We start from the raw sequence: 281714 nt of genomic DNA on the forward strand, positions 1-281714 counted from the left end.
AGCAGAGCTCACAGGCTGGGTCCTGCAGATCACCACCCCTCAAAATCTCTAAGGAGAGAAAGCCTTGGTTAGCATTGCTGGGGCCCCCTAAAGCTATGCCTCCCTCCGTGACCGAGCCAGTAGGTCTCCTAGGGTCCCTGGTTCCCGCTGGCTGCCCTCCCTTCCCCCTCACCATCCACCCGCGGGGGCAGTTCCCTCTCTGAAGCCTGATCTCTGTGAGTGCTGAGTTGCAGAGCAGCTCGCTCTCCATGTGACTTCAGTTTCCGTCAGTTCCTTCCGCAAGTGCTAAAATAATCTGATGTTCCAGTGAGAGGAGGCAGCCCAGCCCCGCATTGGGCTGCTCTCCTAGGAGGTCGGAGCCCCGGGAGAGGATGCGCCCGGAGGAGCCGCCAGGGCCTGCCGGAGCCGTGAGTATTTCCTGCGAGGTGGCCAGCTGCCATCCTTCTCCAGGTGGACGAGCTCGGGCCAGGTTGGGTGACAGGTCAACGTCCCTGGTCCTCAGCTTTGGACTGTTGGGGAGGTTGTGGCTTGCTGCATCCAAGCTCCACTGCTTTTGTAACCAGTGTAGGGGCTACACAGCTCCGGATAGGTGGAAATGCATCCCGCCAGCAGAACTCAAAGTTGAACAAGGTAGTGTGGTTTAGTGGAAACTAGGGATTCAGATTCCTAGTTTGAGGGTTTGATTTCTGGCTCTGTGGGGAGAACTTCTGAGCCTCAATCTCTTCATCTGCAAAATGGGAACAATAATGCTTTCTCCTGCGTTGGGTGAATGGATGCAATAAGACTACTGGGTGAACACTGGCATATTGAGTGCTTGGATCTTCTTTCCTGCCCCATAAGTGGATTGAGAATCACCATGTCACAGGTGAAGACACTGATACTCATTGATAGCAAAGCATACTTATGGATGTCTTCCATTTGCAGGCCTGTTCCAGGTTCTGGGGACAGGGCTGTGAAGGAGACAGGCAAAGCCCCTTTCCCACATAGTGTTCTTTGGAAATTCACTGGGGTTGTGTTACTTGGACCCTCAGCAAGTAAGTGCCAGAGGAGACTAGATCCCAGGCCTTCCTGATCCCTCTCCATGTGGGATGCACGCAGGAGCTAACATAAGCAAGGAGCCACTAACCTGCTCCGGACTGCCTTCAGAAAGGGTTGCCAGTTCACTTGGCTGCTGAGAGAGGGTGACCACGTGCCCAACAGCGGCTGGCACTCAAGCAGGCTGAGGCAAATTCCTAAGGATGGAGCTCCTAGATAGGGCGGATCTCGGGTGAACTTCCAGAAGGGAAGGAATCCCACTTGATATTTCTTCTGTGGTGGATACAGCCATTTAGAAAGTTAGATGGTAGAAATATTTTGAGTTTATAGAGCTGGTCTCCTGAGATGATCTATACTTCCTTCACCCACTGTCTGTGCTGCACAGACTCTTTCTGTGGATGTTGATGGTTTGCTGGGTTTTATAGCCCTGAGACTTATATATTTGCCTCATAGGTTTTTACATGTATGTCTGAGAGTTCCTCGAGGGAATTATAGAACCATAGGCTCAGAAAAGGAAGAAAAAAAAAAGCTCAATTCCTGCCTTGAGGTTTAAAAAGCAAAGCAACAAAACCTGGTTCACAGAGAGTGTGCTTTCATCTCATGGGTGTCTTCATGGGAACTTCATGGAAACCCATATAAACCTGACCCCACATAGTATTTCAACCCATCACCCAAGAGCAGGAGCCTCCCAAACAGATAGCAGGCTCCTGGTGGCTTTGTCCTGGGGCTGTGTTAGGAATGCATTGACCTGTCTGTCTCTGGTCTTTCTTTGTCACGGAAGAGCGACAGCAGTACTGATTATAACCTGAGCTCTGGCTGCAGTGTGTATCCACACCACAAGATGTAAACTAGACTCTTGGACGGACAACTAGATGTTCCTCACACCGTGTTCAGATCCATGTTATAACTATATAAGTTAGGAGAGAGGAGGCTTTCAATCCTGACTGAAAAACATTGTCTTTCTCAGGACATGCTGTTGTGTGCTCACTGATCCTCACTTGTGTATCCTTGTTAGTGACACATATTTTTGCTTTTAGTAAAATTTCTTTATTATACACATTCTTCCCCTCTCCAAATTATTTTTTTAAACTTCATCATTGAACAAATTGTTATGGCCCAACGTGTGCAAGGCTCTGGACTATGTTAAGTGATGATCTCTGAAAGCTCAGAGGGTGAAGGAAAGGGAAGAAAAGGACATTGATACTTATATCTTATCAAGCCTTGCAAGTAACTGTAAATCTGAGTTTAGGGGTCTTTTAGTTGTAAATGATAAAAACCCAATTAGCTCAACCTCAGGAAAAATAAAAGCAAATTGATTGTTTCAAATAACCAAAATGCCTATGAAAAATAGCTTCAGGCATGGCTGAATCCAGGTGCTATAGCGTTGCTAGGAATCCATCTATCTCCATTCCTCAGCATTGCTTTCCTCTGTGTAGTCTTCATCATCAGGCAGGTCCTAAAGTTGGTGGCAAAGATGGGTGCCTGCAACTCCAAGCGTAATTGCTACCAATTTGGCATGTGAGGCAGGGAGAAAAAGCTTCTTTCCCAATAATTTTAGCAATAATCTTTGGATTGATTCTCATGGGCTTGGCTTCTGTGAACCCATTGTAAACCAATCACTTTGGTTAGAGAAATAGGAGGCTCTGATGGGCCCAGCCTCATTCATAACCTCTCTGTGGAGCCAGGAGTTAAGGTCAAACTCAACCAAACATAAACTCATTCAGAAAGTAAGGGTTGCCTGGCAATGTAAATGTACTTAACACTCCTGCATTTTACATTTAAAATGGTTAAAATGGTAAATTTCATGTTCTGTCTGTTTTACTACAATTAACAATGAAAATAATCAAGAAAGAAAAGAAATGAAGGGGTGGTTTCCTCAAAGGGGAATTAAGGAATTGTTACCAGAAGGAGAAATGAATGTGGGTAAGCAAAACCTACCGATTTCTAGAGCAAATGAAGTCAGGTGCTGAGACCAAAACTGTGTGTGTCTTCTCACTTTAATGCTGGAGTGGTTTCAGATTGACAGAGGGAATAAAGGAGGAAATAGAACCCTGTCATGGTTCTGTTCTCACCAGCAAGGTGGGCAAGAAGAGTAGGGCTGGTACCAAAGTGGGCTAAAGCCTGAAGGACACCGGACTCCCCACCTCCCCACACAACCCAGAAGTCTGCCTTGGTCAGGTGCTGAGTCATGTGCCCCAAGCAACTTTCTGCCACCAAGAAAGAAGGGAAAGAATGGGGCGGTGCCTGAACTGGGGTGGCGCAGTGCAATGCTGAGGTCGCTGGTTCAAGACCCTGGGCTTGCCTGGTCAAGGCACATATGGGAGTTGATACTTCCTACTCCTCTGCCCTTCTTTAAAAATAAAGAATTTAAAAAATGATTGGGGAGGGGACTTCTCTTCAGGAGACAGCACTTGGAACACTCTGTCTTTCCACCCTGGCTCTAACCAAGCAGGACCTACGGACTGAGGCCGCCCAGCAACCACAGTGCCCAGCAGGGCTCATCCTGGAGTTCCCCAGTAACCTCCTGTCACTCCATTCTATTTTACTTTATTTTTACATTACAATACTTACTTTATTTTTTTATTTCTTAAATTTTATTTAAAAAACATTAACTTTAACACGGTGACATTGACCAATAAGAACACATAAATTTCAGGTAAATATTTCTATAGCATTTGAACCGTTGATTATGTTGTACACTCATCATCCAAAGTCAAATAATCTTCTGTCACCTATATTTGTCCCTAATTACATCCTTCCCGCCACCCCCTCCCCAACCCCCTCTTCCATGTCCTCTCTTCCCTGGTAACCACTTCACTTTTATCTATGTCCATAAGTCTCAGTTTTATATCCCACTTATGTGTAAAATCATACAATTCGGCTTTTTCTGATTTACTTATTTCACTCAGTATAAAGTTCTCAAGGTCCATCCATGCTGTCATAAATGTTACTATGTCATTATTTCCTATGGCTGACTAGTACTCCATTGTATATATGTGTACCACATCTTCTTTTTCCAATCCTCTATTGAGGGGCACTTTGGTTGTTTCCATGTCTTGGCCACTGTGAACAATGCTGCGATGAACATAGGGGCATGTCACTCCATTTTAAATGTCAGACTGGACTCTGGATCCTCCTCATCCTTCTTACTGTGACTCCTCTCCTGGTCCAGCCATGATCCCACAGGTCTCTCCTGCCTTTCCAGTGTCGCCTCTCAGTAGTTCCACCAGACACCCAGGCTGAGCTCTCTCCCTCAGCCAGCGGGCTCAGTGGCAAGTGGGTCTTTCTCTGCCTGGCCCTCGGCCACCTCCTTCAGCCTCAGACATGTTAGCGGTCTCACTGTCCCGATTGGTACCCTGAGACCTCCTCATGGGACTTTCCCAATGGCCCTTCTCTTGTTCTAGGTTCTTGCACCCTTTCTCTGGTCCCTAAACTGAAGCTTACATGTTAGCTATCTGGCTTCGTATTTCCTTCTAAATCCTCAGTTTTTCTAGGCTTTCTAGCTTCTCTTGCAGAACCTCATCTTTATCATAGGTACACTCCAAGGTTGCCTCATCCCCACAGAAGACCATGACCCCATGGAACACTCAGGGGTGCTATTCAGAATATCAAATACCACATAGTACAGGCACTGACCAATCAAAATGGACACTGTCGTTAGAAGCAGGGTCCTGGGGGCCCTGTTGAGTCAGGTGTTGCCTCCTTGGTTGCTGGATCATGGTAGGGGCCTTGGGAGTTCTGAGAGAGTGGCCAGGCATCTGGGATAGGGTACCTATTTACCAATAAACACATACCTATACAACCCAGCTGAACATTCATTCAATGTACATTCCTCTCAGACAGGTGCACATTGAGCTCTCCCTACCTGGGCCAGAACTCAGATTTGGTGTTGGCTTCACTGTCTACAAACTATGTGACTTGAGCAATTCACTTTGACTTTTTCTAGTCTTGGGTTTCTTATCTATAAAATGGAGATAATAAGTAGGGATTATAACATAGTTATCTATACACTGGTGTTCATAGCAACATTACTTACCATGGCCAAAAGGTGGAAACAAACCAATTGTCCACTGATGGATGAATAGGTTTTAAAAATGTGGTATATAAATACAATGGAATATTATTCAGCCATAAAAAGAAATGAAATTCTGATACATGCTATAACATGGAGTGGCCTTGAAAACATTATGCTAATTTAAATAAACCAGACACAAAAGATCAGATGTTACATGATTCCACTTATATGGTTCTACTTACATGAGGTACCTAAGACAGGCAAATGTTAGCAAAGAAAGAAGAGTGGTTACCAGGGGCTGAGGGGAGGTAAGAGTGAGGAGTTATGTTTAATGGGTACAGAGTTTCTGTTTGGGATGATGAGAAAGGACTGGAGATGGATAATGGTGAGGTCGCACAACAATGGAATGTACTTAATGCTCCTAGAAAAAGGTTAAAATTGTAAATTATATGTATATTTTACCACAGTAAAATATGGAACCCTGGCAAGTAGCTTCACTGGTTAGAGTGTCATCTCGATACACCAAGATTGCAGATTCAATCCCCAGTCAAAGATCATACAAGATTCAACCAATGAATGCATAAATAAGTGGAACAACAAATTATTGTTTCTCTTTCTCTTTCTCTCTCCCTCTTCCTCTGTCTTTTGAAAAAACAATTTTAAGAATGGTTGTCTATATTATTTTTAAAAATGGAGATAATGGCCCTGGCCAGTTGGCTCAGTGGTAGAGCGTCGGCCTGGCGTGAAGGAGTCCCAGGTTCCATTCCTGGTCAGGGCACACAGGAGAAGTGCCCATCTGCTTCTCCACCCCTCCCCCCCTCCTTCCTCTCTGTCTCTCTCTTCCCCTCCCGCAGCCAAGGCTCCATTGGAGCAAAGTTGGCCCCGGGTGCTGAGGATGGCTCTATGGCCTCTGCCTCAGGCGCTAGAATGGCTCTGGTTGCAACAGAGCAACGCCCCAGATGGGCAGAGCATCACCCCCTGGTGGGCATGCTGGGTGGATCCCGATTGGGCGCAGGTGGGAGTCTGTCTGACTGCCTCCCCGTTTCCAACTTCAGAAAAATACAAAAAAAAAAAAATGGAGATAATGCCTACTATGTAGAACTGTCATGAGTATAAAGTGAGATCAAATGTTTGTAAGAAACCTTTGCAACCTCAAGTGTTATTAACCAACAACATTAAGTCACAATTCCATTCTCTTGTATTCATTCAAGAATGTCCTAAAAGCCATTATTTTTGGGTGGGAGGAGATATTCCTCTGTGAATTCAAATAAGTTTTAGAGAAAAAATCAGCCTTAGAATAGCCACCATACTAGCACAATTTGGGGGATTTTGAAAGGGCAAAATTATCCCTCTACCATCCTAAAACTACACCACTAAACTTTACTATTCCTTCATTATTATTTATTTATTTCATCATTATCTATATAAATATCCATTATAGTGCATGAGAGCCCTGATGGGCAGCTCAGTTGGTTAGAGCATCATCCTGATACACTAAGGTTACAGGTTCAATCCCTGGTCAGGGCACATACAAGAATCAACCAATGAATGTATAAATAAGTGGAACAATGAAGCATAGTGCATGAAAGAACATATCAGACATTTACACTTTAGTGTTAACTGCTTTCCACCTAATTCTGGCTGAGAATAGTAAGATAAAGATTATCAATTCTTTTTATTTATTTATTTTTTACAAGACAGAAGTATTTTCCACAAATAATATACCTGACTTTTGCCATCTCTATTAAATTAAGATTAAATTAATTAAATTGACCCAGAAGATTGAAATGTAGGAACTTTTTATTATTGATTTGAGAGAAAGAAAGAGAGAGAGAGACAGGAACAGCACACTGTTCCTGTATGTGCTGGTTAGATCCTGACTAGGGATCGAACCAGCAACCTCTGTGCTTCAGGACAATGCTCTAACCAACTGAGCTATCTGGCCAGGGCAAAGAACTCTTTTTTTTTTTTTTTTTTTTTTTTAGTTAAATCAGTTGGTATGCATTCTTAAGTGTTTAGGGGGAAGTGTACTGATGACTGCAACCTATTTTGAAATACATAAAAAATAAGATGGATTGAAGGATTCATAAAAGGATAGATGGATAGATATGTGATTAAACTAGTAAAAAGTTAATATTAGAATCTAGGTGATGAATATATGAGTGATCACTCTCAAATCCTTTCACCTTTGCCTGACTGTGGATAGAGCATTGACCTGGGTCACAGAGGACCCAGGTTTAAAACCCTGAGGTTGCTGCTTGAGCGCAGGGCTGCCGGCTTGAGGTGTGGGATCATCGATATGATCCCATGGTCGCTGCCTTGAGGCCAAAGGTTGCTAACATGAAGCCCAAGGTCGTGGGCTTGAGCAAGGGGTCACTGACTCAGCTTGAGCACCCTCCCCCATCCTGTCAAGGCATGTATGAAAAGCAATCAATGAATAACTAAAAAAAGTGATGCAACTATGAGTTGATGCTTCTCATCTCTCTTCCTTCCTGTCCCTCTCTTTCTCTCATTAAAAGAAATTTATTTTTATAATAAAAAGGAAGAAAGTTAAATTACTGACAGTAGCTGCTCATATTTATTTTCACAAACATAAAAATCAAATAATAAATGAATCTTCCATAAGAACTATAACAATCTATAATGTACTAGCATACTATATGCACTATTGAGCTGTTAGGATGTGATAAAGGGGTGACACATGCACTGGGCCTTGAAGGATGAATAGGAGTCAGACAGTTGGAGAAGACTGGGAAAGGGCCTTTCCCACAGAGGAAATAGGGTGTGAAAATGCATAATTTAGTCAAGGATAGCCAGCATTCCAGGGTGTCTGGGGCCTGTGGTATTGAGGTTGAACTTTGCTGGACTCAACCACAGACTAAGTTTGAATTGCTGCTCTGACATGCTCTAGCTCTATGGCCTAAACTTTTGTGAGCCTCAATTTACCACATGTAAAATAAGAATGATAATATATATTTACCTGCTAGGGTTTTGTGAGGACCCTATTACATGTAAAGCATCTGGCATAGCACTCATCCCAAGGTGAGCATTCAGTCCACAAACATTACCTATTATAATTAGGAGCCTGGAAAGCAATCTGGAGCTTGACTACTATTTCATTGAGCTGGTCAGTAATCAGGAATCCATACCATTTCATTTCTCATTTGTGCTCTTTCTCAAGAGAACCAAGGTTGAGGGGGTGGGGGTGATATATTTCCACTCCCGGCAATAAGCCTTGGTCATCACCTGTAACCCCTTTCTTGCCCATGGTCTCCCACAGGCTCTGGGTGTCTCACCTTCTTTGAACACCTAAGGCCCACGCCCTGCAGCTCACATGGACGGAAGAAGGTACTGCACCTTTTGTTTTACTCATTTTAACACCAGCTCCCTGTTTGCACAGAGGAACTCTGCCTTTCCTTCAATTCTGGCACCACCCATCTTACTAGCGAAGTCGACAACATTTCCTTATATTGACAAAGCTTTCTCACACATATCTCGCATTCAGTCTCAACACATCCTGTGAGGTTGTCAAGGTGGGTATTATTTGTCACAATGACCACCACTGGAGTGGAGTGACCAAAGAGAACAAACCCATGACACTGAAAGGAAATGACAGGTTTAAAGCTAATACATTGTTAGTTGGGTGCCTATCCACAGGTATCATGTGGGTCTCACATACAAAGGTGACAGCACGAAACTACCACCAGCCATGTTAGAGCAAGGCATTATCGCTTAGTGGAGCGGATTTGCACTTTTTAAGACCTGTGGCCAGATGCAGCCTGTGGCCACAGAACAGAACGAATGAAATGACCTCTCTTGGTTCTAAGGGCTGACCCTGACCACAGAGGGAAACCAGATGACTCATATGTGGCCCTGAGGAGACAAAGCTGAGCAGGATAATGCTCTAAACAGCATTCCACACACTGGCTACCCAGAGTCATATTGAGGAGAGTCCAAGGGAACAAGAGCTGCTGTGGCCTTCAACCTCCATCCAGGAGGAGGCAAAGCCTCTGCCATTCCCAGACAAGATTCTTCTCACAAGCCTGGGTGGAGCCCAGGCTGACCATGCATGCTAGGCTTGGGGTGGGAACAATACTTGGAAACCATTACTCTGCGTTTCTTGTGGCACCTTGTTCAAATCATTTCATCTCTCTGACCTCAGTATTCTTACCTCCAAAATAGTGGTGGGTAGTCCCTATGGAAATGCTACAGTTCTTCTCAAAAGATGGTCAGTTAAAGATGATAGTGCATTTGCCAGAAAAGGCATGTGCAACAGAACTGTTCTTTCTCACACAAATTCCCAGGACCATACCTTTAAGGAGCATTCCAATAAATTTGAAAGGCTACGCCTCTTCACTTAGTTGTCCAAACTTAGAAGAGGATCCAACTCCTAGAGGCAAATACTAAGGGACCCCAATAGTACAACCAGCCACTTACAAAGCAGTGAGCTCCCATGCTGGGGACGAGGATGCTGTAATGATGACACTACTCTTTTAGTGTCCTTTTAAAACGTGTCTTAATACAGTAGCAACCTTGCAACACAAGCATTATGATTCCCATTTTACTGGAGAGGAAATTGAGGCCAGGAAGTTGAGTGATGTACCCAAGGTCAGAGCCAGGCTTTGAATCTGTTCCATCTGTCCTTAACCTGGGCTCTTTCTTCATGTTTTCCTGCCACCTTCCCAGGGGCTGGCTAAAAATATGCAACCCCAAAATCTAAATCTGGACACTGAGAACAGAAGGTAATGCTTGCCCTGTGGTGGTGCGGTGGATAGAGCATTCACCTGGAATGCTGAGGTTGCCGGTTCGAAACTCTGGGCTTGCCTGGTCAAAGCCCATGCTATAAGCAAGCTATGAAAAACTAAAGTGAAGCAACTAAAGTGAAGAGTTTCTTGCTCTCCTTCCTCTCTTGCCTCTCTCTGTAAAGTCAATTATAAAATCTTTAAAAAGAAAGAAAATAGACAGTGATATCTATAATAAAACTTATTTTAGACATTAGTCAATGATAATTTTTTCTCCCATTAACTCCAAACATGATCGTTTTAAGAACACTCACAATAATTTCCATCTAATTACCTATAAAAAATTCTTTATTACAGTAATATTTATTAGGCACTGATATGGCATGTATTTTAATTTTTAAGTAATGATATGTTGGTTCTATTATTTTAAAACTGTCTTAATACAGTAATTGAAGTGGATTGTTGGAAAATTAGAAACAACAAAATACCAAAAATACAGATATGGGAAAAGTAAGTATCAGGTACATTTCTCTCCATTGTTGAGATTCTGTTTATTTTATTTTATTTTATTTTTATTTTATTACAGAGACAGAGAGAGTCAGAGTGAGGGAGAGACAGGGACAGACAGACAGGAACGGAGAGATGAGAAGCATCAATCATTAGTTTTTCGTTGCGCGTTGCGACTCCTTACTTGTTCATTGATTGTTTTCTCATATGTGCCTTGACCATGGGCCTTCAGCAGACCGAGTAACCCCTTGCTTGAGCCAGTGACCTTGGGTCCAAGCTGGTGAATTTTTGCTCAAACCAGATGAGCCCATGCTCAAGCTGGCGACCTCAGGGTCTCGAACCTGGGTCTTCCGCATCCCAGTCCAACGCTCTATCCACTACGCCACCGCCTGGTCAGGCCATTGTTGAGATTCTTATGTGGATCCTTTCCAATATTTTCTATGCACATGCAGATATGTGCATATTCTTTTAATAAACTTGGGTTATACTATAACCATAGCACAATGATCAAAATCCAGAAATTTAATGTTGAAGTAATATTATTACTTCATCCATTATCTCTTTCATATTTTACCAAGTACTCCAGTAAGGCCCCTTTAGTAATTTGATCATTTGTTTAAAGAGGTATCTGCAGGTTTTTCCACTATTAAGCTATTTTGGATGTGTAAAATGAACAAATAACTTGTATTAATAAGATACTTCAAGGCTATATTAGAATCTTGTTTCCCAACAAATTTTCACTTTTTAGTCTTATTCCTTGATGAATGATTCTTGCTTATAATTAAAGTGCATTTTGAAAAATATATTCCTCAATTCAGATTTCATCCACTTTCTCTAATTTTCAGGTAGCATCACAACGCTTGCATGCACATATAAAAATTATGTTCAACTTTGTCCTTTGTGTTTAAGTTTATTAAAAAGTATAATTCCTGTTTTCTTTAGGTTCTTTTTGTTGGCAACACCTGGGCCAGCTACTGGGTGCGGTGATGGTAGTGAGGTGCTATCATGAGAAAACATGGAGCTTAGAAACAGACCTGGCCCTGTAAAGAGCCACCAGGAACAATGAGAGGCAGCTTTGGAACCTGTTCTTACCACCCTCTCTCCAGCTGCATGGTCCACCCTCTTGTCATTCTTTCTCTTCCATCTTCTCTGATCTCTGTCTTCTGTTGACCATTTAATTATTTGCTATCCATATGCCTTGTTATCTACTTCAAAGCTTCTATTCCTCAAGGCAAAATTCCTCAAAAATTCAACTCCACTTTTTTTTCTCTGTGCCTCTTAGCTTCAATTTCCACTGCTTTTTTTTTTTTTTTTTTCCTTTTTCTGAAGTTGGAAAAAGGGAGGCAGTCAGACTCCTGCATGCGCCCGACCAGGCTCCACCCAGCACGCCCACCAGGGGGTGATACTCTGCCCACCTGGGGCGTCGCTCCGCTGCAACTAGAGCCATCCTAGTGCCTGAGGCAGAGGCCACAGAGCCATCCTCAGCACCGGGGCAAACTGCTCCAATGGAGCCTTGGCTGCAGGAAGGGAAGAGAGAGACAGAGAGGAAGGAAAGGGGGAGGGGTGGAGAAGCAGATGAGCGCTTCTCCTGTGTGCCCTGGCCAGGAATCGAACCCGGGACTCCTGCACACCAGGCCGACACTCTACCACTGAGCCAACCGGCCAGGGCTCAATTTCCGCTGCTAATCACCTAATCCTCTCCCCTGTCTCTGTGCACTGGGATCATTCATAGGGTGCCGGCTGCAAGGAAGAATGGACCTTCCCTGTCAGGTGCTTCCCGGACAGGCAGCTAGGTGGAGTGGTGGTGGAGGTGGTGGTGAGGTCACGTGCTTCTCCTGAGGGCTACCCCTCCAGGGGGACTGTGGGTGTTGTGGACAGAGCAGTTGACCTGGACAGTGGAAGTTACATTAGTACCTCGACCATATTTCTTGAACCATAATCAGGACACATGATTTAACACTTCTGTGCTCTTTCCAGCTGCCTGGAAGCTCTAGTTTCAATGTCAAAATGTTTAAATTTCCCAAATATTTTAAAGGTTTATGCATATATGCATTTTTAATTTAAAGTTTACTGAAAACCTTTCTGAAAAGAAATTTTAAAAATGTAAATTCCTGGAAATTTGGGGGGAAAGGGTTACTATAATTTCCTCTCTCCTTTAAAGAACCTCAACAGTTTTTTCATTTTCCTCATTTTTTTAGTTTTGAAAAGTTTCAAATTTAGAGAAAAGTTAAAAGGAAGTATAATGCTAAATTTGTCAGTTGGTAATAGTTTGCTTTGATTTCTTTTTCTCTCTTTCTCTATTTGAAAGTAGGTTGCATAAACTGTAGAAATTATGAGATTTCACCTCTAAATACTCAGCATACATTTTCTAAGACTAAGGGCACTTTCCTACCTAACCAAAACATCATTATCATGCCTAAGAAAATTAGTTATATCCTGATAATATTGTCTGTACATAACACCACCTGAAAACAGGTATTTAATACACATGTAAATTTTCCTAATTGTCTCAAATTCTTCTTTCGGAGAGTTTAAAAAACCCAAAATCTACTCAAGATACAAGTATTGGACTTGGTTATTATGCTTCTCAGTCACCTGTAATCAGACATTCGCCCCCATCCATTTCGGTTTTCTCTGTTTTTTTTAGGCTTCAGGGCAAACACTTTTGGCTAAGGTACTTACTACCAAGATGGAGCTCTGTGTTACCTGGAGGCTCAGGGTGCAGGTGGTCTAATCATGACACTGTTTGAACATCTTAGTGAAGGTTAAGATAGCTCTAAGTTTTTTGCTAAGAATCAGAGAGACCAAGCTGTTTGCCTGAGGCTTTCAAATACCTCTTGGTCGTAGGAATTGTTTGAAGTGGTCACGGACTGAGGTTTCTGTTCTTTGTTATCTGTTCTCTGTGGTCTGTGACCAGCTGCCCTTTCCTTTCTCCCATATCCCAGGTAGGGTTTTCTCTTTTGTTTTTAAAACAAAGACAGACGTGGAGCCCTCTTAACACCTGTGTCACCAGCACACAGTTACATCCTGGAGAGTTTCTTCCCTAGACCAGTTTATAAATATTTGTTTCTAATACCAAACACCACTGAGAGTTGCCCACTTTCTGCAAAGACCCCTTTCTTTAAAGCTTTATCAGCTTTCTTTGAGGAGAAATTTCTCAATTACATGCTAATATATGTATAACACTCTTAACAGGTGCTAATAGAGCCTTTAGCAGAAAGGTGGCAGTCTGGGCTCTGGTAGCAGCTGCTGTAGTAGCCATGGGAAGGTGGGAGGGGAGAGAGTAGGGGAGGGGAGAGGTGATCATAAGGATGTCCCTGAATATTAGAAACCTAGCCTCTGTTTCTGAAAATGAATCCAAAACCCTAACAAAACAAAATCAAAACTCAAATCAGAATTACTTCTTAGTATTCCAAAAATTTGAGTATGAGGAGACCATTTTATGGACAAAAATATCTGATATTGGCCCCTGTCTGATGGCTGTTTTACTATCCGCTGATTAAGACATTATAGCACAACAGAAAGCGACTTGAAATTAATAATCTCTTTATTAAAAATTAATTTATTTATTTTTTGGCCCTGACCTGTTGGCTCAGTGGTAGAGCGTCGGCCCAGAATGTGGATGTCCTGGTTTGATTCCTGGTCAGGGCACACAGGAGAAGTGCCCATCTGCTTCTCCACCCCTCCTCCTTCGTCTCTCTATCTCTCTCTCTTCCCCTCCTGTAGCCATGGCTCATTTGGTTTCAGCACATAGGCCCCAGGTGCTGAGGATGGCTCTGTGGAGCCTTCAGCTCAGGTGCTAAAAATAGCTCAGTTGCAAGCATGGCCCCAGACAGGGGTTGCAGGGTGGCTCCTAGTTGAGGTACATGCAGGAGTCTCTGTCTCTCTATTTCCCCTCCTCTCACTTGGAAAAAAAAATTAATTAAAAATATTTTATTTTTAAAAAAATTTTATTGATTGATTTTAAATATTAAAATCAAGTAATTGATTTCAATCAGGAGGAGGTTAGTGAGAAGCATCAGCTCATAGTTGTTTCACTCTAGTTGTTCCTTGCTTGCTTGTATATGTGCCTTGACCGGGCAAGCCCAGGGTTTTGAATCGGCAACTTCAGCGTTCCAGGTCAATACTCCATCCACTGCACCACCACAGGCCAGGTGAAATTAATAATCTTTTAAAAAAGAAGTTATTGTTGTTAGTACAAGAAAATCTACATGCATTTGAAAAATAAAGTAGTTTATACATGTGTTTAAGTGTCAGAGGGCTTGATGAAAAAGGAATGCTTCTGCACTCCTGGACTATTTTGATGGAAATTTCAAGACTTCAATAAGCAGAGACCATGCCCTGGCCTGGCAGCTCAGTTGGTTAGAGTGTAGTGTCCATATGAGAAGGTTGCAGATTTTATCCACTGTCAGGGCACATACAAAAATCAACCAATGAATGCATAAATAAGTGAAACAACAAATGAATATTTCTCTCTCTTCCTCTCTCTCTCTCTCCCTCTTCTCTCTCTCTAAAAGGAAAAAAGAAAGAAGCAGAGACCAGTCAAAAGACTTCACTCACCTTTTCTTCCCTGTTTATTGCAAAAGCAAGTCCCACATGTCCCCTGGACTGCAGCCACACTCCCTGGCCTGCATGTGGCAATCTTCTCCTACCCAAGCATCCTGAGCCCAGAACTGATGTGGTCGTGGGATGGGTATGGAAGCACTGCCCCAGGTTACAACCAAGCTGTCACCAGCAAGATCAGCAAGACCTTTCCAAAGGAAGTCAATATTCGCATCCCTTTCATTGTATCACACAGCCCAGGGTCCTCAGTCAGTCTTTCTGTACCTTACTTGGGTCAATGAAGCAGTAATTTCTCCCCATTATTTTTTGAAAACAGAAAAAGCAAACAAGTATAACTTTTTAAAACAGAGGAATTTTTGCAGCCAGCATACATTCTTCTTCCTCACATTAGTGTTTTCTTGTTTCGGAATACAGTCTTGATTCACGTTCTTTTTATGAAATGAATCTGTTTTGCCCACTTATTTATTATGAACAGGTCTGAGAGAGAAAAACCATCTTGCCTTTCTGCCTAAAGAAGGAATACTCTTTATAGATAAGGGATGGAGGGGTTGAATCTCAGGTTTCCATGATAACCAATTAGAATGCATAGTGTCAAGATTAAGAGAAGGCATCGAGCATTTGTGACCCTAATGTTTCAATAACTAATTAGAAAAGAACTAGCTGACCTGTGGTGGTGCAGTGGATAAAGCGTCAACCTGGAAACGCTGAGGTTGCCGGTTCAAAACCCTGGGCTTGTCTGGTCAAGGCACATATAGGGGTTGATGCTTCCTGCTCCTCCCCCCCTCCCCTCTCTATAATGAATAAATAAAATCTTAAAAAAGAAAAGAAAAGAACTAACAAGGACATTTGTGATGACTGGACACAAACAGATTAGAAGATAAAGGAAAAATATAAATGAAACACTAAGAAGACTTCACTTTGACATGACGTAGGATTTATAATCTTAATATCTCCAAGTCAAATGTGTTACTGACACAGTACAGAATCTTGTTTCCTGTCAGCACCTGGGTCAATGGTGTCTTATCCTTCAAAGCTTTTCACTAATTAGAAGCTCATAGTCTTTGGTGTTAGTCATAATCATAATAACCATGGCTGGATAAAAGATATAGAGAGGCTTTCTAGAAACCATTAACTGAGTAAAAGAATATAAGATTTATAGAGTGTATATCAAAGAGAATGGAAATTACCATTTTCTGCCTCCACACTTGGAAAGAACTCTTCAACTTCATTATCTGGTTTAAAAAGAACAGGTACAAGCAGAGTCTGTTAATGCTATCTACTTCTCATGTCAGGATCTTTGGTCTATATAGAGTATTTTCCTAATGGTCACTCAGACCAAAAGCAGACATAGTTCTTATTCAGCCCCTAGTTGGAACATGGGTCAATTTGTGTTTCCTTTGTATTAACTCTATGGCTTCTCCATTGTTCACAGCCCACGAGATAAGAATCACTGATCCAGGCCCCTTTAATTAGAATGAGGGGAAGTTCCAGTTTCCCTCATTAAAGTTTTTAATGTCAAACTGTCTTGTGTGCCCTTCATCACAACTGTTTTCTTTTTCTCTACCAGAAATGTATCTAAGATGAGCAACCTTTGGCTTTAAAAATGGATGTATTTTTCAGATGTCAGAGAGATAGGAATAAAGTAGATCAGTTACTTCTTTGCACACTCAAGTTTAGATACTCTCATACGGCTAGAAATACTGTTGAGTGGTGCTCACCCAACTGAGGTTGAGTGCGGGTGGAAGGAAGCGGTCCTGAGCACAGCCAAGAGAGACCATGAAATTCCCCAGGAGAGTTGGCATCCAAACTGTTTATCTGCTACTCCTTGCAGTGGTGTGACCCTGAAGAAGCTTTCTACAGCTACACACTCCAGGAGGTGTTTCTCAACCTAAATGGTTATTATTTTAAGTCTTTTATTTCTTCTCGGGGGTCATTACACATCTTTTTTGTTTAGTACTATTTCAAGCCCATTCTCATTTATATCACTGTATCAGTCAGAGTCTAACCAGAAACAGAAACACATAGATTATTCAAAACAGAGGAAATTAATGCAGGAAATTGGCAACACATGACGGAAGAGGCTGAGATGCCAACCGGAGAATAGAACTGTTATCCCAAAGAATAGTAACTTGAAGCTGTGACCTCCCCGAAGTAGGATGATGATAATGGAAGGGAGGTGTTACCAGAGTTTAGGAATAACAGGAAGAAGCCCAAGGCAGAGAGAAGGAGAAATACCCTGGATTCTCTCCATGCAGCTGCCTTCTAACCTCCAAGTAGTGCCCCCTGTTGACCAAACCAGCTGGAGTCCAACCGACACCTAGAGCTTGGAAACAGAGCCTTCAGGAGTTAGTCACGTGCAAACCAGAGTGGGTTAGGGGAAGGGTGAACCATGGATCTGAGGACAAACAGCTCTCAACCACCACAGTCTCTGTTCCTGGGCTTTGCCTTGTTCTGGAATTTATTAACATAGAATTTTTAATCCAAACTTTCTGTGTGTTGTTTACATGTTTAGTTGATATAATGATATATTTGTTCTTCCAGACAAATCATTCATTATTTTATTTTCTTTGTGTAGCTGCTGAATTACATTGGAGATTATGCATAGGAATTACAATCATATAATCCGTTCATTGGTGTTTTGAACTAATAAATAATAATTATGTTATTAACTACCTTCACAGTTAATGAAGCACTTTCACATATACTATTTGATTCTTGTTAAAAGTCTGAAAAGTTATTTTTATTCTCATTTTATAGAAAGATTAACTGAGTCTCAGAGACTTTATGTGAATTGTTCAAGGACAAATAACAAATACTGAAGGCAGAATTCAAATCCTGGTCCGTCTACTTCAAAATTCCTTAATCTTCCCACGTTATCTCATGACAGAAGTAGTTGCCCAGAGGATGTAGCAAGAGTTTTTCCATGCTGTTTGGGTTTAGGAGGAAGGAGAAAATATGTTTTAAATTTATGAAAATTGTCTTGTTGACCCCAAAATGAAAATTATACTCTGGGCATAAGTGACATCAGGACTATGTAGCATTCCAGTCTAAGAGTTACATTCTCCCTGAAGCAATTGCCCTTTCTCCCTGAACACATCTGGATCCAGTATTTCAATAGATGGGGCTGGCTGTTCTAAAGGGCCAGTGTCACAAGTACCATCTAGATCTAGCAGAGATGGTGAAGGAGGAGAGGAGGGAGCAGGTTCACGGTTCCCATCGCCCTGTCTCTCCTCAATAAAATACAGGATACCCACTGAAGTTTGAATGTCAGATAAACAATGAATTTATTTTTAGGATTAAGTATGTTCCATGCAGTATTTGGGATACACTTACCCTAAAAAGTTATTTATTGTTTATCTGACATTCAGATGGCATCTTGGAATTTGCTATGTCTAGCTACTTTATCTCAAGGTGGGCAGGGATCCAAGTTTTCAGGTGTGTGTGTGTGTGTGGGGGGTGGTAAGGATATGAGGCCAGGAGCCCATATGGCTCTGTATTTGCCATCTGTGCCCTGCACATGCCGTGAGGTGATAATTCCTCTGCACAGGGGAAGAAGCAGAAGGAGGGTCGAGGAGGAGGATTTCCAGTGTTGGGAAAGTACTTATAAATTCTGAATCAAAGGCTCCCTCTGTGGTAAGGAGAGCTGACCTGACCGGAAGTAAAGATTGAAGTTAATTTACCTGGTTTCACTTAGCTTTTCTGTTTTCACTGAAAACAGTGTTTTCACTGGGTGAGTATTCAAATTTGACCAGGAAGTTAAAGTGAGCCTTATTGAGTAAACTTATTCAAAGAAAGGGAAAGAAGAAGAGGACCTATAGAGCTGAGATGTGTCAGGTGGAAGGGTCCGTGGAATAAGTGAGAAGTTCACATCAGCGCTGGTGCTGCTGGCTCCAGAGAAGACTGCCAGCAGACCCTGCGTAATGTCAGGTCAACGTCAGGAGAGGATGGGACAGTCGGAATGCTGGGGTCAGGCACCTGCCTCAGATTCTGAGGAATGTCAGGCTGGGAGGGGATTCCACTGGCTATAAACCTTCCCAACAGGAGGGAAGTCAATTCAATAGGACCTGCAAGCAGAGAAATTAGTCTGGTTTCTCATCCTGGAGCTCAGGGAGGGGGAGTTTGCTTGCTGTTCTCAGCCCTGCCACTAAATTGATCTTGATCTTTAAGGCCCTGGCCAATTGGCTCAGTGGCAGAGTGTCAGCTCAGCGTGTGGAAGTCCCATGTCTGATTCCCGGTCACAACACACAGGAGAAACAACAATCTGTTTCTCCACCCCTTCCTCTCTCTCTCTCTCTCTCTTCTCCTCCCACAGCCATGGCTTGTTTGAAGCAAGTTGGCCCTGGGCACTGTGTTGGCTCCATGGCCTTGCTTCTGTGCTAACATGGCTTGGTTGCTGAGCAATGGAACAAAGGGCCCAGATGGACACAGCATTGCCCATAGGGGGCTTGCCGCGTGGATCCTGGTCAGGGTGCATATAGGTGTCTGTCTCTCTGCCTCCCCGCCTCTCACTTAATAAAATAAATAAATAAATAAATAAAGAACGTTGAATAAGCATTATTATCTCTTCATGTACTCACCTGTAAAAATGTGATGGTGGAGGATATATTACATTTCTATTGTGGCTCCTCTTAGTTCTAAAATTCTGTTGATATGTGTATAATTTTAAGCCTTCTCATGACTTCTGTTCTGTGCTCACTGGCCAGGTAACAGGGCTGGTAATCATACTTCATCAATAATCCTTATTATACTGAAGATTACTTTTACATTTTCCCCCTATCTAGGTTTTCCCTTATCCAGGTAAAATATCAAAATCTATTTTCAAAAGGTTTTAATAATCAAATGAATTAACCAATGAGATCTACTCTTTTGTAAAGGCCTCATGTCAGCAAAAACAATTATTAACTCTATGCAACAAGAGGCAACAATTAATAATACTTCAATCCCAGTTCACCGTTCACTCATTAAAAACATATTTTTGTGTTCAGGTGATACATCAGATAGATTTGAGCTTTGGGAGGAAAACATTAACAGAACTGAAAAACACAACAAACTCTAAGCAACCTGAGACTCGGTTTCTTAATTCCCTTTTTTTTTTTTTTTTTTTTTGAGGGAAGTAGGGAGGGAGAGAGGCAGGAATTGAGCTGCTCCTGTATGTGCTCTGACCAGGGAATTGAACCAGCAACCTCTGCGCTCTGCGACGACGCTCCAATCAATGGAGCTATTCGGCCAGGGCTTAATTTTTATTGATTTTCAGAGAGACAGAGAGAGGAAGGAAGAGAGAGGAGAAGTGGCAGGAAAACATTCATTTGCTGTTCTACTCAGTCGTGGATTCTTTGGTTGCTTCCCATGTGTGCCCTGACCAGGTTCCAAACGCACAACCTTGTTGTTTCGGGACGATGCTCTTAACCGACTGAGCTAACCCACCAGGACCTTCCTCAGACCTTTTGTTTCTCACTTCTATTGCTGGACTAGGGAGTTTCAGTGTTCAGCCACCTGTCCATCAGATGGTAGAGGCAAAATGAAAATGAGTCCTTATTGACAGTTGCAGTGAAAGGTTAAAAGTATTGGCTAGTTTAAGGTATGTAAATAGTTTGTGGGTTTCCACCTGCCGGTAGCTGTGGCCTTCCAAGACCAGACAGAACTGGGAACTGGCTCCTGCTGAGAGTGAAAAGCAGCCCTCTGCTTTTTAGAGAAAAGTAAGAGGCGTCCTTGTCTTACTCGCTTCTCCCTTCCCCTCTGTCCACAGTGCTGCACTTGAGATGGAGTTACTGCCCCTCTGGCTCTGCCTTGGTTTTCACTTCTTAACAGTGGAATGGAGAAACCGAAGTGGAATGGCCACAGCTGCTTCCCGACGTGGCTGTGAGTTGGTGAGTTTCCCCAGGAGCCCCGAGTTGTCTGTTGTTCCTGTTCTGACAAGGTTGGTTCATTCAGAAAGCTGATAGGATGAATGAATCTGAATCACTTTGTACCTGCCTGGCATGATGCCGTGTGCAACCTGCTATTTAACCAAAGGTTAATACGATGCCTAGGCAGTCTCTGCCCCACCTTTTTCATACCCACTGAAGACAGGAGGCCTCAGGGATAGGCCTAGGTGAGTCATCTACAGCAACAGCACCTTGTTAAGAATCTGGATGCTTGAACTCCACTAATGTGGCCGGAACTTCATAATGGTAAGGCATATTAAAGTTGGAGAAGCCCAGCTTCAGAGTTTGTGTTTGAGTCGATAGCAAATACTTGCAGAGCTGTACTGAAGAGCATGCTGCCCACGCGCACTGCACAGCAGCGTTCTTGACCCTGGGAGGTTTCAGACAATCCAGGAAGTAGATGCCTGAACTTCTGTGGTCTACCCTCTCCGGGGCTTTCAGCTACATGTGGGAAAAGACTTGGCTCGTAACTGAGCACATTTCTAAAACATTTCTCCTTTGCTTATAACTCAGTGATATATAAAAAATCTGCCTTTGAAATACACATTTAATAAACATTTCTTGAGTCCCAGGCACTGGGAAGACAAAGTGGATGTTAGGATTAATACTTATATTCAAAACTGTGTTCTTAAGGCTGATGATTCTTAAAAACCCAGCTGGTCATAGTTCTTAACCACTTTTAGCAACCTCTAACCATTACACTGTAGAATACTCCAGCATGTGGTAGAGGTTATGAGGCAGACCAAGTTTAAATCCCAGTACCAATACTGACTAGCTAGTGACACTGGGCCACTCTGCCTCAGTTTCCTCATCTGCAAACTATACAAATAATAATAGTACTGACCAATAATACTGTAACACTGTATTGTTATGATGATTAAATGAGTTAATGTACTTAAAGTATTCAGAATAGTACCCTGAATGTAGTAAGTGCTATGTTTTATTCATTATTGTGGTTGCTAGTCTCTGCTTCACAGACTTCCATTATTTCTTGACAGAGACAATAAAAGGTTAACTTTGCAGCTACTTCAGGAGTTACCAGGCATAGGAAGAGGAGGGAGGAAAGCATGAGTTCTTTAACAGTTTTCCTGCCTGACCCTGAGTTGGGATTCAGCTGCCAGTGAGCTCAAAGAGTGGATTTCCGGTGACTTTTCTGAGTTGAGAGCAGAGATTTGAGAGTCCAGATGCCCTTAATTGCCTCTCCTTGCATTAGCCATGTTACGTTATCATAAAATGGATGTGATGAGGTTTTCTTGGGCTCTGACAGGCCGGTGGTCCTTTCGCAGCACTACAGCTGGACCACAGAGCATTGCAGGGGTACGACCCCCACAACTGCAGCAGCTGTGGTGAAGCAGGGTCTCACACCATTTGGAAAGTCCCTAACCACAACATTCTCCGGAGTCCCTGTGGGGGAGACCAGCACTTGCTCAAATAAAGAAATACACCTTGCTTCTGCATGGGGAGATTTAGTTTGTAAAAACGTCAGTTCTTCCCCCAGTTACTCTATGGTTGTAATGCCACCCCAATCAAAATTCCAAAGACTTTTGGCGGAGAGGAGAGGTGTGGAAGGAACTTGATAAATTCATTTGGAAATGAGAAACTACTCAAATACTCAATAGTAGGAAATTGATTACATAGTACTTATTATTATAGTTAACATTTATTAAGCATTTATGTGCCAAGTTCTGTGTTTAATGTTTTATATAAATAATCACACTGAATCCTCATTAAGAAAAAAAACCCTGTGAGAAAATTAAAAATATAATTTTCATCTCACAGGTGGAGTAATGAAGGTCCCGACTGGTTAAGTAACCAGACCAAGGCCACCTATTTGTTAAAAAGCAGAACCAAGATGAACTGACCTAGAACTCTTGCTCTTAATCACTATAATAATCATGCAATGAACTAATAGCTGCTAAACAGAATGTGATCAAATTTATTATTGCCAAGGCAGTATGTCAATTACATATTATTGAGGGAGGAATAGATAACTGAACAGTTTGTAGAGTGTAGTCTCATTAAAAAATTTTTTTAGCCTGAACCGTGATGGCACAATAGATAGAGCGTCAACCTAAGACACTGGGGTCCCAGGTTCCAATCTCCAGGGTCGCTGGCTTGAGCAAGGGGTCACTGGCTCAGCTGGAGCCCCCCGGTCAAGGCACATATGAGAAAGCAATCAATGAACAACTAAAAGTGACAGAACTAGGAGTTGATGCTTCTCATCTCTCTCCCTTCCTGACTCTCTCTCTCTCCCTTCCTCCTTCTCTCTCTTTCTCTTTCGCTAATGATAATAATTTTTTAAAGAAAAGGTAGATAATATCTTTAGGAAAAAGTCCAGAAGGAAATGTAACCAAAAAGTTAGTGATGTTTCTTTGAGGGAGAGGCTGAGGTTACTGAAGAGTTTAAGTTTCTGTATTTCTACATTGTATCAATTTTTAATTATTAGAAGGTTTCATTTTAATAATTAGATAAAGAAGTTGAGGCTGTGAGAGGTTAACTCCTGTCCAGCATCTAAAGCTAATACAAGGCAGAGCCAAGATTTAGACTCCTCTGTCATCTCTCCAAACCTGTGCTTTTTTCCTGTCTCTCGGGACTGTTTTCTCCTTTTCCATTACTTCACTTGCCCCTGGGCTTGATACCCACAATTTTAGGCAATCACAGGCCTTGTCCTACTGGCTAATCTGTGCAAAGGAAGGCCATTGTTCTTCTCTTGTCACTTAAAACTTTTTTCCTGGACACTTAATTGACATCCTGTGGCTGGTGTTTCTGCCAATCTTGTAAAACGTTAGGTTGAGTTTATCCTGAAGCTTGAGTGACTTCTGCAATGAGACCAAGGTCGTCCCATCCCTCCTGCCTCTTTATGCAGCACAGTCGTGGTAGAAGGGCATCCAGGAAAAGCACTGAATCGGGCATTAAGAGCTCTGGGCTCTGGTTCCAACTGTGACTTCTCTCCAGACCCTACTCTAATTCTCGGTACAATTCAGGGTGATGATGAGCTCCCTGAAGTCCTTCAAAGTAGAAATATGGCCCTGGCCAGTTAGCTCAGTGGCAGAGCGTCGGCCTGGCATGCAGGAGTCCCGGGTTCGATTCCCGGCCAGGGCACACAGGAGAGGCGCCCATCTGCTTCTCCACCCCTCCCCCTCTCCTTCCTCTCTGTCTCTCTCTTCCCCTCCCGCAACCAAGGCTCCATTGGAACAAAGTTGGCCCAGGCGCAGAGCGTTGCCTCTGGTGGGCATGCCGGGTGGATCCTGGTCGGGCGCATGCGGGAGTCTGTCTGACTGCCTCCCTGTTTCCAACTTCAGAAAAATGCAAAAAAACCCACACACACAAAGTTGAAATATTTACCAATTCAGAATGTAGAGGAGTATCCCCGACAAAAATTCTGGGGGCGAAATGAAGATGCCGCTGCACCTTGGGCTGTTAGGCGGCGTCCCTCCTCGACACACAGGTGTTACGATAATAGTGATTACAATGCAATAGTGACTGACTGCATTAATAGTGTCCACTGTGTCACTCGTCTAATTTCACTGCAATCCTCTGAAGGAGGTACTATCTTTATCTACACTTTTCAGAGGAAATCTTAAACTTAAGCTAAATTATTTTGCCCAAGGTCACATGTTAATAAATGACAGAGGAGTGATTCAAACGCAATAGAGACCTGTCCTCAATCCCTCTCATAGCTAAACCCAAACTACAAATACGATTGTTACCACTCAGCACCTAATAGGTGCTTAGAGCTTCTGTAACATGCCCGTGTTTCAATGAGGACTAAACTCAGCTCCCAGATGACTATTTCAGTGTGAAGGTAAAGAACAAGGAAACGTTCCCTTTTTCCAACAGTTTCTGGTCCTTTGGAAAAAAAATAAAAATAAATCTCTAAAGCCATTCTCAAAAGTTGTGGAGAGATTCTGAACTACTTTAGCACAGAACTAAGTTTCTGCACTTAGGCCTCTGCCTCAGAAGGCTCCTCCCTGCTGACCAGTGTGTGTTTTTGGACATAGGTTGGTGGAGTCACTGACTGTCGAGGGCAGAACCTGGCTTCAGTGCCCAGTGATCTCCCAACGCACTCGCAGACGCTCATCCTGGATGCCAACCCTCTGAGGACCCTGTGGAATCACTCCCTCCAGCTGTACCCTCTCCTGGAGAGCCTCAGTCTGCACAGCTGCCGCCTGCAGCTCATTGGCCGCGACGCCTTCCTGGAGCAGGTGCGCCTGCGCAGCCTGGCGCTGCCCGACAACTCCCTGGCGGAGAGCTACAGGGAGACGGCGGCCGCCTTCCGCAGCCTGCGGGCCTTGCAGAGGCTGGACTTGTCGGGGAACTCCCTGACGGAGGACATGGCGGCCCTCATGCTCCAGAACCTCTCCTCACTGGAGTCTGTGTTCCTGGCGAGGAACACCATCATGAGGCTCGACGACTCCGTCTTCGAGGGCCTGCGGCACCTCAAGGAGCTGGATTTGAGGAGGAACTACATCTTTGAGATTGAGGGCGGAGCCTTCGGAGGCTTGGCGGAGCTGAGACACCTCGACCTGGCCTACAACAACCTGCCGTGCATTGTGGACTTCAGCCTCACGCAGCTCCGGTCCCTCAATGTCAGCTACAATGCCCTGGAATGGTTCCTGGCATCAGCGGAAGAGGCTGCTTTTGAGCTGGAGGTGCTGGACCTCTCTCACAACCAGCTGCTGTTTTTCCCACTCCTGCCGCAGTCCAGCAAGCTGCACACCCTCCTGCTGCGGGACAACAGCATGGGCTTCTACAGGGACCTGTACAACACCTCCTCGCCAAAGGAGATGGTGGCCCAGTTCCTCCTCGTGGATGGCAACACGACCAACATCACCACGGTCAACCTTTGGGAAGAGTTCGCTTCCAGCGACCTTGCAGGTCTGCGCTTCCTGGATATGAGCCAGAACCAGTTCCAATATTTGCCTAATGGCTTCCTAAGGAAAATGCCTTCCCTCTCCCACCTGAACCTCAACCAGAATTGCCTGATGACGCTCCACATCCAGGAGCACGAGCCGCCAGGAACGCTCCTGGAGCTGGACCTGAGCCAGAACCAGCTGTCCGAGCTGCGCTTGGCTCCGGGGCCCCCTGGCTGCTTGAGGAGCCTCCGGGCGTTCAACCTGAGCTCCAACCAGCTGCTGGGCGTCCCGACTGGCCTTTTTGCTGAAGCCAGTAACATCACTACAGTTGACATGAGCCACAACCAGATCTCACTTTGTCCCCAGCCAGCTGGCTTAGACCACGTGGACCCCCCCAGCTGCGTGGATTTCAGGAACGTGGCGTCTTTGAGGAGCCTCTCTCTCGAGGGCTGTGGGCTGGGAGCACTACAGGACCGCTCGTTCCAGGGGACTGCCCTCACCCACTTAGACCTGTCTGGAAATTGGGGGGTTCTGAACGGGAGCATCACCCCTCTTCAGAATATTGCCCCCACGTTACAGGTTCTGTCTCTCAGGAACGTGGGCCTCCGTTCCGGCGTCATGGAGCTGGACTTCTCTGGGTTTAGGAATCTGAGGGGCTTGGATCTGTCGGGAAACTCCTTGACCAGCTTCCCCAGGTTCAGGGGCACCCTGGCCCTGCAGACCTTGGATCTTCGCAGGAACGCGCTCACAGCCCTTCCCCAGAGGGCTGTGTCTGTGCAGCTCCTGACAAGTCTGCAGACCATCTACCTCAGTCAGAATCCGTATGACTGCTGTAGGGTGGAGGGCTGGGGGACCCTACAGCATCTGCACACCATTGCCGACTTGGCCCTGATCAGTTGCAACCTCTCCTCCAGGATCATTCGCCTGATGGACCTGCCCAGAGCCACGCCTCAGGACTGTAAGTGGGAAAGGGTGGACATGGGCCTGCTCTACCTTGTGCTCATTCTCCCCACCTGCCTCACCCTGCTGGTGGCCTGCACTGTCATCTTCCTCACATTCAAGAAACCTTTGCTTCAGGTAATCAAGAGCCGCTGCCACTGGTCCTCCATATACTGACCTGGCTGTGAGTCAAGGTTAGACATCTGGTCTGGGCACGGAAAGACACTAACTCGGCTAGATTTCAAGATCTGATGCAGAGGACAAGTCTGATGAATTGAGCTTTAAACTAAAGTATAAAATGCTTCTGATTCTTAGTCACTCCAAGTTCTTCCTCCATCATTATGATTCATCCTTACCATCCTGATAAAATATTTATTAATTGACATTCTACAGAAAAAAAAACATGTTTCATAAATATTTTTTGAATCAAACAGAGCTTGTGTTTTTTCTTTCTTTAATGTCTTTTGGTAGTTTCACTTGGGTTATTTTTCAGTGTCCTTTCCTTGGCGATGTCTATGGAGCTGGTGGGGAAGGGTGGCAGATTTAGTGCTACCCTGTAGCAAAAGTGACTTCAAGAGCATGGCTTGCCTGACCAGGCAGTGGCGCAATGGATAGAGCGTTGGACTGGGCTACAGAGGACCCAAGTTCGAAACCCCAAGGTCGCCAGCTTGAGCGTGGGCTCATCTGATGTGAGCAAGGCTCACCAGCTTGAGCCCAAGGTTGCTGGCTTGAGCAAGGGGTCACTTATTCTGCTGTAGCCCCCCCGTCAAGGCACATATGAAAAAGTAATCAATGAACAACTAAGGTGCTGCAACAAAGGATTGATGCTTCTCATCTCTCTCCCTTCCTGTCTGTCTGTCCCTAACTGGCCCTCTCTCTGACTCTGTCTCTGACACACACACACACACACACACACACACACACACACACACACACAGAGATGGTGAGAATCAGTGCCCTGGCGGTTCACCAAGGACCAGAATTTCAGAGTAATCTGGGCCCTGTGTTTATTCGTGCAGTAAACTGGACACCAGGCACAGTCCTTGTTTTCAGAGAAAGTAAAGAGGAACACAGAAAGGAGTGAATTCTGTTTATTTGAGGATTACCCCTACTCATCACAAAAAATCACAAACAACTTCTCAGCAGTTCCATCTCTGCACTCACTACATTCCTTGTTTCCTGTCTCCTTCCTTCCTTCAGTGAATAGTGAACCATTTCTGTGCTCCTCTGGCGGGAGGGGGCATACAGACACAGCCCTTGCCTTTTGGTAGTTTAGATTTACACTGCTCTTGCACTTTTTATCTTTGCTTATTAAATCGTAAAGGGACTAGTTGCACTGGTGGTGGTGGTGGGAGGGAGAGGATAGAAATCCCACAAACTGATTACTATTACCATGAATACTAAAGTCAGCAGAAATGTTTAGGCAAATCAGAGAGATAAAAACAGTTGTCTGACTTTGAAAAGCCCAAGTTTCCCCTGGATGCTCTACAGCAGTGGTCCCCAACCCCCAGGCTGCGGACCGGTACCGGTCCGTGGGCCATTTGGTACCGGTCTGCAGAGAAAGAATAAATAATTTATATTATTTCCATTTTACTTATATTTAAGTCTGAAAGATGTTTTATTTTTAAAAAATGACCAGATTCCCTCTGTTACATCTGTCTAAGACTCACTCTTGACGCTTGTTTCGGTCACGTGACACATTTATCCGTCCCACCCTAAAGGCTGGTCCGTGAAAATATTTTCTGACATTAAACCGGTCCGTGGCCCAAAAAAGGTTGGGGACCACTGCTCTACAGGGTATAAACGAGGCCGAGTCAGCAAGGCTCCTCCTCAGCAGCACCGAGTCTGCTCTGCCCCTATTGTAGCCCCATCTTTCCTGTCAGTGTGTCTGTCTCCCCCCTGCATTGCCCGGCCTAGTGCCTTTGATGTCCCTCGGGCTGCTTTGAAGCCAGGTCCAATGTCCTGCTAGGAAAACCCCATCAGCCAATATCCATATGACTAGATTCTCCTGATTTTGTACCCAATCAACAACCTGGGGTCCTGTTGTTTCTCAAGATGACAACTAACTAATTCGACAAATGAGTCTCTCTGGGGCTGGTACATTTATAGCTTCTCTTGAGTTAGTGTTATCCTCCCATCGGTTTTCTTAGCTTCTTGCACCTGAGGATGACTCTGTCTGATTTAAGCGTCGTGGGGATTTAGTAAAAGGATGTTGGGTTCTCTGGGGAAGCTGAGAAACAGACTTGGGAAATGGTCAGGAACGGATGATGCTCCCCAGCAGCTAGGACCACAGCCCAGATCACACCATACACAGTAACAGTGAGAACGTGACTGCAGATCCCCCTCATTACTGGATGCCAGCTTGCAGTGCTGCCGCTGACAGCTCTGGACAGGGCCACTGCCACAGGGTCACTGCTACTCTGTCAAAACAAACACTTTCCCAAATTCTGCTGTGTCACCAGCTTCCGATGTGCAGTCTGGAGCATGTGGACCTGGCTGGTCAACCCTTAGGTCACCTGCCCCTGCCCTGAGAGGGGCTGGGACAGCAAATGCTATACTTTCTGGTGTGGCTTCTATAATAGTAAATGGGCTCTACTTCCTAGAAATACTCATATGGGGTGGAGTTCTCAAAACAGGAAGGGAAGGTGGGTGTTGAGAAGACAGAAGACAAATACGCACCACACCCTTGGCATAAAGAAGTAACTCGAACAGGCAGACTCTCAGGCCAACAAGGGAGATGGTTAGGGTCAGGCAGGACTTTTGAAGCCTTTACGTAGCTCACCACCCCCCCCCCCCTCTACCTGTTCTTAGGGTCCACCTGGCAGAATGGCATACTGTAGCAGTGACTTCAGAAGCCTGTGGGATTTCCTTGGTTGGTTAGTCCATCGCTAGGGTCCAAAGGCTGTTTCCTAAGCTTCTTTTAGTGTGGTGAGAAGGATGGAAGGAGCAGTAGATTTTGGTTTCCAGTCTTGAACTGTGGTTTATCCCACAAATTCTATAGCTTTGTCCTGCTTTGATCAACCCCTACCTCCACCTGCAGAAGAGAACATTCTAATGTCCACTCTGAGAGTGCTAGAGCAGAGAAGACCCACAGAGCCTATTCCCAGAATTCCCTGGTGGACAAAAATGGTGTCTGCCTACAGGCTTCCTGTACAGCCAAACTGAACACCAAGCAGTTTGTCCTTAGAGGGTGGGAAGTAGGGGCCACCCCCAGTTGCCACATACCAGAATAACCTGACAGGAAAATATTCAAACATAAATAATGTCAGAGATTGGACTGTTAACATGAATAATGATAATTCAGATTTTGAAACTTTAGTCATAAAACAAAAGCTTAAAGTTTTTCTAATGGTGCATAGTTATTAGGGAGTCAACTGATTTTTTTAAGAACCCCAGTTGCAAGAAATTGGATAAACTATCATCCTTGGTTCATATCACTAGTCCTCTTTGGTAACCATTACCCATGCATGGCCCACTTTCATGTACTTACGCCAGATATCTTCCATTTGCCCCTCTAACTCCACTCCTCACCCGCCTCTGTCCTGCCCCAGCAGGCTGATCTCAGTGGGCTCCCCTGCCCTCTGGCATCAGCTGTAGTATTTGCCTAAGGACTCTTGGCAAATAGGAGAAGGAAAGTGAGATCAGGGTATTTATTCTTCTAACTCCTCTGTATGGATATATCTCAAACTGGCTATACGTTCAAGAAAGATCATAGTCCTCTCAAGGTGGCCCTTTCTACATAGAACACCTGTGCCTTGGAGTTCTAGGAGCCACTCACTCCACAGGTCCCTTCCCTTTGGGCTTGAGGACACTTAACAGCTCCATCATTACCAGCCCTGTATAAATTGCATTATCCCTTGTGATACACCTTTCCCTGCCTCCCAGTTTGTAAACAGTCTTTTTATAAATCCTCCCCAGTTTTCCTTATTCAAATGGTGTTCGCACCTTCACCCATCTGGTTCCTGCTGAGACCCATGCTGGTGGAAGTTATTTATTAGTAATACTGATCCAGAAAAATCCAGATACTGTATCAGGGAGTCACAGGAGTATCAATACAGCCAGAGGTTTAAAAGTAAATCCCCTGGAGATGACTGTCCCTCTGATTCCTTATTGTTGAACCTGAAGAAGAAGCTGGATATAAATCGCCGCATGTCATCGTATATATTACAAATATATTCAGATGTAACTCAGATTGGAGAAGGAGAAGTTTCCAACCATAAAAATCTTCTTCAGAAGAGTGTTGTGATGGAATCAAGCCAAAGGAAACAGACAATGGGGCTAGGTAAAAAAGGTGATATAATGAAAAGAAAATGAAAAATACTCTTCACTAACCAGTTGTCTTCTATTCCATCCTCATCAAGAATTACCATGCATATGACCTGGCAATCCCACTTTTGAGTATTTATCAGAGAAATAAGAAACACTAATTCAAAAATATATATACTTTCCTGGCCAGTGGCTCAGTGGATAGAGCGTTGGCCCTGCATATGGACGTCCTGGATTAAATTCCTGGTCAGGGCACACAGGAGAAGTGACCATCTGCTTCTCCCTGCCTTTCTCTCCCCCATCTCCTTCTCTTCTCCTCCCACAGCCAGTGCTCAATTGATTCGAGCGTGGCCCCAGTTGCTGAGGATAGCTCCACTACAGCACATCAGCCTCAGGCACTAAAAATAGCTCAGTACTTGAGCATTGGCCCCAAATGGGGTTGCCTGGTGGATTCCAGTCAGGTGGGAGTCTGCCTCACTGTTCTCCCTGTGTGTGTGTGTGTGTGTGTGTATGTGTGTGTGCCTTTAATTTTATTGCAGCATTATTTACAATAGCCAAGATATGGAAGTAACCTAGGTGTCCATTGATTGATGATTGGGTAAAGGGAATGTGGTATATTTACAATGGAATATTACTCAGTCATAAAAAAGAATTAAATCTTGCCACTTGTTACAACATAGATAGACCTAGAGAGTATTATGCTAAATGAGATGTCAGGGAGGGCCCTGGCTGGTTGGCTCAGCAGTAAAGCATCAGCCCAGTGTTTGGAAGTCTCGTGTTTGATCCCTGGTTAGGGCACACAGGAGAAATGAAATGTCTCTCTCTTCTCCCCACAGTCATGGCTTGAATGGTTTGAGCAAGTTGGCCCCAGGCACTGAGGATGGCTCCATGGCCTCACCTCAGGTGCTAAAATAGCTCGGCTGCTGAGCATTGGAACAATGCTCCAGATGAGCCGAGCATACCCTGGTAGGGGTCTTGCTGGGTGGATCCTGGTCAGAGCACATGTAGGAGACTGTCTCTCTGCTTCCCCATTTCTCACTTAATAAAAAAAAAAAAGAAAGAAAGAAAGAAATATCAGAGAGAGAAAGATTTGTTTTTTATTATTTCATATATAAGTGAAACCACTTTGGGTTTTTTTTATTCCACATATAAGTGGATTCAAAAAACAAAATAAATGAACAAACAAAACAAAACAAACTCATAGATACAAAGAACAAACTGATGGTTGCCAGATAGAAGGGGTTGGGGAATGTATTTAAAAAATGAAAGGAGCCTGACCAGGTGGTGGCGCAGTGGATGGAGCATCGAACTGGGATGCGGAAGACCCAGATTCGAGACCCTGAGGTCACCAGTTTGAGCCCAGCTCATCTGGTTTGAGCAAAAGCTCACCAGCTTGAGCCCAAGGTCGCTGGCTCGAGCAATGGGTTACTCGGTCTCCTGAAGGCCCGCGGTCAAAGCACATATGAGAAAGCAATCATTGAACAACTAAGGTGCCACAACGAAAAACTGATGATTGATGCTTCTCATCTCTCTGCGTTTCTGTCTGTCCCTATCTATCCCTCTCTCTGTCTCTAAATAAATAAATAAAATCTTTAAAAAAAATGAAAGGATTAAGAAAAACAAACTGCCAGTTATAAAATTAGTCATAGCATAAAGAATATAGTCAATATTGTAATAACTATGTATGGCATCAAATGGGAATTAGACTCACACTGTGGTGATCACTTTGTAAGGCACATAAATGTCTAATTACTGTCTAATACATCTGAAGTGAATATAATATTTTATGTCATCTGTAATTTAAAATTCTTTAATTAAAAAAACTACTAAGGCCTGACCTGTGGTGGTGCAATGGGTAAAACATCAACCTGAAATGCTGAGGTTGCTGGTTCAAAACCCCAGGCTTGCCTGGTCAAGGCACATATGGGAGTTGATGCTTTCTGTCTCCTCTCTCTAAAATGAATAAATAAAAAACAAACAAACAAACTACTTAGCACTTATTTGTGCTAAGTGTTTTACACAGAAAATTTCACTTAGTTCTGGACAATCCCTAGGCCGACAGCCACTCATATTTGCTCTAGGTTGTACAGAACCGTGGTAAAGCTGTTAGCATCAAGCTGAAGAGGAGAAAGGCAGCTGTAGCAATTTGATCATCTTTATCACATCTATCAAACTATCAGCCTATAGATAGCTAGTGGTTGCTGAATAGCACATATTCTGATTAAGAGGCAAACATGGAGAAGTTCATATGGGGCAAAGGTGAGGAAGGCCAGAGTACAGCTGGCCCTCGAATAATGTCTTTTTGCTAGAACATTGATGAGGTACCATAGAAACTGAATTCTTGTCTATATCAATTAGCCTGTGGTAAATGGTTTTGTTATACATTATTTTTCCATAATGTCAATAACCTATTGATGACATTAAGTGAAGATTTACTGTAGTTGAGTGTCACCCATCTTTCTGTGGCCATTCTGAAGGTAGCAGCAGGGTTTGGTGATAGCTTGGAGGTAATTTATAACAGAAAAATCTTGCTCAATTCCTTCCTCCATCAGTCAAGCTGCATCTTCCTGCTCAAAATTCATTCAAAAGGGCCCTGGCCAGAGGCTCAGTGGATAGAGTGTCCACTGGCATATGGACATCCTGGCTTCGATTCCCAGTCAGGGCACACAGGAGAAGCGACAATCTGCTTGTCTCCACTCTCCCTTTTCTCTCTCTTCCCCTCCCACAGCTAAGGCTCCATTGAAGCAAAGATGGCCAGGGCGCTGGGGATGGCTCCTTGGCCTCTACCCCAGGCGCTAGAGTGGCTCTGGTCACGGCAGAGTGACGCCCCGGAGGGGCAGAGCATCGCCCCCTGGTGGGCAGAGCGTCACCCCTGGTGGGCGTGCCGGGTGGATCCCGGTCAGGCACATGCGGGAGTCTGTCTGACTGTCTCTCCCCGTTTCCAGCTTCAGACAAAATAAATAAATAAATAATAAAATAAAATTAAAAAGTTAAAAAAGAAATGATGACATCGGATCATTTACAACAAAATGGTTGGATCCTTTTTTTTTTTTTACAAGGACAGAGAGAGAGTCAGAGAGAGGGATAGATAGGGTCAGACAGACAGGAACGGAGAGATATGAGAAGCATCAATCATCAGTTTTTCGTTGCGACACCTTAGTTGTTCATTGATTGCTTTCTCATATGTGCCTTGACCATGGGGCTACAGCAGACCGAGTAACCCCTTGCTTGAGCCAGCGACCTTTGGGTCCAAGCTGGTGAGCTTTTTGCTCAAGCCAGATGAGCCCGCACTCAAGCTGGCGACCTCAGGGTCTCGAACCTGGGTCCTCTGCATCCCAGTCCGATGCTCTATCCACTGCACCACCGCCTGGTCAGGCCAAAATGGTTGGATCTTGATAACATTAAATGGAGTGAAATAACTAAATCAGAAAAACCTAAGAACTGCATGATTCCATACACAGGTGGGACATAAAAACAAAACTAACAGACATGGACAAGAGTGTGGTGGTTAGGGGAGGGGGAGGGAGAGGAGAAGGGGGAGGGGAAGGGACAATCTGACTTTGGGTGATGGGTATGCAACATAATTGAATGACAAGATAACCTGGATATGTTTTCCTTAAATATATGTACCCTGATTTATTGATGTCACCCCATTAAAATTAATAATAATAAAAAAAAAAGAATTGTTTGTGTCTTTCACTCAGACCCTTGACCCGGCTTTTATTTTAATTGTTCCATCTTCATGCCAGTGCAATGACTGCCCTCAGATGCTTTTTGGCTGTTCTTAGTCCCTAGTCATTCGTTGGGCATTCAGTCTTGTACTTTGGCTACTCCCAGATCGTTTTTTATTTTTTAAGATTTTACTTATTGATTTTAGAGGCGGGGGGAGTGAGATCATAATTGCTTCATTTTAGTGGTTCACTGATTGCTTCCCATATGTGCCTTGACTGGGCAAGCACAGGGTTTTGAACTGGTGACCTCAGTGTTCCAGGTTGACACTCTATCCAGTGCACCACCACAGGTCAGCACCTCCATATCTTTTAATATGAAAAAGTTGGAAGGCCCTGGTTGGTTGGCGCAGTGGTGGAGTGTCGGCCTGGCGTGTGGAAGTCCCAGATTCGATTCCCAGCCAGGACACACAGGAGAAGCAACCGTCTGCTTCTCCACCCTTCCCCCTCTTCTTTCTCTCTATCTCTCTCTTCCCCTCCTGCAGTCAAGGCTCCATTGGAACAAAGTTGGCCCGGGCACTGAGGATGGCTCCATGGCCTCCACCTCAGGAGCTAGAATGGCTCTGGCCGCAACAGAGCAATGCCCCAGATGAGCAGAGCATCACCACCTAGTGGGCATACCGGGTGGATCCCAGTCAGGTGCATGTGGGAGTTTGTCTGACTGCCTCCCTGCTTCTCACTTCAGAAAAATACAAAAAGAAATTGGAAAACTGAATTCAAAACTTCTGTTATATTTAAAACCCTTATCCCTGGACACATTGAGTTTGTAACCAATCATCCCTCTTTTTACTCATTCAAGGGTGTTTAGCTTATAAAGGGCAATTTAACACAGTTTTCCATCTAAGAATATGCTTAGCCATACTAATACCAACTGAGTCTGTGTCACAGTGATTAACCCTTAGTAACTTTAGACAACAGTATCTCACATAACGCTGAGACCAAGAGAATATTCTTGCAGAATCTTGAAATCTTAAGAGAGGTGGAATTAACAGATCGCAATCTGAAAACAGTCTTTCTGCTCGAAGCTCCAAAGCACATTATCTAAGAAGAGGGCATGGGGAAGGACGTGGCCAAACAAATTTTAATGAGATAAAATTATCTGGAACACTGGAGAGGCCTGAATTGTGCAACTCCAAAGGGGCCTCCGTGGCTCTAAGGGGGAAGTGGGCCAGCATGTGGCGGGAAGAGAGAGTGAGGAGGGAGGTCATGCTTTCTGGAGGGTGGGTGTGTTTCTTTTCCGGCTACTGTTATCGATGTGGTGAGCACATCCCTTCCGCTGAATGCCCTGGAGAGGAAACCCAGAGCTTCCTGTTGTCTTACCAATGCTGCAAAATGCAAGTTAGAAATATGAAAGAAAAAGGGGAAAAGGGGGAAAAGAGTGCAGACCATCTGGCTGGGTCCGTGATGCCGGCCTCCAGAACAAAATCCAGCTTACTTTTTCCTGGCGATATAGAAGAAAGGCACATCCCAGATGTCACTGGTTCTCAAATCCATCCAGATCCAGAAAATAATCTCTCTATATAAAAAGGGCACTTATTTGCCTGACCAATGTCAACCTGTGATGCTGATGTCCCAGGTTTGAAACCCCGAGGTCACCTGCATGAGTGAGGGTGACCTTGAGAGCTTGAGCACAGGATCACTGGCTTGAGTGTGGAATCATCGACATCATCCCAAGGTCATTTTCTTCTTCTTTTTTTTATCTTTTTGCAAGAGAGAGAGAAAGAGAGAAAAAGAGAGAGACAGACAGACAGAGACAGACATACAGGAAGGGAGAGAGATGAGAAGCATTAACTCATAGTTGTGGCACTTTAGTTGTTCATTGATTGCTTTCTCATACGTGCTTTGACGGGGGGCTCCAGCAGAGCAAGTGACCCCTTGCTCAAGCCAGCGACCATGGGGTCAAATGAGCAATTTTGAGGTACAAGCTGCGACCTTTTGGCTCAAGCCAGCAACTATGAGGTCATGCCTCTGATCCCAGGCTCAAGCTGGTGACCCCGTGCTTAAGCTGGTGAGCCTATGCTCACACCAGCGACCTCGGGGTTTCAAACCTGGGTCCTCAGCATCCGAGGCCGATGTGCTATCCATTGCGCCACCGCCTGGTCAATGTCCAAGGTCATTGTCTTGAACCCAAAGGTTGCTGGCTTGAAGCCGAAGGTCAATGACTTGAGCAAGGAGTCACTGGCTCTTCTTGAGCACCCTGGTCAAGGCACATATGAGAAGCAATCAAGGAACAACTAAAGTGAAGCAACTACAAGTTGATACTTCTTATCTCTCTCCTCACTCTCTGTCCCTTCCTCTCATTACCTCTCAAATCAGTTTATAAAAGTAGAAAGGACATTTTTGAGAAATAGCAGAATAGACAATGAAGTAGAAGATCTTGAAAGTAAGAACAGGAAAATATGTATTGGGACATACTGCAAAAGAAATACACATATCCTCTGCTTAGTGCCCTTAATACCCTTCTGTTTGTGAGGTACTACCCTAAAGTTCTGCAGTGTTGGAAAAGAATTGTTTTAATGTCAGATTTTATTTTATTTCGCTGCTATGAGCATCTTAGCTATCTGTGAGATACTTCATGAGATGAAGCTGAGATAGCATCCGTGTCCCCAGGGTTAGGTACACAATGTGGCGCCAACAGGTTACCATATATTTATACATTTATAACATCATCATCAATATAAATACTTTTATTTATTTATTTATATCACTATATAACATATCACTTAGCAAAATAGCCTATCCTTGTCTTGCTTTTTGATAACCAACATTTTTCTTCTAAGTTTTAAAAAACCAGTTTATTCCAAATAAAATTTGGGCCATGTACCTTCCCCAGGCCCTCCTCTTAGTGGGGGTTTTGTTTTTTTTTTGAGCTCTGTGGAAAAGATCTTTTTTTTTTATGACAGAGACAGAGAGAGGGGCATATAAGGACAGATAGGGACAGACAGACAGGAAGGGAGAGAGATGAGAAGCATCAGTTCTTTGTGCGGCACCTTAGTTGTTCATTGATTGCTTTCTCATATGTGCCCCAACTGAGGGGCCACAGCAGACTGAGTGACCCCTTGCTCAAACCAGCAACCTTGGCTCAAGCTGGTGAGCCTTACTCAAACCAGTTGAGCTCGTGCTCAAGCTGGCGACCTCGGGGTTTTGAACCTGGGCCCTCCGCATCCCAGTCCGACACTCTATCCACTGCACCACCGCCTGGTCAGGCGAAAAGACTTTTTATCTTGCAATCTGCTAATGTCACCTCTCCTAAGATTTTGAGATTCTACAAAAACGTCTCTTAAAATTTTCAAGCAGCCTGACCAGGTGGTGGCGCAGTGGATAGAGCGTCGGACTGGGATGCGGAAGGACCCAAGTTCGAGACCCCAAGGTCGCCAGCTTGAGCGCGGGCTCATCTGGCTTGAGCAAAGAGCTCACCAGCTTGGACCCAAGGTCGCTGGCTCCAACAGGGGGTTACTCGGTCTGCTGAAGGCCCACGGTCAAGGCACATGTGAGAAAGCAATCAATGAACAACTAAGAAGTTGCAATGCGCAACGAGAAACTGATAATTGATGCTTCTCAACTCTCTCCGTTCCTGTCTGTCTGTCCCTGTCTATCTCTGCCTCTGTAAAAAAAAAAAAAAAAAAGTTACTGCTTCAAGACAACCAATAAAATTAAAAAAAAAAAAAATTTTCAAGCAAACTTTTTTGAACTAGATTTCTTTACCAATATTATCTTCTTCTGTTGCCTGTGTTTCACATGGTAGAACATCCTTCCTCCAAAAGAGAGATAACAACAAAAATTCCACTTTGATCATAACAATCCATTAGAAGAGGAATGCCCTCTGATTTTTTTAACTTTTCCAAAATGTTATGCTTTCCCCTTGAAATACAAGTAAGTTTTGCACACCCAACTCCCTTTCCTGCAGTTTTCCTCACAGGCAAATAATGACTGCCTGACAGGAGACAAAAGCAAACAGGCACAAACATCTTAACCAAAAGCATTTCCTCAGGTTCTTTTGATCTATCCAGCTTTGTTTCTAAACATAATGTTTTCCTACTTCACTCTTCTTTATTAGAAGTTCCAATAATATTTGAGTATCTTCTGGGTTGATTTTTATAAACGACTGTCAAAGAATCTGCAATACATATCATATTATATTACACATGTGTCACATAACAACCTGAAGTGCAGAAGATGCTCCACTCTGTCAGCTGGCTCTTCCTGGGAGGGGAGCAATTGAATATGCTAACGGTCCTTTTCACTGTTGAAAAAAAAACTGTCCTTAATTGCAAAAATGGCCACAATTTTACTAAGTATTAATCAGAAAAAATACAGTGTAAGTATTCATTAAGAAAGGACAGACTGGCCCTGGCTCAGTTGGATGGAACATCTTCCTGATACGCCAAGGTTGCGGGTTCGTTCTCCAGCCAGGCTACATACAAGAATCAACCAGTGAATGCATTGTTGGGGGAAGCAGCAGGTGGATGTCTCTCTCTCCCTATCTCACTCCTCTTGCTCTCTCATTAAAATGAATGAATTAAAAAAAATTTTTTTAAAGGAAGACTGTATAAATTAAACCTGGAGACTGAAAACTTAAATGATCATGATCACATAATAGTAAAAAGAGACTTAACTATTATGTGAATTGGATGGAAACGAAAGTACAATGCAGCAGCTCTGGCTAGTTGGCTCAGTGGTAGATCATTGGCCTGGCGTGTAAAGTCCCAGGTTCAATTCCTGGCCAGGGCACACAGGAGAAGTGACTATCTGCTCTCCACTCTTCCCCCTCTCCTCTTTGTCTCTCTTCCCCTCCCACAGCTAAGGCTCCACTGGAGCAAAGTTGGCCCGGGCGCTGAGGACAGCTCCATGGCCTCTGCTTCAAGTGCTAGAATGGCTTCCACTGCAACGAAGCAATGCCCCAGATGGGCAGAGCATTGCCCCCAGGTGGGCATGCTGCGTGGATCCCTGTCGGGTGCATGCAGAAGTCTGTCTCTGACTCCCCGCTTCTAACTTCAGAAAAATACCAAGAAAACCCCACAATGCAGCATGTGAAGCATGACAAATTGTTGAGCAAAATCAATTCATTTACTAGATCCAGAGAATGGATCTGTTTAATGGCTTTTCAGAAACTAATTGCCCAAATAAGACAAAAAGACATAGTCCTTTACCTAAGTTATGATTTCACATAAACTTTAATGCCATCTGGATATGTGTGTGAGGATAGATGAATGAAGAAATTAGACATAAAATTTAAAATGTGTCCAAAAATGGAAAAAGAGTGAGAAATCACCATTTTGTAAATATTAAAGGAATAGAAGCTTAGTAGAACAGGAGAAATTTAAAATATACAGAAGTATGGCCTGACTGTTGGTTGTGCAGTGGATAGGACATTGACCTGGAATGCTGAGGTTCTAGGTTGGCAGATTGAGAATAAGCTCATCTGGCTTGAGTGCAGAATCTCCGGTTTGAGCATAGGATCATCGACATGATACCATGGTCACTGGCTTGAGCCTAAGGTTGCTGGTTTGAGCAAGGGGCCACAGGCTCAGCTGGAGCCCTCTGGTCAAGGTACGTATGAGAAGCAATCAATGAACAACTAAAGTGACGCAACTATGAGTTGATGCTTCTCATCTCTCTCCCTTCCTGTGTGTGTCTCTCTCTCTCAAAAAAAAAAAAAAAAAAAAAAGGGGGCCCTGGCTGGTTGGCTCAGTGGTAGAGCATTGGCCTGGCATGCAGGAGTCCCGGGTTCAATTCCCGGCCAGGGCACACAGGAGAAGCGCCCATCTGCTTCTCCACCCCTTCCCCTCTCCTTCCTCTCTGTCTCTCTCTTCCCCTCCCACAGCCAAGGCTCCATTGGAGCAAAGTTGGCCCAGGTGCTGAGGATGGCTCCATGGCCTCTGCCTCAGGCACTAGAATGGCTCTGGTTGCAACAGAGTGATGTCCCAGATGGGCAGAGCATCGCCCCCTGGTGGACGTGCCGGATGGATCCTGGTCAGGAGCATGTGGGAGTCTGTCTGACTGCCTCCCCGTTTCCAACTTTGGAAAAATACAAAAGAAAGAAAGAAAGAAAGAAAGAAAGAAAGAAAGAAAGAAAGAAAGAAAGAAAGAAAGAAAGAAAGAAAGAAAGAAAGAAAGAAAGAAAGAAAGAAAGAAAGAAAGAAAGAAAGAAAGAAAGAAAGAAAGAAAGAAAGAAAGAAAGAAAGAAAGAAAGAAAGAAAGAAAGAAAGAAAGAAAGAAAGAAAGAAAGAAAATATACAGTGTTTTTTAAAAATAGATATTATCTATAGGACAAATTAATTACAGAAAAAAATAAGATTAGCTTGACTAGGCGATGGCACAGTAGATAGAGCATCAACCTTAAACACTGAGGACTCAGGGTTGAAACTCTGAGGTCACCAGCTTGAGTGCGGTTCATCAGGCTTGAGCGTGGACTCACCAGCTTGAGCATGGGGTCACAGGCTTGAGTTTGGTATCATAGACATGACCCTATGGTACCTGTCTTGAGCACAAAGGTCACACTGGCTTGAAGCCCAAAGTTGCTGGCTTGAGTAGGGGGTCACTGGCTCGACTGGAGCCCCCCAGTCAAGGCACAAAGGAGAAAGTAATCAATAAACAACTAAAGTGCTGCAACGATGAGTTGATGCTTCTCATTTCTCTCCCCTCCTGTCTGTCCCTCTCTTTCTCCTTCACTAAAAAAATAAAGAAAAAGTAAAATTAAAAGGGGAAGAAAGTAAAATATTTGAATTTGTAAAGACAGTTACATTTCAAAATGAAAGAACCATTTGCCCGAAGAATGTGTTCACAAACAAAAAAATGATATTTATAAACCCTGAAATACAATGCTGTATATGAAAGTACAGTTTTTTAAAAATGTACTTTATTTTCCTTTAGCTGCTGGTCCTTTTCAAGATGAGATGGGGTTCCTGAAACTATTCGGCTTCTTGGGGGCTTCAGGTCTCCACTTCCTACTCCCTCTCCCCTCAGGATGCAGAACAGCTTTGTTTGTATTTTTTAAGTTTATTCAGACCAGTGGTGAAATCTTTTAACAATTGGATTTATTTTTGCTTTTTGATAGCTATTAACTTGAGTACTCTCCTCTTCTTGGCATTTAAGGTCTTATAAATAGGTACAATGCTTCTCAGGTTTCGAAGGAAGAATGTTGCTGCCACTTCTTTAATTCAGAAGCTCTGCCTCAGGTAGCAGGCATTGGGTCATCACTGGATTTATCATCTTTTCCTCTTTATTTATTCAATATTGTTTCTCCCCAGTTTCCACCCACTTGGTGCCTCCCCTCCTTTTATATTTTAGGTGCTCTCCTTGAATGCATTTTAGTTAGTTCATGACCAAATTTTACTTCTTTTGAGGAACTAACTTTTCTAACATTGATCTCTTTGTCCCTTTATAAATGTATGTCTCTGGACCCTTGCAAAATGTTGGAACTTGATGTTTATTTTTGTATTTTGTTTTTCTATAACGACTTAACTATTTAGAAAACAGTATTCCTGTTGCATGGTAACCAAGATGGTGACTGCCGTGGCTTGTTTTACAAGAGTTAACCAGTGCCTGAACTTTCACGTCTATGAAGTTTGTTCATTTTTAGAGCACAACTGAAGTTTGAACAGCTAGCCAACACTACCAGATTCTCACATTACTAGCTTTCAATATTAAATTTTAGCTCCTGCTTAATTTCTGATATTAGGTGACAGTGCTCATCACATCATACTCTTTGTGATGATTATCACCTCTTTGGGGGCTTGTATCAAATAAGAGATGGTTGCTGGTTAAATAGTCCTGCTTCTTTGAGTCTTCAATGATTAGAAATTTCTATCTTCGCCTGACCAGGTGGTGGCGCAGTGGATAGAGCATCAGACTGGGATGCAGAGGACCCAGGTTCAAGACCCCGAGGTCACCAGCTTGAGTGCGGGCTCATCTGCTTAAGCAAAAAGTTCACCAGCTTGGACTCAAGGTCGCTGGCTCGAGCAAGGGGTTACTCATTCTACTGAAGGCCCACGGTCAAGGCACATATGAGAAAGCAATCAATGAACAACTAAGGTGTTGCAACGAAAAACTGATGATTGATGCTTCTCATCTCTCTCTGTTCCTGTCTGTCTGTCCCCATCTATCCCTCTCTCTCTGACTCTCTCTCTGTCCCTGAAGGAAAAAAAAAAATTTCTATCTTTCACGGGACATATTCTTCCCAATTCCAAGTTGCTCTTTCCTACATGTACAACTTTAAAAACAAACAAAACAAAAAAACAACCATTGGCCCTGGCTAGCTGGCTCAGTGGATAGAGCATTGGCCTGGTGTGTGGATGACCAGAGTTCGATCTCCAGTTAGGGCACATATGAGAAATGGCCATCTGCTTCTCTTACCCTCCCTCTCCCCCTTCTCTCTGTCTTCCCCTCTCACAGCCAGTGTCTCCATTGGCCCGAGCATTGGCATCAGGTGCTGAGGATAGGTCAGTTGATTCAAGCATCAGCCCCAGACAAGGGTTGCCAGGTGGATCCTGGTCAGGGTGCATGTGGGAGTCTGTCTCTCTATCTCCCCTCCTCTCACTTAAAACAAACAAACAAAAAGCCCAGCCATTGAATAAAGTTTTCTACTGTCCCTGACCTTTGATAGGTGGGAAGGAAGGACAGTTTTAGGTATGGCTGTCAAATCTACCCTGAGGTTACTCAAGGTAGAGGATCAGCCCTAGAGTAACAGAAAGAGCGTTAGACTGGGAGTGGTAGCTGAGGTCGTATTCCTCACTTGGCTTCTAACTCGACATGTGCCCTCATACCAGACAGTTCCCTTCCACAGCTACAAAATGAGGAGATTAAACTGGATAATTTCTTCAGCACCTTGCAAATCTCACATCCCATGATTTGAAGGAGATTTCCGTTCAGCTATCTGTGTGCAGTAGGCAAATGTTGTAAATATTTATAAATAAGATTTAATCAAAAATTAACACAAGAAGAGGAGTGCTCTCCCCCACAGGAGCAGACCCACACCTTTCTTCCTCTGCACAGTCATGTGTCTCTTAAACGCTAAGGGTCCCCATGAGGCTTGCAACCAGGGGAGCAATGGGGAGCGCACAGGCTAACCCCCTAGTCCTGTCTCCAAGGCCCTCTTTCCTCTGACTTTCCAGGGACCCAAAGCCAGCCTCTCCCCTGTTGCTTCTTTCATCCTGAGCCCTTCCTCGTTTCACTGTCCCCAGCTTTAAGAAACGTACTATTAAAATATAATAATAATAGTAATAATAATACATAAATAAAAGTAGGAAGAGTGGGAGGTCAGCTTGGTCAAGAAATGGATTGCCTGACCTGTGGAGGCGCAGTAGATAAAGCATCAACCTGGAAGGCTGAGGTTGCAGGTTCAAAACCCTGGGCTTGCCTGGTCAAGGCACATACAAGAAGCAATTACAAATTGATGCTTCCCGTTCCTCTCCTTCCTCCCTTGCCTTTCTCTCTCTCTCTCTCTAAAAAGATGAATAAATAAAATCTTTAAAAGAAAATAAGAAAAGAAATGGAGTGACATGGAGATGCCTGGTTTGCCCAGAGATGATGGTGAAGCCTTACCTTCTGTTGCCCTTTTTTATCTGATTGTGTAAAACTTTGAACTTCCAGATTTCTGAGAACACTTATATCAACTTTTCTGTTTGTTGGCTGTGAGGGTTTTAGTAAATTCATACCCATTCTTGGCCCTGTAACCTTCTGAGGTGGTATGTCTCAGCTCTACCCTTTCTGTCAGCGTCCCAAGATCCACCTAAGGGATACTGACCAGGAACCTCCTTATTGATTTCCCAAAAGTGGGCTGGAATTCCCCTCTGCCACAAACCAACTGACAGCAACTGAGGACGATGGCGCAAGAGGAAAGTTAGAAGTTACCAAGCATGACGGGGGGGGGGGGGGGTGCTCTGCTGGAGAACTGCCCACGGGTTTCTTGGTATCAGTCAACAGGAGTTTAAAAAACAACAGCTTCATCACCACACCCCCACATCCTCAAATTAACGTCCCAATCAGGGAATTACAGCTCAACGTCTTCTCTATGATAAAATATTTTAGGTTTAATTTTTAAAATATTCATTCAGGCCCTGCAGGTAAGTCAGTTGATTAGAGCATCATTTCAATACGCTAAAGTTGCAGGTTTGATCCCTGGTCAGGGCACATACAGAAGCAACCAATGAATGCACAACTAAGTGGAACAACAAATCGATGTCTCTCTCTCTCTCTCTCCCCCTCTCCCTTCCTCTCTCTTTTTCTCTCTCAAATCAATAAATTATAAAAATTTTAAAAAAAAGAATATTCATTCATTTGGTTGGGGCTTATTTCAAGTCCAAATGCACAGATATGTCTTACTGATTATTCCAGGCCCTTCAGTGCCTACTGCGGGAATGGCCACAGATCAATAAGACAATCATTCACTCAAAAAATATTCATGTATGTATGTATGTATGTATGTATTTTAGCAAGAGAGAGGAATACACAGGCAGGAAGGGAGAGGGATGAGAAGCAACACTTCTTCATTGCAGGACATTAGTTGTTCATTGATTGCTTTCTCATATGTACCTTGACTGGGGGTGGGGGGCTGAAGCCAAGCCAGTGACCCCTTGCTCAAGCCAGAGACCTTGGGTTTCAAGCCAATGACTTTTGGACTCAAGCCAGTGACCATGGGGTCATATCTATAAACCCACACTCAAGCCAGTGCCCCCGCACTCAAGCTGGCGAGCCCATGCTCAAGCTGGATGAGCCTGTGCTCAAGCCAGCGAACTCAGAGTTTCAAATCTGGGTACTCCGTGTCCTAGGCTGATACTTTATTTACTGTGCCGTTGCCTGGTCAGGCTCAACAAATATTTATTGAATCCTGCTATGTACAAGATATATTTAGCTTTGGGGATACATGCAGAGCTATATTTCTTCTTATAGATGATTACTTATAAATTACTTTTCTTCACTTCTATCACCCAGTCCCTCCTCAGTATCCTTGAGAGCTGAGTGCAGAACTACTCTGGTTAGCACAGGGTTGTTAATTTTGATATATTTGGGTTGTTACAGAAAGGGTGGCTCATGTGTATTATAAGCTCTTTTCTGTGTCTTCAGTTTTTAATTTAATATGCTCCCAAGAGAAGAATCAGTTTCTGTTCCTGTGTCAACCATGCATTTGACAGAAATCTGCACAATGGCTCCTTTTCTTGGTTACAAAGCTGGTGACACAGAGCATCAATCCATCACAGATCCAGTCACCCAAAAGACATGTTAGTCTTGGCTCTGAGCCTCAGAATCTCAAAAACACTCGAAAACAAGTTGAGTAATAATTGGCTTGAGTCCTGGTGCCAGTCAACTTCCTGTTTACTTTTATATCTATTCTATTTTTTTTGTTATTTCTGAATTTTCTTTTCATATACATTCTTTACACTTCCCTGCTTTGCTCTATATCCACCCATATTGATATAAAATAAATGACTAAATAAATAAATAGATGGGAAAGAAAAGACAAATATTTCTTACAGAAAAATTCCAAATAAGGCATGTAGATTCTCTCCACTCTAGGAGGTGAAACTTAGTCTCCTCTTATACCCCTTGCTTTCTGAGTGTGGGCTGGACTTACTAGCCTGCTTCCAAAGAATAGAGTGTGGAGAGAGAAAAACAGGAACTTTATAGAGGAGAGGACTGGCAGATAGTACGTTAACCAAGTGATCAATTTTAACGTCACCAGGGGGTGGATATTATATACCCAGACATGATGTGATGAGATGGGCATATCACATTTCCAAAACCCCATAACCCAGTCTAATCATTAGAAAAACAGAAGACAAACCCAACTTGTGGGACATTCTACAAATATCTGATGATACTTCTCAAAACTGGCAGGAAAAACAAGGAAAGACTAATAACTAAACACAATGTAGTATCCTGTGTTGGATCCTGGAACAGATAGTCATTCATGAAAAGAATGATAAAATTGAGTAAAGTCTGTCTGACCAGGCAGTGGCGCAGTAGATAGAGCGTTGGACTGGGATGTGGAGGACCCAGGTTCGAGACCCCGAGGTTGCCAGCTTGAGTGAGGGCTCATCTGGTTTGAACAAGGTTCACCAACTTGGACCCAAGGTCGCTGGCTCAAGCAAGGGGTTACTCGGTCTGCTGAAGGCCGGCGGTCAAGGCACATATGAGAAAGCAATCAATGAACAACTAAGGTGTCGCAACGAAAAACTGATGATTGATGCTTCTCATTTCTCTCCATTCCTGTCTTTCTATCCCTATCTATCCCTCTCTGTCTCTTTAAAAAAAAAATGTAAAAAAAAAAAAAAAAAAAAAAAGAAATTGAGTAAAGTCTGGCGTTTAGTTAATAGTAATGTAGCAATGTTGGTTTCTTAATTTTCACAAATTATTAGGGGAGACAAATGGGTAAGAGGGGTATGAGAACTTTCTGTATTGTGTTTGCAACTTTTCTCTGAAACAAAAATTATTCTAAAATAAAAAGTTTATTCAAAAACTTTCTAGCATGATTGGTCAAGAAGAAAAAAAAACATAAATTATCAATATAAGGAATGAAAACGGCCTGACCTGTGGTGGTACAGTGGATAAAGTGTCAACCTGGAATGCTGAGGTCACCAGTTTGAAACCCTGTAGTGCCTAGTCAAGGTACTTATGGGAGTGGATGCTTCCTGCTCCTCCCCACCTTCTCTCTCTCCCCTGCCAAAAATGAATAAATAAAATTTTTTAAAAATTAAAACAGAAATTAACAATATAAAGAATGAAACACAAGAATATTTCTTTAACTCTTACAACATTAAAAAGATAATAAGAGCCCTGACCAGTTAGCTCAGTTGGTTAACAGTGTTGTCCCAATAGAAAGACTGAGGGTTTGACCCCCAGTCAGGGCACACACATAAAGCAACCAATGAATGCACAACTGAGTGGAACAACAAATTAATACTTCCTTTTCCTCTCCCCTTTCTCTCCCTTCCTCTTTCTGTCTTTCTGAAACATAAAAAGAAATTAAGCCCTGGCCAGATAGCTTGCTGAGTTGGAGCATTGTCCCAGAGCATTCGATTTCCTGGTCAGGGCACACACAGGAGCAGTTTGATATTCCTGTTTCTCTCTCTCCCTGCCTCTCTCTCTCTCTAAAAAAGAAGAAGAAGGAGGAGGAGGAGGAAGAGGAGAATGAGGAGGAGGAGGAAGAGGAGGAGGAGGAAGAGGAGGAAGAGGAGGAGGAGGAGGAGGAAGAAGAGGAGGAGGAAGAGGAGGAGGAGGAGGAAGAAGAGGAGGAGGAGGAGGAGGAGGAGGAGGAGGAGGAGGAGGAGAAGAAGAAGAAGAAGAAGAAGAAGAAGAAGAAGAAGAAGAAGAAGAAGAAGAAGAAGAAGAAGAAGGAGAAGAAGAAGAAGAAGAAAAGTAAGAAGAACAAGAAGAAGGAGGAGGAGGAGGAGCAGGAGAAAATACAATGATATATAACTATCTGGCAATAGATTTAATAACTTAGATGAAATGGGCAATTATAGGCAAGTCAATACAACTGATACAATAAGAAAGAAAGAAAGAAATCTGAAGTTCAATAAATTGAATTTGTAATTAAAATCTTTCCACAAAGAAAACTCATGTCTGGATGGGTTCACTAGTGAGTTACTCAAAATTTTTAGGAAGAAACCTTATCAATATTGTTCAAATACTTTCAAAGAAGAGTGGAAAGGGAATATTTTCCAACTTGTTCTATAATGCTATGATAATCTTGATATCAAAACCTGACAAAGAAAATAACAAAAAAGAAAATTATTAGACAATATATTTTTATGAATCTAAATATAACTATCTTAACCAAAATATTAGCAAATCAAATCCAGCAATACACAAAAAATATATATCAAGTCTTGATCAGCAATGCCAGGTTTATTTCTATAATGCAAGATTAGTATAATGTTTAAAAATCAATCAATGTAATTTTTTTTTTTTGCAAGAGAGAGAGAGATAGAGGGAGACAGGGATAGACAGGAAAGAAGAGAGATGAGAAGCATCAATTTATAGTTGCGGCTCCTTAGTTATTCATTGATTGCTTTCTCATATACGTTTGACCGGGGGGCTCCAGCTGAGCCAATGACCCCTTGCTCAAGCCAGCAACCATAGGTTCATGTCTATGAACCCACATTCAAGCTGGTGACCTTGGGGTTTTGAACCTGAATCTTCAGCATCCCAGACCAGCGCTCTAACTACTGTGCCATCACCTTGTCAGGCAATGTAAATTTTATGCTAACAAACTAAAGAAAATAACCATGCAATATACAAAAAAGCATTTGACAGAACTCAATACCTGTTAATGATAAAAAACACTCATCAAACCAATAATTGAGAGAAATTCTTTTAATCTAATAAATGGTATGCATCTATATAAAGCCTATAGGTATCATCACACTTAATGCTTAAATATTAAACACATTTCCCCAACATTAAAAACACAACTAATTGGTGGTGTTGTCAACATTATTTTTTGCTGTTACACTAGAGGTTCTAGCAATAACTATAAAGTAAAAGAGAAAGGGCATAAAAATTGGAAATAAATCAATAAACCTGCCATTATTCACAGATGACATGATGGTATACATAGAAAATCTGAAAGAATCTGCAAACAAACTATTAGAACTCATAAGTGAATAAAGTAAGGTTACTAGGTAGAAAATCAGTAAACAAAAACCACTGTGGCCTTGCCTGTGGTGGTGCAGTGGATGGAGTATGGACCTGGAATGCTGAGGTCACCAGTTCAAAACCCTGGGCTTGCCCAGTCAAGGCACATACAACAAGCAACAAGCAAGCAGTGAATAATTAAAGTGAAGCAACTATGAGCTGATACTTCTCATTCCTTCCCCTGTTTCTCTCTCTTCTCTCTGTAAAATTAATAAATAAAATCTTAAAAAAACAAAAAACTGGCCCTGACCGCTTGGCTAAGGGGTAGAGCATTGGCCCGGCATGTGGATGTCCTGGGTTCAATTCCTTCCCAGTCAGGGCACACAGAAGCACCCATCTGCTTCTCCCTCCCTTCTTCCCCTCTTCTTTCTCTCTCTTTTTCTCTTTTACTTCCTTCACCTCTCCCACAACCATGGCTTGATTGGCTCAAGCGAGTTGGCCTTGGGCACTGAGGATGGCTCCATGGCCTCAGGCACTAAAAGCAGCTCAGTTGCGAGCAACGGAGCAATACCCCAGATGGGCAGAACATCGTCCCATAGGGGGCTTGGTGGGTAGATCCAGTCAGGGCGCATTTGGGAGTATGTCTCTCTGCCTCCCCTGCTCTCACTTAATTTAAAAAAAAAAGAAACCCAAACCAGTTGTGTTTCTATATGCTTCTATAATCAGTAGAATATAAAAATCTTAAAAATAATTTGGCCCTGTGAGCATGGCCCGAGTGGGCAGAGCATCAGCCCCAGACGGGACTTGCTAGGTGGATCCCAGTTGGGGCACAAGTGAGAGTCTGACTCTCTATCTTCCCTTCTCTCACTTGCTGACACAATGGATAGAGCATCAACCTACGATGCTGAAGTCCCAGGTTCAAAACCCTGAGGTCACACTCAAGCTAGTGACCTCAGGGTTTTGAACCTGGGAATTCAGCATCGTAGGTTGAGTACAGGCTCACCAGTTTGAATATGGGGTTGATGGCTTGAGCAGGGATCATCTACATGATCCCATCGTCGCTGTCTTGAGATCAAAGGTCTCTGGCTTGAAGCCCAAGGTCACTGGCTTGAGCAAAAGGTCACTGCCTCAGCTGCAGCCCACTGGTCAAGGCATGTATAAGAAAGCAATCAATGAACAGCTAAAAGTGCCACAACTATGAGTTGATTTTTGTCTCTCTCCCTTCCTGTCTGTCTGTCTCTCTTATGTGTGAAAATAATAATAATAATAATAATAACTTATAACATAAAAATACTAACTATCTAAGAATAGATATAATGAAGGATTTACAAGAGTCCTACACCAAAATTACAAAATATTTCTAAGAGAAATCAAAGAAAACACATAAATGGAGAAATATATGATGGTCATGGAATGGAAGAATTAGTATTGCTAAGATGCCAACTCTCACCACACAGATCTATACATTCAATACAATCCCACTCAAAATCCCAGAAATATTTTTTGTAAAAATATATGGGAAGATTCTAAAATTTACATGGAAATGCAAAAGACCTAGAAGAGTCAAGAGATATTCAAGAAGCTTCAACTGATCAAGACAGAATTGTATGGTGGTAAAGATAAACAAATACAACCACAGAAGAGACTAGAGGTCAGGAAATCTCAACATATACATAGTCTGAAATCACCCCTGAAATTCAATGGGGAAAGGGTTGTCTAATAAACTAATAGTACTAGACTAACTGATATTCTTACAGAGAAAAAAAAAAAGAACAGAATATTGATCTCTTATCTCCCACGATATACAACATGTTATTTAAAATGGATCATAGCCCTAGTCAGATAGCTCAGTCGGTTAGAGCATCATTTCACAGTGCAGATGTTGTTGGTTCAATCCCTGCTCTGGTCAAGGCACATATAGGAACAAACTGATATTCTTCTCTCTCTCTAAAAATTAATAAATAAAAATGAAAAATAACAAAATAAAATGGATCATAGACTTGAAATTTAAAACTAAAACAATAAAATTTCTATAAGAAAATAAGAGCATATCATCAAGACTTTGGGGTAGCCAAAGATTTTAGGCAGGACACACAAGTCAGTACACAAAAGAAAAAAGAACTGATGCTTTAGATTGATTAAACTTAAGATTGTTTGTCAAAGACAATATTAAGAAAGTGAAATTAAGCCTTCTAATGAGAGAACATTTTTACAATATGGATAGCCCACAAATAACTCATTATTAGAATATATAAAGAACTTCTACAAATTAATAAGAAAAAGATAACCTAATTTTTTAAATGGGCAAGGCATAAAGAAAATGTCATAAAAAAGGATATCCAAATGGACAAATAAGCCCATAAAAAAGATGCTCAAACAGCCCTGGCCAGTTGGCTCAGTGGTAGAAAATTGGCCTAGCATGTGGATGTCCTGGGTTCAATTTCTGGTCAGGGAACATAGGAGAAGTAACCATCTCCTGTGCGGGACTTTTTCCACCCCTCCTCCTTTCTTTCTCTTTCTCTCTATTCTCCTCCCGCAGCCATGGCTCAACTGATTCCACCGAGTTTGCCCTAGGGCTGAGGGTGGCTCAGTGGCCTCTGCCAAAGGTGTTAAAAATAACTCAGTTGCTGAGCAATGGAGCAACATCCCCCAGATGGGCAAAGCATTGCCCCATAAGGGGCTTGCCGGGTGGATCCCCGTCAGGGCACATGTGGAAGTCTGTCTCTCTGCCTACCTGGCTCTCATTTAATAACAATAATTTTTAAAAGATGCTCAAATAAGGAAAATGCAAGTAAATCCACAATAATTTATAATACCTATTCACTACAATGGCTCACATTTAAAAGACTGATGATACCAACTGCTGATGAGTATATAAACAGTTATATATGAAACAATGGAATTCTATCTATTGTCGGTAGCTATGTAAATTTATAAAACTTTGGGAAATAGTAGGCTAGTATGTGCTAAAGTTAATTGCATGCCTATCCTACAACCCAGCAATTACATTCCAAGAAAAGTGGGTCCATCAAAAGACATCTGCAAAAACCACTTCTAGCAATTTTCTTCTTAATAGCCAAACACTGGAAACACCCTAAAAGTACATCCACAAAGGTGTAGACAACCAATTTGTGGTATATTCACATAGCAGAATACCACACAGCAGCATAAAAGAGTGAAATACTGTTACATGCCACAGTGGATTAATCTCACTGCCCTGCCTGACCAGGCGGTGGCACAGTGGATAGAGCGTCGGACTGGGATCCTGAGGACCCAGGTTTGAGACCCCGAGGTCGCCAGCTTGAGCGCGGGCTCATCTGGTTCGAGCAAAAGCTCACCAGCTTGGACCCAAGGTCGCTGGCTCAAGCAAGGGTTACTCGGTCTGCTGAAGGCCCGTGGTCAAGGCACATATGAGAAATCAATCAATGAACAACTGAGGTGTCACAATGCGCAACGAAAAACTAATGATTGATGCTTCTCATCTCTCCGTTCCTGTCTGTCTGTCCCTGTTTATCCCTCACTCTGACTCTCTCTCTGTCTCTGTAAATAAATAAATAAATAAATAATCTCACTGCCCTAAATTAAGCAAAGAAACCAAATTCCCAAGAGTACATACTGTTTTATTCAATATGTTTAAAGAAAGATGGAAACAATTTATGGTGGTAGAAGTCAGAGTAGTTGTAACCTTTGGAGGATTGGGTATTGACAAGGAAGGGAGACTGGTATAAGGGAGACTTCTAGGGTGCTGGAGATGTGCTACACTTCCGTCCTGAGTCCTGGTGGTATTACATAGGTGTGTATATATGTATTCACTGAACTGCACATTTTAAATTGATGCATTTTGCTACACTTCGATAAAATTAGAAGAACTATGAAACAACAACAGTAGCCAATTTAGACAATAGCAATGTGGACAAGAGATGATGAAAGTAGCGAATCTGTACATGGATTTGGTGTGGCTGAGTGTGGTCATTTCTGAGTTGACTCTTCAGGACTTAGAATCAGCAGACATCTCCTCAGAAAGGACGTGTAAACATAGCTACCCCATAATAACTAAATACATTTCTTTTCTTTTCAATTAACTCTTGTATTTAAAGGGAGACTGTTGCTTTAAACATTTGATACAAATGTTTTCTCAAAAAGCAAATTACCATAGTGTTCAATCTAGTTTAGGAAAACTTGCCAAAGGGCTTATTAATTACCTAACACACATGTACTTCCAGAAAGACTGGGGAAGAAAAGGAGCTGTGGGAAACAGGGCTCTGAGTAACAGAAAGATGTTTCCTCCAGCCAGTAAAGATGCAGGTGACCAGTCCACCTCTATCCTCCTGGAAGAAGGAAAGAGATGCAGATATGATTTCTGCAGGGATATTTCCCAAAACAGAGTGTAAACAAAATATTGTGAACTAAACATAATTGGGCTGTTTGTAGTTGTTAGGGTCTGTTTGGTAGATAATAGATGGGTCAATGGTAGGGATGCTCTTCAATATTCCCAGAGAATTCACACATCTTGAGACATTGCTAACTTCATGGACACATTTCTTTCTTTTCTTTTTTAAGTGAGAGGAGGGGAGATAGAGAGACAGACTCCTGCGTGTGCCCCAGCTGGGATCCACCCAGCAACCCTGTCTGGAGCCAATGCTTGAGTACCTGGTTATTTTTAGTGCCTGAGGCTGACACACTGGGATGGGACAAACTGAGCTTTGCTCAGTGCCCGGAGCCATGATCGAACCAATTCAGCCACTGGCTGTGGGAGAAGAAGAGGGAGAGGAGGGGGAGAGAAGCAAATGGTTGCTTCTACTGTGTGCCCTGACTGGGACGTCCATACACCAGGCTGATGCTCTATCCACTGAGTCACCAGCCAGGGCCCAGTGAAACATTTTAACATTCATTATGCTGGTTAACAAAGCCACTAGTATGAACTGAATGCAAAAATATCAAAAGCATTTGGTGATAGGCTTTGTTCGCCACCCATAGAGTGTGCATTCCTGCTTAAGACATCTAGCCATCCCTAGCTTGTGGGTCAAATCCAATTCACATACACATTTATATCACTGTGATTCTGCTGCAAACATTTATTTATTTATTTTGACAGAGACAGAAAGAGAGTCAGAGAGAGGGACAGATAGGGACAGACAGACAGGAAGGGAGAGAGATGAGACGCATCAATTCTTTGCTGCGGCATCTTAGTTGTTCATTGATTGCTTTCTCATATGTGCCTTGATGGGGAGGGGGGTGCTACAGCAGAGCAAGTGACTCCTTGCTCAAGCCAGTGACCTTGGGCTCAAGACAGCGACCATGGGATCATATTGATGATACCACACTCAAGCCAGCGACCCCACACTCAAGCTGGTGAGCCGGTGCTCAACCTGGATGAGCCCGCACTCAAGCTGATGACCTCGAGGCCTCGAACCTGGGTCCTCTGTATCCCAGTCCAATGCTCTATCCACTGCGCCACTGGCTGGTCAGGCTCTGCTTCAGTCTTTAAAATAAATTCTAGACAACAGAACAGAAGCTATTGCAGAAATAATTAGTAACTGAGGGACATAAAAGTCAAGGGTAGTAGAAGGGAACAGGCTCTGTTTTTGACATTGGGCACAGGGATGAAAGAATTATGAATGACAAAAATTAGGAATAAGTAAAAGAAAATAGGAAAAAAGGAAGCCATTACATTGTTTAAAGTTTTCTAATTTATTGCCTTTAATAAAATGATGTTATTAGTAATGGGGGGAAAGTAGAAATCATAGGTACAAACTCAGGTGAGTTCTAAAAAAGCCTATCAGCCCTGGCCAGATAGCTCAGTTGGTTAGAGCATCATTCCAATATGGAAAGGTTGTGGGGTTCAATTCCCTGCCAGGGCACATACAGAAACAGATTGTTTCTCTTTCACTCTCTCTCTCTCCCTCTCTCTCTCTCTCTCTCTCTCTCTCTCCCCCCCTTCCCTTCTCACTAATATCAATCAATAAACAATTAAAAAAAAAGAGTCTGCCAGATGGATTACCAAAACGGGTGTTTCAATTCTACTTCTGCCACTCACATGATTCTAAGCAGCCTATTACTTACTTCACTCTGCCTTAGTTTCTTAGTCTGCATAATAGGAACAGTAAATGCCCTCTGAAGAAATTCTCCCAAAGGAAACCCAAAGCCAGCAGGTTCTGACATTGGCATACTGCTGCCCCCTGATGGCAATTTTTAGAATTATGCAGCCGTGATAAAAGCAAAAATAAAATGGGGAAACAAATAAAAATCATGAGATTAATGCACACTAGCTTTTAAATTTTTTTAAATTTATTAATTTTAGAGAGAGGAAGGGGGAGAGAGAGAGAGAGAAAAACATTGATTTGTTGTCTGACTAGGTGGTGGCGCAGTGGATAGAACACCGGACTGGGATGCGGAAGACTCAGATTCGAGACACCAAGGTCGCCAGCTTGAGCGCAGGCTCATCTGGTTTGAGCAAGGTTCACCAGCTTGAGCCCAAGGTCGCTGGCTTGAGCAAGGGGTTACTTGGTCTGCTGTAACTGTCCCCCACCTCAAGGCACATATGAGAAAACAATCAATGAACAACTAAGGTGCCACAAGGAAGAATTGATGATTCTCATCTCTCTCCCTTCCTGTCAGTCTGTCCCTATCTGTCCCTCAGTCTGACTGTTTGTCACACACACACACACACACACACACACACACACACACACACACAAAACAACAAACCACAAAACATTGATTTGTTTCTGTATGTGCCCTGACCGGGGATCAAACCAGCAACCTTTGCATACAGGGACAACACTTGAACTGACCGAGCTATCCAGCTAGAGCCTCAAACTAGCTCTTTAAATGCTACTATTCTTGCCTCCTTAGTGCTTTTTCCCTCCCACTTATATCATCAGTCCAAACACACTGAAGGAAATTTCCAGAGTCATCCAGTTACCCCAGAGGAATTGCAGTATATTTGTTCTCATTTGTATTTTTCCTTCTCCAGATCATATAGATTGGTGGAACATATCCATGTCTGTGTGTTATTAGCAAGACACCTTTTTTGGAGATGTGACACAAAGTCAAACAAAGCTGTAGGAAAAATATAAAATCCAGGTGGAGGCACCAGCAGAGAGAATATGAAAGGAATTTAAGACTGAATGAAGCAGTAACTAGATTGACTGGATCTAATTAAAGAGTGAAGCAATTGAGTTATGGAACTTCACCTATTCTAATTAGGTTGATAAAGCAGAAAGAAGTTCAAAGACTTAGTAGGGCTTTTGGTTGCACTAAAGGGAAGAGTCATGTATTTCCCTACTTGTCATGACTGTAAATGTGAGTTTGGAGTTGGAGTGGGAGAGGGAAGCAGAGAGAGAAAGGAGTAGGAGGAAGATTCTAGAAGTGGGGCAGGGTGGGAGCACAGTACTGGCATTAGACTCCAAATCAACTCTTTCCCTGCTCGTTGGCTGACTTGCTGGGCCTTTTCCCCAAACTGGGACCTCGGCGTTGTTTCCTCTTGGTTGACCAGGGCTCCTGCTCTGTCATCAGCCCTGGACGTCCCTCAGTGGGTCTTGGCCAGGGCCCCATCACCATCCTTAACATTCGAGCATCTGCTTCACTTTCTTCCACTGGTGCCGACTCAGACCTAGCCCTGGGAAAGGTACGGTGGCTGAGGGATCTGATTTAAGGGTCCTGGAAGGAGAACTAAGAATTTGGGGTTCCAGCTCCGACTTAGTAATTACCGCCCTACAATCTGCTGGAGCCTTGGTTTCCTTATTTGCGAAATGGGTATATCTATCTTCTCAAAATCAAAGGAAGGATCAAATGTGTAAAATACACAGGAAAGGGCTTTTAAAGGTGCGGCTTGAATCACCACACAGCAGTGTCATTAACAGGCAGTGCAGTACGTGATAACTGGCCGCCTCCAGACTTCCCCATGTGAACTCCATGGGCTCTCGGGCTCTCTCCTTCCTGCCTGTCTTTTCCCTTCCCATATCACAACTTGCTGTTTGTACATAATTGCTATTTACCCCTTAGTAGTATTAAATCAGAGAGATGACTGCATACTAGACCTTATCTCTATTTCCATGGTAAAATGATTTAGGCCTTGTTCAAAAAATACTAAACCAGCAGTTTGGGGTAGGAGAGAGAAGCAAGGCTTTGCTTGTACTCTGAAACAACTCTTTTCATGCCTGAATCACCTCATCTGAGCTGGAATTTAGAGTGAGTCTTTGGATCGGTATTTTCAAGAGATAGCTTTAGAGAGTTGAATTCCTTTTTTTCCTCTGTAGAGTTATTTTTTATAATTTAGAAATTAAATTTAATGTGGTGGCATTGATCAATAAGAATACATAAGCTTCAAGTAAATATCTCTACAGCGTTTGAACCGTTGACTGCATTGTATGTCCATCTCTGTATAGTTTCTTTTTTAATTGAGACAATATTACATTTACATTTACAGTTAATCAACATAGTCAACTGAGAGACATAATACATAACAGTGAGGGGGTTTTGTGCACAAATTCTGGAGCCAGATGACCTTGGTTCAAATCCTAGCTCTTCCATTTTGTTACCTGTGTGTCCTCTATGCCTCAGTTTCCTTAGCTATAAAATGCAGGAAATTAATACTTACCTCCATACATTTGTTTTGGGAATATTAAATAGGTTAATAGGTTTGAAATACTTATAAAGGTGTCTGACAGTTAGTAAGGACTAGCTAGAATTTATTATAATTACATGTAAAAACTTAAAAGCATTCAGAAAAAAAATTTTTTTTTAAGAAAAAGTAAAAAGCCCTGAACGAATAGCTCGGTTGGTTAGAGCATTGCCCTAATATGTCAAGGTTGCAGGTTTGATCCTGGGTCAGGTCACATAGAGGAACAGATTGATGTTTCTATCTCTTGCTCTCTCTCTAAAATCAATCAATCAGTCAATCAATCAATAAAATAAAAAAAATTGAAATTCCCACTTAAACTCCTTCTCTCTCACTTTCACCTCATTCCCTTCTCCACAGGCAAATTATTTTGTGATCATCTTTCAAAAATTTTTACTATCTTCTTTAAGTCATTGATTTTAATATACTTACTAATTGGCAACTTGTTTTTCTCATTTAACCATGTACCCAGGAGTTATTTCCAGGTGACTATCTCTTTTCTCCTATGGGAGTCGCAATATACCAGAGCATGAACACTCCCCAATTCTTTATTATTATTTTTTTTTGTGACAGAGACAGAGAGAGTTAGTCAGAGAGAGGGACAGATAAGGACAGGCAGACAGGAAGGGAGAGAGATGAGAAACATCAATTCTTTGTTGCAGCTCCTTAGTTGTTCATTGATTGCTTTCTCATACGTGCCTTGACCAGGGGGCTACAGCAGAGTGAGTGACCCCTTGCTCAAGCCAGTGACCTTGGGTTCAAGCTGGTGAGCCTTGCTCAAACCCAATGAGCCCGCGCTCAAGCTAGCAACCTTGGGGGTTTTTGTTTGTTTGTTTGTTTTGTTTTTTTCATTTTTCCAAAGCTGGAAACGGGAGTCAGACAGACTCCCGCATGCGCCCGACCGGGATCCACCCAGCCTGCCCACCAGGGGGCGATGTTCTGCCCCTCTGGGGCGTCGCTCTGTTGCATCCAGAGCCTGAGGCAGAGGCCACAGAGCCATCCCCAGCGCCCGGGCCATCTTTGCTCCAATGGAGCCTCGGCTGCGGGAGGGGAAGAGAGAGACAGAGAGGAAGGAGAGGGGGAGAAGCAGATGGGCACTTCTGTGTGCCCTGGCCGGGAATTGAATCCGGGACTCCTGCACGCCAGGCCGACACTCTACCGCTGAGCCAACCAGCCAGGGCAACCTTGGGGTTTTGAACCCAGTCTGATGCTCTATCCACTGTGCCACCACCTTGTCAGGCCCCAATAATTCTTTTAACGAATGTCTTATTGATAGATATGTAGACCGAAACAGGAGTTCTTGGAAAAGTAACCTCACAAGGTAATCTGATCATAAATTCTTTTTTTTTTTAATTTATTAATTTTTAGAAAGAGAAGAGAGAGTCGGGGGCAGGGGAGAAGCGGGAAGCATCAACTCATAGTAGTTGCTTCCCGTATGTGCCTTGACCAGGCAAGCCCAGGGACTTGATCTGAGGATCTCAGCATTCCAGGTCAACGCTTTATCCACTGCGCCACCACAGGTCAAGCCTGATCATAAATTCTTACCTGGACAGGTCATGGTGGGTGGTCACACCCCAGGCATATAACTTCCTTAGTAAAATTCTACCTCTGTCTTACGCAAGCCCTGTCCATTGTTTTCGTGCACACACCTTTGAAATAAGCTGTAACCACCCTTAAGAAAGCAGATAAGTCTTGCTAACTATCCTGCAATCCAATCCCCACCTTGCTTTCTCCCATCTCCATGTCATTTTCCTTAATTTCAAATGCACAAAATAAGCTGCAAAACTGTTTTTCTCCGGAACATTTAGGTCTTGCTCCAGTTATAAGTTCTCAGTTTGGCTCAAATAAACTCAAAAATTATCTACAAGCTTGGATGTTTCTTACATGAACAGATATTTGGGTTGTTTCCAATTTTCCAATATTGTGTTTATTTTTTTTAATTTATTTTAGTTTTTTTGCTGTTGTGTTCACTTTTTACACATTTATTTCAGTTTGTAATTCAAAACCGTCAGGCTAAAGCCTAGCAGAGCTTCCTTATTTCACCAACATCACTCATTTCCTATTGAGCAAAGCTTCTTCTTCAGGTCAGCTCTTGCCACACCCTGCAGGGGTGGAGGCTTTTCCACAGAAAGAAGAAGTGGAATTATCTACCCTGGGCCTTCAGGAAGGGAGGCCCACGCAGCCTGGCCCACACAGCACTGCTGCCCCTGGGCTCTGGAGCCACTGAATCACCTGATATGACACAATCAGCACCAGTTTGCCTCTAGTGCGGTTGATCGCACTTAGTCAGTTATAACAGCTCTGACACCAAGGGAGGCTTTCCCTTGCATACTTCACCGCCTCTGTGAAGAGATGTGAGCTCCAGGGCGGGTCTGTGTCCTCAGGTCATTCCAAAATATGCTCCTGTTTTCAGGGCTCACTGGCAATATGGTTCCCTTTCAGAAGTGCTCTTTCCTCTCCCTTCTAAGTAGACAAATCTCCCGTTGAGGATGAACTCAAATCAGTCTGCCTCCCTTTTTTTTTTGAAGTTTTCCCAATTGCTCCAGCCAATACTAATGAGGGTGAACTGCTCCACACAGTCTAGCGGCCACAGAACCAGGGGTTGTGGGAAGTTTTAAACGGAAGGCCACAGTGTACCTGAATCCCACAGAAATCATGCCTTTGGAAGAAGAGTGGCCCCAAAGCAGAGAGACATTATGGAATATTCTCAGGTAATATGAACAAAAAGGAATTATAGCTTAAAAAAGGAATGTCCAACAACAAAAAAGAAGGAAAATGAGACTCTAGCCTAGTGTTTCTCAAAGTACAGCTTGGGGTATTTGTTAGAAAGCTCTAGAAGTGGCCTGACCTGTGGTGGTGCAGTGGATAAAGCATCGACCTGGAAATGCTGAGGTCGCCGGTTCAAAACCCTGGGCTTGCCTGGTCAAGGCACATATGGGAGTTGATGCTTCCAGCTCCTCTCCCTTCTCTCTTTCTGTCTCTCTCTCCTCTCTCTCCCTCTCTGTCTCTCCTCTCTAAAAATGAATAAATAAATAAAAATTAAAAAAAAGAAAGCTCTAGAAGTGACTGAACTCAAAGAAAGCTAAGAGTCCGGTGTCACCACATGACTTGGTGAGGTTATCATCTCCAATGGTTTTAAATATTTGATTTTAGCAGCAGAGCCCTTAAGTATCTCAAGTGGGACAAGAAAACTTAAAAATGTAAGAATTGAACTCCTGTGGTTAAATTAGGGGTCCAGTTTCCTCTTAGCCTCCTTCCTTTCTATACTCTGGAAAAATTGCCGTCCCCCACCCCCACCCCCCTGACTCCTTGGAATGCCCCTCCACAGAAAGCGGTTTGAGAAACACTGATCTGATTAACTTCCTATCCGGTGCCTTGCTAGACTGCTTTCTGGAACTGCCAGATCTCTACTTCACAAAGTCATCCTTCCTATCGCTGAAAGCTTTGATTCTCAGAAAGTTCTTTCTTTTATTGAGGTCCGAGCTCTCCCTAAAGTTCCAACCACTGTGGCTAGTTTTTCTCTCTAAAAAAAATACTGCTTCACCTGACCTGAGGTGGTGCAGTGGATAAAGCATCGACCTGGAAATGCTGAGGTCGCCGGTTCAAAACCCTGGGCTTGCCTGGTCAAGGCACATAGGGGAGTTGATGCTTTCAGCTCCTCCCCACCTTCTCTCTCTGTCTCTCTCTCCTCTCTCTCTCCCTTTCTGTCTCTCTCTCTCCCTTTCTCTCTCCTCTCTAAAATAAATAAATAACAGTTTTTAAAAAATTAAAAAAAAATACTGCTTCATTCTTCTACATGACAAGTCTTTAAATAAATATTTGTTAAGAGCAATCTTCTCTTTTCCAGGCAAAAACCTCATCATGTCTTCCAATAGATTTTCAGGTGGCATGGTCACTTTCTGAAGGACATACTCCAGTTCGTCCACATCCCTTTAAAAATGAGGCTCCTGAGAGATCATGGCTCCAGACACGATCTAGCCAGGGCAGCGTACATTAAAACTCAATTAGTGCTGCGCAGAATTACATTAGACTCCTTGGCAGCCACTTTACAGTCTGTTCATAGTGAATCCGCTGTCCATTAAACCTCTCTGTTCCATATTAACTGCTATAAAGTGAGTTCTTTCCCATCCTGTGCTCTTGCAGTTGACATTTCTTAATGTAAGAGCTGGACTTTATTTTTATCTTCATAATATTTCATCCTGTTGGTTTTAGCCCACTCAAAAGATTATAAATTGTCCAACCACTATGCTGTACACCTGAAATTAACACAAAATATTGAATGTAAACTATAATTGAAAAATAAAATTTAAAATATATTTTAAAGTCTTCATTCAGTTCTTCAATGAAATATAACTTCCCAGCCTTTGTTGCCTTGAATTTGAGTATTACTTCTGTTATCTGGAAGACCAATAACATATATCTGGAGCTTAGGAGAGAGGTAGAGGCAAAAGACATTTTTAAATTCATTTTAGAGAGGAGAGGGATGGGGAGAGAGAAGGTGGGGGAGAGAGAGGAGCAGGAAGCATCAACTCCCATATGTGCTTTGATCAAGCAAGCCCAGGGTTCCAAACCGGCAGTGACTTCAGCATTCCAGGTCGACACTTTATCCACTGTGCCAACACAGGGCAGTCCAAGAGATTTTTTATTTTTAATTTGCATTTACAGAATACTTACCCCTTGTCAGACACTATGCAATGAATGTACGATCTTATTTAATCTTTACACTGGCCTAGCTGTGAACATCTCATTCTACAGATGAGGAAACTGAGGGGAAAGGATGAAGTTGAGGGTACCCTATTCCCTGATGGATGCTTCTCAGCCATCAGTCTCAGTAACAACGGAGCGTACAGATGCTCCTGAGCACACAAGCCGTGTGAGCTCCACCTCATGGTCCTGAAGGAAGATTTGGGCTCAGCTGTGGCTGAAAGGCTTGGACCAAACGGGAGGGAGAACAGAACAACTAACTCCTGGTTCCTTCTCCTTAGGATGATATCTCACCAGCCTTTTGACGAAAATGAAGTCCAGCATAGGAATGAGGAAAAATTGAAAACAGCTAGAAAAAAAATGAAGTTTTGTATTACAAGAATGAAGCTTATTGCCTGGCTGCTGGTGGCACAATGGATAGAGCTTTGACCTGGGACACTAAGGTCCAGGTTCAAAACCCCAAAGTTGCCAGTTTGAGCGTGGGCTCACTAGCTTGAGCACAGGGTTGCTGGCTTGAAACTCAAGGTCGCTGGCTTGAGCAAGGGGTCACTGGCTTGGCTTGAACCCCCTGGTCAAGACATGTATGAGAAGCAATCAATGAACAACTAAAGTGATACAACTATGAGTTGACTGTCTGTCTGTCTCCTAAAAAAAATAGAAAGAATGAGGCGTATTGGGCCTATAATGCTATAAAGTGTGACTTGGTCATACAGATGTTTTAGTTACATGATGTTGGAATTTGCACTTATGGCTTTATCGGGCTAATAGAATGTTATTTCTTGTATTTCTTTTTAGATTCTACAGGAGAGAATGATGATTAAGGATTTATCCCATATCACCCCTACAAACATTTATCTGTACAGCAAGTATGATCATATGATATTTTTCTTATCTCATTTCTCTTCACTGAAGTATAAGCTCCATGAAAATGGGGTCCTGTCTTGTTCTCCACTGTATATCCAGATTAGTGCTTGGCACATATTAAGTACTTAAAATGAATAAATCTACCATATTTCCCCATGTATAAGACACACCTTTTTCAAAAACTTTGGGGTCTAAAAACTGGGTGCATCTTATACAATGGTTTTAGAATTGTGGCATTTCAAATGCCATAGATGGAACTGAGGACGAGGCAATATATGAAGACAGTGATTCGTCATCAGACACAGATGAGGACAAGCTAACGGATGGGAATTTTGACAGTGATGAGGAGTTGTATGAATTTTATGATGAATAAAACTTGAGTTCAATAATTTTATGTAATACTTTTTTTTTTTCAAATTTTAGGCCCCAAAATTAAGGTGTGTTTTATACATGGGAGAGTCTTATACATGGGGAAATATGGTAAGTATGACACAGAAGACCTAGCATTTAAAAACAATGTAAAGGCTGCCCTGGCCAGATAGCTTGGTTGGTGGGAGCGACGTCCCGAAGGGCAGAGATTATCATTCAGTCCCCGGTCAGGGCACACACAGGAGCAGCTCGATGTTCCTGTCTCTCTCTCTCTCTCCCTGCCTCTCTCAAAAACAAACAACAACAAACAATGGAAGGCTGAGCCAGGGTTACCCCAGCACTCACCTGGATGTGGATGCTGGGCATATTGTTTAAATTTTAATATAGTATTACTAACATCCTTTTGCTGCTGAGACAGATCTACATTTTGATAAATTATTACAACAAATACTGCCCTCTGATGGTAGTTTTTTTTTGTTTTTTTTTTTTAATTGTAGCAGCAATAGTTGTACAGCCTAGTCCCTTAAGATAAAACTATGGTTGCAGGTAATGGAGTCACCTGGGAAGGACTTTAAGATTCACAGTGCACATGCATCTGCATATTCAAGACAATTCTCCTGGCTACTACCCTGGTCCAGACTTTTCCAACCAGTTTGCTGCCCCTGGCTCTCTTATTCTGGAGCCCCAGTGGTTAACGTGGCAGTGTCAGGGTACACCGTCCCCACCTTCCCAAAGGTTTATCAGAAGATATGACACAGTTTGGGCCAGCTGTGACCCATAGAGGGGGTGACCCCTCATATGGCAATTGTCCTTTATTTGTCTAACTTCTCAACTTGGCCTCTTTCTCTTTTGGCTCAAGCTTTCTGCTGTCTCTGGCTTCCTGTGCCCAGCTCCTCTCATAGGTGAAAATGTCAAAAATTTTAAATATGTCAGCCCATTATATCAAAAGCATGCCCTCAAGACTACTAAAATGATATTAATCCTTTTATCATATGGGTTCTCAGGTATCACAGTATACTTTTCAAAATTTTAAAAACCTAAACATTGGCCCTCGCCCATTGGCTCAGTGGTAGACAATCAGCCCGGCGTTTGGAAGTCCCGGGTGCAATTCCCAGCCAGAGCACACAGGAGAAGCACCCATCTGCTTCTCCACCCTTCCCCCTCTCCTTTCTCTCTCTCTTTCTCTCTTCCCCTCCTGTAGCCAAGTCTCCATCAGAGCAAAGTTGGCCAGAGGGCCAACTTTGGCTCCATGGCCTCCACTTCAGGTGATAGAATGGCTCTGGTTACAACGGGGCAACAATCCAGATGGGCAGAGCATCGCCCACTAGTGGGCATACCGGGTGGATCCTGGTAGGGTGCATGTGGGAGTCTGTCTCTCTGCCTCCCCACTTCTCACTTCAGAAAAATAAATAAATAAATAAATAAATAAAAACACCAAAATAAATAAATAAATAAATAAATAAATAAATAAATAAATAAATAAATAAAATAAGAAACCTAAACCTTGCCTGTTTAGGTGGCGCAGTGGATGAAGCATCAACCTAGAACGCTGAGGTCACTGGTTTGAAACCCTGGGCTTGCCTGGTCAAGGCACATATGGGAGTTGATGCTTCCTGCTCCTCCTTCACTTCTCTTTCTCTCTCTTTCTCTTGCCTCAGTAAAATAAATAAATAAAATTTTAAAAAGAAAGAATGAAATTTTACCATTTGAAAAAAACACACAAAATAACCTAAATCTTATGCCAATGTAAAATGAGTACATGTCTAAGACTTCCTGACTTATTGATGAAAGGACCAATGAGATGATGACAGTTGTCCAAAAATACTTTGAAGAACTGAATATTTATAGGTTTTCACAAAAGAATGTTAGATTAAGATTGCTAGATTAGGGGAAAAAAGATTGCTAGTTAGATACAAAAGTGCTTAATGTCTTACGGGAAAATAAACCTATGGTTATCTTCTCTATGGACAAAAATTTTCAAGTAAATATATAACTAACTACACAGTATCTGGGCTCTGATCAAATAGTAGAAGTCAAACACAAATACATTGTCCTAGAAAATAAAATAATCCTTGGGAAAATTTATTTTTTTTAATGTTTATTTTATTAATTTTAGAGAGAGAGGAAGGGAGAGAGTGAGAGAGGAACATCAATCTGTTCCTGTATGTGCCTGACTGGGGATCGAACCAGCAATCTCTAAGCTTCGGAATGATGCTCTAACCCAGGGGTAGTCAACCTTTGTATACCTACCGCCCACTTTTGTTTCTCTACTAGTAGTAAAATTTTCTAACTGCCCACCGGTTCCACAGTAATGGTGATTTATAAAGTAGGGAAGTAACTTTACTTTATAAAGTGTATAAAGCAGGGTTACAGCAAGTTAAAGCATATAATAATAATTACTTACCAAGTACTTTATATCGGATTTTTGCTAAGTTTGGCAGAATAAATCTCTATAAAACAACTTACTATAGGCCTGACCTGTGGTGGTGCAGTGGATAAAGTGTTGGCCTGGAAATGCTGAGGTCGCCGGTTCAAAACCCTGGGCTTGCCTGGTTAAGGCACATATGGGAGTTGATGCTTCCAGCTCCTCCCCACTTCTCTCTCTCTGTCTCTTCTCTCTCTGTCTCTCCCTCTTCTCTGTAAGATGAATAAATAAATAAATAATAATAAAAAAAAAAACTTACTATAGTTAAATCTACTTTTTATTTATACTTTGGTTGCTCCGCTACCGCCCACCATGAAAGCTGGAACGCCCACTAGTGGGTGGTAGGGACCAGGTTGACTACCACTTAACCAATCAAGCTATCTGGCCAGGGCTTCCTTGGGAAAAATTTAAAACAACGCTGCATTACAATGTTAAAAGAACGTGTGGCCCTGATCTTTTGCCTTATTTGTAAATTTTGGATAATTTTTCTTAATACAAGTTAATATATAGATTATATATTTTTATATAAATTAATATATTTTTATATAAAGTTTATGTATATATATCCTGTTAGTCTTTTACCTGTTTTGGAGTGTTTAGTACTTCTCAAATAGCTAACAGTGGATATGAGAGAGCGAAACCGAACCACCACCTGTCAGGCTCTCCTTTGTACTTTGTATCTCTCTTTCTAAATATTTATTAATTCTAATATTAACTCCCTTCCTGTACATTTTCTTCTTCAAATTATTGATGCAATTGCCCAAAACCATAGTAAGCATTTTATACCTACCCAATGACTTTAGGATTGCCCTGGCCAGGTAGCTCAGTTGGTTAGAGCATTGTCCCCATACACCAAGACTATGGGCAATACAAGAGTCAACTGATGAATGCAAAAATAAACGAAACAATAAATTAATGGTTTTTTTCTCTCTTCTTCCTCTCTCTAAAAAACCAATAAATGGATTTTAAAAAATTCTTTTAATGACTTTAGGATCTGGCTGATTTTCTTTTCCCCTTTGCCCCTCCTCAGTGTTCCTAGGATCTTTCAATATCTGAGCTCTTGCTCCTCCAAACTCCTTGATCTCAAGATTTCATAACATTTTTAATTTTATGAACTTCCCTCTCTATCAGTTTCGGTCTGGAAAACTCAGATGCTGGATGACATCACTACCAGGACTTGCTACACTGCTGAGATCTCTTAACTCAGCATTTCCCTTCTCTGACCCCAATGCTCTCATTGCTTTCTGTCAAGCTCACTGTTCACAACTTGCCAGACTCTTCTGGTTCCACCTGTTCTAGTGCTTTTCATTGCTCAGCCCTTCCCATTTGACTCAGCTTCCTCTTGGCTCCACAGGGCTCTATCCAGCCTTAGATCCCAAGGTCCACTGCTTTGTGCTGCCCTTGCCAGTTGCCTGGCCTTCCTCAAACCCTTATGCTTTGTTCTGTCCATGGTATCAAGCTCTTCTCAGATGACTCAGCATATCCTTGAAATACAGACGGGTCATATTAGGTCCAGCAATGGAAGAGGCTTGCTCCTTTATTAACAGTTAGGAGATTATTTATTTATTTATGGTTGCACAAACAGAAAAACATCAATTTAAATTGGCTTTAAAATGGAGAAATTTGTTATTTCATATAATAAACTTTTAAAAGGGAAGGCAGGCTCCAAGTACAGCATGCCAGGGCTCTGGCTTATTACTTCCCTGTTTCTCTCTCTCTCTTTTTTTTTTTTTTTGTATTTTTCTGAAGCTGGAAATGGGGAGAGACAGTCAGACAGACTCCCACATGCGCCAGACCAGGATCCACCCGGCACGCCCACCAGGGGCGAGCTCTGCCCACCAGGGGACAATACTCTGCCCCTCCGGGGGGTCGCTCTGCCACGACCAGAGCCACTCTAGCGCCTGGGGCAGAGGCCAAGGAGCCATCCCCAGCGCCCAGGCCATCTTCGCTCCAATGGAGCCTTGGCTGCGGGAGGGGAAGAGACAGAGAGGAAGGAGGGGGTGGGGGTGGAGAAGCAAATGGGCGCTTCTCCTATGTGCCCTGGCCGGGAATTGAACCCGGGTCCCCAGCACGCCAGGCTGACGCTCTACCGCTGAGCCAACTGGCCAGGGCCTTCCCTGTTTCTCTTTGTTCTGCCCTCATTAATGATTAGCACATCTTCAGGCGGCCACAAAATGACTGCAGTATTTTCAGGTGTCACATTCAGATACAACCATGTCAGGAGAAATAGAAGAGACTTGTCTCCAACAAATAGAAAACACCTTTGCCCTGGCCGGTGGTAGAGCGTCGGCCTAGCGTGCGGAGGACCCGGGTTCGATTCCCGGCCAGGGCACACAGGAGAAGCGCCCATTTGCTTCTCCACCCCTCCGCCGCGCCTTCCTCTCTGTCTCTCTCTTCCCCTCCCGCAGCCAAGGCTCCATTGGAGCAAAGATGGCCCGGGCGCTGGGGATGGCTCTGTGGCCTCTGCCCCAGGCGCTAGAGTGGCTCTGGTAGCAACATGGCGACGCCCAGGATGGGCAGAGCATCGCCCCTGGTGGGTGTGCCGGGTGGATCCCGGTCGGGCGCATGCAGGAGTCTGTCTGACTGTCTCTCCCTGTTTCCAGCTTCAGAAAAATGCAAAAAGAAAAAAAAAAAAAAGAAAACACCTTTTTCACAAGTCCTTGTAGATCCCCCTTCACCTCTCATCAGCTAGAACTAGGTGACATGCACATCTCTAAACCAATCATAGATAATGTAATGGGATCACTGGGGTTTATTGATGTTTTCTGGACCAAATCACCTATCAGGATTTGTCTCTGGATCTGAGACGTATGTGGGAGGGGTTATACCCAAACAAACAATATTGGGCAGGAAATAAAGAAGGGAAAAAGGATTTTGGTTAGGTAATCAACAGTATCTGCTATAGTGTGATATGAACCAGGGAGAGAAGGACCTTCCAGCCATAAAAGCTAACATTTTTGAGCTTGAAGTTTGATTGTTAATTCAGCCATTAACATTCCTGTAAATTTGACCATGGGAAGTTCTTTCATTAATTTGTTTTTAGGAAAGTGAAGGTAAGGATTAGGAAAATCTTTTTTAGTTTGTAACTAACTCCTAGAGTGTAGATTTTCATTTGATCCCCTACAGTCTAACTATGTTGAATTCATCCAATGTCACGGTTCCAGCTGAAAGAGGTCCTTCTGCTGGCCTCTCATTTTCATCCTGACTCCTCACTCTCTCTACCGTAGCTTTTCCTCAGTCGCACTATAATCAGATGGTACCATCTGGTTCATTAAAGAGAAGATCGGAATCATAAACCTAGACATGCCCCTGATATGACTAGTCTATGTCAATCTTCTCTCTGGTTTTCCCCTCTTCTTTAAATTTATCCTTTTCAAGACATCCTAGGGAGATTCCACAGAGTAAATACTTGAAAAGTGTTTCTTGAAGGAATGCATTTTTTTCACCCCTTCAACCTTTTTAGAGTTTCCATCTCTATATGGGTTCAAAGAGGTTTCTTGTTCATTTTTAGAATAAATGATCTCTAAATATTGATTCTATTCTTTGTTTCCTATTTTAACAGCTTTTTTCTTTCTTTCTCTCCCTCCCTCCCTTTCTTTTCTTTTTCTTTCTCTTTCTTTCTTTCTTTCTTTCTTTCTTTCTTTCTTTCTTTCTTTCTTTCTTTCTTCCTTTCTCTCTCTCTCTCTCTCTCTCTCTTTCTTTCTTTCTTTCATTTTTAAGTGAGAGGAGAAGTGATAGTGAGACAGACTCCCGCATGCACCCAACCAGGATTCACTCAGCAACCCCTATCTTGGGTGAGTGCTTGAATGAATCCAGATATTTTTAATGCCTGAGGCTGACACTCAGACCAAACTAGCCATCCTCAGGAACTGGGGCTGATGCTAAAACCAATGGAGCCACTGGCTGCAAGAGAGGAAGAGAAAGAAGAAAAGGAGGAGAGGAAGGGGAAGAGAAGCAGATGGCTGTTTCTCCTGTGTGCCCTAACTAGGAATTAAACTCAGGACATCCATATGCCGGCTGAAGCTCTATCCACTGAGCAGGCCGGCCAGGGCCACAGCTTTATTAACGTATAACTTATATACTTCAATATATATCCCATAAAATTCAACTATTTTTTTTTAGTATATGTACTACCAAAGTGAGCACTAAACTTCACCTGCGTTTAAGTGCACAAATCAGTGATTCTTTTGTGAATTTACAGAATTTTGCAAACATCACAATCCAGTTTCAGAGTGTTTTCATCATCTGCAAAATATCTCTCATGTCTATTCGCAGTCAGTTTTCACTCCTTAATTCCAGCCCTAGGTTTGGCTATTTCATATAAATGAATCATATTATTATGTATGTAGGTTTTTGTATCTGGCTTTTCATTTAGCATAATGTTTTATTGATAAATAATATTCTATTGTATAAATGTTACTCATTTTGTTTCTCACCAATTGATGGCTATTTACAGTGTTTCCATTTTTAGGCTATTATGAACATTCAAATGTGAGTCTTTGAGTGGACATGTTTTCAGTTCTCTTATGTAGATTCCTAGAGGTGGAATTGCTAGGCAGTATAGAAAAATTATGTGTAACTTTTAAAGCATATGCCAGACTTTTCCAAAGTGGCTGTACCAGTTTACATTCTTACCAACAATATATGAGGGTTCTAACTTCTCCCATATCTTCTTTGGCAAAATGTCTATGCAATTATTTTGCTCATTTTACTTTATTTTTCAAAAAGTAACAGAAAGTTTATTTAGACTGTCACAGAGGTAAAAGAAATGAGCTTTAGGAAACAAGTTACAGGAGCAAAAAAAGAGCTTAGGATGAAAGAGAGAAAGTGCCTGGGGGGAAGGGAAAGGGGAGGGGAGAAGGGAAAGGTGAGAACCTGCTTTCAGGAGGGTGAGCGCCTCTTTTGCTCATTTTAAATTGGGTTCTTTTTCTTCTTATTATTGATATGTAAGAGTTCTTTATATATGCTGGATACAAGTCCTTTTTCAGATATATGATCTGCAGATATTTTCTATCAGTCTGGATTGTCTTATTATGTTGTCAGTGTTGTCTTGGAAATACAAAATCTTTTAAATTTTAATGAGGTCCAACATACTAGTTTTTCTTTTTTACAGATCATGTTTTGTTTTTTTTTAATGTTCTCTTTTGCCTTTTTTTTTTGGTCTTTATTTTTTTCTATTTTTTTAATCTTTTATTTTTATTGAATCCAGAGAGAGGAAAGGGGGTAAGGGGGAGACAGAAGCATCATTCTGTTTCTGTATGTGCCCCGGCCAAGGACAGAACCAGCCACCTCTGCATTGCAGGACAATGCTCCAGCCAAGTGAGCCATCCAGCCAGGGCCAGATCATGGTTTTGATGTCACTCCTGAGACTTCTTTGCCTAACCCAAGTGTTATGGGTTGAATCTTTATGTACTTGCAAAATTCATATGTTGAAACCTTATCCCTCAACATGATATTGGTGAGGTCTTCAGCAGGCAATTAGGATCAGATGAAGTAATTAAAGTGCAGTTCTCATGTATGGGATTAATGGCCCTTAAAGGTCTCAAGAGCTGGCTTGCTCTGTTCTGCTCTCTACCATGTGAGGATACTACGAGAAGTTGATAGTCTGCAACCTGGAAGAGGGTTCGCACCAGAAAATGACCACACTGGCACCCTGATCTTGAACTTCTAACCTCCAGAATTGTGAGAAATAAATTTCTGTTGTTTGTAAGCCACCAGTTTATGGTATTTTGTTGTAGCAGTCTGAGTAAGATGCCAAAGTCATAAAAATTTTCTCCTTTATTATCTTCTAAAAGTTGTATAGTTTTAGCATTTTCACTTAGGTCCATGATACTCTGTTTCCTTTATATTATTTATTTATTTATAATTTTTTCCCAGTTCTATTGAGGTATAATTGACAAAAATTATATATATTTAAGGTGTACAACATTTTTGATATACACAGTGAAATGATCAATCAAGCTTATTAACATATCCATCATCTCAAATAAACATGATTTTTGTTTTCTTTTTAAATTTCTTTTTATTTATTGATTTTAGAGAGAGGGGAAAAGAGAGAGAAAAACATCAACTTGTTATTTATTTATGTATTTATTTTGACAGAGACAGAGTCAGAGAGAGGATGAGAAGCATCAACTCTTCGTTGCATCTCCCTAGTTCATTGCTTTCTCACATGTGCCTTGACCTGGGGGATACAGCAGAGTGAGGAGCCCCTTGCCCAAGCGAGCAATCTTGGGCTCAAGCCAGAGACTTTGGGCTTCAAGCCAGCAACCTTTGGGCTCAAGCCAGCGACCATGGGGTCATGTCTATGATCCCACGCTCAAGCCAGTGACCCCACACTCAAGCTGGTGAGCCAGTGCTCAAGCCGGATGAGTCTGTGCTCAAGCCAATGACCTTGGGGTTTCAAACCTGGGTCTTCTGTGTCCCAGTCAATGCTCTATCCACTGCGCCACTGCCTGTTCAGGCTCAACTTGTTATTTTATTTATTCATGAATTCATTGGCTGATTCTTGTATAAGCCCTTACTGAGGATTGAATCCGTGACATGGTATAGGGGAGGATGCTCTAATCAACTGAGCAAACTGGCTAGATTTCTATTTCTTTTTTTAATATCCTGCAATTTCTATCCTAATTGCTCCCTTCAAGCTTCACTCTTGAATATTAAGAGAGACCTAGCTGCCAAATTTAATGACCTTTTCTCAATTTTCTCCACTACTATTGTCAAAATATTAGATAGGTAATTAAATAATTACAAAGAACCTGACAAGTAAAATAATCACAAAAACACAAGGGAGACAGGTCCAGTGAACCTCTCAGGACATATTTAAGGTAATCACTCACAGTACCTTGCAATGAGGATGCTGGATACATACTTGCTTAATTGGTAAATAGAAAAGACACTTTTGGTCAATTCTTGGGCTGACCCAGGGATTCCTATACAATCTTTGGTTAGGAGTACAGTACACTAAGAGGTACAAACTGAATTCCAGTTCCACACTCACATGTGAACAAACCTACACCCCTCCATGAACCAGAGTTTCTTAGGAATCTAATGGACTCAGGATAACCTATGGCCAAACTGAACTTTCAGGGCAGCACTTGAAGGACTGAGCTTCACAGGATAAGTAAACACGCATCTCTAGAACTAGACAAGACCAGATCTGCTCTAAAGGGTGGGTGAGTGGTATGGGAGTGGGAGGGTTAGGTTTATCTCACAATTAGATGCGATAAAATTTGACTAGATACAGAATTAGGTGAAGACTGGATAGCTCTGTTGGTTAGAGCATAGGCCCAAAGCACAGACATTACTGGTTCAATCCCCAGTCAGGGTACATACAGGAACAGATTGATGTTCCTGCCTCTCTCTCCCTCTCTTCCTTCCTCTCTGGCTAAAATCAATAAATAAAAATGAAAAAGAAAAAAGAGGCCCTGGCCGGTTGGCTCAGCGGTAGAGTGTCGGCCTAGCGTGCGGAGGACCCGGGTTCGATTCCCGGCCAGGGCACACAGGAGAAGTGCCTATTTGCTTCTCCACCCCTCTGCTGCGCTTTCCTCTCTGTCTCTCTCTTCCCCTCCCGCAGCCAAGGCTCCATTGGAGCAAAGATGGCTCAGGCGCTGGGGATGGCTCTGTGGCCTCTGCCTCAGGCGCTAGAGTGGCTCTGGTCGCAACATGGCGACGCCCAGGATGGGCAGAGCATCGCCCCCTGGTGGGCAGAGCTTCACCCCTGGTGGGCGTGCCGGGTGGATCCCGGTTGGGCGCATGTGGGAGTCTGTCTGACTGTCTCTCCCTGTTTCCAGCTTCAGAAAAATGAAAAAAAAAAAAAAGAAAGGAAAAAGAAAAGAGAAATACAAAGTGATATCCAAGTGTTGCCTTACGTATATTCACAGGTAGCAGAGAATGAAGCTGATGAGAAAGACAAGGTCAGAGGAAGAGAATAACTGATGAAGCTAGGTCACAAGAGAAGATGGAATCCAGAGTACTCTAGGAAAGGAAATTTCTATGCAGAGTGAGAACTGAGAGGTGAGGGGAGAATTTCCTCATATCACATTTACACTTTGATATTTGTCTATATTTTAAAAATAATGAATATTGAACATGCATTAATTTTATAATGGAAAACAATTTTAAAGAACTCTACAGAAGAATTACCTTTGGACAGGATCCTTGGAGGAAAAAGCCCATAACTGCTCAGCTCACATGAACTCCCCTTTTGCTCTCACTATATGTAGTCAGTACCTATATCTTATATATGCTGGTTCTGTTGCTTTTGCTAAACTATGTTAACTTCTCAAAAGCAAAAGTTAGGGCATATTTTGTATCTTTCCATAGCTTCAATTTAGTGAACACATGAGATGTGCTCAATAAAATCAAGAAAACATGGATTAGGTAAGGTAGCTCAGTTGGTTAGAACGTCATTCTGATATGCCAAGGTTGTCAGTTCCTGCATCAGGGCACATACAAGAATCAACCAATGAATACATAAATAAGTGGAACAACAAATCGATCTCTCTCTCTTCCTCCCCCTCTCTCTCTAAAATCAATAAACAAAAATTTAAAAAGGATCACTCCTTTGGCTGGAGCATCATTCCATATGTAAAAGTTGCTGGTTCGGTCCCCAGTCATATAGAAATTGTTGGGCAGATAAGATATATTATGCTCACTTTGTTAAAGATGGCACTGCCCACGTGGATGGCTGTCACCTAAGTTATAATATTAATGCCCTTCTTGCTTGGGAAGGAGTGTGGTTGTGCTAATGTGTGTTGGGGGAGGGCTTTTGCGCCAAAAGGTTTTAAAAGGTGGAGCTAGGAGGCCATTTTGGGGAAAGTGACCACATTCTTGTAGAGAGGAAGAGCCCGTGGTGGCAGGGCAGGGAAGTCACGTGGAGAGGCAGCCAAAATGGTGGGATGGGAGGAGAAGCCAGTTCGTGGAGGAGAAGAAGATGGGGAGCAGAGGTGAGTAAGACCGGTGAGGTGGATGCCTTTGATTCTAAGCTTGGATGAGTCAGTAGCTTTGTGAGCGCTAAATGAGTGGGTTTTAGAGCCCAGTGTGTGTATTTTCTAGCCTACTGGGTACGAGCTAAAATAAAGGAAAATGGATCACCAGTTTTTGGCTCAATTATTTCTCTATGACAGTGGTTCTCAAAGTGTGTGCCAGGGCACACTGGTGCACCCTAGATGATTTCCAGGTGCGTCCTATGGTATTTCAGAGAAATATGTACCTGTTGGGGACCAAAAAACCAACAGAGTTTTTGGAGTTTAGATTTTTGGGGGACAGAGGTGTGGAGAATTGGCTGTAAGCTGACAGTCTGCCCAACACCCTACCTCACTTGCCTGATTAGGTTACAAAAGGCTGTTAAGCTGTGGTGCTGGATTGTTTACACTACCCCCCATGTTTCCCGGAAAGACTAGAGGCAAGTTTCTTTTCCATCCTTTGTTTGGTGTAAAGTTAAGATGATACGTATGGTGGGGGTTTTGGATTGATGATTAAACATAAGGAATTGTCTCTTGAAGCCTTTCAGATTTCTATAAGAGAAGAATATGTGGCAATATCTAAAAAAGCTTTGAACATTTTACTACAATTTTCAACATCCTATTTATGTGAATTAGTATTTTCTACCCTCAACACAATTAAGAGTAAAAAGAGAGGAATTCTTCAATGTATTGACGAGAAAAGGAGAGTTTGCCTTTTAAATATATGCCCAAACATTGAAGAAATCGGTAGGACACATCAGGCTCATGTTTTTCATAAACACAAGAATGAAAAAACTTAACACATTTGCGCTGGGACCCTCCAAATTTACTAAATCTTACTAAGAATGTATCTATATATATAAAAAGATAACTTTTTTGTTGTTTTTTAATTTTTTAACCCCCCTTTTTTATGAATTCTAAAAAGTATAACAAAAAATGTAACATAAAATGTCTTTTAATGTCAGAATAAATTTAATTTTGTTGTATTTATTTCATTTAATTATCATGAAAGCACGCTTGAACTTATATTTTTTCTTTAATATTTGACTTAATTATTATAACATATTTCTCAGAAATTTGTATATAGTACACCTACAATTATTTGTAGGATTTTAAATGTGCTCCGACTTCACAAAGTTTGAGAACCACTGCTCTATGATCTGTCCGAATCAAACCTGAACCTGCGTTGGCCAGGTGGCTTTGATGGTAGCCATGAATACTGGCTCTACAGAAATATATCGATGTTTTTGTCTCTCACTGTCTACCTTTCTCTCTGAAATCAATAAATTAAAAAAGAAAGAAAGGGAGGAAGGAGTGAAGTTAGGAAGGAAGTTAGGAAGGAAGGAAGGAAGGAAGGAAGGAAGGAAGGAAGGAAGGAAGGAAGGAAGGAAGGAAGGAAGGAAGGAAGGAAGGAAGGAAGGAAGAGGGAAGGAAGAAGGAAGGAAAGGAAACATGGATTGGACACTCTTGTGAGCACCCCTACACCTTCTTCTTCCCCTTCTTCTCTCCCACCTGCCTACATTCCCTAAACTCTAAAAGATCCCACAAGATTTGCAACCAGGGGAGCAATGGACAGTGGTGGCTCATCCTGGGCTAACTTTCTGAACCTGTCTCCAAGGCCCCCTCTTCTCTGACTTCTCAGCGAACCAAAACAGCTCTGCCAGGCTCTGTCCTGTTGCTTCTGTGCTTTTTTCCTTTTTTCAATTGATTTTAGAGAGGCAGGGAGAGAGAAACATTAATTTGTTTTCCACTTATCTCTGCATTCATTGGCTGATTCCTGTACGTGCCCTGACTGGGACTGAACCTGCAACCTTGGTGCATCGAACTATCAACTGAGCTACTTGGTCAGTGACTGTGGCTTCTATGGTAAGCCCTTCCTTGTTTCACTATCCCCTGTAGTACTCCAGCCTGCTGGGAACTCAGTGTCACATGGAAAAAGCCTACTCAAGACACAAACTGATGTCAAGAGGAAGAGGGGGAGGCTTGCCAAGGGAGGCAAAGAAGACCTCCTGTGTTTCTTTTTCCCTCAGCTTTTATTGATCAGAAGGAGACCAGAGGTAACAGGCTTACAAGGCAGGGAGATCAGGTGATAAGGGGAAAAGAATGATTAATGTCAGTTTTGCTGACATGGAGAAAGGGCTAATTTGGTCAGTACATTCTTTTTCTTTTGCTAATTAACAAGCACATAGGGAGGGGCAATCTAGAACCTCTAGAGTCGGCTAATTTTCTAAACTCTGTTTACATGCATTCCTTTGTGTCAGCACAAAGGTCACTCACTCACACAGCTTCTTAGTGTTTCCATCCAAAAGACATTCACTCAGGGCTTTTTAAAAAAATTAATTTTAATGGGGTGACATTGATAAATCAGGGTACATATGTTCAGAGAAAACATCTCTAGGTTATTTTGACATTTGATTATGCTGCATTCACATCACCCAAAATCCAATTGTCTTCTGTCACCTTCTAACTGGTTTTCTTTGTGCCCCTCCTCTCCCCCACTCAGGGCTTTTAACTAAAGTTCCCTAACCCAAGTCATAGGGTTCAAGGTTAGATGGGTGATTCCCTACAATCCCCAACATTAATAATAGTATTCACAAACAAGCATGGACTGGGAAGTGTGTTGCAGATTACATTAATGTAATTAAAAGATAACTATTTTCATATATACTTAGTATGTGATTAAGAATGCATTTCAAATTGATGGGGGAAAAGATAGGTAATCCAATATACATTGGCGTTGAATGTGCATCTGAAAAAATATAAAGTTGGAATCACATCTCACATCTTATACCAAAAGAAATTGCTGCACAGAAAAAATCATGGGGGCTCCTGGCCAGGTAGTCCAGTTGGTTGGAGCATAGTCCCAACACGCCAAGGTTGTGGGTTTGAACCTAGTCAGGACACATACAGGAATCAACCAATGAATGCATAATAAGTGGAACAACAAATTGATGCTTCTCTTTCTCTCCCCCCTCCCTTTCTCTCTAATATCAATAAATAAATTTTTTAAAAGTCAAGGGATAGGCCCTGGCCGGTTGGCTCAGTGGTAGAGCGTCGGCCTGGCATGCAGAAGTCCCGGGTTCGATTCCCGGCCAGGGCACACAGGAGAAGCACCCATTTGCTTCTCCACCCCTCCCCCTCTCCTTCCTCTCTGTCTCTCTCTTCCCCTCCAGCAGCCGAGGCTCCATTGGAGCAAAGATGACCCGGGCGCTGGGGATGGCTCCATGGCCTCTGCCCCAGGCGCTAGAGTGGCTCTGGTCGCAGCAGAGCAACGCCCCGGAGGGGCAGAGCGTCGCCCCCTGGTGGGCGTGCTGGGTGGATCCCGGTCGGGTGCATGCGGGAGTCTGACTGTCTCTCCTCGTTTCCAGCTTCAGAAAAATACAAAAAAAAAAAAAAAAGTCAAAGGATAAAAAGATCTTGGAGTGAGGAATATTTCTTTATATATGACACAAAATGTAGACGCATAGGGAAAAATAATGATCAATTTGACTTGAAAAATATCTGCCTGGAAAAAATATGAACAAAGTCTAAAAACAAAGAACTCTCCTGACCTGTGGTGGCACAGTGGATCAAACGTCAACCTGGAACGCTGAGGTCACCGGTTCAAAACCCTGGGCTTGCCTGGTCAAGGCACATATGAGAGTTGATGCTTCCTGCTCTTCCCCACCTCCTCTCTCTATATACTATACGTCTCTCTCTTCTCTAAAGTGAATAAATAAATAAACAAAGAATAAGGTAGAAATATCTGCAACTCAAATCATAGACCAAGGATTATTTTCCTTAATAAAGAACTTTTTACAAATTAGTAAGAAAAAGACCAGAACAGTAACCTAAAAGAAAAATGAGCAAAGGACACAATAATTATTTCATTAAAAGTAGCTTATAGCCTGACCTGTGGTGGCGCAGTGGATAAAGCGTCGACCTGGAAATGCTGAGGTCGCCGGTTCGAAACCCTGGGCTTGCCTGGTCAAGGCACATATGGGAGTTGATGCTTCTAGCTCCTCTCCTCTCTCTGTCTCTCTCTCTCTCCCTCTCTCTCTCCTCCCTAAAATGAATAAATAAAATTAAAAAAGTAGCTTATACTCGATCTCACTCATAATAAAAGAAATGCAAATTAAAACTATGAGATACTATTTTTAAGTTATAAAATTGGCACAGATCAACAAGTTGATGACATTCTATCAATGAGCATGTGGGAAAAATAGGTACTCTCATGTATTGCTGATGGTTTAAATTGGTACAATCTTTTTTTTTTTTTAATTGGTACAATCTTTATGGTAAGCAGTATACATTGGAAAAATACACTCCAACCTCATCTCTTACCATTTTTCTTGCTCCATCTGTATGAGCCACATTAGCCTCTTTGCTGTACCTCAGATATGCCAAGCACACTCCAGCCCTGGGACCCATTCACTCACCTTTCTCCACTATCCCTGAAATACATATCAATTCTTCCCTACTTTCTTCAGGTCTTTGCTCAAATGTTGCCTCTACAGTGAGGCCTTCTCTGATCACCTATCAAAACCAGTGCCTCCTGCACTGGCAACTGCCCTAGGTGCTCAGTTGGTTAGAGTGTTGTCCTGAAAAACCAAGGCTGCAGGTTCCATCCCTAGTCAGGGCACATATAAGAATCAACCAATGAATGTAATAAATAATTGGAACAACAAATTAACCTATCTTTCTCTCTCTAAAACAGAAAAATAGTAGTTTTAAAATTTTAAATTAAAAAAATAAAAACCAGTGGCTCCTATCCTTTATCATTCTTTTTATCACGTTTTTAATTCTGAGCACTTATTATATGACATTACTGTATGTATCATATTTATTGTCTTTCCTCTCCAACTAGACTATAAACCTTGTAAAGCAAGAACTTTGTTGTATATACTGCCGCATCCCCGGACTCTAGAATATACAATAGTACATGCTCAGCATGTAGTAGGTACTCATTAAGTAATAATAATGAATGAATGAAAATTTATTGGAGGAAAATTAAGCAATATCTATTAAAATTTAGAATGCACATATCCATCAATTCCCTTCTATGTACTATTTATAGTTTTTGTCTCTATGTGCAAAATAGAGACCTGTGCAAGGTTATTTACTGTGGAATTGTTTCTTTATTTTTTATTTTTTGTATTTTTCTGAAGTTGGAAACGGGAAAGCAGTCAGACAGACTCCCGCATGCGCCCGACCGGGATCCACCCGGCATGCCCACCAGGGGGCGAAGCTCTGCCCATTTGGGGCATTGCTCTGTTGCGACCAGAGCCATTCTAGCGCCTGAGCCATCCTCAGCGCCTGGGCCAACTTTGCTTCAATGGAGCCTCGGCTGCGGGAAGGGAAGAGAGAGACAGAGAGGAAGGAGAGGGGGAGGGGTGGAGAAGCAGATGGGCGCCTCTCCTGTGTGCCCTGGCCGGGAATTGAACCCGGGACTCCCGCACGCCAGGCCGACGCTCTACAACTGAGCCAACTGGCCAGGGCGAATTGTTTCTAATAGTGAAAGGGGAAACAACTTAAGGTCAACTTTTAAAATACACCAGCTACATCTATATAATAGAATACTATGTAAATCTGAAAGATTCTCCAATTCTGAAGATTCTTTTGCTACTGTTGGCAATATACATGAGTCATGACCATCTTAAGTCCCTGGTGATGTCATCATAAGAATTATCCCGGCCCTGGCCGGTTGGCTCAGCGGTAGAGCGTCGGCCTAGCGTGCGGAGGACCCGGGTTCGATTCCCGGCCAGGGCACAAAGGAGAAGCGCCCATTTGCTTCTCCACCCCTCCGCCACGCTTTCCTCTCTGTCTCTCTCTTCCCCTCCCGCAGCCAAGGCTCCATTGGAGCAAAGATGGCCCGGGCGCTGGGGATGGCTCTGTGGCCTCTGCCCCAGGCGCTAGAGTGGCTCTGGTCGCAACATGGCGACGTCCAGGATGGGCAGAGCATCGCCCCCTGGTGGGCAGAGCGTCGCCCCATGGTGGGCGTGCCGGGTGGATCCCGGTCGGGGGCATGCGGGAGTCTGTCTGACTGTCTCTCCCTGTTTCCAGCTTCAGAAAAAAAAAAAAAAAAAAAAAAAAAAAGAATTATCCCTTTAATGGGGCTTTTGATGGTAAAGAGAGGAGAAATGAACAGGTAGAAAGAATGAATAAAGTTTTATTCAGTGACTATCAATTTCCTTGCAGAAAACACAGGATTTTTACCAATTAAATAACAATATAAAGGTCAATACAAATATGACCCAACATGTACGTTTAGTGTTCTTTCCAGATTTTTCTAGAACGAATCCACATTCTCTTTGTAAACATTACATTTCTGCTAGTCCAATACATTTTTGCTTTTGGTATCAGGACTCATCAGCTGACTCTGTGTCCCAGCCACAGGACTGCAGTTGCTCATCCTGTGGGAACTCAACTTCAATATCATAAACAAAACCTGGATCATCCTTCTTCTTATTATTCTTCTCAAAAAGTTCATCCATGATGCTTTTCCTTTTAGCAAGTTCTTTGTCATCTAGTTTGTTCAGATCTTCCTCAGGATCGATGCTTTTCCTTTTATCAAGTTCCTTGTCATCTAGTTTGTTCAGGTCTTCTTCCTCAGGATCGATGCTTTTCCTTTTATCAAGTTTGTTCAGGTCTTCTTCCTTAGGATCGATGCTTTTCCTTTTATCAAGTTCCTTGTCATCTAGTTTGTTCAGGTCTTCCTCAGGATCGATGCTTTTCCTTTTATCAAGTTCCTTGTCATCTAGTTTGTTCAGGTCTTCCTCAGGATCAATGGTTGTTTCCAGTCGAATCTGTTCCATTGTTTCTGCCAAACTCTGCCCCAACAAGTAACCTCGTAAAAAACTGAATAACTTCTCTAGCTGTCTCAGGGACACTTGTTCCAGGTAACTCTTGTGCCGTGGATTATTCTTTAACTGTTCAGCAGCTTTGTTGCAATCTAAGAGGGAAGAAACGCAACTATATACCACACAGAACTTATACACCACAAACCCTTGGTGCACCACAAACTACTGACAGCATTACCTCCCATTACAGTCAAGTAGCTAAGTGGCTTTTCTGGAACAAATTATTCTGCAGCGCTATCCTTTATATTGAGCTTTGAGTCTGGTAGAGGAAGGAAGGATGTATTTTTTATTTTCTTAAAATCACTTTGAGGGCCTGACCTGTGGTGGCGCAGTGGGTAAACTGTCAACCTGGAATGCTGAGGTCACCGGTTTGAAACCCCGGGCTTGCCTGGTCAAGGCACATATGGGAGTTGATGCTTTCTGCTCCTCCCCCCTTCTCTCTCCTTCACTCTCTCTTTCTGTTCCCTCTCTCTAAAATGAATAAATAAAATCTAAAAAAAATCACTTTGAGGAGATGTTACACTTTCCACTGAAGAAAATGTCTGAGAAGAAAACGTATTACAGCTTTAGATATTAGTACTGGTACTAAGAAAATTTTAAGACTACAAATAAAAAACACATTTGGAGGAAGAGAACGGAATTAATGTTATTGAATAATGTTATTTCATTTAGCCCACATTGCAATCCTGAAAGGGTGGGGATTATCAATTTCCTTTTAGATTAGAAAAATGAAGCTCACTGAGAGTAAGCAATTTAACCAGGGCCATACAGCTACCCCGATGGAGATATGATCTGAACCCACGTCTGTTTAACCCTGAACGCCATGTCACACCATTACATAAGGCTCAAATTGTTTCAGTTAAGTGATTTTAAACAGGAGGCGAGATAAAACATGAGGTACCTGAAAATTTTGAAAAGTTTCGGACAGGCATGATGCGCTGACGAATTTTCTCCTTAGTTTCATTCTCATAGATTAAGATAATAGCTGGAGGCTGAAACCTAATTCCACATTTCTTGGCAGTGCACATCGTTCTCACATATACTTCAGCGTAAATCAGAGGAAATCTGATGAAAATGTGTTAGTCACATAATGACTTCCTGCAAAAGAGGAAAAAAATAAGTGCTGGATAAATCACATTCCTCCCTCCCCCTCCCCCCCCCCCCATCAGATCTGGCTCTAGTCCAGATCTAGGTCAGTTCTAGAGATGCATGCTCAGCCTGTCAGTCTCAATTATTTCGAGAGTGGTCCTGAAACTTCAGTTTGGCCCTGGGTTACCCTTAGTCTGTTGGATACCTGATTCATTGAGGGGTGTAGGTATGTTCATGCATGAGCCTGGAAATGCAGTTTGGTTTGGATCTCTTAATGTACTATTGTCTTTTTTTTTTTTAATTTAGAAAATTAAATTTAATGGGGTGACATTGATCAATAAGAGTATAGGTTTCAGGTAAACATCTCCACAGCATTTAAACTGTTGATTGTGTGGTGTACCCCATCACCCAAAGTCAAATTACTCTGTCACTGTATACTTGTCCCTCTTTACTCCCCTTCTCCTAACCCCATAGCCTTGTACTGTATGTAACCACTTCACTTTACCTATGTGCATGAGTCTGTTTTATATCCTACCTATGTATGAAATTATATAGTTCTTAGCAGTATTTTTTTTTTTTTTCTGAAGCTGGAAACGGGGAGAGACAGTCAGACAGACTCCCACATGCGCCCAACCGAGATTCACCCGGCACGCCCACCAGGGGCGACGCTCTGCCTCGACCAGAGCCACTCTAGCGCCTGGGGCAGAGGCCAAGGAGCCATCCCCAGCGCCCGGGCCATCTTTGCTCCAATGGAGCCTTGGCTGCGGGAGGGGAAGAGAGAGACAGAGGAAGGAGGGGGGGGTGGAGAAGCAAATGGGCGCTTCTCCTATGTGCCCTGGCCGGGAATCAAACCCGGGTCCCCCGCATGCCAGGCCGACGCTCTACCGTTGAGCCAACTGGCCAGGGCCTTAGCAGTATTCTTGACCAAAGATTATATATGAACCCATGAGTCAGCCCCCAAATGGACTTACAGGATCTTTTTTATTTACCAATTAAACAAGTGTGCACAAGCACCCTCCATGTCAAGGAACTAAGGATTTTTTAACCTTAAACATTATGTCTTTTTTTTTAACATGAAATTTATTTTAATTTATTGTGTTTACATAGATTCTAGTGTCACCCCAAATACATCCTCCCCTCCCCCGTGTTCCCCAGTACATCCCCGTCCCCTTCCCCTTAACCTCCTTCCCCCTCCCTTCTAGGATTTGCTTTTGTGCTCTCATTCCACCCTATCACCCTATCATCCCCTTTCCCTCTGTCCACTTTCCTTCTGGATCCTTTGATCCCGTCTCTGCCTCTATTCTGCTCCTCAGTTCATATTGTTCATCGGATTCCTCAAATGAGTGAGGTCATAAAAATAAAAAAAAGTGAGGTCATATGTTTTTCTTTCTCTGCCTGGCTTATTTCACCAGCAATTATTCTGTGTTGTTTTGTTGATGAGCACCACTCTGACTGGTGTGAGGTGGTATCTCATTGTGGTTTTAATTTGCATTTCTCTAATAATTAGTGAGGTTGAGCATTTTTTCATATGCCTATTGGCCATCTGTGTGTCCTCTTTGGAGAAGTGTCTATTCGTTTCTTTTACCCAATTTTGGATTGGATTGTTTATCTTCCTGGTGTTGAGTTTTACAAGTTCTTTATAAATTTTGGTTAACCACTTATCAGACGTATTGTGGAATATGTTCTCCCATTGTGTGGTTTGCCTCTTTATTTTGTTCATATTGTCTTTAGCTGAGCAAAAGCTTTTAAATTTGATATAGTCCCATTTGTTTATCCTGTCCTTTATTTCCCTTGCCCATGGAGATAAATTAACAAATATATTGCTGCAAGTGATGTCGGAGAGCTTATTGCCTGTTTCCCTCTAGGATGCTTATAGTTTCACAACTTACATTTAAGTCGTTTATCCATTTTGAGTTTATTTTTGTGAATGGTGTAAGTTGGTGGTCTAGTTTTATCTTTTTGCAGGTAGCTGTCCAATTTTCCCAACACCAATTGTTAGACTGTCTTTACTCCATTGTATGCTATTACCACCCTTGTCAAATATCAATTGTTCATAAAGGTGTGCATTTATTTCTGGGTTCTCTGTTCTGTTCCATTGATCTATATGCCTGTTCTAATGCCAGTATCAAGCTGTTTTGAATACAATGGCTTTGTTGGTTCCATATGAATTTTTGGAATATTTTTTCTATATCTTTGAAGTATGTCATTGATATTTTAATAGGAATTGCATTGAATTTATAAATTGCTTTGGGTAATACGGACATTCTAATAATGTTTATTATTTCTAACTGTGAACACGGTATATGCTTCCCCTTGTTTATATTTTCTTTGATTTATTTTATCAGTGTTTTATAATTTTCCGAGTACAAGTCTTTAACCTTCTTGGTTAAATTTATTCCTAGGTACTTTATTTTTTTTGTTGCAATAGTGGAGGAGATTGTTTTCTTAATATCTCTTTCAGACATATCACTGTTGATGTATAAAAATGCCTCTGATTTCTGAGTATTAATTTTATATCCTGCCACCTTGCTGAATTCATTTATCAGGTCCAGTAGTTTTTTGACTGTGACTTTAGGGTTTTCTATGTACAGTATCATATCATCAGCAAATAATGATAGTTTCACTTCTTCTTTTCCAGTTTGGATGCCTTTAATTCTTCTTCTTGTCTGATTGATGTGGCTAGGACTTCTAGAACTATGTTGAATAAGAGTGGTGAAAGGGGGCACCCCTGCCTTGTTCCTGATCTTAAGGGGATTGCTTTTAACTTTTTCCCATTGTTCTGTGTGTGGCTTGCAGGCTTGTTCCAGTTGTGGTCTCCTTACCTAGTAGAGCAGCTTTGAAGTCTTGATTTATTTGTTTTCTTTTCAGTTTAGGTATCTCAGTGCTGTGCTTGTTTACTGATCTCAGCAGGGGGCTTATTTGAAACTGTATCCAGGAGCCTGACCTGTGGTGGCGCAGTGGATAAAGCATCGACCTGGAAATGCTGAGGTCGCCGGTTCGAAACCCTGGGCTTGCCTGGTCAAGGCACATATGGGAGTTGATGCTTCCAGCTCCTCCCCCTTTCTCTCTCTCCCTCTCTCTCTCCTCTCTAAAAATTAATAAATAAAATTAAAAAAAAAAAGAAACTGTATCCAGGAATGCCATGGGTGTAACCTCTGACAATCTGAAGGCAAGTTCTGCCAGCCGCTTTTCCAGGCGGGATGCTTTCTCAGCTTCAGTAGGGGGAGGTGTATATCAGATCCCCCTGAAGACCTGAGTTACTGCCCCTCTACCCCACTTCTGCTTTGCTGTGTCTTTCGCACTGATTGGAGCTGGAAAGCTTTCTGGAGGTGGGTCACCCAGAACCACTTTAGGCTTCTATTGTATGGAGGGATCAAGTCCTCCCCCAGCTATGGCCACCTCCGCACCGGATGAGACAGCTTCTCAGGTTATCCCAGGCATTCCTCTGCCCGTCACAGTCTGTCTCGCACTCCCCTCTTTCCTTCTGGAAGACAAACCAGTCCTCTCAGCCCTCCTCGCCCTCCGGGCCTCAGGCAAGTGGCTGTGAGCAATATTTTGTGCTCCGTCCCTTTAAGGCACCCCTGCCGTTTCCCACTCACAGAACTTGGCTCTTCTCCCCTCTCAATGCTTTCCATCTGTCTCCTCCAGGCCCTGGATTTCTAGGCTGGGTCTCCGGTTCTGAGACTGCGGGCCCCCATCTCTCAAAGTCTCTCTCCTTATAATGAGAGCCCTTCTGGGCTCTAGGGCCTCAGCCTCCCCTCACTCCGGGAAGCAGGGGAGCCCCCACCATGCCCCCGCACTCCCTACCAGGCTTGGTGTGGCTTCTTCTTTGCTCCTTGGTTATTGTTTGTTTGTTTGTTTTTGTATTTTTCTGAAGTTGGAAACGGGGAGGCAGTCTGACAGACTCCCGCATGAGCCCAACCGGAATCCACCCAGCATGCCCACCAGGGGGCGATGCTCTGCCCATCTGGGGCGTTGCTCTGTTGCAACCAGGGCCATTCTAGCACCTGAGGCAGAGGCCATGGAGCCATCCTCAGCGCAAAGTGCCCAGGCCAACTTTTGCTCCAATGGTGCCTTGGCTGCGGGAGGGGAAGAGAGAAATAGAGAGGAAGGAGAGGGGGAGGGGTGGAGAAGCAGATAGGCACTTCTCCTGTGTGCCCTGGCCGGGAATCGAACCCGGGATTCCTGCATGCCAGGCCGACGCTATACCACTGAGCCAACCAGCCAGGGCCTTTTTTTAAAAAACATTTATTTATTTATTTTTAAGACTTTATTTATTCTTTTTTTTTTTTAGAGAGGGGAGAGAGAGAGAGAGATAGAGAGAGGAGAGGAGCAGGAAGCATCAACTCCCATATGTGCCTTGACCAGGTAAGCCCAGGGCTTCGAACCAGCGACCTCAGTGTTCCAGGTCGACGCTTTATCCACCATAGGTCAGGCAGTTGCTCCTTGTTTTTTGAGACCTGTTCTTTTAGTCCAAAGTTGGCTTTTCATGCTGATTATTCCTAAATTAATTTGCAATCCAGTTTGGTGGTGTGAGCTGGGAGTCTGTGCGTCTGCCTACACCGCTGCCATCTTCTCTCTCCTCTGAAATCATTTCATTTTAAGGACTCAATCATTAAGGTAAGAATTGCTGAACTAAGCACAGGGTCATTTTGTTATGGTCTTCATTTTATCATTATTAAACTTTAATCTCCTAACATAATCCAATGCATTATACAAGTGCTCAATCAAAGAAATTAGGTTGTTCTCCAGAATTGGCTCTCCTAAAGGTAGAAACCCCCAACCCTATCTTTTTGTATTTTCTGTGCTTAAACATTACATCTTGAGAAGTTCACTAGACCAGATATTTCCCTTGTATTTTCCCATATTGCTCATTGAGTTTGTTTTTTTTACAGAGACAGAGAGAGTCAGAGAAAGGGATAGATAGGGCCAGAAAGACAGGAACAGAGAGAGATGAGAAGCATCGATCATTAGTTTTTCGTTGCCCATTGCAACATCTTAGTTGTTCATTGATTGCTTTCTCATATGTCCCTTGACTGTGGGTCTACAGCAGACCGAGTAACCCCTTGCTCGAGCCAGCGACCTTGGGTCCAAGCTGGTGAGCTTTTGCTCAAACCAGATGAGCCTGTGCTCAAGCTGGCTACCTCGGGATGTCAAACCTGGGTCCTCCGCATCTCAATCCGACACTCTATCCACTGCGCCACCGCCCGGTCAGGTGCTCATTGAGTTTTTATAATTACTTGTTTAATCATTTATCTTCCCTTCTATTCTATATGCTCCATGAGAACAGGGAGCATATTCACTGTTTATCACAATATCCTAGCACAATACCTGAAATGTGGTAGGCATTCTGTACATACTTATTTAATTCAATGTATTAAAATAAGATAGCTCCTGTACATCCTGTAAGTCTTTACAGTCTGACAAAAAAAGCATTGTCAGGGACACTGGAAGGTAGGCTTCCCCCTTGCTCCTCTAAGGGAGGGTTCAGTCTCTTCCAGCCCTGCTCCAGCCACCTACGACCTAACCTTGCCCAGAAAGCTGGGGTTTGCCACTGAAGGCTGAAGGTGCCCAGGGCCATCGGCCCCATCTATGACACTGTGGACGAGCCTAGGGTTTTTCTTCCAAGAAGCAGGTAAACTGATCTCATTTGCACAAGGGCCACTTAACTATGTTTGGCCTGAAGAGTCAGGTTTTTTATTCTTCCCTCAAAGATCTCTGGTGTGGGTGTTGATAGTCCTATTTTCTGCTGCTTTGCTTAATATATAGTGTTTCCTTTATCCCTCCTACCTCAATGTCCCACTCATTTTTCAGGCTGGGACCTACTCCTAATTTAGAGCTCTCTTTCCCCCTTTTGCCAACTTGTATTATGAATCTACCTTTGCCACCCAGCTTAGTGTGTCCCAAGGTTCTCCTTACCAGGCCACAGTTGCAGAGCTCCAGGGAAAAGCAACCTGGTCTCAACTCTCCAGGCAGAGGAGAACAGAAGCTCCATATCCACGCATGCTGCAAATGGCTTTTCCAGTCTACCTAAATCATTACCAGCTAGAAGCAGCGGTCATTGGGACTTGGACATGAGCTGCAAAATATAGAATGGTGACAACAATTCCAGTGCCATGCGGACTTTTCCTGTGTGGACTTTTCCTGGACTCCTGCTCCCTGTGACAGCTCCTAACAGACTGAACTGTGATTGGGTTGCATTTTTCAGGGATTTGGCATGGTGATGGGGCCAATTTGGACTTGGTGAACAGGTTAAGGACACTACTCTTTTATGGATTCTTGCTGCATTGGCCAAGAGTTTGCTTAAAGGCTTTTAATCACTGTAAAAAAAAATATAGAAGACTGGATAAAGAAGATGGGGCACATATACACCATGGTATACTATTCAGCTAGAAGAAACGATGACATCGGATCACTTACAGCAGAATGGTGGAACCTTGATAACATTATGTGGAGTGAAATAAGCGAATCAGAAAAAAACAAGAACTGCAGGAGTCCATACATTGGTGCATTGGTGGGACATAAAAGCGAGACTAAGAGACATGGACAGGAGTGTGGTGGTTACGGGGGGTGGGGAGAGGGAAGGGGGGAGAGGGGGATGGGGAGGGGGAGGGGTACAAAGAAAACTGGATGGAGGGTGACGGAGGGCGATCTCTCTTTGGGTGATGAGTATGCAACAGAACTAAATGACACGATGACCTGGAAATGTTTTCTTTGAATATATGTATCCTGATTTATTGATGTCACCCCATTAAAATAAAAATTTATTTATAAAAAAAAAAGCAGACTCAATTCAGAACCAGCTTATACATATACAAGGCAATAAAGTTTACATGACTTTTAGTTCAACTTATTTGTTTCATTATATATTTTTTTTCAGTTACGAGAAATACAGCTATATTGTAGGTTAATACTCTTTTACTTATTTATTTACTTTTGCAAAAGAGAGAGAGGGAGAGGGAAAGAGAGAGAGAGGAACAGACATGGATAGACAGGCAGGAAGGGAAAGAGATGGGAAGCATCAACTCATGGTTGTAGAACCTTAATTTGTTCATTGATTGTATTCTCATGTGTCTAATGGGAGGGGGGCTCCAGTCAAGCCAGTGACCCCTTGCTCAAGCCAGCAACCTTTGGGCTCAAGCCAGGACCTTGGGGTCATGTCTGTAATTCTACACTCAAGCCAGAGACTCCATGCTCAAGCTGGTGAGCCTGTGCTCAAGACGGATGACCCCGTGCTCAAGCTGATGACCTTGGGGTTTCAAAACTGGGTCCTCATCATCCCAGGCCAATGCCACTGCCTCGTCAGGCTGTAGGTTAATACTTTCTAATCTCTCTTCCCTCCTCTGCCCCCAGTATCAAAGTATACTTACAGGAACTGCTTTACAAGTGATTATATTATTCCCAGGAAAATTTGCAAATATCAAGGAACCTAAAAGTAAAGCAGCATAGGGTAATGATATCTTCATAAACTCAATTCCATCAATGAATCACTATAGAAACATAGTTATTTAATATATGTTCACTGTAGAAAACTGAAGGTGAAGGTGGGACAGGAGAAGGAGGAAAGATATATAAAATAATCACCCTTGATTTCTTCCAGTCTTTTTTGTAGGCATACCATTTTATTTTTTAAACTATATTATGTTTTTTATATTCTACACCTATTTTCTTCCTTTTAAGTTAACAACCTATGTGATTTGGTCATTAAATGTTGTACTAAAATGTGAAATTTTATATGACTGCCAAATGTTTGTCCTATGGATGTACCAAAATTTCTATTAATGCCTTATTGTTGGATATAAGAATTTTTACTTTCAGAAAAATGATACTATATAAAGAACTGCTTTTTCAAATTTCTGTGCTCTGTCCCTGATCTAATGCAATAATCCCACCCCAACCCCTCCTCCTCCATTTTTTAAAATTAATTAATTTATTTTTAACAAATGTTAATCTCATCCTGGCTGGATAGCTCAGTTGGTTAGAGCATCATCCCAAACCACAGAGGTTGCTGGTTCAATCCCCAATCAGGGCACATACATCTCTCTTCCTCTATTGCTGAAATCAATAAATTAAAAAACAAAAGAAAAAAAAAACAAACTAATCCCAGTTCACCTTACTGAAATTTGGTGTATTAGTAAACTTTGTAGGATAGCCTACTGAGCAGAATGTAATTCCTCACACTGAAGCAAATGTCTGTACTCATGAAGGATGTATGCAATTGATATTCAGTAATGTAATTTTTTACATTTTTATTTTTAAAATTTTATTTTATTTTTACTATAGTTATGTTTGTGTTCTGTTTAAAATGGAAAATAATTCTAAAAAAATTATAATAAATACTGTCCCCTGCCATTCTTCTCTCTACACAGGCAACCAGTTGCAATTCTTTAAAGTGTTTCTTCTTCCAAAATTTATCTCCATGGTTTTTCTTTCTTGTTTTTTGTTTGTTTGTTTGTTTGTTTTCTTACAGAGACAGAGAGAGAGTCAGAGAGAGGGATAGACAGGGACAGACAGACAGGAATGGAGAGATGAGAAGCATCAATCATTAGTTTTTCATTGCGCATTGCGACACCTTAGTTGTTCATTGACTGCTTTCTCATATGTACCTTGACCGGGGATCTTCAGCAGACCGAGTAACCCCTTGCTCTAGCCAGAGACCTTGGGTCCAAGCTGGTGAGCCTTGCTCAAACCAGATGAGCCTGCGCTTAAGCCGGCGACCTTGGGGTCTCGAACCTGGGTCCTTGGCATCCCAGTCCAATGCTCTATCCACTGCGCCACCACCTGGTCAGTTTCCATGGTTCTTAATAGCATTCTTATACTGCTATTTTCAGGTTTGCAATCTTCTGACATCTTTCCTTTTTGAGACATTTGTCCTACAGTTTCTGTTCTGCTTCAATCAGCAATGGATACTCTCTCTGCCTACTTACAGATTGAAGATTCAATTCAATTCATGAAGAGAGAAGGACTCATTTACCCAACTTTTCTTCCTAGACATTAATACTTTCCCCCCAGGGATCAGTGACTGTCATAATTTTGCCAAGCATCCCCCACAGCACCCAAAAGGGTACAGATACTGCGACCAGGTAACTATCTTCTCCCTACTCAGGTCCCCACTAGCGGAAGACCGACTTTTTTTACCTTTAGATAAGAACAGAAGGTGCATCTTCTCCTGCAGGCCATCTAGTATCTAAAACCTCCGTGAGAGGGTTGTTTCTATCCAACTGCAGTGCACAGAGAAGCACCTGATTCGACTTTGGGGCGGGGAGGAGCCTGGCGCTGCAGGAAGAGGGGACAGCTACAGTTCCGCAGACGTGACTGTGGGGCGAACTCCCCCGCAGGACCGAATCCACAAATACCTGGAAGGGAAGATGGAGACCGCCAGCTGGACGAGTCAGCTCTTAAGTCCGTATGCCGAGACGAAGGTCGAGATGAAGGACCACGGAGTAGTCGCTACAGAAACAACCCAGTGCACTCACGGCGCACGCGCCTCTCCTCGCCCCGCCCACGAACAGAACAGCAAGGGGCGGGGCAGCGAGGGAGCGAACCAAGAGCCTGGACGGCTCCCCCGCCCCCGGACCCCGGAACTTTCGAGGGGCTGCGGCTAATGGTTGCGAACGACAGGACCCGAGGCATGCGCAATGCGCACCCCGAGGCTTCGGTCCCAGTCACTAACTCCGTGGGAGCGCGCTGTAGGAGCGGCGTGAAGCGTCCGCGGGCTCCTCTGTCGGCATTTCATCCAGGCGCGCTCTTCTCCGGCGTCCTGGCTGCCCCGGCCGTGGTCGCGGTCGTCCGAGTGGTGGCCTGGCTGCTCCTCTGGAAGGCGGCTGGGCTCACCTGCACGTCCGCCGCGGGTAAAGGGAGGGGCGTGGCTGCGAGGGTGGGGGCGGGATTCCGAGGGCCGAGGGCCGAGGGGCTGGGCGGCAGCTCGGACTCCCGGGTCCTCTCTATTCACTGTTGACAAAGGTACTTCTTTGAGCCCTGGAGCGCCGCCCTACAACTGTAGGGTGAACTGGCGGAGGTAAAAACGAAGGCCTGTGCCTCTCCTCTCAGAGTTGGGCTTTGTTGTTCCGAGGCACAACTGGCCAGACTATTACTCAAATACTGTGAAAGATGTACATCCGGGAGGCGTCTTGGGATGCATGAAGCTTCTAACCACCAAGGCGCCGGCAGGGCCTCGTTGCCCTGGGAGACTCCCAATCCAGAATAGACTGTGGGCGTGGGAAGAAGAGAAAGATTAGTTTTGTATTACTAACACTTTTGATGATAGACTGGATTGGGCTGGTTGGGGTTCTTCATGACTCCTGTCTAGGCAAGCGAGGTGTTTCTTTGGGCCCCAGTCCTTGGGCTGAGCTAAAAACACGACCCTAACCCTTGTGGAACTTTTAGTGTGTTGATGATGGTGATGCGGGGGACGGATTCTTGCAGTGGTAATTAGATAAAGCGATAATGTTTGACAGGGAAAGGAAAGTCAGGACAAACCACGTGAAGTTACTCCATCTGGAAAATGAGGATATTAATCTAGTATCTATCGATCAATGCAGTCCTGCTTTTGTGTGTTTTCATATTAGGTTTCCAAATTTATATGATGAAAAGATTACGAGGCCAAAATATTTTTATTTTTATTTATTAATTTTGTATTTTTCTTAGGCGAGAAGCGGGGAGAGAGAGAGACTCCTGCATGCAACCCACTGGGATCCACTCGGCAAGCCCACTAGGGGGGATGTGCTGCGGGTATGGGGCATGGCTCTGTTTCAACCTAAGCCATTTTAGCGCCTGAGACGAGGCCATGGTGCCATCCTCAGCGCCCGGGCCAACTTGCTCCAGTGGAGCAGGAGAGGAAGAAAGAGATAGAAAGAGAGAAGGGAGAGATTGGAGAAGCAGGTGGTGGCTTCTCCTTTGTGCCCTGACCGGAATCTAACTGGACTTCCATATGCTGGGCGAATGCTCTACCACTGAGCCAAGTGGCCAGGGCCAAAAGATTTTTAAACAACTGGACTTTGTGATTTCTAAAGACTCTTTCTGCATTGTCATTTTATTATTAAGAAGGGGTCAACCACAATAACCAAATAAAGGAATAATACTTAAGAGAAAAAAATAGAAGATGAATTCAGATGCAACATACTCGTTTTGAAAATGGTACTTTTGCTTTAAAAATCATAAATTGTCTAATATTTGCTATACTGTTTGTAAATTAACGTTTTCACCATCCCAAGATGAATGTGATTTACTACTCTCTAGTGTATATCCTAATAAAATTTAAAGCTATTAATCTGACTTTTTTTTTTTTTTAGTTTTTTTAAAGATTTTGTTTATTCATTTTAGAAAAGGGGGGTCAGGAAACAGCAACTCCCATATGTGCCTTGACTGGGCAAGCCCAGGGTTTCAAACCGGCGACTTTGGCATTCCAGGTCGACGTTTTATCCACTGCGCTACCACAGGTCAGGCTAATCTGATCTTTTAAAAACTAATTTATTGATTGATTTTAGAGAGATAGGGAGAGAGAAACATTGATTTGTTGCCCCACTTATGCACTCTTTGGTTGATTCTTTTTTCTTTTCTTTTTTAATTTAGAGAGACAGAGAGAGGAAGGGAGAGAGAGAGAAAACCACTCACTTGTTCCACTTAGTTGTGCATTCATTGGTTGCTTCCCCTGTGTGTGTGTGGGGGGGGGAGGGGTTGTTGTTGAACTGAAACTTTTAGGAGGACACTTTAACCAACTGAGCTATCCGGCCAGAGCTGACCTTTTTATTTCTAATTTAATATACTGGTATTTTAAAACTCTTACTCTTGCCTGACCTGTGGTGGCGCAGTGGATAAAGCGTCGACCTGGAAATGCTGAGGTCGCCTGTTCGAAACCCTGGGCTTGCCCTGGTCAAGGCACATATGGGAGTTGATGCTTCCAGCTCCTCCCCCCTTCTCTCTCTGTCTCTCTCTCCTCTCTCTCCCTCTCTCTCCTCTCTAAAAATGAATTAAAAAAAAAAACTCTTACTCTTCACTCTACACCCATTAAAATTAAACATGATGAAGAAACATCTGGATTTGTACAAGAAATAACCTAAGTTATTTGTTTGGGAAAAGATTATATATGCTTTTCCCAAACAGCTTTCTTTAAGTAGCTAGGAGAGTGAAAATATCTGAGACTTTAAGAGTCGAGCAACTGCGCTAGCCAGTAGCTCAGTTGGTGATCATCGTCCAGATATGCCAAGGTTGTGGGTTCAGTCCTCAGTCAGGGCACATTCAAGAATCAACCAAGTAAGTGGAACAACAAATCAATGTTTCCTTCTCTCTTCCTGCCCCCTTCCCCTTCTTCTCTATAAAATCAATTAAAAAAAAAAGTCAAGGCCCTGGCTGGGTAACTCAGTTGGTTAGAGCTCAGTTGGATATGCCAAGGTTGTTGGTTCGATTCCCTCTAAGGCAGAGGTTCTCAACCTGTGGGTCGCGACCTCGGCGGGGGTCGAACAACCAAAACACAGGGGTCGCCTAAAGCCATCGGAAAATGCATATTTATTATACAATACATGAATCAGCCAATTAGATGGCATGAATAAGTGGAACAAGAAGTTGATATTTTGCTTTCTCTCTTTTTCTCTCTCCCTTCTCTCTCTCTCTTAAAAATCAGTAAATTAAAAAAAAAAGTTCAGGCAAATCTTGCTTCTAATCAGTAACTTATTTGTAAGACCCAGAGCCAGTTAGTAACTGTTTACAAGTCAGTTTCTTCCTTTGTACAAAATGGCAGTAATTTTGCCTGCCTGTTTTGCTAGGTTGTGAACGTTAAAACTAATGTGAAACCCCCATGTAGAGGATCTATCCTATAGATATCAGTTAATAAATGATATTTTTCCATACCTTTTCCCTTCCTTTGTATATTTAAAATGTTTTCATCTCTATGTCATTTTTTAAAAATACATCTTTTCAGGACTATAGCTAATAGACCTAGCAACATAGAATACAATAAGGTTTTCTGTGTGTTTGCTTTAATGTTCTTCCTACACTGCCAGCTTTTGAAAATCGAGTAAAATTGTATAGTGAAGTGATCTGATCATTAGTAATCAAATTTTTAATTTTATGATGCTGCCATTAAGTAATAGTTTTAGTGTCCAAATTCTGTATGGAGTCTATATAGTGAGATTTCTGGTTATTTATAAAGGAACTCTTTGAAAAGATTTCACTTTTTTAAAATTTTTTGTGACAGAGACAGAGAGAGGGACAGACAGACAGGAAGGGAGAGATGAGAAGCATCAATTCTTCGTTGTAGCACCTTAATTGTTCATTGATTGCTTCCTCATATGTGCCTTGACGGGGGGGGGGGGGGGGGGCTACAACAGACCAAGTGACCCCTTGCTCGAGCCAGTGACCTTGCTCAAACCAGATGAGCCCGCGCTTAAGCCGGCGACCTTGGGGTTTCGAACCTGGGTCCTCTGCATCCCAGTCCAATGCTCTATCCACTGCGCCACCGCCTGGTCAGGCTGTTTTGTTTTTTAAACTCTCCCAACATCTCCAGTAGGCATAATGTACTGTCTTAGAATACAAAAATTTCCAATATGTATCTGATACACAGTTTCAGAGAGCTGGGATTCAAACTGAGATTTTCTGGTTATTTTTTAGCCATTCTGTTCTTTTTGATGTCCTGGGGTCACTTGAATGAAGTAATATTAATAACAAATACTTACAATAGCACTGTGTAGTAGGACCTGTTATAAATACTTTGACATATATTAAGTTCTTTTGATAGCTAGCAGAGCAATAAACTATCTTGACCAAAGTCACACAGCTATTAAGTGACAGACTTGTTTCTGATAAGCTCTAATTCCAAAGTCAGTGTTCTTAACTCCCATGCGATACTAGATTTATATTTACCTCAACTTGCTTAAGTTTTAAAAGTTTTTGTTTTACTTTTTTTTTTGACAGAGAGAGGGAGGGACAGATAGGGACAGACAGACAGGAAGGGAGAGAGATGAGAAGTATCAATTCATCGTAGCAGCTCTTTAGTTGTTCAGTGATTGCTTTCTCATATGTACCTTGATGGGGGAGGTGGAGCTACAGCAGAGCAAGTGACTCCCTGTTTAAGCTAGCGACTTCATGCTCAAGCCAGTGACCTTGGGCTCAAGCCAGAGAACTTGGGCTTCAAGTCTGCGACCTTTGGGCTCAAGCTAGTGAGCCCACGCTCAAGCCAGCGACTTCAGGGTTTCAAACCTGGGTCCTCCGCATCCAAGTCCAACACTCCATCCACTGCTCCACCACCTGGTCAGGCTTGTTTTACTTTTAAGTTGGTTAGATTTTCCAGGTAAGTAAAGCTTATTAAAACAATGATTTTCCTAATTACTTAACTATTCCTTCACTGAGTGCTTGTTTTATTTTTTAAAAATCTTTTGGTTTTTATAGACATAAACGCCACTTGTCCTGAAATTATTTTGTGGCAAGAAGTTTTGAAAGATGGTTTCCATAGGTAAGTTGCCTGTTGATTTCTACTTGTATCACATTACTGTTTTATATAATTTAGGGCAAAAAATCAATAGTTGAAAATGGATAAATGGAAAAAAAATCACTTGCTTTCTTCCAGTTAGATGTGACAGATTTTTTTCTATATAGCTAGCCAGTTGTTTCAATACCATTTTTTGAAAAGATTATTCTTTCCCCATCAAATTATATTGGCACCTTTATTGAAAATATGTGTATGTATATTTTTGGACTGTATCCCTTTTCATTGATCTTTGTCTTTGTTTTGTTTGTTTATTTTTCTTTTTATAAGTTTATTAAAGCTGAGGACAGTGAAACAAGGACAGGTCTAGAATAGAAGAAGCAACAGGAGAGCCCGGATGAGGCAGCTTTGGCCACTGGGAAGTCAGAGAAAAAGTGGCCTTGGAGACAAGTTCAAGGAATTAGCCCAGAACATGCTGCCGCTGCCCTCTGCTCCCCTGGTTGCAAGTCTCCTGAGACCCTTACAGTTTAGGAGATACACACCTGTGGGGCTAGAAAAAGGGAAGGGAGAAGGGAAAGGCACGGGCTTGCTCTGGGAAGGGAGAGCACCTGTCTGTTTTCACCTTTTTCACCAGTTTTTCACTTTTCAGCAATTTCAACCTTTTCCACCTCTTGTCACACATAAACTAATTGCTAAAATTTTGTGGCATGCCAAAAAATATTTTTTGCTGATCTGACAAAAAAAATAGGTATAATTTTGATTCATTCACACTGGACAGCTATTGTGTTAACTGTTGTCATTTTTATATTTGACAATCTAAGGGAAAAGAGGTCAGTGCCCCTGACTAAATAGTTAAGTATTACATGTTTAAAAATTCTGCAACACACACACAAAAAAAATTCTGCAGAATATCGGTTTACCTCTTGTGGAATGCCAGTTGAAAATGACTGCACTGATATAATCCTATGGCTTCTGACATGAATTTGTGAAAGATCTAATGGTTGGTTCAGACATGATATAAATATTTCATTTGACTTTATAATCGTTTATAATCTTTGAAATACAGTGTTTCTACTAATTTGAATGTAATGTTATGCTATCTCATAACAATTGAAGAGATTTACTGTAAACATATTTGTCTTACAGAGATCTTTTAATAAAAGTGAAATTAGGAGAAAGCATTGAAGAATTACAGACCTGCCGACTCTTAATTAAACAGTACATCCCGACAGGACTTTTTGTGGATCCATATGAGTTGGCTTCATTGCGAGAGAAAAACATAACAGAGGTACAACTATTAGAGGATTTTGTTTTGAGAGGGAGAAATTTTTTAGGGATGCTATTTCTTGGATTAAGGCAAAATACTGTGCAAGAAAACATTGTAGTATTTTTTATTCATTTTGTAAAAGTATATAAAGTAACATTTTTAGATAGTATAGGAGTCTTCTTTAACAAGTGGGTAATACTTGTCATACTTGTCAGTAGTAAGCCAATTAAACTGAGCTAGTTAAATGCTTTTTGGCAGGATGATTCCTAGTGTAGTGACTATGAAAATTATATGTGTTTAACAATTAATAAATACTGCTTCAACAGTAACTTTGTTAAATTAGAGAGGCATACTTCAACATCTGTATAATTTAAGTATGGGAGGAAAGGAAATTAGTATTGGATCTCTATATGCCAGATGTCTTCCTTTTTTATTTTTAAGGAAGTAAGGTAAGATTAAGCATTAAAGAAAGATTATGCTCTACACATTTTACATAGATTAATCTTTATAACAACCCTGTAAAGTAGTATTTCCATTTTATAGATAAGAATACTAAAGCACAAAGAGGCCAGGCTTATCCAGGACTATAGAGGTAAATGAAAGAAGAGCCAAGAAATGAATCCAGGGTTATCTAATTGCAAAGTTGTTGCGCTTTCTGGAAATGAATCTTACTCCTTAGTTAAGTGTTTCCCTAACTTTAGTAAGAATCACCTAGGGGTAGTTTTTCTGCAGTTATATTGTCTCCCTGGAAAATCTTAACTCAGCAGGTCTAGATTGGACCTCAAATTTTTTTTTTTTTTTTTTTTGTATTTTTCTGAAGCCAGAAACGGGGAGAGACAGTCAGACAGACTCCCGCATGCGCCCGACCGCGATCCACCCAGCACGCCCAGCAGGGGCGATGCTCTGCCCACCAGGGGGCGATGCTCTGCCCCTCCGGGGCGTCGCTCTGCCGCGACCAGAGCCACTCTAGCGCCTGGGGCAGAGGCCAAGGAGCCATCCCCAGTGCCCAGGCCATCTTTGCTCCAATGGAGCCTCGCTGCGGGAGGGGAAGAGAGAGACAGCGAGAAAGGAGAGGGGGAGGGGTGGAGAAGCAGATGGGCGCCTCTCCTATGTGCCCTGGCCGGGAATCGAACCCAGGACTTCTGCACGCCAGGCCGACGCTCTACCACTGAGCCAACCGGCCAGGGCTGAACCTCAAAATCTTTTAAAGACTCACAGGTGGTGGCGCAGTGGATAAAGCGTCGACCTGGAAATGCTGAGGTCGTTGGGTCGAAACCCTGGGCTTGCCTGGTCAAGGCACATATGGGAGTTGATGCTTCCAGCTCCTTCCCCCTTCTCTCTCTCTGTCTCTCTCTCTCCTCTCTAAAAATGAATAAATAAAAATTTTAAAAATAGTTAAAAAAAAAAAAAGAAATGTTGGGGCCCTGGCCAGTAGGCTCAATGGTAGAGCGTTGGCCCAGCATGTGGATGTCCCATGTTCAGTTCCTGGCCAGGGTGCACAGAAGTGACCATCTGCTTCTCCACCCCTCCCCCTCCCTTTCCTCTCTCTTTCTCTCTCTTCCTCTCTCGCAACCATGGCTTGAGTAGTTCAACAAGTTGAACTGGTGCTGAGATGGCTGAGATGGTGCTGAGATGGCTCTGTAAAACCTCCATGTCAGGCACCAAAAAATAGCTTGGTTTTCCAGCATTGGCCCCAGATGGGGGTTGCTGGGTGGATCTAGTCAGGGCACATGCAGGAGTCTATCTCTCCTCCTCTCACCTAAAAAAAAAGAAAAGAAAGAAATTTTGGGAAACACTGTCTTAATTCATAAAAATATAATCTATATGTGAACTTAAATAAACAAAACAGATACACTTGGGAGTCATTCCTGATGGCAATTTATGTCTAATTGCCAATTCTTCACCCATTTTATTTATTTAAATTTCTTTTTGAATAGGTAGTTATATTCTTATGGTTCAAAATTTAGGAGGTATAAAAATATAAGCTTCTACCTCTCTTAATCCCCAGTCACCAATTTTTTCCTGTGCTCTGTTTTTTGTGTATATATGCAGTTTTTTTTGGGGGGGGGTTGGTATTTTTCTGAAATTGGAAACAGGGAGACAGTCAGACAGACACCTGCATGCGCCCGACCGGGATCCACCCGGCATGCCCACCAGGGGGCGATGCTCTTCCTATCTGGGGTGTCGCTCTGTTGCAACCAGAGCCATTCTAGCGCCTGAGGCAGAGGCCATAGAGCCATCCTCAGCACCCTGGCCAGCTTTGCTCCAATGGAGCCTTGGCTGCGGGAGGGGAAGAGAGAGACAGAGAGGAAGGAAAGGGGGAGGGGTGGAGAAGCAGGTGGGCACTTCTCCTGTGTGCCCTGGCCGGGAATCGAACCCAGGACTCCTGCACGCCAGGCCAACACTCTACCACTGAGCCAACCGTCAGGGCCTGTGTACATATGTAGTTTTAATACACATATTCACATATATGGCAATTTAGATACATATACCTATGTGGAAAGACCTCATTGCTTTTTTCCTCATCTTTCTTTTCTTCACTGAGTCATGAATTCTTAAAGAGGTTTTTGAAATTTCAAATAATGGTGTTAAATGTAAATGCTGTTTTGGCATATAGTGACACGTGTTGGAATCATATTTAAATCTACTAAATAAAATTGTTTACCACATTTTAAGAAAATGGAATTTTTTACATTGAAGTAACCAGAAAAAGGTCATTCACACACCTTTGGTTAGGATGAGATTGGAGTATATGTAGTTGACTTTTATTTTTTTTAATTAAGTGAGAGGTGGAGAGGCAGAGACAGACTCTCACATGTGCCTGGATGGGGATCCACCTGGCAAGCCTACTAGAGGGCGATGCTCTGTCCATCTGCGGCTTCTGCTTTGTTGCTCAGCAACTGAGCTATTTTAGCACCTGAAGTGAGGCCATGGAGCCATCCTCAGCACCCAGGGCCAACTTGCTCAAGAAGCCATGGCTGCAGGAAGGGAACAGAGAAAGAGAGAGAGAGAGAGAGAGAGAAAGGGGAGGGGTGGAGAAGCAGATGGTCACTTCTCCTGTGTGCCCTGATCAGGAATCGAACCCAGGACTTCCACACACCTGGCCAATGCTCTAACATTGAGCCAAATGGCTAGGGCAACAACTTTTTTTTATTTTTTAAAGGAAAGGGTTTTTTTTGGTTTTGTTTTTTTTTGTTTGTTTTTTTTTACAGAGACAGAGAGAGAGAGTCAGAGAGAGGGATAGACAGGGACAGACAGACAGGAATAGAGAGATGAGAAGCATCAATCATTAGTTTTTCGTTGCGCGTTGCAACACCTTAGTTGTTCATTGATTGCTTTCTTTTTTTTTTTTTTTTTTTTTTTTTACAGAGACAGAGAGAGAGTCAGAGAGAGGGCTAGATAGGGACAGATAGGAATGGAGAGAGATGAGAAGCATCAATCATTAGTTTTTCATTGTGACACCTTAGTTGTTCATTGATTGCTTTCTCATATGTGCCTTGACCGTGGGCCTTCAGCAGACCGAGTAACCCCTTGCTCGAGCCAGCAACCTTGGGCTCAAGCTGGTGAGCTTTTGCTCAAACCAGATGAGCCCACGCTCAAGCTGGCAACCTCGGGGTCTTGAACCTGGGTCTTCCGCATCCCAGTCCAACGCTCTATCCACTGCGCCACCGCCTGATCAGGCATGGTTTTGTTTTTTTAATGGTTTTATTTATTGATGTTTTTAGAAAGAGGACACAGAGAGAAAAGGAAGAGGGCAGGAACAGGAAGCATCAACTCATAGTAGCTGCTTCTTATATGTGCCTTGACCAGGCTAGCCCAGGGCTTTGAACTGACGACGTCAGCATTCCAGGTTGATGCTTTATTCACTGCGCCACCACAGGTCAGGCTATGTAGGTTGACCCACTCCAAGAAAATGGAGTGGGTAAAGGGTACCACTATAGATTGACAAATTTCTCTTTTTTTTTATTTTTATTTTTTGCTTCCTAATCTTTTAATCCCAAATTATAAGCCTTTTAAATTAATTTCCTCTTTATTTTAGAAAATTTTAGAAAAATAAATCTTATTGTGACATAGATCATTGAAAGCCGATATCTTGATCTATTAGATCCTATTTCCTGCTGCCTCACTGAGTTGAGACTGGGACCCAATTCTTTGTGTAGAGAAACTTTGTCATGAGAAGTGGTATTATATAATTAATTTAACGGAAAGGAAGGGAATTTATATGTGGGGAATGATTGATGTTTATATCTTTAGTTCGAGATATTTTTAAATTTTTCTTTTTCTTTTAGATTTTATTCATTTTTAGAAAGGAGAGAGAGAGAAATAGAGATAGTGGGAGGGGGGAGAGAGAAGGGGGGAGGAGCAGGAAGCATCAACTCTCATATGTGCCTTGACCAGGCAAGCCCAGGGTTTTGAACTGGCGACGTCAGCATTCCAGGTTGATGCATTCTCTACTGTGCCACCACAGGTCAGGACTGAGATTTAAAACAATTTTTTTTAATTTTTTGGTTTGAGAGAGAGATTGATTTGTTGTTCCACTTGTTTATACATTTATTAGTTGTTTCTTGTATGTACCCTGACCAGGGATCCAATCTGCAACTTTGGCATAAAAGGGATGACACTAACCAAATGAGCTCCCTGGCCAGGGCCTAGTTTGAGATCTTCTCTCTGTTCTATAATATAAAATTTATGGCTGCAGCAAACTGAACAATGGGTCTAAGTCAAATGGGTGATATGGCAACAAAATGTTTTATAAAGAACTTGTGATGGTGTGTGAGCAACTTTATTTCTTTTTTAGGTAGTTTCATTAGATACATTTAATCAAACTCTCTCACATTCTTTGAAAACTGCATTATATTAGATTGAAATGTATGAAATTGCTGTTTTATAGGTCAAAATAGAAATGTCATATCTTTGAAATCATAAGTTTTATTCAATCAAAATATGTAGAATTAGAATTTCTATTAGAGCCAACTTGGAGAACAGGAACCAGATATATATTCTCTCACTTGAAATCAACATCCAAGAATGAACATCTCAGTGTCAGAAAAGTATTATATATTTCATATTTATAGTTTTGCATTTTTAGATTTATGCATAAGTTGTTCAAAGGCACAATTACTATGTTTTAATTGTTTTTTTAATTGATTTTTTAGAGACAGGACGGGAGAGAGAGAGAGGGAGGAGAGAGAAAGAGAAACATCAACCCGTAGTTGCCTCATTTTAGTTGTTCATTGATTGCTTCTCGTAGATGTCTTGATAGGGGGAGGGGGCCTCAAGCTGATCCAGTGACCCCTTGCTCAAGCCAGCCACCTTAGGATCATGTCAATGATCCCACACTCAAGCCAGTGACCTCAGCATTCTGGGTCAACACCCTGTCCATTGTGCCACCTTCCATTAGACTGGCGATTTTTTTTTTAGAGCTCCAGTTAATGAGAGAAAGATCTTGGAAGTGTTATTATTATAGCACTTTCATAAATTACTTAATTTATTTAACTTTGCTATGGTCAATTTGTGGCACATGTAGTAGAGTCTTGTTATGAGAAGGTATCAGTCCATATCTGTTAATCAGTGCATGTGCTTTAGGATAACTTTTTGAAGCATAATTTCAGTTTCTTGAAACATGCTATTGCTGTTTTATCTGTAGTGAAAATGAGATGTATTATGACTCCTGCAGATCACCATGTAAGTCACTGTACTTTTGTAGATTGCATTGATGGTTTTGGCACATGTTTGGGAGATTTTCCCGCATCCAGTGATTGTCCAGATCAGTTTTGATTGTCAGGCTATAATCTCCAAAAAAATTTTTTTGTTGTTTTAAATATAGCATGATATCCATACCTCTACTGTCTGAATTTTTGATCCTCTGTTAGTTGGTCTACCAACCTGTACACTTTCTTTTTCCCTATTGTGACGAATTTTCAAAGAAACTCATAACTGAAACGCCTAAGTCAGCTTCAAGATCTCAAATTGTTGTCTGTGGATCAACGTCTGTTAGTTCTTAATTGATCTTGATTTAAAATGTATTTGAGCCTGACCAGTGGTGGATAGAGCATTGACCAGGTTCCAAACCTGAGGTCTGCCAGCTTGAGTGCAGGCTCACCAGTTTGAGCGTGGGATAATCAACATGATCCTGTGGTTACTGGCTTGAGCCCAAGGTTGCTGGCTTGAAGCCCAAGGACACTGGCTTGAGCAAGGGGTCACTTGCTTGGCTAGAGCCCCCAGGTCAAGGCACGTATGAGAAGCAATCAATTAACAACTAAAGCACCACAACTATGAACTGAAGCTTCTCATCTCTCTCCCTTCCTGTCTTTGTCTCTGTCTCTCTCTGTCTCTCGCTGAAAAAAAAAAAAGAATTTGGGTCTCTGCTGAAGTTCACTAAAAAAATTATCCTTGTGCTTGCTTCATCAGCACATATGCAAAAATGAGAATGATACAGTCAAGGATAGCATGGCCCCAGTGCAAGGATAAAATGCAAATTTGTGAAGCATTCCATAGTTTTATTTTTATTTTTTATTTAAAAAATTTTTTTTAAGATTTTATTTATTGAGTTTACAGAGAGAGGAGAGTGAGGGAGGGGAAACAAGAAGTATCAACTCATAGTTGCTTTACTTTAGTTCAGCGGTTCTCAACCTGTGGGTCGTGATCCCGGCGGGGTTTTGAACCGGGGACCTCAGCATTGCAGGTCGACGCTTTATCCACCATGCCACCACAGGTCAGGCTCCTCTCACTAAATTTAAAAAAAAAAAAAAAGAATGTATCTATAGCGGCCCTGGCCAGTGGCTCAGTGAACATAGCATCAGCCCCAGGTATGGATGTCCTGGGTTCAATTCCCAGTTAGGGCACACAGGAGAAGCATCCATCTGCTACTCCCCCCCTTCCCTCTCTTCTTTCTCTCCCTCTTCCCCTCCTGCAGCCAGTGATTTGCATCACCCTGGGAGCTGAGGATAGCTTGGTTGGAGTGCATCAGACTCGAGTACTAGGCATCAGCCCCAGATAGAGTTGCTGGGTGGATCTCAGTTGCTGGGTGGATCTCAGTTGGGGTGCATGTGTGAGTCTGCCTTACTATCTCCCCTCCTCTCACTTAAAAAAAAAAGAATATATTTATAGTTAGATAACTAGATGTCACATTGAAATAAGGCTGCTAAAAAGCTAATGCAATTTTTTGCTAAAGAAGGTGATTTTGCTACGATAGTTCCTGAGTATTTCCAAAGGCAACTAATACAGTTAATGATTTGGAAACCGTGTTATGAGAAACAGAGAGAACTATGAATATTTCTTTGGGAAGGAGAAAACATAGTGGAGTCAGCATGATTGAGAATGACCTTTGATGTTTGAGGACTCAGTGAAATAAGGAACAAATTTATCACAGATATTGGAAGAAAGAACAATTGGTGAATGTTTTAAACTAGAGCATCAAGGTTCTTATCATAGAAAAGGAGTAACCTTTTAACAGTAGATAAAATGAAATGATTGTTATTGAAATTAATCCAACAGTGGCTGGGTACTTGAAAACTATCTTCGTCGGGGTGGTGGTTTAATTTGATTACCTATGAGTTTTCTTATGACTCATAAGATTATATAATTCCTTGACCTTTGTCAACAACATGTGTAAAAATATAGCACTTGGTGTCGTCAAATAGAATTAGGATTCTTGCTGTGATGGGAAGAAATTAGTGCTGGTTTATTTCTCTGAGGTATGTCAGGGCTTTGCATAGATAGAGTGTAGTTCTGTGTGTGAATACATCCATATACAAACACACACAGATACTATGTATATATTGGCTGTTTAAGTGTATATGTATGCTTTTCATATAACAATATGTATACATATATGGATACATATGTAATAAATATCCATGTGCATATTATAATTTAGTACTAATTTCTCTGACAGGTACATTTTTACTTTGGGTGTAGAATACTTATTTTTAAATGGTTTTACTATAATATTTTTTAAGGAATCATTTACCACTTTTTCCATTACTTTCTTATACCCAGTAGAGAAGGAGTGCTGACCTTTGTTTTGACTTCCTGACTGCAGTGCTCTATCTCACGACCATATTACTTCTCTGAAGAACAGGGAATTACCAGAGTGATACCGATCCAGAATAATACCCATCATTTTAACCCATTACTGGGTTAGCTGTTTTTTGTCATAGTTTTTATATTTATTGAACAATGCTACATTGATTCACACAATTTCTCTTTTCTTGGTACCTATTTTATCACCTAAACAAAGGTTGATAAGGAAATTACACAGAAATAATTTTTATTATAAGAAAATTTCACACCTCAGTATAATTTCCTCAGTTTACTTTTATTAGACAAACTTATTAAACACAGGTCACATCTTGTGTTTTCTTAAAATTGAGGATAGAGGGGAATAGAAATTGTTCCTAAGCGGGGTGAATTTGACATTTCATCTGTATAGCAGTCTTCTGGTTTATTTTTGTTTTTTAAATCTTTATTCATTTGTTTTCTTTTTGACAGGCAGTGATGATTTCAGAAAATTTTAATATAGAAGCTCCCAACTATCTGTCCAAGGAGTCTGAAGTTCTCGTTTATGCCAGACAAGATTCACAGTGCATTAATTGTTTCCAAGCTTTTTTGCCTGTGCACTATCGCTATCATCGGCCACATAGTAAAGATGGAGAAACCTTTGTCGTGGTCAATAACCCTGACATATTAATGTATTGTGACCAAGGTGAGGGTTGCATGTCTTTTCTGAGGGTTGAAAATAAAAATAAAGGTATGGTGGCAAGTCTGAAATCAAGAGATAATAAAGGCATGTTTCTTTTTATTTATTTTTTAACTTTTTGATTGTAAAATAAAGCATAGATATAGAAAAACTGTATAGATATATATATAGTTTAGTGAATTATTATAAGATATATATATCCTTGTAACTATCATCCAGGTCAAGAAATAGAACTTTGCCAGTCACCCTAGCAGCAGCTCCATATATTCTGTCGCAATCATTGCTTCTTCCTTTCTTCCAAGACTAAACCCACTATCCTGATAGTTAATCACTTCCTTATGTTTATACAGTTATCACCTAGGGGGCATTCTTAGACACTATAGCTTAGTCTTGCCCATTTAAAAATTTCCTCAGAGGTGGGGTTTTGGTGATAGTACTTAGGCTGTTCATCTTTCTCTTTACTTCCTGGAAATTGGCAGCTAGCTCCAGAGGTGTGATCAGATTCCAGTTTGCTTTTTTTGGCAAGACCATAGGTAGTACTGTGCTCTTTTATGAGTAGAAGCTCAGCCATTAATCCTCATTGCCCCTTTGCTGCTTTCTATTCATGCTGATATTACAGGATTTGTAGCTTTTGGTGTTTTGTTTCCACTTGCATGTATTTGGTGTTTGGGGGCGTACTTTATCATCTAGTTTTGCTATAAATGTAACCAGTAAGTTTTTGGTTTTGTGTGTAATCTGTTTTTGTGTGTGGATTTGAATAAATTAAAAACACTATGTTTTCACCATTTTCAGTTTTCCTAGAATCAGTAGTTTTCTTTAATTTTAGAAACCTCTTTCAGATTTTGGTTCTTTGGGTCTCCAAATTTGAGCTGATGAGAATGTTTGCAGGTCCTGGAGGTTGGCTCAATGGATTGAGTGTCAGCCCGCCATGCGGACATCCTGGGATCAATCCCATCAGGGCACACATGAGAAGCGATCATCTACTTCTCTCCCCCTCACTCTCCCTCTTCACTTTCTCTTCCCCTCTCGCAGCCAGTGTCTCAATTGGTCTAAGTGTTGGTCTCAGGCACTGAGGATAGCTCGGTTGATTCAAGCATTGGCCCCAGACAAGGGTTGCTGGGTAGATCCCTGTTGGGGCGCATGTGAGAATCTATCTATCTCCTCTTCTCTCACTTAAAAAAAATGTATGCAAAAGTCAGTATCACTAAAGACAGGCAGATAGGAAGTTTTTAATTTATATGTTTGTTGCCGTTATGTATTTCATTATGAAAAAATAAAAAAGTGTTCTACTATGTTAGCTTTGTCTATCTAACCTAGTTTTCTGTTTCTATTAATGGTACCTATGACTTATTCTAAAAAAAGTTTGAAAAAGTGTCCCCGCCTTAGAAAGCATCTGGGGTTCTGGTATTATTTGTTACTTTGGTGTGAGTCGTCTTTATATGGGTGTGTTTACTCTTGGAATTTTTTGAGCTGTATACTCAGTATCTGTCACTATTCTAAATGTATGATATACTTCAAAAAAAGTTTAAATTAGAAATTTTATTTGGGCCCACCCAGGAAGACCAAAAAAAAAAAAAAAAATATATATATATATATATATATATATATGGCCCTTAGTATAACAGGATTTATTAAGAAGTCATGCACATTTTTTGTAATTTTATAATTTCTTAGGCATTCACTTAGAACAGGCTGTTAGAATAAAACAGCATGTGATAGATGGATCCAAATCATGTACATTGTATATTAAAATGTTTGAAACTCATATCGCAACATGACAGGTTAGGCTTGCCTGCAATCCAGATACAGGTTCTCTGATATGATCTTCTACTCCTTTTTCTCAGAGTTTCCAATTTTAAAATGCTGGGCTCAGTCAAAAGTGGCAGCTCCTTGTGCTTTGAAGAATGAGGATATTTGCCAATGGAACAATATCAAATATAAATCAGTAAGTTAGTATTTTATGTTTTTAAATCATGCTGCTTCATTTAAAATTCTTTTTATGTTTCTGCTACATTTAAGGGATTAGAATTTTATATTCTACCATAGAAAGCTGGGGGTTTATTGTTTGTTTTTAATGTTATTTCTTTGCTACTGATTGCAACTGTGGTTATATAGAGTCATAGACTCATTTAATTTGGGGGGGGGGGGGCTGGCAATTTAGTCTTAGTCCCATGCCTCATTGGTTTATAGTTTAAGTACAAGCTGATAGACTTTTTATTTGTTTTGGGGTTTTTTTGTATTTTTCTGAAGTTGGTTAACAGGGAGGCAGTCAGACATACTCCTACATGCACCCGACCCGGCATGCCCACCAGGGGGCGATGCTCTGCCCATCTGCCACTCTAGCGCCTTAGGCAGAGGCCACAGAGCCATCCTCAGCACCCGGGCCAACTTTGCTCCAGTGAAGCCTTGGCTGCATGAGAGGAAGAGAGAGACAGAGAGGAAGGAGAGGGGGAAAGGTGGAGAAGCAGATGGGTGCTTCTCCTGTGTGCCCTAGCTGGGAATTGAACCCGGGACTCCTGCACGCCAGGCCGACGCTCTACCACTGAGCCAACCGGCCAGGGCTGATAGGCTTTTTAAAGGTGTGGAAAGAAAAACAGTGGTATGCCATCTGCTTAAAACTTCATTTTACTTAGAACTTTTTATTAACATTTGAACAACAAAATAAATTAGTTAACTTCATTGTATTATACAAAACAAATGACAAAAGGAAAATAAAACTCAAAGTAGTATCATTTCAACTGTGTTAGTTTTTAGACAGTTGTATTGCTATTATATATCTATATCTAGGCTGTTTCAGGCCATTATTATAGTTTTGACCTCTCAACTTGTTTTTAGTTATTAAGTTAGGTAAGTATTAATACTTCATTAACAACTGATTTTGTCTAAGAAGTCTACAGTTTTCTTCTAATCTTCTTTAGATTAGAAGAATAGTCTATCTACTTCTTTCCTCTCTTTTGAGTGGTTAAGTCTTTTTACACTTCCAGCCTCTCTCCTCTTCCTGGAGGCTGAGAAGAAAGTTGCAACTCTCTTATCATATAGTTGGCTTCATTGGCAACCAGCCCTCCTCCTTAAATGCTTTCCAAAAATTACTTAATCAGCATAACAAAAGACACTATGCTTATTTTTAATGCTTAAGAAATTCCAACAGTTTGGGGAGCTTTGAGCCAGAAAGGGGAATGAAAACCAAATTATGTATTTCTTATTGTGTAAATCAGTGTCACACATATGTTACCTGAATTTTTTTCAAACTCTAAAGTACATCTGGAGAATTGCATTTAATTTTCTTATGTGAACGAAGAGTATGATTAATGTTTGTTTATAATTTATTGATTTTAAAAATTGGTAGTGTGTATTGCTATAAAATAAGTAATTATCCTATTAAAATAATTTGAATTCAGTTCTCTTTAAGAGCATGTAACTTGAAATAACAGATGAAAATAAGCAGTTTTATTTTTTTTTCTTTACTTTGTCTTACAGTTCTTGTTTATATAAACCAGAAAATAAGTTACCATTACTAAGGTGCTGATGTATATACCAAGGCTTGTTAGTGTAAGATGCCATTTTTTTGAAAGGTAATTTTCAGGTAGCACTTTGTTATAGATTATGTGTTGGTAACATAATATTTTTTGTATGTGAAATTATAATCCAGGTATTTATAAAATGAAGCCAAAATAAAAACATTCCTAAATTACCTAATTTTAATGCTTTTAAAAACCTCTTTTTTAATTTATTTTTTACAGAGACAGTGAGTCAGAGAGAGGGATAGACAGGGACAGACAGACAGGAACGGAGAGAGATGAGAAGCATCAATCATTAGTTTTTCATTGCGCGTTGCAACACCTTAGTTGTTCATTGATTGCTTTCTCATACGTGCCTTGACCGCGGGCCTTCAGCAGACTGAGTAGCTCCTTGCTGGAGCCAGCAACCTTGTGTTCAAGCTGGTGAGCTTTTCCTCAAACCAGATGAGCCTGCGCTCAAGCTGGCGACCTCGGGGTCTCGAACCTGGGTCCTCTGCATCCCAGTCCGACGCTCTATCCACTGCGCCACCGCCTGGTCAGGCTAAAAACCTCTTTTTAAACCATAAAATATCTACAATTTTCTAATTGAACCCTTTATCTTTAAAACCAAATAGAAAATAGAAACTAAGTTGATCATAGGAGTACTTTTGCATTGTTAGTCATTGTCACAACTAATTTGATGTTTAACAGTAAAGGATACATTTATTTGTGTAATTTGTGAACAACAGACTTAAAAATTTTTTAGATTGATATTAGAAAGTGGTAGGTGAGGGGAGAGAGAGAGAGAGAAAAATACTGCTTTTTTTTAGGTGAGAGGAGGGGAGATAGACAAATTCCCACATGTACCCTAACCGGGACCCAACCAGCAACCCCCATCTGGGACTGATGCTCGAATCAACTGAATCAACGGAGCCATCCTCAGCACCCAGCCTGGGGCTGTTGCTTGAACGAATTAAGCCACTGACTGTGAGAGAGGAAGAAAGAAAGAAGGGGGAGAGGGAAAGGAAGAGAAGCAGATGATGGCTTCTCACATGTGCCCTGACTGGGACTCGAACCCAGGACGTCTGCATTTTGGGCCAATGCGCTATCCACTGAGCATACTTGCCAGGTCTGAGAAATATCAATTTTTGTTGTTCCATTTATTTATGTATTCATTGCTTGATTCTCGTATGAACCCTGACTGGTGATCAAACCTGCAACATTACAGTATCAGGAAAATGCTCTAACCAACGGAGCTACCTGGTCAGGGCCAACAATAAACTTTATATATATATTTTTTTATACTTTGTTTATTCATTTTTTAAAAGGAGAGAGAGAGAGAGAGAGAGATATGTTAGGGAGGAGTAGGAAGCATCTACTCCCATATGTGCCTTGACCAAGCAAGCCCAGAGTTTTGAACCAGTGACCTCAGTTCCAGGTTGACGCTTTATCCACTGCACTACCACAGATCAGGTGACAACAAACTTTAAAAAGCTATTTAGGGGCCCTGGCCGGTTGGCTCTGTGGTAGAACATCGACCTGGCGTGTGGAAGTCCCAAGTTAGATTCCCAGCCAGGGTACACAGGAGAAGTGCCTATTTGCTTCTCCACCCTTCTTCCCTCTCCTTTCTCTCTGTCTCTCTCTTCCTCTCACGCAGCCAAGGCTTCATTGGAGCAAAGTTGGCCCGGGCACTGAGGATGGCTCCATGGCCTCTGCCTCAGGTGCTAGAATGACTTCGGCTGCAATGGAGCAATGCCCCAGATGGGCAGAGCATCGCCCCCTAGTGGGCTTGCTGGGTGGATCCTGGTCGGGCACATGCAGGAGTCTGTCTGCCTCCCCCCACTTCTCACTTCAGAAAAATACAAATAAATAAATAAATAAATAAATAAATAAATAAATAAAGCTATTTAGGGAGAAAAACAGCAAAACAGGAATGAATGGGTTCTTTAGTTTTTTTTTTTTGTTTTTTTTTTTGTTTTTTTTTTTTTCATTTTTCTGAAGCTGGAAACAGGGAGAGATAGTCAGACAGACTCCCGCATGCGCCCGACCGGGATCCACCCGGCACGCCCACCAGGGGCGATGCTCTGCCCACCAGGGGGCGGTGCTCTGCCCATCCTGGGCGTCGCCATGTTGCGACCAGAGCCACTCTAGCGCCTGAGGCAGAGGCCACAGAGCCATCCCCAGCGCCCGGGCCATCTTTGCTCCAATGGAGCCTTGGCAGCGGGAGGGGAAGAGAGAGACAGAGAGGAAAGCGCGGCGGAGGGGTGGAGAAGCAAATGGGCGCTTCTCCTGTGTGCCCTGGGGGTTCTTTAGTTTTATTGTTGTTTTAGTATTTTTCCTTAAGGGCTTCAGCTTAGACTCCTGTATTCTAATATGAGATATAGTAAGAGGAAGTAAAGATATACACTGATTACCGAGGTGACATTGAGATATAGCTTGCAGTTTTTCAGAAGAATATATTCAAACTCAAGCCCTGGCTAGGTAGCTCAGATGGTTAAAACATTGTCACCATATGCCAAGGTTGTGGGTTTGATCCCCTGTCAGGGTACATACAAGAATCAACCAGTGAATGAATAAATAAGTGAAACAATAAATTGATGTTTGTCTTTCTCTCCCCCTTTTCCTGTCTCTCTCTCAAATCAATCAATCAATAAAAAATTTTAAATACATCTATATGTCAGAACTGAGGAGAATTTAAGAATTATTGTGGGAATTGAGTCTGATTTATCGCATTAAATGAATTGTTCAATTCACAAAAATCCTTCAAACAATAATGTTACATGTAACATTGGCTGAAAGATACTTTAAAAAAATTAAAAATAAAGAAATAGTAGTCTCACTTAGAACATGCATTTACTATATCTGTAACTTCTCTATCCATCTCTCCCCATAGGTATATAAGAATGTGACTCTACAGGTTCCAGTGGGACTGACTATACATACCTCTTTAGTATGTTCTGTAACTCTGCTTATTACCATGCTGTGTTCTACTTTGATCCTTGTGGCAATTTTCAAATATGGCCGTTTCCCCCTATAAGTTTTATGCAATTAAGTGCTTTCCATAAACCTAAATAAGACCTAGTTGTTTGTAACTAGAAGTGTTTTTCTAGAATTGTCATTACTTTTGTCTTTTTTCTTCATTTTTGGCTTAAGTTATGTTTACTAGAGGAAATTTTGAATCATTATCAACTAATTCCAAAATTTAGTCTTTTGTTGTGTAGACCTTTGACAGTCTTCAATCATCTACTGCCAATAGAGGAAACTTAATTGTTATATTACTATTTATTTTTTGAGAAGTGACTTTATCTTCATTTGGATTACAAAAATGAGCACTTTATATATTATAGTCAAATTATTCTCATTTTGTGAATAGAAACATTTCAATTTAAGCTAAAATTGAGAAAATCATTATAAATAATAAAATAATTTAGATGAATGAGTTTATTTAAATGTTAATTTTATGAGAATATTGAAATCATTTAGAGTTTCAAATAAAATCAAAGTAGATCAGCTAAGAAAACATTAATATGAAGATTGATTATTTTTAAAACATTTTTATTCTCTTTTTATATTTTATGATGCTCTTTTGTTTTTCTTTTTTTTTTTGTTTTGTTTTGTTTGTATTTTTCTGAAGTTGGAAACGGGGAGGCAGTCAGACCGACTCCTGCATGCGCCCGACCAGGATCCACCTGGCATGCCCACCAGGGGGCGATGCTCTGCCCATCTGGGGTGTTGCTCTGTTGCAACCAGAGCCATTCTAGCACCTGAGGCAGAGGCCACAGAGCCATCCTCAGCGCCCGGGCCAACTTTGCTCCAATGGAGCCTTGGCTGCGGGAGGGGAAGAGAGAGACAGAGAGGAAGGAGAGGGGGAAAGGTGGAGAAGCAGATGGGCGCTTCTCCTGTGTGCCCTGGCCGGGAATCAAACCCGGGACTCCTGCACGCCAGGCTGATGCTCTACCACTGAGCCAACCGGCCAGGGCTTGATGCTTTTGAATGTATGATTATCAAAAGATTTGATGAAACTAAGTGCTAAGATTTAGTTCTGGTTTAGTACTGAATTTGTCAGGGGACAGTTCAGAAAGAGTATATTTTATTAAGTTGTACATTTACAAAAATCTTTTTTTGTATTTTCAGGTGATTTTTTAAAAACAAAAGGTTTTGATTTAGAATCACAGTCCTGTATTAATAAACGCAACTAAGCTAGAAAGTTTGAAATAATACAGACTATTGTTATGTACAGAAAGTTTGTAAATATATTGTAGTCTCAACATTCTGTACATAGTTGTGTTACATTTCTACTTTTTTTTTTTTTTTCCTGAAGCTGGAAACAGGGAGAGACAGTCAGACAGACTCCCTCATGCGCCCAACCGGGATCCACCCGGCACGCCCACCAGGGGTGACGCTCTGCCCACCAGGGGACGATGCTCTGCCCCTCCGGGGCGTTGCTTTGCCGCGACCAGAGCCACTCTAGCGCCTGGGGCAAAGGCCAAGGAGCCATCCCCAGAGGAAGGAGGGGGGGTGGAGAAGCAAATGGGCGCTTCTCCTATGTGCCCTGGCCGGGAATTGAACCCAGGTCCCCCGCACGCCAGGCCGACGCTCTACTGCTGAGCCAACCGGCCAGGGCCACATTTCTACATTTTTAATACTAACATCAGCTTCTGCATTAAGTTTAATTGTGACAAATTTGTGCTGTTCTTAGTATATGCAAGACACTTAATTTTACTGTTTTATTCTTGTCCATAAAAAAAAGTGCAGTATGGAGATGCATACAGTCTTTGCTCTTAGGTTTATAAACTGTTTTTAAAAGTTCATCCAAAAAAAAAAAAAAAAAAAAACAAAACAAAACAAAAAAAAGGCCCTGGCCGGTTGGCTCAGCGGTAGAGCGTCGGCCTGGTGTGCGGGGGACCCGGGTTCGATTCCCGGCCAGGGCACATAGGGGAAGCGCCCATTTGCTTCTCCACCCCCACCCCCTCCTTCCTCTCTGTCTCTCTCTTCCCCTCCCGCAGCCAAGGCTCCATTGGAGCAAAGATGGCCCGGGCGCTGGGGATGGCTCCTTGGCCTCTGCCCCAGGCGCTAGAGTGGCTCTGGTCGCGACAGAGCGACGCCCCGGAGGGGCAGAGCATCGCCCCCTGGTGGGCAGAGCGTAGCCCCTGGTGGGCGTGCCGGGTGGATCCCGGTCGGGCGCATGCGGGAGTCTGTCTGACTGTCTCTCCCCATTTCCAGCTTCAGAAAAAAAAAATAAATAAATAAAAAAAAATAAAAAAAATTAAAAAAAAAAAAAAAAAAAAAAGTTCATCCTTTTAGGATTTGGCATGGTGTTGGGGCCAACTTGGACTTGGTGAACATGTTAAGGACACTACTCTTTTATGGATTCTTGCTGTATTGGCCAAGAGTTTGCTTAAAGGCTTTAATCACTGTAAAAAAAAAAAATAGAAGACTGGATAAAGAAGATGTGGCACATATACACCATGGTATACTATTCAGCCATAAGAAATGATGACATTGGATCACTTACAACAAAATGGTGGGATCTTGATAACATTATACGGAGTGAAATAAGTAAATCAGAAAAAATCAAGAACTGCAGGATTCCCTACATTGGTGGAACATAAAAACGAGACTAAGAGACATGGACAAGAGTGTGGTGGTTACCGGGAGGGGGGGGGGGGAGGGAAGGAGGGAGAGGGGGAGGAAGAAGGGGAGGGGTACAAAGAAAACTAGGCAGAAGGTGACGGGGGACAATCTGACTTTGGGTGATGGGTATGCAACATAATTGAATGACAAGATAACCTGGACATGTTTTCTTTGAAAATATATACCCTGATTTATTGATGTCACCCTATTAAAATTAATAAAAATTTATTTATAAAAAAAAAAAGTTCATCCTTTTACCAATGTGGTAGAGTATGTAATTGGTAAATCATAAATCCTATGGTGAATAATGGTGTGATTTAAATCTTTCAGCATGTTATATTTTCTTTGAGACATTAATTTAGTAATTTTATATGGGGGAAAATAAAAGTTTTTAATTTTATTTAACTGGAATCTCTGTCCTGTTGTACTTAAACACTATGTACCATATCTGTATTAAAAATAACATTGTTGATTTTTTAAAAAGTCTTGATTGCCCTGGCTGAATAGCTCAGTTGATTAGTGCATCATCCAGAAGCGCAGAGGTTGCCAGTTCAATCCCCGGTCAAGGCACATACACGGGCAAATTGATTTTCCTGACTTTCTCTTTCTCTCTCAAATCAATAAAATGAACATTTAAAAAAAAAAAAAGAAGTCTTTTTTTTGTGTGTGTATTTTTCTGAAGCTAGAAACCGGGAGACACAGTTAGACTCCCACATGTGCCCGACCAGGATTCACCTGGCACGCCCACCAGGGGGCGACACTCTACCCACCAGGGGGCGATGCTCTGCCCCTCCGGGCGTCGCTCTGCTGAGACCAGAGCCACTCTAGCGCCTGGGGCAGAGGCCAAGGAGCCATCCCCAGCGCCCGGGCCATCTTTGCTCCAATGGAGCCTCGGCTGCGGGAGGGGAAGAGAGAGACAGAGAGGAAGGAGAGGGGGAGGGGTGGAGAAGCAGATGGGCGCTTCTCCTGTGTGCCCTGGCCAGGAATCGAACTCGGGATTTCTACACGCCAGGCCGACGCTCTACCACTGAGCCATCCGGCCAGGCCAAAAAAAGAAGTCTTGATTTATTGTTTTTCCTGGGGAAAATAGATAATAAAGTAAGTGTCATAAGCTAATTAAAAAATTAAAGGGCAAGTATGCTCTTCTATTCAGGGCAAGCATGTTCCAAAACAAGCTGATGAACCAAGGTATTTTGCATTTAAATAGAGTAAAGGGATGTGATATACATTTTCCTTTTTTTTTTTACAGAGAGAGAGAGAGAGAGGATAGACAGGGACAGACAGACAGGAACGGAGAGAGATGAGAAGCATCAATCATCAGGTTTTCGTTGTGGTACTTTAGTTGTTCATTGATTGCTTTCTCATATGTGCCTTGACCGCGGGCCTTCAGCAGACCGAGTAACCCCTTGCTCAAGCCAGTGACCTTGGGTCCAAGCTGGTGAGCTTTGCTCAAACCAGATGAGCCTGCGCTCAAGCTGGCGACCTCGGGGTCTCGAACCTGGGTCCTCTGCATCCCAGCCCGATACTCTATCCACTGCGCCACTGCCTGGTCAGGCTGATATACATTTTTATATGCTATAACTGCTTAATTTCCTAAAACATTCTGGTGTTTTTATGGGAATACATCTTTTATAATTTTATATATATGACTTGACTAGGGATAACATTTCTTTTTGAAAATGTGTTTGAGAACTTAAATATTGAAAAAGGCAACCCAATGCCATAAAGCAGAAAATTTTTGACCCAGTCTAGTTTTATTAGTTTTCTTATAATAAAGAATTTCTTGTGTTACAAACATTTCTTTCACAATGGAATTAACATAGAGGCATTGAAATAGATTTTGTGTCAGTTAAGATTCAGTAACAACAGATGTTTTAGAATATGGTTAGAGAGGTATGGTTAACATGGTACTGTTAATCTCTTAAGTGTGTGTGTATGTCTATTTTCTTTTGCATGTCAGAGCCAAGTGTCATCAGGAAACACATTTTCAAGGTAATATTCGAGACTGTGGCTTGTTACATGTTTTAGTCATTCACTCATTTATACAGGTATTCAGAAGTATAAAAATGTGAATATGGGCCCTCGCCGGTTATCTCAGTTTGTTAAGAGCATTGTCCAGAAACAACAGGTTGCAGGAAACAACAGGTTGCAGGTTCGATCCAGTTAGGGTACACGGGAAGCAACCAGGGAATGCACGACTAAGTGGAACAACAAATGCTTCTCTTCCCCCACCCCCTCTCTCCTATCCTCTCTTCTGTCTTTCTAAAAATCAATAAAAGTTGAGCCCTGGCTGGGTAACTTGGTTGGTTGGAGCGTCATCCCAGAGCATGAAGATGCTGGTTTCATTCCCCGGCACATACAGGAGCAGCTCGATGATGTTCCTCTTTCTCTCTCTCTGCCTCTCTCAAAAAAATAAAATAAAATAAAATGTGAGTGTGAGTGAAGAATACTTTGAATAGATCATTCATGCCTAGTAATTGGTTGCAGATGACATCACTTTTTAAAAATATATTAATTTTTCTATTTCTTTAAAAAAATTTTAATTTATTGATTTTATAAAGAGAGGAAGGGAGAGAGAGAAACATCAATTTGTTCCACTTATTTATGCATTCATTGGTTGATTCTTGTATGTGTCCTGAACTGGGGTGGAACCTGTAACCTTTGTGTATCAGGATGATGCTGTAACCAACTGAGTTACCTCCAGCCAAGCCATGATGTCATTTTTTAAAAATATTGTATTTATTGATTTTATAGAGAGGAGAGAGAGGGAGAGAGAAAGGGAGGGAGGATGAGTGGGAAGCATCAACTCGTAGTAGTTGCTTCTCGTATGTGCACTGATCAAGTAAGCCTGGGTTTCAATCCAGCGACCTCAACATTCCAGGTCAAAGCTGTATCCATTGTGCCACCACAGGTCAGGCATGATATCACTTTTGATATAACAAAACATATCTGTCTTTGAACTCTATATTATCTTCTTTGGGTATTTTAAAACTGAATAAGTACTTTAGTTTTTAAAAATCAGTTTTGTAATCCTGTATATGGTCTTTTTGTTTTAAGGCCAAGAAAATGGGCACTCTTCTCGTTTTTTGTGAGTTTTTTGAGAGAGAGAGAGAGAGGGAGGGAGGGAGAGGGAGAGGGAGAGGGAGAGGGAGAGGGAGAGGGAGGGAGAGGGAGAGGGAGGGAGTGGGAGGGAGAGGGAGAGGGAGAGGGAGGGAGTGGGAGGGAGAGAGAGAAGCACCAACTTGTTCCCCTTAATTGTGCCATTGATTGCTTCTCATATGTGCCTTCACTGGGACTTCAGCCATTGCCCTTAGATCGAGGGCCAAGCCCTGACCCGGGCTTGAACCAGCACCTTTGGGATCAAGCCTGTGACTGTGGGATTGAGCAGGCAACCCTGGGATTGCGCTGGCGACCTCAGGCTCCAACCAGTGACCTTAGCGCTGAGGGACAGAGCTCTATTCATTGCATTGGCCAGGACTCTTGGTTATTGTGTTCCGGTATTTCTTTCACTTTTATGGTTTATTTTTCCTAAAGTATTGTGTTATGTTCTTTTGGGTGAAAATAACATGAGACAGGATACCTCAACCAAAAGTTAGGGGGGATAGAGATATTGTGTGTGTGTGTGTGTGTGTGTGTGTGTGTGTGTGTGTGTGTGTGTGTGTGAGCCACTCTACCAGGAACTTAGATATTTTAACTGTTTCTCATGGAAGATGGTACTTATATGTTTGGGAACTGGAAAGCTCTATTACAGCTCTAATTATTTCAGAATATAATGAGTTTAAGGATTATTCTAGTCAGATACTCATTTCAAGCTATTCATCTATATATGTGTTTTGATCATTTTCAATGATATGATATGGAGATAGAGAAATAAAGAGTGAGGTGACTGACACTTATCTGTATTATTCCCCAAACTCACAAAATATGCTATTGGCAGGTTATAGAATGTAGGAAGGTTTGGTAGGCTGGAAGACAATGAAATAGTATGGACTAAGTATGCTGTTCAGCATTGTCCTAATCAGTGATAGGATGGTAGGTTTAGCTATCTACCTGACTTTTTGCATCTCAGACCTTACTCCTGGAATCAGTTTCCTCCTGAGGAGTTCCTTTAATAAGTGACTGTTTTGGGTAACATATCTGTTTTTATTTGATGATATCTTTATTTTATTTTCACTCATGACTGATGATTTAGCTGAGTGTACATTTCTCTATTTGGTTATTTTTTCTTGGTACTTTGAAAATATTTTTTCATTGCCTGACTGGTGGTGGTGCCGTGGATAGAGTGCCTGCCTAGGATGCTGAGGTCCCAGGTTTGAAACCCCGAGGTCGCCAGCTTGAGCAAAGGGTCACTGGCTTAAGCAAGGGGGTCACTTGCCCCCCACCCCACCCCATCATGGCATGTATGAAAAGCAATCAATGAACAACTAAAGTGAAGCAACTACGAGTTGATGTTTCTAATCTCTCTCCTCCCATTCTCCCTCTCCACTTCTGGTCTTGGTCTTTCAAAAATAATACTCCCTTTTCTTTCTGGTTGCTTTACCTTTGGTACATGTTTGAAATGACTTTTTTTACTTATCCTGGTTGTATTCATTTTGCTCTCTGAATCTGAAGGTTCTTGTTTTTAGTAAATTCTAGAAGATCCTTAACTATTATCATATATTGCCTTTTTTGTTTTCTTCTTTCTCTCTCCTGGAGTTTTTATTAGGCTCATGCAAATAAAATCTATACCTGTGTCACTTCATCTTTTTTTATATTTCTTTTTTCTTTAGGCTACTCTCAGTAATTTCCATACACACACACACACACACACACACACAGATTTTATTTATTTATTTTAGGGAGAGAGAGAGAGAAAGAAGAGGGAGAAGGGGAAAAACAGGAAGAATCAACTTTCATAGTAGTTGCTTCCTATGTGTGCCTTGACTGGGAAACCCCAGGGTTTTGAACCGTCGACCTCAGCATTCCAGGTCTATGCTTTATCCACTGTGCGACCCAGGCCAGACCTGTGGTTATGAATTCTAAAGGGAAGCTTTTATCCCTTCCTTACCCAATGTCTACTTGTATACCTGGGCTGGTAAAAGGATTTTTTTCCCAGTCTGTTTTTGGAGGGAGTAGCTCTTTGAGTTTCTTAGCCTTATTCAGGATTACAGTCCTAACTCCTTGTACGGGCCAATGGCCTTGTCTTTGGTCTTCTCTCTCCTTTGTAGCCAGTAGGACCATAGGGATTTCTGAGATAAGTAGATTCCCTGTCTACACCACCATGGCTTTACCACACTGCTTACTATTCTGGTTTCTTGCTTCCTCTTTGGGTTGAATGTAGTGTTTAGAAGACTATCAGAGGTATCTTTTTTCTTGAAAGGTGAGTTATGCCTTTGAAAGGATGTTCTAGTTTATCCAACATTTCTCTGTGTTTAATAATGGGCTTGTTTTTAAGGTTTTCTAATAGTGTGCTCTATTGCTTTTTTATTCCTTTCTCTTGTACTGTCCACATCAATTGAGTTTTTGCTCTATATTATAGATAGCATAATCTGGCTATCTTTCTCTATTTCCACTGCTCTCTACCTTGTAGCAGTTCATTTTTCTTCTATTGCATCTCTGTACTCCATTCTCTACATAGCAATCTAGTGATCTCAGAGTGTAATCAAATAACATCAAATCCTTGCTTAAATTTAATAGCTTCTTGGAATAAAGTCCAAACTCCTTACTACGGCATTCAAGATCCTTCCTGACCTAAATCTTGTTTATTCTAGTGTTTTCATATTACACTACCCTTCTTGCCCTAAGTTTCAACTAGACAGGCCTTCTTAACTGAACTTAGCAAGCCTTTTCCTTTCTCCTTCTGCTTGGAATGCTTTTTTCTGGGTGCTTCTCATGTCTCTCTTTCTGTTCTTAGTTTAAATGTCACCTCCTTAAAGATGCCTTCTCTGGTCAAGCTTTCCAAAGTAATCTCCCCAGTTTTTCCTCATGTCCACGTATCACTATTTTAATTACCATGTGTTCATATATGTAAGTTTTACAAAAGCAAAGTGACTCCTGATTACCTTTATATCCCTAATGCCTTAATACTCTCTGGTACATATTAGACACTCAAATATTTGTAGCATTAGTAAATACATTGATAACTCCTCCGAGGATAAAACATGGAGGCCTTAATTTACAAGGAGGTAGGAGTTAATTTAGCAACAAACTATAGTAGAGTCTGTAGGCAAAAAGCAAAATGGATAATGAATGAATTCCCAGAAACAAATGTCCTGGAGCAGGTTCATGTGATAGCTGTCATCTGTCAGCATCTTTGGTTGCCACGGAACTGACTGGAGAACATGTTAATTAAACGAAGGTCTGGCTGTCTCAATAGAAAGCATCCCCACCCCACTCCCACTCCCACCCCAAAAAAGAGAAGCTGTACATATCCCCAACTACAACTCCCAGGAGCCCCCACGGGAACCCGCCCACTGGGAGGCGGTGCCCGTCTCCGCCCCAAGAAGTTCCAGGCTTTGGGCCGGGACCCGCCCCGGGACCCGCCCCTCCGCACTCCCCGCCGTCGCCCTCCCCCAGAGTTGTGGCCACGCGCAGCGGCGGCGGTTGTTCCGCTTCCCCTCCAGCCCGGGCCGTCGCCATTGCCGAAGTCTCCCTGCCCTCCCCTTCTGGCGTCCGTGGGGCTCCGCTGCCGCTCGGCCTAGCGACAGCAGCGGCTGCGATACCGCGGCTCCTCTTCCCGTCCCGCTGCCCCTTCCGTGTCCTCCCCGCCCCGCGCCGCACGCCTGCCCGGGGCGGCTCCGCGGCCCGCCGGCAGCTCGGACGGAGGCGCCTCGCTGGGCGGGGACCTTTCCACGCCAGGGGTAAGTGTGCAGACAGGCCGGGACGCGGGGCTGTCGCTCCAATTCCTCCTTTCTCCGCGGCCTGCCGGGCGCTGGCGGCCCGGGGCCGCGGCCACCTGCGTGCCTGGGGCGGTGGCTCATTGTCTGCTCCCTGGGGCTGTTTTCTCGCTTGAGCCCGAAGTGGGAAGCTGGCTGGGCCGGTGAGGTCCGACTCTTCCTGGACCCAGCCCTACCCTGCCCTGTGTCGCGCCGCGGGCTCTGCCCTCTCCCGTCTCCTTTCCCTCGCGTTTCTGCCTCGTCCTTTTCTCCGTTTACTTAGTGTTCCACCGGACGTCTCGGGATTTATTCTTGAGTTATTCCCGTCTTACTGAGTCCCAGCCCTTCACAGCTACCCCTCTGTTCATCCCTGTTTTATTGCTCAGGCATATTGTCTTGAGACCTTTTCCTCTTTCTAAAATAAAATCTAATCTTTTCCATACTTAGCATTCGTAAAAACATCATTTTCCGAGGGTTTGAGGGCCTCCACTTAAAGAACAGGACTTTCGGATCTTCTTGTGATTTTTGTTTGATCTTCAGCCAAGAGGTGAATATTTGCTTCTTTAGGTAATTTAGGTGAAGATTGGATTTTAACCATGTTTGGCTTTCTTTATAAAACAGCACACACACAGGCACACACGCACCCTCAGTTCCCACAAATTCCTCGGTGGACTTTAAAGATAAAGTTCATCCAAGAACTTTAGTATGAAAGGTAATTGCCATTGTCAGTTGCTGTGGGGTTGTACTCTTTCTTATATTTTAATTTTAATGGGATTCTGGTGTGAGCGTGATTTGTTTCCTCCATAAATAATGCATAGTTATTTCAGTTCTACTTTACAAGTGATCTATAGTTTTCTTTTTAAACTGTAAAAAGACAATTAAAATGGTTAGGCCTAAAATTAGACTACGACGAGCTGTGTTTTGGATCAAGGTTGTGCACGTCACGTTTTTTCCCCTGCTCTGTTCGACTCTTCCGCTCTTCTAAGTGGGCAGGATATCGAATTGTACAAGAATTTGCTCTGGTTTTTGTTTTTTTCTGTGTGTGTGTAGGGTTATCTAAAAAAATAGTATTAAATGAAGTTAGGTTGGTATGAAGGCAGTGAATAGTAATTTTTAAAGCAGGTTAGAACTTGTCAACTTTGCCAGATGCTCTGTGGCATTTGTATAACACACTCATACTGACTTTTGTATATTTTATATACATATATATGAAAAAGAAATGAAAAACTTTGTTCATATTCTCTTATGTAGGGTATTGATTTTAAGGCATTTCTTTCATCCTTAGGTTGGCTTGTAAATCTGATTTACAAAAAAACACTGATTTACACTGAAAAGTGAACCTGAAAATGCTTTTAACCTGTAAGATATTTTAAACCCACTTTTGGGTTTTGGTGAAAGACAACCTAAATTCAGTGAGTTTTGTGTTTTCACTAAATAGTTCATTGTTAGTTATGACCTAGTACTGAGCTTCAATAGTGTCATCATTTGGTAGTGTCAGTTGTCCTCAACTTAATGGGAGATCTTGTTGGCCTAAGGGGTTAAGGTATAGAATGTTGAAGTGTAAAACAGCCTGTGATATCAGCTTCTCTCCTTCTTTCTGTAAGCAGATACTTTTACTAAGGAAGAGCTCCTAGGTATTCCACTTCCCTTAGGGCCATGATTCTTGGTTTACCAATTATTCAAAGAAAGAGTTATTCTTCTGGACTTCTTGACATTTAATACCAAATTCATAAGGTTACAGTAAGTTTGTAGTTGGAGTATATCTACTAAACAAATGAATAGTGGTCCCTATGTTTCTCTGATGTTTGCGATAGGCCAGTTTCCAAATAGACTTGGTAACAGTGGTGTATATTTCTTTTTCAATTATACTTTTTAAAAGAGAAAACTTAGAACTAATTCAGGTAGCTAAGGATAAACTTTCAATTATATTTTTTAAAAAAGAGAGCACTTGTTCAAATTGCTAAGGATAAATTAAGTAGGTACTGTTAAATCCTTCTTATGTTTAATCTGTTAATATTTATTATTCCAGCGGTTTTTGACTGGTGAATTTTTAAAACATGCAGTACCTGACTCAGGAGCACTGACCTCTTTTCTTTTATTTTTATTTTTATTTTATTTTATTTATTCATTTTTAGAGAGGAGAGAGAGACAGAGAGAGAGAAGGGGGGAGGAGCTGGAAGCATCAACTCCCATATGTGCCTTGACCAGGCAAGCCCAGAGTTTCGAACCGGTGACCTCAGCATTTCCAGGTTGACGCTTTATCCACTGCGCCACCACAGGTCAGGCCTGACCTCTTTTCTGTTAGACTGTCAAGTAAAGAAATGCCAACAGCCAACACAATAGCTGTCCAGTGGGAATGAATCATTACCTATTTTTTTCAGATCGGCAAAAATATATTTTTTGGTTTGCTGTAAAATTTTACTAATTACTTTATACGTGTCATGTGATGAAAAGGGTTGAAAATGGCTAGATCATTCTGATCAAGTATAACGTTTCTTTTGGCTTTCGAAATTTTATACTTTTGTGGTTCTTTTTTTTTTTTAATTATTTATTTATTTATTTATTACAGAGTCAGAGGGTGAGTCAGAGAGAGGGATAGACAGGGACAGACAGACAGGAACGGAGAGAGGTGAGAAGCATCAATCATTAGTTTTTCATTGCGCGTTGCAACACCTTAGTTGTTCATTGATTGCTTCATATGTGCCTTGACCGCGGGCCTTCAGCAGATGGAGTAAACCCTTGCTGGAGCCAGCGACCTTGGGTTCAAGCTGGTGGGCTTTTCTTCAAACCTGATGAGCCCGCACTCAAGCTGGCGACCTCGAGGTCGCGAACCCGGGTCCTCTGCTTCCCAGTCTGACGTTCTATCCACTGCGCTACTGCCTGGTCAGGCCGACATTTTATACTTTTGATGGAAAGTGGAAACTGGGCCTGTTTAAGCCTTCAGGGTTCTGATCAATTTGTTTTCAAAACCCTACTGCCAATTAGTTAGAGGGCTAACTAATTTCAGATTAATAAGAGGGAAGGTGTTAGGTAGGCTACTGACACATCTGACACATTTTAAATCTGAGTTCCAGTTTGTATCCTTGTACCTTAGTAGAAGCACAAAGAAGAAAAAAATAGCTCCTATTACCTTGAATAAACACTGATTGTTTTCTTCTGTGATCAGAATTGAGTTTCACTACTTATTCATTTCAGGAACACTAACCTGTTTAAAATTAGTCAATCTAAACACTCATGCAGGATTTGAGTTCTAGCTTATTATCTCTGAGGTACATTATTAGTCCTCTCTTATTCCATGTATCCCAGGTGGTTAGGAGCTGTGAATCCTGGCCAAGATAGGCATTCTTTTCAAGATCTGATTTTTTAGTCTGTAAAATGGTAATAATAATAACAATAGAATACAAATTTGTAGGGCTGTTGAGAGCAATGAGATAACGTGCTTACCTCAAGTACTTAGCAAATGCATTGCTAAGTGCTTAATAAACAGTTAATATTCCATTCTAAAGTAGGTTTTACATTTAATTGCTTGTACAGCAAATGATCTGCTTCCAAACTTATATTTAAGACTGCTTTCTAAAAGAGGTTGGAATCTCAGGACCAAGTTTCTGAGACCATACTATTAAATTAAAAATTATTTTTCAGGGAAAACAATTACTTTCACTACTGAAGTAAGATACAGGGCTTTCACTACTGAAGTAAAATACAGGGTTTTTTTGTTTTGTTTTTTAATTTATTTATTTTAGAGAGGAGAGAGAGAGAAGGGGGAAGGATCAGGAAGCATCAACTCTCATATGTGCCTTGACCAGGCAAGCCCAGGGTTTCGAACTGGCAACCTTAGTGTTGTAGGTTGATGCTTTATCCACTGCGCCACCACAGGTCAGGCTTTTTTTTTTTTTTTTTAAATAATACAGGCTTCTCAGATTTAAAAAATATGCGTATTTCTCATAGGAAATTTGGAAAGTAGTGAGAATTATTAAGGAACAAGATAAAAATCACTTTATTCTCAGCCCTCAAGGATAACGATCGTAACAGACTAGTTTTTTTTCCCTTATTTTATAAATTAAATTCCAAAAGGAGAACATGCTTATTATAAAAGGTTCAAGCAAGTCAATTAGAGTAAAAAATGAAGATTAGTCTTTCCTCACTCTAGTCCCATTCCTTAGAGGCACCCACTATTAATAATATTGTTTTATTTATACAGTTAGAAATAAGTACTATGTGTAGTTTTTACCTTAATCTTTTGAGATAAAAAATTATTATATATTCTTTTCCATGTCAATACAAATAGTTGTAGCTCATCTTTCAACAGTTATGAGGTATTTGTTTTGTTATATAGTTGTAACTTTAATTACTCATGGTCATTTATGTTAGTTTCAATTTTGAGCAACTTAAACTGAAGCCTTAATGAACTCCTTATATCTTTGTGTACGTGCATATGTATGCAAGTTTTTCCATAAAAACAATTATTAAATGTACATCTCAAGTTTCAGTAGATGCCAAGTTGCCTTCCTGAAAGACCAAACTAGTCTATACTTTATACTTTCTTATTGAATTGTAGACACTCTTTATACATAATAGATATTAATCCTTTACCTTCTGTTTAAGATCTTCCTCTTTTCACCTTTATCAAAAAAAATTTCTATATTGTCTTGTACCATTTGTTTCTTTTCTTTTTTTTTAGCAAGAAGGAGACAGGAAAGGAAGAGAGAAGAGAAGCATCAACTCATAATTGTGGCACTTTAGTTGTTCATTGATTTCTTTCGCATATGTGCCTTGGTGGGGAGGGGGCTCCAGCTGAGCCAGTGACCCCTTGCTCCAGCCAGCATCGCAGGGTTTCAAACCCGGTTCCTTAGCATCCCAGATCAATGCTTTATCCACTCTGCCACCACCAGTCAGGTTGTCTTACATTCTTAATAATTGTTGTATTTTAATCTTAATCCTTCTGGACTTTTTTTGTTAGTTGTGAGAGCAAGTTAAGAGTTTTCAAAGTATAAAATAGTTTGGCTACTGAAATAAAATACAGGTATAAACATGTTTTTAGGAGTTTAAGGTTGATGTGAAAATTAGTTGCATTATAGGGATTCCAAAAGTAACGTTGTAATGGTTTTATTGTAAGCATTACACCTGAAAAGGAAAAACATTCCTCTTTTTGACAATCTCTTGTTACCTACTTCATTGATCCTTGTCCTTCAAATCTCAGCCTTTGAAGGAAAGACTTCTTTCTAAAAGAGGTTGGAATCTCAGGACCAAGTTTCTGAGACCATACTTCTTTTGGAAGTCTTTCCTGACCTCCACTATGATTTACATATTCTTACTGTTCTTATATAATTTTCTTAACACATTAACCTATAACCTTTATTTGCAATATGCTGAAAACATGAGTTACTCATCTGGAAATGAGTTATTTCTCAATTTTTGCCAACTGAGGTAAGACAGAGGTGCAAGAAGAACTCTAGTGTTGGTTAAAAGTAATTTACATATATGTGTATGTATACAGGGCACTTTTTTTTTTTCTTTTTGAGTGAGAGACAGACAGGAAGGGAGAGAGATGAGAAGCACCAGTTCTTCGTTCTAGTACCTTAGTTGTTCATTGATTGCTTCCTCATACGTGCCTTGACCTGGGGGGGGGGGGCTCCAGCAGAGCAAGTGACCCCTTGCTCAAACCAGCAACCATGGACTCAAGCCAGCAACTGTGAGGTTTTATCTATGATCCCACGCTCAAGCTGAATGAGCGCTGTCAAGCCGGTGACCTAGGGGTTTTGAACCTGAGTCCTCAGCATCCCAGGCTGATGCTCCATCCACTGCACCACCGCCTGGTTAGACTATACAGGGTACTTTTAATCTGCATTCATGTCTTCCTGATCAAGCTATTACATTGGTAATATCTTTTCGTGTAAATTTTTAATAGCTTTTGTAAAGATAGAAGGTTTTATTTTGCATTTATTTCATAAGAGCAAGGTGTATTGTTAAGATGTAATATTCACTTTTAAAATTAATTTCTATTTAATTTTTTAAATTACTGATTTTAGAGAGAGAAGGGGGGAGCTAGAGAGAGAGAGAAACATCAATTTGTTTTTCCATTCATTCATGCATTCACTGGTTGACTCTTGTATGTGTCCTGACCAAGGTTTGAACCCACAGCCTTGATTGTTGTGGTTCAGTTGGTTGTGCTCCAACCAGCAGAACTACCTGGTCAGGGCCTATTCCTTTTAATTTTGAGATTTAGTCATTTATAGGCTTGTGAATGAAGCAAAATTGTTATATAACAGACACTTGCTCAACAAGAAATGAGGTAAAGCATTTACACAATTTTAGGTGCTCTAGAGAGCAAATTATTAATAAGTTACATTGGCAGATACAATAGTAGAAATATAGCTAGATGTTTTATAAAGTATCTGTTGTAAATTTTTCCTAAAATTTTTCTGCCTTGCTGATTAAATAGAGAATAAAGTTTTTTAAATAGTCATGTTATTACCTATGGATAACTACTGTTGATATTTTTTTGGTATGTTATCTGCTAATAGTTTTTCTTTTTTATGTATATGTGTATACATAGTTTAATTTTATAAAATTGGAGTCATATTCTGTATAATTTACAGTCTTGCATTTTTTACATGACGTTACATCTTGAAAGTTTTCATTTGTTCTCCTTGAGTTCTTTTTTAAAATGATTAAATTCTTTTTTATTTAATGTTTACTGTATTGATTTGAGAGAGAAAGAGAAAGAGAGAGGAAGGGAGAGAGGGAGAGAGAGACAGGAACATTGATCTACTCCTGTATGTATCCTGACTAGGGATTGAGTTGGCAACATCTGTGCTTTGGGACAATGTTCTAATCAACTGAGCTATCTAGCCAGGGAAAATTTATTTATTTTAATTTATTAACTTCAGAGGGAGGGGAAAGGAGAGAGAGAGACAGGAACATCTATCTGTTTTTGTATATGCTCTGACTGGGGATCAAACCAGCAACCTCTGAGCATTGGGTGGACATTCTAACTGATCTATCTGGCCAGGGTAAAAATTATTAATATTATTATTATTAGAGGCTTATGGAGTTTATAACATAGAAGACATTAAAAAAGCAAATTCACTGTGATTAAAGCAAAGGCAGAAGAGAATAAACTAATGTGCATGGGTTGAGAGTGAAGAGGTGTAAGAGAAAGTTTCCTGAGAAAGTGGTATTTAGACCAATACTTAGAGTTGTTGTTTTTTTTTAGTATATGTGCTGCCGAAGCGAGCACATTACTTAGAGTTTTAAAGGTGGAGATGGTGGCCTGATCAGGCGGTGGCGCAGTGGATAGAGCGTCGGACTGGGATGCAGAGGACCCAGGTTCGAGACCCCGAGGTTGCCAGCTTGAGCATGGGCTTATCTGGTTTGAGCAAAAGCCCACCAGCTTGGACCCAAGGTCGCTGGCTCCAGCAAGGGGTTACTCGGTCTGCTGAAGGCCCACGGTCAAGGCACATATGAGAAAGCAATCAATGAACAACTAAGGTGTTGCAACGCGCAGTGAAAAACTAATGATTGTTGCTTCTCATCTCTCTCCGTTCATCTCTGTCTGTCCGTCTATCCCTCTCTCTGACTCACTCTCTGTCTCTGTGAAAAAAAAAAGGTGGAGATGGTGGACAGAAAGAGTGACCCACTCAATCCCTGTTTCCCAGGAAAACTCTCAGTCCCAGACAAATGGAATCATTGGTCATCGAACAGAAAACCCTTCTAGGAAGATCCTGTGTGAAGACCTGAGATAGCTATTTACAGAAAATAAAAGAATGGATAGGCACTAGCCAGTTGGCTCAGTGGTAGAGCATCAGTCTGGCGTGTGGATGTCCTGGGTTCGATTCCCAGTTAGGGTACACAGGGTACACAGAAGTGCCCATCTGCTTCTCCCCATTTTGCTTCTCTCTCTCTCTCTCTCCCCCACTCCTGCAGCCACAACTCGATTAGAGCCAGTTGGCTCCAGGTGCTGAGGATGGCTCCATGGACTCTGCTTCAGGCACTAAGAAGAGCTGGGTTGCTAAGCAGTGGAGCAACGCCCCAGATGGGCAGAGCATCACTCCCTGCTGGGCTTGCCAGCTGGATCCTGGCCGGGGTGCATGTGGGAGTCTGACTCTGCCTCCCCTCCTCACTGAATAAAAATAAATAAACAAACAAAGAATGGATAAAAGTTAAAGCCTGTAGAGCAGGAGTAGTGAACCTTTTTATACCTACTTCCCACTTTTGTATCTCTGTCAGTAGTAGAATTTTCTAACCGCCCACCAGTTCCACAGTAATGGTGATTTATAAAGTAGGGAAGTACCTTTACTTTATAAAATGTATAAAGCAGAGTTACAGCAAGTTAAAGCATATAATAATAATTACTTACCAAGTACTTTATGTTGGATTTTCACTAAGTTTGGCAGAATAAATCTTTATAAAACAACTTACTATAGTTAAATCTATCTTTTTATTTATACTTTGGTTGCTTTGCTACCGCCCACCATGAAAGCTGGAACGCCCACTAGTGGGCGGTAGGGACCAGGTTGACTACCACTGCTGTAGAGGGAAAGACTATGAAGAGATGTGTCTGAAAAGTTAGGGGCCTGGTCATGAGAATACTTTATCTTGGCTTTATTTTAAGAGCTGAAGTGATAAAGTTTATGTGTTTTAAGGTTGCTCCTTGCAGTGGGAAGAGTAGACTGGGAGGCACTAAATGGATTTGGGGAAAGTAAATAAGAATAAGACATAAGCTGGTGACTTAAAAGTTTTGAGGAAGCAGTTTTGGGAAGCATGGATAGTTTTGGAAATTGGGTATTATGATAAGGGTGAGAAAGAAACAAATGATTTTTTTTTTTTTTGAAAGACAGGAAGAGAGAGATGAGAAGCATCAAGTTAAGGCTGCGGTGCCTAGTTGCTCATTGATTGCCTTCTCATATGTCCCTTGACCGGGGGCTCCAGCTGAGCCAGGGACCCCTTGCTTAGGCCAGTGACCATGGGGTCATGTCCATGATCCCATACCCTGCTGGTGAGCCCACACTTAAGCCACCAACCTAGGGGTTTCCCTGGGGCTGATGCTCAAATCAACTGAGCCACTGGCTATGAGAGGGGAAGAGAGAGAGAAGGGAGAGAGGGAGGGGAAGAGAAGCAGATGCTCACTTCTCATACGTGCCCTGACAAGGAATTGAACCTGGGATGTCTGCATGCTGGTCAGTGCTCTATCCACTGAGCCAGCCAGCCAGGTCCTGCGTCAGGCTCGCTGTGTCTGTACCTGCTCCACCATGGTTTCTTTCTTTTCTTTAAATTAAAAAAAATGAGATTTAATTCATACTGTATATAAAATTTACCTTTAAAAGATTTTTAAGTGTTTTTAAAATCCTATTTATGAGATTATGCAGCCATCAGCACTGTTTAATTCCAGAATATTTGCATTACCCCAAAGCTAAGTCTTGTGCCCAATACCAGTCACTCATTTGGCCCCAAACTGTGCCTCCTCGCCCCATTTTCTGTCTCTATATTTGATTCTGGACAAGAAGTGAATTCTATAAGTGGATTTATATAATATGTGGTCTTTTGTGACTGTTTTTGTTTTTCACTTAGCACAGTATTTCCAAGGTTCCATCCATATTTTAGTATGTATGAATACTTCATTCCTTTTTATGGTTAAATAATAGTCTTTTTTTTTTTTTTTCCCCCCTAAGTGAGAGGAGGGGAGATAGAGAGACAGACTCCCACATGCTCCTGGACCAGGATCCAGTCAGCAATTCCTGTCTGGGGCTGGTGCTCTGCCTATCTGGGCCACACTCCCAAATAAGCTATTTTTAGCACCTGAGGTAGAGGCTTCACAGAACCATCCCTAGAGCCTGGGGCCAGTGTGCTCGAAACAATCCAGCCATGGCTGTGGGAGGAGAAGAGAGAGAAAGAAGGAGGAGGGTTGGAGAACCAGATGATCACTTCTGTATGCCCTGTGTCCTGGTCAGGAACTGAACCTGGGACATCCACATGCGGAGCCAACACTCTACCACTGAGCCAACTGGCCGGTCTCTCAAATAATATTCTGTTGTGTGAATATACCACATTTTATTTGTCCATTCATTGGCTGATGGAAATTTAGGTTCCTTGCTTTCTTTTTTTTTTCCCTTCCCTTCTCCCTTCCCTTCCCTTCCTTTCTCTCTCTCTCTCTCTCTCTCTCTCTCTCTCTTTCCCTCCCTTCCTTCCTTCCTTCCTTCCTTCCTTCCTTCCTTCCTTCCTTCCTTCCTTCCTTCCTTCCTTCCTTCCTTCCCTTTTTTAGAATTTTTTTATATTTCTTTGAGCCAAATTGATGATGTATGCTAGGGAGCAAGATCTCAAATGCTCCCTTTCATTTGTTTGTTTGTTAAGAATAGTGCTTCTGTGAACATTTGTGTATAGGTTTCTGTGTGTACTTCTTTCATTTCTTTTGGGTATATGCATAGGAGTGGAGTTGCTGAGTCATATAACCCTTAAAAGGTTTTTAAGGAGGCTCAAAAACCTTTTAAAAGGTTTTGAGAAGGAGCTGAGAGTTCCAAAGCTACGTACCCTTTTGCAAACCCACCAACAGTGTGTGAGAATTCTGATTTCTCCATGTCCTTGCTAAACTTATTTTAGTACTGTCTTTAGATTATAGTCATCCTAGTGGGTATGAAGTAGTATAGCATTGTGGTTTTAATTTACGTTTCCATGATTGATAATCCTATTGAATTTCTTTTCATGTGCTTATTGGCTGTTTGTGTATTTTTGGAGAAATGTAATATCTAGCTCCTTTAGGAAAGTTCACTATGTTAAGAATGGAGTGCTTTAAATCTTTAAATCACTGCCTCTCAGAAACTGTCTGTAATGAACTAATAACATTTGTAAAATGCCATAAAATAGAAATGAAAGAAAAAACAGACATACAAAATAACAAGCCCCATTTGTTGTTAGAGTCAACAGCAAATTATCCTGTCAGATTGCTCTAAGAGTTTCTAAATGCTTTATCTCAATTTTTGTATTTCATTGAGTACAGGTAATAAGTAGTTCACATACCACACTTTCAGGGGTTCTGCTTTATATTATGTAAAGGTGTTTGAAAAATAATGCAACTCTTGCCATGTTTGAACTCAGCTTGATGCTTGTATTTTCTGCACTTCCAGGTATGGCTCCCAGTTCTAATTTGCTATGAGTTAATTCCACAGAGAGCTGGTTTTGAGGCTTGATGAAAACAAGTACTACTTGATGTGGATCTTACACAAGCTAGTTATATTTTATTGGGAAAGCTGGAGGCAGTACTGTTTGACCAGAAGCTAACAACACAAATTGGATTTGGGGCCAATGAGGGTAGCTTCTGAACCTCTCCCCGTTTTCCTCATAGGAGATAAGCTGAGTATTGATGATATTGTGCTGCTAGAAGGGGACTTTCTGCTAGGTTTTTTAGAAGCAGAGTAGAGACTTACCATAAAGTCTCTTACACTTTCAACCATGTCACTCCAACATAATTATTTTATTTGTTTGGAAATAAATTTCATCCTTGTTCTGAGCATAATGTCTTACCTCGTTTATATTTGGGCAAAAATAAGCATCGTTCGTGTTCAGCCCCAGTATGACCCTGTAGCCTTGAACAGCCTGTGAGCATGAGCAATTCGTTATCTCTTGTCTTACAAGGTCTTTTATAAGCTCTCTAGGTCTAAGCTGCTGGCTGATCCTCCGGACACAGAACTGCACTTATTTTTTTTTTTAAGATTTTATTTATTGATTTTACAGAAAGAGGATAAGGGGTGGGGAATGAGAAGTATCAACTCATAGTTGCTTCACTTTAGTTCATTACTGGCTTGTTGTATGTGCCTTGACCAGCCAAGCCCAGGGCTTTGAACCTGCCACCTCAGCATTCCGGGTCAATGCTTAATCCACTGCGCCACCATAGACCAGGTGAGAAATGCATTCTTATGCTATCCTAATTATTTATGCTTTTTGTGGTGAAAATTCTGAAATAAAGTGGGTTATTAGAAAATGTGTTACTTGTTTATAGTGGCTTTAAATTAATGAAGGTATATAGAATATGAATCATTTGGTGTGTGTGTTTAAACATTTGTTGGTGGCTCTCTGTTAACATCATTATGTCGGTGTCAGGTACAGAGAAGTATGAAAAGTATTTCTTCCAGCCAGGAGTTTATAATCTTGTAGAAAGAGAAGTCAAGTTAGAACCCACTGATTGAAGTTAAGGAAATATGTGTCATATTAATTAATGGAAGGGACTGTATCACTCTGGGTCCAATCAGGAAAGAAACCACACAGTGATTTGAACATGGAAAGAATTAATGACTCTAATAGGAAAATGGAATAATGAGGAATTAGCTAGTAAGAAGTAAATAGCACTCTCTGAAACATAGGAACAGCAGAAATAGAGCCGCTCTATACCCAGGGCTGAGATAGAGCACACAGGGAAGAGCCATCCTTCTTCTGAGCTGAGATCTGGAACTTGTTGGAGAGAGCATGGTTTATAGATCATTAAATGGTAGATGGGTCATTGTAATACTATGTTGGCAGACCCGTTCAGGATATCTGTCCTCTAGGGTACCAGGGAAAGCTGTTTACAAAGCGGTACTACAAAACGTCCCGTGAAAAGAGTAGGAGGAAGCCCGTGTCTGCTGAGCACCTTGCCATGTATTATAGAAGCTTTGTGCTGGGGTGCTGGGGTGCTGGGAGGCAGACATACTAGAACCAGGAAGCAGTACTTCTCCAGTGTCTCTCCTGCGCCCTCTGCTGATAAAGTTGAACATCATGCTAGCTGGCAAAAGATCCATTCTCAGAGGAGGCTGAAAGGATGAATTTGGAATTAAGAGACACTAAATCAATGGGAATGGTATTAGTGATATCTGAAAGAGCTCTTGTAAGATGAGTAGGTTTCTTTCTTTCTTTTAGATTTCATTTATTGATTTTAGAGAGGGGTCGTGGGGAGGAGTGGGAAGCATCAACTTGTAGTAGCTACTTCTCGTTTGTGCCTTGACCGGGCAAGCCTGGGGTTTTGAACTGGTGATCTCAGGATTTCAGGTTGACACTCTGTCCACTGTCCCACCACAGGTCAGGTGAGTGAGTTTCTTTTTAATTGAAGATGACAGTCGCTTTTTCTCCTTACAAAAACAGTACTTGTTCATTTTATCAAAATTAGAATATAAATATTTTTTTTATATTGTTTACATTCTAGAAACAAGGGAAAAGCACTCAGCTTTATTTTACCTATAAAGAGACCCAGTGTTAATCACTTGATAAAATAGTGCTAGGTAGTGGATATAGTAAGGAGAAAAAGCTTTTTATGATGGTGCTTGCTGCTGCTTTTTTATCTTTGTTTACAGAGGGGGAAATGGCTTTGAGATATAATAATGCTAAATAATATAAACTAGCATTTTGAGGAACTTTCTTTTTAAGATTTTATTTATTCATTTTAGAGAGGAAAGAGAGAGAGAGAAGGGGGAGGAGCGAGAAGCAACAGCTCCCATATGTGCCCTGACTAGGCAAGCCCAGGGTTTCAAACCGGTGACCTCAGGGTTCCAGGCCAATGTTTTATCCACTGCGCCACCACAGGACCCTTTTGGGGGACTTTCTATTGTTGGTGTTTATATGAAATTTATTTACATAATTTTGAAAACGTTTGTCAAATAGATAACACTAGACATCGTTTGGAAAGGGTTTTTTGTTGTAATCACACCGATGGAGTGTTATATCTTAGGAGTCCCTCATGCTTTTCTCTCCTTTGCTCAAAGGTTTTCCTGTGACTGCTTCCTCTTAGGAACAGTTCTAGCAGATTTCATCTGGGGAAATAATAAATTGCAAGCTGAATCTTCCCTTGTTGAGGTGTAGGGACTAATCATCCCCAGGTGTCAGAGACTACAGGATTTTTATGAAAGTGAAAGCCTTGATCTCCTTATGAAAGAGAAAGACAGTTGCTCTGTTCTTTGGAGGTTACACTTTAAAAATTCTATAGTAATTCTAGAGGATTAAAACAAAATTCTTCAGTGCTAGCCTACTACTGGGTTCATATACCATATTTCCCTATGTATGAGGCGCACCTTTTCCCCCCAAAATTTGGGGTCTAAAAACTGGGTGTGTCTTATACAGTGGTTGTAGATTTTTTACTTGCATTTCCCGCTTTTTCGGGCTTGTTTTTGCCTTTGTTGAAGACAGTGATTTGTCATCAGACACAGATGAGGACAAGCTAATGGATGGGAGTTTTGACAGTGATGAGTTGTATGAATTTTATGATGAATAGAACTTGAGTTCAATAACTTTATGTAATACATTTTGTCCCCAAAATTCTGGCCCCAAAATTAAGGTGCATCTTATACATGGGGAAATACGGTAAATAGAATATAACATTAGGCTCCTTTTCAGAGAACTATCCTTTTGCTACTCACTTCAGACTAGCACCTATTGAATTGTCAGTCTTGTAACCAAGTTGATACAGAAATCAATTGTTTGAGCTCCTGTTTTTGACTAATTTGAGGGGAAAAACCAAACTTCAGTATTAAGTTTAGTTTTTTAATCTTTCAGTGGCAATCTTTGATTTAGGAATAAGCACTATCTGACTGTTTGATAATTGTGTAGAAAGGTTTAGAACAGTGCTGTCCAGTATGTGGCCACTAAGTCCTTATTATATAACTGGCATGACACACAAACTGAATTTTATTTTTGTTTCATTTTAATTAATTTAAATTTAAGTAGCCGTGTGAGGCTAGCATGGCAACCCATATTGTATAACACAGTTTATGGAAGGGTATGTTCGTAAACAACACTAAAGAAATAATTTAGCCCTGGCCGGTTGGCTCAGCGGTAGAGCGTCGGCCTAGCGTGCGGAGGACCCGGGTTCGATTCCCGGCCAGGGCACATAGGAGAAGCGCCCATTTGCTTCTCCACCCCTCCGCCGCACCTTCCTCTCTGTCTCTCTCTTCCCCTCCCGCAGCCAAGGCTCCATTGGAGCAAAGATGGCCCGGGCGCTGGGGATGGCTCCTTGGCCTCTGCCCCAGGCGCTAGAGTGGCTCTGGTCGCAACATGGCGACGCCCAGGATGGGCAGAGCATCGCCCCCTGGTGGGCAGAGCGTCGCCCCATGGTGGGCGTGCCGGGTGGATCCCGGTCGGGCGCATGCGGGAGTCTGTCTGACTGTCTCTCCCTGTTTCCAGCTTCAGAAAAATGGAAGGAAAAAAAAAAAAAAAAGAAATAATTTAAAGATAATGTTAAGAACAAATTCTCATTGTGTTGGCCTGTCTGCATGATAGCACTCTATTTTCCCCAAATATCTTAATTTGATACTGGGTGTTGTTTCTTGTGTGTGTTTTTTTCCACACCACTGATGTAATTACAAAAATTTGAGAAAGATCTGTGTCTTATAAGTTAACTTTTTTAATTTAAGAATATGTTTCTTAAAGCTAGGGACAGTGAAACAAGGAAGAGCTTAGGACCCTGATGAGGAACCTTTTTCTAAAAACTACCCACTTTTGCAGTGCTGGTCAACCTGGTCCCTCCCGCCCACTAGTGGACTGTCCAGTTTTCATGGTGGGCCAATCGAAGCGCCGTTTGGTTGCTCTGCTACTGCCCACCATGAAAGCTGGAATGCCCACTAGTGGGCGGGAGGGACCAGGTTGACCAGCACTGCAAAAGTGGGCAGTTTTTATAAAAAGGTTCCTCATCAGGGGCCTAGGATAAAAGAAGCAGCAGGAGAGAGCCTAGGTGGGGCTAGGCTCTGGCTCTGGCTCACTGGGAAGTCAGAAACGGGGGTCTTGGAGACTGGCTCAGGGGGCTAGCCTGTGACAAGCTGCCGCTGCCTATTGCTCCCCTGGTTGCAAGTCTCATGGGGACCCTTAGAGTTGAGGAGGTGCACGCCTGAGAGGGAAAGGTTTGGGCATGTTCCTGGGAGGGAGAGCGCCTTAAATTATCTTTTTTTTTTTAATTTTTTAAGTTATCTTTTAAAAATGATATTCCCCATTGATGTCTGTTTTTATAATTTTATTTACATTCCTAGTCTTAGTTCATTTTACTAAGCATTTGTTGAGCCTATGTGTGTGCCAAGTTCTGTACTGTGTGCTGGAAGTTCAAAGATTGATGAAGTATAATTGCTGTTATTAGCAGTTTAATCTAGTTGGGATTAAGAGAGAGGGTGGTAAGGGTAAAGGAAAACTGATGTTCACTTTTTTAAAAAAAACCACTCTGAAATTTTATACTGTTTAGGAATGTTGTTTTTAAAAACTTTTCTCACTTTTATTTTTCTCTTATGTTGATTTTAGAGAGGGGGAGACAGTGAGAAAGGCGGGGAGGGGAAGCATGGGAAGCATCAACTTGTAGTTGCTTCTTGTATGTGCCTTGACCGGGCAAGCCTGGGGTTTCGAACCAGTGACCTCAACATTCCAGGTCAAAGCTTTATCCATTGTGCCACCACAGGTCAGGCTCGCTCCTTCCTCCCTCCCTCCCTCCCTCCCTCCCTCCCTCCCTCCATTTCTTTTTCTTTCTCTTTGCTGGAGAGAGAGAGGGACAGACAGACACAGACAGGAAGGGAGAGAGATAAGCATCGGCTCATAGTTGCAGCACTTTAGTTGTTCATTGATTGCTTTCTCATATGTGCCTTGACTGGGGGGCTCCAGTTTAGCCAGTAACCCCTTGCTTAAGCCAGTGACCATGGGGTCATGTCTATGTTCCCACACTCAAGCCAGTGATCATGCACTCAAGCTGGTGAGCCTGTGCTCAAGCTGGCGACCTTGGGGTTTCACACCTGGGTCCTCAGCATCCCAGGCCAATGCTCTATCCTCTGTGCCACTGCCTGGTCAGGCTTTTCTCACTTTTAAAAAAGAATAACATTTTTCTTAAAGTGTGTAGAGGTGGTGTTTTGTTTTGTTTTGTTTGCTTTTTTTTAATTTTGGCCTGTTTCTGCCTGATTATTTTATTTCATACCCTCCCATAAGTGGAATGCAGCCTCTGAATTCTTCCCATTACAGCATGCAGGAGGATGTGGCAGCCAGCTACTACTCTGCGTCATTCAGAATAGTTCTGTGGCCCTGACCGGTTGGCTCAGCGGTAGAGCGTCGGCCTGGCGTGCGGGGGACCCGCATTCGATTCCCGGCCAGGGCACATAGGAGAAGCGCCCATTTGCTTCTCCACCTCCCCTCCCCTCCTTCCTCTCTGTCTCTCTCTTCCCCTCCCGCAGCCGGGGCTCCATTGGAGCAAAGATGGCCCGGGCGCTGGGGATGGCTCCTTGGCCTCTGCCCCAGGTGCTAGAGTGGCTCTGGTGGCGGCAGAGCATTGCCCCCTGGTGGGCAGAGCTTTGCCCCTGGTGGGCGTGCCGAGTGGATCCCAGTCGGGCGCATGCGGGAGTCTGTCTGACTGTCTCTCCCTGTTTCCAGCTTCAGAAAAATACAAAAATAAATAAATAAATAAAACTCCTCAGAATAGTTCTGTGAAGTAAAGCTTTGCTTGCTGTTTGTGACCTATAGATAGTACCTGGACAATATACTTCCCCCACATTTTGTCCATGGAAACTGTGCTTTATGTCATTTATCAAGTCACAGCCATGCTGTTTCACGAATCATCTTGAAGTGGAAGAAGTGATTTCTGACTCCTCAGTACTCATGCACTCATTCAACAGATATTTTCTGATTGCCTCCCAGGTGCTTGTTGAACTATGAGGGGAAGTGAGGCATGCCACCTGTGGACTGAACAGTCAAGAGCCACATGCTCCCTCATTCTCTTTTATTTTGGTAGTGACTTATTAAGGTAGTGGAACTTTAGATGGCATCGGCCCAGATCCCCCTAAATCTCCTTAAGGATAAGAGCTAACTTCCTCAAGCTTAAGTGTCCACTTCAAATAAAATCCTCTGTTTTGTTAAACCATTGAGGTTTGTGGATGTGTTTGTTACCAAAGCATAGCCTAGCCCTGCTGAATGTGGGGTGGTTTTCAGTCATTTGCTATGACAAGTGCTACTCTATGACTTTTTTTTTAAGCAAGAGAGACAGAGACAGACAGACAAACAGAAAGAGATGAGAAGCATCAATTTGTAGTTGCGTCACTTTAGTTGTTAATTGATTGCTTCTTATATGTGCCTTGACCAAGAAGGGAGCTCCAGCCAAGCCAGTGACCCCTTGCTTAAGCAGTGACTTTTGGGCTCCAGCCTGTGACCATGGAGTCATTTCTATGATCTCACACTCAAGCTAGCTGACAACCTCGGAGTTTTGAGCCTGGGTCCTCAGCGTCCCAGGCCAACACTGTATCCACTGCGCCACTGCCTGGTCAGGCTGGTCAGCTTTCTTAATTTTTTTTTTTTAAAGATTTTTTTTATCCATATTTATTGAGAGAGAGAGAGAGAGAGAGAGAGAGAGAGGAAAGAGAACAGGGGGAGGAGCAGGAAGCATCAACTCCCATATGTGCCTTGACCGGGCAAGCCCAGGGTTTTGAACCGGCAACCTCAGCATTCCAGGTCGACGCTTTGTCCACTGCGCCACCACAGGTCAGGCAGCTTTCTTAATTTTTGCCGGTAAAGAAAGTGTAAATGGTATCTGTTAATAGCCTTAATTTACATATTATGAGATTGGGCATGTTCTTCTGTATTTATTCACTGTTAGTAATCTACAAAATCAATGTGTCATTTTTTTTCCATTATTGAGTTATTTGTCTTTTACATATTCATAGGAATTCTTTATATATTCTTGATACAGTTTTGTCGGTTACCTTTTGTTGCAGATATCTCCTGATTTGTGGCTTGTCTTATTCTGTGGTGTAAGATGTAGTCACATTTCCTTTGGAGTGCTGTCATAAAGATATTCTCCTATGTAAAGATATTGTTTTATATAATCTTCTAAAAGTTAGAATTTTGCCTTTCACATTAAATCTTTAATTCATCTGAAATTTTTTGGTATATTGTAAAGTAAGGATCTTTCTCACCTGGATTCATGTGTCTTTACAGTATTTGGAAGTATTTCCTAGGGAGCAGGAGTGTGAGAAAAGGGGAGAAGAATGAGTGGTAACCAATATGGAAGTGGAACTGCTCGCTCAGTCCCATTGTAGTGTTCCCCAGGGAGTTACAGAAAGTCAGTCACAGGATCATGCAACACAGGATGAGGAAGAGGATCTATCTGCTGAGATGGGATCTATGTGTTCACATTACCGTTGTCAGAGTTAACTCCCCTGTACTAATAGGTTGCCTGTGTTGGTGCCACAGTGTCCCACAGCAGTGTACAACTCAAGCATGAAGTGAGGTGTTGTCATGTTGTGTCTGCATTTAAAAGTTGGCCACACCAATGTAGAGCTGGTTGTTGGAGTAGCGGTGTGAACAAGAGACAAGTGAAGCTAACAGGATCAGAAAAGATCCATACTGGTGTGGTATATGGCACAGGATCCATCTTTTTTGTGTGTGTTTATTTATTTATTTATTTATTTATTTATTTATTTATTTATTCCTTTTAGGGGGGGAGAGAGAGAGAAGTAGAGAGAGAGAGAAGGCGGAGGAGCAGGAAGCATCAACTCCCATATGTGCCTTGACCAGGCAAGCCAGGGTTTTGAACCTGCAACCTCAGTGTTTCCAGGTTGACGCTTTATCCACTGCGCCACCACAGGTCAGGCAGGATCCAATTTTTTAAGTAAAAATTTTCACGTTAGGGTGAGTCTCTTCACATTATTCTTCAGGATTGTGTTTGCTATTCCTAGGCCTTTGCTCATTATATAATTTTAGAATCAGCTGTTAAAATTTTTCATAAAACACTTCTGGGATTTTATTAGGATTACATTGAATCTACAGATCAGTTTGAAGAAATTCAGCATTTGTGCAATTCATGAACACTAGTATCTCCATTTATTTAGAACTTCTTAATGTCCGTCTTTCAATACATTTTTTTTCATTTATAATGGTTCTAGGTCCATGGATCTCAAACTCTTCCAAAGTGTCTTGTGGTGCCCCTTTGAGTGTAGAGGCACCACAGGATATTTTAAAATTTAGAGGGAAACAGTATGGACGTCTATTTGACACGGTGTGGACTTCTTGCTCTGAGAAGTTCAGTGATACATTTGATAATATTTGTCATTATGAAATAGTTGGCTGAGATTAAAAATATGAAGATCAATGTGGAACAGAAAGTAAGATTAGGCACATCTGGGGTTTCAGAGGGTATGCTGTATCTTTGTACTGTTAGGAATATACGTTATTATAAAATATCACAAGTCAAGTGAGTATTTCCCATTTATAAGTGGGAAACTTATAACTTTTCTTAATAAAGAAGAGTTATTTTTTTTTCAATTTATGTATATATTTTTTTGTTTTGTTTTGTTTGTATTTTTTTGGTATTTTTCCAAAGTTAGAAATGGGGAGGCAGTCAGACTCCTGCATGCGCCCTACCTGGATCCACCGGGCATGCCCACCAGGGGGCGATGCTCCGTTGCCACGGGAGCCATTCTAGCACCTGAGGCAAAGGCCATGGAGCCATCCTCAGTACCCGGGCCAACTTTGCTCCAATGGAGCCTTGACTGCGGGAGGGGAAGAGAGAGAAAGAGAGAAAGAAGAGGGGGAAGCATGGAGAAGCAGATTGGCACTTCTCCTGTGTGCCCTGGCCGCGAATCAAACCCAGGATTTCCACACGCAGGGATGACGCTCTACTGCTGAGTCAACGGGCTAGGGCTGCCCTGTTGTTTTTAAGTGAGAGGAGGGGAGATAGACTCCCATATGCACCCCTACCGAGATCCACCCAGCAACCCCAGTCTAACGCTGATGCTCGAATCAACAGAGCTATTCTTCATGCCTGAGGCTGGCATGTTCAGACCCACTGAGCTAGTCTCTTCTCAGTGCCCAGTGCCAATGCTCGAACCAGTTGAGCCATTGGCTATATTAGGGGAAGAGAGAGTAAAGGGGGAGAAAGAAGGGGAGAGAAGCAGATGGTTTCTTCTTTTGTGTGCCCAGACAGGGAATTGAACCCAGGACATCTATATGCTAGGCCAACACTATCCACTGAGCCAACTGGCCAGGGCCTGTATTGCTTTTTATAATAGGTACTAAGTTGTTATGATATGATTGAATACTAATGAAGTTGTTTGGGCCTAGCTACTAAATAAGTGAAACTGTAAAGAATTTCTGTTGGGCCTGACCAGGCGGTGGCGCAGTGGATAGAGCGTCGGACTGGGATGAGGAAGGACCCAGGTTCAAGACCCCAAGGTCACCAGCTTGAACACGGGCTCATCTGGTTTGAGCAAAAGCTCACCAGCTTGGACCCAAGGTTGCTGGCTTAAGCAAGGGGTTACTCAGTCTGCTGAAGGCCCGCGGTCAAGGCACATATGGGAAAGCAATCAATGAACAACTAAGGTGTCGCAATGGGCAATGAAAAACTAATGATTGATGCTTCTCATCTCTCCGTTCCTGTCTGTCTGTCCTTGTCTATCCCTCTCTCTGACTCTCTCTCTGTAAAAAAAAAAAAAAAAAAAAAAGGAATTTCTGTTGGCCTGCAGCACTGTGAAATATATAATTACTGAGGATAAGGGAAGTAAGTTTGGGACCTTCTGTCCTAGGAATATCATTTTTTATGATATTATAAATGGTATTTCTCCCCCATTTTATTTTCTATTTAGAATACAAAAATACAGTTGAATTTTGTTTGTTCTTTATTCTGCAAATATGCTAAATTTATATTTATCCTAATATCATAGTTTTATTTGTAGTTTTTCATTTTATTAAATTTATTGGGGCAACACTGGTTAACAAACTTATACAGGTTTCAGATGCAGAATTGCACAACACATCTTCTGTACGCTATACTGTATGTTCACGCTCCCAAGTCAAGTCTCTTCCATTACCATCTATCCCCCCATACCCTCTTCCACCTCCCTTGTTTGCATTTTGTAAGCAATTTTATCATTTGTAATTAATGACCCTTGTTTCTTTTAGTATAGCAAAACAGTGGAGAAAAAACCATGGTAATAAATTGAGGTAAACATTTTTTCAAGCACCTTTCACATCCCGTAGTCTCCCATCTTCCTCACTGAGAATAGTAATTCAGGTATACCATTTTATATGTGGTTGAATCAAGGGCCTGAAGAGGAGTACTTTGGCTTTCAGTGTACAACTTGATTAATAGTAATAGTTTACTTGCCTAAACTGGCTAACATTTTTTAATTTATTTACAAAACACACTTTGAGTTTATATAATGTATATAAATACTTTGCTAGGTACTGTTTGAGACTAAAAAGATTTTAAAAAGTGAGTACTTTCTCATGAAGAGTAGAGTTTAGTAGAGGAAATAATGATATATCTTAAATAATAAGAGGCACAGCATGATCTGGTTCATGAGTATTTGCTAAATGTGTAATACATAGAATAATGTATCAAGTTCCCATTGTAGATGTTGTAATCTCTAAAGATATAAGAACAGAAGAAAATGTGAATATTTGACCACTGCAAATTTATATGTAATACTGGTCAGTGTTTTGGTCTTTAATGCTGAAACTAAATACAAGTGGTTCCTTGAGATATGAACAGACCAACATGTGAACTTTTAAAGATACAAGCTATGACTCGGTCCGTATTTTTGTTCGAGATCCAAGTGAGATTCCAAGATACAAGTCGTGATTCAGGAAGCTGCCGCTAGTTGGCGCGTTGGTGCACAGGTCCTGTATTGGCAGTTTGATATACAAGTTGACTGACTTACGAGCTCGATTACAGAACGAATTAAATTCATATCTCAAGGTACCACTGTAAGGTTCATGCATTGTCTGCAAGTGAAAAAATACAAAGATTTTTAATGGGTCGTGGGTTGTTGGATTAGGTCTCTATGATATTTTATTTCTCACAAGCAGTCTATTCTACTTTTGCTGATGATTTAATGTAATTTTCTTTATTTTTATTATTATTTATTTTTCTTCATTTCCAAGTGAGAGGAGGAGAGATAGACAGACTCCTGCATGTGCCCTGACTGGGATCTACTCAGCAACCCCCATCTGGGGCTGATGCTCTGCCCATCTGGGGCCTTACTCGCAGCAGAGCCATTTGTAGCAGCTGGGGCAGAGGCTCCATGAGCCATCCTTAGTGCCTGGCGCCAATACGCTTGAACAAATGGAGCCATGGCTGCATGAAGGGGGAAGAGAGAGAGAGAGAGAGAGGGCATATAATTTTTAAAGTTTCAAAATGAAATATAGAAAGCAAGAAATATACAGAGAAGTCTAACTTTTACCTCAGATACCTCCAATTTGTTCCCTTATTTCCCTAAAGTAACCATTTAAAAAGTTATTGTTTATCTTTCCATTAAAAAAGGTGTGTGTATTGATATATTTCCCTCCCTTAGGTAAATGGTAGCATACTATACATACATTTCCCCCATAATACTTTTGTGTCTGATGCACCATAGTTAATTCAACCAGTTCCCTATTTATGGCCATTCAAAGTACTTCCAGTCTTTTGCCGTTTCAAATAGTGCTATAGTAACAGTTTAGTGTGTATGTGTATTTGTATTTTTGCCAGTGTGTCTTTAGGATAGATTACTAGAAATGGGATATCTGGATTTGTGCTCTTGAACACTGTGTTATATTGCTTTCTTATGAAATAAAAACCATAGATTATTTAACCTGTCCTCTTTTCTGGGGAAAAATCAATATAATGCCCTAAATCAACTCCATAAATCAATTTCCAAGGGCAAAATTAATATAATGGAAAATATAAGCAAAAAAGAGAACTATAATAAATTATGTATTTCTATTTGTAAATTACAAACTACTGTAAAGTCAGTATGAAGTGATCATAGGCTTGGCCACAGTGAAGTCTCATTCAAGAATACTACCATTGATGACTCAACCAGCATGAGCATGCTGCTTTTGATGATATATTCCAGGGGTTGGGAATGTATGGCTTGTGAGCCAGATGTGGCTCTTTTGATGGCTGCATCTGGCTCGCAGACAAATCTTTAATAAAAAAAAATAACGTTAAAAATATAAAACATTCTCATGTATTACAGTCCATTCATTTTCTACCGCTCATGATCATGGTTGCGGGTGACTGGAGCCAATCACAGCTGTCCTCCGAGACAACACCAAATTTTTATTGGATAATGCTTAACGTACACGGGTTGTTGTGAGATCAGGAAGTAAACTTCCCTCCTTTTAATCAAGTAGTCAGCTAGCTAATTGCAGAAACCCTTTTGATGAAGAAGATGGCTAAAAGAAAAAAAGATGAGGAGTATCGTACTTTTCAGCAGGAATGGACAGAGGAATCCGCCTTTGTGGAGAGAGCAGGTTCTGCAGTGTGTCTAATATGCAATGATAAAATTGCATCAACAAAACGGTCAAATATAAAGCGGCACTTTGACACACACCATACCACATTCGCATCGAAATATCCAGCGGGGGACAGCAGGAAGAAAGCATGTCAAGAGCTACTGTGCACAGTGCAAGCTAGTCAGCAGCAACTCTGTGTTTGGATCCAACAAGGTGACTGGAATTCGGCTAGCTTTGCTGGTGCTTTAGCAATTGTGAGAAACAGAAAGTCATTCACAGATGGGGAGTATGCCAAAACATTCATGCTTGATGTTGCCAATGAACTTTTTGACGACTTTTCGGATAAAGACAAGATAATCAAACGAATAAAAGACATGCCTCTGTCGACAAGAACTGTTCACAATCGTACCATCATGATGGCAAATCAAATTGAGGCAACACAAGTGAAGGACATAAATGCAGCACCATTCTTTTCTCTCGTTTTGGATGGGTCAACAGACATAAGCCGTTTATCCCAGTTCAGTGTGATTGCAAGGTATGCTGTCGGTGACACACTACTTGAGGAAAGTCTTGCTGTTTTGCCTATGAAAGAGACAACAAGAGGGGAGGATTTATTCAAGTCTTTTGCTGAGTTAGCTAAATAAAAAAATCTACCAATGGATAAACTTATTTCAGAGCACAATTAGTGCTCAGTGCATGGTGGGGAGAAACAGAGGACTCGTAGAGCTTCTTCGTGAACATGCAAAGAGACCCATCCTAAGTTTTCACTGCATCCTACATCAGGAGGCGCTTTGTGCTCAGATGTGTGGCGAGCAACTTCGTGAGGTGAAGTTGCTGGTCATTCGGGTGGTCAACTTTATTGTTGCCCAAGCTTTAAATGATCGCCAGTTTAAAACACTGTTGGATGAAGTTGGGAATAATTATCCTGGTCTGCTTCTGCATAGCAATGTGCGTTGGTTGTCAAGAGGGAAGGTGCTCGGCCATTTCACCGTTTCACGGCTTGTCTGAGTGAAATCCGGACTTTTCCTTTTTTTTTTTTAAATTTTTTTTTTTACAGAGACAGTCAGAGGATTAGATAGGACAGACAGACAGGAACGGAGATAGATGAGAAGCATCAATCATTAGTTTTTCGTTGTGACACCTTAGTTGTTCATTGATTGCTTTCTTGTATGTGCCTTGACTGTGGGGCTACAGCAGACCAAGTAACCCCTTGCTTGAGCCAGCGACCTTGGGTCCAAGCTGGTGAGCTTTGCTCAAACCAGATGAGCCCGCGCTCAAGCTGGCGACCTTGGGGTCTCGAACCTGGGTCCTTCCTCATCCCAGTCCGATGCTCTATCCACTGCGCCACCACCTTGTGAGGCCGGACTTTTCTTGAAATGAAAAATGTTGAACATCCTGAGTTAGCTAACACTGAGTGGCTCCTGAAGTTCTACTATCTCGTGAACATGACTGAACATCTGAACCAGCTTAATGTGAAAATGCAAGGCGTTGGAAATACAATCTTATCCCTTCAACAAGCAGTGTTTGCATTTGAAAACAAGCTGAAACTCTTCATTGCCGACATTGAAACAGGTCGTTTACTACACTTTGAAAAACTGGGAGAGTTTATAGATGTATGCACAGCAAGTGACCCTGCTCAACATCTTGATCTCCAGCAGCTAGCAGGTTTCACATCTAATCTCCTCAGTCATTCAAAGCACGCTTTGGAGAATTTTGTGAGCGCACTTGTCTTTTTAAGTTCATCAGCCATCCATACGAGTGTGCAATGGACAGCACCAACCTGAGTTAAATCCCCGGTGTCTCCGTCAGAGATTTTGAGCTACAAGCTGCTGACCTGAAGGCCTCAGACATGTGGGTGAATAAGTTCAAGTCACTGAATGAAGATTTGGAAAGACTTGCATGACAGCAAGCAGAGTTGGCAAGCAAACACAAGTGGGGAGAAATGAAAAAACTTCAACCCGCGGAGCAGCTGATTGTCAAAACTTGGAATGCGCTTCCCTTCACATACCACACATTGCTGCATGTGAGTATTGCTGTACTGACAATGTTTGGCTCTATGTATGCATGTGAGCAGTCTTTCTCACATCTAAAGAATGTTAAGACCAACCTACGATTACGTTTAACGGATGGAAGTCTCAACACCTGCATGAAGCTTAACCTCACCACATAACAACCAGACTACAAAGCCATCAGCAAAACCATGTAGCACCAGAAGTCGCATTAATGATAAGAAGTTCTTTATTCATCATTGGTTAGCAACAGCATAACAACGTTATTAAAAAGAATTCAGAGCCCTGGCCGGTTGGCTCAGTGATAGAGCGTCGGCCTGGTGTGCGGGAGTCCTGGGTTCGATTCCCAGCCAGGGCACACAGGAGAGGCGCCCATCTGCTTCTCCACCCCTCCCCCTCTCCTTCTTCTCTGTCTCTCTCTTCCCCTCCCACAGCCAAGGCTCCATTGGAGCACAGTTGGCCCAGGCGCTGAGGATGGCTCTGTGGCCTCTGCCTCAGGCGCTAGAATGGCTCTGATTGCGGCGGAGCGACGCCCCGGATGGGCAGAGCATCGCCCCCTGGTGGGCATACCTGATAGATCCCAGTCAGGCGCATGTGGGAGTCTGTCTGACTGCCTCCCCGTTTCCAAGTTAAGAAAAATACAAAAAAATAATAATAATAATTCAGAGACTTACTGTACTTTAAAAGTGTTGGTCTTACATAAAATACACACATTTACTTGTATTTAGTGTTAAACATATTGTATGGCTCTCACGGAATTACATTTAAAAATATGTAGCGTTCATGGCTCTCTCAGCCAAAAAGGTTCCCGACCCCTGATAAATTCAAAATGGTGAATAAGTTTCTTGGTAACACTAAGCAAAACAAAGCACTAGTTCGTCTTTGTTATATAATGCTTGCATACCTGGAAAACTTAGTGTGTAAAAAAGATATTTTATAAATACCAGTATCATCCCTTTTGGTTATTTGTTTTTTGGGGGTTTTTTTAGACAGAGACAGAGAGAAGGGCAGACAGGGGCAGACGGACGGGAAGGGAAAAAGACGAGAAGCATCAATTCATCATTGTGGCACTTTCATTATTCATTGATTGCTTTCTCATATATGCCTAGATGGGGGTTGGGGAGGTCCTCCAGCAGAGCAAGTGACCCCTTGCTCAAGCCAGCGACCTTGGGCTCAAGCCAGCAATCATGGGATTATGTCTATGATCCCACACTCAAGCTCGGTGAGCCCACTGGGCTCAAGCTGGCAACCTCAAGGTTTCGAACCTGGGTCCTCCGCATCCCGGTCCAGTGCTCTATCCACTGCGCCACCACCTGCTTTATTTGTTTCTTGTTTAATTTTGCTAGAAAAATTTACTAGTTTTGTCTAAGACCCAACTTCTGGCCTTATTGATCTCTATTGTATAAGAGTCTTCTGTCCAGCAACTTCTGCTTTTATCTTAATTTGTTTTCTTCCTTTCTGTGGGTTTATTTTGCTGTTTTCCTTTTGCTTCTTAGGTTAGATATTTAACTCATTAATTTTGTTTTTTTAAAGTAAAATTTTAGAATTATAAATGTCCTTGAGAGGTTTAGTCATACCCTGCAAGTTTTGTGTGGTAAAATATACATAACATTAAATTTACCATTTTAACCATTTTTAGGTGCACAATTCATTGGCATTAAGTACATTCACATTGTGGAGCAACTGTTACCACTATTCATTTCCAAATTTTTTTTGTTGTCCCTAACAGAAACTCTGTACCTATTAAACATTAAAAAATTTTTTTGAAAAACTCCTATTTCACCCCCACTCCCAGGCCATGATGACTTCTATCCTACTTTCTGTGTCTATGAATTTTACCACTTTAGATACTTCATATAAGTGAAATTGTGTAGTATTTGTCTTTTTGTATCTGGCTTATTTTACTTAATGTTTTCAGAGTTCATCCTTGTGAGAGCACCTCTCAAATTCGATTACTTTTTAAAGCTGAGTATACTGTACAATATGTATATATCACATTTTACTTATTCAGTCCTGCAAGTTTTGATGTATAGTTTTTCATTCTCTTCAGTTCTATGTGTTTTCTAATTTCTATGATGTTAACCATAAGTTTTTTAGAGGTCTTTTAATGTTTCCAAACTTGGGGAGTTTTCCCCTTGTTATCTTTTCATTACTGATTTTCCAACATAATTATCTTGGTTAAGAATATAGAATGATTCCAATCTTTCAAAAAAATTTTTTTTGCGTTTTTTTTGTTTGTTTGTTTGTTTTTGGGTGAGAGAAGGGGAGATAGTGAGGTAGATTTCTGTATGCGCCCTGATTGAGATCCACCCGGCAACCCCATCTGGGGCCAATGCTTGAGTACCAAGCTTTTTTTTTTTTCATTTTTCTGAAGCTGGAAACAGGGAGAGACAGTCAGACAGACTCCCACATGCACCCGACCGGGATCCACCCGGCACGCCCACCAGGGGTGATGCTCTGCGCATCCTGGGCGTCGCCATGTTGCGACCAGAGCCACTCTAGCGCCTGAGGCAGAGGCCACAGAGCCATCCCCAGCGCCCGGGCCATCTTTGCTCCAATGGAGCCTTGGCTGCGGGAGGGGAAGAGAGAGACAGAGAGGAAAGTGCAGCGGAGGGGTGGAGAAGCAAATGGGCGCTTCTCCTGTGTGCCCTGGCCGGGAGTCGAACCCGGGTCCTCCGCACGCTAGGCCGACGCTCCCAAGCTATTTTTAGTGCCTGACACAGATGCTCTAGGATGGAGGCCATGCTCAGCGCCCAAGGCCACGCTTGAACTAATTGAGCCACTGGCTGTGGGAGAGGAAGAAAAGAAGGAGAATAAGGAGTGGGGGATAAGCAGATGGTCACTTCTCCTGTGTACCCTGACTGGGAATCGAACCCAGGATGTCCATACACTATGCCAATGCTCTATAGCCACTGAGACACTGGCCAGGGCCTTGGCTTGGTTTTGAAAGATAGTTTTGTTGAATCTGCAATTTATGTTGGCAGCTTTCCCCTTTCAGTACACTGAGAATATTCACGTCTTCTTGCTTTCATTGATGGTGTGAAGAAGTAAGCTGAAGAGCATTTGAAATCTTGTTCCTTGGTATATGTCTTCAATTTGGCTCAAATAAATGTAAAAATTTCAAAAACAAAAACAAGAAAAGAAGAAGAAAGCTGAAAATCCAGCTGCCACTTCTGTGAAGTTTATCCTTGTTTTCTCCTTTGGCTGATTTTAAGAACTCTTTGATGTTCTTAATTTCATTTTGATGTGCATAGATTACTCATCCTGTTTTTTATTCATTAGGTTTCTTCAACTTATAAATTTGTCTTTTGTCAGTTCTAGAAAATTTTCAGCTATTAATTTATCTGTTGAACCATTCCCTCATTCGTTCTGTTATCTCCTTCTGGAACTCCCGAATACTCATCTTCTCTTTCATGTTTTCTACCTGCTCGTCTCTGTCCTGCATTCTAGTTACTTTCTTCAGATACATCTCCCACTTCACTAATTCTTCTGCTGGGTCTCTGCTTTTTATTTTAGATGTTGGGTTTTAATTTTCATGTATTTTTTTCTTACTGAAAGATCTGTATTGTTTTTCATATGTGCTTTTTTTCCTGCCTTTTCCCCTGAGCTTCTTCGATATACTCTGTATCAGGTCATTGTATATCTAGTTCATCTAGTTTCCATGATGGTGCTTTGTTTTCTAAATTTTCACAGCCTGATCTGTGATGGCGCAGTGGATAAAGTGTCAACCTAGAGCGCTGAGGTTGCAGGTTTGAAACCCTGGGCTTGCCTGGTCAAGGCACATACAGGAAGCAACTACTATAAGTTAATGCTTCCTGCTTCTCCCCCCTCCCCTCCAAAAATCAATAAATAAAAAATTAAAAATTTTTTTTACTATGAGGTTTTCCTTTCCTTAGAATTTTATCTTTGGTTATTATTTGAGGCCCATTTTCTCCCAAGGAGGCTTTAAATTTATATTTGATTCTGCCATTCACCAGTTTATGCCACCATATTCAATTAAACCTATTTGGGACATTTTGGGACCTCAGAGATGTAATGAATTCAGATCATAAATGTGCATTTTGTTACAGTTTCTCTGAGATTATTTTTCCCTCTCTCATTATCACTGAGCTTAAAATACTTAAGGTTTTCTTGTTCCCTTCTGCCCAGAGGGACTTATTCCATATTAACTGTTATATAGATTATAGCCTTTTAGGTCCTAGCCTTATGTAGGAGGGATTCCCATTAGATTTTTCAATTTAGGCAGGCTGGGTTGAGTTTTCACCTGCCACCTGTGAGACCCATCAAACTGTAAGTTTATAGTCTACAGAGCTTAGTCAAAAATTTCTAAAGAATAGGTGAACTAATAAATTGTTTACTCTCTTGTTCCTGGTTTCATTTTGCTTTGTGGCATACTGTGAAAACATTTTTTATTTTTTAAGCGAGAGAGACAGAGAGGGTCAAAGAGAGGGACAGATAAGGACAGACAGGCAAGAAGGAGGAGAAATGAGAAGTATCAGTTCTTCATTTCAGCACCTTAGTTCATTGATTGCTTTCTCCTATGTGCCTTGACTGGGGGGGGCTACAGCAGAGCAAGTGACCCCTTGCTCAAGCCAGTGACCGTGCGCTTAAGTTGGCGACCTTGGGGTTTCGAACTTGGGTCCTCTGTGTCCCAGGCCAACGCGCTCTCTCTCTACATGCCACCACCTGCTCAGGCAACATTTTCATCTTAAGTTGCTTATCCATGCATTTTAAAAATCCGTGTATTTTTAAAGATTTGATGTTATCTAGTCTTTTATTTGAGTGTGAATGAATCAGTTTCTTTTTTTCTTTATTCTTAAAAAAAAATTTTTTTTTTTAATTTTTTTTTTTACAGAGACAGAATGAGAGTCAGAGAGTGAGATAGATAGGGACAGACAGACAGGAACGGAGAAGATGCGATGCATCAATCATCAGTTCTTCGTTGCGACACCTTAGTTGTTCATTGATCACTTTCTTGTGTGTGGCTTAACCATAGGCCTTCAGCAGACCAAGTAACCCCTTGTTCGAGCCAGTGACCTTGCTCACACCAGATGAGCCCACACTCAAGTTGGCGACCTCGGGGTCTTGAACCTGGGTCCTCTGCAGCCCAGTCCAACGCTCTATCCACTGCACCACCACCTGGTCAGGCTTAAAATTTTTTTATTGATTGTAGAGAGAGGGAGAAACATTGATTTATTGTTCCACTTATTTATGCATTCATTGGTTAATTTTATGTTAAGATTTTATTTACTGATTTTATGGGGGTTAGGGACGAGAAGTTTGAACTCATAGTTGCTTTGCTTTAGTTGTTTATTGATTGCTTGTGTGTCTGCCTTGACCACACAAGCCCAAGGTTTTGAACCTAAACCTCAGTATTCCAGGTAAACTCTCTATGTACTGTGTCACCACAGGCCTGGCCCATTAGTTGATTCTTGTATATGTCCTGACTGAGAATGGAACCCGCAGGCTTGTCATTTCAGGATGATGCTCTAACCAACTGAGCACCGACCAGAGCTATTGTTTATTGTTTACCAGTACCCCAGTCATGTTTTCTACATCTCTTTACCACTTTTCCTTTTTCCTTTCTCCTTTCTGGCGTTGCTGCTAATAGGCCTGATGTTGTGGGCATGCCACCCAATAGAAATACTCCTTTTGTTCTAATTTATGAACTTTCCATTCACAGAATGTATTGTTTACTTTAGGTAATTTAAGATATTTTTATTGATGCTTTTGCTCTCAGAAGCATATGAAGCTTTTTTTTTTTTTTTTTTTTTTGGATAAAAGGCCAGTGAGTGGTGTTGGGGCTCTTGGACTTTGTTGTTAGATGTCTTATCAATTAGTGTTGCTTTATTACATTCCTATGGTATTGAAAATTAAGATCCATTCATTTATGTAAAATGTAAGTAAAAAATATGAAACAGAAGTGTGCTTTTAAATCATGTTTTACAGTAGTACATGATTTGTTCTTGGAGTAGCATAGTTGATCCAAGTAGATTAGAATACATTTAGTAATTTCTACTAGTTGGACTGACTGGTTCCAGACACGGCTCCTTTTTGCATTCTTTTGTATATTTAGCTTCCCCTGGTCTCCTTCAGTAGACAGTTGAGGAATTGTTTGTTTTTGAGTCGCGTCACAGTTAAACAATGGGCCTATTAGAAGAGTACAGTGTGTTTGGGGCATGTTTTTTGTTTCTCCTACTTGTTTTTCACTGAAGAATAGAAAAAAGTAGAAAGTGTTTAAACAAGAGAGGAACTACTTACCATTTGCTCTTTTTTATAGAGCATTTTTGAGTAATGATGGAACAAAATATAGGTAAATCAGTATTTTATCATGAATTGTTTTTACTGTCTTTATTGTTTCTGGCTCAGTGTAATATGTAGAGATCCATATCCCATTCTCATGTAGCACTTTTTAAGCAGTTGACACTGTCAGTAGAAGCAATACACAAATACACTGCTTTATGGAAAAGGATTGAAGACTAAGGCCATGAAGTGGTGGTTAGGGGAAAAGTATAAATCTTTCCAAAGATATTTTTGTTAATATAGAATAGTTGATATTTTGTCTTAGTGAAATGCTCTTTGACGAGAGAACTAATAAATTCAGGAAGAATAATATTTCATCTGGGCACAGAGCATGTACCTACCATAAATAAGTAAAGATTATTGTCTATTACAGCAAGGATATACTGTATGTTAAATATTATAGGAGATACTAAAATGCTATAGCAGTAGTGGCAGTAAGTTATAATTTATGATACATAGTTATAATTTATTGCCAAAGAATGGTCCAGTATATTAACATAATTAAGAGAAAAGCATGTGATTAAGAGTTGCTAGGAACTTGAATTTTGGTTTTAGTTTTGTTAATAATTAGGTTTGTGTGACTTTAGGCAAATCACCTAGTTTTTGATAAGTTTCTATACATATAAAATAAGGAAGATGAACCAGATAAATTCTAATTCTTTACAACTTTTTAATACTCTGAATTTATTTTTCTTTTTAACTTGTATTCAGGGGATGTGATGGATCATTTTAAGAAGGTATAGATAGATAGGAATGGCCTTGCATAGGAAATAACTTTTACTGAGCATTGAAAGATTGGGTTGGATAAATAAAAGGATGAAATAAGACTGAAAATGGAAAATTTATTCACAAAGATGATTTAGGCCAGGAAAGTCTTGAGTATATTTGGGAAAATGAAGGGTAGGACTGATGTGCGTTTAAATGAGATCAGATTGATTCAGTAGTAAATGGCCCTAAATGCCAGAGTTTATTCCTCAGCCTGTTGGTAGCTATGCATTTAACCAATTCTGACTTCTTTTTCTAAACAAAACCAATGTATAGAAACTCTTTAGGAATCCAGTTAGAGCTTCTTCTAACCTCTTCCTTTGGACAGCAGGGGAAGACAGAGACTAGTTAGAGCAGGGGTCGGGAACCTATGGCTTGCGAGCCAGATGTGGCTCTTTTGATGGCTGCATCTGGCTCGCAGACAAATCTTTAATAAAAAATAATAATAACGTTAAAAATATAAAACATTCTCATGTATTACAATCCATTCATTTCCTTCCGCTCATGTTCATGGTTGCAGGTGACTGGAGCCAATCACAGCTGTCCTCCGGGACAACACCAGATTTTTATTGGATAATGCATAACGTACACGGGTCGTTGTATAGCTCTCACAGAATTACATTAAAAATATTTGGCATTTATGGCTCTCTCAGACAAAAAGTTTCCCGACTCCTGAGTTAGAGAAACCTTGAGATGAAGTGATAAAGTCCTTAGCTAAGCTGGTGGCAGAGTAGTCATCAGTGGTATATCAAGGATGATGCTTGCACTGTGATTTAATCACATATAAGGCATATTACTTAGAATTATTGCTATCATAGTTGTCATCTTGAATAATCATGTTTAATATTAAATTTGGGTTTTGTTTCAGTATGTGTTGCTTGCAGGGTATGTTAATTGGAATTTCCTTGAGACATAACTAACTCAATTTTATTTTATTACTATTTTTTTAAGTGTGTGTGGGGGGGAGAGACTCCACATGCACCAGGACTGGGATCCACCCAGCAATCTCTATCTAGGGCAGATGCTCAAATCATCTGAGCTATCTTCAGCGCACAGGGGCCAGCACTTGAAACATTTGAGCTCCTGAAAGAGAAGGGAGAGAGGGAGGGGAAGAGAAGCAGGTGGTCACTTCTCATGTGTGCCCTAACTGGGGATCAAACCCAGGACATCTGTATGCTGGTCTGATGCTCTATCCACTGAGCCTGCTGGCCAGGGCCATTAACTCAATTTTATAATGTACAATCACCAAGAAGAAAGTTCTGAAGAAGACAAACAGCATATTAGCTCCTCTTTGGTTCTATTGGACTGAATTTCTGTGGAAAATAAAGAGTTGCTGTGTAGTATATTAAAATAGAGCAGTAAACAAAACTTTTTTTTTTTTTTGGATAACCAAAGTATATAAGGAAAAGCTATGTTTTAAAAGTTGCCATTTGCCTGACCTGTGGTGAAGCAGTGGATAAAGCGTTGACCTGGAACACTGAGGTCGCCGGTTCGAAACCCTGGGCTTGCCTGGTCAAGGCACATATGGGAGTTGATACTTCCTGCTCCTCCTCCTTCTCTCTCTTGCTCTCTCTCCTCTCTGAAAAATTAATAAAGTCCTTTAAAAAAAGTTATATTTCATCTTTGAAAAAAAAAAAAGTAAAAAATAAATAAATAAATAAAAGTTGCCATTTAATGTCATTTGCCAATTTAGTGGTGTTTTTCATTTAAATAGCAACTCACCTCTCTAGTTAACCCACAGCATACCATGATTTTTGCTATGAAAAACTATAGTAAATGCTGTTGCACATGTATAGATTTTTATCCATGTTAAAGTTTTTTTTTTTAAATTGAGAGTAGGGGAGATAGACTCCTGCCTGTGCCTGGACTAGGATCCATCTGGCAACCCCTGTCTGGGGCTGATGCTCTGCCCATCTGGGGCTACTGGCAATTGAGCTATTTTTAGTGCCTGAGGCAGGAGCTTCAGGGAGCCTTCCTCAGTGTCTGCCCTGGGCCTATGTATTCAAATCAATAGAGCCATGGCTGCAGAAGGGGAAGAGAGGAGAGGTGGGGATAGAGGGGAAAAAGCAGATGGTCACCTTTCCTGTGTGCCCTGACAGGAACCAAACCTCAGACTTTCACATTCTGTGTTGGCGCTCTACCACTGAGCCAACTGGCCAGGGCCATAGGTTCTTACTACTAATAATAATCATGAGAGTAGAAACAACAACATTCAGTCTTTATTTTATGCGGTAAATATTAATTCCTTTTAAAATTTGAGATACAGTTTTATATAGCTGAAATTTACCATTTTAAAGTATACAATTCAGTGAGTGGTTTTAATATCTTCACAAGGTTGTGCAACCATTACCAATGTCTAATTCCAGAACATTTTTCTTCCCCCAAAAGAAACCCTGCAGCCATTAGCAATCACTTCCCATTTTCCTCACCGCCTAGCAATCACCAGTCTACTTTCTCTCTCTCTATGGATTTACTTGGTTTGGATACTTCATGTCAATGGAATCATAGAATATGTGGTTCTTTATATGTCTGGCTTTTTTCACCTATGTTTTTAAGAATCATGCTGCAGCATGTATCAGCACTCTGTTCCTTTTTATGGCTGAATAATATCACATCATATGGATATACCATGCTTTGTCTATCTGTTCACCTATTGATAGATATTTTGGTTGTTTCTTTCTTTTTGCTGTTAAGAGTAATGCTGCTATGAACATTGGTGTACAAGTTTTTGTGTGGACATGTTTATCATTCTTTTAGGTGTGTATTGGGAGTAGAATTGCTAGGTTTTATAGTAAGTAATGAAAGGCAGAAACTGTGGAAGCCAAACTGAAAACAGGAGGTTAGTGTGTGTTCCAAAAGGAAAGTTTATTTTAAAAGTGCTTGGGTGTAAGCGGGCTTAGACCAGCAAAAGGGTGTCAGCCGAGGATATCAGCCGAATAGCTGTGGAAGGGAACAGGTAGGTATAGGGGTTGCTGCAGGCACTTGGACATGCTTTGATCAGCGTTGGGTGCCTTGCTGCTTCCAGACTGTCTCCTTTTCTCAACCCTCAGGCCCCTCATGATGGCCTTATCTCAAGGATATTTTTCAGAACCTTGGGGGGGGGATATTGTTGGGTGAGAGAAATGTTTATAGAAGTTGCTTTAGTGGGAGTTGGGTGAAGAAAATTTGAGTTTTAAAGAAGCCAGTTTAACCCTAACAAGTAACTTATATTTAACTTTTTGTGGAATGTGTTAATTCTTTTTTGAATAGACTTTATTTTGGAATAGTTTTAGATTTACAGAGAAACTGCAAAGATAATAGATTTCCTGTGTAGCCATTACCCATCTTTCCCTAACGTTAATATTACGTAAACCATAAAATGTGTGTTGCCTGACCAGGTGGTGGTGCAGTGGATAGAGCGTCGTACTGGGATGCGGAGGACCCAGGTCCAAGGCCCCGAGGTCGCAGGCTTGAGTGCAGGGTCTCTGGCTTGAGTGTGGGATCATAGACGTGACTCCATGGCCCTGGCTGGATCCTAAAGGTCACTGGCTTGAAGCCCAAGGTTGCTGGCTTGAGCAAGGGGCTCTGCTGTAGCCCCCCCCCCCCATCCCATCAAGGTACATATGAGAACACAATCAATGAACAACTAAGGAAGGAGATGCAATGAAGAATTGATGCTTCTCATCTCTCTCTCTTCCTGTCTGTCCCTATCTGTCCCTCTCTCTGATTTTCTCTCTGTCTCTCAAAAAAAAAACCCCTAAAACATAAAATGTGTGTCAAAACAAAGAAGTCAACATTGATCCTTTCCTATTAACTAAATTCTAGATTTTATTTAATTCAACCAGTATTCCCACTAATGTGTTTTATCTGTTCCAGGGTGCCACTTTGTCATGTCTCCTCAGATACCTCTACTCTGTGCCAGTTTCTGTCTTTGTTTTTCATGTTCTTGACAGTTTTGAGGAAACTGGTCAGGAATTTTGTAGACTGTCCCTTGGTTTGGGTTTGTCTGATGTTTTTCCCATTATTAGATTGGGTTACAGGTTTGGGGAAGACTACCAAAGAGGTGAAGTTGCTTCTCATCACATTAGATGGGGGTGGGGGTGATAACATGATTTATCATTGGTAATGTTAACCTTGATCACTTGGCTACTGCCTTCGTGACGAAAAAAGGATTTCTGTGGAAAGTAACCTCACAGGGTTATCTGATCATAAATTCCTAACTGGGCAGGTCATGGTGGGTAGTCATACCCCAGGCATATAACTTGTTAGCAAAAGGTTTATCTTTGCCTTAAGTAAGCCCTGTTTTATTGTTTCTCTGTATCTAGGTTCACACACTTTCGGAAATAAACTGTAGCTACTGCCTAGAGCAGGGGTCCCCAAACTACTGCCCGGCCCGCGGGCTGCATGCGGCCCCCTGAGGCCATTTATCCGGCCCCGCCGCACGCACTTCCGGAAGGGGCACCTCTTACATTGGTGGTCAGTGAGAGGAGCATAGTTCCCATTGAAATACTGGTCAGTTTGTAGATTTAAATTTACTTGTTATTTATTTTAAATATTGTATTCCGTTTTGTTTTTTTACTTTTAAATAAGATATGTGCAGTGTGCATAGGGATTTGTCATAGTTTGTTTTTATAGTCCGGCTCTCCAACGGTCTGAGGGACAGTGAACTGGCTCCCTATGTAAAAAGTTTGGGGACCCCTGGCCTAGAGAGTACTTAATTTTAGCTGTCCTGTAATCCCATTCACAGATTGCTTCCTCCCACCTTTATGTATTGTATTTCCCCATGTATAAGACGTACATTTTTCCGAAAAATTTGGGGTCTAAAAACTGGGTGCGTCTTATACAGGGGTTGTGGCATTTCAAATGCCATAGATGGAACCGAGGATGAGGCAATATATATGAAGACAGTGAGTGATCCATCATCAGACACAGATGAGGACAAGCTAATGGATGGGAGTTTTGACAGTGATGAGGAGTTGTATGAATTTTATGATGAATAAAACTTGAGTTCAATAATTTTATGTAATACTTTTTTTTTCCCCTTCAAATTTCGGGCCCTAAAATTAAGGAGCGTTTTATACACAGGGAACTATGGTAATCTTTGTTTCCTCCTGAATCTCACATGCATAAAAGAGATTGTTGTTATCTGCAGCATTTATCTCAGTCTGTTGAGATCTTGCTTCCAGGTGTCTTTTTGGCTTAAATAAATTTTATAAACATTCTCTACAGGTTTGGACATTTCTTACGTAGACACAATGTTTGTCAGATTTTTCCACTGCGAAGTTATTTTTCCCTTTCCATATTCTTTGGGAATGAGTCACCAAGTCCAGCTTACACTCAAATGTGAAGGAAGGTTAAGTTTTAACTAACTCCTAAGGAGGGGTGTATCTACATTCACTGCTCACAGAATTTAGGGGATGTTTCAAAATGAAAATGAAGCTATAAAATATCCCCTATTTTTTGTGAGCAGTGTATATTACTTGAAATTCTTTCGTAAAGAAGATTTGTCCCTCACCCCTTTATTTTTTTTATTTTTTTATTTTTTTGTATGTTTCTGAAGCTAGAAACGGGGAGAGACAGTCAGACAGACTCCCACATGCGCCCGACCGGGATCCACCTGGCACGCCCACCAGGGGGCGATGCTCTGCCCCTCCAGGGCGTCGCTCTGTTGCGACCAGAGCCATTCTAGCGCCTGGGGCAGAGGCCAAGGAGCCATCCCCAGCGCCCGGGCCATCTTTGCTCCAATGGAGCCTTAGCTGCGGGAGGGGAAGAGAGAGACAGAGAGGAAGGAGAGGGAGAGGGAGAGGGGTGGAGAAGCAGATGGGCGCCTCTCCTGTGTGCCCTGGCCGGGAATCGAACCCGGGACTTCTGCACGCCAGGCCGACGCTCTACCACTGAGCCAACCGGCCAGGGCCCCTCACCCCTTTATTTATTCATTTATTTGTATCAATATGAACTATATTTATTTTGTACTTTGGCTTACAGTCTAACATTGCTTTGTTAATTTTGTTGCTCAAATCACTCCAGCATTGGCTTTTTGGAACTCTTTCCTGTGTCCTTTGACACACCCTTATCCTTTTTAAGTACTTCCTTGTAAGGTGCTCTAGAGCCAGCAATTTTCTACCAGTGTGCTTCAAACATTTTTATTATTATTTTTATTTATTTTTGTAAGAGCTTATTTGAACCACAATGCAGACATATATCCCTGGGAGCAAGATCTCAAATGCTGTCTGTGGGTCAAATAAGTTTGCAAATATGATGTATATGTTTGCTTGCTTACAGTTTGCATTGGGTGTGGGGGACAGGCTGTAAGCAGGCAGGGTCCTTAGAGCCTAAGGCAGTGATGGGCAATCTTTTGAGCTTGGTGTGTCAAAATTCACCAAAAAACCGAGCATAACTCGGGTGGTGTGTCACTTCGAGAAAAAAACCATAATTTCGCGATATTTATAGTTTAAATAACAAAAATGTATAATTGTAACATATAACTATATTTAATAAACCAAAAACTAATTATTTAACTTACCTGCTTAGTGACTTCTTTGTTCATCTATCAGTCGGTTTCTTTTGTTGGTCTTGGTATTATTTAACTTGTGTGGGGTGCCAAGAACTAAGATAAGTGAGGGGGAGGGGAAATTCTTTTATTTTATTTTATTTTTTTAATTTTTATATATTCATTTTAGAGAGGAGAGAGAGAGGGAGAGACAGAGGGGAGGAGCTGGAAGCATCATCTCCCATATGTGCCTTGACCAGGCAAGCCCAGGGTTTCGAACCGGCGACCTCAGCATTTCCAGGTCGATGCTTTATCCACTGCGCCACCACAGATCAGGCATGGGGGGGAATTCTTTAACCTGCCTATTAGTGACTTTTTTGTTGCTGAATTTCATTGGCTAAATCTTCAATTGAAGGTTGGTATTTTGTATACTTCAAGCCCAAGCAAGCGCTACTAACTTCATCTGTCAGTCTGTTTCTTTTGTTGATTTTGATATTATTTAACGCTGAGTATAAGGTCTCACAAAAGTATGTAGAGGGAAAAATTGTGAGTAAAGCCATTGCTATATTTTTCGGGTGCTAAAAGTGTCTGGTAATCAGTTCCAGGCACTCCAAATTTCCTGTTCGTTGTGGCACTCCTCTTGATTCTCCAAGCGGCACCTTTCCAGAGTCTCAAGCTTTGACCTCAAGTCAACAAACACCTGAGCCCAGACGCTGTCTTGAAATTCTGCAAGTTGCATCTTATGTAAATTAAGATGGCTGCCGCTATTTCTAATGCCAGGAAACGGCACCCATAGCACAGACCCTCTCGCCTCTCCCAGCCTCCCTCTCACTTATCTCAGTAATGATGGTCAATTAGAAGTCCATGACACCCCAGAACAGCAGACTGGATGATGGTTGCCTTGGTTATGTGGTTGCTGGTAATGGCGATCACAGGGCCCCCAGAGATGCGTCCCCTGCGGCATTCTGCTGCTCCCTGCTCCGCCGGCCGGAAGTGAGGTCAAAGATCCCCTAACGGCCTAACTGGAAGTCCCAGAACTAGACACTCTGTGCCGGAATTCTGTTGTTTTGGCCTACAGGCCTCGGCACAGAGTGTCTACACTACAGCAAATGTTTTACCCTTGGCTACTGCACCTGGCCGTTCAGGAGCCGAGGATAAAACGTCCTTCTCGGCATGCGGCCCCATACTTCTCTGGTATGTGGCCACGTGTCATCAAAAATGGCTACGTGTGTCAGTGCTGACATGTGTGTCATGGGTTCGCCATCACGGGCCTAAGGCTTAGTTTTAAGACTAAGTCTTTCCCACCCTTTTAATACTAAGATCTTCTCAACGCTAAGCTTTTCCCCACACCCTTGACCAGTGTAGTCAACCTGGTCCCTACCACCCACTAGTGGGCATTCCAGCTTTCATTGCAGGTGGTAGCAGAGCAACCAAAGTATAAATAAAAAGGTAGATTTAACTATAGTAAGTTGTTTTATAAAGATTTATTCTGCCAAACAGCGCAAATCCGACATAAAGTACTTGGTAAGTAATTATTATTATATGCTTTAACTTGCTGTAACTCTGCTTTATAAATATTATAAAGTTACTTTTCTACTTTATAAATCACCATTACTGTGGAACCGGTGGGTGGTTAGAAAATTTTACTACTAACAGAGATACAAAAGTGGGTGGTAGGTATAAAAGGTTGACTACCCCTGCCCTTGACTGTTGCATGATAGAGGGTGGTGCACTCTTATGAGGAATCCCATTTATGCCTCAGATAGGTGGCTTTGTATCAGAGACTTCCTTATTTGTATACTAGCATAAAGGCTTTAATTTCTACACTACAGTGTGTCCGTAAAGTCATGGTGCACTTTTGACCTGTCACAGGAAAGCAACAAAAGACGATAGAAATGTGAAATCTGCACCAAATAAAAGGAAAACTCTCCCAGTTTCATACCTATTCAGCGCAGTTCGATGTGGGCTCACGCACAGATTTTTTAGGGCTCCTTAGGTAGCTATCCCATATAGACTCTACAGACTCGTCACTGACTGATGGCCTACCAGAATGCGGTTTCTCTACCAAACTACCGGTTTCCTTCAACTGCTTATCTCACCGAGTAAGGTTATTCCTATGTGGTGGTGCTTCGTTATAAACGCGCCAATATTCACATTGCACTTTGGTCATGGATTCGAATTTAGCGAGCCACAGAACACACTGAACTTGCCTCTGTACCGACCACATCTCGACTGGCATGGCTGTGGGCTGCTCCGCTGTATACATGGTGTTACATCATCTGCGCATGTGCACATGCTGCCACATCATCCTTCAGAAACTGGGAGAGTTTTCCTTTTATTTGGTGCAGATTTCTCATTTCTATCGTCTTTTGTTGCTTTCCTGTGACAGGTCAAAAGTGTACCATGACTTTATGGACACACTGTATAAAATAAGGAAGACCAGGGGTGCCCGCCCCCTCCTTCCCTCCCTCCTTTTTTCCCTCCTCCCCTCTCTCCCTCCCCTCAAATTAGCATTGCAGAGGAGAGGCAGCTAAGATGGCAGAGGGGTGAAGGAGAAGCCAGTTTGTGCAGAGAGAAGGAGATGGGGAACAGATGTGAATAAGGCTGGTGGGGCCTTTGATTCTAGGAATACTCAGATGAGTCAGTGGCTTTGGGAGCCCTGAATGGTAAGGAAAGTGTTTTCCCACTGTGTGTATTTTTTTGCCCAGGAGGTGCAAGCTAGGATTAAAGGTAATGGCCCACTAGTTCTTGACTTCGTTGTTTCATTACCATCTGTCTGAATCAAACCTGAACCTGCGTTGGCCAGGCGGCTGTGATGGTGGCCATGACTACTGGCTTTACACTGTCTTGCAAGAATGTTTAAAATAGGCAGTACGTGACTATTTAGTCGGAGCACTGACCTCTTTTCCTTAGATTGTCAAATAAAAAGACAACAACAGTCAACACAACAATAGCTGTCCAGTATGAATGAATCAAAATTATACTTATTTTTATTTTGTCAGATTCGCAAAAAAATTTTTTTTTTGGTGTACCACAGAATTTTAGTAATTAATTTATGTGTGCCATGAGATGAAAAGGTTGAAAATAGCTGCTCTAAGCTCATCTTTCATTTTTCCTGTTCTAGGCCCAGAACCATCTAGTTCTACAAGGAGCCCTGAGGCACTGTTCAGTAAATTGTCCAAGGTCACACAGTCAAGTAAATGGTAGAACTAGGCTTCCAAACAAAACAATCTGATTTCATGAACTCATGCTCTTAACCTCAATATTAGACAACATGCAGCTGAAGGTGCATTGGCAGTTTCTAGTCATGTTCTATCTGTTAGCCAGCCTTAAGGACAGAATTTTGTAGTCAGTCTACACCAGAGGTCCCCAAACTTTTTTTTTTTTTTGTATTTTTCTGAAGCTGGAAACGGGGAGAGATAGTCAGACAGACTCCCGCATGCGCCCGACCGGGATCCACCCGGCACGCCCACCAGGGGCAACGCTCTGCCCACCAGGGGGCGATGCTCTGCCCCTCCGGGGCATCCCTCCGCTGTGACCAGAGCCACTCTAGCGCCTGGGGCAGAGGCCAAGGAGCCATCCCCAGCGTCCGGGCCATTTTTGCTCCAATGGAGCCTTGGCTGCGGGAGGGGAAGAGAGAGACAGAGAGGAAGGAGGGGGGGGTGGAGAAGCAAATGGGCACTTCTATGTGCCCTGGCCGGGAATCGAACCCGGGTCCCCTGCATGCCAGGCCGACGTTCTACCGCTGAGCCAACCGGCCAGGGCCGGTCCCCAAACTTTTTACACAGGGGGCCAGTTCACTGTCCTTCAGACTGTTGGAAGGCCGCCACATACAGTACTCCTCTCACTGACCACCAATGAAAGAGGTGCCCCTTCTGGAAGTGCAGTGGGGGGCCGGATAAATGGCCTCAGGGGGCCGCAGTTTGGGGATGCCTCTACACCAAATAATTACTGGACCATGACAATTTTATATTGATTTTTTTAACCACAGCTGTAAAAAGTAATTACTAGCCAATGATAATGACTGTTAACATTTTTGTGCATTTTCTTCTGTATATACATGCAAATGTACTTTGAAAATTTATTTTGATTTTTAAAATTTAATATGCATTAATATAGATCATCTTTGGTCACAGCATAACCAAAATGCATTTGGTCAAAGTGTAACCAAAATCTGATCTTGCTGTTTTTGTTTGTCACTGGTGATTAAGATGAAAGTAAGCTGGGCTAGGGTTAATCTGTTTTGCATTAATGGTTAGATAAGAGATAAACATGTCTTGATTTATCAATTCATCAAATGATACTCAAAATATTGTTACTAAGCCTTATCATTCTTCCATTGTAGCAATAGATAAGTCTCCTCTGGTAATACACACTTAACAGACCACACTTAAGAACAGCCAGTCACATCCTGCTCCTATCCCACCCAAAACAAAACAAACTCCACTTGATGTGCCCAGTTGGTGTGGAAGAACCATTGGACTGTATGTCACTTACAGTGCCTCGGATCTCACCCCACGTCTTCCTTTGACCACCAGCATAATTTCACGTCAGGCACTCTTTCTCAAACACAAATATAAATCTCTTTTTATGCCCTTCTCCCAGCCCTTCTCTAGTAATTATTCCCAGAAATGTTTATTTTTCCCCTTTACCCTCTCTTACCCTCCTTCTTTTGTAGGCTGAAAAAGTAGCTGTCATTATGACAGATAAAATACACAATAGTGCTAGTGGCATACTCCTATCAAGGAAAACAAAAGCTGTAAGATTTGAAGAATTAGGTATAATAATCTCTTCATTCCTCAATTTTTCCCAAATCATACCTACTTTTCATTGGGTACTAACCTTCTCTAAATAAATAAAATAACTTTATTTTTAATTTTATGTAAATGCAGTTGGCATTCTTTCCATTGTATGTGTACAAAATTTTGTTCACTTACATGCATTAAATAACTGTAATAAATTAGGATCTAATTACCAATCAAAACCTTGTTTAGTGGAGAAATATGTTGTTTCCTAAAATATGTAGTTTTGTATTAGAATTCATATGTAAATTAGGCATCCCTTCCCCTTAATAGCTGATTTTAAAGGTGTTTAATTCACTTCTTTAAAGATATAAAATATGTGTGTGTATGTGTAGCGAGGTTAAAGTTTTTCCACTGGATTGGCCATGTGGGTAAGAGGAGTTACTTTACTGCCCGGAAAGGGCATCACAGAGTGTTAGAACCTTGGGATGTGGCCATACTCTGGTTTTGAGCCACACTCTGGATTTACTTTTGTCAGTCTTCCCAGATGGATCAAGTTCTGTGACCCTGTCTGCAAAGCTCGCAAGGGACGAATTAGATTTGTAGTTAGAATGTCAGATTGCCCTGGCCGGTTGGCTCAGCGGTAGAGCGTCGGCCTAGCGTGCGGAGGACCCGGGTTCGATTCCCGGCCAGGGCACACAGGAGAAGCGCCCATTTGCTTCTCCACCCCTCCGCCGCGCCTTCCTCTCTGTCTCTCTCTTCCCCTCCCGCAGCCAAGGCTCCATTGGAGCAAAGATGGCCCGGGCGCTGGGGATGGCTCTGTGGCCTCTGCCCCAGGCGCTAGAGTGGCTCTGGTCGCAACATGGCGACGCCCAGGAGGGTCGCAACATGGCGACACCCAGGATGGGCAGAGCATCGCCCCCTGGTGGGCAGAGCACCGCCCCATGGTGGGCGTGCCGGGTGGATCCCGGTCGGGCGCATGCGGGAGTCTGTCTGACTGTCTCTCCCTGTTTCCAGCTTCAGAAAAATGCAAAAAAAAAAAAAAAAAAAAAGAATGTCAGATTTTCAGAGACCAAATACTGCATCGGTGGCGCTTTTTTTTTTAGTGGCACATTTTCATCTTTTGGGAAAGTTTATATGAAAGATAAATTGTAATCATAAGGCTAGTGGGCATAGATTCAGATTCCGGGGGGGGGGGGGAAGGGGTTGGTTGATATATTTAAAAGCAAGTGTCCTATCTGCTATAGAAATGGAGACATATCAGAGACTATCCTTTGATTGGCTGGTTAGAACATAGTCTTCCTCTTTGGAATTCTCTTTTTTTAAGACTCCATGTTGTCTGTCTTTCTATTAGAACGTTTACCCTTCGAATCATTTGAGTAGGTGAATCTTCTGATACATTAGTATCATCATACTTTCCCAAAACTATCATAGTCCTCTAAACTGGACATGGCTTTTCAGACATTCCCTCAGCTAACCATTTACTAACTTTGTTAGGAAGGATTGCCCATATATATATAATATATAAAATATATAATATATTATATATATATATTTTAAAGGATTTTATTTATTGCTTTAAAGAGAGGAGAGAAAGAGAAGGGGGAGCAGAGGAGCAGGAAGCATCAACTCATAGGAATTGCTTCCCTTATGTGCCTTGACAGGGCAAGCCCAGGGTTTCGAACCAGCGACCTCAGCATTCCAGGTCAAGGCTTTATACACTGCGTCACCACAGGTCAGACTGCCTATAAATATTGATGACCAGTTTTATCTCTCACTTGTCGAGTGTTACAGATATTGCAAATTTTACTCTAAATGGGTAACATTTTCTCTTTTGAAGCTGGGGAGGGGATTATTACTGTTTTGTGCTTGTCTATACCATTTTCTACCTTGTTATTAACTGTTAATTTTTGCCTGTTTCAGGCCATATTGTAATTCTGAATCATGTCTGATAACGGAGAACTGGAAGACAAACCTCCGGCACCTCCCGTGAGAATGAGCAGTACCATTTTTAGCACTGGAGGCAAAGACCCCTTGTCAGCTAATCACAGTTTGAAACCTCTGCCCTCTGTTCCGGAGGAGAAGAAGCCCAGGAATAAAATCATCTCTATATTCTCAGGCACAGAAAAAGGTAAATAATTATTATGATTTCAAGAGTCTCAGTTATTTTGTTATTCATTTTGATATCCTTATTTTTTTAAATTAAATTTAATGGGGTGACATAGATCAATAAGAGTACCTTGGTGTCAGGTGAACATCTCTATAGCATTTGAACTGTTGATTGTGTTGTGTTGTGTGCCCACCACCCAAAGTCAGGTTATTTTCTGTCACTGTATTTTCTATGTACAGTATTTGTTCCTTTTTACTCTTGATACTTTTTAATTAAAGCATAAGTTGATATTTTTTATGGTGAGAGCAGTAACTATCCAAGAAAACAATTAATGGTGGTATATAAGAACTGTTAGAAAGCCTAATTTATTTAAAACTGTGATAAAAAAGAATAAAAGTTGTTGCTCAGCTGATTTGTTATGTGGTACTCATCTTCATTTTCAGACACTAGAGCTGTAGTTGTGGCTTCCCAACATTAGTGCAATTTGTGATATTTGAGAAAGACCTACTATTATAAGAAAAGTAATATAAGAGTCTATAGTTCCCTATCTAAAATCTCTGGAGCCAGCTGTGTTCTGGAATTAAGAAGTTTTCTGATTTCTGAGAGTAGTAGGAATACTGCCTTTTTCTCATGTGTTCTTTTAATGTCCTCAGAAGCATCTGAGGCAGCACTCAGCAGTGTGTTAACATATCTTCAACAAATAGGAGGCTAGTCCAGTGAAAGAGGTGTTTTTTGAAACTTTTGTTTTAGTCATGTGTATATAGGAATACTTCTTTTTATGTGCTTCCCAGATACTGCATTGTTTTTAGAAATTCAAAGTTTGTGGCAACCCTGCATTGAGCAACTCTTTATCAGCACCATGTTTCCAACAGCCATTTGCTCATTTTGTGCCTGTCACATTTTGGTAATTCTCATAATATTTTACACTTTTTCATTATTTGTTATGGAATCTGTGATCAGTGATCTTTGATGTTACTGTTGTAATTGTTTGAGGGTGCAACAAACTACACCTATGTAAGATGGCAAACTTAATAGATAAATGTTGTGTGTGCTCCAGTGACTGGTCCTTCTCCCATCTCTCTCCCTCTCCTTGGGCCTCCCTATTTCCTGAGACATATTATTGAAATCAGGCTAATTGATGACTTTACAATGGCCTCTAAGTGTTCAAATGAAAGGAAGAGCTGCATGTCTGTCACTTTAAATCAAAAGGTAGAAATGATTAAGCTTAATGGGGAAGGCATGTCAAAAGCTGAGACAGGCCAGATGCTACTAGGCCTCTTGTACCAAACAGCCAAGTGATAAATACAATGGAAAAGTTCTTGAAGGAAATTAAAAGTGTTACTCTAACGAAAGTACAAATGATAAGAAAGTGAAACAGCCTATTGCTGATATGGAGAAAGTTTTAGTGGTCTGGATAGAAGATTGAACTAACCACAATATTCCCTTAACCAAAGCTTAATCCAGAGCAAGGCCCTAACTTTCTTCATGTCTTTTAAAGCTGAGAGAGTTGAGGAAGCTGCAGAAGAAAAGTTTGAAACTTGAAGAAGTTGATTCATGAGGTTTAAGAAAGAAGGCATCTCCATAACATTAAAGTGCAAGGTGAAGCAGGAAGTACTGATACAGAAGCAGTAGCAGGTTCTTCAAAAGATCTAGTAGTGGCCCTGGCTGTTTGGCTCAGTGGTAGAGTATCGGCCCAGCATGTGGATGTCCCAGGTTCGATTCGCAGTCAGGGCACACAGAAGCACCCATCTGCTCCTCTACCCCTCTCCCTCTCACTTGTCTTTCTCCCCCTCACCCCAACTCCTGCAGCCACGGCTCAATTGGAGCAAGTTGGCCTGGGCACTGAGGATGTCTCCATGGCCTCTGCCTCAGGTGCTAAGAAGAGCTCAATTGCTGAACAGCAGAGCTACACACCAGATAAGAGCATCACCCCCTAGTGGGCTTGTGAGGTGCATCCCAGTCAGGGCGCATGTAGGGGTCTGTCTTTGCCTTCCCTCTTCTCACCAAATAAACAAACAATCAAATAAGATCTAGTAAGATAGTCAATGAAGGTGTCTACACTAAACAACAGATCTTCGATGTAAATGAAAACAGCCTTATACTGGAAGAAAATGCCATCTAGGACTTTCATACCTAGAGAGAAGTCATTGCCTGGCTTCAAAGCTTCAAAGGACAGGCTGAATCTTTTGTTAGGAGCTAATGCAGCTGATGATTTTAAGTTGAAGCCAATACTCTTTACCATTCCGAAAATCCTAGGGCCCTTAAAAATTATGCTAAATCTACTCTGCCTGTACTCTATAAATCAAACAACAAAGCCTGATGACAGACACCTGTTAAGAGCATAGTTTACTAAATATCTTAAGCCCACTGTTGATACCTACTACTAAGGAAAAAAGCTTTCTTTCAGAATACCACTGCTCATTGACAATGCAACTTGTGACCCCAGAACTCTGATGGAGATGTACGAGATTAACATTGGTTTCATGCTTGCTAACACAATATCCATTATGCAGCACATTGGATCAAAGAGTAATTTTGACTTTCAAGTCTTATGATTTGAGGAATACATTATTTAAGGTTCTAGCTGCTATCGATAGTGAGTCCTCTGATGGATCTGGACAAAGTAAATTGAAAACCTTCTGGAAAAGATTCACCGTTCTAGATGCCATTAAAAACGTGTGCTTCTTGAGAAGAGGTCAGAATATCAACATTAGCAGGAGTTTGAAAGAAGTTGGTTCCAATCCTTATGGATGACTTTGAAACAGTTAACTTCAGTAGAGGAAGTAACTATTTGTGTGGTAGAAATAGCAAGAAGTGTAACCTCAGGATATGACCGAATTGCTGTAATGATAAAACTTGAACAGATGAGGAGTTGCTTATTGATGAACAAAGAAAGTGGTTTTGATAGGGGAACTCAGGAGTTAAAATTTTAACCTGAGGAATGATGGCTTTAGTTATGGTCCTTGGGCTTAATGGTTAATGTAGGTAGAGACTTTGTTCCAGGAGCTTTGTTCCCTGAGTGGGCTTGCATGACTTAACAAGATCTGCAAGTAGTCCACTTCTGTGCCCCATGGGTCTGTAAGCATAGCCTTTGTGCTCCAAGGACAGAACCCCACTGGCTATAATACAGTTAACTTTGACTATGATCTAAACCAGTGGTCCCCAACTTTTTTTGGGCCACGGACCAGTGTAATGTTAGAAAACATTTTCATGGACCAGCCGTTAGGGTGGGACGGATAAATGTATCACGTGACTGAGACAAGCGTCAAGAGTGAGTTTTAGACAGATGTAACAGAGGGAATCTGGTCATTTTTAAAAACTAAAACATCATTCAGACTTAAATATAAATAAAACAGAAATAATGTAAGTTATTTATTCTTTCTCTGCGGACCGGTACCAAATGGCCCACGGACCAGTACCAGTCCGTGGCCTGGGGGTTGGGGACCACCGATCTAAACCTTTAAGTATTCCTATCTTCCCCTTATAAAAAGATTGGCTTGGGATAGGGCGTTGAAACAGCTTTGGGTACATGAACCCCATCTCTTCAGATCACTGGCCATCTAAATAAAATGTCCTTAAAAGATTCAATCCCTGCCTGACCTGTGGTGGTTCAGTGGATAAAATGTCGCCCTGGAACGCTGAGGTCACCAGTTCAAAACCCTGGGCATGCCGGGTCAAGCCACATGTGGGAGTTGATGCTTCCTGCACCTCACCAGCCCCCTTTTTCTCTGTCTTTCTCTCCTCTCTCTAAAAAATCAATAAATAAAATCTTAAAGAAAAAAAAATGTTCAATCCTGTCTCTATTTATTTGGCTGAAACGGTGACAGGCAGCATCAACTCCAGTATTTCCAGTTTCAGTTTCTTGAGATGAAATCTACCCCTGGTGAAGATGCTATGAAAATTGTTGAAATGATAGCAAAGGATTTAGAATATATATAAGCTTAGTTGATAAAGCAGCAGGAGGGTTTGAGAGGATTAACCCCAGTTTTGAAAAGCATCATTTGCTACAGAAAAATTGGTGAAAGGATGAATCAATCGATGCAGCAGGTGTTTCATTGTCTTATTCTAATAAATTGCCACAGCCACACAGCCACCCCAACCTTCAGGAACTACTACTCTGATCAAGCCAGCAGCCAGCAGCATCGAGGCAAGACCCTCTCCAGCAAAAAGATTATGTCTGAATGAAGGCACAGTGATGGTTAGCATTTTCTAGCAAAAACGTATTTTTAAATTTAATATATACCATATTTCCACATGTATAAGATGCTCCCATGTATAAAATGCACCTTAATTTTGGGGCCCGAAATTTGGGGGGAAAAATGTATTACATATAGTTATTGAACTCACATTTTCATCATAAAATTCATATAACTTGTTATCACTGTCAGAACTCCCATCCATTAGCTTATCCTCATCTGTGTCTAATGAAGAATCAGTCTTCAAAAATGAGCACAAAAACAAGCATGAAAAAGCAGGAAATGCAATTTAAAAAATCTACAACCACTGTATAAGATGCACGCAGTTTTTAGACCCCAAATTTTTCCAAAAACTGTGCATCTTATACATGGGGAAATACAATACATTATGTCTTATAGACATTATACTATTGGACACTTCATAGACTATAATATAGTGTAAACATAACTTTTTTTTTTGTATTTTTTTTTTTTCTGAAGCTGGAAACGGGGAGAGACAGTCAGACAGACTCCCGCATGCGCCCAACCAGAATCCACCTGGCACGCCCACCAGGGGGCGATGCTCTGCCCCTCCGGGGCGTCGCTCTGCCACGACCAGAGCCACTCTAGCGCCTGGGGCAGAGGCCAAGGAGCCATCCCCAGCACCCAGGCCATCTTTGCTCCAATGGAGCCTTGGCTGCGGGAGGGGAAGAGAGAGACAGAGAGGAAGGGGGGGGGTGGAGAAGCAAATGGGCGCTTCTCCTATGTGCCCTGGCCGGGAATCGAACCCGGGTCCCCCGCACGCCAGGCCGACGCTCTACCGCTGAGCCAACCGGCCAGGGCCTGTAAACATAACATTTATATGCACTGGAAAATAAAATTTTGTGTGACTTGCTTTATTGTGATACTCACTTTATTGTGGTGGTCTGGAACTGAACCCACAGTATTTCTGAAGTATGCCTGTATTGGGTCAAGATGTAAAATCTTTTGGTGTGGGTTCTGAACAAAAATTTAAAGTTTGCTGTGAGGTATAGACTTAGAGGTAAAATTGCTGGATTACAGGGTATTCCCATGTTTGACTTGACTGGATTTGTCAGATCGCTTTTTAAAATTTTTTTTGTGTTCGTTCTTACTCACAGAACATAGATGTTTCCATTACAGGACTTCAGTTTTTGCCAAGTTGGGAGGTGTAAAATGCTATCTTATTGTGGTTTTAATTTGCATTTCTCTGATGACTCTGGAAATAATAGCCTTTTCTTATGTTAATTTACCAATCATTTGTTTTCTGTGACATTCTTTAATCCATTTTCCTATTAACTTTTTTATTAATATACATTTCTAATAGTTTATATATTAATCCTTTGTCAGTTATATCTGTTATTAAATATAGTTTTCCAAGTTATTTGCTTTTTTCAAAACCTTTTCAGTGGTATCTTTTGATGAATAGAAGTTAACTTTTGATGAATAGAAGTTAATTTTGGTGGTGTTGAACTGATTGATTTCTTTTATGGTTGAGTTTTTTGTGTTTTAAGAAACCGTTGCCAAGACTTGAGGAGGTGAACATACATACGGTATACAGAGGTTGATGGCTTGAGCAAAGGGTTTTTGGCTCAGCTGGAGCCCCCCTGGTCAAGGCACATATGAGAAAGCAGTCTATGAGTACAATGCTACAACTACAAGTTGATGCTCTCATCTCTCTCCCTTCCTGTTTGCCTCAAAAATAAATAAATAAATAAACAAACAAATAAAAGTTTTACAGTTTAAAAGGAAAAAAAGTTTTGCAGTGTGTCTTTTACAATGTAAACCTTTGAATTATCTGGATTTGGTTTTTGTGGATCTGGACAGAGAGAACCATTTTTACTGTTTTTAAACCAGTGTTCCAGACCATTTGTTAAAAATTTTATCACTTCTCATACTGACCTGTAACACTAGCCACTATCTGTCAGGTTTCCGTGTTCTCTATTTTATTGCATTGGCTTATTTTTCTGTACCGAGCTGATAATGGCCCTAATTAATATAGCTTATAATTTGTAATACCTGATAGTGGTATACTGGTTCTGGTGTGGTTTGTGTATGGTGTCATATAAAAAGCATTTTACTGGACCTGCACGTGGAGAAACTTAGACTTTTGCAGTAAGATTTATTTGGAGAGGAAATGGTTGCTCACAGGCTTTTTAGTGTCTCAGCTCTGTCTTGCCAAGGGAAAAGTACAGTTTTGTCTTCATTAAACTCAGTATAAAATCCAAAATCCAGATATTCTGTGTCATGGTTTAGCCCGTATAAAAGCTTATTCCAGTTCAGGTGCTGCTTAAAGCCTGTACTTGGGAGACCATCCACCTGCCATTTGGACAAACTATGAATGAATAAGCAGGACAAGCTTATTTCCAAGGAGGAAGACAGCGACCTTTACTAAGCCTGTGTTTGTATTGCCAGGCTGGGAAGGACTAGTTTTGCTTTAAGCCAACCAATCACTTTCTTTAAGATTTCATGGGCTCGTGTTGGTCTTTTTCACTAACCAGTCAGATCCTTCTTCTAGGCTAGACTGACAAGCCTCTATGGCCACCATTTTGGCTTCCACTGCACATGCCTTAAAGTGGGAACACAGAAACACCTCCTCCCAGCACTGGATGGGCAGTGCCTTGGAGAGATTCCTTTCAAACCTGAGTCTGGGGGGCTGAGGGCTCAGTGGGCTCTGAGAGCACAGTAGATCCTGAAATGTGTAATTGAGTCTTATGAATACTACTTTAGCCTTTTAGCAAATTAAGCTAAATGAGATGTTGTAGCTTTCTACCAAAGTAGGCTTCCCAGGTTTATAAAATATAATGTCCAACACCCTTTACTCTCTTTTCCCATCAATATTTACTACCTGTCTACATTAACAATAGAATAAATCTGCTACAGGTTCTTCAGGATCTTTTGGCCCTTTGCTCTTTATACATTTCAGAATTTGATTATTGTTTAGATTTTGTTTTTGTTTTTTAAGGCCTGTTGATGTTTTGATTAGAATTGCATCAAATTTGTTGAGGAAGTTGGGGAGAATTGCATTCAGCTTTGCATTTGAGAATATAACATCGGCAGAGTCTCCTTGTGTAGCCTATTTGGAGAGAGATTCAGAAGTGCAATAGTTTTTGGTTAGAGAGGTGGACTGTTTGAAGGGTAGTGGGCTTCTTGATTCGTATTATTCCCAGATACTCTTTCCTCCCTTTCCAGCCCAACCTCCCACACTTACTGTTCCTTCTTGGAAGCTTACACCTCTGACACAGCTGTGTCCTGGAGCTTTGAGAGTTAGGAATGAGGGGAACTCTGTGTGTGTATGCACATTCATGATTATAAGAATGCAGAAATCTACCTGCTTAACCACTCCCAACGTTGGTGCAGTAGCATTCTCCTGCCTATATCCTGAGTTGCTGTTTCTCTCTTTAGTTTTGTTCTACTTTTCATTTCCAGGGCATTCCTCATAGATTTTTTAAAAATTAACTTTACAGAGTAGTGTGGGCAAGGGAATGAGAATTATCAACTCATAGTTGCTTCCTCTTGTTATTATTGGTTGCTTGTCATGTGTGCCATGACCAGGCAAGTCCACAGTTTCGAACTAGTGACCTTCGACCAGGCAGATTTTGTTTTATGATAAAAAGATTTGGTGTAGAATGGGATGGCTACAATATGTGCTTAGTCTGTCATCTTGAACCAGATGTCTGGAAGGGAAAATTCTCTGTCATTATTTCAAAAAATCAGAATGACTTTAAGGTTTTTGACATCTCTAATGTAAAGCCTGATCTAGAGATACTCCTTTTATTCTCAAATTGTCATCCCTTTATGCTATCCTTGCTAACAAACAACTACTATTTTTATTTTAAAAAAAGAAAAGAATGCACCTGACCTGTGGTGACGCAGTGGATAGATAGGGCTTTGACCTGGAATGCTGAGGTCGTTGGTTCAAAACCCCGGGATTGCCCAGTCAGGGCACATAAGAGAGGCAACTACTATAAGTTGGTGCTTCCCTCTCCTCCCCTCTTCTCTCTCTCACCTCTCTATAAAATCTGTAAAATAAAAAAGAAAAAGAAAAGAAAAGAAGAATTTGGGGGTATTTTCAGTTATTAGTGATTTTAATCAGCGTCATTGGAAAATTAAGAAAACTAGATAGTATGCCTTTTATGGCAACTTAATTGAACAAATCTTTTTCACATCCCTGTTAATGCGTATTATATGTACACTGTGAGTCATCAGAGATAACAACAACAAGCAAAAGCACATAGTGTTCCTGCCCTCGTGGCACTAATCAAAAACTACAGCACATAATTACAAACTGAATTGTGATAATAGGGATAGTGTAAGATGTCTTCCCTACCTGAGAAGGCTTCCTAAAGAAATGACCTTTAAGTTGAAGGTTAAAAGATGAGTAACTGACCCCGGCTGGATAGCTCAGTTGGTTAGAGCATAGTTCTGAGAAATGTTGTGGGTTCAGTCCCCGATCAGGGCACATAGAGGAACAGATCAATGTTTCTGTCTCTTTCTCCCTTCCTTTCTCTCTAAACTCAATTGGGGAAAAAAAAAAAGAAAAGATGAATAGGTGAAAATAGGAAGATTTTGATAGTTAAAAAGTGTGTTCTGCCTTGGCCTGATAGCTCAGTTGGCTAAGCTTCATCCCGAAACACCTGTCCCCAATCAGGGCGGTGTATACAAGAATCAGTCAATGAATGCATAAATAAGTGGAACAACTTATCAATGTTAACTGTCCCTTCCTCTCTCTATCTGAAATCAATAAATAAAATTTAAAAATTTAACTTTTAAAAGCAGAGAGGGAGAGAGAATTGCATAGCATAATGAATATAGGAAACTACAGACAGTAGAAGGGGCTGTATAGCTGAGGTAGGCAGGAGCAGGTCACAAAGGGCCTTGTATTCCATGCTGCAGAGCTCAGATTTTCTGTTCCTGAGAATCGTGGCAGAATTGGAAACAGGAAAGACCTGGTCACATTTCGGTCTTAAATAGAGGCTAGTAGCTGTATAGAAAATAGGTTTTGTTAGTGAAAATGGTGACATCTATTTATTCAGCCTATAAGCAAGCATCTTCGGTTCTGGTTGGTTATAAAGATGATGGACTTAGAACTGTAAATACTTGCCTGAGCAGGTGGTGCTGCCATGGATAGAATGTTGACCTGGGACACTGGGGACCTAGGTTCAAAACCCCGAGGTGGCCGGCTTAAGCATGGGGTCATAGACATGACCCCATGGTGGCTGGCTTGAGCCCAAAGGTTTCTGGCTTGAAGCCTAAGATGGCTGGGTTGAGCAAAGGGTCACTGGCTCGGCTGGAGCCCCCCCCCCCCCCTTTAACAAGGCATATATGAGAAAGCAATCAGTGAACAACTAAAATGCCACAACCATGAGTTGATGTTTCTCATCTCTCTCCCTTCCTGTCTGTCTCTCCCTCTCTCTCTTGCAAAAAGAAAGAAAAAGAACTGTAAATACGCCTTTTGGTCAAAATATCTAATTCTAGCCTGAACTGTGGTGGCACAGAGAATGGAGCATTCAACCTGGAATCCTCAGGTTGCTGGCTCAAAACCCCAGGCTTGTTCAGTCAAGACACATACAAGTAGTAACAGCTACAAGTTGATGATTCCTGTTCTTCCCCCCTTCTCTCTCTTAAAAAAAAATAATAAAATCTTTAAAAAAAATAAATGAAAATAAAAATCAAATTCTAAGATTTAGCCCACACTCCTTTTCCTGTTTCCTAGAGAATAGCCTTCTCTGTGATGGAACAAGTTTAGTTCACCAGTTTGAAGCTGTCCTGGGTCAGAAGAACAAAGGGGTAATCACTGGTTGTTTTAGGTTAGAAACAGAAGTCTTCCTTTAAAGAGATGGGTTATTTGTTGTTTTTCTCGTAGACTAGCTCAAATGTAGTCTAAAAGGTGGTGGGTGGCCTTAAAGGATGTGGCAGTGGCATGCTTAGGATTCTTTTAAGTATCTTTTGTGCAGCACATGACTCGGGCCGCTGCCTAGGCTGAAGGTTGTTTGCTGCCTGCCTGCTCGTTTTGTCATCTAATGAAGTTGGAAAATGATTCTAATAATCTTTTTCCCCCTTGTCCACTAACTAGTTGTATATTTTATTAAAAGAAGTTTCTTTCCCTGGTTCATTACTTCCCATTAAGTGATCCAGTTGTCTGGAGGACATCATATAGATAATTGTGAATTTTTGTTGTTGTTCCTTGTAGTTTTTGGCTTTCAGAGTTATAAAGCAGTGATTCTGTTTATATAGCAGTTTCCTTCTAGCATGTTGTTTGATTTGAGACATGCTTCAATATGTTTTTAAAGATTTTATTTGTTGATTTTACAGAGAGAGGAGGGGGCGGAACAAGAAGTAACAACTCATAATTGCTTCGCTTTAGTTGTTCATTGGTTGCTTGTTGTATGCCATTTGACCAAGCAAGCCCAGAATTTTGAACCAGCAACCTCAGCATTCTAGGTTGATGCCTCTTCCACTGTGCCTCCACAGGCCAGGCGCAGTATGTTTTTATTTTAGATACTTTTTTTTTTTTGTATTTTTCTGAAGTTGGAAACAGGGAGGCAGTCAGACAGACTCCCGCATGTGCCCGACCAGGATCCACCTGGCATGCCCACCAGGGGGCGATGCTCTGCCCATCTGCGGCGTTGCTCTGTTGCAACCAGAGCCATTCTACATGTGAGGCAGAGGCCATAGAGCCATCCTCAGTGCCCGGGCCATCTTTGCTCCAATGGAGCATTGGCTGCAGGAGGGGAAGAGAGAGACAGAGAGGAAGGAGAGGAGGAGGGGTGGAGAAGCAGATGGGCGCTTCTCCTGTGTGCCCTGGCCGGGAATCGAACCCGGGACTCCTGCATGCCAGGCCTACGCTCTACCACTGAGCCAACCGGCCAGGGCCTAGATACTTTTTATGATACTCTTTTCATCTCCCTATTGGGACTACTGAATATATGTATATGTGTGTGATACATAAAAAGAAATGGCATTAAATAATAGATTTTTAGGATATTGTGTCCTTTTAAGTGGGCTAATATATATAAATATGTTTCAAGTTTTGCTTAATTATTTTCTACTTCTTTCCTTTAACTTTTTATTCTATACTCCTAACATATGAAGCTTGCTTGCTTTCCTTTTTTTTTTTTTTTTTTGGGAGGGACAGACAGGGAAGGAGAGAGATGAGAAGCATCATTTTTCGTTGTGGCACCTTAGTTGTTCATTTATTACTTTTTTATATGTACCTTGACCGGGGAGGGGGGGGCTACAGCAGTCTAAGTAACCCCTTGCTCGAGCCAGCAACCTTGGGTCCAAGCTGGTGAGCCTTGCCCAAACCAGATGAGCCCGCGCTCAAGCTGGCGACCTTGGGGTTTTGAACCTGGGTCCTCTGCATCCCAGTCCAACGCTCTATCCACTGCGCCACCACCTAGTCAGGCTAAACTTTCTTTAATATATGTCTCTAAACTTAACATTCCCAAGTCAAAAAAATATGGCTGGGCCTTAGACACAAGAGGACAGAATTGTCTTGCTTTGTGTCTTGTCTTTCCCCTTTCTATATACCTAATCATATTTCCTTCTTGTTTCAGACTGCTTTTTCTTTATGTGTCAAGAAATATAACCTGCAACTATATTTCTTATAACTTGATTCACCTGTTACTGCACTATATTTCTTAGGACTTTATTCACCTGTGAGACTGATTCTGGCTTAGTTAGGTATTCACCACAGAACTAATCTAACTGGCTGGGAGTGTGGGGAACTATGGCTAACCTGGCTTGAATCAGATACCTACTTTGGACCAGTCATCTGTAATCAGGTTCATATAAGGAAATAGCTTCTTTCCCAACCATGTGCATATCAGAGGTGGGATGCTGAGTAGATCTTTTTTAAAAGAAGAAACAATCACTTTTATAGTACAAGAAATTTTCATAGATTTTCTGTAAGCAGTTCAGAGCTGTCTAACAAGTAAACTAGTTAGACAAATGCTTAGAATGTCTTCCACTGTTTTGCTTAGTCAGTTCACACTTCTCCATAGCTTTAATCTTCCAAATATGTACTGAAATCTCTCTCTCTCTCTCTCTTTTTTTTTTTTTTTGGTTAATATTTTCTCTTTTGCAGGATATTGAGTTAGAAGTCAAGAGACATAGAGAGAAGTGGAAGGCATCCTTAAATTACTCACTAGTCAAAAAAAAAGAATATGTTTCCTACTAATGCTAGGTCAATAGCAACTCTGTAAACAAAGAATACTGTATGGAACATTCTAACTATATGTGCAGACCTATCAAGCAACTTGACTTTTAGCTCTTCTATATTAGGAGACACTTCTGGTTAAACATAGCAGACTGGCCCTATTCCTCTATTGACTGTCCCTCCCCACACCCAACTAAAATGACATGTAAAAAAAAAGAAAAAATTTATACCAAAGGGTAAAGTGAACACGGGAGGTACCAGTAATACAAAAGAGGCTTTAGTACAGCATGACCAGGCGGTGGCACAGTTGATAGAGTATCGGACTGGGATTCAGAGGACCCAGGTTCAAAACCTTGAGGTCACTGGCTTGAGCGCAGGTTCATCCAGCTTGAGCGTGGGATCATAGACATGATCCCATAGTCACTGGCTTGAGCAAGGGGTCACTTACTCTGCTGTAGCCCCTTAATCAAGGCACACATGGAAAAGCAATCAATGAATAACTGAGGAGCCTCAACGAAGAATTGATGCTTCTCATCTTTCTCCCTTCCTGTCGCTATCTGTCTCTCTTTGTCTCTTCACCAAAAAAAAAAAAAAAAAGAGAGAGAGAGATTTCAGTACATATTTGGAAGATTAAAACTATGGAGAAGTGTGAACTGACTAAGCAAAACAGTGGAAGACATTCTAAGCATTTGCAGAGGGGAATTTCTGTGAGAATTGAACCAGTTTTCCTTTTAAAAATCTCAGAGGCTCAGGATTTAGACATACACGGTAGTATGGGAAGGGTATGGGGGTAGAATAAACAGATTGAAATGGGGAGTTAAAAAGATGTAGATGTATAGGAAGTGTCAAAGGGCCATTAGGACCCCTCCTCTACCCCTACAGCCATGCAAATATAACTCCCATCCTCTGAGATAAGAACAAACTTATGCTTACATTTATTTGGGGAAAAATTAAACCTGAGAGGCATGAGAATGTAAAACTTGGATGGATTCAGTGGACATTAACATATACTAAACTCCTTTCCTCTGCCCTTCTTTGGAAAGTCCTTAGCTTGACTCAAAGACCTTAGACAAAAGATGGGGAAGATTTCTCTCGGGATAAATAGAATGACCTGGAAAAAAAAGACTTTAAGTACCCTACATCCCACCTCTGTCTTTAATGAAAAGGCTGACTTACCTCCCAGTTAACTTTATTTAATTACTATATTTTTATTGGGGTGTCACTGGTTAACAAAATTATACAAGTTTCAGGTGCACAATTCTATTCCACATCTTATGTCCACTGTATTGTGTGTTCACTCCCCCAAGTCAGGTCTCCATCCATTGCCATTTATCCCCCCTGTATCTTCCTTCTGCCCAGGCAACTTTTTAATACTTTTATATATGAAATTTCAGACATTTTGGGAAAACTCTGAACATAAGAGAGGCCAAAACAACAGGGACTAAAAGGGGTTGTAGAAGAAACAGACAGTGTGGAAAGAAAAAAGCCCAAACTACATACACACATAAACCATGTAATAGAGAAGATAAATTGCATCTACAAAACAAGAAAAGCATGAGAAATAGTTCTTGGAAAATCAACATTTAAGATAACCAAAATAAATTATGTCAATAGGTAAAAAGTGGAAGATAGTTAATAAAATTCTTCCAGATTATTAAACAGTAAAGATTAAAAATATGAGAGAAAAGATAACAGTTGTAAAATCAGACCAAGATGCACTGATATAACTAATAATGAACAAAGAAAATAGAAAGAAATAAAGAAATAATAAGAAAAAATTTCCCAGACCTGAAGAATATGATTTCCAGATGGAAGGTGCCCACAGTCTAACTTGGGAACATTTTCATCATCCCTAAAAGAAACCTTATGTCCGTTAGCAATCATTTCCCATTGCTTGCTCTCCCCTGCCCCAAACTCAGGCAGCCACTAGTCTACTTTGTCTCCATATTTCTGCCCAGTAATGAATGAAAAACACATCAAATGACATCCTGAAATTTCATGGTACCACAGATAAGATGGCAAAACCTGCTATACTTTACTTCCAGTTAAGATGAAGTGGTGACAGACCAGATTTACCCCTCTACCTGAAAGAATTAAAAACACACAAAACAACGGTTTTCAAAACTTTGTATATTAGACCATAAAGGAAAGTGATTCCTAAGAGATGGGAAACAAGTTTAAACCCAACTATATTAATAATCATATTAAATGTAATGATCTATTATTATTCACCACAATTAAAAGGCAGAGATTATTAGATTGAAGATATAATTATATAATACCTAAGAGATATGCACTTAAAAAAATATAAAGCCAGCCTGACCAGGTGGTGACGCAGTGGATATAGCATAGGGCTGGGATGCTGAGCACCCAGGTTCGAAACCACAAGGTCGCTGGCTTGAGCATGGGATCATAGGCATCCATGGTCACTGGCTTGAAGCCCAGGGTTGCTGGCTTGAGCAAGAGTTCACTGGCTCAGCTGGAGCCCCCAGTCAAGGCACATGTGAGAAAGCAATCAATGAACAACGAAGGTGCTGCAACTACAAGTTATGCTTCTCATCCCTCTCCCTAATTGTCTCTCCGTCTGTCTTTCCCTCCCGCCCTCCATTCCTCTCTTCCTCTATCGTACACACACACACACACACACACACACACACACACACACACACAGCCATAAATAGGTTAAAATAAAATAATTTAAAAAGTATGCTAATAGCAGCCCTGGCCGGTTCGCTCAGTGGTAGCGCATTGGTCTGGCATATGGAAGTCCCAGGTTCAGTTCCCAGCCAAGGCACACAGGAGAAGTGCCCATCTGCTTCTCCACCTCTCCTCCTTTCCCTCCTCTCTGTCTCTTCCCTCCCACAGCCAAGGCTCCATCAGAACAAAGTTGGCCCAGGCGCTGAGGATGGCTCCATAGCCTCCACCTCAGGCGCTAGAATGGCTCCAGTTGCATCACTCCTAATGGAGTGATGCCCAATATGGGCAGAACATCGCCCCCTAGTGGGCTTGCTGGGTAAGTCTCGGTCGGGCACATGTGGGAGTCATTCTGCCTCCCTGCTGCTCACTTCAGAAAAATTAAAAAAAAAAAAAAAGTATGCTAACAATGAAAAGAAACCTGAACTAGCCATGCTTTTATATTAGACAAAATAGATTTTAGTGCAAAAAGTAGTGCCCTAAATATTTAAGGAATAAGAATAAGAAATAGGTTCTTTTATAATGATAATAGGGTCAGTTCATTGAGAGGACACAACAGAATTAAACTTTTATGTGCTTAATAGTAGAGCTTCAAAGTACATGAAGTAAAAATGGATAGAATTTCAAGTAGAATAGACAAACTACATCAGCAGAATACACATTCTTTTTAACTAAACACAGAACATTTACCAAGACAGGTGATATTCTTGTGTTATATTATAAAATATTAATAAATTTAGAAGGATTTAAATCACACAAAATATTCTGTGACCACAATGTAATTAAAGTAGAAATCAATAACAGATCACTGGACATATTTAGAAAATAAGTAAAACCCTTCCAAATAAATGAAATCAAAAAGATATTTAGAAAAGATATTAGGAACTTCTCCTGTATGTAGGGTCTCTGGCTCTCATGTACGCAGGGCTCCCATACATAAATATGTATTAAATTTGACTGTTTTCTCTTGGTAAAAGTTAAAAGAAGAAAGAAAAAAGAAAAGATATTAAACAATGGAAATTAAAATTGTTTGATGGTGCTAACTTAGTACATACAGGAAAAATTTATAGTATTAAACACCCATATTAGAAAAGAAATATTTCTCCTGACCAGGCAGTGGCATAGTGGATAGAGCATCGGACTGGGATGCCGAGGACCCAGGTTCGAGACTCCGAGGTCACCAGCTTGAGTGCGGGATCATCTGGTTTGAGCAAAAGCTCACCAGCTTGAGCCCAAGGTCGCTCGCTGGCTCTAGCAAGGGATCACTCTGTCTGCTGAAGGCCCACGGTCAAGGCACATATGAGAAAGTAATCAATGAACAACTAAGGTGTTGCAACAAAAAACTGATGATTGATACTTCTTATCTGTCCCTGTCTATCCCTCTCTCTGACTCTCTCTGTCCCTGTAAAAAAAGAAAAAAATTTCAAAGCAGTGGCTTTTGTTAAGCCATCCTAATAAACTAAAAGGGAAGAGCAGATGAGATTCAAGAAAAAAGAAAATAATAAAAATCACAGTGAAGATTAATGAAATAGATGGAAAAAACAATACCAAAAATTAATGAAATCAAAATCTGACTTGTCAAGAATATCAGTAAAATGGATAAACCTCTAGCCAGACTGATGGGGGGAAAAAGACCAAAGTACCCATATTGAAAATGAGAGAGAGGTGGCAACCCTACAGGTTTGACAATATTAAAAAGATAAGGCTGCCTGACCAGGTGTTGGTGCAGTGGATAGAGCATTGGCCTGGGGCACAGAGGACCAAGGTTTGAAACCCCAAGGTCCGAACCCCAAGATCATAGACATGACCCCCATGGTCGCTGGCTTGAGCAAGGGGTCACTTGTTCTGCTGTAGCCACCTGGCCAATGTACAACAAAGGTGCCACAATGAAGAATTGATCCTTCTCATCTCTTTCTGCCTGTCTGTCTCTGTCTGTCCCTCTCTCTGTCACAAAAAAGAAAGTGATATTATGTACAAATATGTACAAATGAATTCAGAACAGTAAGGTGAGAGCCTGACCTGTGGGGGCGCAGTGGACAGAGTGTTGTTGGCCTGGAGTGCTGAGGTCGCTAATTAGAAACCCCACCCAGGCTTGCCTAGTCAGGGCACATATGAGAAGCAGCTGCTAGGAGTTGATGCTTCCCACTTCTATCCCCTGTCTCTCTCTCTCTCTCTCTCTCTCTCTCTCAAATCAATAAATCAAATCTTTAAAGAAAAACATTAAGGTGGGAATATTTCAAATCTCACACAAGAAGAAATAGATTATTTGAAAACTTCATATTTAGGAATATTTAGTTTGTAGTTACTAAACTTTCCACATAGAAATGTCAAACCCAGATGAATCCATTGGTGAATTCTACCAAACAATTAAGAAAGAAACATCACCATTTTTATACTAACTTCCAGAAAACTGAATAGGAAGGAGTACTTTCCAACTCAATTTATGAAACCAGAGTTACTATGATACCCCAGCCAAAGACAAGAAAAGAAAGCTACATACCAATATCTTTTAAGGATACAAACACAAAATTTTAGCAATTAGAATCCAACAGTATATAAAAAGGGGAAGACATTATGACCAAGTTGATTGATTTCCTTTTAGGAATGCAAGGTTGGTATAACATTTAGAAATCAATCAGTGGAAATTCACTATATTAACAAAAAAGAGAAGAGTAGCCATATATTCACCTCAGTAGATATAGAAAAAGCATTTGAAAAAATCCAATATCTATTTCTGATAAAAGCTTTCAACAAACTTAGATGAAAATACCCTTAATCCAATAAAAGGAAGAAAATCTTGTGATATCTTAAAAAATGCTACTGGAACTAAAAAGTAGGTATAGTATGGTTTTAGGATATGTGATTGATATTCAAGCTCTGGCAGGGGAGCTCATTTGTTTAGAATGTCATCTGCTATGCCACGGTTATAGGTTCAGTCCCCAGCAGGGGCATACAGTAATCAACCAGTGAATGTGTGAATAAGTGGAACAACAAATTGATGTTTGTCTCTTTCTCTCTCTTTCCCCCTTCCTCTAAAATCAATCAGTAAAAAATATTTTTTAAAGATTGAGATTCAACAATCCATTGCATCTTCGTATGCCATCAATGAACAATTGAAAATTAAAATTTTAAAAGCTGTACCATTTGCAGTAGGAACAGAAGTTTTGACAGTAAAGCAGAAATCTGGCAAAAGCAGTGACATATCTGTACACTGATAACTATAAAACATTACTGAGATATAATTTGGAAATGAAATAAATGGGCCTGACCTGTGGTGGTGCAGTGGATAAAGCATCAACCTGGAACACCAAGGTCACCGGTTTGAAACCCTCGGCTTGCCTGGTCAAGGCATATATGGGAGTTGATGCTTCCTGTTCCTCCTCCCCTTCTCTCTCCCCTCTCTAAAATAAGTAAATAAAAAAATAAATGGAGATTTACTATTTTCATAGGGACAGACAGACAGGAAGGGAGAGATGAGAAGCGTCAAGTCTTCGTTGAGGCATCTTAGTTGTTCATTGATTGCTTTCTCATATGTGCCTTGACTGAGGGAGGGGGCTGCAGCAGAACGAATGACCCCTTGAGCTAGTGACCGTGGGTTCAAGCCAGCAACCTTGGGCTTCAAGCCAGCAACCTTTGGGCTCAAGCTAGTGACCATGGGGTCATGTCTATGATCCCACGCTCAAGCTGGTGAGCCCATGCTCAAGCTAGTGAGCCCGCTCTCAAGCTGGTGAGCCCACACTCAAGCTGATGACCTCGGGGTTTTGAACCGGGGTCCTCTGCGTCCCAGTCTGATGCTGTAGCCACTGTGCCACCGCCTGGTCAGGCAAGACTCAATATTGTTAAGAAATCAGTTTTCTCTAAATTATCTATAGATTCACTGCAATCCCAATCAAAATTCCAGCAAGCGTTTTTGTAAAAATGCCAAGCTTATTCTGGTATTCACATGGAAATCTAGCCAGACAGCTTTGAAAAAAGTAAAAAGTTATAAAGCTTATACTATGTAGTTTCAGTGCTTATTTTAAGACTTTAAATCAAGGCATTTAGGCATTTTCATAAAGATAAAGAGCATTGCAATAAAGTTGAGCATCTGGAAATAGACCCAACAGTGGTTTAAAATGGCATTGACCTTCTAATGGCAACACTGGAAATTAGAAATTATTACCTAGATATATTTATAGTAAAAAATTACCCAGAAGAGGAAAAAACACAGAAGCAAAAAAAATAATAATAATTCTAGCACAGGACAAAGATGAATGACATTGATAGAACAGTAGCTCTGGCAGAAGCCTTCTGGTTAGAGCCGGGGGATGCGAGCAAGGTGGTAGCGAAAAAAGGAAAAGAAACTGATATATTTGAATTTACAGAAAACCTTGATAGGTGTGTGGCAGAAATGTTAGAAAAATAGTTGGTGGACCACAGAAAAGGAGGGGAACTTCAAAATGTAGTAGTTATTAACTTCAAAGGGAAACGTTAGAGTTGCACAAAGGTGATGTGAGCTTTGTAAACTACTTGTCTCTACAGTGTATATTATCTACATAGTGATTAAATTGTTTTTTATGGATGAATATAGATAGCCAAATGGAAATAGGATTTCATAGATGTTGTTTTTCAAATTGGTCAGTATATAAGATATAGACCTTTGTTTATGGGAGAGTAAACCAGTGTTCCAAGGGGCTGTCTCTTCTGCCCTGTGTTTTTAATCAGGCCTGGTGCTGGGTCAGTTTGTGTGCCTCTATAATCGGGACATTGTCTGGTTGTTTCCACCCCTGTTTAATGACAGAATTAGTTACTGGACTTCATTTATCAGTTTTCTAAGTTTTCTAGCATTTATTTTCTTTAGGGGAAATCTCTTTTCTAGAATAACTTTGTTCCTAATCTGTTTTAGGAAAAATATAAACATAAGTATGGTTACCTTTATTAATATTATTTAAATAGGCTGATTCTTTTTTTAATGCCCTTTAGGAAGTAGGAAGAAAGAAAAGGAACGGCCAGAAATTTCTCCTCCATCTGATTTTGAGCACACCATCCACGTTGGCTTTGATGCTGTTACTGGAGAATTCACTGTAAGTTTACCTCATTGGATCTCAAGCCTTTCCATTCAGGATTGTGTGAAGTTAACTTTCCTGTTCACATATTAACGGTGAATTCTTGGTGCTTTTCTCTTCTGAAAGTATGGATGGATCTGTCTTATTCCTAGGGAGCTGGGCCTATTAATTATAATTATGCAAAATAGATTTTGATAAATAGACTTTAAAAATAGGCCTTTTAGAATTTAGTCAAACCTATAGTTGTATAGATTGATTCATGTCTTTTGTCATTCACCTCTGGAAATTGATTTTGTTAGAGCGACTCAAAGCATCTATTTTCTGACTCTTGTTAGGGCATGCCAGAACAGTGGGCTCGATTATTACAGACTTCCAATATCACCAAACTAGAGCAGAAGAAAAATCCTCAGGCTGTGCTGGATGTCTTAAAGTTCTATGACTCCAACACAGTGAAGCAGAAGTATCTGAGCTTTACTCCTCCAGGTAAGACATCAATCAGTTCTAAAAGCCTGATTCAAATGAGATTGCAGAGTTGTGAAGCTCTTCTAAGAAAAATATTACTCCTAGAAATAAATTTTAAAAAATAATAATAAGCTATGGTTTTTTTCTCCACTTTTTTTTTTTCTGCATAGAACTACCTTTTATAAACTGATTGGAGCAGCTCTTATGCATAATTTATTAAAAAGCTTTTTTTGTTCCAGGTAATTTTATTCAGGTATAATTTACATGCTATAAAATTTACCCATTTGAAGTAGACATTTCAATGGTTTTTAGTAAATTTACAGAGTTCTGTTAAGATTAGAGATTTGTTGACTCAATCTTATATAAATTCTTGCTTGAATACTAGTATTGTCATTTTTCTCAAGACTTTATTCAGTCAATCTGAGAACATTTTATTTGCTCTGCTTTCTATTATCTTTTAATTTTTATATGTTTTATTTTTTGAAATGTTAACATTATTTTCTGTTTTTTATTCAGAGAAAGATGGTTTTCCTTCTGGAACACCAGCAGTAAGTTAATGTTATTTCTTATAGTTCTTGTTATAAGTTAAGTTACCCAAAATAATTTTCACTTTTTATTATGTTTTCTGAAATAAATTACAGCTACTTAGAAATAACTATTTAATATATATTATATATTTTAGCTAGCCAGTTGATCAGTTGAGGTAGCCATGTTAAACAAATAGAATATCCTTGATATGGTATTCAGTGTGACTAAAACTCACTATGTTCTAGGGCAGTTCAGCTACTTTGGTAATGTTTCCATTTGTAAACATGAATAGAAAACTTGCTAGCCTCTTCCTTTGGCAGCATTCTACCAAGTATAGACTTTGGAAACATTGAACAATGGAGAAGCCTGTCAGTTTTCAGAGCTGTCGGAAACTTTAAGTTATCATTTGTCAGCACAATTACTTCTTATAAAGTCAGTGTTGTTTTCAGCTCCTCAGCAAGAATGAAACTCTCCTGGAGTTCATGAAAATTAAATGGTGTAACACAGTGGTCCCTAACCTTTTTTGGGCCACAGACCAGTTTAATGTCAGAAAATATTTTCGTGGACTGGCCTTTAGGGTGGGACAGATAAATGTATCATGTGACCGAGACAAGTGTCAAGAGGGAGTCTTAGACCAAGGGTCCCCAAACTTTTTACACAGGGGCCCAGTTCACTGTCCCTCAGATCATTGGAGGGCCAGACTATAAAAAAAACTATGATATTTGCACACTGCACATAACTTATTTTAAAGTAAAAAAACAAAACGGGAACAAATACAATATTTAAAATAAAGAACAAATAAATTTAAATCAACAAACTGACCAGTATTTCAATGGAAACTATGGGCCTGCTTTTGGCTAATGAGATGGTCAATGTCTGGTTCCATATTTGTCACTGCTAGTCATAACAAGTAATATGACACGCTTCCGGAGCCCTGACGCGTGCATCCCGCGTCACCGGAAGTAGTACTGTACGTGAGTGACACCATGCTTTGCGGCACCACCACATACAGTACTCCAGGAGCACAGGATGCACAGGTGCTCTCACTGACCACTAATGAAGAGGTGCCCCTTCCGGAAGTGCGGCGGGGGCTTTATAAATGGCCTCAGGGGGCCGCATGCGGCCCACGGGCTATAGTTTGGGGACCCCTGTCTTAGACGAATGTAACAGAGGGAATCTGGTCATTTTTTAAAATAAAACATTGTTCAGACTTAAATATAAATAAAATGGAAATAATGTAAGTTATTTATTCTTTCTCTGCGGACTGGTACCAAATGGCCTACGGACCGGTACCGGTCTGCAGCCCAGGGGTTGGGGACTACTGGTGTAACATGTAAAGTTTCTATACCTAGCACACACCTGGCATATACCATATTTCCGCATGTATAAGACGCTCCTATATATAAGACACCTTAATTTTGGGGCCTGAAATTTGAAAAAAAAATTATTACATAAAGTTATTGAACTCAAGTTTTATTCATCATAAAATTCATACAACTTCTCATCACTGTCAAAACTCCCATCCATTAGCTTGTCCTCAATTTGTGTCTGATGATGAATCATGGTCTTCAACAATGAGTGCAAAAACAAGCATGAAAAAGCGGGAAATGCAAGTAAAAAAAAACTATAACCACTGTATAGGATGCACCCAGTTTTTAGACTCCACATTTTTCGGGAAAAGGTGCATCTTATACATGGGGAAATACGGTAATGATCCCTATTTGAAAGCTAATGCCCTCCTCTTTTGTACTACTAGCCACAATTTTTTTCTTATAAATGTAGCTGTTTTAAATGACTGAACTTGACTCTGGCTTATATAAAGCCTAGAGGATCCTTGTTTTTGTTCTTACCAAATAAAGTGATTGTTTACTTTTAGGGTTTATTTAAAAGGTATAAAATCTCTATGTAAAGAGCATAAACTCTCTTAAGAATACTTCACATTTACCGTATACATTTATTTCATAAACTTACTTTTCTTTACTTACAGAATTGTCTTCACTTTTTAAGTGATTAGAGTAGAGCCAGTGAGGATTTATCTTTTTGAAATGAGCTATTAAAATAAAGAAATAAATTTTTTCAAGTATGTTAAAAGAGATAGTCATATTTTAACAGTGTTTTATGTGACTTGTCTTCCTTAACTTGGCTTGTTGATAAATACAGTTGAATACCAAGGGATCAGAAACATCAGCAGGAGTAACAGAGGAAGATGATGATGATGAAGAGGCTGCTCCTCCTGTTATTGCCCCACGACCGGATCATACAAAATCAGTAAGTGTTTTATTAGTGAATTAGAGAGTGTGTGTCTGCACATGTGTCGTGGGGTTTTTTTGTTCTTGTTTTTAGTGAGTGAGAGAGAGAGAGAGACAGGAAGGGAGAGAGATGAGACGCATCAACTCATAGTTGTGGCACCTTAGTTGTTCATTGATTGCTTTCTCATTTGTGCCTTGATCTGAGGGCTCCAACTGAGCCAGTGACGCCTTGCTCAAGCCAGCAACCTTTGGGCTCAAGGCTATGATCCCACGCTCAAGCTGGCAACCCTGTGCTCAAGACAGATGAGCCCACACTCAAGATGGATGAGCCTGCACTCAAGTTGGTGACCTTGGGGTTTCAAATCTGTGTCCTCAGCATCCCAGGTCGATGCTCTATCCACTGTCACAACCTGTTTAGGCTGCACATGTGTTTTAAAAACAGTCTGTATTTGACTTCCAACGATCAGGGTTTTTTTCTGCTTTTTTTTTTTAATTGTTTTTTTAGATAGAGGAAGAGAAAGAGACACACACTGAACCTTTGGTTCACCTGGTTACATGGATAGGACCCACAAACTTACCCCATCTAGGCCACACTGCAGTTATCCTTGGCTTTTAGTTTTATTACTGTTTATTTTATGTTGAATTTACTCCTAGACCATAAGTTTTTGTTTCTTCAGTTTCTTCTGGGATATCTTTTTCTTCTGTGCAACTTCCTCTTCTAGTTTAGAACAGTCTGCTCCTTTTCAGTAAGGATCATCTCGGTGTGGCAGGAAGAGCTCATGTAAGGGTTAATCCTCCTATCAGCTCTGTAAGTTCTCCTTCGCATCTTGGGAGCCTTGTTCACCTGGGTGTCCTCAATGACCAGAGAATCTACGTCTAACCCCTTCAATTCAGCATTACTCTCTGCATTTTTAAGTATGTGGAGCAAAAATTCATCACTCTTTTTGGGCCAGCGACCCTGTGTCCAGCCCCACTGTTTGGCCTGGGCACACCTACCAACTCCACCATTATAATGACAGAATGGCACACATTGCTTCTTCTTTTTTTTTTTTTTTTTTTTGTATTTTTCTGAAGCTGGAAAACGGGGAGAGACAGTTACACAGACTCCCGCATGCGCCTGACCGGGATCCACCCGGCACGCCCACCAGGGGCTATGCTCTGCCCCTCCGGGTGTCGCTCTGCCGCGACCAGAGCCACACCAGCGCCTGGGGCAGAGGCCAAGGAGCCATCCCCAGCGCCCGGGCCATCCTTGCTCCAATGAAGCCCTGGCTGCGGGAGGGGAAGAGAGAGACAGAGAGGAAGGAGTGGGGGGTGGAGGAGCAAATGGGCGCCTCCCCTATGTGCCCTGGCCAGGAATCGCCAGGCCGACGCTCTACCGCTGAGCCAGCCGGCCAGGGCCTCCAATGATCAATTTTAAAAAGCCTTCATGCTTAAAACATTTTAGTGGGGACACTTGACTAGGAACTCTTTACCTAAAGACCACTCATCAAAAAGTAGCTTTTTTGAGAATTAAAATCGAATGGCTACTTTAAAAGTTAAAATACTTATCTTACTGTTTTTTCTTTCTATATTATACCTTGTCTTCCAGAGAATTCATGTATTTCTCTGGCTTTCTCTGTTTATCTCAATGTAGATAACCACTATATCTATAAATTCCCCAAATTATGTATTTTATCTCCCATTTTACATTTCTCTCAAAGTGTTGGTGTTATTTGGGGGCTGCTAAGAGTTAACTCCTAACCATGTATAGAATTTTAACAACACTGACCTTAGATGGAGATGGAAGAGGACTGGCCTCTCCCTGTACTAATGCCCGTGGAGGAGGAGGAGGTGCTGTGCAGTGCCGCTGAGGGGGTGGTGTGCACTTGGCAGGGAAAGCTCCGAGGACTGCATTGCATCCTGATCTAACGATAGAGGGCTCTGTTTTCTTTATCTCCTAGAACTGGCTGTTAGAAATGAAATGCTAGAAATCGTATTTGTTCAAAAATTTGTGTGGGGGGGATTAATAGTTATTGACATAAAGGTTTCTATTATTTTGCTCTTATTTCTCTTTTGTGGTAAAAACATGATTTTAAACTTCTTTTTCCTCCATTGCTAGCATATAATTTTAAAGATTTTATTTATTGATTTTATAGAGAGAGGAAATAGAGGTGGGAGAGCGAGAAGTATCAACTCATAGCTGCTTCACTTTAGTTGTTCATTGATTGCTTGTATGTGCCTTGACCAGGCAAAACCAGGGCTTCAAACCAGTGACCTCAGCATTCCAGGTCATCCCTTTATCCTCTGCACCACCACAGGCCAGACTAGCATATTATTTTAGATTTGGTTACAACAAAATTTTATTCACAATCTGCTTTTTTGCTAGAAAGATTTAAAACATAGCCATGATGTGCCCAAAAAATGTTTCACAATTACCCTTCTTAGTTACAAGTTTTTTGTTTTGTTTTGTTTTGTTTTTTGTTTTTTTGTGTTTTTTTTTTCTGAAGCTGGAAACTGGGGAGAGACAGACAGACTCCTGCATGCGCCCGACCGGGATCCACCCGGCACGCCCACCAGGGGGCGACGCTCTGCCCCTCTGGGGCGTCGCTCTGTTGCATCCAGAGCCACTCTAGTGCCTTAGGCAGAGGCCAAGGAGCCATCCCCAACGCCCGGACCATCTTTGCTCCAGTGGAGCCTCGGCTGCGGGAGGGGAAGAGAGAGACAGAGAGGAAGGAGAGGGGGAGGGGTGGAGAAGCAGATGGGTGCCTCTCCTGTGTGCCCTGGCCGGGAATCGAACCCGGGACTTCTGCACGTCAGACTGACGCTCTACCAGTGAGCCAACCGGCCAGGGCACAAGTCTTTTTTAAGATAGGTGTGGAAATATTCTCATTCTTTAGAACACTGGAGACAATCAGTTTTAGTTAAAAATCAAAGACCTGAATAGTGTGCCAGTAAGAAGACCTAAAATATTTTTTCTCAACTCAGTAACGAACTGTCTCTGCAGATTTATACACGGTCTGTGATTGACCCTCTTCCTGCTCCGGCTGGTGATTCGAATGTTGATGGTGGCGCCAAGTCTTCTGACAAACAGAAGAAGAAAACCAAAATGACAGATGAAGAGATTATGGAGAAATTAAGTATGTTTCCTATATTTTATGTTATTTTTTTTTTTTTTTGAAATTGTTAACAGCTCTTGAAACATTTGGACCAGATTTTAATTTATACTCTTGTTTTTTGGCTTAAGACATAAAGAATAAATTGTTTTCTTTTAGGAATAATAGCTTCAATTAAAATCGGGTGAAGCCCCCCAAAATGCTCTTCTTGCTCATTTTTTATTATGCTTACAGAGACTAGTGAGCACCATCTCTGCAGTAGTCAGTACCTTTGGGAGCATCACTTTCCCCAAAGGGCCAAATGTAAGGGTCATAATTGAAAACGTTATTAAAGAAGTTTGTATGTATTTATGCTACCTATAGCTTCTCAACATGAGACTACAAAATAACTGTAAGTAACTAAACAAAATGGCCTTTGTGCCTGGCTACATACTGCTCACAAAAATTCAGGGATATTTCAAAATGAATGTAAAGCAATAAAAAAGCATTTGATTTTTTTATTATTAAACAACATCAGAAAAGCAAATGACAAGTCAAAGAAAGTTGTTCAGTTATGCAAATAAGATGCAAAACCAACTTTTATTTCATTGGTGAAAATGCACTGTACAAAAGACTGAAAGTACTGAAGTATCTGCATGTTCCCTGATCTTGAAAGTGCATTTTGAAATATCCCCGAATTTTTGTGAGCAGTGTATTTGTAGACATAAAGTGTATTTTTTTCATTCATCATCTATTATTGGCCTGATTCAAGCATGGGAAATAATCTACATAGTGCCAGGGAGAGAGTAGCAATAATGTCTGATTTAGAAGTCCACAGCAACTGGAGTTATAAAGAACACCTACATGGAGGGAGGGATCAAGGAAAATACTATATTTATGTGAGTTTCCTTGCTATGTTCCTGTCTCCTTTTATCTTGAGCAACTGGAAATTTAATGTGGTTTTCTCATCTGTTTACTTACTGGAAATAAGATGATAAGTTAAACAACAACAATAAAAAAAAGATGATAAGTTATGGTTTTATGTCCCAATAGCATAATTTTAAAACCTGTTTCTTAGTTGTAACTTTGTGAACTTTTCTAAAACCAGATGTATTATTATTTCATATTAGAGTAGTTTTTATAATAAGTGGTTTTCGACTATGTTATAAGATGAAGATGTATGGAGTCAGGAAAGTCACTTCGGGTTATTCATTTGGATATTATTTATATATTTAAGTTACTTTAGTGTTTTGTGTTTGAAACATACAATATTCTTGAAACTTAATGTTATGGTTTTTTTAAATTGAATAATGGTATGTTTGAAAACCACTGTTCTAAAATCAGTAAAGTTTATTAAAAGGAATAATGAATCAGAATTAGTTTACAATTTAAAAATACTTGATTAGCGTATAACTTTTTTTTGAGTTTATAAATTTGTTTTTGTTTAATATAGGAACTATTGTGAGCATAGGTGACCCTAAGAAAAAATACACGAGATATGAAAAAATTGGGCAAGGGTAAGTACTTGTTGACTGTATTATCACAATATTCAGTATTTCCTAGGTGTACAGATGATATCTCTTTTGACTGCTGACATTGAGCACTTACAGTATTCTATGAGTGGTATCCTTAAATTTTTATAAATAAGTAATGCATTTATTTCAGGATGGTGTTTCATCCTACAAAAATGTAGGTATGAAATTTGCCACAAATTTCTGACATAAATTTCGGCCACAAGGATTGCCTCTTTTTCTTATTTTCTTCCCTTTTGTTTTTGTTTTCACTGTGGTTAAAGATGGTAAGTCTTAGGTGTTTAATCCTTAAGTATGAAGTCTTTGGATGTCATAAATGGTAGTGATTTAGAAATCTTAAATCTCTTGTGTCTTTTCTCCCCTAGGGCTTCTGGCACAGTTTTCACTGCTACTGATGTGGCATTGGGACAGGAGGTAAAGCTACTTTTCATTGTTCTGGGTGTTACTAACTTTTAGTATATGAGAAAACTAGATAAACCTGTGAATAATCAATAGGAATCTCTTTTTCATTTTAAAATGTTGAAAGAATTATTCTATGTAGTTTTATAGCACTTTTATTAAGAGGAAAAAAAGAAGAAATTGATGCCATTGTTTCATAAATAAGCAAATGTTTTAAAAAATATTTTCCCAGCTTAGAATGAAAAGAGAATTCCTGGCATAGGGCTGACCTTGGGTTTGTTACCACCTTCAAGAAAAATCTAAATATTTGGGCTTTGTGTATTACAATGTGAAAATAAAAGTGTACTGCCTATTAAATTATTTTATTATATAATAAATACAATAAATTAAATTATTAACTAATTGGTATTTGTAATTTTATAAGAGAATAAGGAAACTTGTTCTGATTTTTTAAAAATTCTGTTTCCATTATAGGTTGCTATCAAACAGATTAATTTACAGAAACAGCCAAAGAAGGAATTGATCATTAATGAGATTCTGGTGATGAAAGAATTAAAGAATCCCAACATAGTTAACTTCTTAGACAGGTAAATATGAATATTTCTTAAGCATTAGGACAAAACGTGGAAATTTTCAGTCTCATGACTTTGAGGGATAGCCACTTTAGTTAGTCTAGCTTGTAAATGCTGAAAATAAGCTTGAAGGAGGAGAGATAAAAATAGCACATTACAGTGTACCCGGTCCTTTTCTACATAGATGTCTCTTGGCAAGGGAAAGAAGAGAGTTGAGAGTTAAATGAAGGACATTGCTGCTGGTGCTCATATAATTACAAATGTTCAGAAACAGAAACATTAAGGGAAGGTGATTCACATCTTGACTAACAGAGGTGATGGGCCACAGTTTTTAAATTTTTAGATGAATTTTTATTTCAATGTTATCCTGGGAAAATAGTATGTCTGTTAAAACCTCATTTAATTTAGGAATTAATGTTAAAATGCATATCTTACAACTATGTGTATAGACTTTAGCCCTAATAATGGGAACCATGTTTATAGAAATAAACTATCCAGGTAGATTTTAAAATAGTATTTTAAGTCAGTAAGATTATGGTGGTCAAGAAAAGCCATAAGCTCTCTGGACCTGGTAGAGCAGAAGGCACCATCATGGGAGTCAACATCTGCCATCACAAAGACAGAAAGGTTCAGTGCAAGGAGCCGGGACATCTACCTAAGACTGTTGGTTAAGCCACACAGGACGAACCAACGCTGCCTTCATCCAAGAGGCTGTTTATGAATCGCACCAACCAACCTCCTCTGTCCCTTTCAAGGATAATTTGGAAAGTGAAGCTTCTGGCCGGGAGGGCAAAAGCACTGTGGTTGTAGGGGCTATGACTGATGATGTTTGTGTGCAAGAGGTGTCCAGAATGAAGGTGTGTTTTCTTCATGTGAGAAACTGCATCCAGAGCCATATCCTCAAGGCTGGGGGCAAGGTCCTCACCTTTGACCAGCTAGCCTTGGACTCCCCAAGGGCTGTGGCACTGCTTTACTTTCTGGTCCTTGCAAGGACCGAGAGGAGTACAGGCATTTCGGCAAGGCCCCGGAACCCTCTCAGTCACACCCAACCTGCACAATGCAAGATTGCTAGGGCCGAAGTTCGGCACCTACAAGAGGCCAGCGGGCCACCTGCAGCTACAAAAACCAACCCCAGATCCTACCTTGTTATGAAAAAGAAAAGATATCGGATGCTAAAAGAAAAGAAGAGCCGTAAGCTTGGGAATCAGTTTATACTTGGCTTCAGATTCTGGTTTTGTCACTTACTAGCTCTGTGATCGAAGATGAGTTACTTACCCTCTCCAAGCTGTTCTCTGTTCATCTGTAAAACAGGATGAGAGAATCTGCCTATACACTCAAGTTACAGTGGTGGGCAGACTTTAAAGTGGTTTGGGAAAATCATAATGACCCTTTGTTATTTTTCTGTGCTGTTACATAGCAGCTTTGCCATTGTTTTCCTAGCTTCAAAGCTGTCAGCTTTCTAGTTTTGTCAATGAGGGTGCCTAAACTTTTAATTCTTTGATGTAGAGTGTGCCATGTGTTTAGAAAAAGTAAAAAAAAGTGAGTGTATTTTGTGTGTTCTTATTTTAGTTACCTGGTGGGAGATGAATTGTTTGTAGTAATGGAGTACCTTGCTGGGGGATCACTTACTGATGTTGTAACAGAAACCTGCATGGATGAAGCACAGATTGCTGCTGTATGCAGAGAGGTGGGTTTGCTCCCATTTTGATAAGTTAGGGTGATATGTTTAGCAGGAGATGAAAAAAGGAAAGTGTTTTTGCACAGGTAAATTTTGTTGTATCAGACACTTCTATCTAGACACATTCTCTGCAAGATTTTTCCATATCATTTCATCCTACATGAGTTTCAGCTCTTTCCTTCCTGTGTAAGATAATTCTAGAATGAAGCATGGACCGTTGAAGAGTGCAGTTCGCAGCTGAATTTCAGTGGGGCGATCATTATAATCCACTGTCCAAACAGGATGTTTTTTTACGAAACCACTCAACAGTGGAAACAAGGACTTCCGGGCAAAGCAGGACACATTCTCATCTTAAATGTTAATACATCTGCTTCTGGCTTTATTGATCTCATTGAAGGTGAAGAAACTGGTTGTTTCTTGATATTTATTAATGAGTTACTAGACATACTGTTTGCTTTTAAGTCTTAAGTTCTGCCAGATTGCCTGTGTCTAAGTCAAAAAAGCCTTCCCTCTTCCATCTAAGTTCTTCTACAGATGACACTTAGATTAATGATTTGCTTACTGTCATTGAAACTGTGATATCACTTATAAATATCTTAGGGATTATTGTCACAACAGGCAAAATTGTAAAAGTTCTTAAGACTATTGTGTTTTCTATGATTTGGCTCACAGCATTTTTACAGTGAGGCATAAGTGAATTAGCAACTTTGTTCCTGTAAGAACAGTACATATGGATGCTTTCCGTTCTGGGAGCACACTCATACCTTTCTTCCCTCTCAGGCATGCTTCTCCTAAACTCTAAGGGTCCCCATGATGAGACTTGCAACCAGGGGATCAGTAGATAGCAGCTCCTCTTTGACTAACCCTCTAACCCCATCTCCAAGGCCCCCTGTTCTTTGACTCTCCAGTGAACCAAAGCATCCCTCCTGGTCTCACTTCTTTTCTCTAATAGTTCTAGAGAGCCAGAGCTGCTCTGCTTAGGCTCTCTCTTTCTTCTATCCTCTGCCTTTCCAGTAAGCCAAGGTAATCCTGCCTGGGCTCATTCCTTTCCTATAACATTTCTAGAGGGACAAAGCAGCCCTGCCTAGGAAATCCTGTGGCTTCTTCTGTACTAAGCCCTTATTTGTTAGACTATCCCTAGTTTTAAGAAATGTACTTAAAAAAAAAAGAACAGTACATAATGATGTTTTCCTTTTACAGCTTTTTAAAGGTGTTCTAAAAAGTATTCTTTGAAAATTTTAATGTTGATTTAATTATTTTTCACTAAGGGGTTGTTTTAGTTGGTAAGGAAATTTGTTAAGGGCCCTGGCCAGGTAGCTCATTTAGATAGAGTGTCATCCCAATACACCTACATTGTGGGTTTGATCCCCAGTCAGGGAACACACAAGAAGCAACGAGTGCATAAATAAGTGGAACAACAAATCAATGTTTCTCTCTTTCCCTTTCTCTAAAATCAATTCAAAAATATTTTTTAATCTGTATTTTTTAAATTTGTTAATGAATATGATAGTTTAACATATCCCTTAACAAAAAATGTTGGTTACTTAAAAGCTGATGAAAACTAGCCTGACCTGTGGTGGCACACTGGATAAAACATTGAACTGGAATGCTGAGGTCATCAGTTCAAACCCTGGGCTTCCCCAGTCAAGGCACATATGGGAGTTGATGCTTCCTGTTCCTCCCCCTGCCCTTCCCTCTCTCTCCCTGCCTCTCTAAAATGAATAAATAAATAAATTTTTTTTAAAAAAGAAAGCTGATGAAAACTTAAGAGCCCTGGCTGGATAACTCCACTGGTTGAAACTTCTTCCTGTAGTGCTGAGGTTGCCAGTTCAATCCCGGTCAGGGCACATACAAGAACAGATCAATATTCCTCTCTTCACCTCTCCCCCTCTCCTCCTCTCTCTTGAAAAATAAATAAATATTTTTTTTAACTTAAGAATTTATTTATATTTCATTTAAATTTTTTTTTTAATTTTTGACAGAGTCAGAGGGAGGGACAGATAGGGACAGACAGAACGGGAGAGAGATGAGAAGCATCAGGTCTTTGTTGTGGCATCTTAGTTGTTCATTGATTGCTTTCGCATGTGCCTTGACCGGGGGGAGGGGGGACTACAGCAAAGCAAATGACCCCTTGCTCAAGTTAGCAACTTTGGGCTTTAAGCCAGCGACCTTTGGGCTCAAGCTAGCGACCATGGGGTTGTGTGTATGATCCCATGCACAAGCTAGAAACTCGTGCTCAAGCTAGTGAGCCCACGCTGGAGCTGGCAACCTCGGGGTTTCAAACCTGGGTCTTCTGCGTCCCAGTCTGACGCTCTATCCACTGCACCATCGTCCTGGTCAGGCCTTAATTTGTTTTTCTAATAGTTTTTGATAATTGATATAAAAACTGTTTTAGAAATTCCTTTCATTGGGATGTTTGTTTCTATTTGTTCAAGTATTTTTCTGGGAATTTGTTCTTTTCAGGAATCTTTTTAAATGCTTGGTAAATGTAGTGTATTAATTAATATACATACCTGCTTTTTCCTTGAACGAATAGTAAAATATTTTGAATGATGTACAGACTTTTTGTTGTTGTTCTACACTTAATGGTATACAGACTTTTTTGTTCTACTCTGATGGAGGTAAGAAATAAAAACAACTTTTTTCAAGTTTACAATTTATACACAGTTTATATTTTAAAATATAGGAACAAGCAGATTTTAAAAATCTAATCTTTTATTTAAGGAAGGGAGGAGAAGTTTTTTCTTACTTTGTACTGAGTGCTTTCTGAAACATTAGCATAAGAAGAAAGTTATTCCTTTAACATTGGCATCTAGGTTGTGGATAGAACTTTATGTAAAATCCACCGTAGAAGAAATGAAGTAAAAATCTTACATCACATTGAAGAACAGCTAGAGAGAACCAGACCACACAGGATCTTACCCCCTTTTCATTGCACATTGATTAGACTTGAATATCTGAAATTCATAGGAAAATAATCACAAGTTTATCCTTCACCATTGATGTGATTTCTAAAGAGCCTTGTGTATGTTACCAAGTGGTTTATATCTTTAGGCACTTAAACTTCAAAAGATCTACAAATCATACAGACCCACCCATCATTTTATAAATGAAAATATTGAAGACTGAATGATAGGACTAGCTAAAGCATCATTTAATAATTATCTCTGGGTAAGACCAGAGGGTGGGAGACTGGGCTCTAATTAAGGTGTCTTATTTTTATAACTTTGCACGTGAAATGATGTTTTTTCTAAAGTATTGAAGTGTCTTTTGTGGATACTAGATGCAATGCTCAGGGCATTAAGTACTGTATGTGAACCTCCTTTAGACTTTTCAGAGACTGTTTCATTGATTGGTTTTATTCTTCTGTTCAGTGTTTACAGGCATTGGAGTTTTTACATGCTAACCAAGTGATCCACAGAGACATCAAAAGTGACAATGTGCTTTTGGGGATGGAAGGATCAGTTAAACTTAGTGAGTAACAAATGAACAAATAATATTTACTTGTCATTATCATGTTCTGTCTTTTCTTTAAGTAAAAACCTCTTTTGCTATTAATATATGGAGAGGAAAGGATAATAATGGTAGAGTATGGACTCTCAACTGGACAGCTTGTATTTAAATAGCAGATCTGCTATACGTGCTGAATAATTTTAGGTGAGTTATTTAATCCGTTTGTTTCTTTTCTCATATACAACAGAATAGGTTTAACAGTTGAAAGGAGGAAAATATTCAAGATTCTTATATCCTGACTTTTCCACTAAATTAAGAGTACGTACTAAACTAGGCATTGTGCTTCTCAGTTACTAGAAAGCCCGGCTGTCATACGAAATGACCGCTGTTCTAGATATTATAAATTGTAATTAAAATGATTTGTGCAAAGGTGTCTGCTAATTCAAACTGAATTACCCAGGGCAGGCGGCGAGGACGCCCCTTTGCTTAGTGCCCCACGGGGTTTCCCCATTCTACTTGCTTAATTGCTTAAAGTAGAGTGCAATGAAGGAAACCACTGGCGGTACATTTCTTAAGAGCCACCGCTAGCTCAATAAATAAAGGTGATTTAAATGTTTTAATCCTTTTTGCGTTTCGGTCAGCATTACTCTGTCGTTTTTTTTGCATTTCTCTCCTGCCTTTGTTGAAGGGACTCATTTTGTCGAGACAGGCTTTTTTGTCTTGCATCTGAGTCAAGCCTTGTTTCTCTATGCTCATCGATCTCATTTTGCCGAGAAAGACGCATTTGCTCTGTGGCTGAAACAAGCCTTGTCTTTCTCCGCTCAGTGGTTTCTTTTTGTCAAGAAAGCCGTTTTTGTGCAGCTTTAGCTCCTTTTCTCTCCTCTTCAGTGCTGTATTTTCTAGGAGGCATTCTTAAAAGAAATTACGTTAAGACGTAGTTTTTATGTAAAACAGATGATTGCCAATGCAAACAAATGTTCACCTTCCCCCTGACCCGCTCAATTTGCGTTCAGCCGTGGCAACTTCACCCCATTGGCTAGTACAGTTACGCAAGCAACCAATAAGCTATCGGCGACAGACACTTAAGCCGCATATAATAAAGATGAGATGGTTGGAGTAATGCTGGTGAGCAGCTTGTAGGGTCCATTTTCAGTTAAATATGCTCTTTTCTATGCTAAGTCTGATGTTTGGTAATTAGCTCTGTTTATTTTCTTCTGAAGTAGTTACCATTTCCTGACCTTTGCCTGATTTACAGCATTTAGTTTTGATGTTCACTTTTGGTGACTTTTTCTTTTAGACCTTTTTCAATTCTATTAAAATCTTTAGGATGGAATTAATTATTTAGACTAAAAGACCCGATAACTGCTCTCTGCTTGTGGGAAGTAAAAGCAAAAACATGAGAGTATGTACCATTAGAATATTTGTAAACACATTGTGGCTGACTTTGTTAATACTGTCTTAGAGAATAAGTGGCTGAGTAGTCAAATGTAATTAATTAAGTCATCTAACGTGAACTGCTCGATAAAATCTTCCATGGACACCATTAACTCTAGATGTTTTGTTTTGTTTTGTTTTATAGCTGACTTTGGTTTCTGTGCTCAGATCACCCCTGAGCAGAGCAAGCGAAGCACCATGGTAGGCACGCCATACTGGATGGCACCAGAGGTGGTTACACGGAAAGCTTACGGCCCTAAAGTGGACATATGGTCTCTGGGCATCATGGCTATTGAGATGGTAGAAGGAGAGCCTCCATACCTCAATGAAAATCCCTTGAGGGTAAGACAAACACTAGCCTTATTTTAAGAAAATTACTTTTCTTTAAAACATTAGATCATACCTGCTATGGCAGGCCCTAGCCAAGAATTTCAGATGCATTGATAAAGCCTGGTCGTTTCTCTCATTCGGCAGAAAATCTTTTGGTTCTTGGTTGAGTTGAATGTGTTAGGTAAAGAGTTTGTTGATTTTTAGTAAGTTGAATGGTTTCTAATTTTGCACATAAGAATTTCCTCATTTTTCAACAGAGTTAAGGGTCCCTAGATATACCCTTCAGGTTATCAACTTTGAACCTTGGCCTCTGGTACCCCTAGGTACAGAGAAGAGGAAAGCAAGATCACATCTGTGAGAAAGCTGTGTAGATGGCAATGTTAAAGCCTGTATTCAAACAAAAGAGTGAGGGTCCTGATATACAGATGAGGTCAGTAGACTTTAAACAATTAAATATTCAGCAGCTGAGGGTGGAGAGTTTTGGGGTCTCTTTCGTCCTCCCTTGTGTCCTCTCACCTCTCCTTTTCTCCCTCCCTCCCTCCCTCCCTCCCTCCCTCCATTCTTTTCTGCCTTTTGTTTCTTTACCTTTTTTCTTCTACTTTTAAATTACCATATATGGCTCAGTATCACACCACTTCACACCTACAAGAATGACTGTAATAAAAAAGATGGACAATAATAACTATTGGTGAGAATGTGGAGAAATTGGAACCTTCGTACATTGCTAGTGGAAAGGTAAAAGGGTGTGTGTAGCACTTTGAAAAACAATTTGACAGTTCCTCTAAAAATTAACATTGAGTTAACATATAACCTAGCAATTCAGTGCTAGGTATATACCCAAGAGAATTAAAAGCATATATCCACAAAATACCTTGTACACAAATGTTGATAGCAGCATATTATTCATAATAGCTAAAAAGTAGAAACAACCTAAATTTTTATCAGCTGATGAATAGATGAGCAAAAAGTGATGTGTCCATAAAAATATAATGGAATATTTTTAGCCATAATAAAAGGAATGGAGTATAGATACCTATAACATTGAATCTTTTTTTTCTTTTTTGACAGAGACAGAGAGAGGGACAGATAGGGACAGACAGACAGGAAGGGAGAGAGATGAAAAGCATCAATTCTTTGTTGTGTCACCTTAGTTGTTAATTGATTGCTTTCTCATATGTGCCTTGACCGGGGACTACTGCAGAGCTAGTGACCCCTTGCTCAAGCCAGCGACCTTGGGCTTCAAGGCAGCGACCATGGGGTCGTGTCTATGATCCCACGCTCAAGCCAGTGACCTCGAGGTCTTGAACCTGGGTCCTCTGTGTCCCAATCCGTCGCTTTATTTACTGCACCACCACCTGGGCAGGCTAACATTGAATCTTAAAAACATTATGCGCCTGACCAGGCAGTGGCGCAGTGGATAGAGCGTCGGACTGGGATGAGGAAGGACCGAGGTTCGAGACTCCCGAGGTCACCAGCTTGAGTGTGAGTTCAGCTGCTTTGAGCAAAGCTCACCAGCTTGGACCCAAGGTCACTGGCTCAAGCAAGGGTTACTCGGTCTGCTGAAGGCCAATGGTCAAGGCACATATGAGAAAGCAATCAATGAACAACTAAGGTGTCGCAACAAAAAACTGATGATTGATGCTTCTCATCTCTCTCAGTTCCTGTCTGTCTGTCCCTATCTATCCCTCTCTCTGACTCTCTCTCTGTCTCTGTAAAAAAAAAAAAAAAAAAAAGTTTAAAAAAGCATTATGCTAAGTGAAAGAAGTCAAACACAAAAAATTACATATTGTATGAGTCTATTTACATTTGGTTCTTATTGGCGGTAGTTAGCTTCTGTAAAGCCCCGGACACTGAGTTAATGAATGCTGAACCATTGCTTTTAGGGGAGGGGTGTACAGAGTTTGGTTCTTAAAAATCTCTGGTCACAATACTTTTGTCATCTGATTGATACACAGCCTTGTTTTATATGTGTTTCTGTTCAGAGACACTCTGTTTCACATGTATTGTTAATTGAATAACATTGAATTCGAGGCCAGCCTCACTATAACTCATGCCTGAGTGAAGCGTATCAAACACATCACAGACTTCTTGCACTTAGGGACACTAGAGATAGCTCTTCAGTATTATGCATTTCACCTCTCTGCACATGTCCACAAATGACCACAAAAGCAACGAAAGTATTGATTTTGGAGATAAAATTTCAGTGAGTAGGTAAATTTGCATATGTGGAATCTGTACATAATAAGGATTGATTGCATGTATTTCATAGATTTCTGTAGAAATAAGAGATTAATGGTGTTCAGGGACTAAGGAGAGGAGGGAATGGAGAGTGACTATTAATTCACATGGATATTCTTTTTTTTTTTTCTTTTAAATTTATTGATTTTAGCGAGAGAGGAAGGGAGAGAGGCAGGAACATATCAATCTGTTCCTGTATGTGCCCTGACCAGGGATGGAACTGGCAACCTCTGTGCTTCCAGGCAATGCTCTAACCCAGGGGTCCTCAAACTACGGGCCCTCAGGCCGCATGTGGCCCCCTGAGGCCATTTATCCGACCCCCGCCGCACTTCCGGAAGGGGCACCTCTTTCATTGGTGGTCAGTGAGAGGAGCACATTGACCATCTCATTAGCCAAAAGCAGGCCCATAGTTCCCATTGAAATACTGGTCAGTTTGTTGATTTAAATTTACTTGTTCTGTATTTTAAATATTGTATTTGTTCCCATTTTGTTTTTTTACTTTAAAATAAGATATGTGCAGTGTGCATAGGGATTTGTTCATAGTTTTTTTTATAGTTCGGCCCTCCAACGGTCTGAGGAACAGTGAACTGGCCCCCTGTGTAAAAAGTTTGGGGATCCCTGCTCTAACCAATTGAGCTATTCGTCCAGGGCGCACATGGATATTCTTTATGGAAGGATAAAAATGTTCCCAAATTAGAAGTGGTAATGGTTATATAACCTTGTAAATATACTAAAACATTGAATTATATACTTTAAAAGGGTGATTTTAAATTGCTTTGTGACTACAAAATTATTGCCAGAAATTAAAAAAATTTTAATCCAAGTATGTTGGATATGCTATAAAATGGGCTCCAGAGGCCAAGGTAATGGGTATGTGTAGGAAGCACCCTATGTGGATGGCATGGATTTTAATTCTATTTTCCTGAATGCTTTTCATTTTCTTGCAAAGATTCCAGTTCAAGTAAACAGTTAAAGTATTCTTTTTTTTCCTCTTCATTCTGTCAGCAATTGGTATTATTGCTCTCTAATTTTTTAAAATAAATTTTTATTAATTTTAATGGGGTGACATTAATAAATCAGGGTACATATGTTCAAAGAAAACATATCTTGTCATTCAATTATGTTGCATACCTGTCACCCAAAGTCAGATTGTCCTCTGTCACCTTCTATCTGGCTTTCTTTGTGCCCCTCCTCTCCCCCCCCCCCCCCAACCACCACACTCTTGTCCATGTCTCTTAGTCTCGTTTTTATGTCTCACCTATGTATGGAATCATGCAGTTCTTAGTTTTTTCTGATTTACTTATTTCACTCTGTATAATGTTATCAAGATCCCACCATTTTGTTGTAAATGATCTGATGTCATCATTTCTTATGGCTGAGTAGTGTTCCATAGTATATATGTACCACATCTTTATCCAGTCATCTATTGATGGGCTTTTTGGTTGTTTCCATGTCTTGGCCACTGTGAACAGTGCTGCAATGAACATGGGGCTGCATGTGTCTTTACGTACCAATGTTTTTGAGTTTTGGGGGTATATACCCAGTAGAGGGGATTGCTGGATCATATGGTAGTTCTATTTTTAGTTTCTTGAGGAACAACCATACTTTCTTCCATAATGGTTGTATTACTTTACATTTCCACCAACAGTGAATAAGGGTTCCTTTTTCTCCACAGCCTCTCTAACACTTGTTATTACCTGTCTTGTTGATAATAGCTAATCTAACAGGTTTGATTTTGAGGTGGCATCTCATTGTAGTTTTGATTTGCATTTCTCTAATATGAAGATGAGCATCTTTTCATATATCTGTTGGCCATTTGTATTTCTTCCTGGGAGAAGTGTCTGTTCATGTCCTCTTCCTATTTTTTTATTGGATTGTTTGTTTGTTGTTGAGTTTTATGAGTTCTTTGTATATTTTGAATATTGGGCCCTTATCTGAGCTGTTGCTTGAAAATATCATCTCCCATTTAGTTGGCTGTCTTTATTTTGTTTTCGGTTTCTTTTGCTGTGCAAAAACTTCTTAGTCTGATATAGTCCCATTCATTTATTTTTGCCTTCACTTCTCTTGCCTTTGGAGTCAAATTCACAAAATGCTCTTTAAAACCAAGGTCCATGAGTTTAGTACCTATGTTTTCTTCTATGTACTTTATTGTTTTAGGTCTTATATTTAGGTCTTTGATCCATTTTGAATTAATTTTAGTACAAGGGGACAAACTGTAGTCCAGTTTCATTATTTTGCATGTGGCTTTCCAGTTTTCCCAGCACCATTTGTTGAAGAAGCTTTCTTTTCTCCATTGTGTGTTGTTGGCCCCTTTATTGAAAATTATTTGACCATATATATGTGGTTTTATTTCTGGACTTTCTATTCTGTTCCATTGGTCTGAGTGTCTATTTTTCTGCTAATACCATGCTGTTTTGATTGTTGTAGCCCTATACTATAGTTTGAAGTTAGGTATTGTAATGCCCCCAGCTTCATTCTTTTTCCTTAGGATTGTTTTGGCTATTTGGGGTTTTTTATAGTTCCATATAAATCTAGATGATTTTTTGTTCCATTTCTTTAAAAAATGTCATTGGAATTTTGATGAGAATTGCATTAAATTTGTATATTGCTTTGGGTAATATGGTCATTTTGATTATATATATTCTTCCTATCCAAGAACAGGGAATATTTTTTCATTTCATTGTATCTTTTGTGATTTCTCTAACAATGCTTTGTAGTTTTCGTTATATAGGTCCTTTACATTCTTTGTTATGTTTATTCCTAGGCACTTTATTTTTTTTGTTGCAACTGTGAAGGGGATTATTTTTTTGAGTTTGTTTTCTAATGTTTCATTGTTGGCATATAGAAAGGCTGTGGACTTTTGTCTATTAATTTTGTATCCTGCGACCTTACTGTACTGGTTTATTTCTAGTAATCTTTTTGTGGAGTCTTTGGGGTTTTCGATGTTTAGGATCATATCATCTGCAAAAAGTGAAACCTTTACTTCTTCTTTTCCGATATGGATGCCTTTTATTTCTTTATCTTGTCTGATTGCTCAGGCTAGAACTTCTAGCACCACGTTAAGTAAGAGTGGAGAGAGTGTACAACCCTGTCTTGTTCCTGATTGAAAGGGGAAAGTCCTCAGTTTTATGCCACTTAATATGATGTTAGCTGATGGTTTATTATAAATGGCTTTTATCATGTTGAGATATTTTCCTTCCATACCCATTTTGTTGAGTGTCTTAAACATAAAATTGTGTTGTATTTTATCGAAAGCCTTTTCTGCATCTATTGATAAGATCATGTGGTTCTTGTTCTTTGTTTTGTTGATATGGTGTATTGCTTTAACCGTTTTACATATGTTGAACCATCCTTGAGATTCTGAGATGAATCCCACTTGATCATGATGTATTATTTTTTTAATATGTTGTTGTATTCAATTTGCTAGTATTTTGTTTAGTATTTTAGCATCTGTATTCATTAGACATATTGATCTGTAGTTTTCTTTTTTTGTGCCGTCCTTGCCAGGTTTCGGTATGAGGGTTATGTTGGCCTCATAAAATGTGTTTGGAAGTATTGCTTCTTCTTCAATTTTTTAGAAGACTTTGAGTAGAATAGGAACCAAGTCTTCTTTGAATGTTTAATAGAATTCACTAAGTATAGCTGTCTGGGCCTGGACTTTTATTTTGGGGGAGGTTTTCAATAGTTTTTTCTTTTCCTCCCTGCTTATTGGTCTGTTGAGGCTTTCTGCTGCTTCATGACTCAGTCTAGGAAGGTTGTATTGTTCTAGGAATTTATCCATTTCTTCTAGATCAGCAGTTCTCAACCTGTGGGTCGCGACCCCGGCGGGGGTCAAACGACCAAAACACAGGGGATGTATTGTATAATAAATATGTATTTTCCGATGACTTTAGGCGACCCCTGTGTTTTGGTTGTTCGACCCCCGCCAGGGTCGCGACCCACAGGTTGAGAACAGCTGTTCTAGATTGTTGAATTTGGTGGCATATAGTTTTTCATAGTATTCTACAATGATTCTTTGTATATCTTTGATATCTGTGGTGATTTCTCCTCTTTTATTTTGGATTTTGTTTATATGAGTCCTCTTTTTTCCTTGGTGAGTCTTGCAAGGGTTTGTCAATTTTGTTGATCTTTTCAAAGAACTAGCTCCTTGTTTTATTAATTTTTTCTATAGTATTTCTGTTCTCTATTTCATTTATTTCTGCTCTGATTTTTATTATTTCCTTTCTTCGGCTGGTTTTGGGTTGTCTTTGTTCTTTTTTTGCTACTTCCTTAAGGTGTGAAGTTAAGTGGTTTACCTGGGCTCTCTCTTGTTTGTTCATACAGTCCTGAAGTGATATGAACTTACCTCTTATCACTGCTTTGCTGCATCCCAGGGATTTCTGATATGTCATATTGTCATTTTCATTTGTCATCTTTTCATCTCTGTACTTATTTTTTCTTTGACCCACTCATTTTTTAAAAGTATGTTGTTTAGTTTCCACATTTTTGTGGGGTTTTTTACCTCTTTTTTGCAGTTGAATTCTAGTTTCAAGGCTTTATGATCAGAAAATATGCTTGGTACAATTTCAACTTTTCTGAATTTGCTGATGTTATTTTTGTGGCCCAACATATAGTCAATTCTTAGAATTTTCCATGTACACTAGAGAAAAATGTGTACTCTGTCACTTTGGGATGAAATGTCCTGTAGATGCCTATCATATCCAATTGCTCTAGTGTTTCGTTTAAGGCCAATATTTCTTTATTGATTTTCTGTTTGGATGAATGATCTAGAGCCGTCAGCAGCATATTGAGGTCTCCAAGTATGATTGTATTTTTGTCAGTTTTTGTTTTTAGGTCAGTCAGTAGCTGTCTTATACATTTTGGTGCTCCTTGGTTTCGTGCATATATATTAAGGATTGTTATGTCTTCTTGATTCAGTGTCCCCTTAATCATTATGAAATGACCATTTTTGTCTCTGATTACTTTTGCTGTCTTGTAGTCAGCATCGTTAGATACGAGTATTGCAACACCTGCTTTTTTTTTTAATGTTATTTGCTTGGAGTATTGTTTTCCAGCCTTTCACTTTGAATTTGTTTTTATCCTTGTTGCTTAGATGTGTTTCTTGTAGGCAGTGTACAGTTGGATTTTCTTTTTTAATCCATTCTGCTGCTACTCTGTGTCTTTTTATTGGCGAGTTTAATCCGTTTACATTTAGTGTAATTATTGACACTTGAGGGTTCCCTATTGCCATTTTATATATTGCTTTCTGTTAGTTTTGTATCTTGTTTGATTCTTCTCTTGTTTTTCGATCATTTGTTTTTGTTTGGTTGTAATTCATACTTCTTTCCTCCATTACTACCCTTTTAAAGTCATGTGCTTCTGTGGTGGTTTTTTCAGGGGTGGTTACCATTAAGTAATGAAAAGGGTACCTACCATGTTCATTGTAGTACACTATCTTATAAGTGCTTCTGTACTCCATCGTCCTTTGCCACTGTTAATCTTCGTCCTCTCCCCTTTTTTTGTTTTTGTTGTCACAGTTTAAATTTGGTTTATTGTGTTCTTGGTGGAGCTTTTACTTGTGGTTTTGTTTTGTTTTGTTCTTTGTATCTGGTTGGAAAACCCCCTTTAGTATTTCCTGAAGTGGGGGTTTTCTGATGATAAATTCCTTCATCTTTTCTGTATTCTGTGAATGTTTTTATTTTTCCGTCATATTTGAAGGATAGCTTTGATGGGTATAGTATTCTTGGCTGGAAGCTGGAAGTTTCTCTCTTTCAGAACTTTAAATATTGGGGTCCACTCTCTCTAGCTTGTAGAGTTTCTGCTGAGAAATCTGATGATAATCTAATAGGCCTACTTTATATGTTGTATTCTTCTTTTCCCTGGCTGCCTGTAGAATTTTTTCTTTGTTGTTTGTGCCAGTTTCATTATGATGTGCCTTGGAGTAGGTTTGTTGGGTTAGGATAACTTGGTGTTCTGTTTGCTTCTTGAATTCAAGGCTTTAGTTCTTTCCACAGGCTTGGGAAGTTCTCATCTATTATTTGTTTGAATATGTTCTTCATTCCATTTTCTCTCTCTTCTCATTCTGATATACCTATTATTCTTACGTTACTCTTTTTGATTGAGTCAGACAATTTCTGTAGGGCTTTCTCATTTTTTTAAATTCTTGAGTCTTTCTCTTCTTCTCTCTGTTGTGCCTCAAGTTGCCTGTCTTGTATGTCACTAATCCTCTCTTCTGTCTGGCCTGTTCTATTAGCTAAGCTTGTTATCTCATTTTTCAGTTCATGAATTGAGTTTTTCATCTCTGTTTGATTTGTTTTCGTAGTTTTAATTTCCTTGGTAATATATTCTTTGTGTTTGTTTAGTTGTTTTTTGAGCTCCCTAAATTGCCTTTCTGTGTTTTCTTGTATATCTCTAAGTATTTTTAGGATTTCTATTTTAAATTCTCTGTCATTTAACTCAAAGGTTTCCAATCTATTAAATTTTTTTTCTATAGATTTTTTCCTCATCTATCTGTGCTACATCTCTGTCTTTTGTATCCATGATACTCGATTTCCTTTTCCTTAGTGGCATCTGAGAGTGGTTTTGTTAATACCACTAATGAGAATTAATAAAGAATAAAAAGTAAAAATAAAAGACAATAAAAATAATTTAAAAATTATTATTTCTTTTTTTCCTTTTTTCTTTCCTTGAGAAAGTACCGTGAAAAACTGAGAATTATATTGTGCTAAATGGAACAAAAACTACCTATAACAGAGGGCCTGAGTTGGGGAGAAGTGATAAAGGGGCAGAAAGGTAGTAGGGACCCGCAAAATGCAAAAACAGAAAAAATTTGGATCAAGAATAAAATAATTTGCTTGTAAATGATGATATAGTGAGATATAGTGAAAGGGATAAGAGAGAAACAAAAAAAATACTATTGTATTAAGTGAAACAAAAACTACATAGAATGAGGTGCTGGGGTTTGGGGGAATGCTAATGAGTTAAAACGTGAAGTAAAAAGCACACAAAATGCCACAAAGAAAAAATTTGAATCCAAAATAAAATAATTTGTTTGTGAGTGAGGATCAAATGAGAGGAAAAGTAGAGGAGAAAAGAAGAAACTAAGAGAGGGAGAAAAAGGAAAAAGGAAAAAAAAAGGAGAGAGTTAAGGGTTTTGGAGTGTAACCCTCATAGAGAGAAAGAAGAAAGAAAAGAAAAAAAATGGGAAATGTAACACTTATGGGTAATGTAGTTTAAGATGAAGAGAAAAGAGTAAGACAAGCAGAGAATAAAAGGACCAAGGTGGAAGAAGAAAAAAATAAAGATAAGAAAATGAAAGAAACAAAAAAAAAGTGGAAAAAGTTATAAAGATGGTTAAAGACTGGATTTTTCTTGATTTTGAGAGGTTCTCTTCTTCCCTTTTCTTTCCTCTCCCTCTTCCTGGTTGGTGGCTCTGTACCCCAGGCTCTGCCCCTGTGGCACGCTTAGGTAGAGATTTGCAGTTGATGTGTCTCTATGGCAATGTCATATACTAGGCCTCCGTCTTCTTGGTAGTTGGGGCTTGTTAGCATTTGCAGGCTCCAACAGTGGGAGAGTCTATTTTTCCGGAGCCTCTCTCCTAGTCTCTCCTTCCTCAATTAGCAGCCTGATGATCCAGCTTTGAGGTTGCCGCTGCCACTGCCTGGAGATTAAGAGGCTCAAAGAGCTGGCAGATCCCCACTCTATCCCCACTCAGCGCAGGGCTCTGGGTAAGGCTCTGTCAATGAGAGCTGCCAGCATAATCAGGCGGGGCTGCGAGCCAATTGCTCTCAAGGTGTCTTTCTATGAGCCTCCAGGCGTGTCCAGTATGCCTCAGCACTCTGTGGGACCACTCTCCCCAGGCTTTTTGCACTTTGTAACCTGTTTTGGCTGGGAAGAAGATGCCCTAGTCGCTGGCTGCAGAACAGGATGTCTTAAAAGCTGCCAAGTCCCTCTTTTTAGTGCACAGCCCTGAGTATGAAAGCTCTGCCAATCAGAGCCACCAGTTTAAGCAGGTAGGGGGTGTGTTGACTTCTGTTCAGTTCCCCAGGTATATCTAGTTAAATTTGCCTTAGTGTTCCGTGGGATTGCTCTCTGCAGGCTTCTTCCTTGTTAAAAAGCCTACAGCCTAGCCTGTCTAACTTCTGCAGGGTTCTCTGAAGTTTGTTCTGTAGGAATGTGTTTTTCACCCTGTATTGGCTGACAGGAAGTTGCCCCCACCCCTGCGTGCAGAGTAAGAGGCACTAAAAAATATCACATCTCTTATCTTAGATCACTGATCTGAGAGAGACCTTGTCAACTAGAACTGCGTAAGCCAGTTGGGCGGTGAGCAGACTGTGGGTTAAGCTAATTTCAGCGATTGGATCCGCAGATCTGCTCCAGAGACAGTCTGCAAGCTTCCTGCACGCACCTCCCCCTAGCGTTTCCGTATTTTTTCTTCCCTGGATGTTAGCCTGAATGGCTGGTGAGGCGCCCTGCCCGCCCAGAGAAGTCCAGGCATAGGGAAGTTTGTTTTTGCGCACTCCCTGCGCACTGTTGCTGGGGGAGCAGGGACCACACCGAGACTCTGGTGGCAGCCCACACAGAGGCCTCTGACCCTGCACCCGGGCGCCAGGAGAAACCTCTCGCACACTGTCCACACTCCCTGACCAGGATATCGGGAGTAATGGTGGCCGCGCTCACCCGCCTTTGCCGGAGTCTGGCGCCGGCATTAGCTCGTGTGGACTGAGTCGCTGCGGACACACTCTTTCCTTGGCTTGAACGTCTGTGCCCAGCCAGGCTCCCTCCACGCCTCCAGCCCCCTCTCTCTCTCAGTTCCAAGTGAAAGCAGCCCTTGCTCAGGTTAGTGAGGAAAATGGAGTGTTCTGTTCTCTGTCTTATTTCCTTCAGGGTTGATTATATATTTAGCCAACTTTTTCCTCAATCCTACCTTCTTGTTCAGTGTGTGGGACTTCCAGACGCTCCAGGGATAGATTTTTCTGTCTCTGATTATAGAACTTGTTGAAATTTTTGGGAGAGTTATCAGGAGTGCTCCTCACAGTGCCATTTCTCTGACGTCACTCTCTAAAGTACTTTAACAGAGGTAATTAATTTTAGAATACTTTTCAGAACAGTTTTTAAAACCTTCTAATTTTATTGATTTGTTCAGTAAATATTGATTTAGGTATCTGCTCTGTGTAGACACCATTGAAAGCACTATCTAAAAGAACCACCAAAATTTCTGCCCTCATAGCAGGAGGAGAGAAACAATAAACAATAAGTAAGAATAATATGGAATATATTAAATGATGATGGACTCTCAAGTACTGAGACTGGTAGGCAGGAAGTCAGGAGTGTTCATTTTCAAAAGTGTGCTTTGGGGGGAGATCTTTACTGAATTGACATTGAACAGGGAAGGTAAGAGAATGACGATACTCAGTTATCTAAGGGAAGAACATTCTAATCAGAAGGTGCAGCACATGCAAAGGTCCTAAAATAGTAGTATTCCTGATGTATTCAGAGATTATTAAGGATTCTAGCGTAGTTAGCATTCAGTGAACACATAGCAGGGGAAGAAAAGGGTAGATAGTTAGGAAATGAGGCCAGACCATGTCATACTTTATGTCTTTGTAAGGATTCTGTTTTCTACATTGGCAAGATGGGGAAACTATTGGACATTTTTGAGTAGAGAAGTGAAATGATCTTATTTTTTTTTTCTTCTTCTTTTTCCAAGTGAGGGGAGGGGAGATAGAGACAGACTTCTGCATGATCCCCAACCAGGATCCACCCAGCAACCCCCATCTGGAGCTGATGCTCTGTCCATTTGGGGCCATGCTCACAACTGAGCAATTATTTTGTGCCTGAGGCAGAGTCTCTACCAGGCATCCTCAGCGCGCCAATCAAGCCGTGGCTGTGGGAGACGAGCAGAGAGAAAAAGGGGAGGTGGGAGGTAAAGGGGTGGAGAAGCAGATGGTAGCTTCTCCTTTGTGCTTTGACCAAGAATTGAACCCAGGACATCTGCACTCTACCACTGAGTCAACTGGCCAAGGCCATTACTTACATTTTTAACAGGATCACTCTGGCTGCTTCGTTGAAAAGAAAGGCTCAAGGGAGGCAAAGACAGAAGCAGAAAGACCAGTTAGGAGGCTGTTAATCCAGCCAGTTAGGAGGCTGTTAATCCAGGCAAGAAATGATGGTAGCTTAGTCTAGGATGGTATCAGTGGGGTTGGGAAAAGGTAGTTGGATTCTAGATGTATTTTAAAAGGAGAGCCTACATGAGTGAGTGGTAGAGAGGAAACCCTCCCCCCAAGAGTGGGGCCCAAATAACTAAATGAAGAAGTTGAATTTACCTTAACTGAAATGAGGAAGGGTGCAGGTAGAGTTGAGGGGAGGTTGGCAAGTGGGAGATCAGAAGATACCATCTTAACATGCTTTAAACTTGTTACCTTGAGATGCCTATTAAGACATCCAAGTGGATATGTTGAATAGCCTGTTGGATATGCAAGTCATCCAGGCTAGAGATAGAAAATCAAGACTTGATAAAGCTATGAGACTAGGTAGCATCACCAGGTCCAGTGAGCATAGCAGATAATAGAAGAGATTCAGTTTGCATCCCAAGGCATTCCATAGCTACAAATTGATGTGTCAGACCAGAAAAAGAGACTAAAAAGGAATGGCCAGAGAAGTAAATAAAACTAAATAAACATATGACCTGGAATCTACATCCAAAAACTGATAGAGATATCAGTTTGTCAGAAACTATGGTTAAATCAAGTAAGATGAGAAATGAAACTTAACCTTTGGATTTGGCAATGTGGATATTATTGGTGAGAACTTAGCAAACAGGAACTTCTGCTTCCTGTCAAGATGGGATAACGGACCAGATGAACCTCCTAGTGGAATATATGAACCAGTGGTTTTCTAGACACTGGAGATCAGACTGAAGAACAGTCATCTCTTAAAGTAGAAAAGGCATAAGGTGAGCCTTATAATTGCACCAGTTTAGTGTCTTAAGAGAGTTTCCAGACCATATATGGGGAGGGAGAATCTAGGTGGGGCATAGGAATTCCTTGAGTTGAGGTTATGGAGGTGAGAGTCTTAGTTGACCAAGGCAGCTTGACTTCACAAGACAGAGTATAGGAGAGAGGAAACCTTCTCAGAGACAAGACTCAAGATTTTCGGGAAGTCCCCACTGAACATTCACCTGAGATTGGCACACCTGTGTGAAGAATGTACTGAGGGCTGAAGATTGGAGAGAATGGTGCCTGGTGCCACAGGGCTGGGAATGCTGTCAGCTGGAATGGAAAACCTTCTAATTGGATGTGGAGTAGGACTCAAGAGTCTTGACTCAGTGATAGGAAATAATTACTCCTAGACTACATGCTACTGTAGTCTAACAAATCTTAGTCTAACAAATTTGTTAGGTCCCACTTAACAAATCTTAAAAATAGGACCCAAAGGGAACGATTCCAAAGTTCCAAAGCAACTATGTCTCAGAACAAAGCTCAGGAGTATTTGTCAGCATACAGATATTCAGCACCTAAATATCCAATCAAAGTTTACCAGGCGGGAAAAAAGAGTAGGAAAATTGCTACCCATACTGAGGAGAAAAACTGACCCAGAACTGATACAGATAAAATTAGCACACAGGGCATTAACACAGTTTTTATGACTGCATTTCAGATGTTAAGTAGAGATATTTGGAAGGTCCATTTTTTAAAAATACTAAATTTACAGATAACAAACTAATGTTTGAAATGGATTAATTCAAAATTAATTTCAAAAATGTTTGAAATTGGATTAATTGCAGATTATACATTTCAGAGAAGATGATCGATGATAATTATATCTATAATAATTATCAGAGATATAATAATAGAAACTATCCAAAGGAAGAATGAACAAAATGAATTTATTTATTTATTTATTTATTTTTAGTGAGAGACAGAAAGGAAGGGAGAGAGAGGAGAAGCATCAACTGTGGCACCTTAGTTGTTCATTGATTGCTTTCTCATACATGCCTTGACGGGGGGCAGGGGGGTGGCGCTCCAGCCAAGTCAGTGACCTTGGAATCATCTTTATGATCCCACACTCAAGCTGGTGACCCTGTGCTCAAGCCAGATGAGCCCGACACTCAAGCTGGCAACTTCAGGGTTTCGAACCTGGGCCCTCAGTATCCTAGGCCAATGCTCTATCCACTGTGCCGCCGCCTGGTCAGGCAGAAATGAATTTTATTTTTTTATTCAGTGAGAGGAGAAGCAGAAGACAGACTTCCATATGCGCCCCAACCAGGTTCCACCCGGCAAGCCCACTAGGGAACGATGCTTTGCCCATCTGGGGCGGTGCTCCATTGCTCAGCATCTGAACTCTTGGCAACTGAGGCAGAGGCCATGGAGGCATGTTAAGTGCCCAGGGCCAACTCTCTGCAATCTAGCCATGGCTGCAGGAGGGGGGGGGGGGGAGAGAGAGAGAGAGAGAGAAGCAAGAAGCAGACGATTGGAGAAGCAGATGATTGCTTCTCCTGTGTGCCCTGGCTGGGAATCAAACCCAGGATGTCCACACACCAGGCCAGCATTCTACCACCAAGCCAACCGGCCAGGGCCAGGAATGAAATTTTTAAAAAATGAAATAGCATAAGTGAACTGTGAGACAAAGTGTTCTAATATATGTATAATGAAGTTTTGAAAGAAAAAAATTAGTCAATTGAGAATTCTACAGACAACATACGTTTTAAAACTAAGGTGAAATATTTTATCAAACATACAAACATTGAATTTATCACCAGCAGAACTACACTACAAGAAGTATTAAAGAAAGCTGAAGCAGAAAGAAATTGTAGTATTGGCTTCATACAAAAAAATTAAGAACACTAGAAATAGTAACTCAATTGGTAAATATATAAGATTTTCTTATATAAATACCTTTAAAAGATAAAACTTTAAAAATAATACTAATGGTGAGGAAAAGAACATACATGAAATGTAAAATGACAAATGCATAAGGCGGAGGGGAAGAATCATAAAATTATAGTGTGTGTGAAATGGCATTGTGATAATTAAAAGGTGTGTGCTATATCAACCCTTAAACATTAAAATAACTAAAGAAAGGGTTATGGCTACTAAACCTCAGCTAAAAAGATAAAAAGGAATTAGAAATAAAAGTGCTGCTCCCCCACCAGCAGGAGTAGCCAAGGTGTTGTGCTGGGACTCCCTACACTCCTGATAACCTGGGGGGGGGGGGGCAGGGTGCTGTCAGGATGCTGCTCACTGGCCCTGATCTGCTCCCGGTGTATAAACTCAGAGAAAGATGGGTAAGAACATAAAATGGTACTATAACAATGAAAATCAGCATTTTTGTACAGGAAGCTTTGGGAGATGATGTTTACTGTATGTAGTCTGCCTGAAATTGGGACAAAATTGAACAAACAAAAAGAGTTTGGTGCTTTGGAAAGTGTCAAAGCTGGTCATAACTCTTTCCTATTAGGAGAAGTAACTGAAATTAATGAAGCTTTTGCAGAAAATCCAGGACTTGTCAACAAGTCTTGTTATGAAGATGGTTGGCAGATTAAGATGACACTGAGTACCTCTGACCTAGATAATTAGTGAAGAAATATGTGAGAAATCACATAAAATCTATTGAAGAGTCAAAATGGAACCCCCTTAAATAAAGTATATGAAACAGGCCCTGGCCGGGTAGCTCAGTTGGTTAGAGCATCGTCCCATATGTCAAGGTTGCAGGTTCAGTCCCCAGTCAGGGCATATACAAGAGTCAACCAGTGAATGCATAAATAGGTAGAACAACAAATCAATCTCTCTCTGTCTCTCTCAAATGAATACATTTTTTTAAATAGCAACTTTTAGTAATACCAATGGAAAAAGAAACTATAACAGTGCTACTGGAAGAAAATATCTCTTAACTTTCTAATAATTGCAGATAAACATAATATGCATCTTTTCCACAGCATCCTATGATTTTTAGGCAAGGCTACAGTTATAATATTCAGAATTTATGAAATTATCTGTGGTAAAATCTAGTTATAAAAATTATGTAATTCAAGTATAACATTATCTTAAGCTTTATATAATACTGTAACTTGCTTATATCTGTCTCTAGATTTGGATCAAAATACTTAATGATCTTTTCCATTGTAGATGACTGGCAGTGAGGAGAGCTTTTGTTAGTTGTTAGTTATCAGATGATGAACAGTACTATCTTATTTGGCAATATACAGCATTTGCTGGTGCTATTTTTATACAGTGAAGCAGCAGCTTCACAGGAAAACAAGAAAGTTTAATAATAAGACATTCACTTTCTTTATTAAAAATAATAACATTGAGTTAAAGAATAAAGCCCACACTGATGGAGGGGGCATGTCAAAGGGGCACAGAAGCCAAACTGAACTCTAGAATAGTCAGGGTGCACCAATTTGAGCAACAAAGTAGTATGGTATTTTTTTTAATTTATTTATTTATTTTTTTTAATTTTTGAATTATTTTTACTTATTTATTCATTTTAGAGAAGTGAGACAGAGAGAGAGAGAGACAGAGAGAGAAGGTGGGGAGGAGCAGGAAGCATCAACTCAAATGTGCCTTGACTGGGCAAGCCCAGGGTTTTGAACCGGCGACCTCAGTGTTCTAGGTTGACACGTTATCCACTGCGCCACCACAGGTCAGGCCAGTAGTATGGTATTATAACTGAAAGTGTAATATTTAAGAGTTCATACTGATATAAAATGATGAATAAATAAGTAAGTGGGGCAGAAGAGACAGATCGCACATGTAGAAGAATTCCAAATAGTTTATGTAAAAGTTCCACCCTGAAGGAGATGGAGCATAACTCTCACTCCTTATGTAGGCTGCACATAGTGACTCCAAAGAGCACAATATGAAAAGTGGAGAAAAAGTAACTTTACTTTTTTTAAAGCCTGACACACAACCTCAGCTAGCTGATAAGGTGAACAAGAACAGCCCTAAATCATGTTGATAGTATGTACCTTTGATATGACGCAGTGAAAATGGCACTCTAACTCTGCAGTCTCTCTCCCCAAAACCCATAATCTCTGCCTAACCTGAGAAAAACATCAAATTCCAATAGAGAGGCATCCTACAATATAATACCTGAACATCACTCTTTAAACTGTTAGGGTCATCAAAAGGAAAGGAAAGTCTGAGAAATTGTCACAGCCATGAGGAGCCTACAGAAATGCGACAAGAATAGAAACAGGAGTGGGGAAGAGTGAATGAAATCTAGTATGAATGCTGGAAGCATAAGGGCCATATGAGGTTAGTGATGCCAGTCAGCAGGGATATAGCTTTTTCTTCCATCACACTTAACTGCATAGGTGCAGGGGAGGAGTAGGCAGAGTTTAACCACATTTAGTCACTGAATGCTGTGGAATGCGAGAGTTCAAGAAGTTATATAAAAAGAATGATGGACACTGGATGATCAATAGGATTTGTTTGGGTCCAGTGGAGTCAAAGGATCACTGATGTGAAGTACTAGGAGTGAAAAGATAGGCAGTGGAGTACAACTGAGACTTAAAAGCTGCAGTTATTGGTACTGATGAGGTATAGCGTGTGGCCATAGGTGTGTGTGTGTGTGGCTGAGGTAGGCTCAAGGACAAGAGCCTCAGAGATCAGGAAATCATAACAAGCATCTTTGTAGCTATTGAAATTACCATGAATTATGAGTAACATTAGAGATTATATCAGTGTTTGAAACAAAGAAAGGTAGATGGGAGTTTGAAAGCCCAAGAGTTACAGAGGAGGGAGATGGAGACCTCAAAGAGCCAGAAGAGCCTGACCAGGCGGTGGCACAGTGGATAGAGCATCAGACTGGGATGCGGAGGACCCAGGTTCGAGACCCTGAGGTTGCCAGCTTGAGCGCGGGCTCATCTGGTTTGAGCAAAAAGCTCATCAGCTTGGAGCCAAGGTCGATGGCTCCAGCAAGGGGTTACTCGGTCTGCTGAAGTCCCGCGGTCAAGGCACATATGAGAAAGCAGTCAATGAACAACTAAGGTGTCGCAACGAAAAACTAATGATTGATGCCTCTCATCTCTCTCTGTTCCTGTCTGTCTGTCTGTCCCTATCTATCCCTCTCTCTGACTCTCTCTCTCTGTCTCTGTAAAAAAAAAAAAAAAAAAAAAGCCCAAAGAACATTCATCTCCAGGGCCATACAAAAGTGTGGGAGAGAAAAAGCTACCAAGTACTGCTGGTGAGGCAGATTGCTCACTGGGGAGTTGGGCCATAAATTAAGGAGACTGTATATGGGAAGGGGAGGGGGAACAGATATGAAAAAATTAAGGCCAGAAAGGAGAATGAGCAAAGGCACATGGGCATTAGAATGGAGAAGCTGAGGGATGATTGGGAGTCATTAGTTGCTTGTAATCAATAACATTAATGAGGATAAGAGGGTAATAAGATTTATCCCACAGAAGAGAAAAAGTTGTTAAGTGTTTGGTTAAGTACTTGTTTTTATACAGTTCCCTATTAATCCCTTCTGATGGAAGTGTTGAGGCTCACAACAGTCTTAAATTTTTTTTTTTCTAGATTTATTGACTTTAGAGAGAGAGAGAGGAATAAGGGGGTGTATCAAGTCATAGTAGTTGCTTCACGTATGTGCCTTGACCGGGCAAGCCTGGGGTTTCAAACTGGTGACCTCAGCATTGCAGGTCTATGCTTTATCCACTGTGTCACTACATTTCAGGCCAGTCTTATGATCTTAACTTGAAATTAATTGCTATCTCAGGGATAATTTCTTAGATTAAGTTTTTATTTTTTCATTTTTTTAATTTCAGAGAGAGTGAAACATGAATTTGTTGTTCCACTTACTTACATATTCATTGAGTGATTCTTGTATGTGACCTGACCACGAATCAAATCTACGATCTTTGTGTATCAGGACAACACTAACCCACTGATCTACCCAGCCAGGGCTAGAATTAAGTTTTTAAATTAAAATTTTTAAATGAAAAATAGGAAATGTCATTTAATGAGAAGTGAATTTAAGAAAGAAAATAGACACACTCATATACTAATGGTTCAAGTGTTAGCTGGTATTCTTTTTTTGATGGCAGAAACTTTAATTCAGAAATTCTAAATGACCTTGGGCTTAGTGTTTTTAGATATATCAAAAGCATGATCTATGAAAGGAATTTGTCCTGGTTAAAAAAAAACGTTTTTTGTTTTTTTTTTTTAATTTTACTTAATGATTTTAGAGAGAGGAGAGAGAGAAGGGGCAGGAGAAACAGGAAGCATCAATTCATAGTAGTTGCTTCCCATGTGTGCCTTGACCAGGCGAGCCTGGGGTTTCAAACCAGCAGCCTCAGCATTCCAGATCGATGCTTTATCACTGCTTCACCACAGGTAGCATCTTGGTTAAAATTGAAATCTTCTTCTCTGAGAAAGATGTTATTAAGAGAATGAAAAGCCACGTCACCAGCTGAAAGGAAATATTTGCAAAACCCCTGTCTGATATAGGAATGTTACATAAATATACAAAGAACTCTTAAAACTCAACAGTAAGAAAACAAACCACTTTGGGTTTTTTTTTGGGGGGGGGGTTAGCAGGAGATAGAGAAAGAGAAAAGGACAGACAGGAAGGGAGAGAGATGAGAAGCATCAACTGTGGCACTTTAGTCTATTGATTGCTTTCTCATACGTGCCTTGACCAGTGGCCTCTAGTTGAGTCAGTGACCCCTTGCTCAAGCTAACGACCTTGGGCTTCAAGCCAGTGACCTTTGGGCTCAAGCCAGCAACCGTGGGGTCATGTCTATGATCCCACGCTCAAACCAGTAACTCCGTGCTCAAGCTGGATATGCCTACACTCAAGCCGGCAACCTCAGGGTTTCAAACCTGTGTCCTCAATGTCCCAGGTTGATGCTCTATTCCCTGCACCACTGCCTGGTAAGGCAACAACTTTGTTTTAAAATGGGTAATAGATCTGCGTACAACTCACCAAAGAAGATACATAGATGCCAGATAAGTGTGTTTGAAAAGATGTTCAACATTATATCATTTAGAGAATTGCTAAATTAAAACAACAAAGAAATTATAATGGCCTAAAGTCTAAAACATTGACAATGCCAAATGCCAGTAAGGACTTGGAGCAACAGGAACTCTCACTCATTGCTGGAGGGAATACAAAATGGGAGGGCTACTTTGGAAGACAATTTGACAGTTTCCTATAAAACTAAACATACTTTTAATACATGATCCATAACCATGCTTCTTATTATTTAATTACCAAACTGAGTTGAAAACTTAAAACATTTACACAAAAACTACATACAGATGTTTATATTGTCTCTATTCATAATTGTTCAAAACTGAAAACAACCAACTTGTGGAACATATAAATGTACTGTATAAAAGAGTGAATATATAAATAGACAGTGGTGCATTCGTGCAATGGAATTTAATGTTATTTCATAACATTAAAAAGATTAAAAAATAAATGATCATTTAAACCACAGAAAGACTTAGAAGACCATTGCATTCCTAACTGCTTAATGAAAGAATGTAGCCTTCAAAAGGCTGCATATACTCTATGTTTCCAATTATAGAAAGTAAAAAAAGATCAGTGGTTTCCTGGGGCTTAGTTTTAGGGCAGCGAAGTTAGTCAATATGATACTGAATGTTGGGTGCAGGACAGTATGCATTTGTAAAAACCATAGTATTGTACAGTACAAAGAGTGAACCCTAATGCATACTGTAGACTTGATTAATGGAAGTATATCAATATGGGTTCATCACTTGTAACAAGTGTACCTTAATGTAAGATACTGAGTGGGTGGGGTGGGATATGGGAACTTTGTATTATCCACTTCATTTTCTATAAATCTAAAACTTCAAAATATAAATTTTATTTTTATAAATTCCAATTTTAGGAATTTATAAAGAAAATAATCAGGAAAGAACATAAAGAATGCAAGGATTTTCCAGAGGGGATTGGCTTAATTATAACATATCCATTTAATTAACGACACTACATTCAGCCATTAAAATAATTTTATAGCTCTAATATGTTACTTGTATTGATGAGGCTGGAGATATAGCTAGTTTTGTTTTTTGAGGGTTTTTTTTTTTAATCCTTTTTTTTTTCTGAAGTTGGAAATGGTGAGGCAGACAGACAGACTCCTGCATGTGCCCCACCGGGATCCACCTGGCACACCCACCAGGAGGTGATGCTCTGCCCATCTGTGGCATCGCTCTGTTGCAACCAGAGCCATTCTAGTGCCTGAGGCAGAGGCCACAGAGCCATCCTCAGCGCCCTGGCCAACTTTGCTCCAGTGGAGCCTTGGCTGCAGGAGGGGAAGAGAGAGACAGAGAGGAAGGAGAGGGGGAAGGGTGGAGAAGCAGATGGGTGCTTTTCCTGTGTGCCCTGGTCGGGAATCAAACCCGGGACTCTTGCACGCCAGGCCGACGCTCTACCACTGAGCCAACTGGCCAGGGCCTAAAATACTTTTTTTAAAAGCAGTTTTGAGTTCATAGCATAATGGAGAGGAAGGTACAATATTTCGGTATAGCCACTTCCCCACAGATGCATTGCCGCATTATCAACATCCCTCACCAGAGGTTATGTTTCTTAACAATCAGTGCACCTACATTGACACATCGTAATCACCGGAGTCCACAGTTTATAGGGTTCATGCTTGGGGTGGTGTACATTCTGTGGGTTTGGACAGATTTATTATGAATAACATTTCCATCATCATAGTATACACTTTCCTAAAAATTTCCTGTGCTCTGTCTCTTCATCTATAGCTACATACATATAACAAGTTTTTTGTTTTTGTTTTGAAAAGGTGTCAGTCCCCAGCGGGGTAGTCAGTTGGTTAGAGCATCATCCCCATATGCCAGGGTTGTGGGATTTAATCCTCAGCCAGAGCAGAAACAAGAATTCAACCAATGAATGCATAAATAAGTGGAACAATAAATCAGTGTTTTTCCTCTCTCTCCCTTTCATTCCCTCTCTCTTTAAAAAAAAATCAAAAATAAATAAGTGGTTTCAATAAACTACATTGTTTTGACATGTGGTGTGACTTGGAAAATAAACTGGATAATAGTAAATAGGATTGTGGTCATTTTCTTTATACCCTTATATATTATAGTTCTTTTACCAATTTTATTGCATTTGTAACCTCTTCTCCCACCCTCACCAAAATAAAAAGGTGAGCTAATTTTTGAAAAGAAATGAGGGAAATATAACATCTAAGATAAAGGGAAAATACCTATCCAAATGGGTAGAAATAATACCTCACTTTAGTGCTTACAGTGATTGTCTTTTTGGAAAAATATCATAAACTTTCTAAGTGCTTTCTCACTTTGTTGTTAAGTATATAAAAGATGTTCTTTTTTTCAGGCCTTGTATCTGATAGCAACTAATGGAACTCCAGAACTTCAGAACCCAGAGAAACTTTCCCCAATATTTCGGGATTTCTTAAATCGATGTTTGGAGATGGATGTGGAGAAAAGGGGTTCAGCCAAAGAGTTGTTACAGGTGAATTTGAAAATGATGCTATTTTGGGGAAAAGTTGACATTTTTACATTACCAACAGGAAGTTTACATAGGTTATTAGTTACATTTCACTGCTCATTCATCACCAGGAGCATAGCAGCTGTCTCAGTGTAAGATTTCCTTTGCTGGGACTAACATACCCATTATATTACAATAAATATATGAGTTTTTGCATATTACCAATTTTCAGACCAATTCATTGCTGGCATGGGTATCATTTGACCCATTTTTTAATATTAGGGAAACTAAAAAGATGATGCTTTCAACTATAAAAGTGATATATTGGGTTCTGCTGATTTTATGTAGGCAGTGAAATCTGTGTCTATTAAATACCATATTTTTCGCTCCATAAGATGCACCTGACCATAAGACCACACCTAGGGTTTTAAGGAGGAAATAAGAAAAAAAAATATTCTAAACCAAATGGTGTGTTAAAATATTTAATAAAATACCATACTTTTTGCTCTATAAGACACATGGGCGTTTTCCCCTCTACTTTTTTGGGTGAAAAGTGCATCTTATGTAGTGAAAAATATGGTAAGTGATGTTCCATTAAAAATCTTTAATTGAAAGGAAATATTTAGCTTCTAAACTGGTGGCATTTCTACATTTATTTTTCTCCCTTTTTTCTGGCAGCATCCCTTCCTGAAACTGGCCAAACCATTATCTAGTTTGACACCACTGATTATGGCAGCTAAAGAAGCAATGAAGAGTAATCGTTAACAGCATTGCTGTGGCCTCAGAGTCTCCGTTTTCTTAAAGAAGTCTTTTAATATATGAAAATTATTACTCTTTGGGGGTATAAGGAAATGGTCTGCATAACATGGAGGAAAAAAGCAAACTACTACTTCCTGAAGACAACCAAGAGAAAATTGCAAAACAGAATGCCAACTTTCTAGTGAATCCCTTCTTTAGGGTCCAAAAGGAGTTGTAGACTGAATCACTAGCCTTATTTCTTTCAGCAGACAGCCCATCAGGGCCATTTATCATGCTTGAGATTTGCATTTTATTTTGCTGACTTCATTGAAATAGATCCCATTCATTGTCCCTTTGGGAGGATTTTCAGTACTTGAATGGTAGATTTGAGTTTTTCAGAGTATTTGTTTCATCTGCTAGTCTTCTTTTCTCTCTGTAGCTTTCTTTTTCCTTGACTTGCTCCTTTTGAGTTGCTTTGAGAAATTTTTCTTAGGCCTAAATTTGAGACAAGTTTGATAGAAATTATATAGCTCCTTATATTGGCAGAGGAGTTTGATATGTTTTAACTTTGTATAGAAGTTAGAACCAGCTATTGTACATGTAATATTTCAGTTCATAATTTGAACTAGGGAAAGGGAAGAAAATTATGTGATTTTTACCTTTTTTAACAAATGTGAAAGTCAATTTTAGAATTTCATGGCAGTGACGTGTTTGGCATTTGTCACATGTATAGAGAGGACTGATAATCTATATTTATAACTAAATCATTTAGATAGAAAAGGAATCCCATTGACTATACCTCTTTACAGTTTTGTTTCCTTTTTGACTGTTATCTCTTTGGATTTGGCTTCAGGAACCAAAGTGATTTGTTCTTGTTTCAACTTTTGTTAATGCCGCTACTTTACCTTTACCCTTTTTTCTCCTTCATTTTGGAAATAAGTTTCTGTATATGTTGTAATTTTAGTTTGTTTTTTAATTAACCCTCCTTACCCTACTCCCTCTCCATGGTAAATAATATAATAACCATTACATTTTCAGAATTTAAAAATTAACTCTCTTTCCATCTAAAGGAGAAATATATTTGGAGCAGTAGAGACAAAGTGAGAGACTTGAACCTTGGTGAGCTCTAATATAATTAGATGTGATTATATTCATGAAAGAGAAACTCAGTTATATAGAGATGCAGCTTCTGACCAGTAAACTGTTGAGATTTGTTACAAACATTGTTCCCAAACCCACTACCAGTGTTTTAATTTCTGAAAACTTAAGTGACAGAGTACTTCTTGATAAAGTCATGGATCATTGGAGCTGTTGACTTTAGATTTTTTTCAAATAAGTAAGTAATATGCAAAAAAAAACTGGAGAAAGGAAGAAAAATGGAGTATTCTTGTTGATAGCAATACTTTTTTAAAAAAGATTTTTAAAGGTCTGTGACCTCTAGCATTAATTATTAGAGTGCCCTTTCTTCTCTACCCCCCTCCCCATCTCTTCTTCCTCTCTCATTTATTTTATTTTGGATTTGGATGCAGTGTTGCCCCTTCTGGTATGCCAAGAGCCACATAAAAGAGAAAAATCTGATTTGGTTCTGGGACATGGGACTGTTCCAACCATTCTCCTACTTACCATCCTGTAATAATACAAATCATAAATAAAAACAGTTTTGATATTTTGGAGTATATTATGGGAGAACTAGTACAGCTTCATTTTTTATCATTCCCATCATCTGTGTATAAGATACAGGTATAAGGTTAGAGATGGCTGTTTTTTATTGATAATGCAGGAAAGTTTTTTCACACAAAATAAGTGAAATAGTTGAAGAAACTTATCTAGAGCACTTAATGGTCTCTGTTTTCAATTCGACTCTTGATTTCATGTTTCTCTGGATTGGCCTTCTGTAGCTTTTACTAAATTATAGAAACAAGGCTGTTTATTTCTGGTGGAAAGCTACATTGCCTCTTTGAATTCCAGATTTGAACATTCTTTGTAAATAAGTTGTCTGAATGGATTATGATGAAGAAGATGCTACCAACGAAAACCAACTAGATGATAAGACTGTGATTATCATGACCACTAGATGGCACTTCCATACATACGTCATAAAGAACATGTTCATTGAATACAATGGCAATGTCCCATTTTTATTTCTCTGACTCAACAACGGTTTTCAGTTTATAGAAGCAGTTTGGGATTTATATTTACAACTTTTGATGGTTACCTGCACGTCCATTGCTGGCAACGGACTTTGTCATTAAAACCTGACTCCTAGGCTAAGGGAGCTACACTGTGGTTTATTCTTTACTTACTTGGATAAACTAATTTGTAATAGAAATATACTTTGGTTAATTCTGAAATGTGTCCTTTTTAAACAAAATAATCATAAAAGCAATATGTAATTGTGATTTATTAGTTAATTTTAAATTAAAATGTTTAGATCTTGTTGAAAGAAAATTTATATCTGAATCAAGATTCATGTTTTTTAACTGCCTTTTGTAGTCACCCTTTTTGTCATCACTTTAGAATGAAAAGTCCTATTGAAATCTAAAAGTCACCTTAGTCCTTTTGCATTATTAGGACAGTATTTCTGTAGTACTTATTTATTACATTTTAGACTTGAGCAGTCTCCACGTTTCCTTCTTTTCTTGTTCCTTTTGCTGTTTTTAGGGACAGTTAAAACTGGGAAATCATGAAAATACTGATTTTATTCCACCTAGAATAGTAAACAAGTAGAGTGATTGTGATAGCATCAGAAACCAAAGCTAACACAACTCTCTTCATATGTTGAGTTCCTGACTCATAATATAAACTCTCTTCCCTTCCACATATAAATACTTAGCTGCTTTTCTAATTACCACCAGTCCTAAACACACCTGTGCCTTTAATATGAATTTAAAACTACCTATGACTATTTCCTGTAGGGCTCACATAAACACGTTTGTTTAAATATACTGTATTCTAGCCAAAATAATTTCTAGATCCATTGGGCAGTAGCTATAGTTAGGAAAGAAGGCATGCTTAAAGATTTTGCATCAGTTTTTTTAATCTAAAAGTTTTAAAATATACTGAGATCCATACCCAATGAAACATCAGAAAATCATTTCTAGAGTAGAGCCAAAATCCAGATGCGTACTCGTGAGGGTTTTTTATAGTAGGATTTCATAGTAATATTTTTTTAAAATATTGTCTCCCTTGTCTTTATTGCTCCCACAACAGATGTTTAAACAAAATCAGTTTTTCTACAGGGCATGTACTGTATTTTTCGCTCCATAAGACGCACTTTTTCCCCCCAAAAAATGGAGAGGAAAATGCCCGTGCATCTCATGGAGCGAAAAATATGGTATTTTATTAAATATTTTAACACACCATTTGGTTCAGAATATTTTTTTTATTTTCCTCCTTAAAACCCTAGGTGTGTCTTGTGGTCAGGTGCGTCTTATGGAGCGAAAAATACGGTATATGCGTGTGTAGAAGAAAGAAAAAAACACGCACACTTTTTTCTCTCAACACATTTATTGACCACTTTGGCAAAGACACTGGTAAATATTGTGGGAATTACAAAGGAGACTCATGCACTGGACTGGTCTTGAGAGAAGTGAAGTCTTTCTCATTCACCGTTCTAGAATGTTGCCAAATGAGAAGGAAAAAGAGAATTATATTTGGAATTGGACATTTTTGGTAGGAATGTATTGCTTTTTTTTTCTTTTTTGTCTTGGTAGAAGTGTAAGTGAAAGCAGCTTTTGTTTTGTCTTCAAATTTTATATTGACTTATTTTTTAATTTAATCCCATTTGAGTATTTAATTGTTATATTGACATTAACTGCTGTATTTGATGACTTTGTTCAATAATTTTGTTCTTTCAGGGCTAGAAATAAACTTTTTATGTTCATTTTTCCCTTTCCTAAACTTCTTTAAATTAGAATACTTTGAAAGAATAAATATAATAGATTTTCAAGGAGCATTCTAGTATTTTTAAGGATAATTTTTTTTTTGAGTGATAGAAAGACAGGGGCAGACAGAAAGAGATATGAGAAGCATCAACTCATAATCTCATAAGTACTTTGATTGGGGGTGGGGTAGCCAAGCCAGTGAAGTTAGGCTTTAAGCCAGCAACCTTTGGGCTCAAGCCAGTGCCCATGGAGTCATGTCTATGATCCCACACTCAAGCTGGATGAGCCTGCACTCAAGCCCGCAACCTTGGGGTTTTGAACCTGGGACCTTAGTATCCCAAGCTGATGCTCTATCCACTGCACCACTGCATGGCACCATTTTTTTTTTTTTGTATTTTTCTGATGCTGGGAACGGGGAGGCAGTCAGACAGACTCCCACATGCGCCCGACGGGGATCCACCCGGCACGCCCACCAAGGGGCAATGCTCTGCCCATCTGGGGCGTCGCTCTGTTGCGACCAGAGCCACTCTAGCGCCTGAGGCAGAGGCCATGGAGCCATCCCCAGCGCCCGGGCCATCTTTGCTCCAATGGAGCCTTGGCTGCAGGCGGGGAAGAGAGAGACAGAGAGGAAGGAGAGGGGGACGGGTGGAGAAGCAGACGGGCGCTTCTCCTGTGTGCCCTGGCCGGAAATCAAACCCAGGACTTCCGCACGCCAGGCCGACGCTCTACCACTGAGCCAACCGGCCAGGGCCTATGGCATCATTTTGAATGTATTACAAAGCCCAAATTAGAAAGGCTTCCCGAGCCCTGGCTGGGTAGCAGAGTTAGTTAGCATAGTCCTGATACACCAAGGTTGCAGATTCAATCCCCAGTCATGGCACACGGAAGAATCTAGCAATGAATGCATAAATGAGTGGAACAACAAATTGATGTCTGTCTCTCTCAAATCATTAAGTTAAAAAAAATTTTTTTTTAAGAATTCCAGAGCCTGACCAGGTGGTAGTGCAGTGGATAGAGAGCATCGACCTGGGATGCTGAGGATCCAGGTTCAAAACCGCAAGGTCACTTGCTTGAGCATGGGATCATAGACATGACCCCATGGTCGCTGGCTTGAACAAGAGGTCACTGACGGGTAGAGCCCCCCAATCAAGGCACAAATAAGAAAGCAATCAATGAACAATTAAAGTGCCACAACAATGAGTTGATCCTTCTCACCGTTCTCCCTTCCTGTCTATTCCTCCCCCCCCCCCCCCCCCCCCCCCCCGCTTAAAAAATGGTGGAAGGAGCTTCCAGAAATTCTGGGTAGTAAGCAAGAGCCTTTTCCTCTTCTAAACCAAGTTCAGAATAAATTTCTTAGTAATGTTGTCAGATCCAGGCAAACACTTCTGATCTATTTTAATACCTCCAGTAAGGTGGCCTGAAATTCTAATGCTTACTTGGCTGAAGTAATAAGAATCTACTAGTATTTGTGTTAAATGCACCAAGAGAACTTTAATAAAAGTGCAATGCTTTAAGGCATTAATTCATTATATGCATTTAAGTTGGAATGTTGGCTACCCCGACCTGGAGAACAGCTGCAATATAGAGAGTTCACTATCAAAAACCAAAGTTATACATTTATTTCTAGCATGGAGTGGGTGGTGTAGGCAATGACAGCTTAAAATATATTTGCCATAGTTGGTGCTATTAATTTGTATTTCTTTATAGCAAATGCTTAAAACATCTGCCTAAGAAAAGTTCAGAAATGCCTGTATGATTGATTTGAAAAGTACAATCTGTATGAGCTTACTGCATGCTTTACTACTTTGATATTCGTGGCATTTTTTAAAATTAGGAACTTTTTTTTATTTTTATTTTTTTTACAGAGCCAGAGCCAGAGAGAACATATAGGGACAGACAGACAGGAATGGAGAGAGATGAGAAGCATCAATCATCAGTTTTTTGTTGCGACACCTTAGTTGTTCATTGACTGCTTTCTCATATGTGCCTTGATGGGGGTGGGGGGGGGGTGGACTCCAGTCAAGCCAGTGATCCCGTGCTCAAGCTGGTGAGCTCATGCTCAAGCTGGTAAGCCTGTACTCAAGCCAGCAACCTTGGGGTTTCAAAGCTGGGTCCTCTTGAGTCCCAGCTCGATGGTCTATCCACTGTGCTACTGCTGGTCAGGAAGTGAGTTCCCAGCTTTAAACTTCCCCACTTTCAAATCCTGCTACACAGAAGCAGTTGCTTTTAACTGAGCTTTGTAACATGCATTAACCTTCACCTTTCTGAATTATATACTTAAACAGCTTTTTATGGACATTTCTAAATTTTACTTTAGTAACTTCCTATTCTGATGGTTGAGGATTTCAACTCCCTTTGGTCTCCCAAAAATAGAGATGGGATTTTTTTTTTTGTATTAAGTGAGAAACGGGGAGGCAGAGAGACAGACTCCTGCATGTGCCTGACCAGGATCCACCCGGCAAACCCACTAGAGGGTGACGCTCTGCCTATCTGGTGCGTTGCTCCGTTGCAACTGGAGCCATTCTAGCACCTGAGGTGGAGGCCATGGTGCCATCCTCAGCACCTGGGCCAACTTTCTTCAGGAAATTCTATGGAGCCTTGGCTGCAGGAGGGGAAGAGAGAGAGAGAGAAGAGAGGGGAAAGGGTGGAGAAGCAGATAGGCACTTCTCCTGTGTGCCCTGACCAGGAATTGAACCAGGACATCCACATGCTGGGCCTATGCTCTACTACTGAGCCAACTGGCCAGGGCCTGACATGGCTTTTTTTTTTTTATTCAATAGAAGAAAGTTTTTACCTCGTGACTATGTTGGAGTGTTGTTCACTTGAGTCAAGTTATTGTTACTTGTCATTTACAGCTAACTCTTTGCTTTTCCTGTTAATTTTCTTTTTGTTTCCTTTGAAAACTTCTATGCTCCTCTTACTGATTTTTTCCAAAATCACCACATAATTACAAAAGCCCAGTGAAAACTATTTTCTATGCAGTCTCAGATAATGAACCTCCTCCTTTCCTGGAGTTTAATTGGGACTGCAGTCTGGATGGACTGTTGTTGCTCTCCAGGCCTTGGGCCCTGCTGGCATCTCAAACTCAAGTTCACTTTTCTCCTGAGTTAGATCTTTGGTTTCCTGACCACTGTATCTAATTGCAGGATTTATTCCCTCATTTTGGAGAAGCACGTCTTGACTTGGTTTATGAGAAAGGGTGCCTAGAGGTAAGATCTTTAAGAAGTTGCATGTCTAACAATGGCACATGTTTAAAACACTATAGGATTTTAGGTTGGAATCATCTTAAGAATTTTGAAGTCACGGCTTCATTGTCTTTTAACTCGCCATTTCTGGTAACATTAATGTAACCCATTTTTCTGCTTCAGGAGATTTTGTTCTGAAGTTTTACCATGAAGTGCCTTGGTGAAGTTTTATGTGTTTTAATTAGCTTTGAGCATTTGACAATATGTCTTGGTCACAGACACATTTCCTTCAGCTCTGGGAAATTCTTATTATTTCTTTAATAATCACCACATTCCCCCCCCCCATTATTTCTGGAATTCCAGCATTGATCTTCTGTTTTTCTTTTCTTTCTCAATTTCTATCTCTGCCTTTTAACTAAGAGAATTTCCTGATTTGACCTCTGAGCCTGTTTTGAGTGTATATCAAGTATCACATTTTTAATTTCCAACAGTTTATTCCTTTTTTCTGATCTCCCTTCTTATAGCTTTCTGTTTTTCATGTCACAAATTCAATCTTTTTCCTGAAGTATTAATTTTAGGTTTTTTCTTGGTAATTCGAACTGCCACAACAAAATACCATAGGCCAGGGGTCCACCAACTTTTTGCACAGGGGGCCAGTTTACTGTCCCTCAGACCGTTGGAGGGCCAGACTATAAAAAAATACTATGAACAAATCCCTATGTACACTGCACATATCTTATTTTAAAGTAAAAAAACAAAACGGGTCCTGGCCGGTTGGCTCAGTGGTAGAGCGTCAGCCTGGTGTGCAGGAGTCCCGGGTTTGATTCCCGGCCAGGGCACACAGGAGAGGTGCCCATCTGCTTCTCCACCCCTCCCCCTCTCCTTCCTCTCTGTCTCTCTCTTCCCCTCCTGCAGCCAAGGCTCCATTGGAGCAAAGTTGGCCTGGGCACTGAGGATGGCTCTGTGGCCTCTGCCTCAGGCGCTAGAATGGCTCTAGTTGCAAAAGAGCAACGCCCCAGATGGGCAGAGCATCACTCCCTGGTGGGCATGCCGGGTGGATCCCGGTCGGGCACATGCGGGAGTCTGACTGCCTCCCCGTTTCCAACTTCAGAAAAATACAAAAACAAAACAAAAAAAACCAGAAACAAATATTTATACAATATTTAAAATAAAGAACAAGTAAATTTAAATCAACAAACTGAACAGTATTTCAATGGGAACTATGGGTCTGCTTTTGGCTAATGAGATGGTCAGTGTGCTCCTTTCACTGACCACCAATGAAAAAGGTGCCCCTTTCGGAAGTGCAGCGGGGGCTGGATAAATGGCCTCAGGGGGCTTCTCACAGTCCTGGAGGCTTGGAAGTCCAAGATCACGATGTTGGCCAGGTAGGTTTCAATCTGAAGTCTCTTGGTTTGTAGGCTGCCACCATCTTGCTGTATGTTTCCAGGACCCTTTCTATCGTATATATGCACATAGGAAGGAAGCAGTCTCTCTGGTATCTCTTATAAGGACACTAACCCATGGTGAGGCCCCACCCTCATGACCTCATCTAACCCTAATTACCACTCAAAGCTCCCATCTTCAAGTCACAATACAGTGGGGGTTAGGACTTCAATATATAAATTTAGGGAGACATATTCAAGTCCATAATAGGTCTTCTTTTCCCAAGGTTGTTTTTTTTCTCCTAGTCTCAAATTGTGTATTATTTCTGGGTTCTTTGGTTTGTTTGTTTTTAACTCACAGTTTTTTTGTTTTTTAACTGCTATCTGGTGAATACCTGCAGATTAATGCTGTTTCTATAATTACAATAGTATAGCACTGTCTGGAACTGCAGTAAAAAATTCTATCTCATTTACACATTGATTTTTCTCAATTCTCATCTGGGTAAGCAATCCACCAGTTACTCATTTTACTTGTAGGGCCTTTTTTCTCCCTTTTCTTCAGGCTCTCTCTGTCATGACTCCCGACTCCCTTTATTCCACCATCTCAACACATCCTTCTACCCTAGTGCCAGAATTCTCTGTGTTTCTGTCTTTGCCTTCTTCCTGTGGCAGTGGAAGATACTCTTTCCATGTCCTCAGTCCACTCTCACTTATCCCAGCTCACCTGTCCCTCGTCTCTCAACCTCAGCAAAACAAGCATGTTTATATATATATATATATATATTTTTTTTCCTTTTGAAAGAAACTTCCTTTGACTTTTTACAAATTGCTTTTTTGAAGATCTTTATTCATTTTACAGAGAGAGAGAAGGAGGGGAGGGAAAAGAATTATCAATTTATAGTTGCTTCACTAGTTCATTGATTGCCTGTTGTATGTGCCTTGACCAGACAAGCCCAGGGTTTTGAACCAGCGATTTCAGCATTCCAGATCAACACTTGATCCCCTGCACCACCACAGGTCAGGTGTCTTCTGGAAAGAGAAGATCAGAATTACTGTTTTTCTCTTCATTAGCATATTGTATCTGTCCTCAGTATGTCATTGAAACTACCCGTACCAGCAGCACAGTGACTACTGAATTTCCTGGAGATTCTCAAACCATCAAAAGGATGACTCCCTCAACTATTAGCCAGTGTGCTCACTGGTGTTTCTGAGAATTCTTAAGATTCTACTTGTTATGAGACTTCTTGTGAAATAGAGGGCATTTATTCTTAGCTTTTTAAAAATACTATGACCAGGTAACCTGTGTTGGCGCAAAGGATAGAGCATCCACTAGGGATGCCAAGGTCACTGGCTTGAGTGCAGATTCACCAGGTGAGCGTAGGTTTACCACTTGAATGTGGGATCATTGACATGATCCTAAGGTCACTGGCTTGAAGCCCAAGGTCATTCACTTGAAGTCCAACATTGCTGAGTTGAGCCCAAGGTCGCTGGCTTGAGCAAAGGTTACTTGCTTGGCTTTAGCCCCCCAGTCAAAGCACACATAGGAAGCAATCAATGAACAACTAAAGTGAAGTAGCTATAAGTTGATGCTTCTCATCTCTCTCTTCCCTCCTTTCTCCCTTCCTGTCTCTCTCTCAAAATAATAATAATAAATACTATGAACAGGTGTTTAGGCTATGTACAGAATATGATGTAGGCATCGATTTGGTCAGCTTTTAGTAGGATTCTGTTTTCACCATTGAATATACAATATACAGGCAGGTCTTGGTGAATTTAGCAATTGGAGGGGGAGAGTGGTGATAAAAAGCGCAGATTCTAAAAAATTTCACATTTTGTGATGTACATTGAAGAATAGGTTTGCCTTCCTGATAATTTGTTTAGTCCTAAAAACTATTTTTGTTCCTTGAGCTTGTTAATGTAGAAAACCAAGAAAGAAAAGCTTACCTAGGAGTGTGCTAAGTGACAGAAAGCTAGCTCGGCCTTATGAAACAGTTGTAGATTCTTGGTTAGAAATTAAGAGTTGATAAGAGTTCATGAGCACCTATGTCTTTGTAAGAGATTTTTTTTTCTTTTCCAAGTGAGAGGAGGGTAGATAGACTCCCATATGCGTACCAACCAGGATCCACTTGGCAACTCCCACCTGGGTCAATGCTCTGTCCATCTAGGACCATGTTCACAACTGAGCTATTTTTAGCACCTGAGGTTGAGGCTGCATGGAGCCATCCTTAGTGTCTGGGCCAATGTTCTCAAACCAGTTGAGCCATTGCTGTGGGAAGAGAAGAGGGGAGGATGGAGAAGCAGATGGTCGCTTCTCCTGTGTGCCCTGACTGGGAATCAAACCCAGCACTTCCACACGTCAGGCTGCTCTACCAATGAGCAAACTGGCCAGGGTGAGATTTTTATCACCTCCATAATCCTGATTATAACTGTTTTACCTACACATCTTTTCACTTGTGTACGAGACTAAAAATATTGTATTTCTATAAAAATATGTTTAGTAAATAAGTGATATATTCATATATATCATTAGTTATATATCCATTGTATTTAATTTGTAACCCAAAGGGTGATTATTTTGAAAGGAACAACATTCATATAGACATATAATTTCTGTTATACTTGTTAAGAGATACCTATCACGCTACCTTATATCAACCGATCGAGTTTGTGTTCTGTGGCAAGTAAAAATGTCTTGCTCAAGTTGTGTTGCCTTTTTTAAGAAAAACAAAACAATCAAAATGGAGTAATAGTGACACATGCATTCCTGTCTTTCATTCTTAGATCTGCAGTTATTCACAGCATCATGAAAGCATTGCCAAAAATTATTTTTCTCTATTTCTTAATGAATTACTTCATTTTATACTTCTCTAGTATTTGAAGTCAGAAGTGCACCATTTTTAAAAACTTTGATTTGGGCCATAGGTTAAGGAATGTTTAATAGTCTAAACTGATTTTGATTGCTCTATTGTCATGAAAATCTTTGAGGAGTTTTGTAGTCGAAATTAGAAGACATTTTATTTATTTATTTATTTAATTGTGTTTACATAGATTCTAGGAGAAGACATTTTAATCACATTCAATATTCCTTATATTTTAAGTTTTGCTAATTTAAGTTGTACTGCTAATAACTTTGTTGAAGAGCTTTGTCAACAAACTAAAACCTCAACCATATGTTTTTACAAGCTATTGTCACTATTTTGATCATGCTCTTTCTTGGTGACGTGAGAAGTGTTTAAATGTTTGATTATTTCTCTTATTCATCTATAGATCCTTTAGAGTATGTTCCAAGACTAAGGCATCATTGAAAAGTAAGTCGGGTATATGGATAAGCCACTTTCATATCTTGCATTGTCAGCCAAGCAAATACCTACTTTTCCACTTCCTTTTGTCTATGCCTATTTTACTACTGATATACTCCACTGTGTGCCTGTTGTGTCCTGTTTCAGTATTTCTTTCTTTTTTTTTTTTTTGTTTGGCAGAGACAGGGAGAGTCAGAGAGAGGGACAGATAGGGACAGACAGGAAGGGAGAGAGATGAGAAACATCAATTCTTTGTTGCAGTTCCTTAGTTGTTCATTGATTGCTTTCTCATATGTGCCTTGACCACGGGCCTTCAGCAAACTGAGTAACCCCTTGCTTGAGTCAGCGACCTTGGGTCCAAGCTGGTGAGCCTTGCTCAAACCAGATGAGCCCGCGCTCAAGCTGGCGACATTGGGGTCTCGAACCTGGATCCTCCACATCCCAGTCCGACACTCTATCCACTGCACCACCACCTAGTCAGGCAGTATTTTTTTTTTTTAATGACAAAGCACAGCTGACCCAAAGTATTATCTGAAGAAGTCTGAGTACTTGTGTACTTTCTGCTGCATGTTTCATCATCAGTAAACACTGCAAGACAGGCTTTATTAAATCTTTTTTCGGGGGTGTGGGGCTGGTTTCATCATATAGTCAGTTTGAACCTGAGAGTTTTTTCTAAATAAAAGTAGGGTGTATAATGTAAAATTTTGTTGCCAGTGAGAGGACCAGTTAAGCTTTCAACAGTACTATTCTAATAGAACATACACTAAAAATTGTTACTGTAAATTGTTTTTTGTTTATTTGCAGGGGTAATAAAGCCTACATCATAGGGTTTTTTTAGGGTCAAATGAAATAATTTCACATAAAATGTTTGGAATTGTGCCTAGCACATAGTATGCATTCAACAAATGTGATCTGTATATACTTTGTTTACTGTCCATTGGACAGTCCTTTATGAAAGTGCAGGAGCAGAGGGAGAACCGAGAAGGCTGCACAGAGCATTGCCTCCCCCCCCCACCTCTCATCTTTTTAAAAATGTATGCATAACACATATATTTTTAAATTGTTTTATTTATTGATTTGAGAGAGAGACACATAGAAACACTGATCTCATTCTTGTATGTACCCTGACAGGGGATTGAACCGGCAACCTCTGAGCTTCAAGATGATGCTCTAACCAACCAAGCTATCCCACCAGAGCTGCATAATATATCTTTTTTTTTTTTTTCATTTTTCCGAAGCTGGAAACGGGGAGGCAGTCAGACAGACTCCCGCATGTGCCTGACCGGATCCACCTGGCATGCCCACCAGGGGGCGATGCTCTGCCCATCTGGGGCGTCGCTCTGTCGCATCCAGAACCATTCCAGCGCCTGAGGCAGAGGCCACAGAGCCATCTTCAGCGCCCAGGCCATCTCTGCTCCAATGGAGCCTTGACTGCTGGAGGGGAAGAGAGAGACAGAGAGGAAGGAGAGGGGGAGGAGTGGAGAAGCAGATGGGCACTTCTCCTGTGTGCCCTGGCCAGGAATCGAACCCGGGACTTCTGCACACCAGGCCAACGCTCTACCACTGAGCCAACCGGCCAGGGCCTGCATAATATATCTTAAGGAATTATATTGCAAATACTATACAAAGAAAACTCCAGTATATTCTTGTTTGGTAATTTATTGTGAAGTTGCGTATTTTATTTTACAGTATTGCATATTACACATAACTTGAAATATGAGACACTGCATTATAACTGAGGTAGTCATTATCCTGAAGACCTAGAAAGAAAAATATACTTTGGTATCAGTTTATATGTTAAAGTGTGGTTAAAACAGATTAACAGTTGTAAGTATACAAAACAGTTTATTGTATTATTTGTCTTATAATTGTCATATCCTTACTTATTATTATCTTTTAGGTAACGATGGCTGGTAATTTAACCAATGGCCAATAAAAGTGAATACTTAAACAATACCTACTTTTGCCTACCCCGGTATATTAATAAGTTTGACTATAAATAACAGGTACCCAAGAGCTACTCTAACCAAACAGGACTTTAAATCTCACAAAAAGAAAGTCCAGTGTAGTCACTCTAGAATTGTCAAGGCTTCTGTCCATATTTTCACTCCATCATTCTTATCATGTAGGTCTATATCTTTAAGCCTTTTGCCACAAATACAAGATGGCTGCTCCATCTCCAGTCTTGTGTCCAGGTGTCAGGCAGTAAGAAGAAAGGATGATTTTTAAAAAGGCAAACAGGGCCTGACCAGGTGGTGGAACAGTGGAGAGACCATCAGACTGGGCAGAGGACCCAGGTTTGAAACCCCAAGGTCTCCAGCTTGAGCGTGGGCTCATCCAGCTTGAGTGTGGAATCACCAGTTTGAGCACGGTGTCACTGGCTTGAGTGTGGAATCATAGACATGACCCCATGGTCACTGGCTTGAGCCCAAAGGTGGCTGGGTTGAAGCCCAAGGATGCTGACTTGAACTCAAGGTCACTGGCTTGAGCAAGGGGTCACTCGCTCTGCTGTAGCCCCCTGGTCAAGGCAAATATAAGAAAGCAATCAATGAACAACTGAGGTGTTACAACAAAGAATTGGTGCTTATCTCTCTCCCTTCCTGTCTATCTGTTTGTATCTTCCCCCTCTCTGTCTGTCTCTGTCTCTCTCGCTAAAAAAAAAAAAAAAAAGAAAAGAAAAGCAACAAGAATAAATAAGCTTCGCCTGACCAGGCGGTGGCGCAGTGGATAGAGCGTCGGACTGGGATGCAGAGGACCCAGGTTCGAGACCCCGAGGTCACCAGCTTGAGCAAAGGCTCATCTGGTTTGAGAAAAAGCTCACCAGCTTGGACCCAAGGTCGCTGGCTCGAGCAAGGGGTTACTCGGTCTGCTGAAGGCCCACGGTCAAGGCACATATGAGAAAGCAATCAATGAACAACTAAGATGTGGCAACAAAAAACTGATGAGTAATGCGTCTCATCTCTCTCCATTCCCATCTGTTTGTCCCTATCTATCCCTCTCTCTGACTTTCTCTGTCTCTGTTAAAAAAAAAAAATTAAAAAGTAAATAAGCTTGGAAAGTCTCTACTGGGTAAGTGTTGATTCTGAAACCTATAAAGTGGAAGATTCGGCCCAAGGCCATGTTAAATTGACTGGTAGCCACACCTGGGATACCTGTTGACTATTTTGAGCTATGAGAGATAGATATGCCAGGAATCTATTCTCTGGGGTGAGAGCAGCCCCAACATTATTCATCAATGTTACTGCCTGCTGATCTAGGCTCTTCAGTAGTCCCCAAGTGATCCCTGGGGCTTGTGAGGTACATCTCATTGGTCCTCATGTTGGATTCAGAGTCAGGCGTTGTATCTCTGGGACCAATTGTTCGGGGTTCATAATGTATCTTAACTCTGGAGGGAGATCCACTCCGTTCCTGTAGGTAAGGAAACACAAACCGACCCTCAACTTTGTGTTAAAACAGGATAAGGTCCTTCCCATGGAGATCCTGGTTCCCAAACATGGACATATACCTGCTGGTCCTGAGAGAAATGTTTGGTTGTTTTGGAGTAATGCCATTCAATAGCAGGAAGATTGTCTTTAACAAGATTCAAAAAATTTAAGTTGTATAAAGCCATAGCTAATACAACTTAGCTATGATCCCTCAGGGACTCTAATTGTCCACAGGGACTCCCCTCTTTTGTTTTTTAACATAGGTTTTTAAGGTGTGGTGAGCACATTTAATACAGACCTGTCCTGTTGGATTATAAGGGATACCTGTAACATGTTTAATATTCCAGTTCTGTAGAGCTATTTGGAATACCTCAGAAGCATAGCAAGGGCCATTGTCTGTTTTAATTACTTGAGGGCAGCCAAGAACGAAATGGACTCTAAGAGGTGAAAAAGCATGAAATGTTCCTTTCCCGGTAGCAGAAGTGGTGTGGATCATGCCTGAATGGGTATCTATAGTAACATGAGAATACTTAAAATGACCAAAGGTAGGTTCATGAGTGACATCAGTTTGCCATATGCTATTAGGAGTAAGACCTCTGGGATTGCTGCCATGGCCTGAAGACTTTCCCAAATGAAGTTGACAAGGACAAACCTTCACAAATTTTTTGACCTGTAAAAAGTAATAGGAAAATTTTTCTTTAATGATAGGGTGTTTTGATGGTGAAATTGAGCTGTAGTGGCCTGTTGAAAGGCAACTGAACAAGCTGCAACGATATTATCAGCTTGTTGATTACCTGTAAAGAGCGGGCCAGGCAAGTCTGTATGACCTGATGTGGGCAATAAAAAGAGGATGATTATCAAGAAGGGACTGCAGCATTAAAAAATTGTGACAATAAAGATTTATTTGGGATATCTTTAATATGTGCTGTCTCTATATGTAATAGAGTATGGACAAAATAACGTGCATCAGAAATGATATTGAGAGGCTGATCAGGAAATGTCTGCAGAGCTAAAATTACTGCTCCAAGCTCTGCTCCCTGAGTAGTGGCAAAACCAGTTTCTACATAGGATTGCCAAGTTGTAACTTTCCAAGTGATAGCAGCTTTTCCTGTTTTACCTGATCCATCAGTAAATACCATAAGGGCAGTAGGAATAGGCCGTTTAAGTACTTTTACTGGTAAACAGATAGAAAATTTATGAAATAGAGTAAGGAGTTTGGAAGATGGAAAGTGGTGAGACACCTGTTTAAAAAATCAGCCGTGGCCCTGGCCGGTTGGCTCAGTGGTAGAGCATCGGCCTGGCGTGCAGAATTCCCAGGTTCGATTCCCGGCCAGGGCACACAGGAGAAGCGCCCATCTGCTTCTCCACCCCTCCCCCTCTCCTTCCTCTCTGTCTCTTTCTTCCCCTCCCGCAGCCGAGGCTCCACTGGAGCAAAGATGGCCCGGGCGCTGGGGATGGCTCCTTGGCCTCTGCCCCAGGCGCTAGAGTGGCTCTGGTCGCAACAGAGCGACGCCCCCGGAGGGGCAGAGCTTCGCCCCTGGTGGGCGTGCCGGGTGGATACTGGTCGGGCGCATGCGGGAGTCTGTCTGTCTCTCCCATTTCCGGCTTCAGAAAAATACAGAAAAATAAATAAGTAATCAGCCAATGCTGCTTGCCAGTGGCAGCTCTGTTGCAGCAAAGCTTGGAAGTCGTTTATTGAGAGGGGAAGATAAATGATGTGTGGGTCTTCCCTGGTTAATTGTGGGCAATGCTGTCTCCCTTTAAAAATAAGTTGCTATTAAACCTATCTGTAGAGTAAAAGTTTTCTAATAACTGGCTCCTACTGAACTGTAGAAAAGAAAGGCTCTTAGCAGAACTTACTTTTTTTCTAAAAGACTCCCCACCCCTGGCCTTGAGACTGGTTTCCCAGGCTGTGGCCTTGGGCTAGTTCTTTGAGGTTGCAGGTGTTCCCAGAATGTTTCTCCTTGAATGAGTCCTATAGATAAGCATTGTAAATGAACTTGTTTTCACTGCTTTGTTTTACTGCAATGCTTCCCCTCCTCCCTATTTCCCAATCACTGTGTAATTTTGTCTTTAAAAGCTGACTTCTGATAGATATATGAATTTACCAGAACTTCCAACTGCCCTTTTGTTGTTCCACCTGGCTGCTTGACCTCACCTTTACTTACTGGATAATCGCCCCTGAGGCAGAAAGGTTCCAGAAAGCTGATTAACTGCCCAAGAAGGAGAATTCCAGAAAGCTGAAATTGTAAAACTGTAAAAGGGAACATACCAGAACTTTTGACTCAATACCCCCTGAGGCTCTCCAAAGCCCTATAAAATTCACCCCTAGTCTGTAACCAGTGCCCTTCTCCCCGGAGAAGGGCCCAGCAGGGTTCTTTTCTTCCTTTTAATAAAGCCTGCTATTCTGGTCTTTTCAGACTCCCATGGATTCCAACATTTGGTGCCGAAACCTGGGACAGGCTACTAACTGCCTGGACAATCCCTCTTTGCCATTCGAACTTACAACCAGGGAAGCAGTGGACAGCGGCAGCTCGTCTGGGCTAACTCCCCGATTCTGTTCGGCTGTGTGAGCGCGGTGGAGCGACTGGCAGTCTAACCCTGTCCCAAACCCCTGCTGGACCAGAGAAAGGTAAGGAGTTTCTCCCTTCCCTCTCCCTGTTGGCTTTAATTTGACCCATAAATCCCTAATCCATCGTCGATGGCTTTCTCCAGTCAGCCTCACATTTTGAGGGGTTTGCCATTTTTCTGTCCCAGGGACAGCACGTTCCAAAAGTCTAAGCACTTAGCCAAATCCCCCCACATTCTCTTTGTGCTCCTTTTTAGGTGGTGTCGACCCCTAAGCAGGACGACTCCACATTCCCAGGAGAGCTTTCTCCTTTGAGATTGTGATTGGAGGCGGGAACGCCCTCTCTAGATCACTAATCTCCACATTGGGCTCTTTGGAGTCAAAGCCGTCTGACCAAACCCCATTGGGCTGTCTTCTACTCATTTTCTTTTGCCATACTGCCTGGCCACAATATAAACTAGACAACGAATCCCACGGGCCTGAAAACAGGACCTTTGATTTCAACAAACTGAGAGATCTAGATAATCTTTGCCACCAGACGGGAAAGCTTCAGAAATTCATTACGTGCAGGCTTTTTTCTCCCTTCGCTCCTGTCCTTAATTTCTGTGCCACTTGTTCTACATGCAGGCCGTTTTTGGCCAAAGAAACCTCACCTAAAACCTCAGTTCCTAATCTTTTCTTTTCCACGGACTCCCAACTCTCTTCCCCTCCTGCCTGACCCCCGGGGGCACCCCTCTCTCAGGACCCCTCTCTGGTCCCTCTGCAAATCTCTTTCACTTGAGTCTCTTCCCTCCAGAAAGCCCCCTCCCCTCTCTTCGCTGAATCCACTTTCTCATTCACCTGCAAATACCATTCTCTCTCTCTTTCTCCTCCCCTGCTGTCCAGGGGCCCCACCCTTCTCCACTGTGTTCTTAAACCCCTCCTCCCTCCTTACAGATGGGCAGCTCTGTCTCTTTTTCTTCTCTGACCCATCCCCCCACCCCACCAGCTTCAGCTGTGTTTTTTTCTTCTTCGACCCATCCTTCCCCCTCCTCAGAGACTGACTGTGACGTCTACTACCCCTCATCCTCTCCGCTCTCTTCAGAGTTCTAGATCTTTTTTACTCCTCTGACCACGTGGTGCCACCACCAGCACTTTAATCTTCTCCTCCTCCTCCTCCTTCTCCTCCTGCAGATTCTGACCCTCCTTCTTTCCATCCAGCTGTTCATGCTGTCCATCTGTCTGCTTTCTTTCTTCCTCCCCTCTATGCTGACAACTCCCTGCCATCTCGAAAAGCTTAAAAAGCAGAGTTGTCTATTGAGCTGTGTGAGTAATCTATTTTGTCTCTTTGTTTGTCAGAAAATATCTCTAGTATAATTTGAATGGAAACAAGTAAAGCACACTCATTTAAATTCCTTAATTCATAATCTGTATGTGAAGTCTTTGTTTAATGTGTAACTATGTCTGTTTCTAAGGCCTTAAACCAATAATTATCCGCCTCTTAGATCAAGGCTTATTCATCTCCATGGACTCTCCCTGCAATACCCCCATCTTTTCTGTTCAAAAACCTTCAGGGGCTTATCACCTCGTCCAAGACATGCCTAGTCAATGAGGCAGTAGTTCCCCTCCATCCAGTAGTCCCTAATCTCTACAAGTTACTGTCAAACATTCTCTCAAACACCACTCACTTCATGGTCCTAGACCTCAAGAATGTCTTCTTTACCATTCCTCTACACCCTGACTCTTATTTTCTGTTTGCCTTTACCTGGACACTAATGCAGCCCAGCAACTTACATGGACTGTCTTACCCCAGGGGTTCAGAAACAGCCCAAACCTATTTGGGAAGGCACTAGCTCAAGATTTAGCAGCAGATAATCTCAAAACTAATAACCTACTCCTCTGCAGCCCCTCCCTGCCTGCCTCAAGGAGACACACCGCCATCCTTCTTAACTTCCTCACCATAAAGGGATATCGTGTCTTCTCTGCTAAGGCTCACCTTCACTCTCAGTCCATAGACTATCTGGGCATCACCTTAATCCCCACCACCTGAGGTCTCACCCTAGATCAAACTCAGACCCTTCGCAGTCTCCAACCACCTAACACCGCAAATCAAATCCTTTCTTTCCTCAGTCTAATAGGCTTCTTTAGACATTGGATTCCCAATTTTGCTCTCTTAGTCAAGTCCCTCAGTGAGATCTTCTGAGCATGGCTTTTAAGGTCTATAATGGCCAAGGAAGTAACAGAAAAGGCAAATAAGGCCCAAAAGAAGTCAGGAAATACAAGCTTTTGGCATATACTCTTAAAGGCTCCAGCACCCTAAAGGGCTTCATAGGATTCCATCAGGGCCCTGCTCCAGAGTGAAAAGAAAGGTCATTGAAATGAAGCCTGCCAGGCTTCCTGGCCCCACCGGTTGACACGACTTTGCTATGGAAAGAGGGACATGAGAAGTAAGCTGCCCCCTTGCTCCATGGAGGGAGGGTTCAGTCTCTTCTAGCCCTGCTCCAGCTACCTGTGACCTGACCTTGCCCAGCATGCTGGGAATTGCTACTGAAGGCCCAAGGACATCGTTCACAAGCCTAAGGTATTTCTTCCAAGTAGCAGATAAACTTATCTCATTTCTTTTCTTTTTTTTATTTTTATTTTTTTTTCCCTGAAGTTGGAAACAGGGAGGCAGTCAGACAGACTACGGCATGCCCACCAGGGGGCGATGCTCTGCCCATCTGGGGCATTGCTCTGTTGCAACCAGAGCCATTCTAGCGCCTGAGGCAGAGGCCATAGAGCCATCCTCAGCGCCCGGGCCAACTCTGCTCCAATGGAGCCTTGGCTGCGGGAGGGGAAGAGAGAGACAGAGAGGAAGGAGAGGGGGAGGGGTGGAGAAGCAGATGAGCGCTTCTCCTGTGTGCCCTGGCCAGGAATCGAACCCAGGACTCCTGCACACCAGGCCGATGCTCTACCACTGAGCCAACTGGCCAGGGCTCTGACCTCATTTCTTGCAAACACAAGGGCCATCTACTATGCCTTGCCTGAATATTTGAGTTTTATTTATCGCTCAAAGATCTCTATTGTGGGTATTGACAGTCTGATTTTGCTACTTTAATTAATGTATAGTATCTCCTTTATTCCTCTTGTCTCAATGCCCCATGCCTATTGTAGGCTGAAACCTGCTGCTAATTCCAGCTAGAAGCAGTGGTCACTAGGACTTAAACTCTAGCTACAAAATGTAGAAATGTAACCACCCTTTCCCTAAGTACTTGCAGGATTTACAGGTTACTCAGCAAACTGTTCAAAGACTATCCAAGAGGCACTTCCAGCATTACATCACCCAAGGACTAACTTTCACGTGGACAGGTCTACACACCGTGATCTTGACAACTCCCACTGCTGCTAAAGTAGAAAAACAGCATGCCTTACTCCAACCACACACCAGAAGCTGGTTGGTATATGTATGGCAAATATATGAAGAAACTGAGGACTCTTTCAATCAGACTTGGGGAAAAGGGAAACTAGGGTAAAAAAAAAAGTCAACTTAATTGTCACTAAAAGTTAAAGATTTTTAAATTGAGTTCTGACTAGAAAGGAATTGTATGGTTTTGATAATAGAAGGTATAAGGTATGGAAATACTTTTGAAAGAAAAAGGAAAAAGCAAGTTGTTTTGAAGGCCAGTTATTTCTGGATAGGAAAGTGCATGAAAGCTGAAGGTTTATGTAAGTTGTAGAAGGTTTGTGCAGGTTGTAGGAAGTTTGTACAGAGTAAAAGATTTTGAATAGTCAGAAAACGGGTTTTCAAAGAATGTTTAATTAGTCACCCTAGCTAACAATCCTCTACTCTTCCCACTTATTGGGGCAACTCTTTCCTCCACCCTGACCATCTGGAGCTCAGAAACAGAGAAACAAAACTGACCCCTTGTCCATCAATTCTCTATTCACCTCTCAGCCTGCATCACCCAAGCAGGGGCTTTTTACTTGTGTGGGACCAACACCTATATGTGTCTCTCTACTAATTGGACAAAAACCTGTACCCTAATCTATCTCACCCCAAATATCAACCTAATCCCACCCTATGAGCCTCTTTTAATTCCTTGTACTCTACCCATCAATCTAAGGACCAAATGAGCTGTACAGGTAATCCCTCTTCTTGTTGCTTTAAGAATTTCTATAAAAATAGGTCTAGGGCCTGACCAGGTGGTGGCGTAGTGGATAGAGCGTCAGACTGGGATGCAGAGGACCCAGGTTCGAGACCCCGAGGTCGCCAGCTTGAGCGTGGGCTCATCTGGTTTGAGCAAAGCTCACCAGCTTGGACCCAAGGTCGCTGGCTTGAGCAAGGGGTCCCTCAGTCTGCTGAGGGCCCATGGTCAGGGCACATATGAGAAAGCAATCAATGAACAACTAAGGTGTTACAATAAAAACTGATGATTGATGCTTCTCATGTCTCTCCCTTCCTGTCTGTCTGTCCCTATCTATCCCTCTCTCTGACTCTCTCTCTCTCTCTCTCTCTCTCTCTCTCTCTCTCTGTGTCTCTGTAAGAAAGAAAGAAAAAAGGAATTAATAAAGGAATGGCCCACCATTAAAAAAAAAAAAAGAAAAAAAAATAGGTCTAGGGGTAGGGGGACTGGCCACTTCCTGTCTTATTCCCACTCTCTCTCTCTCAAGCCCAGCAAATTCGTAAAAAACAAACCAAGTCATGGAATCAGTGGTTTCGCACAAACTGGGTGTCTTGACTATTGCCTTTCATTGGTCCACACACTCTCCTATTTATTTTTCTAACTTTTGAACCCTGCCTCTTATGTTTGTTCACTAGTTTCTTACATAACCGCATGCAGACCTTTGCCAATCAGAAAATTGGAAAAATCTACCTAACCCTACACACCAACCCTGAAACCTGCCCTTGTGAAACAGAAAAATCTGGAACCCTATAAAAACACCCCTACTCCAAACAATGGTGGAAAAATCCCCTTATTCTCCATGCTAAAACCAATTATAGGACCAATCCTAATTTTTTACCTAATTTTAATGCTTGCTTCTTTCTCTATCAAGTTCCTACAGGCTCCAGGGTTACCTACAATCAAATGCTTTTACAACCCCTACTCCAACTGTCCTGGGGGGGGGTTCACAAAGGAGGCCCCCAATAGGGATAACTGAAGGAAGTAGCTCCAGAAGATGGCCGGTCCGAGACAAACCTTTCTGAACACCATACCCTCTCCTTCCTCCCCACCTCTTTTCCTTTTTTGTCATACCACAGAGTAGAGAAATGATAGATATATGAATTTACCAGAACTTCCAACTGTCCTTTTGTTGTTCCACCTGGCTGCTTGACCTCACCTTTACTTACTGGATAATCACCCCTGAGGCAGAAAGGTTCCAGAAAGCTGATCAACCGCCCAGGAAGGAGAATTCCAGAAAGCTGAAATTATAAAACTGTAAAAGGGAACATACCAGAACTTTTGACTCAGTACCCCCTCAGGCTCTCCAAAGCCCTATAAAATTTGCCCCTAGTGTGTAACCAGTGCCCTTCTCCCTGGAGAAGTGCCCGGCAGGGTTCTTTTCTTCCTTTCAGTAAAGCCTGTTACTCTGGTCTTTTAGGACTCCCATGGATTCCAACAACTTCAAACTGTGTTTGGGGCCCCAAGATTTAGATGACTTAGGTCTCTGTGCCATCACCAGCTTTAAAATAAAAACTTCTTAATTTGGCTACTTAATTGTGTGGCAAAATGTGTTTCTCACTGTTCCAATACAACACTAGAAAGAACCGTTTAAGAAAATAAAGGTTAGGAGTCAATTGACCTAATAATCCTGTAGGGCTGTCAGGGGTATCAAAAATGAAAAGTGAGATGAGAAAATTAGAGTTATAACAGTGTAATTGTCACTGCTGAAGGGCTGTGTCAACCTGATTAAATTCTTGTAGTGCTGAATCTGAAAGGGTCTGAGGAGAAGATAAATTAGAATCACCCTTTAAACTTTGAAATAGAAATGGAATTGGTAAGTAGCAACGACTAGAGTGAGTCAAACCCAATTAATCTGGCCAAGCAATTGTTGAAGCCTATTAAGTGTTAATGGCTGAGGTATTTGGATCTGAATCTTTTGTAGGCGGATGAATTGTTCCCAAACAGTGAACCCTAAATATTTCCATGGCACAGAACACTGAATCTTGCCTGACCAGGCAGTGGTGCAATGGATAGAGCATCGGACTGGGATGCGGAGGACCCAGGTTTGAAACCCTGAGGTCGCCAGCTTGAGTGCGGGCTCATCTGGTTTGAGCAAGGCTCACCAGCTAGAGCCCAAGGTTGCTGGCTCAAGCAAGAGGTCACTTGGTCTGCTGTAGCCCCCTGGTCAAGGCACATATGAGAAATCAATCAATGAACAACTAAGGAGCCACAACAAAGAATTGATGTTTCTCATCTCTCTCCCTTCCTGTCTGTCTGTCCCTCTCTCTGACTCTCCCTGTCTTTGCCCCTCCCACACACACACACATAAAGAACACTGAATCTTTTCATGAGCAATTTTCAGACCCTGTGTAGCGGTGGTCTGACAAATATGATAAGATTGACATATAGTTGTTCAGTGGGAGCTGTAATTAAAACGTCATGCATGTAATGAAACATTTTGGCTTCAGGGAAAGCAGACTGAGTAGGAAGCTATTGGCAAATAGTGGGGCTGTTACCCATTCCCTGAGGCAACGCTCGCCATTGATATCTTTGGATGGGTTCCTGATTACTAAGGACAGGAACTGAAAAGGCAAACTGCTCACAGTCATCAGGGTGGAACTGGATAGTAAAGAAACAATCTTTTAAATCAATAACAAAGGCCAGTCCTCAGGGATCATGACAGGAGAAGGCAGTCCAGGATGAAGCAGCCCCATGGGATAAATAACTGCATTAACAGCTTGTAAATCATGCAGAAATCACCATTTTCCTTTCTTACACTTTGGACATGGTTTAGTGGGCTTATCCCAGTAGAGCCTGATCTCTATGTTGATCAGGTGTCCCTGATTTGACTTTCCAGTGCAGTGGGACACTCCTGCTTAACAGCAGGGCTGGCGGCCTCTTCAAGACTACTCTTGTGGTGGCTATAAGGATTCCACTTACTGGTACCAAGACCAACTGCCACTGGAGGAAAGACATGACCGACACACAAGTTAGTTGCAATAATCACACAGGCAGTTTATTACTCACAGATCATTATGGCATGCCTGGGTACAGCTTAAAAGAGCCCAGTTGGCGTGCTCCTCTCAGCTGTCCTTGGTTCAGAGCAGCATGAAGTCAATCTACCTACGTTCAACAATGTTGGAGTCTGAATGACTGTCTGCAGCTGGGGCCCCCTCGGTTTAAGTACCCTTTTTGGCATACACCTTCTAACAGGTTAATCTGTGAGATTATCACATCAATCCACTTTTAGGGAGTTCCTCTGAGGAAGCTCTTTTTTATGTTAATTTACAGAATTGTCACATCAAGCCACTTTTAGGGAGTCCCTTGCAGTGTTGTACCAGACAGCTGAAAAATTAATATTGATATTCTAGGAGGAAAGGTCAGGCTTTCCTGTTAGGCTTTTCTGTCTTGTTCTTCCTTTGGGGAGGGGAGGGAGAAGAATGTAGATGTTTCTAGCTTGCAAGAACAATGGGCCATTTAGTTTTAAATCTAAAATAAAGGTTAACCGAGAAACTTCTTCTCTTTCAATGAGAGACAGAATTTACATATCACCTTACATTGATTGTAGTTCCTCCCCCTTTCTGGAATCTTGAGAGTAAAATACCTCTAGGCTAGTGAGGGAAGATGAACCCTAAAAGATTTGTAAACATCTTTGATTGTGTTACCTTGGAAGTCTTAATGTTTCTGTATATCCCCTAAACAAATGTTGTCAGCTTGTGCCATGATGTCATGCTCTCCCTGCCCATGTGTGATCAAAGGTATATAAACAGCCCCTGAAATATTTTTTGGCTTGCACACAATTTGGATCTGCTGCCCTGTGTAAGCTATATGTGGCTGGCATATTTAATAAAACTCCTCCTTTAATAAAACTCTTCAAAATTCATCTGGACTCAGTGTCTCTACATAAACCCATGGAATTGAGGTACAGGCACTTTACAATATTTGGTGCCCAGCTCGGGGCTGCAGTGTTTTGTGTCACCGGATAGAGACACCCCGAATCAGAGGGACTCTCCGGGGAGCTGCCCAACCCGCATGAATCTCAAGGAGAGGCGCACCACCTGAGACTTTTCAGGGCTCCCGGTCTTTCTGTGGGGTTCAGACAGTTCTCCGGTAGACACCTCCCGATTCCCAAATTCAACAATTTGGACAATTTGGCAGAGAAATCAAGGAGATAGGTAAAGCAACTCTCTGGCTTTACTGAATTCTGGCTTTCCTCTGAATTCTTGCTGTCACTTTTCTGTCTGCTACTAGTACTGGTCAAATTTGTTTGGGACTAGAAGTAGGTAAGGTAGATTTGGGGGCTCTGCTGAGTTGTGGCTCTGGGGATGTGAAACCCCGGTGTGTAGGTAGGGCCTTAAGAACTACTTTGCTGTTTGTAACTAGTGTATCTGGATCTGGGACTCTCCAAAGACCAAGACATTGGTAGAAGGTCCGTTGGTACTGCCTTAGGATTCTCTGGGATGCATATAGTTGTACTCTAGAAAGCAGGTTTCTGGAGGTGTTCATTTGTGTTTGCACATTGACATTTAGTCGTACTCTAGAAAGACAATTAGTGGGAACTCAGGTGACCAGGTCTATCAGTTCCGTCTCAGGCATTCAGAGATGTCTATTTTTGTTTGCACATTTGTACATTTCTCTAGGAAAACAGAAAGGGGACTGAGTAGAGACCCCGAATTTCTGGAGGCATCTGGTTGTGCTCTCAGGGAGACTTGAGTGGGGACATTTGATGGTGCCACATTTGGTGGTGTTCTCAGGAAGAAACCTGAGTAGGGATTGAGTTGATACTGAGCTGATCAGTTCCGTCTCAGGACTTTCAGGGACACCTTTGTATTGTTGAGATCTCAGTCTTTGTTTTAACGTGTCTGACTAGAAACCCCCGGGTTAAAGGAATCTCTGGTGCCATGGCCTGCATGCACCTAAGAGGCCATGAGGGGGAGCCCTCCCCTCGTCTATGAAGCATTGTCTTTGTTTGTCAAAATATCCAGTATTATTCTAATTGAAATAAAGCACGCTCATTTTTGTGTGTATAAGTCTTTGTTTAATGTCTAAATGTGTCTGTTTGTAAGGCCTGGCTTGAGTTTTGTGTCAAAATTGGAAGTTTTTGACTAAAAAGCAATCTTAAGTGGCGAATTATTATTCTCTTTGTTCTTGAATTCTAGCTTCAAGGCACTAAAGAAAGGGTGAGGTATCTAAAGGAAATATAAAATAGAAACTAGTTTCAAATATCCGCCTACTGACCAAAAGAGGTTTTGCCCATTTGGAAAATACAGGGTAGGAATAGTATTAAAAATTAGAACGTTGCGCCTGACCAGGTGGTGTTGCCGTAGATAGAGCACCGGACTGGGATGCAGAGGACCCAGGTTCGAGACCTCGAGGTCACCAGCTTGAGCACGGGCTCATCTGGTTTGAGCAAAAAGCTCACCAGCTTGGACCTAAGGTTGCTGGCTTGAGCAAGGAGTTACTTGGTCGGCTGAAGGCCCATGGTCAAGGCACATATGAGAAAGCAATCAATGAACAACTAAAGTGTCACAACAAAAAACTGATAATTGATGCTTCTTATCTCTCTCTGTTCCTGTCTGTCTGTCCCTGTCTATCCCTATCTCTGACTCTCTCTCTCTCTTTAAAAAAAAAAAAAGTGGAAAGAAAGGTCTTTAAGCTAAAGTCTGCCGGGCTTCTTGGCCCCCACACATGCCTTTGCTGTGGGAAAAAGGGACATGAGAAGGTAAGCTGCCCCCTTGCTTTGCGGAGGGAGGGTTCACTCTCTTCCAGCCCTAATCCAACTACCTGTGACCTGACCTTGCCCAGCCTGCTGGGACTTGCTCCTGAAGGATAAAGGTGCCCAGGGCCATTGACCCAATCTCACACCATTTACGAGCCTAAGGTATTTCTTCCGAAGGTAAACTGATCTCATTTCTTGTAAACACAGGGCCATTTACTATGCCTTGCTTAATATTCGAGTTTTATTTATCCCTTGAATATCTTTATTGTGGGTATTGACAGACTGATTTCTGTTGCTTTATTTAATGTATAGTGTCTCTTTTATTCCTCTTGTCTCAATGCCCCCATTCCTATTTTAGGCTGGGACCTGCTCCTACTCCAGCTAAAAGCAGTGCTTTTTTTTTTTTTTTTTGCATTTTTCTGAAGCTGGAAACAGGGAGAGACAGTCAGACAGACTCCCACATGCGCCCGACCGGGATCCAACCGGCACGCCCACCATGGGGCGATGCTCTGCCCACCAGGGGGCGATGCTCTGCCCATCCTGGGCGTCGCCATGTTGCGACCAGAGCCACTCTAGCACCTGAGGCAGAGGCCACAGAGCCATCCCCAGCGCCCAGGCTATCTTTGCTCCAATGGAGCCTTAGCTGCGGGAGGGGAAGAGAGAGACAGAGAGGAAGGCGCGGCGGAGGGGTGGAGAAGCAAATGGGCGCTTCTCCTGTGTGCCCTGGCTGGGAATCGAACCCGGGTCCTCCTCACGCTAGGCCGACACTCTACCACTGAGCCAACCGGCCAGGGCGTAAAAGCAGTGCTCTTTAGGACTTGGGCTCTAGCTACAGAGTGTAGAATGTGACCAAAACTCCAGTGCCTTGTGGACTTTTCTTAAATATATATGATTCCTGCTCTTTAGGACATTTCTCAAAATGAAGTAAATTGGATTACATTTACAAATAATATGAAGCAGTAATGGTGTCAACATAGATTTAGTGAAATTATGTTAACATGTTAAGGACGTTTGAGACTGTAAAAATTTTATTTTTAATCCTATTAATATTGGTTAGAACTTTGTTTAATAATCTAGTAGGCTTTAGTCACTCTATTGTATTAGGATGCTTGTTATAGTATTTGTTAACATTAGCTGTTTGAATTTTATTGTTTTGTTTTGTTTTTTTACAAGGACAGAGAGTCAGAGAGAGGGATAGATAGGCAGACAGACAGGAATGGAGAGAGATGAGAAGCATCAATCATCAGTTTTTTGTTGTGACACCTTAGTTGTTCATTGACTACTTTCTCATATGTGCCTTGACTGCGGGCCTTCAGCAGACCAAGTAACCCCTTGCTCAAGCCAGCGACCCTGGGTCCAAACTGGTGAGCTTTGCTCAAACCAGATGAGCCCGCACTCAAGCTGGTGACCTCGGGTCTTGAACCTGGGTCTTCCACATCCCAGTCCAATGCTCTATCCACTATGCCACTGCCTGGTCGGGCAAATTTTATTGTTTTTATATATTTTTTCAGTCTGCCTCAAATTCAGAACATAGTAATTCAAATGAGTAGATGCCACCCAAAACCAGTGGGGTCTTGGGACCCTTATTGCCAAAGGTTTATTTGAAACCAATTAGGAAAAGATTTTGCCAACAGAAAAAGGATAATTAGAGAAGTCATACTTAGAATCTATTACAAAAGGCATAATATTTGAATGTTTAATTTGTATCCAAGTAAATACTAAGCAAAGTTAGGAAATTATAAAAAAAAGAAATTTTCCCAAATAAACATTTAGAAATAGACTTTAATAAAATAATTGACAAATAAATAAAAGCCTTTCCTTCTAAGATAGGGCACAGTGACAATTGTTAGAAAGTTGCTATATAGAATTCTTTCCAGGTTTAGCTCGCCCATTCTAGTGTTAGGCCTGCATTTGAGCCCACAGTCTCAAAGCTGGTAAGAAAGGAACCCAATATTAATTAGAAGCTAATTTGAAGTTACATTGTACCCACAGGCACCAAAAAGCTCAGGACAAGTAAAGTGCATGAATCAAATCATAAAGGAAATGTAACCGCCCCTTCCTTAAGTGCTTGCAGGGTTTACAGGTTACTTAAGAAACTGTTTAAAAGACTGTCCAAAAGGTGCTTCCAGTATTACCAGGAGATACAGTACATTATCCAAGGACTGACTCTTATGTGGATGGGTCCACACCCTATAATCCTGACAACTCCCACTGCTGCCAAGGTAGAAAGATGGCGTGCCCTACTCCAACCACAAACCGGAAGCTGATTGGTTTACGTACTGCAAATGCATGAAGAAACTTACTAAGGACTCCCTTTTCAATCAGACTTTAGGAAAATGGGAAACTAGGGTAAAATGAAAAACAACTAATTGTCACTAAAGGTTAAAAGTTTTGAAATTAAGAGTTTTGACTAAAGGTAAATTGTTATAAAAGCCAGTTAGTTTTATGTATTGTAAATTATAAAAGATTTGTATAATTTATAGGAAATTAATTAGTAATATTTGTTTCTTTAGTGAACTGTATTGCTATTAATGCTGTCTGTTAAATATCTGTTACATGTTATAAGTTAATATTTCTACAAAACAGCCTCATGCTCTTCAGTAAACTAAGTCAAGGATTTGACTTAGGAAATAAAACCAGTGGGGATTGTTGTAAGGTACCAGAAAGCTGAAAAATTAATATTGGTATTCTGGGAGGAAAGGTCAGGCTTTCCTGTTAGGCTTTCCTGTCCCATCCTTCCTTTGGGGAGGGGAGGGAGAAGAATGTAGACAATTCTAGCTTGCAAGAACAATGGGTCATTTAGTTTTAAATCTAAAATAAAGGTTAACCGAGAAACTTCTTCTCTTTCAATGGCAGACAGAAGTTACATACCACCTTACATTGATTGTAGTTCCTCCCCTTTCCTGGAATCTCTCTCTTTTTTTTTTTTTTTACAGAGACAGAGAGAGAGAGTCAGAGAGAGAGTCAGAGAGAGGAATAGACAGGCAGGAACAGAGAGATGAGAAGCATCAATCATCAGTTTTTCGTTGCAACACCTTAGTTGTTCATTGATTGCTTTCTTATATTTGCCTTGACCGTGGGCCTTCAGCAGACCAAGTAACCCCTTGCTCAAGCCAGCGACCTTGGGTCCAAACTGGTGAGCTTTTCTCAAACCAGATGAGCCCGCACTCAAGCTGGCGACCTTGGGGTCTCGAACCTGGGTCCTCTGCATCCCAGTCTGACGCTCTATCCACTGCGCCACCACCTGGTCAGGCCCTTCTTGGAATCTTGAGAGTAAAATACCTTTAGGCTAGTGTGGGAAGATGAACCCTAAAAGATTTGTAAACATCTTTGATTGTGTTACCTTGAAAGTCTTGGCCCTGGCCGGTTGGCTCAGTGGTAGAGTGTCGGCCTGGCGTGCGGGAGTCCCGGGTTTGATTCCCAGCCAGGGCACACAGAAGAAGGCACCCATCTGCTTCTCCACCCCTCCCCCTCTCCTTCCTCTCTGTCTCTCTCTTCCCCTCCCGCAGCCAAGGCTCTATTGGAGCAAAAGATGGCCCAGGCGCTGGCGATGGCTCCTTGGCCTCTGCCCCAGGTGCTAGAGTGGCTCTGGTCGCGACAGAGCACGCCCCGGATGGGCAGAGCATCGCCCCCTGGTGGGCGTGCCAGGTGGATCCCGGTCGGGTGTATGCGGGAGTCTGTCTGACTGCCTCCCCGTTTCCAGCTTCAGAAAAATACAAAAAAAAAAAAAGTCTTAATGTTTCTGTATACCCCCTAAACAAATGTTGTCAGCTTGTGCCATGATGTCATGCTCTCCCCTGCCCATGTGTGATCAAGGGTATATAAACAGCCCCTGAAATATTTTTGGCTCGCACACGATTTGGGTCTGCTGCCCTGTGTAAGCCATATGTGGCTGGAATATTTAAGAAATCTTCTCCTTTAATAAAACTCTTCAAAATTCATCTGGACTTGGTGTCTCTATGTAAACCTGTGGAATTGAGGTATGGGTACTTTACAACAGCCGGAAGCTCTTTTTATTTATGTATAATTTCATACACGCACTTACTGGGCCCTGTGAAGAGGGTATAATCTTGCCTATCATATCCCTACACACTAGATTAGCTCCCACTCAGAGTATGTAACCTTATTCACTTGCCTTAATGGCTTTTAATATTATATCTTAACTTATTTCTATATATCTTCTATATTTTTCTATATTTCTATATATTTAATTACTATAACATTATATTAATGTAACAGGGCTGTTTTGATGTCTTAGATTTATTGGAGTTTTTTTTTTATTGTGACAGAGACAGAGAGAGAGATAGAGAGAGGGACTGTTAGGGACAGACAGGCTGGAAGGGAGAGAAATGAGAAGTATCAATTCTTCGTTGTAACTCCTTTGTCTCCTTAGTTGTTCATTGATTACTTTTCATATGTGCCTTGACTGGGGAGCTACAGCAGAACAAGTGACCCTTGCTCAAGTCAGCGACCTTGTGCTTCAAGCCAGCAACTTTTGGGTTCAAGCCAGTGATCAAGCAGAAGGAGCCTGCACTCAAGCTGACAACCTTGGAGTTTCAACATTGGGTCCTCTGTGTCCCAGTCCAACTCTCTATCCACTGTGCCACTGCCTGGTCGGACTATTGGAGTTTTTAAAACTCTCTGACTTGGACGCTTTACAATCCTTAGCCATATGTCCAGGCTTCCCACAGTTAAAACAGGATGACCCAGTCATCATTGTTGCAAAAGTTTGAGCTAAGTGAGTTGTCATTCTGACATGCTGGCAAGCCTTAATATATAAACCTACATCTTTAGGTCCTTATGCCAGACAATGCAGCCTGACAGTCCTTAGTTGCATTCTCATAAGTAAGTTGTAAAAGAAGAATCTTGAGCTTCTTTGCTCAAAGCCTGTCTTTCTAATGCCATCTGTAAGCAATTTATGAAATCAACATAGCACTCTGTAGCCCCCGGTGTATAGTTGTAAAAGATCCTTGCTCCTGCCCAGACACAGGTATTTTTCTCCAAGCCTGTACAGCCAAGAGAGAACATTGGGTAAAAAGCCGATGGTCTGCATCTGCCTACACTTGATTTGTAGCAAACTGTCTGAAACCCTGGAGCATATCAGTAGTAACAGGTACCTGATTTTCAAAATTCTGAAGTGATTCCCTACACTTTTGTATATCTGGAATTAAGGAGGGAATGTAGGGAAAATTACATGAAGGTGGGAGAAAGCAAGGTGGTGATTAGATCACAGGATAGTTAAGATTGTGTACCCCTTCGAGAGTGGCTACACCTCCCAGGGGTCTGAAAAAGAGGATTACTCCTCTAATTTCAAAGGTGCATTAGATCCACAAGAACAATCACGGGGCTTGCTTAAGGCAAAGAAAGATAACCTCTCTATAGGCCTGAAGTATGATTACCCACCATGACTGTCCAGTTAGGAATTTATGATTAGATCACCTGTGAAGTTACTTTTGGTCAGATTTATTACAGAGCCCTTTTTTTGTTCACAGGTGCAATCAAAAATTTTTTTATTTTTTGGCCTGACCTATGGTGGCGCAGTGGATAAAGCGTCGACCTGGAAATGCTGAGGTCACCAGTTCAAAACCCTGGGCTTGCCTGGTCAAGGCACATATGAGAGTTGATGCTTCCAGCTCCTCCCCCCTTTTCTCTGTCTCTCTCTCCTCTCTCTCTCTCCCTCTCCTCTCTAAAAATGAATAAATAAATTTTAAAAAAATTAAATAAATAAAATACACGAAAAAAATTTTTATTTTTGTTTTTTTCTTTCTTTCTTTATTTTTTTAGCAAGAAAGAGAGAGAGGGAGGAGGAGGGAGAGAGACAGACAGTGAGGGAGAGAGATGGGAAGCATCAACTCAGCTGCAGCAGCTTTATTGCTCATTGATTGCTTTCTCATATGTGCCTTGATGGCAGGGGTCACTTCAGCCAAGCCAGTGACCTTTGGGCTCAAGCCAGTGACCTTGGGGTCATGTCTATAATCCCATGCTCAAACTGGTAGCCCTGTGCTCAAGTCAGATGATCCTGTGCTCAAGCTGGTGACCTCGGATTTGGAAGCTGGGTCCTCAGAGCATCCCAGGCCAACACTCTATCCACTGCGCCACCACCTGGTGAGGCTGTTTTCCTCCTTTCTAAACCATTTGATGGGACTAGTTCTTTCCTGTTCCCTAGATGAGATTTAAAACAAAGTCCAAGGCAGTTTTACTAGCAAGTTGTATAAATATTCAAGGAAAATAATTCCAATCCTGCACAAACTATTCCAGAATGTAGAAAATAGTCCCCCTTGGCGTGGTAAACACATAATACAGTGAACATATGATGTGTTGTGGAATTATACACTGAAACCTGTGTGATTATGTTAACCAGTGTCACTCCTATAATTCAATGAAAAGAAAAAAAGCAATCCCCAAATTCTATTATGAAAATAGCATAACTGTGATACCAAAACAATATGTGAAAAAGAAAATTACAGGGCTGTATCATTCATGAAAAACCAAATCTAGCAGCCTATAAAAAAGATATTACACCCCAATCAAGGAGGTTTATGCAAAATTTATCAAATTTAAAAATATAGCTCTAGCCGGGTAGCTTAATTGGTTAGAGTGTATCCCTATACACCAAAGTTGCAGGGTTCAATTCTCTGCCAGGGCACATACAAGAATCAACCAATGAATGCATAAATAAGTATAACAATAGATCAGTGTTTCTATCTCCCTTCCTCTCTCTAAAATCAATTAATACATTTTAAAAAGTTAAAAAATACGACCTAGCGTGCGGAGGACCCGGGTTCGATTCCCGGCCAGGGCACATAGGAGAAGCGCCCATTTGCTTCTCCACCCCTCCGCCGCGCTTTCCTCTCTGTCTCTCTCTTCCCCTCCCTCAGCCAAGGCTCCATTGGAGCAAAGATGGCCCGGGCGCTGGGGATGGCTCTGTGGCCTCTGCCTCAGGCGCTAGAGTGGCTCTGGTCGCAATATGGCGACGCCCAGGATGGGCAGAGCATCGCCCCCTGGGGGGCAGAGTACCGCCCCTGGTGGGCGTGCCGGGTGGATCCCGGTCGGGCGCATGCGGGAGTCTGTCTGACTGTCTCTCCCTGTTTCTAGCTTCAGAAAAATGAAAAAAAAAAAAAAAAAAAGTTAAAAAATAAAACAAAGAAAAAAGAAGGAAAAAAGACAACAAAAAGAGGAAAGAAAAATGATAAAATCAATATAATTTATCATTAGCATATTAAGTGACAATCTCAATAGATGAAGCATTTACTAAAATTCAATATCAATTTTTAAAATTTTTGATATTTTAAAATAACTCAATTTTTTTTTAATTTTTATTTTTGTATTTTTCTGAAGCTGGAAACGGGGAGAGACAGTCAGACAGACTCCCGCATGCGCCCGACCGGGATCCACCCGGCACGCCCACCAGGGGCGATGCTCTGCCCCTCTGGGGTGTCGCTCTGCCCCGACCAGAGCCACTCTAGCACCTGGGGCAGAGACCAAGGAGCCATCCCCAGCGCCCGGGCCATCTTTGCTCCAATGGAGCCTTGGCTGCGGGAGGGGAAGAGAGAGACAGAGAGGAAGGAGGGGGGGGGTGGAGAAGCAAATGGGCACCTCTCCTATGTGCCCTGGCCGGGAATCGAACCCGGGTCCCCCGCACGCCAGGCCGATGCTCTACCGCTGAGCCAACAGGCCAGGGCTAAAATAACTCAAATTTTTAAATGTATATTGTAGCAAAGTAGGGATAAACTGATTTTTAATTAATTAATTAATTAATTTTTAAGTGAGAAGAGGTGACCTAGTGAAGCAGACACCCACATGAGCTCCGATCAGGATCCACCCAACAACCCCTGTCTGGGGCCCATGCTCAAATCAACCAAGCTATCTATCCTCAGCACCTGAGGCACATGTCTAAACCACCCAAGCCATCCTCAGTGCCTGGGGCCAACGCTTGAACCCATCAAGCCACTGGGTGTGAGAGGGGAAAAGAGAGAAGAGGGAGAGAGAGGGGGAAGAGAAGTAGATGGTTGCTTCCCATATGTGCCCTGACCAGGGATGCAACCTGGAAAATCTGCCGCTGGGCCAACTCTCTATCCACTGATCCAACTGGTCAGGGCCAGGGCGTGAACTTTAACCTGACAAAGTATGTATCAAAAATATGCAGCAAGAAGTCATACTGTGGTGGTGCAGTGGATGGAGCGTTGACCTGGAATGCTGAGGTTGCCAGTTCAAAACCTTAGGCTTGCCTGTTCGAGGCACAGACCAGAAGTAACTACTACTATGACATGAGTTGGTGCTTCCCTCTCCCTTCCCACACCTCTCTTCTCTCTAAAGAAAATCAGTAAATAAAATCTTTAAAAAAAAAAAAAGAAGTTATACCCAGCGGTGAAGCATTGAAAGCATTCTTTTGAGGATCAGAACAAGACAACAGTTTCCATTTTCTTCACTTTGATTTAAATTTGAAATTAAAGATCCTGCCTGACCAGCCAGTGGTGCAGTAGATGGAACATTGGCCTGGGATGCTGATGACCCAGGTTTGAAACCCAAAGGTCCCTGGCTTGAGTGCAGGCTCATCCAGCTTGAGCACAGGCTCACCAGTTTTTTTTTGTTGTTGTTGTTTTTTTTTAAATTTTTTTATCCATTTTTTTAGAGAGGAGAGGGAGAGACAGAGAGAGAGGAGAGACAGAGAGAGAAGGGGGGGAGGAGCTGGAAGCATCAATTCCCATATGTGCCTTGACCAGGCAAGCCCAGGGTTTCGAACCGGCGACCTCAGCATTTCCAGGTTGATGCTTTATCCACTGCGCCACCACAGGTCAGGCAGGCTCACCAGTTTGAGCGTGGGGTTGCTGGCTTGAGTATGGGATCACAGACATGACCCTATGGTCACTGGTTTGAGTTCAGCAGTCCCTGGCTTGAGGCCCAAGGTCGCTGGCTTAAGCAAGAGGTCACTGGTTCAGCAGGAGAGCCTTGGTTAAGGTGCATATAAGAAAGCAATCAATGAGCAACTAACATGCTACAACTATGAGTTGATGCTTCTCATCTCTCTCCCTTCCTGTCTCTGTCCCTGTCTGTCATTCTCTCTCTCTTGCAAAAAATAAAAATAATTTAAAAATAAAAATTGAAGATCCTAGTTAGTGTACTAAGAAACTAAGAAATAAGAATTAGGAAGTAAGATAAAAAATAACTTGTATTTGCAGATAAGGTTGAGAACACAGGAAGCAGTCTGGCCTGTGGTGGCACAGTGGATAGAGTGTCAACCTGGAATACCAGTCACAAGTTTGAAACCCCGGGCTTGCTGTGTTAAGGCACATACAAGAAGCAACTATTTTGAGTTGATGCTTCCCATTCATCCCATCTCCCTCTCTCTCTAAAAATCTCACTCCCCGCTCTCTAAAAATCAATAAATAAGATCTAATATATATATATTAAAACATATATATTGTAAAAATATTTTATATATATTAATATATAAATATTTAAATATATATATATTAAAAATAAATATACACATACATATATAGCCTGACAAGGCAGTGGCACAGTGGATAGAGCATTGTTCTGAGATGCAGAGGACCTGGTTTGAAACCCCGAGGTTGGGTCGCTGGCTTGAGCACAGGCTCATCAGGCATGAGCATGGGCCCACCAGCTTGAGTGCAGGGTCGTTGGCTTGAGCCCAAAGATTGCTGACTTGAAGCCCAAGATCACTTGCTTGAGCAAAGGGTCACTGGCTGGGCTTGAGTCCCCCGTCCCTTCCAACTAGGCACATATGAGAAGCAGTCAATGAATGACTAAGTGATGCAACTATGAGTCAATGCTTCTCATCTCCCTCCTCCCTCTCTCTCCCTTCCTGTCTCTCTTTCTCTCAAATCAATTTTTTTTTTTTGTATTTTTCTGAAGCTGGAAACGGGGAGAGACAGTCAGACAGACTCCCGCATGTGCCCGACCGGGATCCACCCGGCACGCCCCACCAGGGGGCGACGCTCTGCCCACCAGGGGGCGATGCTCTGCCCATCCTGGGCGTCGCCATGTTGCGACCAGAGCCACTCTAGCGCCTGAGGCAGAGGCCACAGAGCCATCCCCAGCGCCCGGGCCATCTTTGCTCCAATGGAGCCTTGGCTGCGGGAGGGGAAGAGAGAGACAGAGAGGAAAGCGCGGCGGAGGGGTGGAGAAGCAAATGGGCGCTTCTCCTGTGTGCCCTGGCCGGGAATCGAACCTGGGTCCTCCGCACGCTAGGCCGACGCTCTACCGCTGAGCCAGCCGGCCAGGGTGGACAGATTGTGTGTGCTGAAAAAAATTAAACTGTGAAATAATTCAATTTTTAAAAAATATTTTATTTATTGATTTTACAGAGAGAGGAGAGGGTGGGGAGACTGAGAAGTATCAACTCATAGTTGTTTCACTTCAGTTGTTCTTTGGTTGCTTGTCATATGTGCCTTGACCGGGCAAACCTAGGGTTTCAAACCTGCGACATCAGCATTCTAGGTCAACACTTTATCCTCTGCACTAACCACAGGCCAGCTGAAACAATTTAATTTCAGTCAGATTAAGAAAATGTTAGTTTGAAGTCAGAAATATATATATATAGCCCCCTGATTTGAATTTGGTATAAGGAAGTACTTCCTAGAAGACATAAAGTATCTTGTGTACTAATCTAACACCTTTGGATAATAGTTTCTGTATGTATCATTCAGACTACGAAGAATGTATGCATCCATTTTCTAGTTTCAGTTCTTTGGGTTTCTACACAGCCACATCTCCTTGTTAGCTTCTAATTATCCTGCCAGTCAAGAAAATTATTGGTGTTAGCAGCTGCCTCTGTGCCTGCCATCACTCTCCAACACCAGCACGCCTCTAGCTCGAGGAGCTACAGCAGAAGAAGTGGGGTAAGTAAGAAAGTCTCTATACCCAGGCTCTTATAAAGCAATCTGCCCACAAATTGACCTGTGGTAAAACACAGATGTAATAACTGTCTACCAAAGCTGCTTGCAAGAATGCGCCCTCTACTGGAGGAGTGAAGAAACCTCATTGTTACAGGCCTGGTCCTGGGTACTCTGAAATTAGGTGTTATCAGAGGTTCACTGACTTCTAAAAAGAATTTTAAAAAAGAGAAAAAAAAAAAAAAACCAAAAAAAAGAAATAAAAAGTGGAACAGAAAATTGATGTTTTCCTCTCTCTCTTCCTTCCTCTCTCTATAAAATCAATCATACATTTTTAAAAGTCTGTATGATGGGAAACATTTTATTCTTTAAAAAAATTCTCGCCTGACCAGGCGGTGGCGCAGTAGATAGAGTGTCAGATTGGGATGCTGAGGATCCAGGTTCGAGACCCCGAGGTTGCCAGCTTGAGCGCAGGCTCATCTGGTTTGAGCAAAAGCTCACCAGCTTGGACCCAAGGTCACTAGCTCCAGCAAGGGGTTACTTGGTCTGCTGAAGGCCCGTAGTCAAGGCACATATGAGAAAGCAATCAATGAACAACTAAGGTGTTGCAATGCACAACGAAAAACTAATGATTGATGCTTCTCATCTCTCTCCATTCCTGTCTGTCTGTCCCTTTCTATTCCTCTCTCTGACTCTCTCTCTGTCTCTGTAAAACAAAAAACAAAAAACAAAAACTTCTTTCTCTTATTAGTAGTTCTGAAACTTACATATTTTTATCCCATGAGATCTAAAGGTACCTAAGTGTATGATTGCAAGTGGAAAATAAGGGAGAGAAATCAGGTATTAGCAGTTTTCTCATTTTCATTTGTGTGTGAATTTTAAAAATATAAATGCAGGGACATTAAAGCATTAATGCAAGTCAAAATGTTTCAGTGAACAACTTTCAGCAGTTCCATTTTATAATAATTATAAATAAAACTCTTAAAACTTTCTGGACAATTCCAGCATTTTTTTTTTAAAATTTACTGATTTTAGGGAGAGAAGAAGGGAGAAAGAGAGAGAGAGAGAGAGACATGGATTTGTTCCACTTATTTATGCATTCTTTGGTTGATTCTTGTATGTGCACAGACCAGGAATCAAATCTGCAACTGTGACATTTCAGAACAACACTCTACCAAATGAGCTAAATGGCCAGTGCTGGATTTTTATCAAACAAGTAAATTTCTTATTGATGGCAACTAAATGGTGTTTGGAGTATTTTTATTATACAGTAGATTCTATCCATTCACTATACCTTTGTGAGTTGTCCTATATGCAAATATATTTTTTAATGTTGTCTATCTTCTTTTTTTTATTTTATAAAGAGAGAGGAACATCAATCTGCTGTTTTACCCATCCATGAATTCATTGGTTCCTCTTGTATGTGCTCTGACTGGGGAGGAACCCACAACATTGGTGTATTGGGACAACACTCCAACCAACTGAGCTGCCTGGCCAAAGCCCCCTTTTTTTTTAAATTGATTTTAGAGTGAGAGAAAGGAAAAAAGAGAAAGAGAGACATGGATTTGTTTCACTTATTTATGCATTCATTGGTTGATTCTTGTATGTGCCCTTATTGGGAATTGAACCTGCAATCTTTTTTTTTTTTTTTAATTAAGTGAGAGGAAGGGAGGCAGAGAGAGATTACTGCATGCGCCCTGACTAGATCTACCCAGCAAGGCCCCTACCAGGCAATGCTCTGCCCGTCTGGGCCACTGCTCTGCCCATCTGGGCTGCTGCTCTGTTGCTCACAAACCAAGCTATTTTAGCACCTGTGGCATGGAGCCATCCTCAGTACCTGGAGCCAACTCGCTCAGACCATTCAAACCATGGCTGTGGGAGAGGAATAGAGGGGGGGGGTGGAGAAGCAGACAGTCGTTTCTCCTCTGTGCCCTGACAGGGTACTTCCCTGGGACTTCCACACACAGGGCCAACACTGTACTGCCGAGCCAAGTGGCCAGAGCCCGAACCCGCAATCTTGATGTGTCAGGGTGATGCTCTAACCAACTATGCTACCCGGCCAGCACTCTTCCTGTAAGTTTGCTATTAAAATACAGTAAACTATAAAAAAAGAACCTTATTAAATTCCAGAAGCCTCTTCTCACTTGTAATTGAAGGCCTTGAGAATCTTTTGCTAAAAAGAGATGAAAGAATGGTTAATGATAGAAAAACAGTCCCAGGTATTTTCTGCTGGCAAATGGATGTCAAAATTATGTCCTAGTACATTCTATGAGTAAGGGATTTGTTTGGTTTAAGAGCTTCTCTTTGTTGCAAATATTCCCTGAAGAATTTAAACACTGCCCCCCACCCCATTTTTGGTGTAAATATTGCTTATACATCAATCTAAATTCTAGTTGAGAAAAAAATAATAAGTTCTAGTTGAGATTTCATTAATCTCTCAGAGAATGCATGGGAGGAGAATTGTACAGTATTAAGGGCCATCAAGGTAAGGAGGAACTTGATAGGACTGCCTGTAAGTTTGGAGATGAACATGAGGCAGTGATTTTGGAAGAGGTGATATAGCATTGACAAAGATATCTTGCCTGCTTCTCAAGTTTGTTTAGGTAGGAACTTGGTGTCACTGGTATTCAAAATGGGAATATTTTGGAATGTTGTATATTTGAGCCTATCTTAATTCAGGCCCTGTCTTGCTATTTCTGAGAGGAAGAAAAAAAAGAAAATAAATAAATAGAAAGATGTAAAATTCTCCCTGTCTTTTCCACAATGATTTAATGAAAACTTAAGTATCCCTGGTTCAGATGAGTTTTATAACTCTGTCAACATAAGAAACATTCAAATATATATAAAAAAAACTTTAGCCTGACCAGGCAGTGGCTCAGTGGATAGAGCGTCGGACTGGGATGTGGAGGACCCAGGTTCGAGACCCCGAGGTTGCCAGCTTGAGCGCGGGTTCATCTGGTTTGAGAAAAGCTCACCAGCTTGGACCCAAGGTCGCTGGCTCGAGCAAGGGGTTACTCGGTCTGCTGAAGGCCCACAGTCAAGGCACATATGAGAGAGCAATCAATGAACAAGTAAGGTATTGCAATGAAAAACTGATGATTGATGCTTCTCATCTCTCTCTGTTCCTGTCTGTCTGTCCCTGTCTGACCCTCTCTCTGACTCTCTCTCTGTCTCTGTAAAAGAAAACAAACAAAACCCCCCCAACTTTATAAGGATTTAGTTGAGCCAAACAGAGGACACAGCTGGAAGCAAGAGCTCAACAGACTGAGAAAAATGATTCCCAGAATGACAGTTTCCTTAAACATTTGGAATTAAGGAGGGAAAGTAAGACAGATGACATGAACTGAAGACTGCATAGGAGAAAGCAAGGCAGGAAAAATCTCTGTTTGGAGTAGAGGATATTTAAGAATATGTGTTCTCTTGAGGTGGTTATGCTCTCTTGAGGGGTCTGAATAGGAGGCATTTCAGCCTGATCAGGTGGTGGCGCAGAGGATAGAGTGTCAGTCTGGGACACAGAAGACCCAGGTTCAAGGCCTCATGGTCACTGGCTGTAGCCCCTGGGTCAAGGCACATATGAATGAGAAAGCAATCAATGAACAACTAAGGAGCTGCAAGAAAGAATTGATGCTTCTCATCTCTCTCCCTTCCTGTCTTCCCTACTTGTCCCTCTCTCTGACTTTCCCTGTCTCAAAAAAAAAAAAAAAAGAAAAGAAAAAGAGGCATTTCAAAGGTATGTTAAGGTAAATTCACAAAGACAATGGACAGGGCTTGCTTAAGGGGAAGATGAATCTTTTAGAGACCTGGAGTGACTACCTACCATGACCTGCCCAGTTAGGAATGTATGATTAGATCACCCTGTGAGGTTACTTTCGGATTTATTACAGCACCCTTTTTCACCCACAATTCCTGAATGTGCTGAGAATCTGCTGCAATACTCCAGTGCATATTGAATTACTGGCCTGTTCAGAATTGTAAAGTACTGTGTGTGGACTTTCAAAATGAAAAACTTTTTTTTTTTTTTTGCCAGAGCAAGAGCAAGAGAAAGAAAGAGAGATATGAGAAGCAGCAACTAGTAGTTGCAGCACTTCATTTGTTCACTGACTGATTGCTTCTCCGTGCCTTGACTGGGGGTTAGAAGGCTCTAGCCAAGCCAATGACCCTTTGCTCAAGCCAGCTACCTTGGGCTCAAGCCAGTGACCTTTTGACTCAAGCCAGTGACTATGGGATCATGTTGATCCCATGCTCAAGCCCACAACCCCACACTCAAGCCGGTGACCTCAGCATTTCAAACCCGGGACTTTAGCATCCCAGGTCAACACTCTATACACTGCACCACCACCAGTCAGGCCATAATGAGGAACCTCTATAAATGAGTAGATTCTGGACTTTTGGAGGGAGAAGAGGTAGAAAGGGATAAAGAGAAGCTTGATGTGTAGATTACTGTAAGTTGACCTAAGCCAATTTGCTCCTGCATTACTCGGGTTCTTTCAGTAAAGCTAACTACCCAAAGTGTCTGAAGTGTTAACTAACTTCTGACAACCTTGCTAAACTACAAGCAAGACTCAGACCAACCTCTGCCACATATGAAGAATTAATTAAGCAAACATTTATTAGCCAAAACGTTGAGGCAGAAAGGAAGTGGAGGAAGGTGGAGGAGGGTAGAGGGGGATAGATGGTGATGGAGGGAGACCTGACTTGGGGTGAACACACACAGCATAATGTACACATGATGTGTTATAGAATTGTACACCTGAAAACTTTATCACTTTATTAACCAATGTCACCCTAGTCAATTCAATGAAAACATTAAAAACTAAACAAATAAAACCTTTTTACTTAATTAAAAATTTTTTTCATTCAGCCTCTTCTATAGCTCTTGATAATCCCATTTCTCCGTCCAAAATGCTGTTCACAATCTTACATGAAAGGTTCACGAGGCAGAGAAAGAAACATTCCAGAGGCCAGGATTCTGTTACCTTATAGACGTCATCATGGAGCCAGACCAGTGTTCATTTAGGGATGGAGACAGGAGGGCTATCCTTAAGAGGTTAGGTTGCAGGCCTCACTGATTCTTAAACTTCCTTCATGCAAGGCTGCACAGTCTCAAATTACTTAAGCCATCCAAATACCTTGAACAACTTTAATTTCACTGATAAGAGCCCATTCCTAACTAACAAGCAACTAATTTTATACACACCGATTTCTGATCTTTATTTTGCTTGTTAGGAGAGCCTGAAGTTTTGACTGAGATGTGTATAAACAGAAGTGCTTGTAGTAGCTGCCTAGAGTATGACCTTTCCGATCATTCTCAGTTTGTGAATTTTCTATTAAAACAACATACCCTGTCCTTACTAAAAGACTTTAAATTAGAGACATAATACAATGAAGGTAGTTTTTTGACATTTACAGTTTTATCTGTGGTTTTAACTTTGTATTAGCAATAATTTTAGTTGTTTATCATCGTACTAAGGTAAAATGACTGAGAAAAGTGATACACATAATAGAGAGGGTCACTTGGCTAGTAAATAAATTTAGCTGGTCACTCTTTAGTCATATTTTCTTCTTGGCATATAAGCCCTAACTCATTAATGGCTATAAAGAGCCATTTAAATTTCAGTTATAGTTGAGTGCTTTTTTTTTTTTTTTTTTGAGAGAGAGAAAGCATCAGTTTGTTCCACTTATTTAGGCATTCATTGGTTGATTCTTGTAGGCCCTGAATGGGGATCAAACCCACAACCTTAGTGTCTCAGGATGATGCTCCAACCAACTGAGCACTCAGCCAGGCCAAGTGCTTCCTTCCCCCACCTCCCTCCCTGAGCGCTTTTTTTTTTTTTTTTACAGAGACAGAGACAGATTCAGAGAGAGGGATAGACAGGGACAGACAGACAGGAACGAAGAGATGAGAAGCATCAATCATCAGTTTTTTGTTGCGCATTGCAGACACCTTAGTTCTTCATTGATTGCTTTCTCATATGTGCCTTGACCGCAGGCCTTCAGCAGACTGAGTAACCCCTTGCTCGAGCCAGCGACCTTGGGTCCAAGCTGGTGAGCTTTTGCTCAAACCAGATGAGCCCGTGCTCAAGCTGGCGACCTCGGGGTCTCGAACCTGGGTCCTCGGCATCCCAGTCCAACGCTCTATCCACTGTGCCACCTCCTGGTCAGGCGAGCGCTTTGTTTTTAAGTGACATTATGTTGCACAGTACTGTTTGGAAATGTATGATGACATCACGATGTCAGAGATTCACTGTACTATATACTTACTTGTGTCTATAGCAGATTATGCCTCCAGTCTTAGTCCCACAAGTTAAGTCAAGTGTCTCCCACTCTCTAAAAACCAGTTCAGGGTGGTTAAACCTAAATGGTCCATATCTCAGGAACCCCAAAATACATGAAGCACAAACAGACAGAATTGAAGGGAGAAATAGACAATTTAACAATAATAGTTGAGGCCCTGGCCAGTTGGCTCAGTGGTAGAGCGTCGGCCTGGCGTGCAGAAGTCCCGGGTTCGATTTCCAGCCAGGGCACACAGGAGAAGCGCCCATCTGCTTCTCCACCCCTCCCCCTCTCCTTCCTCTCTGTCTCTCTCTTCTCCTCCCGCAGCCAGCCGAGGCTCCATTGGAGCAAAGATGGCCCGGGCGCTGGGGATGGCTCCTTGGCCTCTGCCCCAGGCGCTAGAGTGGCTCTGGTTGTGACAGAGCGACGCCCCAGAGGGGCAGAGCATCGCCCCCTGGTGGGCAGAGCGTCGCCCCCTGGTGGGCGTGCCAAGTGGATCCCGGTCGGGCGCATGAGGGAGTCTGTCTGACTGTCTCTCCCTGTTTCTAGCTTCAGAAAAATACAAAAACAAACAAACAAACAAACAATAATAGTTGAAGATGTCAAAACCTCACTTTTAGTAATAAATAGAACAATGAGGCAGAAGATAAAGATGTAGAAAACTTGAACAACACTTTAAACCAACTAGACCTAACATATATCTAATAAACACTTTACTTCAAAACAGAATATATATTATTCTCAAGCACATAGAAAACATTCTCAAAAAACAAAACAAAACAAAAAAACATTCTCCAGGATAGACCATAAAGCAAAGCAAATCTCAACATACAAAGGACAATGTCTCAGAGGACAATGGAGTAAAATTAGAAATAAAAATAACGAAATTTGAGAAATTCACAAATATGTAAAAATTAAACAAAATACTCCTAAATAACCAATGGATCAAGAAAAATCACAAGCCTGACCAGGCGGTGGCGCAGTGGATAGAGCTTCAGACTGGGACGTGGAGGACCCAGGTTCAAAACCCTCAAGGTTGTCTGACCAGGCTGTGGCGCAGTGGATAGAGCGTCGGACTGGGATGCAGAGGACCTGGGTTTGAGACCCCGAGGTTGCCAGCTTGAGTGCGGGCTCATCTGGTTTGAGGAAAAAGCCCACCAGCTTGAACCCAAGGTCGCTGGCTCCAGCAAGGGTTTACTCGGTCTGCTGAAGGCCCACAGTCAAGGCACATATGAAAAAGCAATCAATGAACAACTAAGGTGTTGCGCGCAATGAAAAACTAATGATTGATGCTTCTCATCACTCTCCATTCCTGTCTGTCCCTGTCTATCCCTCTCTCTGACTCACTCTCTGTCTCTGTAAAAAATAAATAAATAATTAAGGCGCCGCAGCGAGGAATTGATGCTTCTCACTTCTCTCCTTTCCTGTCTGTCCCTATCTGTCCCTCTCTCTGTCTCTGTCTCTGTCACACACAAAAAAAATCACAAGATACCTGACTGGTGGTGGCACAATGAATAGAGAGCATCAACCCAGAACACTGAGGTCCTCCTACTTTCCCCATTGTTTAAACCACCACAGGTAACAGAAGGTTTCCCCTTGCATCAAGAAATACACCCAAACTCAGTCCTACATAGGCTGAGGCTTTTCATCTTATCGCTGTTGACACCATTAAGGTCTCAGCCTACCTATTCGTAGATGCATAAATAAACTTCTTAGAAAATTCACCAGGCCTATGCATCCTTCCTCCGGTGACCTAACATCCATAAAATGTTGAGTGTATGGTAAGAGCTCAATCAATGATTATTTAAAGAAATCTTCTAGGGAACAAACTTAGGGCAAGCAAATAATAGCTAGAAAAATTATGGAATAAAGGTTTTACATCAAATGATAAATCTATATAAATATCTAAGTCCTTAGATTACAAATGGAAGAAGCCTAAAAGTGGACTCTATCAATTGTCCTAATGTATTTGTTGTCTTTACTTCTTTATAGTGAGAAAGACAGACAGATAGGTACAGACAGATAGGAAGGGAGAGAGATGAGAAGCATCAATGCATAGTTGCAGCAATTTAGTTGTTCATTGTTTGCTCCTCGTATGTGCCTTGACTTGGGGGCTCCAGCTGAGCCAGTGGCCTCTTGCTCAAAGCAGTGACCTTGGGACTCAATCCAATGACTATGGATTGTGTATGATCCCACGCTCAAGCTGGCGACCCTGTGCTCAAGCTGGCGAGCCTGCACTCAAGCCAGTGACCTCGAGGTTTCAAACCTGGGTCCTCAGTGTCCCAGGTCTACACTTTATCCAATGCACCACCACCTGGTCAGGCTATCTTTACTTCTATGCAGACTCCCACATGCACCCCTACTGGGATCCATCTGATAATACCTGACTGGGGCCGATGCTCTGCCCGTTTGGAGCCAGGCTTTCAACCAAGCTATTTTTAGCACCTGAGGCAGAGGCTCCACGGAGCCATCCTCAGCACCCAGGCTGAAGCACTTGAACCAATTTAGCCATGGCTGTGGGAGGGAGAGAGAGGAGGAGGAGGGGGAGAAGTGAGAAGCAGATGGTCGCTTTTCCTGTGTGCCCTGGTTGGGAATCGAGCCTGGGACATCCACATGCCAGGTTGACTCTCTACCGTTGAGCCAATTGGCCAGGGCCCCATTCATTTAAAATTTAAGGAAATCTGATTAAATAAAAAAAAAGTCTCAGTCTAAAGAAATGTTATAATTATTATTATAAATAGAAAGCATCGTTTATACCCTTGGGCATTGTAGACATTGACTTTTGCTTCCAAATAGAATGTACATGTACTTCAAAAATATATCAGAGCCTGACCTGTGGTGCAGTGGATAAACCATCGACCTGGGAACACTGAGGTCTCCAGTTCAAAACCCTGCACTTGTCTGGTCAAGGCACATATGGGAGTTGATGCTTCCTGCTCCTCCCCCCTTCTCTCTCTCTCTCTCTCTCTCTCTCTCTCTCTCTCTTGCTCTCACTCTCTCCTCTCTAAAATGAATAAATAAAAAATTTAAAAAAATATATCGAAAAGCTGTGAAGTAACAAGAACTTGTTACCTAATTTTAGGTAAACTAAAATTCCAGAAAGGGAAGAGCTATTCTAAGGTAAATTGGTAGTTACTAACTGATTTCTTTTCTGGAAACATTTGTTGATTCTAGGTGCAGGCTGAGTATCAGTCTTAACTTAGAGAAAACCCAGAGGAACTTCCAGTGGTCATGTGGGGCTCCTGAGACAGACTGGAAATCAGAAGAACCTCCATGCATAGCTGATTTCCTGTGTGGGGCATTTACTGAGCTCAAGACCTCTATGGAAGGCTGTGGAACTGGGCCAAAACTTCCAAAATGTCATGTGCTTAAAAAACCATGCCCTGTTAGAGGGACACGGCCTCCCTTAACGCTTGGCTCATCTCTCCCTAAAGGCATTTCTCATATTTTAAAGTTGAATAGGCTGGAGGCAAAAGAGCTAAACTGAACATCTCACAAGGAATGAACTGAATGTCCTGTGATCTTTCAGGGTTAAGGAGACAATGGTTTTCTATCAAGAGCTTAAGGTACAACCTGAGGAACAGGTGATAACCCAGAGGTGGAATGAATCCGAGTACAAGGGCCACCTTGTCAGGACCCGGCTCAAGTCCCGATTAGATTGCAATGATCAGCCCCTCACTCTATGAACCTAAAGAGGGAAGGGAGAACCCTCACTGGGAGATGATATTGTGGGGGGTCCAGAATGAGCCACCCCAAGATGCGCCTCAGTGGTATGTGAGTTACTTTAAGCTAAAGGCAATTTTAGTTTCAGGCTCAAGGGAAACTCCCGCCCCATCTCCACCTTAACTACCTAGAAGAATTTGAATTAAGGCTTTTCCCATATTAAGAGATTATTAGAGATAATTTATTTGACCTATCTATATGGCAGGGCAAACTTCTGTTTATTAAACTCTGTTCTTCTTATCATCCTTATGATTCTTTGAAGCTCCCAAGATGTATTACCTCATTCCTAGCCCAGGATGTCTTATATACTTCAACCCGTTTTCTATCTCTAAACCTCTCATGTATGCAGGATCTCTGACTCTCTCACATATGTGGGGTTCCTGTGTGCATGATATTAAATATGACATTTTTTTTTCAATTTGTCTCCTGTTGATTTGATCATTTGGCCAGCCAAAAGAACCAGAAGAAAGGAAGGAAAATATTTTTCCTTCTGCACAATATCATATGATGGTTCTATAATATTTTTTATACACTGTGTGGCACACAGAAAACATTACCAAGCATGTGAAGAGGCAAGAAAATGTGACTGATAATCAAGAGAGAAAAATGAACCATTGAACTAGACCAGTGATTTTCAACCTTTTTCATCTCATGGCACATATTAACGAATTACTAAAATTTTGCAGCACACCATAAATATATTTTTTGCTAATCTGACAAAAAAACTAGGTATAATTTTGATTCATTCACATTGTATGGCTATTGTTGTATTGATTGATGTAATTTTTTTATCTGGCAATTTAAGAAAAAAGACACCAGTATCTCTAACTAAACAGTCAGGTATTGCATGTTTTAAAATTCTTGCAGCACACAAGTTGAAAATCACTGAACTAGCCCTGGCCAGGTGACTCAATGAGTACAGCATCATCCCAGCATGCCAAGCTCACAGGTTCAATCCCCAGTCAGGGCACATATGGATGCACAACTAAGTGGAACAATAAATTGACGCTTCTCTCTCTTACTCCCCCCCTTCAACCTCCCCCCCAAATCAATGGAAATATTATTTTTTAAAAAAGAACCAATCACTGACCTAGACTAACAAACAATCAAAGTGTTAAAGTTAGCAGGCCAGAACTGAAAAAAAAAAAAAAAAAAAAAAAAAGGTAAGGTAAAGAAAATAGAGGAAAAGATGAATTAAATGGATTAAAAGACAGAGCTTTTCAATGGAAAACTGGAATCTATAAAAAAAAATCCTAAAAACAAATCAAATTAAAAAAACTGAAAATACAAGCCTGACTAGTGGTAGCATAGAGGATAGAGTGTCGATCTGGGGACACTGAGGACCCTGGTTCGAAACCCTGAGGTTTCCTAACCTGTGGTGGCGCAGTGGATAAAGCGTGGACCTGGAATGCTGAGGTTGCCTGTTTGAAACCCTGGACTTGCCTGGTCAAGGCACATATAGGAGTTTATGCTTTCTGCTCCTCCCCCCTTCTGTCTCTCTCTAAAAGTGAATAAATCTAAAAAATAAAATGAAACTGTCCCAGTAGAGCCCAAGCTCTACGTCGATCAGGCGTCCCTGATTTGACTTCCCTGTGCAGTGAAACACTCAGGTTTATCAGCAGGGCTGGCAGCCTCTTCAAGACTACTCTTGAGGCGGCTATGAGTATGCTACTTATCAGTGCCAACTGCCACCGGAGGAAAGACATGACAGACACACAAGTTAGTTGCAAGAATCGCATAGGCAGTTTATTACTCACAAATCCTTTTGGCATGCCTGGGTACAGCTTAAGTAAGGGGGCCCCGTCGGCATGCTCCTCTCGGCTGTCTTTGGTCAGAGCAGCATGGAGACAGTTCACTTCACGTTGGAGTCTGGGTGACTACTGCAGCAGGGGGCCCCTTAGCTTTAGTACCTATTCTGGCCTCTGCCTCCTAACAGGTGTCAATCTACAGGATTACCACCTCAAACGGCCTCTAACAGGTGTTAGTCTACAGGATTATCACCTCAGACCACCTTTTTGGGAGTTCCTCACAGGGAGTCTTTTTTATGTTAATCTACTGAAATGTTACTTCAAGCCACTTTTAAGGTGTTCCTAGGGAAGTTTCTTATTTATGTTAATTTACAGAGTTATGACATCAAGCCACTTCTTATCTATGTATAACTTCACACACACACTAACTGGGCCCTGCTCAAAAGTCAGAGTCTGTTTATCATATCTGTACACACTTTATTAATCCCTATCCAGGTGGCATAACTTTATTTAATTTCCTTAATTGACTTTAAAATTATATCTGAATTACTTTTATATATCTTCCATGTTTTTCTATATTTCTATATATTTAATTACTATAACATATTACTACAACAGAAACCCTGAGGTTGCCAGCTAGAATGCAGGGTTGCCAGCTTGACAGCTTGAGTGCAGGTTCGCAGACTTGAGCACAGTATCACTGACATGATCCCAAGCTTTCTGGTGTAAACCCAAATTGCTGGATTGAGCAAGGGTTCACTGGCTTGGCTTGAGGCCCCTGATTAAGGCATGTATGAGAAGCAATTAATAAACAACTAAAGTAAAGCAACTACAAGTTGATGCTTCTCATCTCTTCTGCCACCCATCTCTCTCTCTTTAATGAAAAAAGAAAACTGAAAATACAATATTAAAAATTAAGAACTTGTCTGACCAGGCAGTGGTGCAGTGGATAGAGTGTTGGCCTGGGACACAGAGGACTCAGGTTCGAAACCTCGAGGTCACTAGCTTGAGCATGGGATCATAGACATGACCCCATCCATGGTTGCTGGCTTGAAGCCCAAGGTTGCTGGCTTGAGCGAGGGGTCACTTACTCTGCTGTAGCCCCCCCCCCCCCCAATCAAGGCAGATATGAGAAAGCAATCAATGAACTTAAGGTGGTGTAACGAAGAATTGATGCTTCTCATCTCTCTCCCTTCTGCCTGTCTGTCTCTATCTGTCCCTCTCTCTGTCTTTCCCCCTGTCCTTGTCTCTCTAAGTAAAAAAGAGAACCTAACAGATTTACTGCACAGACTGAGCACTCCTTTGTCAGTCAGTATTTGGTGCTGGGCTACTACAGTGAATAAAATTGGGCTCTGCTCTCCACTGGTAGTGTTCTCAGTAGGAAAGGCAGGCTCCCGACAACACTTACAGGTAAGGGAGAACTAAGGAAGAAAAGCATCCAGAGCAGCAATGAGCGCTTTCGATTTCAGCAAAAAGGATTACTAAAGGGAGGGCCATAGAGTAGCTGGGTCCACTCTAGTCCTTCCTTTTCTTCTTTTTTTTTGAGAGTGAGAGAGAGAGAGAGAAAGAGAGAGAGATGGAGACAGGAAGGGAGATGAGAAGCATCAACTCACAGTTGGGGCACCTTAGTTTATTGCTTTCTCGTACAGGTCTTGCTGGGGGAGGGGAGGTAGGGTGAGAGAAGAGTGGGTGGGGGTAGAGAAATAGGCACCTTCCAATTGAGCCAGTGATCTGTCGCTCAAACCAGCAACCTTTTGGGCAAACTTTTGTCCTTAAGCCATCGACCATGGGGTCACGTCTCTGATCTCATGCTAAAGCCCATGACCCCGGGGCTCAAGCTGAATGAGCCCGTACTCAAGCCGGTGACCCCATGGTTTCGAACCTGGGTCCTCAGTGTCCCAGGCCAACGGTTTACCCACTGCACCACTGCCTGGTCAGGCGCTTTTCTTTTCTTTTCTTTTCTTTCCTTTCCTTTCCTTTTCTTTCTTTCTTTTTTTTTTTTAAAGTTTTTATTTACTGATTGATTTTAGAGAGAGGGGAAGAGAGAGAGAAAAAGAGAAACATGGATTTGTTGTTCCACTTATTTAAGCCTTCATTTGTTGATTCTTACATGTGCCCTAACGGAGTACTGAACTCCCAACTCTGACGCTCTAACCAACTGAACTACCCGATCAGGGCCTTTTTTTTTAACAGGAAAAATTCAAGTTTAGTACATGCACATGGGAGATCACATAGAAAAGACAAATCCACGAGAATTCCCCTGTCTAGCCCTCTTAAGGTAAAAACTCCAGAGCGGGCTGAAGAGAAGTCTCAAATCTGCTTTGTTGAGCCTC

The 281714-nt window shown here is 41.4% G+C and overlaps 4 protein-coding genes and 1 non-coding gene across 7 annotated transcripts; 4 read left to right on the plus strand and 1 right to left on the minus strand.

The window, feature by feature from the left end:
* The first annotated feature begins 276 nt into the window (after positions 1-276).
* On the plus strand, positions 277-26993 carry NRROS (negative regulator of reactive oxygen species). Its single transcript, XM_066347630.1, has 3 exons — positions 277-407; positions 20609-20729; positions 24788-26993. The coding sequence occupies exons 2-3, from the start codon at positions 20622-20624 to the stop codon at positions 26756-26758; spliced, it is 2079 nt and encodes a 692-aa protein (XP_066203727.1). The 5' UTR covers positions 277-407; positions 20609-20621; the 3' UTR covers positions 26759-26993.
* A 54240-nt stretch (positions 26994-81233) lies between these two features.
* CEP19 (centrosomal protein 19) lies at positions 81234-92507 on the minus strand. Of its 3 annotated transcripts, XM_066347336.1 has the most exons (4): positions 92170-92295; positions 90402-90460; positions 82844-83040; positions 81234-82034 (listed from the first exon to the last, which is right to left on the minus strand). In XM_066347336.1, exons 3-4 carry the CDS (start codon positions 82968-82970, stop codon positions 81442-81444), a joined length of 720 nt encoding a protein of 239 aa, XP_066203433.1. In that variant the 5' UTR covers positions 82971-83040; positions 90402-90460; positions 92170-92295; the 3' UTR covers positions 81234-81441. The 3 variants fall into 3 exon arrangements, with proteins under 3 accessions (XP_066203433.1, XP_066203434.1, XP_066203432.1); XM_066347337.1 differs by lacking the exons at positions 90402-90460; positions 92170-92295 and adding an exon at positions 92388-92507; XM_066347335.1 differs by lacking the exon at positions 90402-90460 and having other exon boundaries at positions 92170-92304.
* A 117-nt stretch (positions 92508-92624) lies between these two features.
* Positions 92625-115250, plus strand: PIGX (phosphatidylinositol glycan anchor biosynthesis class X). The gene is made up of 6 exons (XM_066347333.1): positions 92625-92882; positions 97414-97477; positions 98597-98738; positions 107211-107424; positions 109263-109363; positions 113809-115250. Exons 1-6 carry the CDS (start codon positions 92636-92638, stop codon positions 113950-113952), a joined length of 912 nt encoding a protein of 303 aa, XP_066203430.1. The 5' UTR covers positions 92625-92635; the 3' UTR covers positions 113953-115250.
* Positions 105113-105219, plus strand: LOC136380220 (U6 spliceosomal RNA). The gene has a single exon (XR_010746896.1). It is a non-coding gene; the product is annotated as a U6 spliceosomal RNA (small nuclear RNA).
* Positions 115251-123081: 7831 nt separating the features above from the next.
* PAK2 (p21 (RAC1) activated kinase 2) lies at positions 123082-233084 on the plus strand. Its single transcript, XM_066348048.1, has 15 exons — positions 123082-123388; positions 169801-170008; positions 189998-190098; positions 190416-190563; positions 191059-191090; positions 193231-193338; positions 196303-196435; positions 197844-197907; positions 198288-198336; positions 198796-198908; positions 200463-200580; positions 203946-204045; positions 205604-205800; positions 228343-228480; positions 229135-233084. The coding sequence occupies exons 2-15, from the start codon at positions 169822-169824 to the stop codon at positions 229219-229221; spliced, it is 1575 nt and encodes a 524-aa protein (XP_066204145.1). The 5' UTR covers positions 123082-123388; positions 169801-169821; the 3' UTR covers positions 229222-233084.
* Positions 233085-281714: the final 48630 nt, after the last annotated feature.

This window comes from Saccopteryx leptura, chromosome 8, assembly GCF_036850995.1.
Source record: "Saccopteryx leptura isolate mSacLep1 chromosome 8, mSacLep1_pri_phased_curated, whole genome shotgun sequence".
Classification (NCBI taxonomy): Eukaryota; Metazoa; Chordata; class Mammalia; order Chiroptera; family Emballonuridae; genus Saccopteryx; species Saccopteryx leptura.

Excerpts from the sequence above, each read along its gene's own strand:
- NRROS (XM_066347630.1), top strand. The coding sequence starts at position 20,622 with ATGGAGTTACTGCCCCTCTGGCTCTGCCTTGGTTTTCACTTCTTAACA. Across the intron at positions 20,730-24,787 it reads CCCGACGTGGCTGTGAGTTG|GTTGGTGGAGTCACTGACTG; the intron begins GTGAGTTTCCCC and ends TTTTGGACATAG.
- CEP19 (XM_066347337.1), bottom strand. The coding sequence starts at position 82,970 with ATGTGCACTGCCAAGAAATGTGGAATTAGGTTTCAGCCTCCAGCTATT. Across the intron at positions 82,035-82,843 it reads AAACTTTTCAAAATTTTCAG|ATTGCAACAAAGCTGCTGAA; the intron begins GTACCTCATGTT and ends CTTCCCTCTTAG.
- PIGX (XM_066347333.1), top strand. The coding sequence starts at position 92,636 with ATGGTTGCGAACGACAGGACCCGAGGCATGCGCAATGCGCACCCCGAG. Across the intron at positions 97,478-98,596 it reads TTGAAAGATGGTTTCCATAG|AGATCTTTTAATAAAAGTGA; the intron begins GTAAGTTGCCTG and ends TTTGTCTTACAG. Across the intron at positions 109,364-113,808 it reads ACAATATCAAATATAAATCA|GTATATAAGAATGTGACTCT; the intron begins GTAAGTTAGTAT and ends CTCTCCCCATAG.
- PAK2 (XM_066348048.1), top strand. The coding sequence starts at position 169,822 with ATGTCTGATAACGGAGAACTGGAAGACAAACCTCCGGCACCTCCCGTG. Across the intron at positions 200,581-203,945 it reads TTGCTGCTGTATGCAGAGAG|TGTTTACAGGCATTGGAGTT; the intron begins GTGGGTTTGCTC and ends TCTTCTGTTCAG. Across the intron at positions 228,481-229,134 it reads CAGCCAAAGAGTTGTTACAG|CATCCCTTCCTGAAACTGGC; the intron begins GTGAATTTGAAA and ends TTTTTCTGGCAG.